Here is a 221,407-nt window from a genome sequence, read left to right as displayed (position 1 = left end):
AGGACTGTGATTTGATGGATTGTTCTGTTCAGGCCGGGTGCAGGAAGTTTATCTTCACTCTCTGACAACATATTAAGCAAGGACAGCGTAGTAATGTGAATAATGTGTACTCTGTTCCCCTCAGCGACTCACTGGAGAGATTTGGGTTGAACGGTGGTGCAGACGGTGGTGCTGTTGCCTCACAGCAAGTAGGTTCTGGGTTCGATTCCATTCTGTGCAGTTTGTACGTTCTCCACGCGTCTGCGTGGGTTTGCTCCGGGTTCACAGGTTTCCTTCCAAGCGCCACAAACACGCAGCTGAGGTGAATGCAAGTGTGTACCTCATGATGAGTGGCGTCTCATTCCCCCCCCCCCCATCTAGTGACCACAGTGATAAAACTGAAAATCAATTTCTTATCATTTTCACACTAAACCATCAAGTAGTCAGGGTGCTTTTTAATTGTTCTCCTCTTGAGGGGGGGGGGGGGGGGGCAGAGGGAATGCAGAGGGTCTGGTATGTTCAGCAGATAGCTAGATGGGTCTGGGGTCCGTTCTGCGGTTGGTAATTAGATTGATTAGCACTGAGCTGCTGCCGGAGACACGACGACAGAGAGTGGGAAATGGAGATGGATGAGCCTGCAGGGCTGCAGCTACGAGATAGGAATAGTGAATAGAGCTCATCTTGGCTCGCCGGCTGTCTGTCTGTCTGCTGCGGAGGGAAGAAAGGATGTCTGATAATCCCCTCCCGATTCCCAGCCTGTATCGGCACAGATTCATTCCCAGCACGGAGTTACTGGACACTGTGTTTTTGAGTTTCCTTAGTGTTTGCTTTATATTCCTGGGCTCCATAACTGGTGTGTGTGTGTGTGTGTGTGTGTGTGTGTGTTTGTGTGTGTGTGTGTGTGATCTTCTTCAATTTGCTTGATTCCAGAGGCAAAGCTGTAGCTTGGCATCCTTTTAAACACACCCACACACCCACACACTGCTGTGTTTGTATGACAAGGCGCACAGGTGTGCTCGGCGTATGCGTGTTACTCCCTGTGGAGTTCATGTTTGATCGGATAGAAAGAGAGCGCGAAAGAGAGAGCGAAGGAGGTGGGGCGAGAGAGAGCATAACTCTCCATGATTGCTTCATGTCTGCAGGCGGAGCTGAATCCACAGCTTCCTCAGTCAAGATCTCAGAACTGTAACTGCGAGGGGTTTCCCACTCATTTCAGGGCTCTCTGGGGAAATTGATCTCCCACAAAACCACATTTCACCCATCGCAATCAGCCATCAAATATTTGTTACTCGTCAGACTCCGTATTAAATGTGGGTTACCAGGGAAACGGCTCCATTAGCATGCAGACTTTGTCGCGGCGCCAAATGAAACGGCAATTAATTCTCTGCCATCCCAGACCACAGTACATCAGGGGTTAGGCAGAGCATCGTGGCAGAACTGACTGGAGGCTGAGCGATGCCATATGATCCGTAAACAGGTTCTGTTGATGGAGACAGCAAAAGAGGGGCTCGTGGGTGAGTTGTTACACCCGACAGGAATAAAGCAAGTTCGCAAAAATGCAAAAATATTATTTACAAAAGTGGCATAATTTGAAAACAAATAAGAAAGTTTTAATAGTATAAGATTTATGGCCAACAATCATTGCTACAACAAAGACCATATAAAGAATGGCAAAGATCAGATGCTATTATCATATGCTACATGCATGTGCTATTTTGCTTATCATCTCCTCTTGTTTTAATTGTGCTTTTTATCTTTTTTGTGCTGGAAGAACATTTGTGCACATAGTGCCCAACCTCCTAGAGATGCATGTGGAGTATCAGGCGAATAAATACTCTGAAGTGGATTAAATTGCCACTGCAGCAGCCAGGGGATCACCAATATCACCAATATGTCTGTGTGAAAATGTGTTTTTGAGTCATGAACAGTCGGAGACCGACAGGCTAACATTTCCATCCCCAGAGCCAAGCTGCCAACATGCTATTATTATAAATTAAAAGAGACACAGGAATATATTGTTACAGTAAGAAAATAGATGAGACTATGAGTGTGTGCTTTTGTGTCCTTAGTTGTTGCGGCGTGTTTGGTTACAGCCTCTGTATCAGAGGAGGCTCGATATCAATCTAAACGTCTCTCAGGAGCTCTTACTCAATCACCCGAGAGACGGAGAAATGATTTACTAGAAAGACCTCGGCCTTCCATTCATCACCGGATGAATCGGAGCGCAGGAGATTAACAGCAGCACAACATGTGCACTTGTAAAATATTGTGCAAAAGGAATAATGGTTGACGTATTGAAATATTCTCCCCTTCCTAACACTCTCTCTACCGTTATAGCCCCCCCCCCCCCTCCCCCGGTTGCAATGAGATTGAAATTGTAATGTTATTGATCTGTGAGTTGCAAAATGACACCCTTGTTCATCGTCCGGTTCACACCGTCCCTACGGGTTGATTTAAATAACAGCGCTCTCTAGTTGTACACACACACACACACACACACACACACACACACACACGCACGGCCTACTAATGGCTGCCTTTCTGTCTCACTTGTCTAATAGAAAAGTCACAACCAGGCTTTTTGACAGCAAACACACTTCACCTCCATGACAGTTGGAGATGTAGAGACGACAGGGCCTCCTTTTCTTCCTGAGGTCAGGGCCTCCTTATGAATAAAACAGACTTGGAAAACCGCCTTTACGTTCTTATTAATAAAAGCTGACATGGGCATGATCTCATCTGTATACACAAACCCTGGAGATACCAGTAAGTGATTTTCCTGCCCTTAGTTTGGTGGTTTTACAGCATGCTTTGACTTTGTTTATCGAGACACACATTTGTGTTGCTTGGATTCAGTCTTCTCCACCATTACTGTGATCTCACACCCCCAAAAAAACATCAGATTTTAGATTTGTGGTTATTCCTACTCATGCTGGCCTAATATGAGGAGAAGTTCATAAACTTTATTTTAAATTTATCGATCAAGGAACCATAAGTTTTAAATGTGATTCATTTTTTTCTAATATTTTTTTGAAAGTCATTTTAAGAATAATTTCAAGTTCAAGTGTTGTCGTGACAATAAAGCACAGATCAATCCCGTAGGGATGCACCTTGCTGGGTGTTTGTCTGTCATCCTTTTTATTGATCAGCTGCGGTGAAGGTTAGAAGAGGTCATGTCTGCGCTGGTCTATCTAAAGTCTTGACCTCTGACTGAGAATTCCCTTCGGCATCTGGAATTGAAAATGTGAATTTCGATGTACTTTCTGTAACTGATGCTTTTTGAATTGTATCTGCTAAAATAATAAAAGTCCACAAATTAGCTATTAATGTGCAAAACGTTGAAAAATAAAGTTGCTTCTATTTTCCTCCTCGTTCTGTATTCCCGTAAAGCAAAAGTTGGCTAATTTCTTTCATTCATCATCGAGTGAGTGAGACATGTCAATGCAACACGCACGCTTTATCCTCACCAGAGCAGGAGGGAGCGTTGGAGGCGACATTCCCAGGAGGAGATATGAAAGACGCATCGGTGTCGATTCCTGTTCCTTTAACGTGAAGGTCACGTCGTCAAATAAAGCTCGATGAAGACGATAACAGTGAAATGAGTAGCGGCTGAGGAACAAAGAGCGGCCCTGTCTCCTGTCACCCCCCCTCGTTCTTCTCCTCTGTCTCCTCCACTCTTTATCTGTTAATGAAGCTCAATCCTCTCAAGAGCACCGGCGCTGGGATTTGTCAACTTATCACAGGCTTAATTCTCTGCTGCTCTTAAATATTACAGGCTTCTCTGATCCTATTTTCTGAATTTGTTCATCTATTTGCACTCGTTCAGAATGTTCGTTTTTTTTTTTTTTGCAGAATTGCATCGCTGTGTTTGCGTGAGAATAGTTCCGGCCCACGATGACAATATTATGTGTCACAAATTCCACCTCAGGTCGCCCCTCACCCACTGCAATACAGTATGCTAATGATGCTACGCCAACAGCCACAATGAAAGTAATGATGATTGCCAAGGCGATGGGGGCGGTAACAATAACAAACCCTGTGATGTATAGTGAATTATAAACATCCAGCCAGCTGTAATTTCAGAGTTAATTTATATATTTATTCAAGCTTAGGAAAATTGGCTCCCTTTGCACAGTGAAATGAGTGTGTGCGTGCGTGCGTGTGTGTGTGTGTGTGTGTGAGAGCAAATGAGCCTGTGATGAGAATTTGCACGGTTTGACCTGTTTATTGTGTGGATTCTGTCCCGTTTAAAGCCGACTGTCAAACATTCATGGTGAGCTGAACATTTCCTGTTAGCAGAGTAAATGCAGGATTTAAAATGACATCATGGATGTTGTTTATGGTCAACAGAAGTTATACCTGCAGGAGAAAGTGCCAGATTCCACTTAAATGAGGAATCGATTTAGCCTTTCCTCTCTCTGATACCCCATGCTCCTTTCTTATACCTACAGATGCAGCGTAATTGATATTTTCCCATTTGCAGCTTTTACATCTCCTTCCTATTATTTCCATGGCAATCGGTAGCAGGGGAACTGAGTTCTGGCCCTTGGCCCAAGGTGTTTACCTGCTTGTAAATACTAAAAGGAGAGCGTAGGTTTTGTTTTACCCTCCACCAAATAGGTTATGTTTTTATATCTGTCTGTCTGTTTGTCTTTCAGCAAGATAACTCAAAATGTTACAGATGAATCTTGATGAAATTTTAAGGAAATGTTGGGAATGTTACTTGACTAAATTTTGGTGATTTGAAATTTCACTTTGAAATTTTCGTTAACATTGCAGTCGATGGAGCTTCAAAAATTTGTTCCTCAATGTGTCAGTTGATTATGGACCGATGTTTATGAAATTTGACCGACGTCTATCTCACCATCCAATTTCATCTGGGTCGACACTGGATTGGGGATATTATAGCAATTTTTAGAAAGATTGGGGTGTACTGCATTTCAGCCTACTGTGTATTTAATACTAGAGATAGAGATTTCTAACAAGCATCATCTTACAGCTGAGTCAATTCCACATCGGAGCAAGTCAACGGATTCAACGGTTTGTTCTTATGAAGGAAATCTGAAGATGGGTCTTCGTCTTACTTATATCCCATTGAATTTTGAGAGCGATCCCGATACCCATTTTGGACACAAAGAAAATCTGGATTTTCCCATTTACTTATAATGGAGGCTTTAAAAAAAAGAACTCTGATCTGATCCAGCATTAAGTCAGGAAAAAATATACAATTTTAGCATTGAAAACCCCATTTATGGATTCAAAAATCAGTAAAAAATAGATATTATCTACGAATCACTTTGACTTTTCATGCCTGGTGTATAAAGATACCAAGAACAATTTAGAACCTTTTCATGATGATCCAGATCACCATGTGGACGGTGTAAATCTAATTAGGAGGGGAATGAGCTGCTTGGTGGAGGTCTGCGCTCTCTGAGTGCTTTTCTATTTCCTAATAAACTCGTAAAATCCTATAATAATACCTAATTCCATTTAAGCGTGTAATTAAAAATGCTCATTTTAAGAATAGCTGCCACACCTGGATTCATCTACCTCACAGGGATTGCATTATTTCTTGCCCTTTTTATTTACCGTTCAGTAAAAGTGCTAATATATCACATAAATAAGTGTCAGTTTACTGCCAGGAATTACACAATATGAGTAATCAATTTGCTCGTCGTCTCCAAGGCTTTTCTCCTCCTTCGTGCTGTTGGTGGAATAATGCAACATAGATGATGAATTGAGGGGATCTGAAATGTTCCCACAGACCAATATGAGAATGGGTATATAGTATTGCTCCTTACAGCATAATGCCTCAGGTGTTTGTTTGACTTCAGAGAGATGAAGACAGATTGTCTTTTGTACCTATATTTCAAATATCATCTCTCTTCTTCTTTTTACTCTCACATTTTGCTTCCTCCATCCACGGCGCTAATATGATTCCATCTTGCTCACACCTTTTCTTCTGTCCCCAGCTCTCTAAAAAAAGAGAGCTTGAGACCTTGGCGAGATAACGGTGGAGGAATACACACCGATGCAAAACGCATAAGAACACACACGCACACACACACACGCTTAAATGCGTTTGTGTATGAGAAGGGGGAGACAAGCGTGGAAAGGGTGAGCCAAGCCTTGGTGAGTGGATTCATTAACAGGAATACACTTGAGATGGACACAATGAGCTTTCATGGGTCTTGGAGGGTTGAGGATAATGGAATAGCACTTGTTACTCCTCTCGTATCTGTGTGCTTTCTATGTTCTGCCTTTTTTTTGTGTGTGTCATGTCTGCATTTGTGGATTGTGGATTTCACATTTTTGTCTTTCTCACAGCAGGATGCAATCTGCCAGGACAGGTTTCTCTGCAGATGCGTCCCGCATAGAGGTAGGAGAGCTCTACAGAGTGGTTAAGGTATCATTGTGAAGCTGACAGCCATGCAGAGCACTGGCCATCTCGCCACAGCCTGAGCTGACAGAAAGATGAACACTTTGTTGTTTTCATGGATGAATCGCTTTCCTTTGGAAGTCTTTGGTACTTTCCAGCACTCGCTCCATCCGTACCTGTCACACTGGTTCCCTTTTTTTTTATCTTGATCAAAAGGCCGGTCAAGCCACTTTGCAGAAAGCCATCACGCCTTCATTTGTTCATTTTGTCTCATAAAATGTGAGAGCATCCGTAGGTGTGATGTGTCTGTTTTTGTGCCTCGTTGTGCGCCTATTGAGGCTAATATTATAAGTGGCCACGGAGTCGAGGATGATGCAATGGCAGTTCTTAAAAATTTGCTACTCATTTCACAGATTTTATAAATCGGTGCATTCCTAAATTGATTTTTTTCAGTATAACGATCATTGCCACAATGCTTAAATCCCCCAACAGAAATAAAGTGACGTCGTGCAGACCAAACATTCCATTTTATTTTTCCATTGTTGTTGGATAAGTAAGTGTAAGGGAGAGAAAATGAACAAACAGGGAGGAGAAGACGTGATCTGAGGGGTTTTCAAACTGGTTCGTAGGGAAATCCATTCAGAACTGGTGAGAGAATGGAGCCTTCAGTCACCCTCTATCAACTGTCCAGCTGCTGCTGATAATATCAAACACACAAGGACAGATTTGCTCACAAAGAAGTCACACTGCGCTCTTTGACCTTGAGTTAACTCCTCTCACCGAGTCGCTGTTGTTTCAGTCTCTCCCGGCGCCGCATGGGACGGTCTCACGGGACGGCAAGTGTGTTGCTAGCTGTATTATATAGCGTTAGATGAATGGATATCCTTCGGCTGCCTTCAGCAGATGCGACACATCCGTGTTGTTGCACGGTGCAAGTGATTTCAGCCTTGAATTAGACCTGGGCATGAATACTGTTGCACCTGATCAGGTGTACATGAATGAAGGAGCATGGAAGTCAATTCCAATTCCAAATGAATTGCTGCCAATTGTAACACTGCAAAAGAAAACATAATTAAACCTGGAATTATTATTATTATTAATTATAATATTTAATAATATCAAACAAAAATAACAGCACTCAACTTAAAACCATTTGACATTAGCATAATGGAAATTGAACGGGATGAGTGGCACTTGTGAAAGGTGCTTGAGTTGGAATAGCAGACAAAACACTGTTTACAGCTCACAGTCTAAAGCTGCTTCGCCATTAAAATGACTGGAAGTTTAAAAGATTCCAGAGAGTGCAGGAAATTTACTGGTTTTCTTTCATGTGTTTGGAGAAAGGTTGTTTGCACATTTTGTAAAAGGCACATCAAGCTATGATTTGGTGGGTTTGAGCGTTTTTCCATTGTCTTGGATTGATTTGAGCCTCTTTTGTTCCGACATGGACTCAGACCGGTCTGCAGCCCAATGCTCAAACATTTGTTGAGCAAAGAAGAAGATTGATATCACTCAAAGTATTATTTAACACATAAAATGATGTCATGAATTACATGAAAAATGTCAATATTGTTAACTCAAAGCTGAGCAAATTGTCAAAAGTCTCATCCAACCTGCCCATAAGAGCTGCTTCCAATCTCTTAGGCATATATAATCGATCGCATACTGCGTTGTCCTCTGGCTTAAACCATTTAATTTCTAGTTTGTCCATTACGCCCATCCTCTCTCCTCCATCTCGCTGTCTGCCTCTCTCTCTCTCTGGGGAGAGAGCTGAGGGCATCATGTGCTGCTATGAATGATTCATCGCTCTCTGTGGCGAATGTGTGTGGACTAGAAAACAAGGAGGGGGGAACAGGGAAAGGTAGGTTGTTTCAGGAAGGGCAGATGAGGTGACAGCGGATGGAGCTTAACCAGATGTGAACAGCAGGTGTGAAGTAGATGCACACAGAGAAAATGTGAGGTTTTGGGATCAAATGGCACAGCGTTTCATTTTTGCCAGAAGATTTATTCAAAATGCGATTGCGTACATGCAACGATCATTATTGCCGTCAATAAACATGTGCTTGCCTTGACTATTCATTGACAGAAATTAATGCTCTCTTTACTACTCAGGAGGTTAGTCTTCAGGGTGCTAATTGTAATTCATCATCCTTGTAAAATCACATCTTATTGTTCCATTAATCTAAATGCATCACAGGCTTACCTGATTCCTTTGTCTCAGCAACGCTGCTTTATCACATCTTTTTTACTTTTACTAATAATGGCAATAATTCTCCCAAAGCACCCTTCTGGAACACTCCTCGCCGCTCATAAATTCCTAACCACTTAAGCAGAAAACACTTCACACTCGCCTCGAGACGGTGGGACCCTTGAAATAACGTTGTCTTTCTTTATCTAATTTTGCACGACCTGCAATATATTATCTGCCGGATGATTAAGGCCTGCTGAATAATTGAGTGGACAATAATGCTAATTCATGAATAATATATCTGTTTATGATGGCGAGGCATCGATAGTGGTTGGGACTGCGCTGACATGAAGATTGATGCCGTGGCCTACATAGAGTGTCTCCGGTTAGGGATTCTGCAAACGGAGATGTTGCCCATATTCATTAGGCCTCTGTCATTGGCTCCTGTGTTTAATGACATATTATATATAATTTACAGGCACATCCCAAGGCACCGGTGGCATGCATGGCCTGGAATAACCAGGACTTTTCATAAAAGGCACGGAGTGCTTTGTTGAATATCAGGTTCCCATATGTGACCTCCGCCAAGCAGGTTATGTTTTCGCCTGCGTTTATCTATCTGTTAGCAGGGTTACGGAAAAACTTTTGGATGGATATGGATGAAAAGAAATCTGAAGATGGGTCTTGGTCTAATTTAGATCCCATTAGATTTTGAGAGCGATCCGGGTACCTGTCTGCATGCAAGAAAAATATTCATTAAATTCACGCACCAAAAACCACAGTCATAAATTGGTCTTCTGGATCTGATCCAGAATGAGGTCAGGAAAAAAATTGAACTTTAACATTGAAAACTCCATTTACTCCAAAATCAGTTAAAAATACACATCGACTCTGATTCACTGTTACTGTTTACGATTGGTGTATAAAGATACCAAGAACAATTTAGAGCCTTTTGATGATGATCCAGATCACCATGTGGACGGTGCAAATCCAATTAGGAGGAAATGGAGCTGCTTGGAGGAGGTCTGCGCTCTGTGGGTGCTTTTCTGAATATTCTTTAAGACTGCATTGGGCCGGTTGCATCAGACGCTCCTGCAGACTGCATGCTGCAGCTTCAAAAAGCAATGGCACGAATCCTCGGTGCAGCCCAGCCCACCATGTTTAGTGTAGCCCGACACATTAGACCTTCGTTGTCCCACAGTAGAGCTCGTAGCCCCACAGCCAGTTTGATTACAGTTGCGATTAGCGATGGACATGCTTCGGTTACCTTGCTGTAGCTGACGGGGAAATGAAGCGTCTATAGGCTGCCTTTGCCACAATCCCGCCGGCCTTGGTGGTCACTGATGGAAGGGAGACATTCATCACTCTGACACATGGATGCTGTGGGGAGAAGGTGTGTGTGTGTGTGTGTGTGTGTGTGTGTGTGTGTGTACAGCAGCCATTAATGCCCACAATGTTCCGATAGTATTTAAGCATTAGCTGCGCGCATCCTATTATTTTCAGTATGCATTAAACCACTTATGGATTTTATATTGTGTGCTGATGTTGTTAATTGGTTCATGATATGATGGCCTTACAAATGCATTCTCACATGGCTTCTGGTGAGCGAGTGGCCGATCGCTCTCTCTCTCTCTCTCTCTCTCTGTGTCCCCTGTATTCAGTGCATACAATCACGAGTGACATACAAATAACGACCGTGGCCATTGTTGGCCCAAGTGTCTACTTGTTTGCTAGAAAAGAGTCATTATGTTACAACAGATTGATATCTCTGCCTCCAAGGACGTTAATCTCATCTCTTACAGAAAATAGAAACAATCCCAGCCATTGGTGGGGGAGACACTTAACACTGTGGCACGTTCACTCCTCTCCACCCACATCCCACACACAAGACTGACCTTGGCAGGTGCTGTCAGAAACTGGATGCTTAGAATTTCTCACAGCATGCAACCCTTCCATCCTACAAATCATCTCTGTGGGAGAGAAGATGGGCTTTGTATTTATGAGCATGTCATATACTTACTGCAGGTAAGAAGAGGCAAAGGAAAGGGGGCGGGCAGAAAGCTTGCATATCAAGGCAAATTAATGTTGACCTAAGCATTGCTGTTCAAATGCATCCATATAAGGACACTGTTATATTATTTAAACTATAAATCTGATTAGTGCTGCGTGCCGCTGACACAACACAGTCTGTACGTGGTGGGGGGGGGGGCTAATGCCCACCCACGCAGCTCACGTCTGATTAGCTGCAAATTACTGCACAGTGTTTGAGGTGAAGTATGATACTGTACAATTCAAATTCATACATACCTTTTCTTATTTAGAACCAAAACCTCAGTGACAGAAATGTTAAAATTGCTGTCCTGCTGAGCACTTAAGTCAGTGGCTTGGTTTCTATTCGTCCCAGCAAGGACTGATGGAGGCAGCGCACACAGCCATTGTGTTTTGTTGATGATTTATAGTTCATATGTGAAATGAAAGAATGGCTCTATGCCTTTGTTTTTTCATTGTTCATTTGTGGATTAGCATCACACCTCTGCTTCTAACCAACATCCCTCCAGTAATGCTAGAAGGGATAAGTAAAATGCTGTGTAAGCTGAACCGGTTTTTCTCCAGACTCGCAGTGAGTGCGATTCCCAGTTAAACATTGATACTGGTTTATAGCTCCGGAAGGCTACAAAGAGAAAGTGGCACTGTATTGCATTAGAAGCGTGCCAATGGACTCATGACCTCAGGTTTACAGAAGACTGACATGAGTAATGCAATCATTTACTTGCTCTAATGGACGCGCTCCAGGCATCCACACTGTCTCACTACACTCCAAACAGGATTCAGCTCGCGGTCATGCAGAGTAATGTAGAACTAATGCATGAATGCAGGCAGAAGAGCGGGATTGCATTATTATTTTTGTATTTTCTTTTGTAAATTTCTAGAACTCTATTAACAGTGCATTTAAGCGGCTCATATAGTTTCAAATGCATGTTCCATTACTGTTTTATAATAATACTTGCTCAATTCTTAATCAATTATTTAGATGTTTTACACAAAGTACATTGACAATACGGCGAGCCAAAACAAGTGCATTAAAAAGGTCACCGAAAATAGTTTGCCAATATTTTTAGCAGAAGTACCTAAACTATCAAAACTAAAAGTTACAAGTCCTGTTTAAATCATTGCCCTTTGTAACTGCATGTTATGCTGTTGTTGTTCTTTTTTTATGTTTTATGTTGCATTAATGACTATTCTTGGGTCGTATTTCATGAACTTGTTGTGCGTTTTGCACGTCGAGGGGTTAAAGTTACACCATAATCATTTAGTTCTACAGCAGCATACACTTTCATGAAATGAATATATAACCCTCGCGCATAGCGCTTAAATTAAACATGGTTGCATTTTGTCAGAGTTTACATTTAGCATTAGCCTAATAATACCACAAAGGCACCCTCCTCTATGTGTGTGTGTGTTGATATGGAAATAGCAGCCATTGAACTTTGCCCTCTGCCAGACGGGTCAACTCTCCGGGATCATAACTGCTCATGCTCACATTGCTGATCCGCCTGCGCTGATCAATGCCGCAAGCTTCCACAGTGGACTTCCTTATCAGACCTTATTGCATAACGCCTGACACACAAATGCACACACATTTTAGCTGCTTTATTTAAATCAGTCAATTATTTTTTTTACTAATGAGTAGAGAATCTTTCTTAGAAATTGCCACTCAGCTTGCCATTCATATCATACAATGTATGAATGTGCATTGCCAAATATCATAAATCTAAACCCTGGCATCATTGAAGTGGATTAATATACCATGAAGCTACATAGAATGAAAGAGAAGAGCAGTAAATTCATAAGCTTGTGGTTGTTGTTTTCCCTTTAAGTTTAATTGGTTGAAAAGTAAACAAGTGCAAATTCAATGAACAAAAAACAATTACATAACTAACATAACATAACATAACCATCTTCCGCCCCTGCAGTGTTGCTTGCTGCAAACAATGGGCTGCTTTTTTTCCCGCAGTTTTTTTTAGAAACGGCTCTCAGTAGAGCACACACCTCCAAACCCATTTGATTCCAACAAACTCACAACAATTTAACCATAATAAGAAAATATTGATGTGATTAATTTAATCGTGTCTACCACCATATATTTACATTCAATTACATGTAATCAGACATATGTCATGGAAATAACATTACACAGAAAATGTTTGAAAACAACCATAGAGTATTTATGTCATGACACAGAGGATTCATCGCCATGACAATCCTCCTCTAGGATGAATAATGTTTCTCGATCATCAATACAGCACATATCTCTGCCATGATAATCCCTATGCCCTTGACACCAAGTAGATGGTTGTGTGATTACGAGCAAAAGGATCTGATCCCACCGCTTGGTTATCAGAAGATTCAGAGTTGTTTCTTGTGGGTGGTCTGCATCTGATGTTATTCTCAAATCAAATCAATTGTCAAATCAAAGCGATCAGGAATTTCTAATGGGGAAATGCCCTGCTTGCACTATAAATGGTGTTTGTTTTCGCTTTCATGGTAAAAAAAAAAATGTGGGTAAAGTAAATGTCGGACAATAATTTTTGATGTAAATCACAATATAGGGATACTGAGGTGCTTGGCGGAGGTCTGCACTCTGTGCGTGCTTTTCTAGTTCTTTAAAATAGAATGAATGGCTACAAATTATAGTATGAGATGATTAAATATAGTGGAACTTGGAAGTAGTGTGAAATGAACACGTAGAGTAAAGCACAACAGAACATCAAACATCAAGAATTGTCTTTGGGTACCTATAATAGTTTTGTAGCAATCTTTATCACTACTGCTGATTTGGCATCAATATAATACAAATAAAACAAGAGTGATTCAAGAGTTAAGGACTAACAAATGGCAGGAATTGTGCCCTCTCTTGGTGTAAAAACACAGCACAGGTGTCATGTTGCACAGGCGGCATGGCTGAAATGTTATCAACTGTATAAATCCCCATTTCATGCTTCATTTTCACATGTTGTTAGCTCGCTCTTATACCTGCTTACTTTCTTATTTAGCAGGCATAGCAAAAAATGGCTTCTGTTAGATGCGTAAAAACATGTGAATCTCATCATTAGCCGGCGCAGCCACTCACTGACGCACAGAGGAAAATAGCACAGAATTAATTTTTACTTCTTTATGTTATTTTCAATTTAGGTTGGATTTTTCTTTCTGTTTTTGTGCGCAACGTAGATTTTCCCCGCTCGAAGACCGTATCAGCTGTGCGTAATTACGCACGAGTGCACCTTAGAGGGAACGCTGCTCGAGAGACCCGTACAGCTGCAAAGCCGAGAGCAACATCAGCAGAGCAGGGAGTGATGAAAGGCCTGCAGTTGTCATGGAAACGCCGGGGTGGAGCTTCAGGAAGCAGGACTCGTTTGTTTTGTTATTGAAGGTCACGTGGCGTTGTGAAACTCCTCCCGTCACCGTCCCCCCCCCCCCGTTACCACCGATTCAACCGTCTCTCGCTGCTCCTCCGGTCATTTACTATTACAAAATGGCTGCACGGGCTCCACCGCCGACGAGAACCTCCTGAACGTTTCACGGTAGGATTTATTCACAGCGACCGGCGCTTGGCACGAAACATTTGCGCCGCGTCTGCGGGGAAACGTGCGGAATTCAGAAGTTAGATGCGGCAGCTGTGATGAGAATGAAAATGTTTTGAGCTCAGCCCACTTTGACATCAATGTTGTCGTCGCTGCGCGTCCTCGTTGCGTGCGCGGTTCTTGTGTTGTTTCATGTCGGTCCGGTGCAGCTGGCACCGTAACCTCGGTTAAAACGATCCAAGGGCGCGGACGCGCTGTTTGCTTTTGTCGAGTTGACGCGGGTTTGTAACTTCGCAGCTCCGCCGGTGGGGGTCGAACCCCCCCACCCCCCACCGCCGCTGGGCTTTCGGGAGGAGACGCTGGGATGGATGTTTGTTGTCGCACCTCGCTGGTGAAACTTGCTCCATCCACTCTGCAGACGGAGCTGCTGCCTTGCACCTGACGCGCGTCACACCAAGTCTAATAAGGCTGCTTTAATCAGCCCCATGGGACAGACAATCCTAATCCATTTGTTCGTGCACCAGGTTGCTTCCTGTATTCCTCTCACCATAGAGACGGCCATTGGGCCCCCTGCTGCAACCTGATATACCCCCCGGGGTCCCAATGGAGGAGGCGGTGTGTGCAGACTGGGAGTTCCTGCACCGCGATACACGTAGAACGATGTAAGCTCTCAGCCCCGCCGATTTATAGAAAGCTTTCAAAGTCCCCTCATTTGAGCATCGGCCTGGCAGTGGATGAAGAGATTGGGGGGGGTGGGGGGGGGGGGTCCTTTCTATCCCTGGGGGCCCTGTCAGCACCACAAGCCTCTGAAAACGGCAGCATGTGTTCATAAACGGAAACAAAAGGGGGTTTGATAACAAAACAGTCCGCTAAACACAGGTTTAGTTCACAGCCTGATGTCTCTCTTTGTCCTTGATGACCTTTGACTTTGTGAGGAACATGTTGCCAGGTTGCGTTTGGCTCGGCCATTCGTCTGATGTCACTGACGGTTTGGGATTCTGTGACCAATTTAGCTGTTGCTTCGTCAATAAAGAAGTTGGAAGTATTAGCAAGCGCACCCATCATTTTTAGGATTGAACAAATTGAAAATTCTTGCCTTTTTATTTTCAGAAAATCTTTGTAATTGGGGTTTAATCAGACATTTATTGGATGGACCAATAAAGTGTCTCAGGAAAGTGTTCCCATTACTTTGGGAGCAGACCCTGGGATGGGGGGGGGGGGCAGGTCCCTTGGAGTGTGTCCAGACAGGTTATTTTCGGGGCAGTTCAGAGTGCCCGTGGTGCAGCATTGGGTTCTCTCCTCCTTGTCGTCGGGCCGGGTCAGAAAGCATTAGCATGGGCCACTCAGAATAGCTTCAAATAGTTTAGAGTGCAATCCTCTTTGCGGAGCACAAGGGCTTTGTCGGTGCTTACCCAGCAGTTTCTAAACCCTCACACAGACGGAAAGGTGCTACCAAATAACCCGGCCCCTTTTTACCTTTGTTTTCATTGTGCACTCGTAAACCTCGGATGTTTACGTAGCTAAATTGCGGTTGCTCCGAGGGGCTGCACGCTGCCGTTGTAGCTAGTGAGCGTTCTCCCGAGCGCTCAACATGCTCTTGTTTGGCTTGCAGCGATGGCATTCCTGGCTCCGTGCCCAGCGACTGACGTCTAGTACCCCCCCCCCCCCCCCCCCCCCCCATCTCTCTTACACACAAACCACCTCATCTTCATGTGGGGCACTGAGCAAATTTGCATATGCACAGTTCACCTTGCTCACACTGACTGCTCTTCCTCTCCATCCCACTTGGGTTTTCTATAAATGTTACACTTGGTTTTATTGGACTGTCCTTAGTCTCTCACCAGACCAGATGTTTTTTTTCATCCTTCCTTTGTCAGCAGTGAGTGTCTGGTTTTAAGAGGGAAACCCAGCTCTAATCCTGTTGTTCTGACAGGATGTAATTCCACAACAGAGCTGAACTCAACCTGCGTCCTTCATATTGACACGAGCTGTGCTTCCCCATAGTAGACTGCTGCATATTATATATACTATGAGTCGACTTAATGGGAATCTACTTTGCTTTAGCCTCATTTTTTCGTACATGTATTCATAGAACGGGCTTGAATTTATCATCATCAGTGTGTTTTAATAAAAGCTCTTTTTTTGAATTGTGGTAAAATTCAAGTTTTCTCTTATTCCTAGTGCCACAGCATCCGAGTAGCATCCAAACGGTTAAAGGATTCCATTGCTGCAGCACTCTGAGATCAGGGGCCACACATCTGTCTGATGTTTGGAAATGAAGCATCAGCCCTCATTCAGAGCGTCTCTATCTATCCTGCTCACGGATCAAATGTTTCTTAAACTGAAATTACTTTGCTCTGCACTGGCTCTCTTCGGCCGGGTTGGAGGCCGACAGCAACTCGCATTAACTGGAGCATCCCTTTGATGCTCCTCTGATTCTGCGTGGCATGAGCCCCACTCATGTCCTCTGAAAAGAGCAGCTCCTGCTATATTTAGCACGCCAGCTGCAGCAGCCGCAGCTTCCACATCCAGCCTCTCGAAGGTAAAAATAAGTGATAATCATGTGAATTCATAGATAGTTGGCATCTAGTTTCGTTTGTGTTGAAGCGAACTGCAAAGACTAATTTGGGGAACACAATCTGCCCTCCCCGGGCTCTGAAGTGTGGTAGCTTTGTCTGTTTCCAGCTTTCAGCTTCTGAAAGCATTGAAAGCATGTGCTGAGCTAGACAGGAGGCCCAGTCTGTGAGTGAGTGATGATGGCTAAAAATATGTTACTGCTCACATGTTATTGTCAAAAAACCTTTTTCCATTAGTTTTAAAAACAACTGCTAGTTGTTAAACATATTTATTTTGTTATTTAACTGATTTGCACGTCGCTGACCTCTTAGCCATTTGAAATGATGCAAAGTGCATAACTACAAAGAATGGTCAGTTATCTGATCGGATATTCAAGTTTATGATCGCCATTATCCAAGCTTTCGGCATAATTTAAAATTAATTTCAAAATAGTTGTCAATAAGAGTATATTGATGTTTTGTTTTAGAGTTAAAGTATGAACCACTGTCCTGACTCCTGAGTACAGCATTAGAGTAAATTGTACTTAACTGTTTATTCTATAACTTGTATAATTATTTAGTTTCATGGCAAAAAAATCTATTCTATTGGTGACTAAGTTTTCTCCTTATATCATGGAAAAAGTCTATCATCATTGGGAAAACCCCATTCCATGAAGCTGTGTTAAGGAGCAGATAATGAAATATAACGTGTTGCTCAGCAACCAGGAGGCTTTACCTCAGTGACCCTGCTGCTGCAGCCGAGGTAGCCATGGCCTCTGGGTGACGGTGGCAGCAGCTGCTGTCATCGAGTGCACAATCCATTGCTGCATACTTCACAAGGTGATATTGGGAAATCTAGTCTACTCGGATCATAGGGCTATTTTAATTCTTTCATATGACACTTGCATCTTGGTATGTCATGATGCGAGTGTCTTTTTACAGATGCAACCCAACACACTGGCCTTTCAACAATACCAAAGGAACGGTCCTAAACAATGGAGACTCCTTTCAGTTAGAGTTACAATCAGTACTGTGCTGAATTACCATATTCAACAAACTTTTTCTTGTAAGCAAGTCAACCTTTTCACATCAGCGCTGGATGTAATTTAGTGCTTTAGTTTTTTGATGATTTGCAAAATTCTTCCTTTATCAGCCTCTGCGACTAAAGGGATTTCATTGCAGTCCTTATGGGCGCTGTCCATCTCCACCTGACTGCTCAGTGCTGCTTCGGGGAAGTGCTTGTTGCCAGGCAATGGCACATACTGCTGTCGCCTGCAGCAGCAAGAACATGGCAGGAGATCAGGTTGATTTCATGTTGAGCTTGAAATTTAAGGTTCAAGGAACTTGATTTAATTTTTTCTGGCTGGTCCATGATCTTTTTGTCCAGTTTCAAGATTATATATATATATATATATATATATATATATATATTGTTTAGAGGATTAGGATGGAACTAGAGTAGCTCTCAGTTGGAGGCACTTACACATTAATTATTATTTTGGCTTTCAACTAGTGTGCCATGATGATTTGGTCTAGGACATGCAGGCTATCATCAAGTAGATGCAGAGACTTAAATAAGTGAAATGAGCCTTAGGAAAGTATTGTTTTGCATACCAAAATAAAACACGTGTGTAGTCTCCTCGATTAAATATACTATAAGAAAAAGAAACATTCGTTGGCTGTTGGTCACATTTCTACTCGGCACATGATCTTGTGTGTTGCAAAAGCAGCCACTGATTTGTATAGGTTTTATCTTGAAGAGCAACAACTGATCATTGCAGCTGAATTTGTTGCGGTCACCGTTCTCATTACATGTCAATCTCTCTCTTTTTGTCTTTCAGCTGAGAGACGAAGCGAAAAAATAAACTAAGAGAAGCATTTGATGGAAGATAAGAAAAGGAAAAAGCAAGAAGAGAAGAAAAAGAAAGACACTGCTCAGAAAAAGGTAGGCGCGTGGCATTTAATACGGCCATGTACGAATCTTTTAGCTTTCAGTCTCTGGTGGAAAAACAGCCAGAAAAATGCTCTCTGAAACGAGTGAAATTTTTACAGGTGGTCCTCAGGAAGGTACCGGTACTTCAATTTTGGTTCATGTATGGCCAATAAAGCAAGTCTTAGACAAAACTGTTGTAATGCCATATGTACGATCAATTCATTAGCATCTCAATAGATACAAGTTAGATACAGCATTAACATTACAGTTTTAACTTCTGTTTAGTGCTCTTAACACGACACTAATCTAATGCTCCTTTCTGTTACTAATATAATTCTAAATTTCTGTTCTAGGCCACAGAACAGATAACCAAAGGTGAGTTGCTTGTCTACCTGTATTAAAAAAAGTTATTACAATAAATTAAATTTAACTAAGAGCAGATAATCTCTGATGCTAGAGCAGGGAATGCTGCTAATTAGGAGAACAGGGATTACATGGAGGTCGATAAACATCCATCCATAGACAGGAGATCTCCAGGAAGACCCCACACTAATAATACTATACCGTCTCCAGTCTGGTGTAGCACAGAGGCCCGTCCGGGCACCAACAAGAGGGATAGAGGAAGGCTGAGCTACAAGGAATTACATGCATCCATATTGTCATGGTTACATTTGTGTAAGTGTAGGGAGACGGCTGGTAAAACGCAGCAGCTTCGCAAGTGCAACGGAACCCGACAGAGCCATGTGAAACTGAGAACGCGCAGCAGTTTCCTGTTTGCCTGGCACAGCTGAGGGGGCGCTTTGTAGGACGCTGCTCCTGGCTCATTTCTCTGACACACTCGAGGAGCCCCTTTGTCAAATTCACACGCCAGCAGCCAATGTGCATCGTGTGCTTGTGCACACACAAATATGTGGTTTTACTCGTAGTTTTATATAGCTATTCACAAATACTATACAGAGCCTCTACCTCATATAGTGGACCTTAAATAGGAAACAGCTTCTCAAGTTCCAAAAGGCCTACAGGAGTGGTTTCCCACCTTCACTGGTGGGGGGGGGGGGGGTCTGAAAGCGGTCTTTTTTAACTCTTGTTGAGAACTAAACAATGAGGTCGACACTATCTGAAAAAGGGGGTCTCGGACTTTTGCATGCCGACTGCTCTTCAGTGTTGATTAGGAAGCAAAGCAGACCACCCATATGTAGAAAATGCCTTTAAAGCCCCTGACCAACTGTTTATGAAGTGATTTTATTTGAACTATTGAAGGGATGTGCATATTTGCATTAGTCGTATGGCAACCACTGCAACACGGGCATGAAAAAATGAAAGAAATCACATAGTCATTTGGTGTAATTCCTGGTGTTTGACCGATGCTGTGACACAATAGTAACTAGAAAGGTAAAAATGAGTCGGAGTTGTTTTAAATCGGTGGTGAGATAGAGGTCCCCTCCCCACATGACTGTGTCATATTCCATAAACATCGGATAATAATCAACCAAGATATTGAGGAACAAATTTTGAAGATCCATTGGCTGCAATGTTAACTATCAAAGTGATCCAGAATCTCTCCCTGTTCCTGGTAACATCCTCAACGTTTCCTGAAAATGTCATCCAGATCCGTTCAGAACGTTTTGAGTTATCTTGCTAACATAACCTCCTTGATGTCCCCATGCACCCAAACCTTAATAGTAAAGCACTGGCCCCCATGAGAGCTGCTAAGGATGAGGTTTTACTTTGTCACATGCAATCATTGTCAGTGCAACTGTGTGAAATCTTTGATCCGCCCCGCAGGACAGCCCCTCTTCCATCAACAAGCTGTACGAGAGTGTTAACGCTGACAGCTAATGAGCCATCATGTTTCTGATCATCCTGTGCATTTCTATCCTTGTCAAAGAAAAGGCAAATCATACGAACATATTTAGGCGCACATGAATGAAATGCGGAAAGATATAACGTAAGGTAATGCTGCAGCAGTGATTTCATGGCGGGTTGATTTGCCGTTTCACATTCACTTAATTACACCCAGCGCTGTTGGGAGTCATAAATTGCAGTGAGATTAGGAGGGATTACAAGCGTCTCTTGTCATCATCACCTCCTTTCTGCATTTCTCACCCCAATTCTACTGTTTAGTTTTACATTATGAATTACGGTACATATTTGAGCTCGTCATCACTCCAGTCGTTAAAATCTCCATTAACAATCTTTCAGGTGGTTTTGACATGAGGGTACTTTCAGAGTAATCCGGTCCAAAAATGTGCTTCAAAAAGGTCCACACAGGTTTTCAGGAGTTCATTTTAAATGGTGCGTCTGAATGGAATATTGGTCTGCAGGAGGCAAGTCGTTTTGGTGCGACATGAAGGGCATTTATATCTTGTTGTAGATTCATGAACGCAAAGAGAATTTCTGAAACTGGTTGTGTCGCAGAAGGAATGTATTTTCGACTGGCAGAGAGAGGTCAGGTCACAAATGACTCTTGACCAATATTTATTTTTGACATCTCAAACAAATTAATTAAAAATATGAATATTAGAGATAGTAAGTTTGAACAAACCAAATATTCAGCTATTATTTAGCCTCAAGTGGCTGTAACGTCTTTTTGAAATCAGCATTGCCTCATTCATTCATTCAGTGAATTGTGTTGGCCCAGCATGTCCTGTCCAGGTCAGGAGGAAAGGGCGTTTCGCTCTCTTTCACACATCACTTCCTCTGAATCACAACAGACAGTGGAATCTGGTCTGCTCGATGCTGTTGGGACAGAAAAGCCAGGGACAGAGGAATGTCCTCCACCTGCATTCTGAGAGCATCACCTCTGCATTTCTACCATGAGGCACCAAATGTGTACCCGCTTTCCTTTCACCAATTAAAGACTCAGTCGTGTGGGGTGGGTGGGTGGGGGGGGGGGGCTACAATGACTCACAAAATACTTTTTCCATGTGCGTCTGCGTACCTTCCACCGAAGACCCATAACAGAATCCACCTCGGTGAAAGGAAAGCGGGTACACATTTGGTGCCTCATGGTAGAAATGCAGGGATCTAAAACTCACTTTCACATTTGAAACTGCGCCAGTATCAGTTGTTAAACAGTATGCATTCTGCACAACACTTCATTTTCCCAGGAAGAGGACAAATGCGTCGTAATTTGAAAATGCTTGACTCGTTTTTTTGTTTCAAAGAAATCTTGCTAAATGTTATTCTGTTTATAAGCTATAAATTAACTTGCTGTAAAGAAATTCCTGAAATTGTTGCTGCACTTGTTGTACAGCGAGCCAATACGTCCCAACTGACGAGAATGTACTACTCGTACTTTAAATACTACTGCAAGTGTCTGTGGAAGTGCAGATCTGTCTCGTGGATCCTCAGCCGCTGATTTCTCAGGACCTCCACACATCAAAAGAACCCCACAAAGAAATGATCTTTCATCTTCTAGGTCCTGCAGCACATTTTTCTGCTTCCACCCAAGAGGGAGGCGGAGGTGTAGCATTGACGCGCGCTCCTTCCCATCTCTCTCCTCCAGCCCCAACTCCTGTCTGATGGCTCCCCAGACAATCTCCCCTCCACCCCTGATCTTAAACAGCAAGGCAAGCCTGCTGTATTTTTCTCTCTCAGAAATTAAGACCACCTTTAAAGTGTAAAATGGGATGTCTCCCTGAGAGGATGTCTCCCTCTGAGTGAAGCACGAACAGCCCCAAGGCCGCAGTTTCATGTGCATCTTCTGACTAGGAATTCTTCCTGTGCACCCACCAACAAGAAAGCTCTGTTTCTACAAATAGACTCTGATCTTTTCTCTTTTTTAAACTTTAGTTTGCCATTTCCATGTTAAGAGTTGCCTGTTTGTTTTTGTCTCCCCTCTTTATGATTTTCATAAATAATTGTTTTAATTATTAGATAATTTTTGCTTTCATACGTTATTCATTTTGGTGTTATAAATGTGAAGGACTGCCTTTTTGAAATGACGAATACAGTGCAGCATGGCATACTAACGGTAAATAGTGTTCTAAGTGTAAGCAGATTTAGATCTGAGCTGGTTTTGGACGGCAAGACTCGAGCTCACAGTGGAGCACACAGAGGCTCACACACACACACACACACACACTCACACACACACTCACACCCACATCGCTCTCTACATTTCTCTAACTCCTTTCCTTTCTCCCGAACGGCAGCTCTCTCATTCACTCTCACACACACGCCCCCCCATGTCTATTCATTCTGATTGGCTGACAGAACAGCCAGCCCCCCCCCCCCTCCCCTCCACCAGCTTTCAGAAGAATCTACATCACATAGCAGAGAATCCCGACTCTAGTATGATTGCCTTCCTAACCATTATCACACATCGTGGAACAACTTCAAAGTCCCCTGTTTTTAAGTGGAAATCCGACCTTAAAATCAAAGCGAAGCGTTGAATTGCTGCGTCGATCTGCCTCTTCCTCCAATACCTAATAATCGCTCGAGGATAACGAACGATCACATTGCTCTCCTCTCTGTTCATAGAGAGGTGCGGAAAGATAACGCTCAAGCACCAAGAGTAAATGGAGCAGATGTAGAGAATTCCGATGAGAGACGAGCTCAAGCTCTGGAGTCACCCCTCCTCCCTCACCCCCCCCCCCCACCCAACTGCGTTGCAGAGCTGCAGGGAGTAGGAGACCTGCAGACAGATATGGGTGAAACTGGATCAGACCATGCAGTCGCTGCTTGTAGCTCATGCAGATAATGCAGCACTGGGGGGGAGGGGGGGGGGGGGCGGTGTACACACACACGCTCAGGGTCGTCATGCGTGAACGAAAATGTCCGTCCGAGTTTACAAAGCTGCGTGAATGCATATTGTACGACACCATCACGTCCGCTCCCCTCAGCGTGGGCCTCAGCGTTACATAACTGTTTTTGTGCGATGGGCTGGCCGCATGTGTGAGAGTTACTCATTGCTCCGCTGCGCACACTGGGGTTGGTGGAGCACTGCTCTTTAGAGCTCATTTAGGCCACACAAAGATTCTTTTTTTCGTTTAGTTGCTGCTTTTACATATTTTTTCCCTCTGCCTCGCTGTTATTTTATTATCGGCAAGAACTAGAATAGCATTTTGGCCGAGTGTGCGTTTTGTCTCAGCTGGCTTTATTCTTGCAGAGTAGATTAGTAATACTTCTTTTATATCCTGTTTGCATTCTAGTTCACCAGCTTACTGTCTTATGTAATGAAATGTACTGAGACGATTATGTGGCGTTCTCTGTGTCCAGTAATTCATCTCCTCCGTGAACCTGAGGTGATCATCCTGTTTGACTTGCGGTGACCTCCAACCTTGGATTTACACAATCACATAAAGCATATCAGCCTGTTCAGGACTCAACACTTTGATTTTTTCTTTTTTTATATAATGCCATGTTAAAAAGGGTGAATGGCGGTGAATTTTAATGTGAGTTTCAGTTTAATTATGACTGCACCAAACAGCAGGACTAAAATAGTGCAGCATTAGCATCTAAAGGGCAAGATTTACTGAATACTTGACATTACAAGAATCCTCTGAAAACTACTAGATGTGTGTGTAACTTACTAACTGGTAAATTAAGAACAAAAAAATAAGTATTTGCATTTATGTGTGTGATATAGGAAAATAATTATATTACAATATTTTTTCCTCACACTTAAAAAGGACAAAAAAGAAATATAGAATAGAAATAGAATGGCTCAGTTAAAACAAGCTATTTAAATCTTAAGTAAAACTGAGAACCATGACAGTCTTCTTTTATGTCAAGCAGCTCATTTCCCTTAAGCTGATTTGTACTTTGTACATGTCGGTATTGCACTTGCACACATTATGCTGTGCGCTGAAATTAGATATTGTGAAGCCTCAGTGTGTGTTTGCAAGCGAGAAAGAAATGCAAAACCACACAAAGCGGTTGAGAACAAACGGGTCTTGTTGAACACTGAGATTACTTTCAGGCCACAAGCCATGAACGGCTAATGTGGCTGGGGTTTAGCTGTCGTCACAGCACTGTCCTGATGGAAACAATAGCCCCCAATAATGCTGAAGTTAGGTCTGGCTTCATTATCTGCTACTCGACCTCATCATTTGTAATCTGTGAACAGGCACCATAGACTGTGAAAGTTGTGTGTCTTGGCTATTTCCTAAAGGCTAAAGAGGTTTATTACATACCACTCTGAGATAATTACAGTGCTCTGGTTCTCCACAGAACTGCTATGTGTTTAGCCTGACCGCTGCCTCGGGAGTAACTTCAGCGATACGGCAGAGGAGGAATCATTTTTACTTGTTGTTTGCCTTTTTAGATTTAGGTTCTCTGCCCATGGTGGCCACAGCAGCTTTCCAGAAAACACTGGTGATTTCATTTTTTATTTCCTAGCACTCCTTTCTTCCTTTCCTTTTATAAGGTCAACTAAAATGACAAATTAAATTTTACAGTCCATAAAAGTGCAGCTTGTGAAGTTATGGGGCTGTAGTTATTTTGCCACAAGGGTGCGCTCAAAAACTCTGCTTTGCTTATTGCCCCTTTACCTCCCTCATCCCTGCATTTCTGCTCTTTTGTCACCTGTCCCTTATCACCCTCCCACTTCCACAGTGCCAGACTCTGCTAAGCTCGACCCCGCCCCTCCTCTTCCCCCCATCAACCCCAGCGCCATCCCATCTGTACCCCCAAGCAGTGGCAATGGCAAGTACACCCCATCTGGATGTCAACAGCAGACAGCACAGCAGCCCCAGACTCCGCTCCAGCAGCGCTACCCGCCCAGAGAGGTGCCCCCACGCTTCCGTCAGCAGGAGCACAAGCAGCTGTTGAAGAGGGGCCAGCCTCTGCCCTCCGGGACCCTGCTGCTCATCACCGCGGGACCTCCCACCGCTACAGAACCTGCAGCAGCAGTAGCCACAAACTCCTCACCGTCCTGCTCCTCCTCGACCACGACCAGTCCGCCTACAGGTCAGCCGAGACACTCTGTAGGCAAGTCAACATTTCTTACTCCTTTTTCTGAAAGGAGGAGGAAAATGACTTTGACTTTGACTAAATGAAATTTAAGTGAGAAAACTGCAGTAATTTCAGATATTAAGAGTTCTTAAGTGCTATATATGTTGCAGCGCTTGCTAGCAGCCCATTATAGCATCATAGATAGGAAATGATGCATAACCTGATGCTCTGTAACATGCCGGTACGCATTCAATATGTCACGGCACGTATATACACAACTTATAAATACACTACTAACACTACATTGCTAACATAAATACCACACACACAGCTAACAGCACAAGTTAAAGATTCTCTGTATGATTTTCCGTGATGTCAAAAGGCTTTGTGGTTCACAGAAGATTTGACATGCAGTTCACTATTGGTGACTCCTGTAATGCAGCATTGTAAAACCACCTGCTGACTTGTTCATTGTCAATCTTGGCCTGGTTTGGAAATAGAATTGGAGAAAAAGGAAAACACAGAGGATCTCTGTATTTGCGTGGGCAGTATTATCTTTTCCTGGGAGTCCGCCTGTTAGAGCAAACCGGGTTTAGTTTTGATATTGCCATTTGTGCGCCGAGGATCGTCCCTCCCCTCTTATGCTATTTGAATGCCGTCTCCTTGGTGATGAGATGTTTAGCCCTCTCTTTCTCTTCCTCCTCTCTGTCATCACACTTTGTTGAGCCTCACTGACCAGTCCCACAGTAGTTCCTGGTTTTGGAGGAGCCATGTAGAGCAAGCGAGTTGGCCGGGCGCCTCAGTGGGCCTGGCCTGGCACTGATCTAAAGACTGAAGTAGAAGGGAAGAAAGAAGGAAGGGGAGAATGGCCATGGCAGAGGTCCAGTAGTGTGGGCTGAAGTGACTCATGGCTTACGGTAAAAGCTGCTGCTTCTCTCCACCCCTCTCTGGAAGCCCCGATCTGCTCTGCTTTCTCTCCCTGAACGTCTTTATACTGATATAAAAACGGGGAAGGATAAGGGTCTGCGGGGAAGATTTTGTGTCGAGGATACCTCTGCAGATTCTATTCGCTGACTTGGAACATTCCAAGCAACGAGGAGATGTCCAAGGGGGGTTTGCACATGATGTTTCACTCCAGCTGTGTACAAGTTTTGTAATGTGTTTGCTCAACAAGTTGATCTGTCTAGTTTGTAAATGATGCAAAATGCATTTTAACCCACATTCTCCATTAGGCTGATTGTCTCAATGCTTCCATTTCATGATGTTAGGTAACAGTTAGAGCCCACTAGCTTCATTCATTCCCTCTCCTCTCTTGCATTATAATGGTGGGATACGTTTAAATTGTTAATCAAAATGAATTGTATAACCGGCTACAACATCCCATAATGTCTGGGATTGGCGACCCCTCACGGGACAAGCCGTAACTACAGTAGCAGTCTACCTGTAGCATGTAAATGTTGTCCTCACATGGCCATTAAGTTGCATTGAAGAGTTTATACAACCTGCAGGTAATATACCTGAGAAGCTCGACGGGGATTTGCCACGGCAGAAAACATCTTAAAGTAAACAGGCCTTGTGAATTGAAAGAAAAGTGCAGCTAATGTGCTAAGAGCTCATCTGGCGGAGAACAGAGAGTGTGTGTGTGTGTGTGCTTGCTCGACTTGGTGTGCTCTTCAAGTCTGCTGATGAAAAAAAGGAGCCTTGGGAATCCCCTCAAAGTAAACTGGGACATCTTGTGATGTGATTAAGCATCAGCTCTGTGTTAAGCACAAATGTTCAGCTCTCACTCACTCACTCTCACTGCTTCCCTTGTTCTCTCTGCCATGTTCATTGCTTTCTGACACGCGTGTTCTCTCTCTCTCTCCTCCATCTCTGCTGCGCCAACGCCACGGCTCCCCGGCCCCCAGGGCAGCGAGGATTAGTCAGGCTTGTACGTGCTGCATATACGTCTGTCTGTGTTCCGTTATTATAGCCTACTCCCGGTGTTGCCTTTTGCTTGGCGAGCAGTCCATAAGCCAGAGCTCTTTCATGTGTTGGAGGCATGAGAGAGAGAGAGCAGAGCTATTTTTAGACATGGTGGAGAAAGCCCTTGGCCCGGTTTATCCTTTAGAGGAGGAGAATGGGGGATACTATTGAAAGAAAATGTGGCAAGCAAGACGTCTGAGGTGTTGACTTTTTAAAAGACACCTTGAGATAATATAAATAAGGAAACACCCACCATTGGCAGAAAAGAAGGTGGCCATGGGACATTCTTTCATGTAAAACCGCAGGTGCTGTTTATCTCGGCATGAATTGTAAGGAAGCAATCAGCTCGCAAATCTATCTTTGCCACTTCCCAACTGGAGCAATAGCAAAAAGCAATCGAGCGTTGTGTGTGCTGGATCCACAGGAACCCTCCTGTTTTGATGCGTGACTGACGTCGGCTTGTTCTGCTACGTCATATTGCATCACACAAAGCATGCAGGCAGGAAATCTGATGTGCTTCTGTGAGGCTGCCTCGACCCTGATTTACTCTCAGACCCATAAACCTTCTCATTTGATTTTCTACATGACATTGAAACATATTGAAAAAAAGTTGCAACAGAAATAAAGTTTTGATATGGCCTCCAATAAAACGTAAAATATTTCAGGGAGTAAAAAAAAAAAAAACAGTTTATTGTTTATTTGCTAGCTAAAAGCAGGATGGGATAATCCTTCAAAAGGAAAATTATGTTTTGTTAAAAAAATAATGTTAGTGGCTATAAAACATCATTTATCTGATTCATTCAATGCAAAAGTAATGACCTTTAGTCGAAGCAACATTCATTTATAGATGATTGTAATTTCAAATGCATATGCCTTATTTGAAATTATATCAAAGAAATCATTTCTTTAATCGTGGTCATCCCACAAATGCAAATATAATTTGTATATAATTAATATTCCATAATGAAGAATCCACATATTCTATTCTCAATTAGTCGATTGCTTTGCAGTTACATTTCAGAAAGTTGTGAAATCTTATGTCCTTAATAAAACAGTAAAATGTTTGTGCATGCGATATGAACTTAATATTTGTAAGAAGTTCAGTTAGTATTTCTAAAACTTAAACTTAAACACACATTTGTGGGAGGGGTGTGTGTGTGTGTGTGTGTTTGTGTGTGTGTGTCTCATCAGCGATCTTGTTCATCTGGCTGGCACCATGCATTGTCAGCTGCGTATCATTTTGACTCTGTGCCCCTCGGGGACTTCATTAAACCGGGATCAGTCCAGCTGAGGCCCACACAGCCCTGCTAGATTACATCTACTTCCTGTCTCTCAACATTTATCTCTGTCCTTCATTTTCTGTCTTGTGTATTTTCATGTCTTCACCTGGATCTTTTATCCCCTCTGCTCTCTCTCTTTCTCTCTCACTTGTGAAAAGTGGAACTCTTGAAAGCAGGTTTTCCTGCTGCTCTGACTATTCAGGAAGTAGTGTGTATTTTGTGAGTGTATGCATACCCACAGTAGATGCAGTGGTCTGCACTGTGTGTATGTTAAACACACAAAGGAGCAAGTGGCGATGCAGTAGCATGCCATGACCTCACACTGGAGAGGCAAAGTGGGCCGAACCCAAGCCATAAAGAGCCTCTGTTCGCCACTAAACATTGACTTATTGTGTTGTTACGTTGGTGCCGGGATCATTTATAAACAGTGCCAGCCTTGATCGAGGGCATTGCTGCTCTTGGTTTCTTTCCTCCTCCCTGTACGCGTCCATTAGATCTCACGTATGCTTCCCGCTGTTGTCTCTGGACACTTTTTTCCCACGTCCAGTACAATGTTTGATACCAGATCGCCATTTGTGCAGTTGTGTTTAGAGATCCATGTAAGTTTCATGTCCTTGCACTGAGCCCAGGAAGGACCTCTGCTTTCTGTCCAAATGTGATTTTATTTTATTTATCATTGCATACCTGATAGGAATCATAAATTTAGACCCAAAAAAGGAGTTTTGGAAAAGTTGAATGGTTTCATGCATGTGTGAGATAATTGTCATTCTAGCGCGGGGGGTGTAGCAGGCCTTTGTGGGCTTTCTTTTGCTCTCTCTTGCATTCCACTGCAATTCAAGAGGCTGTTCTTTGTGGGCAGCAGCACTAATTGTAGATGGAGGGGTCTTGACTAAATATTTAGTGACACTTTTGAAAGGTTGAGAGATGTGAGGGTAGGGAGGGGGATGTTAGGAAAGCCCCCTTTTGCTTTGCTTTATTATGCCATGCGAGTGTGTAATAAAAGGCCAAGCCCCCGCCACACCAACACTGCCCTTTATTTCTCCAATGCTCCCATACCCTCCCCCCAACCAGCCTTCATTCAATCTTTTTTTTAGAGTGATAGAATATCCTCCGTCAGCATTGGAATAGAGCACGATATAAATAAAGCCAGAAGGAGGCAATAGATAGAAGAGGCAAGGAGAGACCCAGCCAAAACAGTGTTGTGGGAGGGACCGAGTATGAGGGGTGAGGAAGGAAAGGGGGGGTGGGGGGTGTAGTGTGTGTGTGTGTGTGTGTGTGTGTGTGTGTGTGTGTGTGTGTGAGGGGGAGGGGGGGTGTCTCATGCCGCGCAAGAGCTCTGCAACTTCTTGGCAGCATTTCAGATGCGAGCCTCAGAAGCTTGGCAAACCGAGCAGACATATTGAGACGAGGATGGTCGCTGCATCGCACAAAGCCTAGCTCTTTACAGGATGGTTGGGAGGCACCTCTCCACAGGTATTTCATCGCTGTGTTTCACAACTCTCCATTTCCTCCTCATTCCGACAGGTCTTTTTTTTTTTCCTGTCTTCACTGCCTCGCCTGTGTTGTTTTGGTGGATTGCGTACGCACACTGCGTGGATGAACACGCTCAGACATTAACGCTGCAATGCCGGTGCATTGTGACCGTGCAAGCGTTCCGTTCTTGTTTTCTGTGTCGCTGCGATAGAGACGTGTCTGGTATTGTAACGGCGGTCCTGGCGATATAGACTGTAGCTCAGAGCCTTTTTTTTTTGGCTGTAGTTCAGGACTGAGAAAATGGCGGTCCTGCATTTCTTAGGAGAGTGACGCCACAGAACGACAGCGCTTGTGTGTATCAGAAACACAGGGCTCATTTTTTCTCTCTGCCTTCTCTCTGATTGTTTAGCTGAGAGCATTGAAGTAAGCTAAAAACAACCCGGGTGGCGGTACACAAATGCTGTCTGTCACTTCCGTCGTGTAGCGGTGACGGCCAGACTTGGCATCATGCACGCGAAGGCACACGAGATTCTGCAGCAATGGGGTGACAGCAGGTTCATTTGTGCAGCAATCATGATCTGCGAGCTGAGCTTAGTACCAATATGACCCAATATGCACGCTGGAGCGCCAGAGATTTTACTCCAACTCTCTCCGCAGAGATCAAAAAGAAACAAGCCAGAGCTTTGTGTTTTCAGAGCAGTTGTGCAGACAGATGGAGACGGGCACTTTGATGATGAGATGATGATGCCGTTTGCTATTGCAGCGCATTTATGCTTCGTGTCAAACAGAGGTCATGACTGTGGCGGTTAGGAGGTCAGAAGTTAAAGTGCTTCATGGCCCCTGTCATTGATTACATCCTCAAATGTTCCAAAATCTCTGTCTCTCTCTTTTTTTAAAGCATTTAATTATTTGCAGTACAATGTTTTCTTTATTTTTATTACATGGCCCTTGAATCTGGTTCCTTTTTTATTTTTGTGTTAAACCTTTTGATTTAATATTTTTTACAGATGTAAATGTGTAAATCAATATATGCAGAGTGACTATTAGTCCTTACAGTCAGACATCGGTAGTTGCGAAAGCTCTTCATCCTACCTCGGAATTGAAATGGAGCGCATGGTCCTGTCTGAGTCATTGCATATTTGTGAACAGATCTATGAAACCTATGGGCAACCTTTGATATATATAGTAACCAAACAGGGTGCAGAGATGTTTTGGTTTTAGTTGCTATCGCATTAGTCCTTCTGTGTTTTAATGTTCAGTGTAGGTGGCATTTATTTTCATTAGATATCCTGTGAAGACGCTTGATGCATGAATACACGCCTTGCATGTTACCATGGTATCTCAGCTTCCCTTAGCAGATGTGAGTGTGATGATATACATAATTTATACCTTTCCTCTTTCACCCTATTTCACATACTCATGTCCTGCACTTTCATTTATTTATTTTTATACAGAACTGCCCCCACAGAGAGGCCAGGGAGCTCAGTATGATAATCCCCTCTGGGGGCAGCTACCAGCCAATAGGAGTGCCACAAGTCCTGCATCTTCTACCAACCTCAGTGGATGGGATCAACTGATCATTGACCAGAAGGACACAGAGGCTTGGCCTTCTATTACCCTCAGCCAGAGCCAGGCCCCTCCAAGAGGATGCCCGGCGGATACTGATCCTGGTCGCCTGACCAGCAGCAGTAGTACTACTAGTAGTTGCAGTGCAGTGAAAATGGCCACAGGGGCCAATAGCCAGACAGGCCACTTCCCTGCCAATCATCTTAGCAGCAAGGTCAACAGTGGGCCCAACCCTACCAATCATTCTGGAACCAGCATGCTTTCTAGCCAGGTTGCAGCTAATCGCAGCTGGGGCTCTGGGCCTGGACCTTCCCATTGCTCTTCTCATACTTCAGTGGGAAGTGAAGGGAAGAGTGACAGCCCCGTGGGAGGAGGAAACAGCAGGGGCTGGGGTTCTTCTTCAGCTTCCTCCTCCAACAACTTTAACTTGAACCTAAACCCTAATGCCAACCCTTCTGCCTGGCCCATGTTGGGGCATGATGGGGCTGGCACAGGAGGAGGCATCTCAGGGGGAGCCAACACCATTTCACCTCCTCAACCTTCACCCAACCTCTGTAATCCACCTGGCCCCCCACCAGCCCAGACCAGCACCTGTACCGGAGCCAACACTAATAGCAACTCCTCGGGGATTGGCAGCGCCTGGGGTGGCATAATGGATTCTGACACATTAGAGCCACACCACTCCCCGTCCACGAATGTGTCTTTCAGTTCAGAACCTCAGAACCTTAAAACTGATGGACCAAATCACACTAATAAGCAGGAACCCCTCAGCCCCATTCGCAGCTTGCCTGGATGGGGTAGTGCACCTGTAGGCTTGGGCTCTTTGGGCCAGCCTCCACCAGGGGGCCCGCAGGTCAATGGAGAAGATGGAAGCTCAGTATGGGGCAACAGTGGCGACTCAAAGGCAGCATTATCTAAGGAAGCCGCTGGCTGGGACTCTGGCTGGGGGCATGGTGGAGGAGGAGCAGGAAACTCTGGAGGCTGGAGTGACCAGTCTGGTGGGGGATGGGGGAAGCAGCACACTGAAGAGGCCCAGGGAGGCTGGGATACCCCCAGCTCTCCTCCCCAGGATCCTCAAGCTAGTCCTTGGGGCAGAGCTGTGAGCACAGCTGGTGCTAGTGAAGGGAGCAGTGACAGCATGGAAGGACATCCTGAAAAGAGAGACCACTCATCTAGAGATAATCCAGCTCCTCTGCTGCCCGCCCAGGACCTGGACCCCAGAGTGTTGTGTAACACTGGCTGGGGGCAGACCCCTGTTCGGCAGCACACCTCCTGGGACATGGACAATACTAAGCGCAAAAATGATGCAGGCGCTGACTCATGGGTTTCTGGTCCAACCACTCCAAGTGATGCCCAGGGTCCTTCCAACACTAATATGGGCCCCTCTCAGAGGACTGACACCGGGAACAAAAATGATGCTGCCGGTTCTCAGGCAGCTTCAGGCTGGGGTGGAAGCATAGGTGCTACAAACCAGTCTGGCACTAGTTGGGGAGAACCACCCAACAACATTAAACCACCAAGTGGCCCTGGTGGCTGGGGAAATTCCCCAGCAGGAGATCCTCCAACAACTATACCCAAGAATGGGGCACAGTCCTGGGGAGAGGAGAAGTCCGGTAGTTGGGATAATTCTCACATCAAAGCAACACCCCAGGGCTGGGGAGAAAAACCCAAAGCATCCCACAGCTGGGGCAATAGTGGAGGGAATAATAACCCAGGGGACTGGAGAGAACCTGAAGAGAGCAAAAAGAGTTCCACCAACCCTGGATGGGATGGAGAAGTAGGAGGCTGGAAGGAAAAACCACGAAGTTGGGGAATACCTTCATCAGGAGCTGGGGTATCTGGAGCAGGAGGAAATCCTGGCTGGGGAGAGGCAGTTTGTCAGCGTCCCAACGGACCCCCCCAAGGCTGGGGGGGAAAACCTCAGGATGGGACCAATGGTAGTAATAGTGGAGGAAGTATGGGCTCTTGGAGCGGCTCAGGCACAGTGAAGCAGGGTGGAGGCTGGGCCGGTAGTAAACAAGAGTCTTCAGGTGAACCTACAGGTTGGGAAGAACCCTCCCCACCTTCAATCCGACGTAAGATGGAGATAGATGATGGGACCTCAGCTTGGGGTGACCCCGGTACTTACAGCAAGGCAGTCAACCTGTGGGACAGAAACAATCCAGGCATGTCACAGGCTAAAGTCAGCACTGGAGGCAATAACCCCCCAGGCTCCAACAACAACCACCCTCCCACTCATAATCACCCCTATCATGGATCAACTGCACCTTTACAGAACCACACCCAAAATTCACAAAACCCAGGACCCAGCAGTGGGCCCATGGATCCTGTTGTCCAACACCAGTCTGTGCCATCTCACAACAGGGGTCCCCTCATAGCTCAAGGTAAGACATTGCCATGCTCTGGGTTTGTGATCTGTATAAGTAGCCCACACCTCTTTTCCTAGCCTGATTCCTTCTTTTTTTTTTTGTACATAGATAAATTATTAAATATTATGTTATATTATCTTGACTTGAGAGATAATTTTATATCCCATATTCAAAATGCAAATCAAAAGAAATACAATTACAATACTATTTTATTTCACTCTTGATTCACTGTTGAAAGTAAAGTTGTCAAACATGAAAGTTGGTTGTTGGATGGAGCTCAAGTCTGTTCATCCACTTACAGATAAAATCTTGACCTAGTTTGGCCTCTTTGGATTTACAGCCATTTCACTAAATGATTTAAGCAGTGCTAGCCATCTCTCAATGAGGCTCATCACAGTTCACAACACTTCTGTGCGGGTAACCCTGGCAACCCCACATGGGTACCCAAAGGAAGCACAAGAATGCTGTTTACAATGTGTCTCGTGACAATAGCAATGCTCCACAAACCGTTTGAGACAGATCGGAAGTGTGTGATTATGTGGGAGCCACCATCTGTCAGTCGTCGACGAGAGGAGGGAGGAGCAAGACTCTTGGAACTGAGCGGGGTCAGAAGCCCCCTGCTGTTCCTCACTTAATGCTGCATGCTGACTTCACATTGGATTTTGTTTCCCAGTAAAACACGGCGACTGTTCGGATTGCAGGCATAATAGCCTGTGAGCATAGCGGGTTAAGCAACATTGATATAATTATTTCGATCATGGAATAAAGAGAAATAACTAATATAAGAAAGCTATAAAAACATAAAAGTCATTACCATTGCTCTGTCCTATTACGGCATGTTTTAAATTGGTATGGCACCTCAGTCAATCCTACTAGAGGTTTTATGCATTTTAGAGCTGCATTTAGGACTTGACCACTCCCTGGGGATAGAGCTAAACTCAGCCTGGCAATGTCACAGGCCCAGAGACCAGCGCTGTGCCTTATGCCAGGAGGGACCAGGTTTTGCCAAATCTTAAATGGATATCTTCTCCTTCTGTCAGCCATTCTTAAGCCAAGCCCAGGTTTGTGTTGTTCTGCAGGAGGGGCACTTCACACTGTGAAACAGAAGGATTAACAGGCTGATGGTGTTCATTTAAAATTATTATTAGTCCTTTACTAATCACAGCAGAAATGCCTGAATCCCCATTGTGAGTGAAGGATAATGTATCGATGAACAATGAAGAGAAGTCTCTTCATTTCTGAGCTGGGATGACATGAAATAAGAGAAGATTGTTTTCCTAGAGTCTTAAATTCAGCAGGTTGCATTCAAGAGGTGATGAGCAAACATCATTGAACACAAAATCATGCTCTCACAAATCCAGAGCAATATGATGCATTGATTAATTCTTCACTATACGATTTGTTTAAAATGCTTGGTTGATTAAACCAACCAATAACAGAGCGCCATGAGGTTTTGTAGCCCTCCAAATATAATTATCCACCAAGTATTAAAGTGGTACTTTTGACTTTGTAGGGATTTGTTTTGTTTTTTTCTGTTTCCATTGAACTTCAGGCCAATAACTTGAGTGCGATTTGTGTCAGATCAGAATTTCCAAGGCAAAACTGAAAAACTATTTCTGCACATCTGTACATATCGCCCTATCGGTTTGTTTAGAGCATATTTCTTAAACATGTATTTATTTTTCAAAAGTGAAAACTGCACTTTTTCTTCGAAGACTAACAGTTTACTGGCAGAACTTCAATAGCTTCTTGCTTTAATGAAATACGTTCATGTTTGTTACTTTGGCTATTCATAACATTATAGTTAAATCAGAACAAATGTGGAAAACAACAATTATATATATATATATATATATAAAGGTAATATTATTTTTAGATGTTTGTATTTGTGCAGCCATTTATTTGTAATTACAGGCTCTTTTCCTTGTGTCCGTCAGGTTGGGGAGAGACACCTGGCTCCCACACAAAATCAGAAAGCACTTGGAGGGAACCTGCACCCTCTCCGGTCAGCAGGGACAATGGGACTTCTACCTGGGGTAAATCCACCGGGAGCTGTGGAGGCTGGGGTGACGGCAACCCAGACAGCTATAGCAGGGGGAACCCGGCCATGACATCTGCATCTTGCAAACCTGGTAAACACGTTAACCCAGTATAGTTTCACCAAACGTGTATATCTTTGATACAACGCAGGTGCACCAGTGTCGAAAAAGTAGTTCAGTAGTTCTCTGCTGATGAGCCAAATCAAGCTTTCTAATTTATGCAAGGAGAGTGAGGGCAGTTGACATATTACCCGGATATTCACGCTGACCTCTAGTGGCCATTTTATTTTCAAAAATGCTCCGATTACATTTCTGCAGTCATGTTTTCTATTCCTTCATTAAAGAAATGGTTTAACCTCATTTTGTTTATATTAAACTGAAGCTTGCGAGCAAGAGGACAAGCAGTCATTCTTTCATACAGACTCGATTAATTTAATTAAATCTCACACTGCTAGTTATAATTAATTTGTGTTTGCAATATGGATGGTTTAAGAAAATTCAATTTTCATGTGTGTGCATTTTTGAGGAGAGGCTTATAGCTTTATTTAATTACACAATGTCAATTTTTAGCATCACGGCATCTATTATGCCCTCAAACATAATTTGGATTGCATGCTCTCTTGTGATGAATTTTCTAGCCCCCAAACCTATGCAAGATGGATGGGGAGGTGGGGGCGAAGAGCTGAACCTGTCGGGGGGTCAGTGGGACGCTGAGGAGGGAGACATGTGGAACAGCGCTGCTTCCCAGGAGAGCAACTCCTCATGCAACTCATGGGGCAATGCATCTAAGAAAGTCCCACAGAAGGTGTGAAGCACGAGTAACTAACAAACTGGAACAAAAAATGAAGTCATGGTGCTAATGCTGATATTCTTTAGCTCTGCCAGGGGAAAGTCCCGGGGAAGCAAGAAGATGCCTGGATCATGAATCGTCTCGTCAAACAGCTGACAGACATGGGCTTCCCTGTGAGTTGACGTGACGCTACGCTGCTACCTATCGATTCCACAAGCTAACACTGTGTTTAGTTGAAATTAATGGGTTGTTGTTGTTTTTACATGAATGTTGTAACATGCTTTTGAGAATTTTCCCTCTCAAGATTGAAATATTTTAATTCTTAAACCTCATGTTCTAAAATTTAGAAGGCATTTGAAAAATCTTCTTGTTCTGGCATTTCTTGGTTTTCATTGTTATTTAGGATGATAAACGTGTTTACTACCAGTTTTGTTTAAGATATTTTTTGGGGGACTCTTGGTCCAACGTAAAAAGACATTTAGAAGCTTCTCTAGGATCATAAATTGTAATGGGTTGTTTTAACCCATTTTTTTGACACTTTGTAGTTCAAATATTTAATCGAGAAATTGTTGACAGTTCAATGAAAACTGGAAATGATCACTTGATTCAATTGTCTATTTACTGCACAGGTCAAACATACAGTATAATATGCATTGAGAGAATGTTGTTTCTAATTTAACATTTGTTTTCTAGACATTAATTTGCGTCTGCTCTGCTTTCTGGTCTGTTTCCAGAGGGATCCAGCTGAGGAGGCTCTGAAGAGCAACAACCTGAACCTGGATCAGGCCATGAGTGCCCTGCTGGAGAAGAAGACGGAGCTGGACAAGCGGGGGATGGGGATGACTGGCCACGACTACAACAACGGGCTCATCAACAAGCCCATGAGCTGCCCTCGGCCTCCGCTTCTTTCCAAAGACCCCTCTGCAGACCCTCGCTTGCCCTTCATGGATAAGGTGATTCATTCATTCATTCAATGTTCACATCGCACCAGTATGCTACTCGGCGCCACATGTGTTGTAGAAGTAATAATTAACTAGTGTGTTTTGAAAATGAGCTGAAAGAGAGGGAAATTTTACTTTAAAAAAAAATGTGAAAATCAAAAATGTATTGTTAAATAAATGTGCTTTTAGTTGTAAGACCTTTACACTCAAAGAGAATAAATGAATGGCAACTTCTTTCGGCTAGTCCCGTTAGCAAATCAACATTCTCCACTTCACCAAAAACGGCAATATTTGTGGACAGTGTATATATAGTTTAAGCAGGACACAATAAACGTGTACAGAAGCTTTGTCTTGTACTCATGACCTCACAAGACATACTGAGGACGTTCTTCTGTCCACTTTTGTTGCTTTCTTTGCTCCACTGCTCTCCTCGTTTAACCGGCGTCAAAGTAAAGTGCATACATACGTTGATGTTTCTGTTTATGTACCGGTATATAGAAGGAGCATAAATGGACCTTATAGCTCACGGTACTTAAATATGTACACCAAAGCCTATAAGGAAAGAGACGATTAAACATCCCCTTCTGCAGAGTGGAATGTTTGGTGGCGGTGGAGCAGCACAAGCTCGGGCCATGCAGCAGCCCCAGCCGCCTCCTCAGCCGCCATTGCCGCCTCTCAGTTCCTCTCAGCCAAGTCTACGTGCTCAAGTGCCTCAGTTTCTCTCCCCTCAGGTATACACACACACACACACGCACACACTGAACAAAACCTTGTTTCTCCCTCACTACTAAAACATCACCAGTAGTTTATCCTGTATCTGTTCAGGTCTCTTTTGACAGTGTGGATTTTGTGCGTTAATATTTTTCCCAGGTTCAAGCACAGCTCTTACAGTTTGCAGCAAAAAACATTGGTTTGAATCCTGCACTTTTAACCTCGCCAATAAACCCTCAACATATGACCCTTCTGAATCAACTTTACCAGCTGCAACTGGTGAGTGGTCAGCCTGCCTTTACTTCTCAGAGTAATGCGTTTTAACCCGGATGCACAGATATAGTGACATCTTTTGATGCCTGATCCACAGGCATACCAGCGTTTACAAATTCAGCAGCAGATGTTGCAAGCTCAACGCAATGTTTCCGGCCCCATTCGACAACAAGAGCAGCAAGTACGTTTACCGTCCTGACCTTTTAGTTCCTGATCTCTGATCATTGAAATTCTTGGATTTTGTTTTTTAAAGCGAGAATGATACTGCTTGTATAAAACTGAACTGAGAGTAACGTCTGTACACTCTGAATCCTAAATGTGTCCTTGCTGCGATGTCACCACAGGTCGCACGTACAATCAATAACATGCAGCAGCAGATCCAACAGCACCAGCGTCAGCTGGCCCAGGCTCTGCTAATGAAGCAGCAGCAGCAGCCGCCGCCGCCCTCCCACTCAGGCCTGCACCCTAGTGGGGCCAAATCCACCCTGGATTCATTTCCGGGCCACTCCCAGGCTCCATGCCTCCCGGACCTGCAGACCAAAGAGCCGCAGTCGTCCCCCAACGCCTACAGCCCCTACGCTCTCTGTGAGTGCCTTCTGATGGCGCATTAATAATCCCGCGCTGATCCTCGTGGTCTTGGGCTGTAACATGCGTCTCTCTCTCTCCTCAGCTGGGCTGAATCAAAGTATGAATGTAAACTGCATGGAGGTGGGAAGTATGTCACTGAAGGAGCCCCCCCAGCCTCAATCACGTCTGTCACAGTGGACGCATCCTCACTCCATCGAAAGCCTCTCTGGAAACTCCTCTCCTTTGGAGCCCATGCTGAGCAAGCATGGTGAGGAATGTAAATGAAATGTCGTGTGGACAATCACGGACTTTGGGGGTGGGGGGGTGGGGGTCCCACACATCAGCTCAATGCTGAATTACATTTTTCTCAGGTGCCAACATGGGCCCCCCTGGTAAGCCCCATCAGCTGGAGGACTCTTACAGCCCCTACAACCTGATATCCAGTTCAGAATCTCCTGCCAGCCCCCTGGTGGCCCCCGATAGCTGGGGCCAGGGCAAGAACAGCAGCGACAAGATGGCCAATGGGACCAATATCAACTGGCCTCCAGGTTAGAACTCTTAACATATTTGCCATTGATGGTTTGCCAGTTTCATTTTAGATTGTCAGTGGGTCATTTTAAATATTTTTGCTCTGGTGAGAATAAATCATTCGTTTTTAAATGGTTTCATTTTCAGAGTTCTGCCCCGGTGTGCCCTGGAAGGGTCTCCAGAATATCGACCCTGAGACCGACCCCAACGTGACCCCTGGCAGTGTTCCCAGTGGGCCTACCATTAACACCAACATCCAAGATGTCAATCGGTACCTGCTGCGGGACAGGAGTGGAGGTGAGCACAGGACCAGAGCAATGGCTGAGCTGCTGTTGTTGTTTAGAAGCAGCCAGAGCGATGAAACGCACTGAATACAAGCTCAACTTGAAAAGCTCTAAAGTTGTCGCCATCCTGCTGCCACCAGAGACTCTGCTTTTTATTCTTTTTTCTCGTTTTCATTTCCCTACTGCCTCTGCTGTCACCGTGCACCAGTTTAGCGCCTTCAGTGCTTACTGGGCTTACTACCATCTTTGCTCCATTTCCTCTCTCCTCTCCTCTTTCCTTATTTTTTCGTGTCTGTCTGTTTTTTGTGTTGACCTCATCGGCTTAGGTTCCTCTCCCACTTCATCTCAGAACGAGGCTCTGCCTCCCTCCACAGATTGGCCAGTCAGTGCCTACACTAGCTCGTTCAGTATGTCGTCCCCGGAGACAGACGATGCAGGTACATGGTTTATCGATAACGATGCCCCCCCCCCCCCCTCCCCCCTACATTGCAGTGTCTGAGTTACTGCAAATCAACATGATCCTCTCCCTCCTGTAACAAACACAGCCTCAACCACTCACTAGAGAACCACGTCTTTCGTTTTTAAAGTTATTCCTGATTAAATTTGACCCTAACCCAACCCTCCCCCCGCTCTCTACTCAGCCTCTCATACAGAGCATATTTCCTCTGTGGTGTTAGCATATCAAGTGTATGTCCATCCTCTTTGTTGTTTGCATGGCTTGTGCGTTCTTTCCTTTCCTCTCCTGTGGTGTTGTGGTCACGGACCTACAGGTGAACGTTTCCTTTTCCCGTGCAGGTAAACTGTCCGAGATGAAATCTACTTGGTCTCCGGGCCCAATTTCCCACAGCCAGGCCTCTCTTTCCCACGAGCTGTGGAAGGTTCCCCAGGGCCCACGGAGCTCCAACGCTGCTCCGTCCCGCCCGCCTCCTGGCCTAACCAACCCCAAGCCTTCCTCAACCTGGGGGGGGAACTCACTCGGTCTGGCCCAAGGCTGGAGCAGCTCCTACACCACAGGTGGAGTAGAATATTGCAGGGTCTAAATGAACTCCATCGTTACTTTTCACAGAGAAAGTAGGCTTAGCAGCGACTCGCAAAAGTCTCTCAACCGCTGTCAGCTGACGCCGGTTGATTGTTTTTTTCAGCAGGTACCACGTGGAGCACCGACAGCTCCACCAGGACCAGCAGCTGGTTGGTCCTGAGGAACCTCACTCCACAGGTAAGAATTTACAATCAGCCGTCCTCTCTTCGCCTCTCCCTGAGAGGACCTGTCCAATCACGGCTCTCCGTGCGCGTGTTTGGGTTCCAGATCGACGGTTCGACTCTGCGTACGCTGTGCATGCAGCACGGGCCCCTCATCACGTTCCACCTCAACCTGACGCAGGGGAACGCTGTGGTGCGCTACAGCTCCAAGGACGAAGCTGCCAAGGCGCAGAAGTCCCTGCACATGTGCGTCTCCCAGCGACCCGCTTCAAACAGTTGCCGTTGAGTTCTCGGCGTGCTACTCGTTCACCGTTCTCCTGCTGTCCCCGTCTAGGTGCGTGCTGGGGAACACCACCATCCTGGCAGAATTTGCTGGGGAAGAGGAAGTGAACCGCTTCTTTGCACAGGGCCAGTTGCTCGGCGGGACGACCAGCTGGCAGGCCGCTCCAGGCACCAATCATACGAGAATGGGCGGGGCTGGCTCCGGAGCCTCGCATCCCATTGGTCACTCACCCCACTGGAACAACAACAACAACAGTAGCAGCGGCCTGGGCGCTAAGACGAGCGGGGAGTTGCTGTGGGGTGGCGTGCAGCAGTATTCCAGCCTGTGGGGACCCCCGAATGCGGAGGAGGGACGGGTTATGGGGAGCCCCACCCCAATCAATACGCTGCTGCCTGGGGACCTGCTGAGTGGGGAGTCCATGTAGGAAGGAAAGGCCCCAGGCTCCGACACACACACACACACACACCAACAGAAGCAAAAAAAACCTTGCAAATCATTGTGGAGATAATCAGTGTGGGTATTACCTGAAAGGGAGACGCGAGAGGAGGACGGGGAGGCGTCCTCGCTCTCGCCAGCCTCTTCTTCTCCTTCATTGTTTTCATTTCAGTCGGTTCTTTTGTGAATCTTGGGCAAGATATTTTTTTGTTCAGTGTTCAACTCTTGCTTTCGGAGACACCTTTCTTTCGACAAAGACTTTTTTACAGAAATTAACTTTCGAGAACTTGCTGCGTGAAAGGACACATGTCCTTTCATCGAACGGACACGACCACAAGCTGCCATCTTAAGAGTTGCTTAATCTCGCTCGGCCTTTTTGGGGCAATCATTCTGTCACCTCAGCGATCCGTGATGAGGCATCATTCCCAAAGTAAAGAAGTCTTCAATCAGAGTGCTCCTTGAAACTTTCAGCTGATCCAGACTCGACGTTTGTTTCTCTCAGCACTAATATTAGCCTTAACCTCTTTCCTGCCCTCCTATCCTCTCACTGTACTTGGTGAAGAAGCATACGGACACTTGCACATCCTTATTTCTGAGCCAGTGAAAACCTGAGTGGAGTGTACATGCTGCTGCAGCTTAACATTAGGCAACCACAGCTTCATTGCATTTTGCAGGCAGATCGAGTTCCCCACGCAACGCTCAAAGGGAACGACGCAACTCTTTTCACCGTCTTCAAGCCGTTTTTTTTTGTCGCTGTGGTTTTAGTTTCTTCTTTCATTTTTCTTCCAAAACCGTTGCAAGCAGCAAAGCTGGTGTGTCTGTCAATCTTACCTGGTGGATGGGGGGGGGGGGGGGGCATTTTGGGATTGTCACATGTGCAGTTATGGACGCGACGGATGGCAACATGAACCACTGCTATTACTATGGAATACTTCAATGCACCTCAACTGGAACTTCAGCGGGGAAACTCGTAGTTTGGTCTCCGTGTCGGACCCTCTCACTGGCGTTGTGGGGAAACCTCAAGTCATAAAGGTTCCCCGCCCCTGTGGAGTCGGTGACCCCCCCCCCCCCCCCAAAACCCCTCCACCTGCAAAAACACAATTTCATGTAACGTGCAATATAAGCCGCAGACTCTACCGTCCAAGCACCCTCTCATGTCCTATAAGGAATGACTGAACTGCAAATGCTCTACCTGCCCTTTCAGACCCCCCCCCCCCCCCCCCCCCCAAAAAAAAGAGTGTGTTAGCTCAGGAGAGTAGCAAGACGGTCGTCAATGACCTTCTATTCAAGAGACAAGGACATACACACAAAGCACTTCTTCAGCCGATCTACTCTCCACATGTATGCCAGTGACCAGTTTGGGGGAGGAGGAGCGACGTGTGTGTGTGTGTGTGTGTGTGTGTGTATGCGTGCGTATGTGTGTGCACTTGGAGAGAAGGCATCAAACCAAAATTGAGAGGAGCCTGTTTCCCTTTTTTTTTATTTTATTTTTTACCCAGAAGAGTCCAGATAATCTTTTTTTTTTTTTGTACAAATTTGTGTATGTAAAAAAACGAAAAACAAAAGTATGATGCAAAGATTTGTGAATAGGTGGTCTGTCCATAGCACTTAGAAAGAGCGTCGCTGCTCATTATACCCTTAAAGCCAACAAATAGAAGAGAGGAGAAGCAACACTGGCAAATAAAAACTGTAAAAAAAAAAGGACAAAAAAAGCAATCTGCTCAGTGGCTTCTCTAAATACTTATTTTTCAACTTAAAATGGATGTGAAGATGTTTTTGGGGTTTTTTGTTTTGTTTTCCTACTCCTTCCTTCAAGTCGGTGGGACCAGGAAGGATGTCAAACATGGTAGCAAAATGAAGGGAAAGACAAAGAAAGGACGGACGGACGGACTCTGATGAGGGGTGCAGCAGGGAACGCACTTGTCCTCTCCCTCTTCATCAAAGTCAATATCACTGTTACATTGCATACTCTGAAATCTTCAGCCTTGGTGTCTGGAAACACTCGACGTGTTTCTGTTCTACTGGGTCCAACAAGAAGGATCGCCATCTTTTTGGTCCGTTTTTTTTTTTTTTTACATCGTCTTTTTATTGGAGATCCTGCCAGCCTGTGTGATCGTGTGGCCACCGAGTGCCTGACTGCTGCAGGGCGCAGTGCTCTGCAGCAGCCTTTGCCCCCACCCTCTCGCTTGCTCAATGCTTCCCAGTGGACACCCCCCCAACCAGCCTTCAGACCAAGAGCAGCTCTTTCAGAACTGGCCCACCTGAATTAAATTTACTACTAACTGCTGCACCAGTCTGCCGTCAGCAGCCTCTAAATGCTCTCTGTTTTTCTGTGGTTTCACTTATGCCAGTGTGCATTTTTTATTATTTTTATTGTCATAAGGTTTGATGATATAGTTGCTCCTCATTGATGACGCACATAATGATTGTTTTCCGGATGCTCTTTATGCAGTGTTCTCTCCTGCCCCTCCCTTTGCCTCAGAGGAAGGAGGAGCGTGGTTTGGAGGTACGCCGCAGCAGGGCCGTGTGAAGTGCCGCAGATCTCCGTAGAAAAGGCCGACGGAGGAGCTCTTTGTGTGTGGCGAGTCAGACAGGGAGTCCAGTCAAGGGGGGGAGGGGGGGGCACATCCTGTGGCGTTGATGGGCCTCACTCACGCTGGTGCTTTATGTTGAACTCTGGGAGCACTCGGTTACACGTAGAACCACCTCAACTGACGGCAGCCTTCCATTTCTATGCAAAGACGAGGATGTTTTCATACAGCCATCTCGGAAATCAGACATCTCCACTTACCCGTCAGACCAGGCAGCTTCTCTCGGGGACTCCCCCCCCCCCCCCCCCCCCCGCATTAAATAAAAGAGCTGTGAACGAGATGACACTAAATGACCTGCTGGAGGCACTAATGGTTGGCGGGCTCGTGCCAACGGATCTACAAATATCTTCTTCCAATTTGCCATATCCTAGATTATCGTTAGCGTGTCGAGGCTTTCTTTTATTGCTGCAGGGGGGCATCAGCGCCAGCTGTTAGGAGGCTTGGGGGGGGGGGGGGGGGGGGAGAAGGGCAGGACAGATAAATGGTTCTGGTCTTTCACCAACAGGGGACTGGGAATAAAGCTGATAAACGGACTGTCTGAGGAGGAATGGGGGAAGGGGGGGGGGGGGTCCCTGTATGCGTCTGTTCTCACTGTTTATGGGTCACATCGGGTCTTTAAAAACCAAAAACATCTTTTTTATTATTATAAATCATTGTTTCAGCACGGTTTTGCAGAAACAACAACAAAAGGAAACGTGCTCCAGCTGTGCACGGCTGGGTTCTGTCTCTCTTCAAGCTGCTGTCTTCTCACCACGTCCGTGCTCGTTCCCCGGGCCACATGTGAGGGGGGGGGGGGTTCCAAGTAGTTCCCTGAACCTCCAGCCGGAAGGTCGCGCCAGCCTATATCTAAAACCGATCATGTCTGCACATATGGCTTCGGGGGGGGGGGGGGGGGTCAGGGTCTAAACAGGGACCCCTCCCGTGTATCAGCAGGAACAGGGACGCGCTTTGGTACCGAGTCTTAAAACTTTGAGGATTCGCCCTCTTCCAGAGTCGCTGTAGACTCGCGTCATTCTAAACAATCACTATTGCCTGTGTCGTCTGTTTGTTCCTGAAAACCTGCATAACTCCACACTGGACTTGAATCAAGGAACTGGCGCTGGTGTGGGGGGGTCGACTCTCAGATGGGCCCTGGATTTCCTGGTGCAGCACCAGCACTGAGAGCCCCCTCCCTCAGCCCTCACCTCCACTCTGACCTTCCTGTCTAGTGATGGAACTCTGACGCTCACTTTTTTTTATTATTATTATGATTGTTATTATTTTAGTCACACTGACTGAAGGCAACTGGAGTTTGAGCTAAATATGCTTCTCAATCATATAACTGACGGGCGGGGGGGTGGGGGGGGGGGGGGGGCAGAGGCAACAAAAGGAGCTGAATTAGCAAACGTCTTTGAATGAACACAGTCCTGGGTTGAATATGCACATGCTAGTTCATATACAGTATACAACAAAGAGTACTTAACAAGTGTGTGTGTGTGTGTGTGTGTGTGTGTGTGTGTGTGGCTAGATCTCTGTTCCCCTGACCCCCCTTCAGCCCCCACCCTGTGTATCCTCCTCCACATTATATTACCCAGAAGACAAGATCATGAACATATCAGAGTAATACAAAATAATGAAAACAAATACTTGAAATCAAAAAGAAGCGCCAATAATGTAATGTGAACACTTTTTGTAGTTTTGTTTTTATTTTATTTTTTTATCGGTCTCATTCATACACTTAAGAGATTTTTGATAGCGTTGATTCAGAGTGAATAAAATTTGAAATACGAGTGTTGTTGAAAACAAAGATCGATATAAAGGCAATTTTGCATCTGTTGTATTTGAGTGTTTGCACAAGGCTGCTTGTACTGTACGTCGCGTGAATGTTAGGTGTGTGTGTGTGTGTGTGTGTGTGTGTGTGTGTGCGTGTGAAAAACGGTGCGAGAGCTCGTGATTACAGCGGAGGAATTTCCGCCTCGTGATTCTTTTCAATTCAGTATACTTTTGTTTGTTTTTATTTTTTTTTGCTTGTCAAAAATATATTCTGATGGTAATTGTTACTAGCCTCTAGCGTTGCACTGAGTGTCGGCCTCACCCCTCATCCAGCTAAATGAACAACATTATACAAGTACTGAGGGGAGACGGGGACAGTTCATGTGTAAATGTTTACTCAAGGACTAAAATAAGTGTGTTTTTAAAAATGTCATGTTTATCTACCTTAGTGGCTTTCATTGTGGAATAATCCAACAAAGTATGGATCATAATTGAGTATTGCACCATTTTTCAGACTGTAAGCCTAAGAAAAAGAAAGAAAACTGAAAAAAAATCACATAAGTATACAAAGAAAAGATAAAAAAAAAAAAAAAAAAGTATTTTGCAGACCTGTGGCCATAGATTGAGGTTGAAGGTGTTCAGCTCTCCAAATCTGAGCGACGGCGAGAGTGAAGGACAAGACATCAGACTGAGCCTTGGCGTCGAGGGCTCATTTCAGAGGTGCCTACCTTTTTGGGTTGTTAGCTTTGGTTCTGATTTCACTTGCGTTCTGTTCATTCATGTCATTTGTTTCCCTGCAAGGCCACTGACAGTTTACAAACACCTCGGTTTTTTTTTTTTGGTTTCATTTTTTTGGAGTTCAGAAAAAAGAAAATCAGCGACACAATTCAAGAAGAATTAAATGATGGGAATGTTGGTAAATGAAAATAAAAGGACAAATGCTTCCATTTAAAATAAAAGAACACTTCACAGAATGAAGATTTATTGTGCTACTTAAAGAACTCTGGGATCGAACAGTGTTGACTCGTTCAGTTTAACCTTCTTTGTTCTGTGTTAATGTTGATTTCATGGACTATCTGAAGCCTGTATGTTTTATGTTGATTATATATATTTTCCTTTATATAAAAAAAGAAAATAAAAAAAGACATAATTGCTCACTATCTTGCACACACACAAAAAAGTGGATCTTGTCTCAGGAAGGCCAGGGTTCCAGAGTACCGACTCCACGCCATTTTAATGTAAATTTTTATGAGTGTAAAAAGAAAAAAGGATGATTTAAAAGAAACAATTCTAAGCACTGAAAGTTATGGATTTCAGAAGAAGAGCAAATACCTTTGTTTCTAAATCTGTAGCAGTTACATAATAACCAAATAATGGACTTTAAATGAAAATGGAGTGCGTTATATATAAATCTATATATTAAAATTGCTTTACATTTAAAAAAAAAGGTCAAAGATTTTGATTGTTTAAAAAAAAAAAGATGGTGAATAATAACATGCAAAATGCTGTATGTTTGAGTCTCTGTTGTGTTTTTTTAATGAGGTCCCGTCCTGACTGAATCAGGAACATTGTGCATTACTCTTTCCTTCCTCTCTCTCTCTCTCTCTCTCTCTCTCTCTCTCTCATTCTCCCACAGCGGGTATTACTAATAGATAAATCAGACTTTTGTGGAACGTTTTTCACATTTTGGAGGATGTTTGTAAAATATGAGCTGGTTGTTAAGGATCATGAAACTATGCACAAGTGTTTGGGGGGAGGGTATGGCCTACTTCTACGTGGCTGATCTATTGCAGGGGCTTTTGGGATTCGATTTGTTTGTTTTTTAAAGCGGTGGAGAGGCGATGGGTGTCGAAGCCTCCAGCTTCCTTCCCCTGGTTTAGATTGAGCTAGTGTTACATCGCCATGCTGTGTATTCCTTAAACCAATGAGCGTCTCACTCTTTAGCACTGTGGGATTCTAGCCTGTCACCCTCGAGGGGGGGGTTTTCTCAGTTGTTGCGGTTTTCTTGGGGGGGGGGTATGGATTAGGGCTGCTTTTTTTTTTTTTTGCTTTTTATTTTAAAATATTAAGTAAAAATGTCTGTACTGAGATTTAATGAAAAGTCAGTGGCTTGTAATGTTTTTTTTTCTCTCTGTATATCTCTTTCTCCTCATAGAATGTGATTGTTAAATGACATGCACCGAAACAAATGTTTTCATGAACTATGGAGCTTCTTTCAAATATTAATAAAATAGCTTTTTTTTTCTTGGCTGTTGACAATTTGGTTCTTGTGTTCGTCTCTGCCTTTTGTTCCGAACTCTGATCTTCTTCGTTTCCCGGAAGAGTCGCCGCCTCTCGCTTTCACGCAGCAGCTTGTGTTGCTTCCTGTTCGTTTGCTGCACCGTTTGCCGCAGAAGTCTCATCAGGCCCTGAGGGCGAGCTGTCTGGGACAGGCGTAGTAGTTGTCCTGTGGCGGTCGGATGTTTGGGTTCACGTACGGAGGAAAGCTGACTTCCTCCAGGTGGGAAGGGGCCCCGTGGTTATTTTGGAGGAGACCGGCACTCTGCTGCTTCCTAGTCATTTCCTCATAGATGGGAGCAGGAGGTTGGGCTGTGTAGTGACGCCTGGCTTTTACCTACAACGCATAAAAGTATTCACTCACTTAGAAACTGATAAATGCTTAGAATAAAAGTGTAACTTGATATTCAGTAGGTCTGTGGAGGACTGTGTGTCTTGTCTGTTGTCTAATAAAAACTGATGGGTTTTCATTGGTAGAATAGTTGAGCATAAAGCAGGGATGACCAAGAACGTTATTCTGCACTTCCATCTCTTATGTAATGAAAAACTACCTGATGGATTTTGCTGACACTTGACGGAAGGGTTAGTTTAGGTATGAAGGAATTCTTTTTAGGTGTACCTCAGGGAGGTTTCTTCTTTCCCATTGTAAAAGACATCAGAAATGGGACCACAAGCTAAATTTTTTATCCGAACTGGAGTGTGAAGACTCACACATTTCTGTGCAGCCAGACAGCTGAATGTGAGCAGAAGAAGCCCCACTGCCGAAGAGAAGGTCAGGATGAGTGGAGTGTATCTGGGAGCGCACTGGCGTAAGTTCCCTGCAGCAAAAAAAAACACATCAAATTCTCAGCAGAGGCGATCGGGTTTAACAGCAGCGAAGTACTGTGTGAAGAGTGACGCTCACCTCTCCCCTCGACCAACAGGAAGACCGCTTGAGAGCTGGGGAAGCTCTGGTGCGAGGTGTTTTCTCTGTAGCTCCTCTCCCACATGTAGAGTCCTGCATCGCTGGGCCGCAAATGGGATATGGTCACATTGACCTGGAGGTCGTCCAGCCCTCCACGGAGCTGCAGACGCCACCTGTGCGCTGGATTGATCCTGAACTTGCCGCTTCCAGCCATCGATAGTAAGGTCGTCTGGCTCCGGGCACTGCGGTGGTAAAGATGGAGCCCCCTCAGGCTGCTGAGATCCTGCCGAGGGCAACAGGAGAGCTCCAGCGTCTGGCTTTCTGTCAGCTGCTTAAAGGTCAGCTCTGCCTGGGCTGAGTAGTCAAAATAAAGGTGTCAGGTTGTGTCTGTTGCATCTGCATCATCCCGCTACTGTCATTCACCACAAAGAAGCATCGATCGGCATATTTAAACATTTCTAAAATGCTTTGCATGGACCTTTTGTGGAGTAAATGGTGCACATGTTTAAGTGGATGGTGAATTATAAAGGGAACAGAGCATTGAATGTGCAGGTTGTGTGTGCAGAGTTTTATCAATTGGACTACTTTTCTACTACTACTACTTCTGCAAAACGAATTCATGCAACAATAAAAACAGCAGAGTTGTGACTCTCCCGAGCAGAGAGGCACATGCCCAAATATTGATCCCAAAAGCAATTGCATGGGGGGAAAAAAGTTTTATGTTGGTTTCTATTAAAATAAATCTACAATTCTGCTTTTAGCAGTAGCTGCTTCAGTCTGGGCAGGTCAACAAGGACGGCTCTGAGTCAAGGGGATTCCAGACTTACAGCAACAGACATGCAGTACAAACATCAGTCGGCCTCTTACCTTCTAAAAGATGAATGAGAATGAAAAAGATGCTCGTCTTCATGGCCTTTTCGGTCACAGGAGCACAAAGACATGCCGAAGCTAAGTCATAATGCACTCGGTCCCGTTTCCCCCGGTCTCTTGTGAAGCTGCAGTGAGCCTCGCTATATTTATTGTTCTTCATCAAGCAGGAAGGGCGCTTAGAAAACAGTTGGAGGTGTCGGCTGCTCTTACCCACAATTGACAGACACATCTAAAGGCGTTAAACCACAGATATATAGCAGATCCATAGAGTTATGCATGAAAACTATGAAAGATGCATTTAATATATTTCCTATATATGTGCCCGGATTTGTTTGTGCATGAAAATTGACACTTTTAAAGCATAAACAAATAAAAGTAAATGACCGTATGCACGAATTGTGTTAAAAAGGTGCAAACAGGCTTTGGGTTTTTTTTGTTTTTTTTTCAGGATGCAGAACAATAACTGTAATTTCTAGAGTGAAATTAGTGATGGAGCTTTTATTGTAGTTCACAGAAACCAAATGTTTATAATGATGCATGAGCAGATAGATAGATAGATAGATAGATAGATAGATAGATAGATAGATAGATAGATAGATGAGCTGATGAGATAATCAGTCTCAGGTGTGTGTTGCTGCTGTGATGAGGCTGATTGGCTGCATGAGGTTGGGTTTAAAATGCTCCGCGCCTCCTCAGACTGGTTCATCCTTTCGGGGGTCAGACAGGAGCTGCAGCGTTTGGATTTGTTTTTTCTTGAGTTGCCTTTATGGATGCCAGGCGTTCTTGGGTTAACCTCCTCTTGCTGTTTGGGGTCTGCGTCGGGTCCTCGTTTGCTTTCCCACCCAGGTATTACACGCAGCATGCTTTCCTTAAAAGGCCTCAGGTCCCCAAACGCACCTTGAATGCTCCAGCCGAGGCACCAGAGCAGATGAACGCCGTCCACGTGTCCTGCAATCCACACTCCATGGAGATTGCTATCAAAGCTGACCTGTTTGGCGTTGGGGCTCCTGTCGACGGCGACGAGTTAAATCTGGGTGTGGAGCTCAGTGATGTCTGCAGAGCGACGGCATCTTCAGCGGACGAGTACAAAATAGTTGCCGGACTCGTGGACTGCGGCACCAGACACTGGGTAACTGTTAATGCGCTGCCTTTCAGACACGAGGCGTCGACGTGTCTCGATCTAACCGTCTCTGCTACCCACAGATGACCAAGGACTCTCTGGTCTACACAAACCTCCTCATTTACGCTCCAGTGGCTTCCCCAGATGGGCTGATCCGGATGGACCGGGCGGTCATTCCAATAGAGTGCCATTACCAGAGGTCTTAACCTTCCTTTTTTTTTCTGTTTGCGAATCCCCTTTCTAAAATGTCTGTCTTCTCTTTTGCAGGAAGTACAATTTGTCCAGTTCTTCACTCGTGCCCTCCTGGGTCCCGTTCATGTCAACCCAAGCTGCTGAGGAGACTTTGGCCTTCGGCTTGAGCGTGAAGACGAGTGGGTTCTGCTCACCTCTCGCGGTCGATGCCTCTGATCTGTCCTCACTAATCGTTTCTGTGCAGATGACTGGCTTTATGAAAGGCGCTCAAACGTGTTTCGGCTCGGTGAGCGCATTGCCGTCGAAGCCTCCATCAGAACCGGGCGTCACACGGGCCTGCGGGTGTTTCTGAGCAGCTGCGTGGCCACGCTGGACCCTGATGTAGAATCTGTTCCCGGATACGTCTTCGTTAAAAACGGGTCAGCATGAGAAATCAGTGAAATGAGCGTGTGGTTCACGGCAGCGTAACGGAAGGCGGTGTTCGGCAGAGGTGTAGCGGACCTATCGGGGGTCTGGTCCTAAGTTCTGAACGATGTTCCTGAGGACAGAAATCAAACCTGCCCCAGACCGCCTGAGGGGGGGGGGGTCAGTACGGTTCACGGCAAGAACGGCAGATCAGAAATGTGATTTTTGCCCTCGTGTCATTATGTGGAGTTGGACTGAGGCATCGAGCAGCAGAGTCCTGACTCGGACGCGGCCATGATCGAGTCCTCGGGAAGATCAGGAATATCCTTTACATCAGAGGCGGCTGAAGATGAAGGCTTGGACGACTGTTTCCATGACTTCACTCGGGGTTTCTTACCTGCTTTGTGGTCTTGACTGGAGCTGAGCTTTGCTGTTTCTGGACTAATCTTTAAAACGGCATGAAATCATAGCCACAACAAACATGACTCTCTGCTGAACTGAAACGCCGAATTAAATACTGAAACTTTTCCTACATTTTTTTTTCTTTTAATAGGTGTTTGGTTGACTCCCGGTTTCCAGATTCAAGATCCCACTTCGTGTCCAGGACGCAGGATGACAAGCTTCGCTTGGTCGTTGATGCCTTCAGGTTTAACAACGACGACAGAGGAGAGGTTTGCTTTGGCTGGAGGCTCGAGTTTCACATTTGCTGTTCCCCTTTTTCAAACGTTCTCCTTCCCTCCAGCTCTACGTCGCGTGCCTCCTGACTGCCGTGCCGGTAAATGATGCCCAAGCACCAAATAAGGCGTGCACATTTATTAATGGCCGGTGAGCGTGAGCCGTCTGAAATGCATCAGGATTTGAACTCTAACAAAATGGCTGCGTGTGTGCTGAGGAATGTCTGGTCCTTTCAGGTGGAGGTCGGCTGATGGTAATGACTACTTGTGTGGCCAGTGTCAAAGCCAAAATGAAGATGGCTACCCAACCCACAGTAAGCCCAGCAGTCCAGCAAAGGTCTCGCCTCGTGGGTTTGGGAAACCGCCTCAGTCTGAGGGCTTCTGGAGGAGCGGATATAAAACGGGATCAGGTTGGGTTTTCAATTTCTGACGAGCAATTCGAGTCTTAAGCGGAGTGGGAGGAGAGGCTGTCACCGTTTGGGCCTTGGGAGGGCCTTTGAGGATGCCTCATGCTTGTTTACTACAGGGTGGAACCGGGAGGCGAGACTGGGTCCAATGCTGTTCCTGCCAAGCGAGCAGAGAAGCAGGCCTCTGCCTGTGGAGGCGCTCCCTCCTGTGCTCGGTGAGAGCAGCGCGCCTGTGCCGTACGGCAGCCAGTGGCGAGGTGGCGCAGGCAAGTTACCCGGTGAGTTCATATTTGGAGCCCTTTGCCCCCCCCCCCCTCTGTGCGTTAACTGGTTTCTCTGAATCATTTTAAAAATGGCGTGATGAAGAAAGATCTTGGTGTTTAAACTGTTCTAGATCTGGAGGAGAGACTGCGTCCTGGTGCACAAGCTGCACCGGAGCAGGTGGAGGTTCAGACATCCGGACAGAGTGAAGATATTGAAGGTGACGGCCCAGAAGGTAAAACATTTGGGAAGATTGCAGTTGAGTAAAAATGTGTCTTCACTGCAGATGGAGATGCAGAATCTGGAGAAGCAGCTCCTCTGATCACTGCGGAATCGCAGGAAGTGGCGCCGGATGGGAACATCACAGCGACCCTCCATGACGTCGGCACCGCTTCGCCGTCTAAGTCGGGCGTGACGACGATGTCGAATGAAACCGGCACAGAAGCTGGACTTTCAGATACAAATGACCCTAAAAGATAAAGAGTGAAAACACAGCTTGTGTAATCGTCTTTACGGTTAATATTAATTCGATCTTGATGTCTTCGCAACAAACGATGTGATGCTACAGTGTTTTTTTTGTTTTGTTTTTTTCATTTTCTAACCGCTTATTCCGCTATCGGGTCGCGGGCCAAGCTGGAGCCAATCCCAGCAGTCAATGGGCGAGAGGCAGGGGACACCCTGGGCAAGCCGCCAGTCCATCGCAGGGCAACACAGAGACAGACAACCAGCCACACACACACTCACACCTACGGACAATTTAGTGTCACCAATCAGCCTAGGCAGCATGTCTTTGGAGGTGGGAGAAAGCCGGAGAACCCGGAGAGAACCCACGCAGACACGGGGAGAACATGCAAACTCCTCACAGTTTGCATGTTCGGAGACGAACCTGCGGCCATCTCGCTGTGAGGCAACAGTGCTTACCACTGCGCCACCGAGCCGCCCTATGCTACAGTGTTGGAAAAGGAATTCAGTGGGTGGCGAAGTTTTGGGATGTCACACCCCCCCCCCCCCCCCAATGCCTCTGACCTTAAAGGAAAAGGTGGTATAGAAAGTTTCCTCAAATAAATCTAAAATTGTCTGAATATAAACAAAATCCGTTTGTCTGCCACCAATTCCACAATGTCTTTGGCAAACGGCGGCAAATTCAGAACCTCCTTTGTGGAGGTAATTAAAGGAATGTTATTGAAAAGTATCCGAAAGCAAAGTTGTGTTGTGAAAATTTACCCTGATTGCGACTGGAATTCAGGATCTCTTGGGAAGAATCACCAAAATGTGATCATCTGATCCCGGTAACATTCCATGAAAATTTCATCAAGATCTGTAACTTTTTTGGGTTACGTTGCAAACAAACGCTGTCAAAAACGGCGCCTCCTTGGTGTAGGTGATAACATCGCACTGTCATTTGTTAAGATAATGGCCTGTAACCTAATGATGCTGAGGCAGAGGCACTTGGTGCAAATCAATAATTTGTACACCTACAAACCTAAAATTATAAGTATTCACTTTTTCTATGTGCAATGAAGATCTAGAGCAGGGGTGTCAAACTAATTTTCTCCAAGGTCCACATTAGCATAATGTTTGCTCTCCAAAGGCCAAATGTAAACCGTAACACAGTAAAAAATGTAACTGAATGTAATGTCATTTAATGTGAAATAGATGTAACTACTCCTTAACATTCTGTTAAATAACTATACATTTGTTTATATAATTCTTTAGCCGCCACGGTAGTTACAATAAAATATTCAGTTTTGATATCACTTTTTTAAAAGGTAACTTAAAAATTGTTAGAGATAAAGCCATACTGTAAATGAGAAAAATCAGTATGAACCAAAGTTTGTGATGGGAATAAATTAACAAATCTAATGAGTAAAAGTTCCATTCAAATGCAATCATCACGCAGGAACAAAGATAATCAATACAAAATCAAAGCAAAACCAAAAAGCCACCACCTTGTCTTGTCATGGACATGCACAAACCAAAAAAACTAACCGAAGTGGGCAAGATAAAGAACATTCCCCGAGTCAATGCCGCGGAAAAGACGTTACTTTCAGGATCAGCACCGGACAGCTCCATATCCTATACCCTATGGAGCTGTCCATAGCCCTTTAATTACGATTGGTTCGTAATTAGGGCATTGTTTGATTGGTTAGCGTTTGCAATTAAAGGGGATGATTGGTTAAAGGTTACTGGAACCACATCAGCGTAAATGTTGTCTCTGTCATTACAGAAGAAAAATAATAGATACATTTCTGATCAAAACTATGCCACCTTCCAAAACAGCAACGTCATCGTAACTTTACGTCAAAGGAACCGACATGAGTGGTTCAGATATTGGCCGGACACTATTCGACGGTGCACAGGTGTTCTGCGCATGCGCGAAAGTCATTGAGGCTAGATGGAGATCATTTGACATTCCTGTCTGTACAGCTCATGCTTCTGCAATCATAACGTCAGCGGGAGGTTTAAATATATCTAGCAGCGTTGGATAAATAATAATTAGTGTTATATTTAATCTGAGTTTGGGGCGGCTGCTGCTAGCTAAGCTTCCTCCGTGCAGCACTAGCATCATGTTTACCTCCCAAACATCCTCATTCCAAGACTCAATCGACGTGGAAGAGAGAGATGATTTCGACAGTGAAGAAATGGCTGGATGCCACCAGAGAATGCAGCTGAACTGCTACTACACCATCTACCTGTATCAGGGCTCCAGGTAATGGCCGACAAACTCGGCTTTCTGGTTAAACCCGCGGATGTGGCCGTGTTTTCTGAGACACGGGAATAGCTTTTGCCTTTTAGTTTACGTCCACAGTTAAACATCACTCACAAAACAAGTTGTGATTGTTTCACCGCTGCTTATTTGTTTCTAACTTTATCCTACAGGACATCTCGGTTGTTTTATTTCTGAACGCAACCGGGTCCTCGGTTTGTAATGTTTCTTTCTTTCTTTTTTAGACAGGCTATGATTCTTATCCTAAAGCAATGTGCTGACAGCTGCACATTCATTCACTGAACGCTAACCGGGTGATGAGCGAACGTGTCACTTGTCTTAGATCTGAGGCTTCTGGGGAAAGTGAGGCTTGGAGCCAGCGACGGGCAGACTCCACAGCCAGCCAGGCTGACTTTAGGTAACGAGGGAGCCGTCGCCGCCGTCTCCTCTCCTTGCCCGCGGTGCATTCATGGGCTGTCTCTGGAAACCCAGTCGACATGGACTCCACGCTGTTCTCATTGTAATTCAGTCGTGATTGGTCATTTGCTGTGCTGCTGCGCCTAAATGGCAGCGCTTATTCCGCCGGTGTGTTTTCTTACACACAGCTGTGTGTGTGTGTTTGTTGTGGCGAACGGTCATCGGCTTTCTCCATCTGTCCTCCATCGACGTGAAGTGGCTTCCAAATCCCTCTTTGCTCACTCGGCTGCTTGTTTTCATGCTGATTTTTTTGTATTTATTTTTTGTCCTTCCCAACAGCCTGACTCTAATTGACAGCAGCCTGCCGTCAGAAGCGGAACCTGAGCTGCGGGCCTACATTTCGAGGCGACTGAGCAAAGGAGCCCTGTTGGGAGGCATGGGCAACATCGCCACCGTGGAACTTAGGTAGTATTTAAATATTCCCTCGAAGCGATGCTACATACTAAGCATTGATATTTAACTCCTCCCAGTATTCCGGAGCAGGCCGTCGGCTGCTACTGCTGCCTGCTGGAGCAGGAAAGTTCTCCTGAGCAGCCGGATGCTGATGGGAACGGACACGTCATCTGCTTCATGGGCGGCTCTGAGAAAGGACTGAACCTATATCCTTCCTCTGCAGTCGTCTATTGCTTTAAATCAATCATAGATACGCCATCTAAGGCTCTCTGGCATGAATATCAATTGTCCTTATAATCCTTGTCCTGCGTTGTTTCAACGTTTTCCCGCACTAGCGTATCTTGAGTGTCGACAGCGGTTTAAATCCCTTGACCCTTCATACATTTAGATTAGAGCTTGATAAATATGTCCAAGGCTTGCGCAGCAGCCTGCAAACCTCAGAGGTATGAAAATGTTCTAAAGGTTGCGATGAAGCTCTGTGTCTCCTCTTCACGCGACTGCCGTGTGATTTGTGTGCGTGCGCGTCAGCTGCAGAACCTCGAGACGGAGGTGCGCCCCTGTCTGAGCCGGTGGTACGAGGAATCTGTGATGCACATTCATCGGGTGGTGCAGCTGGTCCAGAGCGACGTCGGCTTCCTGCTTCATGCCGTGAGGGTTTTTTTTTTTTTTTTTTACAGCTCTGCAGAACGCCCATTCAAATAAACTGCTTACTAATAAAAGCATGTCTGACATCCTGGGGACTGAGATATACATTAAGCATTTCCATGCATCTGCGCAGTCGTAGATCTGTTCAGTAGATCATGTCACTGGAAAGTAGCCGGAGGGTTCATGCCTCAGCCACCGGCGGTAAAATCTGAGCAATCTGATGGATTATATTGAACAATTTCTCTTCTCCATTCAGGCTCTGAGTCACACACATGTCGAGGTCCATCATTCAGATGAAAAGACAAAGGCCGATGTGTCCAGGTAACTGCCACTAACACATCTGGTCTTAACTCCCTGTTTGTTTCATGTATTAAATGACATCCATCCGTTTGTTTTGTTTTCTGCACCAGGTTCATCAAAGCAGCCAGTTTGCAGGGCCTGTCCCAGCAAGAGACCACGACATCATCTCTCTGTAAGGCCATCTCAGAGGACACACAGTCGGGCCTGATCATAGACTGCTCCACCGGCCCGCCCGCCCTCTCACACGCCGGTTCGTCTCCACGAACAAAAATATATTCTTTTTTACGCTGTCTAATTGTTAAATGTCTGATAAAGATGTTTTCCTCCCAGTCAGTAATCGTTTCTGCGATGACTGGATTCAGGCTTTTCTCAACGCCGTGGAAAGTTACAATCCTTTCCTGCTCAGACAGATTCTGGAGAACTTCAAGCTGAAGGTGAAAACGAACAAAAACGCTAAATGGGTTTACCAGGGCGTTTGCGACCTTGTCAGAGGTCTGCATCCCGTTTTCATGATCCCAGCAGTTTTATAGCTGCGATGGACACTTTGTTTGTACGAGTTCCTCAAATTAAAATTCTATTGTTGGCAAAAGAAAAGTCAAACAGTCCTTGCAGACGCACCACGTGGCCTCTTCTCTGTCTATTTTCACCTTGTGAAACGCCACCCTGTCCCTCCACAGGCCATCCAGGACATGAACAGCCTGAAGCGCTTTGTGCGACAGGCAGAGATGAGCCATTATGCCTTGTTCCGTTGCTGCCAGTTCCTGCAGAGCTGTGGAAACGGGGACGTGTTACTGCAGAACGCCAGAGCAGAGCACAGTGACCTACCCGAAGCCTGCAGCATCATCACCGTTCTGGAGGAGTTCCTCAAGGAACAATCCCAGGCCCAGGCCTGATTCCATCTTAAAGCTTCGTCCAAATAGTGGAGGATGGGCACTTTCGCTGTTGCTTTGTCGGTGACCGTGTACCGTTCTAAACCGAGCACTACATTCTTTGCTAAAATGTCAAAACAGTTTGGGAAATTCAATGTTTGCAGTGGAACTTTTGATGCGGCCACTTTCTCAATTCTGCCATAATCAGAAGTAAATGTTCTAAATCAAATATTCCCTGACGTTACTTCTGCTTCGCAGCTGGAAGCGGTCAGATTCAGAATCTGAACTGTAATTGACAACTTTTGCTGAGCGGTATTTTTGGTGAAGTAATATTTTATTCCATCTGTAGCATCGCTGCACTCTTAATCCTGAGGGATACTTGTGAATAGGAGACGAAAATAGGATGAATTAACAGGCGAATTAAAATACAGAAGACTGATCAGATCAGTTTAATATGTAAAATGGCACTTTTCATGTTGTGTGACTGTAACATTACTGTGAGCCAAGTATAATGCTGGTGTTTTGCTAATTGACACTAAAGGATCACTACATGGAGCTGAGTCAAACTCAAGCCTCTAATCATTGGTGAGGAATAATCTTTGGATTATTCGGTATCTACATATTCCTTTATTGTTGTATTTATTGTTGTACATTTCTTTGGAAGCATATGGAAACGCACAAATCACTTGCTTGTTACATATGCCTTGTTGTTTTTTTTTGTCTAATGAATATTGCATATACAGTACTTGTCTATCGGGTTAATTATAATCTTTCTCTGGGAACACAGTATTGTAGCTGTATGGAGGGATTTTCTGGATAGTTCTGTTTACAAATTCTAACATTACACAGTCTCCAAAAAAACACTCAATTGCAAATTGAGCGTGATAAAAAATACTTGTTAAACTGTTTAAATATAAGTAAAAAACATTTTTTTAAGTATAATGATGTATACAAGAACACAAACACAAAATACATACAGAAAACATAACTAGTTTAGTACAAATGGAGATTGTTTTTACAGCCTTTTGATTGAGTCCTTAAGTATCATGTAAGAGTGCATCAGTATAAAAATTTGAAAAAAAATTGTGTCTTTTTTTTGTAATTCACAGTCATTCCCAAGAGATAAGAGACACAGATGTTCAGTGCCTCACACATTGATTCTACACCTGGCCACTAGGTGGTTTTGTGTCCTGAAATGAACCCTTTCATGGCAACAACAGGCTCAAGTGGCTCGGGCTCACAATATTTGTGTGGCGAGTCAGAGGGGGGGGCTCCTTATGTCCTCAAACCGGACCTCCTGTCCTCTGGTAGAGTCTGTCCTCCCGCTGCTCCTCCGAGCTGAAAGCTTGACAAACACACAGAAGAAAACATTCAAAGCTGCAGCTTTTGTCATAGAGTATAGCCTTATGTGCACGTTTATATCGCTTACTTTGTAGCCGATTGTAATATGATCATCAACAGGTTTACTTTAACACAAACTACGCTTTTCATTACCTGAATCTCTATCAGGCGGCATCCCCATAAACCTGCTCGGCACATCGTAGATGTTCTCTGTGAGGTTAAGAAAAAACAACAACAAAACACCAGATTATTATTTACTATTTTTGTTTAACTGGATATTTTAAAAATGTGAAAAGAAATGCGATCATGCCTGGATGTGCAGCAGCCCCTCTGAAAGACACGGGGAAGTCATACAGGTCCTCGTCCACCTGGTCAGTCTGAGCCTCCTCTAAGGAGACGCACAGAGATGCAGTTTGGTGTCCGGCCACCATGATGTCTGAGATAGACGCTGAATTTAGAGGGTTATTAAACTCGTACCATTTCTAGCTGGCAAAACATCATAGTCGACTTCGTCTTCGTCTTCATCTGCAATGTTTAATCCATTGGTTGACGGGGGACTTTTGTCACCTGAAAACAGAGAGGTTAAAACCGATCATCCTAATGTCGATGCTGGCTAGTTCAGGTCTGGCTGATTACCTTGGTGCGCCGTCTCCTCACCGTTTAGCTCCTCTGACAGGGAGCCGGGGAAGGAGGTGCCCCCGTTGTCAGGCGGGGCGTGGTCTGCGGAGGCAGAGAGGCCCTGAGGAGACGGTGGCTCCTCCACAGGGTCACCGTCTGTTCTCTCTGGCTGCTCAGACACCTGAAGGCTGAGGGAGGAATCATTCAGTGCTGGACAGGAGAATGTTCTGTTTCAATTCAAACAAGAAAAATCACCTCAATGTATTTAAGAATTCAAATCCAACCGGCTTAAAATGGATTATTTTAGTTTTAGTTCAGATCTGTGAGAGAAAGTCCCGAGACTCACGGTCTCCGTCTGGAGTCTGAGTCGCGGGAGGAGGACAGATGCATGGCCTGCCATAGATGCTCTATCCACTCCTGTCTGAGCGCTGCAGTCTCTGCTGCCTGCGTGCACACACACACACACACACACACACACGCTTTACAGCTTCCCGTCACTCATCCACAATGTCTAGAAACGTCTAATTTAGGCCCAGATATGGAAAAACTAAATTATTGTGCAAAAAGTCAAGGTTTTTTGAATGTTTTAAAGTTTACAGTTTCTATGGGGAATATTTCAGTGTGTAGTAAACTGTGGGGAAAAAAAAACAGTGAAAGTGTGACAATATTTTGGCTATGTATTAATTATTGCTAAAACAAATGCTGAATACTATGAAATAAGTACGTCACGTCTCCATAAAGGCTCCACTCCCGCATGTGTCGGCTCTGTTAGCAGAGTTCCATAAATACTAGATGCTATTTGAGTTTAAAGACACATTAGTATTATTAGTTACTGTTAATGATGACTCACCAACACCTTTCTCTTTCCGTTGGTCATGACAATCTCAAACATGAAGCGTTTGCCGTCCGAGCTGTGCACCTGTCGCACCGACTGCACCTGATTGACAGACAGTCACACAAATCAGTCTGATGTTTCCTCACATTGATTACACGAGAACTCAACAAGTGAGAAAGGGAAAGGCATTCGTTCGAAATGTCAAATTCAAATTCATATCAATGTCAAAGTTCTTTGGCACCAAAATAAAGTCACGTTAAAGCTGGGGATGAATTTAATAATTGTTGTAGAGTTGGTTGATTTGCGTCTTGTTTTAATAATCCAGATTTAAACTCGGCAAAACTTCAAATAACTAGTTACAGTAATGAAAAAATCCAACAGATTATGGCTGCAGAGTAATTCAGCTCTGCAAATAAATCATCCATGAGATGGACTTACTGTGTAAATGTAGTAACTGCCCCTCAGGTGCGACTGGGAACAGAGAAAGTCTAATAACGTTAAAATCCTTTTATTGTTTTGACATGAATTTCGCGTTACTGATTGGAGTCTGCCGGACTTACCGCGCTCCCATTCTTCTTTGTGTAGAAGAACAAGGTCGTGCTTTGAAGCCTGAACCAATAGGTCACCCACATTTTCTACAGACAGAAAAAGAGAGTATTTATTTAAATCCTTTAAGAAACATGTTCTCACACTTAAGGTCAAGATATTTTTTTTTTTTTTACTTACCATCGTATCTTTTCTTTTCTGCAGGAAGCTTTCAAACATTAAATTAATCTCATTTACAGACATGATTGCCGTCCGGCGGTGTTTTTCAGGTCTATCTACCTGCTACTTCCTCAACATACAAGCTGGGAAATAACACTCCCAGCCACACGTCTCACTTCTCTGTCTCACTATTCTCACTTAACCGGTTATACAGATTGCTGGTCATAAAATTAAAACATCATTAAAACCAATGGTTTACTTCAGTAATGCCGTATATTTATATTCATATATATTCATTCATTGCACACAGACCGATATATTTCAAATGCTTATTTCCTTTTAACTTTGTAGCTGACAACTAATGAAAATCCCAAATTCAGTCATGAAGTCTAGAATGAAGTGATTTGATTTCTGCTCTTAAGGAGACACAAACAGCGACTTCAGTGGGTGAAAATGTCATTTATTAGTTATTTAAAACCATCGCAGTTCTCACGTCGAGCTGATTAGCTTTCATCTGACCCGAGAACGCACATTAAAGCGGAACGTTTTCACTCGACTTTATTGTAAATACATGGAAAAGAGAAGAATGAAAACGCACACTCCTGTTTTACGGCGGTCGAGACGAGCTGACGTTAAGGATGGCCACTTGGTTTATGATGCCAGTGAGTTCATAAAAATTAGACGGACCAAAACTCTGAGCGAGTACCAGACAATTATACCCAAACATAATGTAACATCATGCCTCGATAAAACTACATACAAAAATACATGGAAAATGTCAACGCCCCCCCCCGTCTGTTTCATGCAGTGCACGCGAAACAAACAAGAAAACAACATGGGTTAATAAATTAACACACAAAATAAACAAGAGCATGACATCCATGACCTTCGTAATGTTAGCTGCAGCACTGACGCCACCTGTAAGGCGCTGCTTCTGGGACGCGATGCTCTCTATTGGCTCGAGCCTAAAATCCTTCAGGAATACATCATCTACTGCATATACCGGTAGTACATGTACAACCAGCCTCTCAGCGTGCGTCCGTACACGTCTGCCTCGCTCTGCCCTCCAGCCAGAGGATGAGCCGATGCCGAACCGAGGACAAAATAAAAAAGGGACTGGAACATCCCATGACCGGCGGCGTCTGACCCGAGACTCGACCTTTATACATTGACTGAAGGACGTGTGATCATTCAAGTCCAACCTTGGAGCTCTTTTCTTTCTTTAATGTTTTGTGACAGGGTGTTAGGTGGAGTTTGGGGTGGTCATGGGGGGGGGGGTCACCACCGGGCCTGGGGTAACGGACTGGTCCCGTCCGATCACCGCTGTTTGAGAAGCGCCCTGTACATGGCGAAGCCCAGCACGGCGCAGACCGTGGCGCCGAGGCTCGCCCTCAGCCAGAAGGTGGAGCTCTTCAGGTCCGCCTGAGCCAGGTGCCTGTGAGAGGAAGCGGAGGTGAAGCGGCTGGCAGGGAGAAGATGAAGCAGCAAACGACACATGGAGACGTGCAGCGCTTCCTTTTTCCCCCATTTCTCCTTGATTAAAAATCACAGCAGGATGAGTCGCCAACGTCGTGCGCCCGCTCCAGCAGAGTTCCTGTATCGGGAGCGCACACGACGGGAAACTGGTGCCCTCTGAAACCAGGGTGAAACAGGAACAAGCTTTCTCTTCACATCTGGCACCGCTTTGGGTCAGGAAACGGGAGTAGACGTTAGAAGCAGCTCGGTGAACTAGAGGGAAAAGGGAAGTGGAACTCATCCGACACGCGTTCCTGCACGTCCACACGAGGAAACCAACGCGCCCTCTCTCTCTCTGGATCTGGTTTCTGACTGGACCTCTAAGGCCTTTATAAAGATGAGCATCTGAACCCCCCCCCACCCCTCAGGAATTTCTGATATAAGCCACAGCACCAAGCTCTAACCTGCAGATCTGGTCAAACGTCACCACACTCTTCACACCGTGACCAAACAGCTACACACACACCAGCCGGACGCCGGACTGGTGTGATGAATGTCATGCTATTAATAGTGTGGAAAACACCCAAAGACACACTGGTTTGATTTTAGCCTTCTCCCCATCTGCTCGCAGGCTGCAATGCTCTCCTGAAGCCGTGCATTTAAGTTACCCAGAGAATTAGAGCGCTGGATGGCCGTGGAACATTCCGGAATTCCGATCAGCAGAGGGTGAAAACGTGAAAGAGGAAGAGAAAGAAGGGTATCCAAAAACAAGTGCATGAACGCCTACAGTGTGAAAGGAAAAAGAGAAGGACAAAAGGAAGAAACAACAGCGTGATTGGTGCGGTACATTCCATCTAAAGTACACACAAGCCGGTTGCAGTTTTTACTTTGGTGCTTTTCTCACATCACTATTAACCGCAGTTAGTTGCATTGGTCAAAAACAATTAGTGAAAACTGCAAAAGCTAGTGGACGAGCTGCAAAAGCAGGTCACTTGCTCAAAGGCAAGTCTTCATGCCAATGGAGCTGCCCGCGGGGTTAAAATGAGAAGCGTCGTTTACAAACAGAACCTTGCTAGTGTAAAAATTTCAAGTCGATTGGATTACTAGTTTTTGAGTTATGCACTCGGACAGACAAACAGACAGACAGACAGACAAACGCACCCAACTGCAATACCCTCGCCTCCTCTTCGGCGAGGGTAACAAATAAGAAGAACACTTCTGTTAGTTGTTTCCTGAAGGTTTCAGACACCTGCCTGTCCAGCAGCCTGGATCCAATCCAATACTCCAGAAACCAGTGATCCAGTGAACAGAACCTTCTCAATCCCCACAGGCGAGATCGATGCAGCAAACATTCACCTTTATCTGCTGTGGACATGCAATGTAAACCTAACCGCTGACTGAAGGAGGGTAAACCAGTGTTAGAGAGCTTGGGTGAAAAGGGAGGTCAAGCAGCTCAGGGGTGGGACACACAGAGTGTGTGTGTGTGTGGGGGGGGGGGGTTATTCCACATGAGAACCTGCTATAAACGCCCCTGCAGAGTTGGGCCTTAATGCTGAGGAGGTTCCGACACAGGCAACAGGTGCATCTGTTGCAGGCGCACACGCGGCGGAGACGGGCGTAGCTGCAGAAAGACACAAAAAATGTGTGTCCACAACTACACAAAGGTGACACGCAACAAACTCAAAACGGAGGAGGAGGCCAAAGCTGCAATAAAGAGTCGGCTTTGTTTAACAAGCAGGCCGAACAAAGGACTGAAGTCAAGTCTCACGGCTGAAACTTTACCGCCTCGACTCAAGGAAAACAGACGAGAATGGAAAAGCACCGACAAGGAAGCGTCGACTTTACCGGTAGAGTAGGAGGAAATATGTGGATGGGAAAACAGACGAGAATGGAAAAGCACCGACAAGGAAGCGTCGACTTTACCGGTAGAGTAGGAGGAAATATGTGGATGGGAAAACAGCGGAACCGTTTCAGCCCATGTTTATAGGAGAACTCATTCAGGGCAAAATGCTAAATCAAAATCACACTGTGGCTCTATTCACGGCCTCATTCTTCATTTCAACATTATTATTATTACCATAAAGCAGAAAACCATCACCAAGAACAAAAAAAGAAAGACCACAAGACTATTTCAAACCCGAGATGATTTTTGTTTTACTTTAGCGTCTCTTGAATCCTAAAACTATCCGTTACCAAGAAAACAAACAAACATCCCCTGACAGGATAGACTGTAGCCTCCCATCAGAGATCAATGTGAGTAAACCCACATCAATATCACCGAACTGAAGAAGCCAATTACGGGTCAGCCTGACGCTGGTGACCCTAAACGTCTCCCGAGGCGAGGGTTCTCTCAATTCAGCAAAAGAACTTCAAGCCCCGTTTCCACGGTAGCAATCGGTGACACTTCTGACCACCGGCATCGACAGACGCGAAAACACGCAGCAATGCGGCGGAGCAACTACGGAGAAAGGAAAGCGCTTCAGGCGATGGCAGCAGAACTCGACAGCACCGTGCCGCAGCTGAACTCAGACATCCTGAAGAACGACTTTCAGTTTGATCCAAGTCTTTTCTTGAGCCGACAGAAACAACGTTGATGCTGCTTTGCTAGTAACGAGACTTTAAAGATGCAGCTAGCCTTCGTCAAACGGCTTTATTACTTAATACTTTCACCTTGGTTGTGTGACGGCTGCAGGACTCCCGGGGGACAAGTGAGACGAGCTCACAACGGGGGGGGGGGGGGGGCTGAATACTCACGGGTACATGGCCATGGTGGTGAGTCTGGTGTAGATGTCTTTGCTGAGCGCCTCGTCCGTGTTGCACGTAAACGGCTGCGGCGGGTGGAGCTTGTGTTTACGGCAGAACTCCTGCGGTGACGGACTGCAGTGCTGTCGCACCTCATGCAGGTCCGACTTGGCTGCCATCACCACGCAAGGCGTCTTGCTGTCGAGGAAGTATTGCTGCCAAAACAAACACACAAAAAACGTTCACTTTAAAGGAGTATTTCAAATCTGCGTCTAATCAATTTTCCCCACTTTCTGAAATGTACCTTGTATACTTTGGCACAGTATTCAAAAGAGCGCGGATCGCTCACGTCGTACACCAAACACACCACGTCGCAGGCGAGGTCCGCCTCCGACAGGAAGTCCACATCTGGCATCATCTCGTGGAGCTTGTTGTGTGCAGACGATGGACCAGCGATAACAGACGGTGAGGTCAGAGTGCTAACGCTGTGTAATACACCCAGATTATGGATCATGTAGTAGTAATCTCACCAGCAGGTACTTCTCCTGACCATAAACGTAGGTGGTGCTGATGGCATACAAGGACTTGTGGTCTTCTCTAATTCGCCTCTGTCGCTGTGGCAGGAAAAAAATCAACAACAGGCATTCACATTAGCACACAAAGATGCTTAAATGAGTTGAAGAGCATTTGAAGTCCTCATTTCCACTGACCTGCAGGTTCTTTCCTAGGAAAGCTTGGAGGAAGCCACTCTTCCCACTCCCCCGGGACCCCAGAACGTTGCAGCGGAATACGCTGCGCTGGGTCTGCTTCTTCTGCAGGTCAATGCGCTTGTTACGCGTCACTGGAGGAGGGGGAATCCGGAGTCTCATACTTAAAGTGATATTTATAGATCTATATTTTGAGGACTTTTTAGAAACTTTTGTTCCAAATTAAGTTTCTAAACTATTAACATCTTATCAGCTATTCTGAACGCAGCGCTGCCGGCCAGCTGAATTCTACTCCGTTCCCTTACCTGTAACGGCAGCGGCCTGAGACTCGTGCTCATAGATGATAGAGTAGCCCAGGTATCCCAAGTACTCCAAACTACGCTGCACATCTAGATAGGTTGTTAGCCTAGCACAGGAAGCACGCATTGAAACACACAGGTCTGAGTTCATGTCGGTACGTCACTAGAATATTCCACACTCACGTCCACTGGGAGAGGTATCCTTGGTACGTGAGCCAGCCCTGGTCATTAGTGCAAACTGTTTGGTTCACATCTGGACCCCACGGCATGTAAGGAAACACTTTGAACAGGTCCTTCACCTCGTCTGGGGAGAGTGCACAGTCTCTATCCTAGAGAAAAATAATCGGAAAATCAAATGACCCATAGGAACACAAAAGATGTTTAGGTAATAGAGCTGGCCTTGGCTATTAGAGCAATTAAAGAGGTTAAAAAATAAAAATAAAAAATATGAATGTTTCAAACCATAACTGTAACATTTGGAGCGACTCACTTTGTCATGTTTATCAAAGACACTCTGGAGGAAGAGGTAAGCATTGTGGTTGAGCTCGGTGGTGCAGTCGGAAGGGATCTTTATCCTGCCATGAAGAGAGACAAGGATTATCATCAGAAGACAACAAAGGAGCGGGCAATCGGCCTGGGTCACTTCAGCAGGGGCTGAAATAGAGGAAATTATTTTCAGGTGACGTTGGCAGGCAGCCGGGGGGGTTAGGTGTTCTTGTAAAAGACAAAAAAAGAACCTTTAGCAACATGAAAGACAAGACAGAAAGAGTTCAGGAAATATCACATGTGCCCGGCGGTATAAATTAGAGATGGCAGCAATAATTTTAATAATATAAAAGTTCCCATGAATCACAAAAACACTGTAATGGATATACTGTATTTAAATTCTAATTAGAATTGTTGTAGTTTGTGCACAAAGCTGATGAACGACAATCATGTTCACCGCTGTTGATTATCAGAATAAAAGTATTATTATTATTTTTTACCCTATCCCTGCTATACAACTTTAAAATAAAAGAAGAGCGGCTGCACTTACAAAGGAAACAGATATTCTTGGGTGAGCTCCAGGTCGTCATCGTAGCCGAACCGTCTCAGCACCGTCCACGTGGTTTCGTGTCTGCCTCGCTGTATGAAGAGGGTGTGAAGGAACAGGAATCCTGCAAAAAAAAAAAAAGCAACCAACGTGAGAATGAAGGGACTCGACCCCAAGATAGTGAATCAAATACGCGCTAATGCGAGGAAGGAATACAACAGCAACGGTCTGGGTGTGACCTTTGAGTGTGAGCCCGTTGTCTTGGACGCCATTGGTCATGTTCTTCCTGACCACGTTCTTCACATCTTCTAAGGCCTGATGTCCCAGCAGTGTATTGAAGCACGTCCTCTACAGACATAGAAAAAAAAAAAAAAAAACAAGCGATAAACTAACCCTAACCCAAAAATAATAGTAAATCCACTTCCTCTTTAAACCTCGTTTGCCCTCTTGGGGGGAACGTTACCTGGAAGAAGTTGAGCTCATTGTCGTTCAAGATGCCGTCGTTGTCCAGGTCAGACACTTTAAAGATTCGAGTTAAAGCCTTGATGCAAGAGGGCTTCAACTGCAACGCAGGAAAAAATGCAACGCCGGGTGGATAAATGGGTCAAGTTAAACTCCCCTTCAACATTAAGGGATGCACTCGGCACAGATTTCCTGTCGCTGGAGATTCTAGCCCGAGCTAGCTGCTAACATGAGGTTAGCCTCAGACAGCCGCTACCTTTATTCTCATCGTTGATTAAAATGCGATAGGGAGCCGGTATCGTCCCGTCTCCAGTGATGGATCTATGCACCGTGTCGTCCTCACCTCCTTCTCCTCTGGACAGTATAGCGGTCCGGTTGGGTGGAGAACAGCCTTCTGGGCGTAGTAGAAGAGCTCGGAGATATTCTTCAGATTTTTGGCAGAACACTAAAGGAAGAGGGAACCCATTTAGAGTTTGTCACTTTTCTTTTTTTTTTTTTTTGAGTCTGAATGCCATCCAGTCATTATTTGACATGCATCTCCGTCAATAACCAGAGGCAGACCCTCAGAACCAGAACCAGAACCAGAACCAGAACCAGCGCCTCAGCGAGTTTAATGAAGTTGAAGCGCTCAGCTCTGAGGTTCAATATTTTGGACATCCACGCCTCAACGGGTCCAAATTTTTTATCTGTGCGTGTATTGATCTTTTACCTCCACACAAGTCTCGATATCCTGGTATTGATTCATGATTGGAAGGATGGTCTCCATGCTGCTGTGCTCCACCAGGTCGGACTTGTTCCCCACAAGAATCAACGGAACCCTGCAATAAAGCCCATTTAATGACCAAAGCGTCTCAGCAATCAGTTAATTCACAGGTAATGATGAAGGCTAAGACAATCTTCTCACAAGACCACAGAACTGAAGCGCTCGATGGAAACTAGAAATCCTCCAAGCAGAATAACGTTCACTACCGACCAGTACTGAGCGACTCAAATTACACGCGTGGGAGACACTTTACGGCTGTACTTTAGAGAACTTTAACACAAAGCCGTCGGGAATGCGATATGAACGAACCTGCTGTCTTTGTCCGTCCTGTCGTTTATGAGGGGGATCCAGTGGCTTGTCACCTTGGGGGGGGGGGGGGGGGGGGAATAACACAGCACAGCATCAGGTACTGCAGCCAGGCAAGCAATTGTGATAAAAACAAACTGCATTTATCAGATTAACACGATCAGCATTCAGATTCCAGACACACCGTCTGGACAGGAAACACGTTCTCACCTTTTCAATAGACTTCTTGTTGTTGACTGAATAAACTATGCAGATAACATTTGCCTGTGAAGACAAAGCGTGAAATTTAACCGATGCGGGGAGAAGAAATAAATGCCGAGCGGACGGCGAAAGAACCGGCGAGCGCAGAAAATGAGGCCAAACCAACCTTAGAGATTTCTTGGTGCAACTGTTCATCTGACTGTTCAGCGTCTAAATATGTCAACAGAAACACGAGTACAGTTTGGTTCCTGCTGTCAAGGAACCTTGTCACGACCATAAAAAAAAATTCCCTGTGCAGTCGTGTATTGATTATGAGGAGCGTCTACCTGAGTAGTCCACAATGTGCGTGGGCACCCTCTCTGGAGTGACCCCTGCCGGGATGATGATCTCCTCGGCACGCAGAGGAACCTGGAAGACAGAGAACCGGGATCCAAGAGTCCGACAAGGCAGATTTAAATCGTGCTGTTCATGGTCATATAAAGAGATATCAACGATATCTACCACCTGATTGGCTGTTGATACATACCTCATCCGGGAACTCCTCACTAACCAGAGACATGATCAGCGATGTCTTCCCCACCTTGGCTGGAGGAGCAGAAGAACATGAATTCAATAAATTCATTGCTTAAGTCACTGATCAAGTGATCAAACATTCAGATACACTTTAAATTGCTAAGATTTGGTACCTATTTTTTCCTCATTTACACAACTTGATATATTTGTTACTGCCATAGAGATAAAATCTCCTTTTCAAAATATTTTATTTGTATTGTCAAACAACACAAACATTGATTTATCATCAATAACAGTGATCCTCTATTGCAGCCATGGCGTGCAACACAAACTGCATCTGCAGAACGTCGTTACACTGAAGGAGGCAGGACAGTCAGTGACAAACGCGCAACGCGCTAATGTAGGCCGATGTGCACAGCCACAACGGAAATATAAATAGCACCAACAAATATACACACACACGTTTTCTGGCAATATCTGTGGGCCAATTTCTTTCTTAATATCCAATCTACTTCCATAGAATTGGCATATTCCCTTTTACTGTAGTAGAACAATTTGATCCATTGTCCGGACTGTTATATTTTGCCTTTCTGAATTTAAAAGAAATTGCTGATATTATATGTTTTTTAGCTTTTCTCCTAAAAACTGTTAGTAGAATTTTAATGAAACAATCCTAAACATCTGAAATTATTTTCTTACAAGCTTTCAACAGAGTCGATCATTTAGTTTTTAAATATACTTTGATTTTGAATTATTACATGCCAAAACGGAATTACGGTAATTTATTGGAAACCGGTCACTGCGACCGGTTTCCAGTACCGGCGATGCATATTACCGTAAAACCGGGCATAGACAACAAATAGCGGCGGCGACACGATCGTCTTAACAGTGTTAAAAATCACAAGTTCACAAATTTAGTTCCTACATTCAATAATACTTTTATATCATACTTCAGAATATAAATTATTGATTTTGCTGCTTATTACTATACAGGTTTGTCAGATGTATTCTGATATAATACAGTGTATTTATACATGTATTACCTCTTATATAATACATCTATTGTGTAGCTAAGTGTGTTGTAAAACACCACAGAATAAACGAGCCCCCCGATCCCTGCTCACGCCGCCGCCGCTCGGCGTCCATTGAACGCATCTGCCCGCTGTAGCCTCTAGCTGCCTCGTTAGCATTTAAGCTAGCGAGGGTGGGGGGTGGGGGGGGGGTCAACACAGAAGACACTTACGTTCCCCCACGAGCAGAATCCTCACGTCCTTCCTCATGTTTCGGCCGAATTCCTTCTATCTATAGTTTCATGGAGTCCTCCGAGTCCTCCGGGCGCGGCGCTCCCGCGGCGGGTTATCTGGCGCCGGGCCGAACGCTGTCAAACTCCCGGCGCCTTTTTGTAGGACAAACCGGACGGACAGTGTTCGGGTGGGGGGGGGGGCTCCCTCGCGTCTCCTAGGCGCTTCTTCCCAAACTGAGATCCATTATCTCAGAATGCATTCGATTTAATTAGTAGTCTGTGACGCATTTATATCCAATTTCATGTTAATCACCAGTCTTTTCGGCGCATGCACAGTATTTTACCATTAATGTTTCCTGAGCATGCCCGACCGGCAACTACAGCGGCCCGTTTGGGACAAACTACAGCTGAACCTTAAAAACGCGTTTTCTGCGTTATGCTGCCCTCTGGCACCGAAGAGGGGAATTGCACTTGTTGTGTGTGTGTGTGTGTGTGTAGATTTTGCATGCTTTTGCAGGGTGACGTGACTGAAAAAAGTTAAGAAAAGTCCAATTAAACCACACCACTTTCATAAAAGTAATTTATTTGTGTTGGTTATAGAGTTTAGTTGAAGTGGGGGTTTAAGATGCTTCTTTATAAAACACAAAGATGAGAGACTGCACTGAGAGCAACGTGGTCAACAGTGTTCCGATCGTTTGGTCGTTGGTATTTGCAAACGCTGCAAATATACGAATCATCGCATCATAATTCTGCGCAGTTCATCCATTTTTACTCGATGTTGGCTTCAGCTGGAATAAGAAACGAGAGTAAAGTGAGGTCGCACCGCTGCATTACGCAGTGGGTGAGTGTGACAACATAGCTTGGTGCAGTGTAAATGTTTACATAGATGTTGAATGGACTGCAGATTTCCTGCATCCCGATCTCCCCCAGAAAAATGCAGGCATACGGTTGCGTGTGTAAACATTACAGACTTCACATCTTCACTGTATTTTGACACACTGCGTTTGTTCCCTTGCTTACTTTTGTAATCCTGCGGTGCCATAGGCCGCTGCGCGACCTGTCCGAGGGCATCCAGCCACGCTTTCTGATCACTTTCCTTCTCACACATGAAGACAAACTGTTTCGCAGGCGTCTCCATCATAATGCCATACTTCCACTTGTTTCCTCGAGGACCTTTAGGGACATACTCCTTTGTCGAGTAGCCTTTGCTCTCTGTGCCGACGAAAACAACTCCTAACTCCACTGCATCCTACATATTCACAATAGAGTAAAAGACTTTCATAGTCAAACATGAAAAAGAAGATGATAAAGAAAAAGAGGTTAAAATATACATCCGTTCGTCCTCACCATCTGACCCTTGAAATAGAACAATGTCCTGTTTTGGGAGTCCAAAGAAAACCACCTCTTTCTGAATGGCTCCTTTTGCTGTAAACAACAACAACAACAACGTTTAATATCACCTTGTGACATTTTGCTTCATATTTTGTTCTTTAACAACTTACTGATGGCTCTGTCTTCTCCATGAATCCCTCTTTCAGGTAGTTTCTTGTTATCTTTGGTATAAGCTGACGGAGAAACACAAACTAGCTGTGAATAAGCTTCTATAACTGGAGTATTATTAAGCGTGCAAGCCGAAGTGCAAACACATGCAGGAGCAACGGGAAGGTGACCAAACATCTTCATGCACACCTCTTCATCGCTTCCAGTCGGGTAGGCTGACTTCAGGTATGCGTAGCGAGCGGCACGGATGGCATTGAACCACGCAACTATTTCCTAGAGTAGAAGAAGTCTAGAGAAAATCAGTTTGCCACCGGTTGGTTACTTTAACCGGTTTATCATGCAGTCTCACCTCAGCACTGTCGTGATAAACATAGAGGTTCCTGGTGTGGTCTCCGTTTTGGTAGGTGATCTGCAGACCGTGGAGATGGCCAATCTTCTCTGGCTGAAAGGTGGCGTTTAGGTCCTTAATGGAGATCACAGCTTTGGGGCCTTTGGACTCCTAGATTAAAAATATATGCATTTATACTTCAGGGGTAATTTAAACGACGCAAGAGGCCCTGTACCGGTATTTGGCAAGAATTAGACACAAAATGATAAAGTTTGCGCCACTTCTCTGAAATGTCTGAGAAAAATAATGATAAAAGAATGAAAATAGAATATTTTGTCTGCCGTGGACTCACATCTTTCTTGTTGAAGTAAGACAGCGTGAATTCTCTCTGCGACAGCTCAAACCTCCGCTTCAGGAACCGTGTGTTCTCTTTCCCTTTCTTCCATAACATGCCTTCATAGAAACCTAGATTAAATTCACACGTGTTGAAATGCACCCATTTTCATCACCCCCGACTGTTTTGTTATGCGTAACAGGTTTTGCCTTTTCCATGGAAATACTCAGTTGATGTTAGTTTTACAGTAAAAGAGGTGCAACTTCTGCAGGAGACACATCACCTGTGGTGTATCCGAGGGGTGGATATTTGGGCTCTCCTGTGAATTCCATCCGGTCATATTTAGCGCGAATCCACTGGTCTCTTAAAACACTAAAATGAAAATGTGCTCAACAGTTGTTTTTGTTTTTTTTGACAGGGACAAAGCTGCAATGTCATCGTGAGAACATGATTTATTTAGCTTTGATCTCAGACACGTCTACATATTTCACACGTCCCGTCAGGACTTGCTCTTCTCTCCACTTTTCTGGCACTTCCCTGTCAGCAGTCTCAGATTGTGATTATACATTACCCAAATGTAATATAATAATATATATAGTACCTACACACAGTCATTTTTCCGGGGCCGGTAGTAGTAGGCTGGAACAGCGCTCTCATAAAACGCTTGGGCGCTGGCATTGCCTTTGGACTTCATGATCTTCCAAAAAGACATTCAGAGATTATCGGCGTGGCCACTTTATCCTCCAAAAAGAACAATATGTTTAAAAAAAACAAAGACATAACTGCATACCGCCACCAGTTCATCCTCCCAGAAGTCCAGCTTTATGGATTTGACCATGGTGGACAGGTTGCGGTGTGTCCCGGAGCAGCTGAGACACACAAACACACCCAGGCGGTAGGCTGCCCAATCTGGATCTGAGGTTCACAGAACAACTGGGATTCCATTTCATATTTAGATAACACCAGAGGTGCATCTATACCGCTCAGCTCGTCGATTGGTCCGCACCGATCTGCACCGCTGGGACCTTCTCCACTCTAGAACGTCTAATAACCGAAAATACTTGTCCGATAAAAGCTCTTTGATCATTTGATTTTCTAATTAAGAAAAAAAAAAAAAAACCACTTGTCAGATATTCGTGTAAATTGACAGGAAGATGGGACAAAGAACTGGAGATTATTAAATGAGTGAATGATGTGTTGTGAGATGTGGATGAGTGTGTGATGACGTCATCGCCATAGGGGTCATTTGCGCAGGATGACCCGCAGCCCCCCCTCTGGTTACAAAGGATCACGGCCCAAAACCTCAGCAAAACTAATCGATTGATCCATTAAAGAAAGTTCATCCCGTCGGCTTTGATTTACTAAAGTGATTTTTATCTTTTTTCTAAAAGTATCCTCGTGCCTGAACGCGGGTTTACCGCGTTACCGTCACGGACCGGAGGCTCAGGCGCGGATCTTACCGGGCGCGCCGCAGTCTGCGCACCGGCTGTTTTCCGGTTGATTCACCAGCTCCAGTAGAATCTTCTCGTTTCGCTGGCCGCTCGCCATGTCGCTGTAGTCCGGCTCGATTACGCACGGTGGCGCGGTGAAACGCCACCGAGGAAATATCCACAAGAACCCCTGGGATTACCGGCAGGTGAGATTCAGACGTCTCGACTCACAGCAAGAACCCGCGACAGATTCCCGGCGTGCTCGTGTGAACGCGAGCGATGCGGATTAACACCTTTGGTGTTGATGAACCTGTCGGACCGCTGCGCAAACACAGCCGGGCGTGACTCCCGCGCTATTATTAATATTCAATGTGTTCTACTTCTCCTGTGTTTTATAAATATTTATTCCAGCATAGAGCATGTACTGAATTGCAGTCATAGAACTTGTATAACCTCGTAGTATTCTCATGTACATGTACACATTCCAGTAAAAAGGCTATAAACCACTGAGTACTATTGTGTTTTGTTTGTGATAATACGTACTTTATTTGTTCGCAACAAAAACGGGTGTGAATAATGCCTACATATATATATATTTACACAAAACGGGGAAAGAAAATCCAATAAAAATGATCGACACACTAACCGAATATTGTGAAGGTGATTTAACTTTTAGTCAACGGTTGTCTGCCTTTCATAAAAACAAGATCTGTCTGCATCAACAGTATTTTACAAATACAAATTCTATTTTACATGTCGATCTCATACGAATCATTAATGACTCAAACTCAATCCTCAGAAGCTATTTCCACTTGCTAAAAAACATTTTACAAACACTACTGCACAATACGTAAAACACACACATCTTATTATCCCCCAAAAATCCTATGAAGTATTGATCACCAGTGCACCTGTAGAAAGCTGCGTGTCCCTTCAGGTGAGGAGGAATGACTGTCCACACGTCTGGTTGTCAATCCTCCTCGTCTCACGTCCAGTTACAGATCAGAAAGTTGACACCGAGTCTACTCTTGCGTGACAATCAGTACTTCAAACTCTTAAATTTGCTCCCTCCGATTGAAAACAAAGGCCAAAGATGACTTTCAGGCCTCTGCGTGACGTTAAGTGCATCGACGATCTCGGTTTCAGGGAAAGCCCTCGGCAAGGTGCTGCAGGGCGCTTTTGTCCAGACCCAGGTGGACCGCATCGAGGTAGTGCAGGAACCTGGAGGGCGAGAGGAGAAAAACGACGTTTAATATCCATCCAGCTACCGCTAAAAGCATTTCTGTTCCCCGAGCTGGGTATGAGAACGAAGTTAAAGGACGTTTCCGCGTCCTGCCCACAGGACAAGACCCGGAGAGAACTCACTGCCGTCTCCTGAACGCTCACCTTCGTTTCACTCTGCCCTGCTCCCTCAGTCGCTCTGATGTGCAGATGGCGCGTAGGGCGGGCAGGTAGTCGAGTGCAGCGGCGGGCTTGTTACCCAGGGTACCGAACGCTCCTCTGAACGTCAGACGCTCCATGACTTCCCCCCTCAGTGCGACAAGCCTGGAACGACACGGATGAAGAACCGTCAGGCCTCGAACGGAACGCCGGCGCTCCGGGAGCGCGAGCGGACGCTTCGTTTGATACGAACTCGGGCTAAAGCTGTTCGGCTGTAATTAATGCTTCGCCGGCGACTCACTGCGGGCGACTGGGTCCGTCCTGAATTAAGCTGCAGCCGTCACGATGAGCGGCCACAGGGAGGACGAGTCCCGCCGCCGCCGCCGCCCCCAGCTGTCGGGCTTCGTCCCAGGCCTGCAGCACGGAATCGCGGCACTTGTAGAAGCTCAGGCCTTCCACGGCGGCGTGCATCTCCAGGGCGTGCTCGTGCCTCGCGAGGCTCCGTCTGTCAACCTCGAGGCTCATCTCGTCCGTCATCCCATCTTTCACAAGCGGCGGTGTTCCCCTCCGACCGTCGCCCCCTCCTGGACAAGCAGGCAAGGAGGAATCCAAGTAGGACACGTCGTGGAAGAATTCAGCTATCGATGCTAAACACCGAGAGACGGGGAGACTTTTCCGACGCTCTTCGGGAGTCAGCGGCCTCCTCTTCGCCGTCTCGGAAGGTGAACGCTCTTCCTCCTCGGGCTGAGGAACAACCCGCGGCTTGGGGAGTGACAGGAAACTGTCCTCCGAGTCGGACTCCAGTCCGTCCTGGCGAGACAGACGAGGATCCCTCTTGGTCTTCTTCATTCCGTCAGACGGTTTAACCGGACTGTCATCGTCCGAGCGGTCGGCGTGGGACGGCAGCCCCTTCGGACTAACGGGGAGTGGATCTCGCGATGGAGGACGGGCGGAGGACGTCAGCTGCGAGCGCGGCAGAGACAAAAGCATCTCCAGGTTGGAGTACAGCAGGGCCATTCCTCGCCGCCTGCTGTTGGTTAGCAGCTCCCAGCACGGCGCCTCCGCCATCGGGCTGCGACTCTGTCGACAGACGCGGAGACGTCTCGTTCTTAAATCAAAGCAGCGTGACGCTCAAAGGAGGAAGACGAGGCTCGACGACGTCACGCCTTTAGCGTGTGATTTACCCTGAGCCGCTCCCAGACGTCCCCGTCGGGGTCGATGTTCAGCAGTCCCAGCATGCTCTCAGTGCATCTGGTGTCACAGGGAGGGAGAGCCGGCGGCGCGTCGGACCCGCTGGCGGCCGCCTCAGTCGCTGCTTTAAGGACGATCGAAGGTTCCGGGTTCAAATATCGGATTACAGGAAATGATAACGAATGTCTTAAGAAGCAATCGGCGACTCATTAAACCAGAAAATGACACTCAATAAAGATTATGTTTCCTACGCGATAGAAAAATATTAGAAATCCTGTCTAAATATATATATAAGAGATATAAATACATATTACATTCTATCTACGCGTGTCTCACCCATCCCGCCGCCGCTGCACGCCCAGAACTGCAGCTGCAGTAAACTCTGCCTCACGTCACAACCGTTGAGCCTCAGCAAGGAGCCGACGTCCCGCCGGTCGGTCCTCACGCCCTCGGCCAGACACAGGAGGCGGAGGAAGCAGCCGGCATCGGCCTGTAAGCAGGGCGAGCGATGGATGGACGCACAACGATAACACGACGGTGGGAAAGTGACAAAGTAAATCCTCCTCCTCACCAACGACGGGGCTTCGAAAAGGATTTCTTCAAAGTCGCCATCGAACATGCTGCTGAAGGAAGGATCTAAGGAACCAGAATTTGATTTCAAAATTAAAGATCACAGAGTACAACAACGAGACGCTGACCCTTGGGCATTCCTCTTCCTCACCGCTGGTCGTGAGGATGACTGGCCTCTTGGTGGTCGTCATGAATGTCTTGACGGCCGCTAGAAACCCAGAGTCGTCATCAAAAATGACGTCCACTTCTTCAAACAGGATGAGCGAGGTGGCCGTCTTCTTGTTCTGCTCGTCCTTCTCTCTGGGCCCGGAAGCCACGGGCGTTTTCACTGCGGGGCGTTTCTGCTTCTCCTTCCTCGCATTCTTGGAAGCAGCTACAGGAGAGAGGACGGAATGAGGCAAAAATAGGTGTTGATGTCTTTATAAAACGCTCCATCGAGGTCACGTCACGCTGCATCGTGTTGGTTTATGTTTCAGGCTTGCCTGCTTGCTCATTCTCCTTAGCGTTCGCCGTCTCCCTGTTGCTGGGCCGACCTATTTTGAAGAAGTTGGCTAAAGATGTGGGCGCGAGGCCTCCTCTTTTAGTCCCTCTCGGGGACTGGGGGGGGTTCCTGGGAGAGGAAACCAACTTTCGAGGAGAGTTGACTTTTCCTTAAAGGAGGAGGAAACAATCACCGCTGTATTCCTTCCGCACATAAAAGGCGACAAGCCCACGAAGTCGACATGAAGCAGACACAAGCTGTGAACGTACCGGGAGAGGATCCGGGCCGGAGGGAGCCAGCGCTGCTGCCGTTTGTCCCATAACTGTTGAAGTAGGACGGCTTGTGGGCGTTGACCCCCTGACTGTCCACCTGGTGCGACTGAGTGGCTTCCCTCAGCTGGGACAGGATTAGACGACCGCTTCTTTGGGATGAAGCGTTCACTTCGAACACCTTGGTGGGACGAGAGGAAAGTTTGAAAATCAGGACAGCACTCCGTGCGACGCCCGTCGCACGATCCGCCTCTCGGGTTTTGCACCTTGAAGCCCAGTTCTTGGGCACAAGCGTAGACGGCAGCCGTCTTGCCAACTCCGGCGGGTCCAGTGAGGAGCAGAGTGTTGCACAGCGAGTCCTCTTCGTTCTGGGAGTCCTCCTCTCCACAGTCCCAGTCCGAGTCTGGACGCAAAAAAGAATACATTAAAACGGAGTCAAAACTAACATGCATAACCCAAATATAATTATTTACAGAAAAAGAAGTGTCACCAGTCCCTCACCGTTACTCTCTTCTTCTTGCGTCTTGTCTTTCTGCTTTTTTCTCTCCTCTCGGTCGGCACGAAGTTTCCATTCCTTCAACCAGCTGAATAAATATGACGGAAGCAAAAAGCATTCGGTTCCTGCGCGTCAACAACTGTCACATGATGGTGGAAACGATTAAATATATAAAGTACAAGGTTGTAGCGACTGTTTTTATGACGATGATGATGATGGCGAGTGGTTCCTCACCCGTGCAGCCTTCTTACTGAGGCCGCGTTGCCGATGATGTCATCAGAGTGCTGAGGCTGATATTTGTCCGTCCACAACGTGTCCTCCTTCACCACATCTGTAGAAGGAACTAAAGGATGAGTTTGAGGCTATACATATTTGCGATGTCTCAGTTTCATTTTTGGTTTATTGTCACAGTTAAAGGAACAGGATTCATTACCCAGGATCAGCAGAGGACGCAATAAATATCATTTTACTGAATAAAAGCGAGAGAAAACACGAGTAAAGGAAGTTTCTCAACATTTGGCGGATTCCGTCAGCCACAACTCTCAGCCTTTATCATTCAGAGTTCTCAAAGTTTACAGAAGGAACTGTAATAATAATTCATGAATGAGGATTGCAGTTTTACCATTTCTTCCAGCATCGTCTTTGACGCCGCGGTCATCTTCAGCAGCTTTATGTGTGTCGTCCTCCTCTTCCTCCAGCCGGGATCTCTGACCTCGCCTCGCCCGGCCTCCTCCTCCTCCTCCTCCTCCTCCTCCTCCTCCTCTCTTTGTTGGCTCAGGCTCAGCAGCTGAAATATTCTCCTGCGAGGAGTTGGCTTTTTGCTTCTTGGCCAACTTCGCTGACGTTCCACCTTCATCATCCATCCTCTTCCTCTTCGCTCCGACCGGCTCGGCGAGAGCCTCGGGTTCTGGCAACATGAAAGTGATGTTGAGAATAATTTTGATTTTTATGCTCAAACTAATTGTTTATTTTTTGGGGGGCTGCAGTTAATTTTAAAATGTGATTTCTAAAAAAGGACAAATGCTGCGTCGGCATTTATGTGAATGCACAGATTTGCTTCTTGTAAATACTGAATAGAGTCAAAATAAAGTTCCGTAACATAAAATGACGCTACCTGTGGCCGCGCACCGATGTGGTTGATCCGCTCGTCTCTTCAGGAAGCGAGTGGCGAACGCCTGAGAGGGGAACGGAGGGCAGGAGCTGCCGACCTCCTCTGTTAGAAGCTGATGGACACTTTCAGATATTTCAGGTCTCCGGCTGGAACCCTTTAAAAAAAAAAAAGAAAAGTTCAATTGTTTGAATCTGCTGCAAAGTAGAAATTAGTATTCAGAAATCTCCAAGCTTGTCTTATTTGGAGTATTTGGAGAGGATCTGATCTTTGCAATCTGTCAGACTTACCCTTCTATGAACGGTTCTACCGGCCGATTCTGTCTTCGCGTGGAAGGAGCCGCGAAATGACGGCAGCGGATCAAATCTCTGGCACCAAGACTCTTTCAGGCGACTCAGTGAAGAGTCGGGCCACGGTAGACTCCACAGAGGGCAATCTGTGACACGGGCAAAGCAGGTTTCAGTCGGGACGCATTCAGAACCTTGCAGGACGAGGGTCTAACCCTAACCCTAACAGCCTACCGTTTGGCGGCTGCTTCACGTGTACGACTGGTTGGAAGGAGGAACAGGAGAGGCCGTAGGCCTCCTTGGAGGCAGCGGTCTTGGCGATCTGTTTCCGGAAGGACTCGGGCAGCCCGCTCTTCAAGAACTCTCTGCGCGCCCTGAACTGCTCGTCGTCCTGAGAGTTTTCAGAGCCCTCGCGGCTGCTGTCTTCAAAGATAGAGATCGATTCCGGCACCTTCCGAGCAGCTTTCTCTTTGGAACCTTCGAGATCATTACACAACATAAATAAATAGATTATTAGACACCATTAGATTAGACGCCGAAGAAGGTCTTGAAGCTGAAATGGTGACTTAAGAGTGGGAAAGACTACCTGAGACAGGCGCAGTCTTCCCCAGAACATCATTCAGACAGCGCAAAGACTTCCGGGCTTTGCCCTTTGCTCGACCCGCCCGAGCGGCAGGCTGGACGTCCTCGAGGCAGATGACCGAATCCTGACAAAACAAAGCAACGCGTGACGGGGGGAGACTCGGTGGCTAAACACATTATTCCATTTTGCATTAATTGCTGTGTTGTATGATGACTTATGTGATATGTGGAGGCTCCTGAACAAAAACAAAACATCCCGAACAAGCAATGGACTAATTGCCCTAGCTTGTGTTATTCTGCTACTTCAATATATTTAATGGATCATAAATCAGTAAAATAAAACGTGCTGCAGGACCCATCTGAATATGCTAATTGTAAACTTAACTAAGCCTTCGACCGAGTCATCTATTCCGCTGGTCTCTAAAGGTACCTCGTCACAGTAGCCCTTCCTGGCGGCGGCCTCGGCCCGTGCGGAGCGCCTCAAGATGCCCTTCGACTCCACGGCAGCTTCCTTACTCTGCCGAATCATTCGGGCTTTCTCCAACAATTTCTTTGCCCGATTCCTTTTCTTAGAGTTATTTGTCATCTGAAAAAACAGAAAGAAGGAGAGTATTTATGTATTCCTCAGTTCATAATTATGATAATGCGCATGTGTTTATTTATAATAGTGAAAGATATTTGTACTTACTGTAGTAGCCAAAGAGTTTTTGACACTTCCACTTTCAGCATTGGTTTCAGGTACATTTTTATGGACTCTAGTAAATTTAATCCTTATGACAAAAACAAATAAACATAATTACAGGAAATATTAGAAATCAGTGCATACATATAAACTTAGTCTCCAGTTTAGTCAGTGCAGCACCTTAAAACACTTTAGTCTAACAGCAACAGAAAGAGCTGCTGATTCTACAGTGCAGCTTTTGCTGGTGTTGAATTGTACTTTCTACTATATTGTATATTACTGTAATAATCAATACTGTTTGCACCACAAACTGCGGCAGATAAACCACCCTTACAGTTGAATAAATGCTTCTATAAAACGAAAAATAAAGATGAGATGGTAAAATCTATTGCAGGACCGTCACACTAGACTGAATAGCTTTTATTGAGGTGTGCATGGTGATTACTGAGGATACAAATGCATCCAAAATGCTGTCCATTATTTCTTCAAGCATGCGTCACCTGATTGGACTTCCTCCCTCGTCAGGTGGGCTCACCATCTCCGCTACGAACACTCCGTGTTTGGACTTGCGAGCCGCCTTTGGGCAGGTGGCAGCGCCGTCCTTCGAGTCATTGCGCTTCCTGGTTTTTCTAACAGGAGCAGGAGGTGCGGCCTCTGGTACCGGCTTGACTACAGCCCCTCTTGTGGACCTCCTCACAGCTGGAATTGAGGGAGTCGGAGTGAAGGGAGGCTCCTCTTTTTCATCATCATCATCCTCGATGCTTATTGGCACCTTTTCTTCCAGAAGAGCAGCAGCATGTGGGGTGAGGACGTCCTCCGTTTCCCCTTTAGCTGTTTTCCCACCTTTTCTTCTTGGTGTCTTTTTGGTTACTTTATGACCGGTTGGGGCATCAGGGCTTTGTTCGGCGGAAGATGGAATTAAAGTGTTCCCTTCGGGACCTCCGTCATCGTCCAAATCCTTCCCTTCAGGTTCGTTCTGGTCGCTCGGGCTCTTACTGACCTTGGTTTTCGAACCGCTCAGACTGGCTTGTTTAAAGGCGGCCATGAACTGCTTCCTCTCTGCGCCGCTGCACTTCACCGTGGATTCGCTGTCCAGCACAGCCAGTTCTAGATCTTCCTCCCGTAGAACCACGTTGGATTTCCGTTTGACGGTTAGAGCCTCCACGTGAGACGATCCCACTGCCGCGGGGCTCGCCACCGTCTTTCTTCTGTTGAATATAGCGGCTACATTCCCAGCTCCTTTGGCGTCCTGTTTGGGTGCTACCGCGTGCACCTCGGCCTGAATGGTGACAGTTCGGGGGGAGAGTCGGAGAGGTGGCTCCTCAGACAACACGTTTTCTTCAGCTTTAGACGTGGTCAACCAGTCAGAGTCCACTTCTTCGACATCTGATGTGATTTTACTTTCGTTTTTACTTTCATCTTCTATATTTTCTTCGGCTTTGTCCTGGCTTTGACTCCGCACAAATTCTTCAAAGGAAATTGTTACTGTGCTGTTGTTTAACCGAGAGGTCTCGTCCACGTTAACCTCCATGCTAACGTCACACGAGGACATCGCAGTTTCTTCCTCATCTGCTCCTGAAAGCTTTGCCTTCAGCTGCCGCTTCTTTCGGGACCTTTTTGCCATGTTTTTTCTCTGTTTTTGTTTGTCTTTTGGAGGTAAAATCGGAGATAATTCAATATTGTTCAGCTCTGGTTTACGTTTGACATTGTTCCCACATTTGGAACCATCTTCATGATCCTCGTCTTTTTTACTGACTGTATTAGAGCCATTCCGAACTAATGTCCCCTGATTGACACGAGCCTCAGAACAAAGCCGGACCAGCAGGGCTGCTGTATCGCTGCCAAGAGTATCGCAGCCCCCGACAGCTTCTGCTGCGGAGCTTCTGTTATCGCCCGTTTCTTCCACAATGAAACAGCTCTCATTGTCTGTGGCGCTAACAGTTTCAGCTTCCATAAGTTTTCGAGCAGCTTTTCTGGTCTTTCTCCTCCGTTTCTGAGAGGGCTGTTTTGCTGATGCCCCTGAGCTGGTGCCCTTTTCATCAAGCTGATATCCCTGACACTGAGCTTTCAGCTGTTCTGGTGAAGTTGACTTTTCTTTAAAGGGCGGAGCCTTGCGGATAAAGTAGTCCATTATGTTGCTGGAGCGAGTTGGAGAAAGGTGTTTCTCCACAGGTTTGGGCAAAGGAGAGAAATAGTTTGTGATCGTCTTGACGACAGGACTGCCACCGTCTTTGCGAGGTTTCTTGCAAGGCTAGTGGATGTTGTGACAAAGTTAGTTAACCATGAAAATGAATAACAATGAAAAGAAACACACTTTAGAAATAAGCTTACCTGGGTGTCAAAGTCCTCAATGACAGGTGCCATGGCAACAACACCAGCCATCATTTGAAGAGAGCTACAATGAAAGAAAATATGATGAATATAGATATCTGAAAGAGCAAGAAATGACTTAGAAATTTAAGTCCTGCATTGACATCAATTGGGAAAATTCACCGCATTCACTTCTGTCTGCCCGTCTTTCCCATTTCTATTTTCGACTAGAATCCCACATTAAAAATCTAAGATTTAAAACTAGCACGAAGCCCTTGAGTGAAGAAACAAAACAAGAATCACTTCAGCAAAGATTCCGAGGGACGTCTCTGTAGGTTCTCAAGTCATCCAGGTCGAGATAAATCATGAGCGACGTTTCACCTCCGGTCCATGACTAGTCAAGGGTCCAGAAACTCATTCTCCTGTTGGAGCAGAAAACAAAAGGACCCAAATCACCAGAACAATAAGACTCATCAAGAGTCATTAGCATCCATAAGGTGAAGGGTCGTTGTCCTCCCCACCCTCAGGTGAGCTGTTTTGTTGAGATGCATCCGTGTGTGGCTGGGGGTTGTGGATTTGGTGGGTCAAAGGTCAATACTGCATTGTATGTTGCTGTTCAGGGATGGCTTCTTTAACTCCTCTCTCAAACTATCTCTGTCCCTAGCTAAAACCTGGACATTACTGTCCTAAAAGGAGTGTCCCGTTTCTTTCACATGCACTTCAGTCTTGTCCCGACCCTAACCCTCTCCTGTATTGAGCCATATTGCGTGTGGAGCGGTTGTTTGGGACTCCCCAGTGTACTGCATTGGACAGCATACACTACACAGCTCTGTTTGTGTCTGGGTGCCCTTTGTTTTCTGCTCCAACAGGAGTAGAAGTATCTGAACTCAACACCGGCCATTTAGAACTGAAGACGCCTCTTGGATGAGAGGTGAAACGTCTTCAACCAAACGTAAACAAGTCCAGTTGAGTCGTCGTTTTTTTGCTCTTCGTGACTATGAGGAACATTAAATTAAACACTTCAGTTTAAACCACAAGCTAATATTGTGTCTGGATATACTCACAGATAATGGCGATTTTGTCACTCCGCAACTTCAGAAACTGTCTCCTTGCATTTCCTCATCCACGTCACCGTGTGCGTGACTGAACAAAAGAGCCAACAGCCATCGTGCGAGCAGAAAACTTGTATGTAGCCACCGATTACTGAAGTTTCGCTGGAACACAAACAAGCTAGCAAGCTTCCTCTGCTGCTCTTCTAAGAGCAGCTCCGCTGCTCTGAGGTTTCAATAACTGTGCAAACATTTCCCGCTGTTCAGCTACGGACGTAGGAAAAAACATTAAATAGATATTTTCTACATAACTGTAGGCAATAATTCAAAATAAACGCTTCTTGACGTACGCTGAAAAACGCGCCAGTCTTGTTGTGAATGAAGAGCGCCAAATATACGTGACCTTTGGCACTACTCTTTTCCACCAATCAGTCGAAGGGAAATGCGTTTCGTCATCAGTCGGCGTCGAGTTGCCCGGAACTAAAATGGCGTTTGGCGTTGCATTTTCAGGGGAGGAAAAAAAGGACACCTACCCCTACCGGTGTTGTCGTATTATGCAAGCAGTTACAAACGTGTAATACTTGATAATGATATCCTTAAGAAGTAAAAAATCTATGAAATAAATTATGAATGGTCCTCATTGTAAGCGTTATGGCTGTTCCAAATAGCTACAGTTTACAAATATTTTTATTTTACCTGACAAACATCAGTAGATAAATTCACTTTTTAGACGTTTAGTAAATCAAAATAACATTACTATAATCGAGATTATTTTCTGCCCATCAATCTAATAGATGAATCAATTATAAATTGACCCATATATATAGCCATTAAAAATGTCAGAAATCGTATTGGTTTTATTTTATCCTTCAAAAATCGATACTTAATATTTAAACAAAATAAGCATTAGTACATATCCAGACAAAACATATATTAGGCATGTTTAAAACATTCAAAAGAAGAATAACTCTTCTTTTGATTTTGTTCATGAACTGACGAATGCCAGAGGACTGCTGTCACAAAATGCCCTTTGATGGTGAGACGTCACGCCGGTAGATCCTTCCATCCTTTTTGTAGTCAAATGCAATTAAATAATAATAAAGAATTAGCATTATTTGTATGTGTATTGTATGTGACGATGAAATATTTTACTGTTTTACTTTTGCTACAACCACATCCAAATGTCAATTCAACCCAGCCTATAGGGAGTGATGCACCGAGACACAGCATCCTGCTTTAACAGACAAATACACACACAACATGAGTGCCATTTTCAAAATGATTTAATTTATATATTTAAAATTAAAAACATCTGAATTGCATTCTACCACCTCCAAAGGCACAGTCATATTTACAGCAGACCAGATTCATAAAACACTGCCACTGAACATTTCTTTTTCTAATTTGTATTGTACATAAGAAACAATGCACTATAAAAAGGACGTGACATTTTTTCTCACTTGATAAACAATGGCCATTCTATACACTGTAGATTGTTAAAAGACTGGAGTGATGTGTACTCTGCTGCGGTAGCATTAGACTCCATGAATATAAAGGATGATGTGCTGGTTTGAGGCTCCAATGACTGTCGAAAAACTGTGCATTGCAGCTGTTTAAAGATGTTGCATAAAAATAAAAATAAAAATAAAAAAGACATTTATGTGACAAAGTGTTTAAGAATATGGATGTTTGAAGCAAAACGAAGGCAATGACAGGAGAGCGGAAAGGCAGTGACATGAAATCACAATGTGCGGAGATGAGTGTGGGTGGAGGACTGTACAAGAAGAATCACCAGCTCTGACACGGTTCTGCAAGCGCTCCCCACAATAAAAAAAAAGAGTCAAAGAAATTAAGAAACCTGTTAGATAACAATAGTCAACATGTGCAAAGAGGCAGGGCCGAAGAATTCATAAGATACGGGATGATTACTCAACGTACAATACAAATCAATAATGCACACAGATGTTGCTCACAATGTGTGACAACACAGCACTAAACACTGCACAAGAGGTTCACTTAGTGACAACAAAATTCAAAATAGTGGATAAATATACAGTAGAATATAGGTATATCGTCATTCTGACTCCGGCACAGTCCCACTTAAAAAATGAAAAAGTTAAAAACAGAAGGATGAGGGGGGGGGGGGGGGAGAACATGTTTGGCACACATGGGAAAAGACATTGAAGTAAGGCAAGAAAATAATACGTTAAGGGAAGATGAGGCCACAGGAGAGCCGATTGGATGGACAGGAATGGAGCACTTTGAACGTAAAAATGACAGATACAGTACGTCTCTCGTGGAACCGGATGTTCAATAAAAGAGAGGAATTTTATTTTTGCAGCAACCAATAGAAGCCCCAATTCCAATTGTCTTTACGAGTGTGTTTAGCAGCTGTGACAGGCACTCCAAGACCACAAGAGCTTTTCTTTTCTTCTTTACAGGAGAATAAAATCGACATACATCTCCAAAATGAAAACCTGAATGCCTTGGAAAATATCCACAGAAGGTAAAGTCCACACTTGGCGTGACTCACAATCACACGACCAGACGCACACTTATACACACACACACACACACACACACACAACAGCGTCCAGGAGGAACAGCAGAGAACTGTGACACCGTCACTCGTACAGAAGAAACACCGACACGTTAACAAGTCAAAGCTACCAAGAAATCCTGACTGCATGCTGGCTTTAACAAACGTCTCTTCCCTCCTGTGAGACGCAGCTCCTCCACGGTGTAATTCAGCAACGTCCACACGCCTCCCATAATTATCTTACGCGCACACACATCACAGTACTTTCAAGACCACTTTGATACGGCAGTGACAGTTTACAAGCATTTAGGGTGAGCAAGTTTCAGCGGGAACACTGAGGCTGCAGGCTGCGAAGCAATGAGGAAAGTCGAGAGGACCGAAGCCGCGTCTTGTTGGCGGTAGCGGTGATTGTGCATCGAATCAATGGTGCCAACAGGTGGTTGCGCCATCCAGGCAGCAGCAGCGCTGAGCGAGTCTTCTTACGTACGTTATCAGTGTGCAGCGGGTGTGGACACGCAATTTACAAGATTTAATTACATCTCTTTGTATATAAGTGGCATAATTGACGCACATCTAGCAGTGTTACCACGTGATCAGTCATCAACTGATCCGGTTGTGAAGAGGACTCGCTGGTCCATTCTGGCCAGCTTAGCAGGCGGTTCCAGAGACTCCTCCCCGAGCACGATCCCATCTGATGGAAGGGACAGCTCCTGCCCTTCATCATCGCTCTCGTCCTCCTCTTCTTCTTCCTCTTCTGGGGAAGGCAGTGCACATGAGTGTGTTACGAGTGCTACTTGAATGGTGGTTGGACTGAGATACAGTCGAAACACAGAGTATTTACCTTTGTCAGGATCCAGCTGGCTCAGGCCCCGGCCTAAAGTGGCAAACTAATGGCAAGAGAGGCGATGTGTTAGCATGGTTTACTTCTTTAATTCATGTGTGTGTGTGTGTGTATGTGTGTGTGTGTGTGTAGGTACCTCTCCCATTACAGCAATGGGGGTCTCTCCTTTAGCCTGGGCCACTCTGTGCTCTATCAGATAGTACATGTACTCATCGTACAGCAGGCGAATCAGGTGAAAGGAACCAAAACTGGCAGCGCTCCTCAGAGTCAGGTCCCTGATCACCATGGAGCTGTGGAGCAGAGGTGCCGGGAATTCAACCACTGTCATGCAACTAAAGAATTCCTACCAAGTGGCAAGCAAAAAGCAGAACTTTATAGTGGGGGGGGGGGGGGGGGTAAGGCAAGCTACACGGATATTTAGCTACCAGACCTGTAAAACGACCATTTAAGCAGGAAGAGCTTGGCGGCCTTTGGAAAGGCAGGGCTGTGCTGATAGGGCTTTAGGACCTGGGAGACCACACTGTCCAGCCATGCGGCCCACTGCTCGAGGGAGTTTTGTTGCTGGAGGGTCAGCTTGAAGTCCTGCTCCATCCGCTGGACAACGCGATCCTCACAGCGACACACCCACGAGGCCTGCTCCTGCCAAAGGTGCGCATAATGGGGGAAATACTGTACGTCAGTAAAGTTCATTTGCTGTACCCGTAGGCAGCAGCAGCAGGGCGACCTCACGGCTAGATATAAAGCTTCAGGTGGACGATTCGGTTAAAAGGACTTGTGTAAAGAAATACATTTTATGCAAACAAAAGGCCAAAGGGTTTGGGTGTTTTCTTCTTCTTTCAGAATTCAATAACTGTCAAAGTAACTGAATAATTAACACATGAAAGCTCAATAAAACCAAAGACAACAGCAGATCTGGATACTGTAACCTTTATCTGCATGAGTGCAGCATCCCCTAACACAAAACAAAAAAGCACAAACACTGAGAGAGAGTGGCGAATAGAACATTTAGAGACTAAACCAACCTGGACGTTAGCGAAGTCGACACGGTTGAGGTCGGACAGCATCTGGTTGATCTGGGCCGTGTTCTGGAGAACAGCGCGGGCCGCCTGTGCAAGGTGGTTTAAACTGGTGTAGCGACGCAGCGTCTGGGCAAAAGCATTGGCTGATGTTACCTAAGAGAGAAGAAGGGTGAGCTTTAAACAAGCGTGAGAAATCATCCCTGGCCACAGGGATTATTGAGGTAAAACAGAAATAATTATTTTAATTACGTTAAACATGTAAACATGAAAAGTGTGCTTAAATCTTTATGTAAAGATTTTGAACAGTTTAATTTGAGACACGCCTCACCCACACAAGGAGCCAAAATTCAATTTGTAATGATGGAAATGAGAAAAAAGGAAAGAATTTCCCATAGAAAAAAAGTTGTGCTGATTTGGACCAACATCTATCATGTCGGGTGAATATGTTTAAAGAAACTAACTAAGATGTACCCTGGAAAGCACGTGTGAATGGTCATCAAACATTATCTATGCCATATAGACAATGGTAAACCTATAATGTGTGATTTCTTTGATGGGGGGGGGGGGGGGCTCCGTATGTAGAGCGTACCTTGATACGGACCATCTCCTCAGGGACATTCATCATGGCGTTGGTTAGCCAGCTCTCCAGACTCTTGGCAAAGTTGCGGATGGCTTGAGTTAAGGCACCTGGAGTCAACAAGGGAAAGGGAGAAAATGGGAAAAGTGAATTTTCAAGAATTTACTAACAACATTAACATGAAGTTTCTGCCAGAGACATTACTGTCCTTGAATATGCAAAAAAACAAATTCACGATCTGTTTCAGTTTACTTGGAGAACAAAGACTCGGAACATAGAAGGTGCTTATATGTCAGGTGGGATGATACATATATATACCACACTGAATTTTACATTTGGGTTTGCTCCGTCATGAATCATTATTTTATTATTGTAAAGCCTTACTGGGAATGGGCCTGAGGACATCAGGGATGAGAATCTCCACCAAGCTCTGGTACAGGCTGTTGTCGCAGTCGCGGCTCCAGCGCAGCACTGGATCATATTTGCACAGCAGCACCAAGCAGGACTTAGGGAGACGCTTCTCTGACTCATCATGGCTGCAGCACACATAGCCGAAATCACTAAAAATGCATTGCTACTGCAATTTTTTTAATGTTTGCCTACAAGTTATGGAGCACTTACACAGCCAGCGCGGCGTCGCCAGCCTGACTTTGGCTGAACCTCCAGAAGGTCTTCCACAGAGTTTCCACCAGGGTAAACTGCAGGTTGACCATCACATCTAGTATCGCCTGCAGAATACATAAAGAGAATCTTACGTAAGTTAATTGAGTATTAAATCATTCATGGGAGGAAGCCGGAGAACCCAGAGAGAACCCACGCATACATGGGGAGAACATGCAAACTCCTCACAGAAGTCGGATTTGAACCTGCAACCTTCTTGCTTTGAGGCAACAGTCTCCCTCTGACCAAATATCAACAGGCTAGGGAAGGCATCCTAACCTCACAGTGTTCTCTGTATAGCAGCTGAAAGCTCTTTATATGCTCCATATCTATGTCATCTGGCAGAGGTTTCCCCTGCAGGTCGATGTCTGGGAACTCTGGGAGGGCTCTGGATGCATCTGGAACGCAGCAGATAAGGAGTATACTGAATACTGGACTTTCACATGATCTAATCACTCCTCTTTGCTGAACTCACCAAGGAACTGCTGGTACTGCTGCACCTGGGTGCTGATGTCAACTTGCCCCGATCCCTGCTGCTGCTGGCTGGTTCCTGCTGCCGTGCCATTGGTCAACCCCTCGACTTTATGCACAGGCTTCAACCTGACATCGACAGAGATAAAGTACAACCCCGAGAAATGAGTCCAGAAATGTGTCTCATGCCTGAGCTGTGTGTGCGGAGACATTACTGGACTTCTCACTCTCACCAGTCTCACAACAATAATGCTTTTAGGGAGCCACTCGGGGAAACTCAGAGATTACCTGCTACTAGTAATGCAATGAAATGAGAGTTAAACATTTAACATGTTTAACGCTACCATTTTAGAGCTTACGGACCTTTCGAAAGTACTTCTACAGTATGAGGAATGTGTGTGTGTGTGTGTGTGTGTGTGTACTGTGTACCTCTGTTTCTGTGAGAAAGGCTGCTGCCTCATGGCCAGATGTTGTTGGTCTTCCATCAAACGAAGAAGAGAAGAGCCCGCCTTGATCCTCAGTCCATAGTAGTGGTATTTAGAGTTACCCCTGTCAGCAGCAGAGAAAATATGTATTTATATTACCTGTGCTGCCATAGTAAATCAGAAAAGAAAACACAAGCACAGGCGAGGAGGTGATTTATGTAGCAACGGTAACTCCCCAAATATTCTTATTCCAGACTGATTTTTAAAAACACATCTTTAACTTCATAACTTTTAATAACCAAACTTTTATTGATCAACTATCTCCAAACCACCAATTTCTAAAAAAGTTGCTCTAACTTGTTCATCTGTCCCTGTCTTGCCATACTCTCTCAGCCACACACATGCTGTCTGTCTTCATCTCTACCCCCGTCTTCCTGCAACAGGCGAACATTCAGTAACGCCACACAGCTTTACAGATTGTAGATCTCCTGCAGGGCACTTTGCATTGGTCTGCACTATCTGAGATTTATTGTTGGGAAGGGTAGGAAAAATTCCTGACTGATGGGTCCTTCCCTACTCCAATCCCATCCCTTCTAACAAATTTAATCCAGATGGTTCATGCATACAAAAATGGACATGCTAAAAAAGACCTAATCCTCTGAAAGTGAAACAAAATTCCTAGACCTGTCCCTTTATCCAGATTCATTTGAAATATAATAGACAAGTTGTAGAAAGTTTAATAGAGATCCATCAAATTGTTTTAATGTAATCCAGCTAATAGAAAGTATATGACCAATCAGTGAACAAATCAGAACTTTAGTAAAGGTGGACATTTATACAATCCTGTCATGTCATACAGGGAAGCTTTGCATGAATGGTGTATTAGTGTACACACATGCACCTCTGATTGTCTATGCAGTCCATCACCGTGTGTGTGTGTGTGGGGGGGGGGGGGGGGGCTGTCCTACCGTGTGCCCAGGCGCCGTGTGCGTAGCCCCATGAACACAGATCTAATGAGTTTCCCAAAGGAGGCGGCGTTAACGGGCTCAAGTTTCTGCTCTTGGCAGTGCAGCAGGTAGTGGCAGTAGAGGGTAGAACGCGGCAGACTCACTCCCTCAGCTGTCTCATAGTTGTCCAGCAACCACTGTACCTGACACACAGGCAATGGAATAAAGACAAACGCTGGAGCAGTTAGCAAAGCCAATAAATAGAAACTAAAAAAACATCTCGTCATGCTCAATTATTTGCAAACGCATTACCCACAAATGTTTTTTTCAAATATTTTCAACTGATCAATAACATTTGAAAACACAAACACGAATAAGTCCATTCACATTTAAAACACAAATACAACTGTTTGCGTGCCGTGGCATACAACCTTGGTATGCAATGAATTAATGACCTGGAATATGGGATGCGTACCAAAGGCAGGCTGGCTATCATTATCATATGGTGTTCAATATGATGCATTTTGCATGAAAAACAAAGTGCTGGGGCATTTCAGGCAAATAAAAAAATGCCCCTTGTCACATGCACCATAATGATATGAAAATAATGAGGTCATGGTTTCATTGTGTTTTTTTGCGACAGGGAAATCACGGTTAAAATATATTTCATGCTTATATCTTTATATAATTTTGTTGTTGTTGTTGCATTCGAAATAAATATAATTACTAATTAGGATTAGTTTTCCAAACATGAAAATGTTCTTGTCTTAATGCAAATCCCCACATTTTTAATTGTGCTTTCCACTGGACAAAACTATGACATCATCAGTGTGCTCCGCTGAACGGCTGCGTGTGGATGAGAACATGAACGAGGAGAAAGTCCTGCGCTTAGCGCCTCTGCATACCTTCTTGTCTGCCGACGGCACGCTACTCTCCTCGCCCTCTGTAATACTCACAGTGGCTGGAGAGGCGCGGGCGGTGTGTGAGTAGCTGCTGCTTGCTGACCCTCCGCTGCTGCTGCCCAACATGTAACCCCCCTGGATCACATAGCTTCCTGCTGTACCACCGTTGGTGCCTGTCCCTTCGCCACCCCCATTGGCGGTGCCTCCTGCGGTCGCCACCGTGGCCCCACCCCCTGCTGCACTGGTGGGCTGGGCCACAAACATGGACACCCCCCCTGTCGTCCCAGCAGTCACTGAGACGGTTAGAGGTGTGCCAGGTGTGGAGGCCTGTGACCCTGAGGTTGTCTGGCCTTCGTAATACTGGGCGGCCGTAGTTTGGGTGTACAGGGTTGTGTCGGAGTAAGAGAAGGTGTTGGGCCGACTGGAGGAGACATGAAAAGACACGTTACAAAGTACTCTAAAAGGAAATGAGCTCTGTCGGGATGCATGGAAGAGATGCTGGGCAAAGCGTTATTCTAACATGGTGCTGGTGGTGTAGTTGGCGTCTGTTCCTTCCACATACTGCACTTGACTGGTGTACCCATGTTGCACTGGCACTGTGGTGAGCTGTTGTTGGACCTAAGGCGTGAACACACACAAAAATACAAACAAACACATACAGAAAAAGAAACAGTAAAGCATCTGCCCGCCAATGACACTATGTGCGGTTTCTTTTGCAATTATAATGTTATACATACATTAGCTACAATCCAATTTGCACTTTCCTCAAACTCTCTACAGCATTAGTCTCCCTTGTGTCCCTGAACTACCTGACTAGTGGCATTTGTAGCATGCGGAGGTGGCTGATGAGGTCATGAGCATGTGCCTGCAGAGTGGGCTCCCATCTCTGCACTCCCAGGGAACAAATACGAGGCCCCAGGGGTGGTAGAGGAGCATACATTCTTTTGGGTTGCTTCTTGAAGCATGGGAATTGGCTGTCCTATCTCATGAATTGGCTGGCGCTCTTCTAGATAGTTATCTCTGACTGAGTGTCAGCTGGGCGCTGGGGTGGAGTTACAAGCCTGCAGAGGCAGTCGTGACCAAAGATGTGATTATTTCAGTAATACTAAGACAAAATGCGTGGAATGATCTGGGTGTTGCATGTAATCTCCATTTGTGATGCAGGAAGTGATGACCTATGTGTTTGTTTGTATTCCACATATCGGTGTTGGTCAGGTACAAACGATGCAGCAGTGACTGTGCGTCTGTGTCTTTCTGGCTCACCTCTGGGCTGATGTGAATCGGTTGTAGACTGGTGACACTGAGCTGGGTGCCCGGCTCAGTCTTGGCTATCTGAGGGGTGACTTGCACGACAGACCTCTGCTGAGATAAAGCTGCCATTTAATTTTGAGAGTAATAAAACATGAATTAAATCTTATGTTTGTGTGAGCAAGTATACTTTTACCTGTTGAGCTGCCTGCACCTGCTGAACAACCTGTGTGGGAACCCCAGTCTGCACAACAGCTGGAGGGGGGCTAGAGTCAGACAAGCTGTCACTGGAGTGAAGGGAGCCCTCTGAGAAACAGGGAGATCATAAACGAACATAAATGTACTTTGTTTTAACTGATCATATGCTAATTATTACATGCGTGTCAGTGACAGTGTCACCGTCATTTTTTGTAAGGTGTTGTGTCTTTACCTGTGACTGTGACAACGATGTATTGTGGAGTCCCTTGAGCGTGTCCAGACTGTGTTGGGGAGCCCTGGAGCTCTGCAGTCACATATTGTGTCTGGACAGGCTGGGCCTGAGCCTGACTACCAACAGAAGACTTGTGAATGGTGATGGCTGTGACTTGATCGTTGGGAGACGTTTGGCCTGTTGGTGTGACAACAGTGGGAGTGACCACGGCAGTCTGAATCTCAGCCAAAAACTGAGGAGCAGTTGGAGAGGTGGCGATGGTATCCGATTGCCCCGTTGTGACAGTAACCCCGGCCGCCTGGGTTTGGGCTGCTGGCTGGATCTCACCTACGTAGCCTGAGGTGGCCATTAGAAGAGCTGGGAATCACCCTAAGGAAAAGAAACAATTGACTGCTTGCAGATTTTGTAGGAAATGGAAAGTACACTCTGAACTGGTCACTTTTGGATTCAACCTGTACCCAGGAACAATGTGATTACAGTTGCTTAAAACAATACAATGTATCAATTGATCAACGTATGAATAATGTATGAAAAAATTATTCAGATTGATCAGGTGATTGAAATGTTTAAGTAATTATAACTGTTGGACAATATGTAACAAATCAGAACATACTAAAATATTACATTTCCATGCTTGTAAGAACCTTTGCATAAAGATCCAATACAACTAAAAGAGGGAGTACAACCAAAACGATACCTAATAAATGAGGGAAGTGTTGTTGGATGTCTCTTAAGTAGAAAATAGATAAACATCAGATATTGACCTGTTTTTTTTTTCTAATATTATTATTTCATCAACAGAGGGCTCCTTCTGAAAGCACTACTGTGGATGACCTGCTGGTGGTGCAGCTAATATAGCGACGTGAGGGAGGAGCATTAACGGGAACCAGGATGTCAAGTATCTAATTACCTGAAATGTGATCACACCACCTAAACTACAGACGGTGGGAAATCCCATAATGTATACACATTACAACATATACATAAATAAGTACTACACATTTGTGTAATTTATGACGTTTTATTACCACACCCGAGGGATTGCATAAACGTTTTACGCTTTCACTTTTTCAAATGGCTGAACATCATACAATTTGGAGTTTTCATAAGCCAACAATCTGCATCCGTTTGCAAAGCCACTGGATTGTTATTTTTTTTTACGTTAATGTTAACGTGTAAACAAAGAAACCTTGCAGGAATATTTAAAGTCGTGCAAACAACATATCAGCACATGAACGCGTTACACTTCACTTCACCTGCATAACACCTGTACACACTTTCGCCGCGTCCAATTAACGTTAAATGCCCTCCATCTGCCAGCCTTTTTTTTTTTTTACTTTTTGTTATTGAGGGACCGATTTATCATGTGTCTGTTATTGTTCCTCCACTGCCTGAATCAAACGCTCAAATTCTCAAAATAGTGAAAATGTTCAACGTGACTAGCCTAATTTGGCCTTCCCTTTCAGGAGCTCGAGCATCTACTCAGGAAAATAGCCTTCGGATGAGCCGGCATGGGAAAAATTGTACGCGCTATACTACTATATCCTCCTGAGACCCAGCCAGTTAGCATGTCCTCTGTAGTAGTGGACATTTGCCCATTACAGATGACATGCTAACCCAAAGCTGGGTCCCAGGAGGATATTACACACGTAAATTTTGAACTTAAAAATGAATGACTGCTGTGTGCATACATGTCGCCGTTATTATAAGTAGGAACGACCACGCGCATGTCGTGACAGCGCCAATGCTAGCTGCCTAGCAAAGTAACACGGGCGGCAAGCTAACTGGTCTCTACAACAACCGCCATTTTGTATCTTTTCCATTTGACATCGCCATAACAACGGCCTACTTGGGTATGAGTCTGTGGCTGCGTGGTCATGGCAGGCACAATTCACTGAGTGTAACGAGGAATAGACACAAACCGCACCATTCAATCAATGGACACGACTGATTGTCAGTACGACGGCTAGCTTGCAGGCTAATTTCAGCTAACACGGGAAAGCAATCGTCTGTTATGGCTACTGAAACAACAAGGGAAAAGAGCAGTAGCGCAATTCTGCATAATTGGACATAAGAAATTCCTGTGTGTAGAGCGCTTCACCTTTAGTTCCACTTGTGTATTTTCCACCGATAATATATCTTCTTTTATATTTTGGCCGATTCAGTTGTTGTTGTTGATTCTCGTTGCTGGGTTCTTGTCGCCAGGGCTACCGCGGCTATGGCGCTTCGTCCTCACCAGGGCAACTGTTGCTACCCACCCACTCCCTTCCCTCCTCCTTCCTTACTCTGATTGGTTGAATTCTGCCAAATTTCTTTAAAGCGACAGGCACACGGTGTTTTTCGACAAAGCCCTGCACGCCCGTTTGAGGAACATTCGTTTAACACAGCTAACGCTCTAATGATTCCATAGTAAAAGTAGTTAATGAGTGCTCAAAATGATCAAAATTATAATTTATGAATATTAAAATGTGTACTGTAAATAAAAAAATAAAACATCAGTACATATTGGAGTGACATTGGAGCGACATTGCTGAGAATATCAATCATATGATTCATCATTTCATTACTAACAACAAAAAATTACAGAACTTTTATGCTTCAATGCCTTTTCTTAACAAATCCAATGATGATCTAATTATGTTTTATAGCTGATGTTTTATGAACACGTTATACTCTTCATATGAAATTTGAGGAAAAACTACATATAAATTTTATTCATTCATTCAACTTCTCGAAGATGAGAAGATCATAATCACCTCATCTTCAGCCACTTATAAGAAATACTTCATTTATTCATCCCAGTTGTCCTGTGTTTGTATCTTGTCTTTCTTATGTACTTTTAATACATGCATTTGTACTTCTATTGAAACTGCCTCAACTTTTTGTGATGAATTTCAATGTACTGATACATCTATACCGAGGACTGATACACATTGAAAATCTAATGTTTGGCTTATCAAAGCATACACATAAACTGTACACATATTAACTTAAGATTTAAGTCAGTGTGGGTATTGGAAGGAGAAAAAAAATCAGTAATTTCTATATTTTACCATTCAAGACTTTTAAATAACATCTGATATGTATTTCTGTGCTAAATGTGTGAGCAGTTCAGGTGTCAGCAGTCATTTTCTCCATGTCATATAGTGGAGGATATTAATGTCAATACCTGATGCATACTAAAACACAAAAGAGATTTGTTGTATGGGTGATTGCATTTTTACATTGCTCCTGTGACCGCCACAGGTCACTTCTGTGACACCGAGTTAATGAATGTTAAAGTGGACACAAACTCCTGAAATGCCATAATTACAGATTCATTTCTCCCATTGTAATATCCAAAATGGGTGACCTTTGACTATCATACAGATAAAAGGGTGGTTTATTTTTTCTTTGTTATCTGCCTTTGAAAATGTCACTGGTCCCTGCCTCACTCAGTTCACCTTTTGGCAATGAGATGACACAACAAAGAAAGGCCAAATGATACATAGAAAGTACCGTGGGGTCTTGTGTGGTTTGAAAATGGCAAATGTATCATAATATTGCTAGTTGCCTGAATATATAGATCCTTGTAAGTGGTGTCAGTGTCCGAAAGCGTTCAATCTTATAAGGGGAATTCTTGACAATGGACATAATGGGGCCTGAAAGGTTTATTATTTGTTAGGAAAATATAGTATATATAATGCAGCCTCATGCAGGGAGCACGGGCAGCACGGTTAGCAGGAGCTCAATATTCGCCTTGAGAGTCACCACGATGCATAGGATTATAAATGAGGCGATACGCGGGACAGTGAAGGTTAGACATTTTGGAGATAAGGGTGAGGGTTAGGGGACATATGGCAACTGGAGGAGACAAAAGACCATGATATGCCACAGTGCATTCATACTTTTTGTTTTGGTTGTTTGGCCCTTTTTTACACTCCCCACCTGACCCACAATCACGGAATGTTCTACACATTAATGGTAAGTGGGATTTGATGAAGTCATAATAATGAGTGACATTAAAGATGGTGAGCACTTTGCATGCTGAAAACACAATCACTAAGGTCTCTGACCAATGAGATAATTATGCCACCTTTGGTCTGCTTTTTGTTTCCGTAAAGGTCTCTGGCTGTATCTCTCTGTTGAATCTTATTCCTCTTCCAGAAATGGCCTGCATGCGCAATATCCATGTCTCCCCCTGCAGACCTACAAAGCCCTTTATAAACCACGCCTGTGTGACAGAAACTTATAGCTCTTGCAAACAGGGAGACAGAGAGCTGAGTACTTTTCAAAACAAAGAATCGCCTGTCATTTCAAACAACTATTTATTTGGGGGGTACTATGTGGAAAGCTGTGGTGCTGGTGGTGTGTCTGCTGGTGGTGGTTGGGGCTGAGCCTATGCATGCCCCAACATATGGGGTGAAGCTGTGTGGTCGTGAGTTCATCCGGGCTGTTATCTTCACTTGCGGAGGCTCTCGATGGAGAAGGTCACTCGGGACTCCAGGTGAGAATGCTGAGAAGCTAAATTAACAACACTATACTGTTCGTATGATGTTTCAGGGTTTCATTAAGTCAGTTGTAATCTACTTATTACATGAGATCACTTTTTGTGCCCAAGTTCCTCATGTTGTGGTAATTTGTGATTCTCCTGGATATTTGTGAGGTAATTATATATCCATGAAGTTTCTGTATTCATTACTTTGTGCTCAGGTGTGACCGCGTGCTAATAGAAAAGCATGACTTCAACAAATGGAGTCAGTACTCAGATATACCTTAAAGTGGAGATTGAAATCTTTTTTTGAAAATACATTCACATTGGCTGCTGATGCTGTATGGCATAGTTGCATTGCTCGCATTGTAAAACATTTGGTTGTAAATTTACAGCAATTGACTGCCAAATGTCTCATCTGAAAAAATATTTATTTCTTCACAGTTTACTTTGAAATTTCAATATATTTCTAGAAATAAGATTTACTACAAAGTACTGGTCACTATTTTGTCAGCAAATTACTGTATTTTGCAGTGTATAACCAACATTTGATAAGATGTTGCTGTAATTTTACTACTAAGGTGATATATGGACTGCATTTTTATGTATGTTTTTAGTCTGATTGTACACATAAAACTAATTGCACCACCTACTCATCATGAGAGATAAACATTCATACATGTAGACTGCAGCTGAAAGGGATCAAACAACTGACCTTCTAATAACTAAAATACATGCTCTGGCTCCTGAGCCACATCCAACGCTACTGAACTTCTACCACTAATATATGAATGATGGAAGAATGTCGCTGAAGATGATAAATAATGAATAAACCAATACATATTAATTATCCCTGACAAACATTCAATATTTCGACACTCATGGAGATGATGAAAATTATAAATTATAATTATAATGTTATTTACAGGAGGTTACAGTTTCAATGCATCTTTAGACATCTAACACAGATGAGATGAATGCAGATGAATATTGTTCTGATTTAATTACCTGTATTATGTTGAGCTAATTGTAATTTTTTTTTTGAATGCTTGGCTTTTAAATTTGGACTTATAGATAATTGACATGACCAGTTTATTATTGAAGGAGAACGTTTTGACTATTTGATAATGATGCACTTTATTGACATCTCAGACTTTTCAGAGGACCCATTTGGCTATCGCCAGGACGACTCCTCAGAGGGATCTCTGGTCGAGAGTTTGTTTCAAAGGAACAGAGATCTAAGCTTCATGCCAAAGGACAAGCAGGGAGGAACGTTCGTCAGGACAGCCCGTTCGGTCATCACAGAGGAAATCCTGGAAGCCCTTCGCAAAGCTGACCGCAAGGGCCGGGAAGTGGTGTTGGGCCTGTCTAGCGCCTGCTGCAAGTGGGGCTGCAGCAAAACTGAAATCAGCTCTCTTTGTTGAGACCCGCGTCGTCTCTGACAATAGACCTACTCTTTTGCAATAAACTAAATTGTGCCTAATATTGATTGTTTGTTATAGACTGTTGGTATCCTGAATATGTTTCATTGCACAGTGGTAAATAAGTTAAAGATACAGACCATAATAAAACAATGTCGAAAAAGATATTGTCCTGACATGTTTCGTACAGATGCATTGTAACAGTCTTGTGAAAATGCTTTCCCTTTTTACTTGTGGTTCCCACAAGACTACTCTCACTGCTTGTTTTTTATTTCTGCAAGTTACATTCTTTCTTTTATCTCAAAAACATTGCTTATGAGAAAAAGTAGTTTCTCTGTTGTTTCACAAAGTGAAGATAAATGGGTAAAAGGGAAGGACGTGTCAGTGGTACAGGGCTGCCTCTGACTCGACAACAACTTCATTCTCAAAGACAACACTAAAATAAACTGATTAGTAGCTGATTATATAAAGTTTTTAAATTACTAACTTATGCTATAATGTTTTCCCAATTGGTAAATGCATTTTTATTAAGAATAGGACTGTATTGCTTAAAGAATATGTTTTTTGAGAACATATTGTTTAAACAAAAAACATTTTTCCATCTATTAATGTGAAGCACTTCACACTGTAACGTCTCAACCCAATCAAGAAATTATAATATAATAATAAAATAATTTTAGGATTTTTTTAAAATGTTGTATTACTGTATTTCATATCTTAATAAAAGTTTCAATATCTTGAACTTGTCATAACACGTTGGGCCCGACGCTCCATGTGAAAACCAACATGTTCCAAGCCGCTCCATGCAACGTAAGCGTATTTTCGCATGCGTGCTGACGTCACTGGCGGTCCGCAGAACTGGGCGGAGGAATTTACAGGACGCACCAGGATAACGAGGACTAACTTCTGCCGGCGGTGTTTTGAATCGTGTCAGAATGACAGCTAGAAATGTCAGTACGCCTAATGACGGGGTAAGTAATTCGTAGTTATTATAAACTATAATAAAGTAGCCAATACTGAACAAGAGTGAGCATATAGAAACCCTACGAGACAGAATACCGTAGCGTCCTCGCCACTTTACCGGATATGACTGAAGTTACTTTTCCTTTATTTATTTTTATTTTATTGAACAAATTAAAATACAGATTTACAATTAGGATAACAAATATAGATTTTTTTTTACAGATAGTAAATGAAGTTACTTTTCATTTAACTCTGTAATTGGACAGTCATAACTGTGTTTTCTTAAATAAACTACTTGCTACACACTCTTCCTGTATATGTACTTAGTCCACATGTGATTGAATTTGAATAAATGGCTGCTACAGTCGATAACTCCTGTGGATGAGGCGTCTCTTGTATTAATGTGTGTTTCCTACAGGCACAGGAGACCCAGAGGCTCCAGATGTAATGGCTCCATCTCTGCTGAGGGGGCTTCTGTTCATCTTCCTGGTGATCCTTTCGAATTGTGTTTCTCCAGAAAGTAAGCTTATTTAAGACTTGCTTATTTTGCTTCATTAACACCTTTTACATTTAGATGCTAAATATATATATATGAAGAGCTGATCAAAAATGATTTATTGAATACAAACAATTAAAGAAGATGAATGAATGAACTTGAATGTATTTAATCAGTTTGCCTTTGTTTTTGTTAAATATTGACAACATTAAAATATGACAGTTTAGAATATTGATAAGATAAGACACACACAAATATTTGAAGACTGTCATGGACTTTAACATTTTAAATATGGGGATCAATAATGTTTTATCTTTAAGTTTAATATCTAAACACTTTTGACGAATGCAAATATACTCCCCAACAAGATGTTATGGTGTCTTGGTGGAATGGAAAAATACTTTGGCTTAAAATGTTTTAGGAGCGACCGTTTCTATTGAAGGGGAAGTGGTAACAAAGACATGCTCGTTTCCTGCTTCTGTTTCTTGCAAGCCGTTTCCCCGCAATGTGTTTTGTGCAGGCATAGAAAGCTGTGCAGGCTTACAAGACGTAGGCAGCGGTGTGTTCCTGAAGGTGTTGTTCTTGTTCTAGCTTTTGTTGTTTGTTGTTGTTCTGTTATGACAAGTAGATGCACCCTCTACTAACGGATGTTAGTTTAAACGGCTTAAAACTGAGGCGATCAGCCCCAAATCAATTTTCAACGCTCTCTTTATCCTAATTATGATGCTTAATGAGCTCATACTGAAATGGTTTCATGTTTGTGACTCATATGCACAGTGCAACTGTCCCGAACGTCACTTTGTGTCCCACTAAGTTATCTAATGACCTGCCTGTTGTCGGTTTGCATGCATAAACTAATAATTGAAAGCTTTGGGAGGCTTGATCTTTGGCCAGCATTTAGTGTGGATCCGGGTAGATGGGCATGTCAACATTTTCTTCATTTGATCAGGAGCTAATTCATGGCTGATGATGTAATAAAAACAAACAAACATATATTTTCATGAAGTGTTTCTCCATGATGTTTGGAATCTAATCTGGGTACAGATTGAAATGGTTAAAATTCCATTAACCTCAGATGTAATGGTTAAAAGCAGGATGCAACGTTGCTGTTAAACCTCATTCAGACTAACACAACCTCATTATAGTTATACCCAATGAACACGACAAGGTCAGAGTTCATTTAAACAGATTTTCTAATGAGATGCTGTCTTGTTTTTCTCTCCTGTTAGTCTCCGAGGGTCCTCCTGTTCCTCCCGCTCTTCCCGAATGCTTTATCCCATGTGATCAGAAAAGCTGTGTGGTACATATCCACTGTACATGGGGGGCGAGGCGAGAACCTCAGATCCCCACCATCTACAGCCTGCACTGGGAGCCAGCAAGTAGCAGGTAAATACAACCAAGAAAGGCTGACAACTTCAAACCGTCGATGATGTTGATCGACAAACATTTGGAGAAGACGCCTGAATTTGCTTTACTTGTCTTCCAGCGACGGACGTCGGATCAACGGGTCTACTTTAAGTAGTTTGATCCTTCGTGAACATTTTTCCCACCATGGTGAACTGCGTGTTTGGGTCCAGGCTAAGAACCAGTATGGCTCTGCCAAATCTCAGGAGGCTGTGTTTAACACAGCAAATATCAGTGAGTACGACACCACTGCCATCGAAATGACGACAACAACTGTTGTTTTATTTATATAAATATATATATATGGTGATTGAAGTGTTTCTGAATAACAATGATTGGCCTGTTTCTATGTAAAAACTGACCCAATGACCCATTACGATTCAGATGATTTTTCATTTTAAGTAGTTTATTATCAATCTGTCTCTCTTTCCAGTCAAGCCGCCTCCACCAACTGTCACATCAAGCCACCAGGAGCCATTAGAAATTTTCTGGAATTCCACCTGCAAGCAGCTTCACCTCTCGTTAGGGTCGTGTGACGTTCGACATCGGACTGGGGTCGACCAAGCCTGGTTGGAGGTGCCTTAGGTTTTTAGGTTTTTCATCTCCTTCATAGTACACCAAGTGTAATGGAGCATGTCGACAGTGAGGGGGGGGGGGTGCTAAAGAAATAATACATTCATGATACTCAAACAAGGACAAGCACAGTGGCGCTATGGGTAGCGCTGTTACGTTACAGGTTCTGGGTTTGATTCCTTTCTGTGCAGAGTTGGTGTGTTCTCCCTGTGTCTGCGTGGGTTCTCTCCAGGTTCTCTGGTTTCCTCCCGCCTCAAACAATATGCAATTTAGGTGAATTGATGACTCCAAATTGTCCGTAGGTGTGTGTCTCTCTCTTTCTGTGTGGCCCCGCGATGGGCTGGTGACCTGTCCAGGGTGTACCCTGCCTTTCTCTGAGATCAGCACATCCGTGACCCACAAGGCGGATAAAGCGGCTGCAGACGAGATAATTGCGATCGTCTACAAGAAAATGGATGGATGGATAGATGGATGAAACGCAAACATCTTGAGAAAAATAGGAAGCTGTGTTTGGACTAATGTTTTCATTGAATGCATGCTCATGCTGGTTACGTCCCACTCTGCACAGGAGGACGGCTTCTATGGCAGCTATACATTCAACAACTTGCTGCCCTGCACAGCCTATGAGGTTCAAGTTCGCTGTGCCTGTGGGAGAAGCCTGAGCAGTGACTGGAGTGGAATCCACAGAGTGCAAGGCACAGAGACCAGTGAGTCCACATTTCTCACACAACATGGTTATCGTTTGAAAGACTTTAGAAAATTAATTCCACATGTGTTAGAATAGGTATAGGTTTAAGAAAATGCACGATCACTTTCAAAATAAAAAGTGAGCTGTAAAGGGACGGGGGGAAAAAGACGCAGCTGTTCACGGCCTTTGTGAATGAACTGAAGATTGAAACCACAAGTGTTTGTAAAGTAGGATCAACTATGATGTTATCGGAACATCGCTCCTTTGTGCCGTTCTTGTTCAGCCCCTGTTGGAGAGCTGGATGTATGGGGGGACTGTGGGATTTTCCCCACAACCACCACTGACTGTGTTTTGACCTGGAAGGTGCGTAAAGCAAACGATCCATGTCATCGTGGTTGTTCTGTTTGTTGAAATATTGAACTCGGGTCCCGCTATCTTCTCCTCATCATCCCATTCAGAGTCTTCCAATATCTCAGGCCTGCGGCGTCATTCTGGGATATGAAGTCAGACTTTTGTACCAAAATGGCGCCGCAGCGTTGGTCAACGTGTCCGTGGCCGAACCAAAGGACCAGTTACTGTGCGATGAGAGGAAATGCTGCTTTTCTGCCGCTCTAAAGGATGCATCATCAGCCAGTGTGTCAGCACACAATGCCCATGGTGCCACTGGGCCTTCTTACTTTGCTGTGCCATTATCAGGTATTCGTTAAGACTGTTCTAGATGAATAAAACGGTAGCAATTTATTTGATCATTCACCTTAATTTTATGGTTTTTCTCTTTTTTTTGTGTTGCTCAGCAGAACTAACACGCATTTGTGCATTGCTAAGGTAAAGAAGAAAATCAGCCAGGTTTGCACATCAGGATGGACGAAGAGAACCTCACAGTGTCCTGGGACCTGCAGTCTGAGCGCTCTGACGACCTGCAGAAATATGTGGTGCAGTACAAAGAAGCAGGACGTGCCGCCGGACAAGCATTCGATTGGGTCAAAGCGAACAAAAGCCAAGCAGCGACGTTTTTTAAAGGTTAGTTTTATTATATACGCTTTATCAGTCGCTGAATGATTACTGTTGATTCAGTTTTTATTTTGGATACTTAAAAAATGGCAACAGCATTGTTTTGTTGTTTTATTCTGATGTGTGTCTCCACCTACAGGTCAATTTAAAAAGTACACACCCTACCAAGTTTCACTGTTCACGATATCATACAGCGGTGACGTCCATCACCTTTTATCAGTTATTGGATATTCTCTTCAAAGAAGTATGTCCCCCCTCCCCCCCCCCCCCCCCCCCCCCTCCGTTTAGATTGTTTTGTTTGTGCTTAAATGAATTGAAAGATAAACTTGTAATCCTAATGTCCGTCGTCACTTTTCAGTCCCCTCCACAATGCCATCATTAAAGGCGATTTCTATTGCTGCTACTCACGTGACCCTTCTTTGGGAGCCCATTCCCATCGCCAAGCAGGAAGGGCTGGTCCTTTACTACCAAATAGGATTAGACACGCAAAATGGTACGTGGTGATTCTCACGGTTACGTTTTAGTCGCGTGGCGAATGTGGATAATAATGTTGGCTGGTTCACCACAAACGAACGGCGACATCAGCATAACCATGACATGAAGAGTCAGAGGTCCCAGAGGATCAATTCATAGGAATTTGGATTTGTTGAAATACTTAAGATTATATTGTGCATGAATAAGATAATACTGAACAGAACGAAATGTTCTGGATGTACGGCTTCCAGGTGAAATTTCAGGATGAACCTGCTTCTACTTAAATGCCTTGATATAAATTCACTGGATTTTATTTCATATTAATTTAATCTGAAAGACAAAATATCCTAAATTTTTGGTTAGTAGTGTTTAAAACAAATATATGAAAGTTAAGACACTGTTTTACAAAGTGTTTTTATTTTTTATCAAACAACACAAATACCAAACTTGAATGGACAAGAATACTCTCTGATTACTAGATTTTAATCTTTGTTATTTATCTCTTGTAGTGTTTAATGTGAGTGCATACCCCCAGCACAAAAATCAGACAATCCAGATTCTGCATCTGAGCCCGGGACGGGCGTATTGGGCGTGGATCAGAGCTGTGACTGCCGCCGGGAACGGAGAAAAGGCCAACATGACGTTCGGAACAAAGCACAGTGAAAATTTTGGTATTTCACGACATCTTAACTCGTTTCTTCCTCTACACGATGAATAGATTTCAAGAGGTCAAATGTATTCTAAAATAATAAGAGCATCGTTTCTATAGTTTTGTTCTTATGCTAGTTTTTCTTTTCTCTGTTTCAGGAAACTTCTCAGTCTTTTTTGGAGTAATCTGTCTGTTTGTGATATGCCTTCTGGTTTTGGCCAGGTGAGATGATCATCTTCAATCACGTCTTTGACCTAAAGTATATTCACTTTATTCTTCTAGCCAAACTACACCAGTGGTGCATTGAGAATTTCTTACCCTTTTTTTTTAGAGTAAAAACTTTAATTGTCTAAAGACAGTCTGATTTGATCCATTCTTATTTCAACTATAGTAACACTATATGAGAAACGAGGAATTAAACGATGTGCATATTGTTGATTATATTGATAAAGGACTAATCAACTAACGCTAAACTGTTACGTAATATATATATATTTTTTACTCTCATGTCTCTGCCAGTGTTTGTTGTGGTGAAAGCAAAGTGCTTCCGTGTTACTGTGACAAAGTTCCAGATCCTCGCAACAGCCACATTTTTAGAGAGATGAAGCTCCAGGTGAGACGCAATGTTGGGATGGGTGAGCTGGGAACAGGGCATTTTCCAGCTTGATTATTGGCACTCCTTTTATATTCCAGTGATAACTACTTATTCAGATTCCAAAACTGCATGTTCTTTCTCTAGCTGAACGACTCAAGGACTTGGATCTGCATTCCTGTTTATGAGCCACACCCTGAGATCTCTCTTTTGGAAATAGTGGAAATTCAACCCTGGGCCTCCAAATCCTCTGGGGAGAAATCTTCAGATGCCGATGGATTGAGTAATTCACTGGTCAGAGATCGGTCCTCGCATATGGAATGCCAAAATGGTCAGGAGGAGTTTCATCAGACAGAAGGCAAATATGGAAGAGAGGCTTACAGTAAAATGGTTGATTCAGATGAGGAGAAGGCAAAGGAGGATTGTTGGAACTCATCAGACGAAGAACAGAGCACAGGTTATGAAAAGCACTTCATGCCCACTGCTTCAGATGTATGGGGTGTGTCCTGATCCCTCCCCATGTTGACTTAAAAACATTCTTCTATCTTTGTGCCAATTATTATTGTTTTTTTATATCCATCACACGTTCAGAACAGGCCCCTCGGGACCGGCTCCTGTTCCCTTCCCTCCAGGAGCCTGGTGAGCGGACTGAAGTCACGCAGGTCATAGATTTGGCTGCTGAAGCTAATGACAGCTGCTGACCTACTGCTTCTTTTTTTTTTTATACCTTATGTTGGTTACAGTTTCTACTGAAGTTACAACTCAGATGCATTCTCCTCTTTCTGCCTGTTATGTTCTGCCTGTAAAGAATCTAGTTATCTTAGGCAAGCAGCTCTAAGGAGATAAATGACAGCACCAGCTGAAAGTGAATTAGTGAATATTGTATACTTATTCTGATGGATAGATAAACCAAAATGTGGAATACAGTATATATTTTGCACAAGTAATGTTGTGTCCTTCACATGCAGCCTTTTCACGCTCTAGCTAAGTTGTTGTACACCTTGAACGACGTTTCTCTGTCAGAGCTTCACCGCTCCTCCTGCTTTCTCCTTCCCATCTTGCTCTTTGGTTCACACCACTTAAAAATGACTGCTGTGTCTTGGAGACATACCCACCATTATTATGGCTGCAGAGCTGCTCATAGCACAGATGGCATGCAAGTGATGGAACAATCACACCAATACCAAACTGAAATAAATCAACTGTACTGAATAAAGTTGAGTCAAATCAATGTTTTATTTTTAGCTTCAAATCACAAATTTCACATGAAGAGACTAATAACGTGCATCCTGTTCTTTCATTTAACATATGACCTGTATTGTACACAATCATCACAGGATCATGTAAGAAACAGGTTTAATGGGTTTCCTTGATTATTAGTTGACAATTTCAAACACGCTGTATGGGAGTAGACATTTATGTAACCTTAACCCTAATATACTGTACAATGGGGCTTAAATAATGTTGTTTCAACTTGTCTAAGGCATGGCAGGAGATATTCTGCAGATCAGCAATAATAAAGACAATTTGTATTTATTTATTAAATTATAAGTCAAAAAAGTACAGGTTGGTACTTTTTATCATCGCATTGTAATTTGATTTATCGGAGTTAGTTACTTATCATTGTTTTATAAATGCAACGCGTTTCCTGTCGCGTCGTGTCTCAAGCCTAAGAACGGAAGCCGCGACAAGCCAATTTCAGTCGGCGTGTTCGTTTGAACCAGAAGAAGAAGCGCTACGGAGCACGCAGAGCAGCGGCCTAGTACTGAAAATTCAACTTTCAAGTCGTATCGTACGTATATTGTGGCATGCTTGTGTGTGGTTTTTTCCCCACATATTTTATAACCGTATGTCCGTCGCGCCAGGATCTGTATTGTACGAAACGGTCAAAGAACGGAAGTTTCCCCCCTATGTAGCATTAGCCCGGCTAGTCGGGTTAGCTATTTAAGTCAAACGCCAGGGTTTACTTGCTAGCGCCCGTTTGTAAAATCTGTTCCAACAACTTTCTACTCAACGTTGCACGTTAAATATCCGTCTAGAAGTTGACTCTCAAATGGTAACTTGGTGGTTTACACGGCTATTTCGGGTAACAGATGGCAGTATAGGAAGACTTTGCGCCGGGCACGTTGTGACCGCCCAGGCCTGCTCGGGTAACTTTCGGTAGCATGAGGTCAACTGAGCTGAAATCTCAGGCCCGCCGTGAAAGCCACCGATAAATAATCCTGTTACATACTTTATTTTGTTTGTGATCGAACCGGTGCTGTCAAGTGGCCCTCGGTACAAGGCGTAACAGCTTTAGATCGAGTGAAAGCGGCCTTGCTACAGAACGCTAGCTAACTTGTTCCAGGGCAACTTTTCTCACCCTCCGACCATCAATCGTGAGTCGCCGGACCACGTGCTGCACGGCGTGGGCTCGAAATGTACGATCAACGTTGAGATCCTAATGTTTTCTCTAATTTACCAACAGACATCGTAGCGTATGGGGGTGGGGGGGGATTAGCTTGATGCGGTTAAGCCGGTCGGATATATAACTAATGTCCTTTTTCTGTTCTGCAAAGCCATTTCCGACAACCTGAATCTTCGTGTAGGGATTCTTGGATTATCATCCCCGCTAATTTAGCTCTTAGCCAACAAGCCGGGGCCTCAGTCCACCTGGAGCACATGAACCCTTGGGGTTTATTCAATTTGATCAACGTTTGATATACGAGTTGATCAGGAAAAATATTCTCAGAATTGTAGATCTAAAAAAAGTTCACAAATTGCTGCTTTTTTGACGTTTTGAACTCTTGTCAGCCGTTTGTCAAATATATTGTCCTTGAATAGCATATTTGGCACAAGACGATCTTAAATACACTCCTCAAATGTCGAGTCTGATATGGTTCGACAAAGGAGTCGTACTGTTGGTTGATTGCTTCAGGATAAGAGAGCCCCCCCCCCCCCCTATTTAACTCGATGCTCAGACAAAATAGATTTTATGTCCTTGACTGTCTGATCCAGGGACACTTGTTTTGACTGTTTCTTGGTTCTGCTTAGTAGATTTTGGTATTAAGAGTAATCACAAATGTATTAAATCAAATTAATTGACTTGTGCTTTTCAGGATGGAGTGGCAGCCAGATGAGCAGGGACTGCAGCAAGTCCTTCAGCTGCTCAAAGACTCGCAGTCGCCCAACACGGTCACACAGAGAGCTGTCCAACAAGTATCCTATGAGGGGGTGTGCAAAGAGAAGCTGGGATATGATATTTATTTATTTAAAAGGGACAATGCACATTAATGAACATATATAAATGTAAATATGCCGGAATTAGCCAACGGCTACTCTCCACCTGTAGTCTCTGGCAGGCCAGAATGAATTACATTACAGTAACACAATATAAATGAAAAATACAAAATAAAGACTTAACAAAACAGAACACTGGACAACTGACACATCCCAGTGACAGGGTAGAACAGAGAGGACATGAAGAACTCGATTTAAAACTAGTCCCGGCAAATCATTTTTTTTCAAGCCACTTTTCTACATTGATTTTAAAAGTATTAATTGTGGTACAGTCTCTTATTGGACCTGGGATTTCATTCCAGACCTCAGCGCCGTTAACTGATAATACCCGGGTACTGAAGGTTGTGTGCCGACGTGGTACTGCACAGTCACCTCTAGCGGGGGCCCTCGTTATTCTACTGGTGTAAGATCTGTACATGATGAACTCACCCAAAGGCGGCGGAGCAAGTCCATTTAGTGATGTGTAATAAAGTGCAGCGAGTTAAAATCTGTGCTGCATATTTCTTTACTACTACTGCAATGTTCTCAAGTTTCAGTACCGGGGATTTCTCTGTTGTCGAAGGGGCCGAGCAAACGATCGCAGCCTTGGAGTGAGCTTTGATATCTAACGGTTGGAAGTAAAACTAAGAGGGAAAAAAACTAAATTAATAAGTATGAAATTGAACATAATTCATTGCCAGCTTGAATCATTTCACAAATTGAATTGTATTGATCAGCCAGGTATTATAAGAAGAATTATTTTTTGGCCGAATGAAAAATGTCTTTGTTCTGTCCATTTAAACGTGCTAAATGTTCCTAAACTACGATCCTAGAAACTTGAACAGCTCAACCAGTTCCCAGACTTCAACAACTATCTCATCTTCGTCCTTACCCGACTCAAAACTGAAGGTGAGTGACCTGATTATTTTCCTGCCTTTTAAATGGAAACTAGAACATGCTGGTTTATCGGGATAAATTTGAATGGTGCTGAAATCCCACCCAAGAAAGTGTTCTTAGCGGTAATCCAAATCCACGCTGACGTGTTTATTGGTTATTTTTTTCATTTCAGATGAGCCGACCCGTTCGCTGAGCGGTCTGATATTGAAGAACAATGTTAAAGCCCACTATCAGAACTTCCCTTCGGGTGTTTGTGAATTCATTAAACAGGAATGTCTGAATAACATTGGAGACCCCTCGCCACTTATCCGCGCCACCATTGGTGAGTTTGTGTGTTTTGTGGATGCTATGATGTCATGTGACCCCCTTCCCTCTGTAAAGCTCTGGAGATGATGTATAAAAAAAAAATCCCCTGACTGCTGGTGAAGGTATTCGTATTCATACTGTCTGATCCAGAGCTGCTCCGCAGGCCTCTGCTCACGGTTGCTGTCGAGTCATCAGTCGTGATCTGAAGTTTTCCTTTTGGTCTTCCAGGCATCCTGATTACAACCATCTCCTCTAAGGGGGAGTTACAAACATGGCCTGAGCTGCTGCCCCAGCTCTGCAACTTGCTCAACTCTGAGGACTACAACACCTGTGAGGTTTGTGCTGACTGCCCTGTTTCTCTATACTAGTTTATATGCAGTATAATGCAGACATGATTGGTTGGATTTTTACTCTCACTTCTGTGTGAGTTGCCAAAATCCTACATTTTTTTTTAAATGACCAAAACATTTTTAAACATTTCCAACACATACCTTTTCCTCAGTTGTGTTCCTGATGTGGTCTCGCTTTCTCCTCGGCGTGCCTGAATGTTTGCATGTTGACCCGGCGGCCTCTTTGTGTTTACTCCTGTCTCAGGGCTCATTTGGGGCGCTGCAGAAAATCTGCGAGGACTCGTCAGAGCTGTTGGACAGCGACGCTCTGAACAGACCCCTCAGCGTCATGATTCCAAAATTCCTTCAGTTTTTCAAGCATTGCAGCCCCAAGATTAGGTACGTCAGAAAAAGCACCTTGTTGCTTCATTATCATCTGGATGTGATGCATAATAACGCCTGATTAACAGTGAAGGTGTTTGTATTCATACTGTCTGACCCAGACGCTATCAGGATTCTTCTGATACCATAAACTGCATTTAATGGTTTCTCTCAATAAGAAGTTGGGCCGTTAACTTGTTGCTGTGAACCCTGCAGGTCCCATGCCATAGCCTGTGTGAACCAGTTCATCATTGGCCGAGCCCAGGCTCTAATGGACAACATTGATGGCTTCGTAGAGGTGAGCAGCGTGTGAACATGCCTCACGCTTTTTGGTGAATCGATCCATTTCCGTGTGTCTCACAGTCCTGCTCCTGCCACAAATTAAGTTGTTTCTCTTCTCCCCCGTTAGAGCCTCTTCGCCCTGGCAGCAGACGAGGACACTGAGGTTCGAAAGAATGTGTGCCGAGCCCTGGTCATGCTGCTGGAGGTCCGCATCGACCGCCTCATTCCCCACATGCACAGCATCATTCAAGTAAGTGTTGGACTAATGTTACCTCATTTAAATGCATTTCCTTGATTTTACAATTAAAACCATTCTGAAGGTTATTCTCTTTTTTTAACCGTATGTTGGTGGATCTTGGTCCTTGGACAAATGTTCAAGTTGATCTTATGCCGGCTCACATCTCAGGCTGCAGCACGTTTCCCCTTTTCTTGCAGTACATGCTGCAGAGGACCCAGGACCCCGATGAGAACGTGGCTCTGGAGGCCTGTGAGTTTTGGCTGACTTTGGCAGAGCAGCCCATCTGTAAGGAGATGCTTTCGGGACACCTGGTGCAGTGAGTGCCCAGTTTTTATTCACCACGTTCTCCGTTTATTTGGTAGAACCACTGTCAGCGTTTTCATGACTTAATCATCCAGGCCAGAGAGATGAACATTTTTGAAGGCTAGAATCGCTGCACGGTACCTGAGACGATGCAGATTTAGCCATTCTAATTGTTTTAAGTAGCTTTGACAAGTAACAAGTTGTATCCAGATAAAAAAACATGTCTGGATGTACCATTGTGGAAAACCATAAACTGCTGCTGGTAAACGTTATACTACGCTGTTTAATTTACAGTAAAGCATTATAATCTAAAAGGTCGTCGTATGATTGTATTCTGTTGGGGATTCACAAAGCGCTAAAGGTCAGCTTATAAAAACGTAATCCCTTTATGGTAACTTAAAGCTCCTCAAATGACCCACCGGTTCAGCTAATGTTCGTATTTCTGGCTCGATAGAAAGTGTGTGTGAGTGAGTGGAAGGTTTTTGGAATGGCTAGCCCAGGGGTGGGCAAACTTTTTGACTCGCCGGCCACAATAGGTTCTAAAATTTGACAGATGGGCCGGACCAAGAACAGATGGATGGAGTATTTGTGTGAGCTAATATAAATGACACATGAAAGCGAATGCATTAAAGGATTTGGCCTTTTACAGGTAGCATTACAGGGAAAAGGTCAAATGAATGAGGTTTAATTATAATACAATTTTATTTAATGATATAATTTGGACAAGTTTGGCGGGCCGGATTAAAAAGACCAACGGGCCGCATATGGCCCCCGGGCCTGGGTTTGCCCATGCCTGGGCTAGCCTGTTATCATGATAAAAACTTCTGAATGTGGAAATGATATTTGTCTATCCCAACAAATCAACCCCCCTCCTTCCCTCAAACATAGACTGACTCCTATCCTGGTGAATGGGATGAAGTACTCGGAGATAGACATCATACTGTTAAAGGTGAGCCTTGTTGTAGAATCAGAATCTGGATATCTGCGTCTGACGCGTAGCTGAAATGAAACGATTGTCTGTCCAGGGCGATGTGGAGGAGGACGAGGCCGTTCCTGACAGCGATCAGGACATCAAACCCCGTTTCCACAAGTCTCGCACCGTCACCCTGCAGCACGAAGGCGGCGGGGATCAGGAGGACGAGGACATAGAAGATGACGACGACGACGACGATGATGACACGCTTTCTGACTGGAATCTGCGTAAGTGGTGGAGAAAGGGTTAGAGATTAATAAATGAATAATCTTCAGGTGATTTATCAGAGTGAAACAACATCCACTGTCATGCTAACGGTACGGCAAACGTCAAGCTAGCAGGGAGGGAGACTTGATGGCATCTTTCCTTTTTGATGCAGGGAAGTGCTCGGCTGCGGCGCTCGACGTGTTGGCAAACGTGTTCCGTGACGAGCTGCTGCCCCACCTCCTACCCCTCCTGAAAGGCCTCCTCTTCCACCCGGACTGGGTCATCAAGGAGTCTGGCATCCTGGTGTTGGGGGCCATAGCTGAAGGTGTGTTTGCACAGAAAGCACCTTTTTGCTGCTTCCTGTGAGGACGTTTCGTCACACTGGTTGTTTTGGATAAAGTTGTCTGAGCCATTTAGAACTTACTTCAATACATCTTGTTTTTGAAATCTGAAGTCTCCCGTACTTCTTTCTATAATTTGCCTGCCCTCTCCGAACTTTCTTTGCCTCCCTCTTGACGGCCCAGGCTGCATGCAGGGCATGTTGGCCTACCTGCCAGAGCTGATCCCCCACCTCATTCAGTGTCTATGTGACAAAAAGGCCCTGGTGCGTTCGATCGCCTGCTGGACCCTGAGTCGCTACGCGCATTGGGTGGTGTCCCAGCCCCCCGACTCCTACCTCAAACCCCTAATGACGGAGCTCCTCAAACGCATCTTGGACAGCAACAAGAGGGTGCAAGAGGCCGCCTGCAGGTGAGAGTTACTTCACGCTCTTCCTCCTCCTCTTGTGTGTGGATATGATGAAATTCCCAGCTCATTGATTCACAGTGATACACTTTTGTTCCCATTTTATCCTCTGATCCACGTCTTTTCTGCATCGCTCCTACCGTAAAATACCAATTTATATAGCTGAAACACTGACGTGTCCTCGTTTTCCATTCTTATTTTTCTTAGTGCGTTTGCCACCTTGGAGGAGGAGGCATGCACAGAGCTTGTTCCCTACTTGAGCTTTATACTGGATACGCTGGTGTTTGCCTTTGGGAAGTATCAGCACAAGAATCTCCTCATTCTATATGATGCCATTGGAACTCTGGCAGACTCAGTGGGTCACCACCTCAATCAGCCCGTAAGAAACTTTAATCTGCGTACAGAGAAACGTTTTTCCCCCTTGAATTCTTGTGTGAAATCTGTTTCTGGGGAGACTTGGTGTGGAAAATTGACTGGGGGGGGGGGGGGGTACCCTTAATTATAGTTCATATAGTTTGCCGATAAAATGCAGGCTGTGGGAACACAACGTTGCTGTCATCTCATTCTTACCCATCTGTGCTTTTTGTAGGAGTACATACAGAAGTTGATGCCCCCCCTCATTGCCAAGTGGAACGAGTTGAAGGATGAAGATAAGGATCTCTTCCCGCTGCTCGAGGTTAGAATTTTTTTTAACACTGATTTCAGATAGTTCTGTTTTAATGTGCTTGATATCTGGAAATGATGAAACACCCAGCTCATTGAAAAAACATGATACATTTTGTTCCTATTATCTTCTGATCCAGATAGATATAGTGGGTTGCTTACAGAGACGGTGGATTAAAAAGTCTACCCCCCCCCCTCCCCTCCTGTTAAAATGCCAGATGTTGATGTGTAAATAAATGATTTAATCTTTGTGTGTCTTGCAGTGTCTGTCGTCAGTCGCCACTGCCCTGCAGAGCGGGTTCCTGCCTTACTGCGAGCCCGTCTACCAGCGCTGTGTCACGCTAGTCCAGAAGACGCTAGCTCAGGCTATGGTGAGAACGTAAACAAGCCTCAAATAAATGTCGCCTATTGACGGATCCTGCTTCGAAAGTAAGCCGAAATCCATCCTTGTCTGTCGCCTTTGTAGATGTACAACCAGCATGTGGACCAGTACGAGGCTCCTGACAAAGATTTCATGATTGTGGCTTTGGATCTGCTGAGCGGCCTGGCTGAGGGGTTGGGGGGTCACGTGGAACAGCTGGTGGCTCGCTCCAACATCATGACGCTGCTTTTTCAGTGCATGCAGGTAACGAGGGGGGCGGTTTGTGGTTTCTGTCTGCGTTCCTATTCGATGCGTCTTTTACGGCACTGAAGTGTAGTTTGTGTTCCAGGACACGATGCCCGAGGTGAGGCAAAGCTCCTTCGCTCTTCTGGGGGATCTAACCAAGGCCTGCTTCGTCCATGTTAAACCCTGCATCGGTGGGTTGACCTGACGGCAGAGCATCTCTGCCTCTCGTATCGCCATCAACCGTTGCTGTCCGTGTTTGAGGGACAATGTACAAGTTTTGGTTGTGTACGTGAGATTTTACTGCATTGTAACCCTTGTGTGTCCATGCCCCCCCCCCAGCTGAGTTCATGCCAATCCTGGGCCTCAACCTGAACCCGGAGTTCATCTCCGTGTGTAACAATGCAACCTGGGCCATCGGTGAGATCTCCATGCAAATGGGTAAGCGTGTAAATGTGCGTTTGGTCGTGTTTCCTGACAGCGAATGCCTCGTATCTGGAAATGATGAAACACCCAGCTCCTTGACACAAAATGATACATTTTGTTCCTAATATTTTCTGATCCAGATTAGAGCCCATTTTGTCCTGCGATGACACCGTTGATCGCTCGCATACACGTTGACGTGCACGGAACCTCGGGAGCTGGACTGCAGATCTATGCAGATCTTTTTGCTTTTCCTTTTGGTGGTTCTTGGAACTTGATGAAGCATCTTTATAGTCATCTGCTCACAGCATATTTGCGTGTGGCTTTTATTCAAACGTATTTCTAGCAATCGTTGCCTGCTTGTGAAACGGGCTCGTGGTGTGTTTCCCGAAACCGCCCTCATGCTTGCACATGATGTGTGTGTGTGTGTGTGTGCGCACGCATGCCTGCCAAGCTCCAGTCAAACCAGTGACGCCTGGTGTGATCTCATTGCAGGCGCAAGTCTCAAGCACCAAGCAAGCGATAGTTCTGGTGAGCGTGTCTTTCAGACTAGAGACTAAAAATTAAACCAGGTGTTTCTTTGAGGGTGTGGTCTCCTCCTTACCCCCCCACCATCGGGAACATAGTTGGAAAGAATTTTATTTTCAACATAATTTAACAGCAACGTTGAACCACAAGGTAATTCAGCAGTACAATAAAACGACAAGACGGGACATGCAAGTGTGCATTTCCCAGTGGGAGGATTGGAATGTGAGGGAACGGGCGACGGCAGTTTGCACGTGAGCGTAAACTGCCTGTTTGTTTTACATAAGCCCGGGGATGTCTATAGGAGCTCGCTTCACCAAACCGTAACACACATTAACCATATGATGGACTATATACGGACTTCGGTTGGTCATTTCCAGCATAAATACTAACCCATATTCACGGTGTGGTTTTGACCTCGGGGTGACTTTTGTGGCCTTATTTATAATCCGTTCTCCGGTGACGAGCCGTTTCTGACTAAAGGGAAAGCAAGAGGACTTCAAGCATCTGAATTCGATGGACACGTTTTTCAGAACTTTATTTTTTCTTTCTTTGAAGGAAATGTGGTTTCAGTTTCCGTGGAATCACTAAGCAACCAATAAGACGCCAAGCGGACCTTCAAATCAAAGACGACTAAACAGAAAAACATTGATTCAATTATCTTGACTTTGCTGAAACTATTTTATATATCCAAAAAAATTCCTCAACATGAGTAAAGTGTGATTTTTTTTTTTTACTACAGATTCCAGCAGACTTTCAGCTTTAAGGTGAAATTGTGGCTGCTCACTTTTTGCTTTTAGACAAATTGGAAGCCTTGTTAGAAGCCTTTTGGTATAAAACACGGACCAGATTACACAAAGTTCTCGTTCTCCAACTGCCTGTAGGTGCAGAGATGCAGCCTTACGTGGGAATGGTTCTGCCTCACCTGGTGGAGATCATCAATAGACCCAACACACCGAAAACGTTGCTGGAAAACACAGGTACGCAGGCCTCCAGACGCAGAGCGAGCATCTGGATAGTCATGTTGGAACTGAGGTGAATGCCATTTCTCTCTGTGTGCAGCCATTACCATTGGCAGGCTGGGTTATGTCTGTCCACAGGAAGTAGCGCCGCAACTGCAGCAATTCATTAGGCCATGGTGAGTCCCGGGTCAATTGTCTTATGGATATTATAAAATGCACAGCTGGTTTATTTAGAAAGAAAGCAGCATTCTCCTTCAGCCGGGTCTGACTCTTCTCTGCGTCTCCTCCCAGGTGCACGTCGCTGAGGAACATCAGGGACAACGAAGAGAAGGATTCGGCCTTCCGAGGGATCTGCGTGATGATCGGCGTTAACCCTGCGGGAGTGGTGCAGGTGAGCTGCGGGGCTGCGGACGTAATGGAGCCGCTTCCTCAGTGTGTGTGGAAGTAACAAGGTCTCTCTGTCCAGGACTTCATTTTCTTCTGTGACGCTGTCGCCTCCTGGGTCAACCCGAAGGAAGACCTCAGAGACATGTTTTATAAGGTGAGTTCTTCATCAGGAGGAGTCGGATGATGACTATTGTCATTAAAACGCCCCCCCCCCCCGTGGGTAATGCTGGCTCGCCACACTCGGTGATGATCACCTATCAGACATTCGAAACCTGACAAAGCGTGCTGATGATAGTTGACTCTGAGAATGTGGGGAGAGCTTTCTGTTGACGGAAGATGCCTTTTGATGTTTGATGGGTTTCCATGCTTAACCATGTCTGCTATTGACACTGAAGGCATAACTTGGATCGTTCACAAACGTCTGTTCGGAGTCCTGCAAGTTTGCAAACAAAGCCAGCCCGACTGACGGGTGTCGAATCGGTCCTTGTAGCCGAGCAGAAAATAATCAGCAGCTGTTCTAATGCTCGCGTCGAGATGTTTCTCTGCTTCTTACGAGGCTTTCTGGCTTCTTCCCCCAGATCCTGCACGGCTTCAAAGACCAGGTCGGGGAAGATAACTGGCAACAGTTCTCTGAGCAGTTTCCGCCGTTGCTGAAGGAGCGCCTGTCGGCTTGCTACGGCGTTTAACTCGACCATCCTTCGGTCCGCGCGGGACATTGACCTCTTAGGTATTACAGCCCCCGCACCAAGACCCTCTTCTGGAAATGATGAAATACCCAGCTCATTGATGAACAATGATACATTTTGTTCCCAAATTCTGTTTCTGATCCAGAATCCCATTTTCCGTCTACACCGCGATCTGACTCGTTCATATAATCACTGCCTCTCTCTGTGTCTCTCCCAGGGTGGATGTTTGGGAGGGTTACTGGGGGAACTCATTGCACTGCCCAGCTTGTGGGGGAGAAACCAGAGCAGGAGGAACATGGCTGGTCTTGAATACTCCGTTCAGTGGCGGGCCTCCTTCCCCGCCACCACGCCATGTGTGTCTCTGAGGGATGGGGTGGGTAGAGGGTGGTGGATGTGGGAGGGTAAACTGGGGATAAAAGTATACCTCTCGGGATTAAAAGCCTCATTAAATCCAACACACTCAAAAGTGACTCGCCAATAGCCATGCTGGAATCCCAGGTCGAAGAGGACAAAAAAACAAACCAACAACGGGGTCTGGCTTTGACCGCCCCTCCGCTGTTTGATTATTCTATAGACGTGGGTGGGTGGCATCAGATAGGTACATAAAAAAGACATGATCTGAACCAGCATACGGTGCCGTATGTCCCACTAGCACGTGAGTGATCTGCACAGTGACTCGCACGTAGTGTTGAAACAGCCCCGTGCCAGAAACAAAACAAAAAGACACTTTTACTATGTAACTGCAGGAAATGTGCACAGATGTTTTGCACCTTTTTACGCAGAAATTGCAAAAACCCATTTGATGTGCATATACAGAAGTCTTTTTTCCACATGTACACTTAGCTGAATCCAATGTCCCTCCTCTTCCTGTGGTTCCTGAAGTCCTCTCGAATCATAGGTTTTGTATTTCTCTTCAACTGGGGCCAAAAAAGATAAAAAGAAAAAAAAAACACTAGATGCAGTTAGGTCTGATCTAATGATTTACCTCCACAGTACAAAGTTAATGCATGGAATATGATCGCCTCTTGTGTCAGTCAGGCTTGTGTCTCACTTGAATTGCAGCAGTTGTGAGTAACGGGGGGGGGCTGCCATAATTTAAAGCTTTGTGATTGGTTCTTTTGTCTTCTCATTGATTTATTTTTCATCAGTTCTTTGTCTAGTCAGTCCAGCCCACTATAGTTGAGTAAGGTAAAGATTAATATAGGAATCAGTTCATGTTTGAATCACTCGCTGCAACACGAATTCAAATACTGTTGGGCAAATTGAGAATCGATTTTTGCTGCTGCTGCTTTAGTCTCTCGATAGTCTTCGCAGAATGGACACGAGCGATAACAATGAATTGGTTGTCACTGATATAAATGCACTTTTTTTTCATTTGTAAGAAATTCAGAATTTCAAATGTAAGACAATAATGCTGATTTCCAGGTATTTTTTTATTTATTTTTTTGAATAGGTGAATTTTAGGACTGTTAAAGGCTTGCTAAAGTAAGAGTAATGATTACATTAAGCAATGTTAAAATGACTAGGGTAAGACTTGATGATATAGTTTTATAATGTAGCTCCTTCTGAAAGGTTTGGGCAGGGTTAACTGCAGTATTTCTGACCCGTACTTTACTGCACCTCCAAGCTATTTGTTAGATGATGGTCGCTTTTGCATCAAGGCCTCTCGTCATAAACATTGCGTGCTTCTCAATAGTCTTGCTCCTTTTTTTTGTCATTATATTACTGGTCCATTTGGACCTGACCACAGCTTCATTAAAGGCAAATGCAGCTCACTGCTGGACTAACGAGGTACTTTTCCAGCTTATGATCAAATGTTTGCTTGCTGATACTGTGTAAGGTATTCCTTGGAGTACTCTTGAGTCCTAATACTACCCTTGACACCATTTAGATTGTGTAAGAGGCAGGTGGTCTTATTCAGCTTTATCCTTTAGTCATTGTCCAATGTGGACAGTCGTGATGGAAGTGTGTGCGTGTGTGTGCGTGGCAGTTTGCCTGTTGGTGTTTTACTAAGAATGTACTGATTTAAATTGGACATTATGCCAATGCTACAATTAAGAGTGATGTTAATAACAGGGAAACACCAAATTTATTTTCCCTTCTAGATTATGTGGAAAATAACTAGTTTTTCCTCGGGCTATTTAAGACTGCAAGCATTGAGAGAAGACGAATTGACCACTCATTGATTGACAGGCTGGACAGATGTTGATTGGAAGCGTCCATTAGCTTCAGGATACAGACACAAAGATCTGGTGATCTATACACAAACTACACACAAGTAAATTACAATGCAAGTTTATTTTTACTTTTTTTACTTTTATTTTGTTGCACATGTGACAGTGGTTTATTTATTTATTTCTTTTACATTTTTTTGTGCTTGCACAAATTGTTTTGGACTTTAAAAGTTTTTTTTCGCCTTTCCTTTCTATTCTTTTTCTTTAAAGAACATTTTTTTCGTTGTTTTAAAGCGGATCATTTCGTTTATGTGAAATCGATGCTGTGGCTGGACTGAAGGAAGAGTCGGTGCATAACATGAGGGAAGGATGTGGAAAACTAATTCATAACTTTGTACCAATCTATCAAGACTAGCATTTGATGTACTGTAGATCTTATTTTGCTCAACTGTGGTGCAGGTGGGATGTTATCTGATGTATACCTTTTTTGTTTTACTTTTGTCAATAGGGGGAAATAAAAGATTTTTTTTTATTGAGCTTTGTTTTGGCAGAAAACATTCTGTGATTATGTGGTACTTGAGCTACTTGGGTCGTACAGCCTGAGAAACTTTACCGCCCTTGTTTTGCATAAAAAAAAGAAAAAGCAAATAAACAGAGACTCCACTCTGTGGTTGAAATGAATAAAATTCGGATTTTTTCCTCCAACTACATTTAGTCTTGGCTGTTCACTTTAAACTAGATACTGTGGAGCTCAAACTGAACTGTTCCGTGACCCGACAGTCTCTCTAGTACTGAAGAACAACGAAGTCATTGGTTCATGGTCCAATTGGGAGCTGGAGCATCATCAATGAAGGTGAAATTAGACCCATGATGTTCATGCGGGGGTGCCATGACTGGATTAACGAAGTCATTCAGGCGTTAGGAGCTTGTCGCTTTGCCATTCACAAGGCGTAGGGCGGTCCTGTCTTGACCGGACACACATGTCCACATAACGGTGACTAACGCATGGCGCCCTCCTTGACGCCTCCAACATGGTCTGGGGCCATCACAGACGTGTACTTGCATGCTCAGAAGATTGTACAAATGGGCAATTCATGGTTTCTAATCCTCCGTTATTAGCGAGTGCCTCTGTTCTTGCTGCAAATGAGTCATCATGAAGAACTGATGGAACTAATTTCCATTTATCAGCACAAAATGAAATGCTGACTATTTTTGCATTTGAATCTGGGTATGCAGATGTTGGTGCATAAGGCTCCTCCATATGCAACTTGGGTGCACACAAGCACTGTTCCTGTAGTTTCCGTATTCCGTAAGGCACAACATGCGTGTCACTGCATGTTCTTGCTCTCAGGCGAAACAAACTAAAGCTGAACTAGTTGACAGATGTATTTATTTTTTTGCAGATTGGGCCAAACGGAATTCCTGGGATCGTCACATCTGTAAAATGTGGCTTCACCGGCTTCACTGATGAAATCAGACACTGAGCTCAAGCTTATCTTCGTCTCATTTTAGAACCCTTTAAAAACACTTTTAAATCAGGGATCAAAGTGGTGCTGAATCTGTAATCAATCAAAATCTTTATTGCAGACACAATGGTCCAATTAAAAAAAATTTCAAGAGGTAAATAAATCAAAATCTGGCAGCCAAAATAGCGGCAATTGAAAAACAGAAAAATCCACTTGAAGGAATCGGAAAAGGCTTTTTTAACTGGTGATCATTGAAAAACAATGTCCACCATGAAATATGTTTCTTTATTAACTTTACAAACACACACACAAACAAAGATTAGTCTAAGCAAAGCCACACATGGAAACTGTGTGGCTTTCTCAAGCCCGATTGCCTAACCCTGCCCACATGTGACTCTCCTATCAAAGCTATGTGTGGCATGCCTCTATGCCCAGGTAACTTAGCAACAGCAGCGTTGAAATCCAAGCTATTACACAAAAACGTACCTACCACGCACACAAAAATGAGCTGTAAGTGCACAGCTGTGTTGTCCGTCCAGAAGTCAACGCAATGTTGACTTGGCATTTTCCAGAATGAAAGACTGACGGATCTTCTCAATGCCACTCTGTAGTCTCAGGAATGAAACTGTGCCACAATCAGCAAAGCGATGCATTTGGGCAATCTTTGGCGTAATGTAAATGGGCACACTGAACGAGCTGGGCTTCTTCTGGTCTTGCAGCTGGAACTTTTTGAGGAGTGACATCATCCCAGCAGCAACGTGGCAGATAAATGAATGCATAATGGTCCAGTCCTGTTTGTGGTCTTTCTTAGACAGTCATCTTGAACCTGAGTGTGTCAGTTCCTGCACCCCACTGTAGTCCCAGTGTTCGCTCTGGAGGGATGGCGTCTCTGTCTTGACTTTACAGAGAAAGGACAATGGTTCGGGACGGGGTCAGCCACTGTAAGGCAAAAGCTTTCTTGATTCTTGTAATTAATTTAAAGGTCACAACTAAGTTTTTTTTTTGTGTGTCTTATGTCAACAACCTTTTCGTGCACACCCCAAATAAACTTATTTCAGAGATAGATGAGCAGACCTGTCTAAATCAGATTACAGTTTACTGGAAAAAGAAACACGAGACAGCGCGCCAAACCCAACAGCAATTTGCTGACAGGTAGCAGGGGCGAATAAAAGACAGCAGTGGCACTGAAAATGTTGCGTAACAGTCCGATTCAGCATCTGTCTTCTGTGTAACTCGAGTGAACCGGCAACATGCATTGTCATCCAGGATGACAATGCATGTTGAAACAGTGCCTGCCCACAAAACTACCGACACAGAGCTGCACACCGAATTAATAAGATGAATGTTTTTTCCTGACTTCACTTCTTCAGAACCAACATTTAACTTTTCTAAAGAATAAATGATGCTGTACGATGCTGCTCATGGGTTCAGGTCACCTATGGGATATTTTATGTATCATAGTGTGCAGCAAACAGGTTCAATCAACGATGAACTGGGACTGACTGTAGGTCAGCTCAGCACCCGTACCGTTTCACTCTGGACCCATGCAGTTGTAACACATGCAGAATGTCTCTAAAAAAAGGAAAAAGACGTTCGGCTCGTGTGTTCACTTGCAAGTCTCACAACATCTGTAGATAATTGTTAACATACGTGGCAGCTAGTATCAGGCCATTTGAGGGCATGCAGAAACATGCAGCTGACTTAGGCTCTGAGACATACATACATATAAATGTATGTGCAGCTGAAAATCTGCTTTTCAATGTGGCCTATCACAGTTGTGAACTGCTAAAACCAGCTAATCCTGTCCTGCCCTCCTCCTATAAACTTGACACATTTCTCTTGCAGGCTCACTGAACTCCCAAGTTCCTGTTGAAGAACATTTGCTCGTCTGACAACCAGCGACAGACAGGTAACGTTCTGATGTTCTTATTCTGCTTGAAAGGAAAAAAGATTATCTTTAAGAAAGAAAGACAATCTTTCTGAATGTGCAATCTTTCTTGTTGCTGCAACGTGCTGTATATAATACAGTTCGGTTTTGGGGAAGCCTCTAGAATAAATATAGTTTTATTTGATAAGTCGGGGTTTGTGCAGTTTACTACAGGTCGCAAAGAATATCTGGGAGAGTTTCGATCAGCGACTTTTTTCTCTCTTTTTATTGCCTTGGTGCAGAAACCATGCAAAACTAGTAAGATAAAAAAAAGAAGATTACCTAGTGAGATAACAAGGAACTCACTTCTACCGTGCTGCATATGGGCTGTGATACCCTGTTTGTAACATGGAAATCATCATGAAATTGTGGAATGTAAGCTGGACGATTGTTTCTTGTGGTTTAGTGAAAAGCTGGTGTGATCAGCTGGAGAAGTGGTGAAAGATTTTTCTGGGGAACCCCCCCTAATGGTAGGATTTAGGATTAGCAGCATAAATTCAATGTCTTTATTAAATTAGAAAAATGTGTTTTAGACATGTGACAAATGAAAGGAGCCATTAACTCTTTGAGTGCCATTCACGTCTAAAGACGTTTTCTTTTTAAACCCAAATATTCACTGCCAACCCTGACATTGAAATCTGCCTCTCTTCAACGACCAATAACTCCGGAACAAAAAATTGTAGGAACAGAAGAAAGAAGAGACTTTAATCAAGAGACTTTGCATAGTCATAATAAAGAATATTCTGTGGGGGCTTGGAAGATCAGAAAAAATGCACGAAAACTGGCGGCACTCAGCATATAGCTGAGTTGAAAATGGCTGGCACTCAATGAGTTAAGAACAATATACAGGAAATGGTACTTTTCATAAAAATTGCAATGGTGGCGCAGGTGGTTGAGAGGGTCGTCCTATGATCGGGAGGTTGGCGGTTCGATTTGTAAACCAAATTGCCCTTCGAGGGACAAATCAATAAAAAATATTTAGTGTAAGTAAAGACAGAATTAATTCAGATCAACTCTGGCTGAAAGTCAGAACCCAAGGAGTCAAGTTTAGGTGTTGCGTAAAAGTGGAGGAGGTTTCTCGGCGTCTCCGCCGATGAACAGGCATTCGCATCACTGAGAATGACATCAGGGCCGTACGAGCCAAAGATTTGTCATCATGAGATCTCCATGTGACAATTTGTGTGTGAGAAATGGTTGAGGAATTAATGCAACGGCCTGGGCTGGAATGTGGGGTTATTTTAGAGGTCAGTGGGGGGGCAGGTCAGAAGATGGTCATAAGTGATAAACTCACCAAGGGGAGCTGTTGGTTTGGGTATCAAGGCTGAAGGAATCTCACGGTTGTAAGAGAACACTCTTCAAGGCTCCTCTCCATGCTGCGCGTTAACCTTTTCTCTACTTCCTGATTTCTCGACCAGGAGGCTGTCTGTCCGCCTGTATGTTAGCAAGATAACTCAAAATGTTCTGGACGGATCTTGATGAAATTGTCGGGACATTTAACGACTGTTGCCAGGAACAGATGAGTACATTTTGGCGATGATCCAGAAGAGATCCTGGATTCTGGATCACTTTGAAATCTTTGGTAACATTGCAGTCAAGGGCGCTTCAAAATGTGTTTCTCAGTATCTCGGCTGATTATTGACCGATGTTTATGGAATGTGACACAATCATGTAGGGTGGGAATGACTATCTCACCACCGAATGTCATCTGGATCGGATCAAGAAAGAAAAAAATATTAAATATATAAATATTACGTTTTAACATTAGCGCCTCATCAAGTGTCTAACCATGATTCCTCTCTTGTATGTGTTTTATTGCTTTTTTACCCCCTGGCCAGGGGACTACAGGTGAAAACTAGCCTTCTGGCTAATTCTGACTCTTTTTCTTTAACCATGTGTTTTATTTAACTGCATTGTCCTCTTTAAAATAAACTAAATTCAAACATTGCAAACAACATTTACGGATTCAAAAATCTGTTAAGAAAACTCACTTTTCATGGTTGGTGTATAAAGATACCAAGAACAATTTATTACCGTTTGGCGATGATCCACATCACCATGTGGACGGTGTAAATCTAATTATGAGGGGAATGAGCTGCTTGGCGGAGGTCTGCGCTCTCTGAGTGCTTTTCTAGTTCTATATTTGCTCACCTCAAGACACTAGAATGGGTCCGATCTCTTAAACAGCACAAAGTGTTTGTCCCTGAGCCAGGTAAAACAACTTCCGCACAAATAGCAGGGGATCGGTAATGCTGACAGTGTATAATAGACCAGGACAGCCCACCCTTCACTGGTAGTGAAAGCCATCGATGTGATGAAGGGATGGCACAGGAGCAACAGAAGGAGGGGATGACTGGAGCTTGATCTTATGGCAACTTCTATCTGATTCTTTCCAGACAATATGGCGCGCCACATCCACCCAAAAGCGTACATCTACAGGGAGTCCAAGCCTTTACCAGAGAATTCAATAACGGTCAAGGGCTATGACTTCAACCAGGGTGTAGACCATCGAGCCTTGCTGCAGTCCTACATCTCCACAGGCTTCCAGGCTACCAACTTTGGCTTTGCCATCGAGCAGATCAACAGCATGGTGAGATTTTTTGGTTTGCCCCCCACCGATGATCATATTCCTAAAAACACATGTTTCTTTTTTTTTTTTTTACAAATCGATCATCACGTCTGCAGATTAAGTTGCGTGAGACGCCATGGAAGGTGGGCAACACAACTGTTGAGGAAGATCCGTCAACCTGCCCCTGCCTGATGAGCTGCACCATCTTCCTCGGTTACACCTCAAACCTCATCAGCAGCGGCGTCAGGGAGAGTATCCGCTTCCTCGCCGAACACAAAATGGTACAGTCCCTCCATCACAAAATAAGAAATGCTCCACGCCCCTGCTCTGTCAACAAACGTGTTCTTCTGTAGTAGAGTAGTAGGTTGCACCCCCTCCCCCCCCCCCTAATTAAATATACATGTGTTTCCCTGTGTAGGTGGACTGCCTGGTGACCACTGCCGGAGGTATCGAGGAGGACCTCATCAAGTGTCTGGCCCCGGTGTATATAGGGGAGTTCAGTCTCTGTGGCAAAGATCTGTATAAAAAAGGCATTGACAGGTCAGAGAACGAGCCAGCTTAACAAAATATAGCAGATCATGACCTAAAATATGACGTGTTTATTAAGTCTTCTGTCCGTCAGTCCCACTTTTTCAGGATGCATAACGTTTTTTAATTTTGAGAATGCATATAAAACTATTTGCACGGATAATATTTTACTGGAATACTGCATTTCAATCACTGTTTAAGTAAAAAAGAAAATCACGTGGTGTCAAGATAACATTACACTAGGGAACGTTCACCTTTCTTGTGTTTCACTTTGGCTGCAGGATTGGGAACCTCCTGATGCCAGATAATAACTATAAGCTTTTAGATCAATGGATTACGCCGATCTTCAAGGCCATGCTTGTGGAACAGAACACCCAGGTGTGTAGCCTCTATTTATTTGCCTGATTTCTTAAGTGTTCTACATTATGGGGAGCTTATAATAAGAGACCTAGTAATTTTGGGTTTAGGGCATTGTCATTACATTTTAAACAAATGTATAAGAATATAGAATGTGAGTGTCTCGGAATTTCTTAATGTATAATTCATCTGCATTTTGTCTTGTGACCCCCGACATTTGCAATGTTTGGACTCATGTCTTATTTATATATATATACTATATATAAGGGTGGAATTTCTAATGCTATGACATTATTTTGCAGCAGTGATCTGCTCTCCCTCTTTTTCTCAGCTCATACAGCTAATTCATTTGTCTGACGTTTATATCTCAGGGTGTTTGCTGGACTCCATCCAAGATGATCCATAGACTGGGCAAAGAGATCAACAACCCTCAATCTGTGTGCTACTGGGCCTACAAGGTGAGCGAAGGTCTGTGCGTTTAGATTAAACCAACATTTTATGTAACTGGTAGAATTATAATCTGATGAAATGAAAGGATTCTATCACGTCAGTGTAAAAACTGTCATTCTGAGTTTTTTCCAACTCACTGCCCAGAAAGTGTCTTTTTGCAGTTTGTCTGAAAATAATGCAATCATTTTGCTGTGTCCAAGGACTGATCTGGTGTCTGTTTCAGAATAACATCCCCATATTCAGCCCCGCCCTGACAGATGGCGCCATAGGAGATTTGCTGTACCTTTTCTCAACCAATAACACCGGGTTAATAATTGACATAAATGAAGGTAAAATAGTCTTTAGTGGTGTTTTTACCCGCTTTGACATTACAACTTGAGTTGGTCTGATAACACATGTGTAATATGCAATAAAGTAACGGTGTGATTTCAGACCTAATACGTATAAACAACATGGCAGTGGCTGCAAACAACACAGGGATCATCATTCTTGGTGGTGGCGTAGCCAAACACCATATATGCAATGCCAATGCTTGGGTAAGCATTTGCCATTTTTCACATTTACAATATTTTCTGCATTTGGGGAACTGGGCTATTTTAAAATGTGAATTTTGGCCTCTTGGTTTTATTCGATCCTGTTCATTGAGATCTCCTTATTGGGCGTCCGCTTAATGAATTGCATTTCAATAATTTGACAATGGAATGTGTTGGTTGTGAACAAGCTTACCTCTCTATCCTGCCCGAAACCAAATAAATCTTAAACTCCTATAAAACAAATCTTTCACACATGCAAATTACTGATTATTTGCTGAACTGATTTGTCTGCTTCCAGAGGAAGGGAGCCAACTTTGCGGTGTTTGTGAACACAGCTCAAGAGTCTGATGGCTCTGACTCAGGTGCCAGACCCGATGAGGCCGTGACCTGGGGCAAGATTAAAACAGATGCCAAACCTGTGAAGGTAAATGTAGCAAAAAATAAATGTCCAGGAATGTTTCCTCTGCAAAAATCAGGCGATTACAAGCAAACTGTTTACCCAAGGAAGTGGTTTGTTTATAAATAGGCACAAGTAAAAGATCAAGTTTAATTTAAATAAAAGATAATAATGCTTTAATTTAATAATAATAGTAAACTTTATGTGCACAGCACATAACCTGCCACATAGATTTTTTACACGCAGGCAAGGGCATAGTGCTTTTCTATTTTCACTGTTACTTATATGTATATATATATATGGCCAAACCTGCTTAATTCATGACTTGGGCTTACATAAGGTAAAAGAACCCCCCCCCTTCTGTTCTGCCTGTCTAGGTGTATGCAGATGCTACTTTGGTGTTCCCGCTGTTAGTGGCAGAGACCTTTGGCCGTCATTATCACAACGACGATACTGACAAGAAACAGTGTTGAATCCAGACGTCTTCGGGGCTTACAATATAGGGTCAACAGTTTCTATTCATTGTCTTTGATTTTTATATTAGTTTCATGGGATTGTAGGAGTGTTTCGTAGATCTTTGTCAATCGGTAATTTCAATGTCATTTTAGAAAAATACTGAAAATTTTAGAAAGATACTGAAAATAAAGCATCAACTGAAAAAAATAGGGACTTGAACTGTGGAAATTTAAGGCCACATTGAGAAAATATCTAGCATTTGGAAATTTCACAAATGAAGCAAAAATATGACTTATGACAAATATGACAAATTATGGAAATAAAGTCATAATACTACAAGCATAATTAATTAATGTCCTATTCAAATAGCATGCTGATGCAACCAGTGACAGCCCTGCAGTCGACCCATGCGATTCATCTCCTCCTCCAAGGCAAATTCCATCATGTCTGTCACAATTGTTAATGAATAAAGTTCCACTAAAAATAAAACTTTGAATGCTTTCTTTTTTTAATTGAGAATGTTCCTGTTCTGTTGTATTTTAGTGATTTTTTGCAATGTATTTTTCATTAAAAAACTACTGTATTTGATTTCATGAATAAAAAAACCACATCAAATACATATATTATGAATAAGTCAGGATTGGTGACACTAAATTGCCAGTAGGTGTGAGTGTGTGTGGCTGATTGTCTGTCTCTGTGTTGCCCTGTGATGAGCTGGCGGCTTGTCCTGGGTGTACCACGCCTCTCATACTGTGAGGCAGGGAGGGAATTTATCACCAAAACAACTACAGTAACTATCCCCAGACATTACCAATATGAACCTGGAAAAACATATGATGGCTCTAGAACCTGAAGCAGTTCCCTGAATATGGAGAGAAATGTGTTTATTTTTATGCAATCAAACAAAAAATGGATTTGCAACCACAAAAAAGATTTGCAAACGCTGTGTAAATTTTTGTGTGTGCAAAAACACACCAAATAGAGTTAATGATAAATTATGTACAATAAAGATAAAAAAATAACAGTAAACTATATTTCGAGGTACGTCGGAAGGATTGTTTTGTAACCCCACAACACAACGTTTGTACTTCCTGTGACGTAGTTGTGACGACATTCTTCTGAGCAGGAAGTTGTGTTTGGAGCTCCGGGAGATGATTTGATCTGTAAACAGATAAAAGCTGTTAATGGCCCGCTAAATTATGTATTTTATTTAGTTACTCTAGTTGTTTTGGTGAGAACTTTGACTTTGACGTAACGCAGACTGCTAATTAACGTCAGCTAACATTTATTTCGCCTTTGCTTTGTGCTTATTTATTTATGTTTCCAAACGAAACCTTTCTATATTTATAAAGTACGTGCTGTTCAACAGAGAGCTCATTTTATTAACCCTTTTCTCACTGTTGGACTTATGTATTGAAACAGAGGAAGCTAAATGTCGACTCACGGGGACGTGAGTTTACTTGTCGGCTTTCGTGTTGAATGAGAAAAGGTGATGTCTGAGGAGGTCAGGGTTCACCTCCGCGACCAGGATGGACCATCTCCCGCTGTCACCGTGAAATGCAATGATGCTTCCAACTCGGACGCGCAAGGGTGAGAATGTCGACCAGCCTCAGGCGCTGTAGTTTGTCTCTGATGTAGGAGATGAATAAAGCAGTGACGTTGTTCTTCCAGCCCTCTGCCTGCTGATCAGTCGGCCTCAGGGGATGAGGGTCCCTCACCTGCTGAAGCCAGCGGCTTGCTGTCGTTACCGTGGGAGATGGTCTCCCACATCGCCTCGCACCTTCCTGCTCGGTGTGTCATCGCTGTTCTGCCTAAGGTTAGCTTTAAAGATCTTTTTGATTCTTTGTGATCTATTTTCAAGTTTCATTTGGCTGTGTTGCTGTTCCTCAAAACAGTATTGCCATTTAGATATTTACTTTGTCATTTTGTTTGACAGTAAATGCTCAAATAAAGCACAGATGTTCGGAACTAACATTCTTAATTTGAAGTTGTGAAGTTTCCTTGTAAGCTAATAAACAAAAACTAATGTTTACGAGCAGAGTGGTCCACAAACCGTTTTCACAAGGCAGGGTGGTCTCCTGAAGTTCTGAAACTCCACATGCAACCTAGAAAATGTCATTATTCTTGCACATATTGGACTAATTATTGAATCGTTCTTACTTCTCGCCCCAGGTCTGCCACGCATTGGCTAATGTGGGTAAGGACAGCACCACCTGGCAGCTCCGAGCACGAAGACTAGCAGGATCCCAAGCAGGCTTTCCAGTGGGGTCGAGACGGGACTTCGACTGGCCCACAGCTTGCCTGGAGATGGAACAACTGATAACCTGCTGGACAGGCCAGGGGCATCTTGTGGCCAGGCAGTTTCAAGAGGATGTGGATGTGGGGCAGCAGCAAGGGCTAGGGCGAGACGGAGGACAAGATGGAAGAGAGGATCCAATAGAAGGGCTGGGCGTGGTTGCATATGGTGGCGATGAAGGGATGGAGGTGGCCATGGAAGGTGAGGGAGATGAAATGCAGCCCGTAGCAGTTGTGGACCGACTGGCGAGGTTGGATGTCAGAGGGGAGGATAATCCAGCAGCCGTAATGGGAGAAGAACGCGATCACAGGATGGTGTATGACCTTGATGAGGGACACGATGCTGCGCGTCACGACAGAGAGCACTTGGCAGGTCTCAGAAACGTGGGTAATGGTGGACAAGTAAAAATAGAGCAAAGGCAACCGCTGAGATGTCCCAGCCCACCTCCGGCACTGGAACACTTCTCTATATCTTCAGGCCACTTTGCCTCGGTCAACTCGGTCCTGTTTTTGGGTGGCGAGGGAGCGGTTTGTGCCACGGCTTCCAGGGACTGGCACGTAAAACTCTGGGATCTACAGGCCGGCGCTGGCGCCACGCTGCTGCACACATTAGGAGAGCCAGGCGACTTCACCCACCAGGGCTGGGTCTGGTGTCTGGCGTCCCAGGGACCCCTGCTGGCCACGGGATGCTTCGACAGCAAAGTGAGGGTGTGGGACCTGCAGCAAGGAGGTGCAGGGAAGAGCATGATCAGGGCCGGCGCCGCTGTGCTCTGCTTGTCCTATCAGCCCGATCTATTACTGGCTGGTACATTTGACAAGAGGGTCAGCATGTATGACACAAGAGGTAAGGGCCTCAGCAGAGAACTTGCATTTCCAATTAGTCTCCAATTTCCTTTGAGATCTATAAATAATTTTTGATTGATTTGACTTAATCCTAAAGTGCAAACGAAGGTTGTTCGTTTTCTAAATGCACAAAGCGGTTTCAGAGGCAAATTTTGTCAATTTTACCCCCAGTCGCTGAACCCCTGGTGAAAAGCATCCATCTCCATAGCAATGCTGTGATGTGCCTAGCTGCGGATGACAGGTACATCATCTCTGGAGGTAAAGACCGCACTGTGGCCGTCTACGACCGCAGAGCTGGCAAAGCCTTGGAGAGGCTTCGGGTGGGTCCAGACACAGACATTTAGTTTCTTGATTTTGCTGCTGCGTGTGCTCACGTGCTCAAATGCAAAGACTAACTTCATCCAAACTCCTGCGTTTCTAGATGAGCTCTTACTTGCTGTCCATGAGCTACAGCGGCAATGAAGTATGGGCGGGAGACAGCAGTGGTATGATCCGCTCCTTTTCCATGCAGGCCGGGACCTTTAAACCCCTGTCCCAGTTCGATGTGGGGCACACGGCTATAGTCACGGGCATCCACAGGTCTCCAGGAAGCCTCTACACCTCTTCATCCGATCGCACTGTTAAGGTGGGATGAGGAACGTTCCTCGCGGCTCTGCCTCATTAAGCTAGCTCCTGCTACAAACATTTTGATATTGTAATTTCCATCCTTCTTGTAGGTACACATCCCTTGTTCTCCTCCAAGGACTTTATGTACGTTGCACCACCGAGATCCAGTCAATAGGGTTAGTGGCTCTTACTACACATATATAATTAACAGATCACAATCTTAATGTTTTAATGATCATTGTATAACTTTATTTGTATATTAATGCTGAGCAACAACAAAGCATTATGCTACCATTATTTTTTTAAGGGTTTAAGTCTGAGATAAAAGCAGAATTTCAGTGAAAATTGTGCCGCCTTGTAGCAAACAGTGTCATTCCCTCAAATGTGGAAAACAGTGAGAGTTAGGTGAAGCATGAAGTCACAAAAATGGCAGTGTCACCTGTGTGTGTGTGTGTGTGTGTTTGTTTAATATATATATATATTTGTAATTAATCTTTAAAATCTCCTTCAGTGTTTTTCCACCATGTCGCCGTTCTCTTACTCGTCATTTCTGTCTTCAACTCTCAGATAAGTGCAGAGGCTGGAGTCCTTGCTGTTGCCTCGGGGGAAGTCGTGGAATTCTGGAGGCCCCGAAAATGAGAGTGCGAGACCTGAACATTGTGTGGCACGATGTAAAAGCAGATGGGCAAAGACCTGAAGACCTGAAGAGCTGACAAAGGAGTAAACAACAAGCAGTGTGTCCCGCGGAGGGATTTCTCTACAAACACATCTATGAACACGTGATTTACGCATATCAATCCTGCTCGTCTCATGCATTTCACTGTCCTTTGCCAGTTGTTAAACACTTTCAAAGACGCCATTAAAACATGTTCAGTTCTCCTCTTTTAACTGCTGTTCAGTGTAAAAACAAGTTGGCAGTATTAACATGACCACATCCATTATGGAACCTGACAGACCAAAATGTTGCTTGACATGAATTGTAAAGCACTTTAATTATCCGAGCCCTCTTTGACACACTGATTGTATTTAAGTTATTTGTTGAAGAGCGCTCAGCAGTTGTGATGCGAGTGTGTTTTCATGCAAGGGGTGTCGGGCTGTTCATCATTAAATATCTGATGTTGACTTGGGGCGCGTCCTTATTGATCTCAGCGTTGTGTGTGTTTGAGTGCGGCGCCGACCACTGGAAGCACTTTTACTGGCTTTCCTGCACAAATAATAGAAAATACAAATATCTTCGTCTCCCGAGAACACAAAACGTGTTTTCATCACTGTCTTCAGTAACAGTGCAGGCATAAAAGTGCAACCCTTACACCGTAATAACATTTGTATACGGCTAGAACTTGACTCTAAATGGGAAATAATTATAAAACGTAATAAAGTGAAGTATTTGGTGAACTTCAAATACAAAAATAAAAGTAACATTTAATTGTTTGGATAAATCTATAGATGATTGCGCCGTACTTGACAGATGTTTTCATTAAAACACTTTGAGAGACCATTAAATAACTATTAAAATGCACTTCCTGTATTTTTGGCTGGACTTGGTCACTGTTGTGTGAGGAGCGATGATGGTGCAGCTTTGTTACTCTTGGAATTCATTATAGTTGTAATGTTGAGGTCAAACCTTTTTCAGCCCACATAAATTTGACTTAGTCTTGTATCAATGAGAAATGCAATTGAACTGTGCACATCAAAAAACAGCAAAGATTTGGTTCCATTTCTAGAAGTTTATTTTGTACACATTTAAATGCACATTTCTCATATGACAGGACTGCTAAAGCAGCACACAGGTCTTCCTATCCTTGAAAGGATTAGATGATGCGGCGATGCCGGCGAGCAGAGGATCACTGTGCCTGTGGTCCTCGCAATACTGGACCAAAGCAGCTGCTGTCAGTGAGATCTGCAGGAATACAGGTGGGCAGGGTGCCATGTAACAGGGTTTCATAAATCAGAAATGCAGTATTAAATAATGTAACGACTATAGTAATAGAGACGGAAGCACATTCTGCACTATAGAAATGTTCTTGATCTTAAATGCATGTTCAGATTCTTACATACCTCGACCCTCTCCATGTTCGCCTCCACCCGGTATTGATCCACTAGTTTTTGGGCCTGGAAGATGCTGTTGTTGCTGCACATCCTTACCGACAATTGCTTTCAGTGTGAAGATCCAGCACCGATTCTATGATGTGGCGTCTCCTCCACACCAAAAGGGTCCATATTTATGTGAGGCGCTGCAGGAGTCTGGTTAGAAAAGCTCCTCCTTCACTAGTAGTCACTGTTAAGGGCAGTTGAAATGCTTTTGATATAAAAGGTCATACAATACAGTGTTGAAAATGTCAAAGACATCACACGTCACTTCACAGCCACCACAGATAAAAAGATTATTGGTGCGCGCGCACACACACACACACACACACAAAAGGAAGACTTTGTTTAGTCACGACACAATATTGACTGTGAAAATAGATATCGGAGATACGAGACATGATTTTAGTAACTAAGAATGTGGGTCTAAAAATAAAGACCTTGAACTTGTTCAGTCATCCATGCACACGGCAATAACACAACTCCATGGAAGCCAGAGGACATGAAACATCAGCTCAGAAGAATTTGTTTTTGTTTTGCCATGTTTGTCCCTTCGCCCGTTCCGTAGTTAGCGGCCTGCCCCGCCTCCGTTGACGACCCACGCGGTATCCGGAAATGCAAATCTCTCGGTTTTTGTCAAACATTGTTATTGATCTACTACTTCTATCCGTTGACGTATCCAAAGAACAGGTAGGTTTAAATTGAACCATGATTACGGGCAGACAACGCGACAAAAGGAGCTAACTGTTAGCTTGTTACCCAGCCGGAGCTAAACCGAAGCGAGACCGCACATTTGACTTCTTGTGAGTCCAAGTCATCCCGACTTTAGAAATACGCCGCATGTATTTCATTCATTTGGCTCCCTATACTCTCCAGACAAAACTAGTTCAAAGGGTGTGTGTGTGTGTGTGTGTGTGTGTGTGTGTGTGTGTGTGTGTGTGTGTACTTTTAGGAGATTTATGCAGTTGTAATATTAACTTTTTGTGATTAGTGCGCACCAGAGTTCATCATTCCGAGGACTAACTAACATTCATTCAGTGAAACATGGGAAAGAGAGCGACTGGGTTGGGGGAGGCAACTTAACCCACAGGCCAACGAACAGGGCCTGGGGCAGGCGGGGGGGTCGTTTTCAGAGATCAAATGACTTATAACCCCTTAAAACTACATGGGGGGTAGATTTTGTGACATCTCTACATAAATGTAGATTATTCTAAAATATCTAAGTGTGCTTATCTTGACACAACACAAACTACTACTCGTGATTTCGCAGAAAGATGGCAGATCAAGCTCCTGCTGTTGCCATGAAGGCCGTGCTGAAGCCCAGCTGTGAACTCCCAGAGGATATGCCAAAGATAAAAGGCTATGACTTCAACCAGGGGGTCGATCTGCAAGCGCTGCTGAAGTCTTACCTCACCACGGGCTTTCAGGCCAGCAGTTTTGGCTTGGCCATTCAAGAGATTAACCACATGGTGAGAGGAATGGCCATCACCAGGCCTCATTTTCTGTAGCTTTTTAAATTTCGAGTTAGTTTGAAATTGCAGCTTTAGTAGCGAATGATAAGTCGTCCCCCCCCCCCCCCCCCCTCCTAATTTCTAATGACTTCACATTCACAGATAGAGAAGCGTCTCGAGCCGGTCGAAGCAGACGATGGGGGCGAGGGTAAAGAATCTGGTGAAGCAAACTGCAAGTCGGGTTGCACCATCTTCCTCGGTTACACCTCCAACCTCATCAGCTCTGGTGTCAGAGAGAGCATCCGCTACCTGGCGCAACATAAAATGGTACGCGTTTAAATACTTACGGCACATCACAGGTAATGCGTTTAAACTATTCAAGTACCACAGGCATAAACTAGTTTGTGAAGATGTGTGTCGTTGATCTGCGCTAGGTGGATGTGATCGTCACTACCGCTGGAGGCATAGAAGAGGATTTCATCAAGTGCATGGCTCATACTTATTTGGGAGACTTCAGCCTGCCGGGAAAGGATCTTCGCCAGAAGGGCATCAACAGGTGGGCAGAATGCTAAAGGACATCCAGGAACTCATCTTACAAATGTTAGCTTCTATCAGTTTGCTTGTTACGTTTGTTCCCTGTCCACTGCCTTCATCTCTCCATCCTCATCCCCTGTTGCTGCTGGACGTAGGATAGGGAACCTTCTGGTACCCAATGACAACTACTGTAAGTTTGAAGACTGGTTCATGCCCATCCTGGACCAGATGTTGTTGGAGCAGAAAACAGAGGTAAGCCGTCACCATTCATTGCCTGCATGAACTTCTTGTTGTTTTCCAAACCTGTTGAGCGCCGTTATTTCAGGGCACCCACTGGACTCCCTCCAAAATGATCCATCGACTTGGGAAGGAGATTAATAACACCGAGTCTGTCTACTACTGGGCGTACAAGGTGAGTCCTGGAAAAAAAACTACTGTCTGAATCACAGGGTGGAGACACAAATTATTAGCATGCTAGATGGGGAAAACCAGCATGAATTCATGTGCAGTGCTTGTTTCAAGCGTCGGGAAAATGTGATATTTTGTTCCTCGTCAGAATAACATTCCAGTGTTCAGTCCTGCTCTGACTGATGGCTCTCTCGGTGACATGATCTACTTCCACTCGTATAAGAACCCCGGCTTCATTTTGGACATTGTGGAAGGTAACATAACATCATTGTCACGGAACAGGGCCGCCGTAGCTTCTTCAGTGTGATTTGTTGGACATATTATGAACCTTTTTATCGACCCCCCCCCCCCCCCCCCCCCCCCAGATATCCGCCAGTTGAACAGCCAGGCCGTGTTTGCCAAAAGAACAGGAATGATCATCCTGGGAGGAGGGCTGGTCAAACATCATATAGCCAACGCTAACCTCATGGTAAAAAAAAACCCCACCGTATTTCAGCCCTTCATGAAGTCAGATCAGATTTTGTGCACAATTTTCTAAATACGTACGCTAAATCAAACCTCCTCACCGCCGCACAGACAATCGTCCTCCTTTGATGTTCTGTTGCTCCTCCGTGTCTCTCCAGAGGAATGGAGCTGACTATGCCGTGTTTGTGAACACGGGCCAGGAGTTTGATGGTTCTGACTCTGGTGCCAGACCCGATGAAGCGGTTTCCTGGGGCAAGATCAAAACAGATGCCAAACCTGTTAAGGTACTGATATCTATATTAACAGTAGTAATCATGACCACACAGAGATTCATGTTAAGATTGCCTCCCATGTATTAGTTATATCCTCAGACAGGCTTTTCTTAGAACTTATTATGAGACGTTTTCCTTTCTTCTGCTCTACTACAATCATTTTACTATATTTGATAGTTAGTTATTTTCTACATTCCCCAGATACCTTTCATCACCACTGGGTAATGCTACTTGAGTGTTTCCAGATGTGATTTCTGTTGATTGGTTGTCCTAAAACACTAAATGTTGATATTCCCTTTAAGTATGCAGCGACTGTTAGTCAGTAGGTTTCACAGGCTTTAAAACTACTACAGAAAATACATTTGTTCATGTCTCTCCCTTTTAAAAGCACGTACGTCATATCATGAATTGCATCGACCCTTTCGTAAATGGCATAAAGCTGTTGAGCTTCCGGGTTCAGCTTTTAGTTTTTGTATTACGTTGGGACGTCAGTGCTCACCAGGAGCTGTGATTCCTTTTGTGGCCTGTAGGGGGCGACGTCTCCACGTTGTTTGTTCCAAAGGTGGCAGAGTGGTATCAAAAAACGTAAATAAATATGAAAGATGTCTGTGGAGAACTGAAAAAGGAGAAACATCTTCAAGCATTTCCTACAAGTCCACTGGACTTTATTCAACACGGAGAAATATGAGAACGTCTGATTGGGCTGGTTTTAGCGGCGGCCGTCGCATGACAGCGCAGTGAAACCCTGTTCTCTTCTCTGTTCACAGGTGTATGCAGATGCGTCTTTAATCTTCCCTCTGATGGTGTCCCAGACATTTGCTCTCCATGCTGACAAACTGGCTGCTGGCAAGAATACAGAATAAATGAGTTGCCTTCTTGAATGTTCGAAACAACGGCCAGCTTTGTTCTTCTGGCATTTCCTTTGGTTTAGAAACGGCACATAAGTTTAACTTTCTAAACAGATCGGTTGAAAATACACAGTAAAACACAATGCGCGTTACTTAAAGTGCTACAGCTAAGAGTCTGTGTTGCTGTTAATACTTTGCATAACAATACTTACTTGTTAAAACAAGTAACATTTCTATCCAACATGCATTCTGGAATAGCATGCGCCAAAGACTGACATCACATTTTAGCTGTGTGAGCGTCAGAAGCTTTATTTATTCAGTTGTTTATTTTAGTTTAAATGTGTCTTGCTATAGTTCTGTCTTTTTAACATCACAGACGTGTTTGTCTGTTCTTATATATCCTGTCTTTACCATTCGAACATGCGCCTGCATATCATCTCAAGTCATCGGTGAATAATTTCTGCCGCTATTAAATGGTGATTTCTGTGTATTTATTTTCTGCAGTATGTTTTTTTTTCTTTTCCCAAAGGTTACTATGGTTCCACTTTCTGAAATTTGGTGTTTCGGAGCTCGCTTACAGGTCAGTCGCTGATAGAAGCAACTATCCACCCATTAATCCATCCATTCATCCATTCATCCATTCATCCAGCTAAAACTGAAGAAGATATTTCTGCTGATGGAGGAATGGATGCTTCCTTTGGATAAGCATTGATGTTTACAGACTTGACAATGGAAGTTTAGGGAAGTTTTTATATTAAACGTGTAACTGGTGTATTCTCTATTGGGCTGGTATTTTGTTCTTTGTTTTTCTTTGAAGTGGGAATGGTGACCTTTACTTTTTGGAAGCAGAGCTGGAGAAGTGGAGTTGGTCAACTTTCCCAAAAGCCCCACGAGTTTCTCACACACACAGGAGTTGGGCGTTCCTGACTTAGTACAAACTGCTTTTCCATTCAGTCCTTATATCGTTTCCTATTGGCAGTGGCACTGTGTGTGTGTGTGTGTGTGTGCACGTGTGTGTGTGTGTGTTTACCCAGGGCTTGACAGTGAAAAGATTTTTTAAAGGCTGTATGGATTTTCAGCTCAATAGAAACTTGTTTGCTCTGTGCTTAATGGAAAGATTACAAGGAGACTGTGATAGAGACTCTGTGTGTGTGTGTGTGTGTGTGTGTGTGAGAGAGAGAGCTGTAGTCACGCTATGATAATATTGTGTGGCGTCTGCACAGAGCAGACAGTGTTTGTCTCCTCTTCCGTGGAACAATCAGTACACTGTAATGTGCGGGTCTGCAGTCATAATGACAGTTATGTCTTCTAGTCAGATTGGGAAGTTTTCTGTTTTTATGGTGAGAACCACAGAACCTGACGTCAGGGATAAAGAAGAAGGAAGACAGAATGAGAACTGACCTACTATACAGCTGCAGGGCGTGGTGGCATTGGATCTGTATGGAGAGAAATGTGGTTCTTTTTATATGCAATCAAACAAAAATAATGGATTTGCAAACAATACCATTATTATCTATCAACATCATTATTTTTGGTTGCAAATCCATTTTTTATATGATTGCATAAAAAAAACCCAAATTTCTATCCATACATCTGGAGCTGAGAAGAGTGGAGGTAAAATAACGCAATACACAATGAATTGAAAAAAAACACTCCCATTTCCATATGTATCACTACTTTAAGAATGCGACAGTATAAACTAATGGTTATAATTTTTTAGAAAAATATTTGAGCAACAAGTTCTTTTAAAAAAAAAATCCTTTGTGGCTTACATCCAAACGCCTTATCTCCACCTTTGTTTACGTGTTATGTTGCCATGGGAACTCCTCGAGCGGAAGCTCATTGGCCAACCTGAAGAGTCAGTGACAGGTGAAGGAGTGCAACGAGTGCAATTTGGTTTTAAGACACTGGCAGATAATCCTGCCTATATGGGAAAAGGAGGGAATTGTTTTTCTTTATCAACCTTGAACAGACACCTTGGGACTCAGACTGCAATGCATTTAGATCTGATGGAAATTGCAACGTTTCGAAAGCAAGTGGCCTTTAAAAAAAAAGTAATCTCTAATATAGGTAATCTAGTGAGCCGCAAGATACTTTAGAAAGAACCTTACCTTTCTGTATCATCTGTGCACTTTAAATCATATGAAAATGAATGACCACGAGGATTTTCATGGGATTTTCTTAAATTCAAAAAGTATGAGAAATATTTTTTTTCAGTATTATGATAATACAGTAATAGGCCATTAAAAATAAAATCACCCAGGTGTGGACAACCTCTAGTGCTCCACCAACCAACACATCATATATCCGGCAGATTAACGTGTATTTGGATGAGGGGTGAATTTTGGGGGTTGGGGGAATATGCATGCTGTCACGGTATAGTTATGGAGACGGACAGACATGAAACTGACACCAATGTGCAACTGAGATAAAGAAGATTCAGAGACAATCAAATTTATTTCTTATAATTTTCAGTTGGAAAAACACATCAGAATCCACCATGATGTAAAATGAGATTACCGTTGTACAAACACAAACTACTGATGGCAAACAAGCGATTTTAAACGCATACAAACGGTTTACAACGTTTTTACATAATTTGGCATGGGGCAGATCTGATTAAAGAGATGCCATGATGGTGACATCACCATAGTGTGCTATGCCCTGCATGCACGGATGCAGTTGGAAGGGGAATGCACGCTCCATGTTTATCTAATTTCTTATTTCTTTTGTATTTGTGGGCATTAATATTTAAACCTCAGAACCTTTCTGTTATAATAATCCTGATGAATTATTCTGAATAGTTGTGGGCTTGCCACGTCCTAGGTCGCTTTATGCTTAAATTACCAAAAGAAGTCAGCTCTCGGGGTTTATAAATAGGTAATTATCCATGTGGGTAATAACAGTTTAAGAAATGCTCACCAAAGACAAAAAAAGAAACCCGAAATTACCTGTTCTACAGAGGATCCATGAAGCTAAAAGACGAAGATACGAGTGGAGGGGAAACTGAGGCAAACACTGTAGTCTCTTTTATTTCTTTTAATTCCATTGTTCGGTTCTGCTTGTAGTTCTTTCACCGAATGATTCTGAAAAATGTGTGTAGAAAGCGTCGGACTGTGCAAACCTTCATGCAATCCATGTCATTCGAGCCCATCGGGACCAAAGGAAGAAGAACGGAACAGTTTCATCATCATGTTTCTGTTTTAACATTGATTGTATAATTGAAAGCACAATAAACAACAACACATATATGATTTTTAGGAATATAATTTAATGCAGTGAAACCACAGAGAGCATCAACTACTAACCATTAAAAAACAAAAAACATTTTGGTATTACAAATTTGGCACCAGTAACAGACAGTAAAACAATACAAAGTCCTACAAATATTTATATATATATACATATACCGTATGTAAACACAGGAGCAAACATTGCAGAAGACTTTATTAAAAAATATCATAGGAACAAGAATGTATTAAATTTCACACTGTTCTATTCAAGTAACGAGTTTACAAGGTACAGCGTTTAATTATTTGTAAATGCAATAAGAGAGGGCATAAATCAAGTGCTTCGTGACAGATTGACAGTGTGTACACCTGCTGGAAAAATGTTGTGGCCACAGTTAGATCACAGTTTAACTTCAGCTACATCATCAGATCAACTCATTTCAAACATGCATGAACATATTACAGGCTGCATTCATTATAATGTATGTATGTGTGTGTGTGCGGAAATGAGACCAGTCCCCTGTTCCTGCTGAACTGAGCCAGCCGACGTCACACACTGATTATCAGCACAGCAGGCACAGGAGACCGGCCCAGCAGGGGCTCAGGGGCTGAGGGGCCGGGGGGGTCTAAGGCAGACACGGACACAGACACACATATGCGTAACTCACACAAACACACAACAATGCTCATGCAGAAATTGACAACGTGAAACATAAAGGAAATACGAATGCAGAGTTTATGCTCTGCAGCCGGCAGTACAACCGACGACAACCAACGACATGTTGCTCGTCCCACCGAAGAAGAGGGGGGGTCCCAAGTTTGTTTTTTGACTTTTCATGTTCATTTATGCTAAGCTACACTCGACTCAATTTTTCATCCAAATGAAGCACACGTTTGAAGAAGAAAATGTGTTTTTACATCTGCTACTGGATGGATCGAGATTCATAGCTGACTAGGCCAATTCTGCAAGCAGGTGCATTTAAATTATTCAAAGAGTAGCAGCCAACCCACAGACAGAATTAAATAAACATAAAACTGTGATGTAAACGCAGCAGCTGTGTACTTCAACACTCATCAGCGCCGGTGGAATGAGTGATGCTCAATCCACAAGAGTTCATTTCAAATCCTTAGAAGGCCTAACATGGCTCCAGGTGGACCGAGGTGATGGAGGAGCACCTTGCAGCATCATTATACTAATCTGAATACTGGGTGTTGGTGCGAGGGCCAGCGGTTTGATGCGGTGCACCCCTCCCTGATTGTAATCCCCCCCCCCCCCCTGCCGGCTGCAGCCCTGTGGCGGCAGAACTTAACCACTGTGAACATGGCAAGCACTCACTGTTCACATGTGGGTTAAGCCCTGCTGCCGCACAGCCAGGTTGCCTTGACGTCTTTTCGACAGAGCGGGGTGTGTTTTTGTGTGACAATGCAAATTACAAACCTGGGTGTGGCTTTGTGTGTGTGTGTGTGTGTTAGCAAATGAGTGTAAGTCTGCGTTTGTGAGATGGAGCTTGCTTTCTTCATGTCAGCCATTGGAAATCCCTGGCAATGTGATTCAGTCCTGCAGTCTCAAAAATCACTCTGCCAGGAATCCCCCTGGTCAACAGAGACAACGAGACAGTTTAAGTCGAAAGCAAACAGTAAATGAGCAGCACCCTCGTAGATGCCCTCCATAATCATTCCATGTCAGGTCGAGCATTTCCGTATTGCCTCTCTATTCTTCATCCCTACCTCTGATGCAGCTTCATGTTTATCTGCTCGAAGCCATTGAACATCCTCAGTCCCGAGCGTTTAATAGATTTGCACGTTCTCCTTCTCAGACTTTCTGTGGTTTCGTTCCATGGAAATAACTTTCAGAGGACAGTGGAGAGAATTGGGTTAGGAGGAAGTGGCAAATTAAGTGCCCTCTCAGTCAGTTTTACTACTGCCCCTTTCTTATCTGATTCTTCATTCCTTCATTCTTTTTCATTCGTTCGTTATCTTATCTGAATCTGAGCCCATCCCAGCTGACTACGGGCTAGAGACAGGGTTCACCCTGGACAAGTCGCCAGTCCATTGTAGGCATTTATGGATTATTACTTGTTATTTTATTGTCATTTTCCCCCACATATGTAAAAACGTTCAACCTCACTTCCACACTGAAAGCCTCTTTAGCTCCAGCAGCACGATTATCCCACCATATACGAGGGTGTGAGTCAGTGGGACACTTTTGGGGGAACTCCAGACTCCAGACCGGACGTCTGTTGTCACTGCAGGCCCAACCAGAGCGCTGTGCCAGGGACATAGTGAACTCACTGATGCTCTATCATTGTTGTCCAAAACAATCCACAGCCAGGTTGATCAGTCCTCAAACAGTTTCCTAAAATAGTTGAAAACATGATACTACTAATTCCGAAAAACCTTTTAGACAGTCAAGAAATGTGGATATTCTAAGTAGCTCTCAGTGAATCATCGTCCTGTCTCGAGTTTAAGCAGTGAATTCTATTTCATATGAAAACACTCTGTTTACCTTCAGGCCAATGTTCTTTCCTTCAGTGTGCGGTCACATCATCCGATGACACCAGATTCTGTCCTCTGAACGCGCTGGGATGTCTCAGTCTAGGTCGTTTTTTAACTATCTGTCTGAACATCTGTCTGTCGTGCAAGCAGCCAGTTAAGGCCCTAACTGGATTAGCATGATTTTAGGGACTTGCACGTATTTTAGTCACTCCGTTCACTGAAAAACAAATCGTCTCAACAAGGTGGTTCTTTGCAGATCTTGTATAACACTTATTTTTATTAAAAGTACTTTGCCTAATTCTCCCTCTCCACGGTCACAATAAGAAGAAGGTTGCTTAAGGGTCCCAGGACTCGTCAAAGATGGCGACCTAACTCCCCTTAAACTCCTCTCCTCTCCTCCATCAGCCTAAACCTTCTATCCCGCCATCCTCTCATCTGCCAGTGGTTCATCTCGTGTGTTATTTTCCCCTTTTGCGTCCCCCCACCCTGTCGAACCCGCAGCCGTTAAAGCCCATGAGCTCATTCCTTCCCTTCCCCTGTAATGACATCATTCTGGTCGACGCTCGCCGTCCAACGCCTCACCTCAAGCGCTCACTGTGAAGCTCTCAACATGTGTCAGTTTGGCATTTGGCTTGTTGTGCTTTTTTTCTCGTCAGTGCCCTTATAATTGTTGTTACACTCTACTCAAACGGAAATACTTAATGTGGTCGACAATAATAATCATAAGGTTCTCCCACTTGAGGCCGCCGCTTATTTGGCAGCTCATAATCGTGCCAACGTGTTGCATCCTGACGGAGTGGGAAAATGAGGCTCACGGAGCGGCGATGGTCAGCAGATGTACCCTGGTTGAGTCAGAATGCCTTTCAGAGCGTCCTCGTGTGGGCACTTTGATGGTTTTAGGGTGTACACTTCATGCTATGTGTGTGTTCTGCTAAGTTTATATTCGCGGTCAGTGGCCCGTTTCTCAGATCGTCTCCCCCCCCTTCAAGCCTGAGTTCGGAATTGACATTGCCGTTTACACAAGGGCACACAGCTAAGTGGAAAAGCCTCTGTTGAGACAGCTGGATCTCAATGCCTTGTTGTTTCAACACATATCTTCTCTCTCTCTCTCTCTCTCTCTGCCCTTGTGTGCACACAATCATGCACATGTTGACTAAGAAATGCACGTATATTCCCAATCTGTCGCTCTCAGTGTAATACGCTCGCTATCAATAAACAAACACAGTTTTGTCAGTGGGTTGCCGTTCAAACATGGCATGTATGTTAACTGGGTTCTCGCCCCGTCCCATAAACCAGGAATAGTACCGATCTGACATCATTCACGCCTCCAGTGCCGCGAGCAAGCAGCGAGCCGGGCTATTTACGCTCCTGCATTATGCAGCGCTTTAATAATTATGCATCATACTGAAGCATATGCCTTTTAAAATATATATATATATCTTTCCATTGCATCAGAGAATTTTCGGGAGGGCAGATTGTTTCCAACCACGACTTCGTGTGAACTCTAAGTTTAATGGCTACAGACGTTATGTCAACACCGGAGCACAAGGGTTACAACAACATCCCAATACCCTTCTTAAAACGTAAACATGCCACAGTTGCTTTCCATAATTGCTGTCGTATCCATGACACCTCGCTCTGATGTGTGCTGACCGTGGCTCACAAGGGTGGGGCGGTCCATGAAGGTGAAGGGCTTGACGCAAGGAAATGCGTCTTTTTACATTTCCATTGCAACTTAATTATTTGTTTATCAGATAATACCAATTATGGAGTAGCAATAGAAGCTAGTTCCAAGGCTCGGCCTCCAAGGTCTGCTAAAGGGATGCTACTTAGCACGATCAGCCTTACTGCTGCAAGAGCTGAAAAAAAAAGAGCCCACCTAAAGGCCGCAGTGAAAATGCAGAACACTTTGAACCCACACACACACACACACACCTTACGTATTACCACACCTCAGCCTTCTTTCCACCAGACAGGGTAGACGCACATATTTGAGATTGAACTCGTTTCATGTTTTGTGTGGGGGCGTAATTATTGCTGAGCCTGTGACATTCAGTGACATTCAAACGAGGGCGAGCTAGCGCCCGACGACGGGCCTTCTTCTCTATTGCAGTTTTCATAAATCAAATGCGTGCGTTCATTGGCTGGCATTGAATCAGCGGAACACGCCACCACATGTGGGACATTACGCTGAGAATAAAAAACGTATTCTCAGCTCCAGACATAAAAGAAGAAGAAGAGAAAATCAAAGTAAGTTCGTCTCAGCAGTGAGGAGCCCAGCCCAGGCCTGTGGTCTGCTCCCTGCAGCCCAGTGCGTGTAACCCAATCCTCAGCCTGACTCCATGCCAAACATCCTTACCACCACCAGCCCTGTACTTAGTGCACAGTCGCCCGGCTGCCACTGAACCACACAGGCACAAATGGATACGGAAATCACACACACACACACACTCTTATTCCACTACGCCATGGTTTCCTTAGCCCGGGCCCATTTCTACAGATTGCTACGAGGCACACCCTCCCATCCCGCCACAGCCAGGGCTTCAGCTTATTCCTCCAGCCATTCTCAGCCATGAGGCCTTCCCTGGACAGTTTACCGATCTCATGACTCCTCGCTGGAAAAGGCTGGATAATGACAGCTCCCACCGCCGTCTTCTCGCTCAGCGTGCACTTATCTTGTATTTACAGCCGACCGTGTAAAGAGCGATGCAACAGGTGCCCATGCATAAGACTGAAGTCAGCTCATTCTTATCTTGTCTTTTCTCTGTTGCCATGCTCATTTCCTCAAGTTCAATTTTGTGTCTCCCGCAGTTTCGTCCGGTAACAGAAGAGAGGACAGGGAGACGGCGACCTCTTGCTCCGAGCCGGATCTGAAAATGAGTTAGCTACAGTAGCTGCGGGATTCTCTTCCTTTCATGGAGGTTTGGGAGTTGGAGACTTACAAGGCCTCTGAACAATGAGAGGAATGTTTGAGCGGCTCCGGCCTTCCTTCGCCGCTGCCATTACGACTCTCGGACGCTTTTCTAAAACTTTGTATGACCTCTGTTGAAACTCCCCGCAGAGACACACACACACACACACACACAAAAAGTCATACAAAGGTAGCTACATGAGACACACACACACACACACACACAGACTGATGGGCATGCAGACACACACACCAAAAAAGTCATACAAAGGTAGCTACATGAGACACACACACACACACATACCACAAGCAGACAAACAGGTAGAGGCAAAGTAATTATACGGTAATGTTGGGGTGGAGGTATAATCCCTAAATCAAACAGAGATACTGTACAGACAGACAGACAGGCAGGCAGAAAGACAGACAGAAATAAGCCTGCCCCATTCAAAGGAACTATTTATGTCTGACCTTTTTAATGGAGCGAGTCCACAGAGGCAGACCTGAGATCAGCAGTGTGTCCGTGTCTGTGTTGGAGAATATTTGAAGAGCAGGTTCACATGCTATGGCTCTGTGCAGAGTGTCTGTCCTGATCAACAGGCTGCAGGAAGCAGAGTGTGAAGCGTCTCGCTTGTAGGAGACCGGCGGTTCAAGACGAAAACAGAAAGTAGAGGTTGGCTGCATCATAAAGTCAGAAAACTGTACAAAAAGCAAGTCAGCTGTGGAGTAAAGGTAAAACTGATGCAGCACCTACTTGAAACAGTCGTTTTTTTTAACTCCTTCCCTCCCACGACTTCACTTCCGCGTGAGCTCCAGCGTCACACTTGAAGTTGAACTTCACAGTTGTTGTCCCCCCCCTCTGTCCCTCTCTGCGTTCGCTTCCCACTCTCCGTCTCTCCCGTGGGTCTGTTTCTCCTCCGGCTGTGCAGACTCCCTGTCTGTGTGGACAGGAGTGTGTCTGGGAGCCAGACAGTGTGAGAGTAAGGGAGTGGGCGGGCCCAGCCTCAGTGCAGGGGATCCCTTTATGATGATGTCAGAGGAGAGGAGCCCTCCCCTTCTCGGTCTCCTCTCTCCCTTCCCTCCCTTCCATCGCCTCCCCTCTGTGCATGGATGTGGCTGCTGCAAGAACACAGGAAAGGGGGCAGGGAGATAATTGGCCACACAGCTGCTAATAAATGAGGAGAGGCCATAGCAGGGCAGGAAGGGGTCTAAATGTGCGCCATTATTGTGACAAAGCCTCTGACATGCTGGAGAATTTATGTCGAAAAGCTGCAAAAAAGGTAGATGTTTAATGTGAAATCTAATTATAGGAGACAGATTTCTTTTTTTTTTAAACAAATGATCACCAAGAACCAGTCAGAGTAGATATTATAAGTATTATAACCTGTCCCTCAAGTTTGAAGAGTGATTCACATTTCACTAAAGTTAATCCTGGATTCTTGATCTCCGTCTCACAGAGTCAATAAGGGCTTCCATGCTGTTGTAGTTGCTCAGCAATAACGACAGAGTTGTAGTGATGTTGGTGTAAAGTGGCCTCAAATTGGGCTTTCGTGCTGAACGACACGCAAAACATGAAACAAATTCGATCGTCCGGTGATACCGACGTTTCCATGGGAAGAAAAGAACTGAAACTCGCTTACATAACGATTATTAGGCTTTTGTGTTCTTTGTATCTGGTTTGATCAGCACCTGTCAACCCCCCCCCCCCCAAACACAAACACACACAAACACACACACACACACCTACACGCACACACACACACACACACACACACACAGACTATTAGAGGCTTTATGACTTCCCCTTCTTTCCCTAAAGCCTTTGGGTGTGTGAGCCATGAAGTCCCGCACAGACAACCTCACCCCTTTGAGGAAGCCTACGTCACACATTCCACACGCACACTCACTCACACACACCAACACCACACACGCATACACTATTCTTTGTCTCTTAGCAACGCATACACTCCTATCTTAGTGAAAAGGCTATGCCAGGAAGACACATGTCACTGAGCTGCAGCTTCTTTATCGAGGTCAGTTTCTACGTTGCCTTCAACGGGGATTTACAAGTTTACATAACAACAGGAGGGAAATGACGTGCAGGGAGGGTTTCAGCGTTCTGAATGGTAGTCGGCAAATATTACTGGTGAAGTGATTGAATGTGGTTGTTATAGAATCACGCAGCGCTTCACGAATCTCCCCCCTCTTTCTGTCGCCCTTCCCTCAGTGTGTGTTTCTGTATCAGCATCAATAGTTTCAAAGGCAATAGATACTCCTCTTAAGACTGGCTGGAGACAACTCCCACCTCAGGTGGAAAAACTCCATCCAAATCCGCCTCGGTGAAATCTGATCTAAATATAGATGTGGCAGGGAAGGTGGAGGGATTTGGAAATGGTTCTGGTGCTGAACGAGAGCCCCTCCGTTTGTCTGGCCTTGCTGGGTTCTTTCTGGAGGCGTAAAACCGTTATCACCTCTAAGGAATAGCACGTGAGACCGGTTGTAAACGTTCCCCAGGTGTGCGTCTGTGTCTACAGGTCCGGTTCTGCATTCTAACGGATGAGTTAATTTTCAACAGTTTCAGCCGTAGCTGCATCTGAACCGGTGTGGGTGCACAGGATGCCGTTTTGCATGCATGAGGAAGTCCTTCGCTGAGGTCTGCAGGTCATCAGCGCTCCAGAGAGGGGATTTTTTGTTCGTTAAACTTGAGTTAATAGTTCACGTAGTTCACATTCACCTGAATGTCCTCCTGAACATTTTGTATTTTTCATTTCACTACGTCCTTGTTGTTGGCTTTTTTTTTTTACGTGTGTGTGCTTTTCGGTGCATCCATGGGTAGCTTTGCGTGTCAGCTGCTCACACAGCACATTTGGCTGTGATCATCTCAGACAGTGAGTCAGATGACAGTAAGTGACTCTAATCAGGGCCACGGAGTCTGGGATGAAAACTCCATTAAGTTCTATTCGGTTTTCACGGTGAATCTGAGAAGCAGTGGAAAAATGGTTTTAGAGAAAGAAAGGAAAGAGGGTAACTTTCAGGAAAGCAGAACTCTTAACCAGACACACTTATTAAAAGAGCTGCACTCACACACGTTCACAAGCAAAGGTTTGACAGCCATCACAAAATGTTTATGTGCACATTCAGCTCCTAAAAACAATTCCAAACACATTCCGGTGTTCCCCGCCTCCATACTTGAAGTCTGAGAAGCGCCTCCTGAATGTCGCTATTAAAGAATAGAGAGAACTACAGGCTTAAACATACCAGGAACAGTTGATAATGACAATAATGATTTTGGTGATGATCCAGAAGAGATCCTGGATTTTGGATCACTTTGAATTTTTCGTGAACATTGCATTCAATGGAGCTTCAAAATCTGTTCCTCAATATCTCGGTTGATTGCGCTCTGTGGACGCTTTCCTAGTTTATTTTTTTAGTGCAACATGATGAAAATTCTCAAAAGTCCTACTGTCATCTTCAGGCAAGGCTCAAGGTCAAAGTACCTGAATGTAAACGTGTTTCCCATGTAGCAGTTCTTTTTATTTAATAGATGGGCAGCATCTGAACCTCTAACTGGAGCGGGCCTCTGCAGAAGAAGAGCGCTCTATATCCCTCTCAGCTCCACCCTACATTAGTTAGCACTTCTGCTACTGCATCCCCCCCCCCAGCCCTGGGACATTTGTGCTCATAGCTTTTTTACACCACCTCATCCTCTCCACAAACCAGTCCAGAAGTCCACCCAAACGCCGAGCTCAAAGGAGCCAGCCGGAGGCTCCGAATGGATCCACTTGACTTTGACTGGCCTGCCCTTATTTTCTGTTCTGTTTCTGTTTTTGTTTTTTTATTGCTCTCTTTCTCTCCCCTTCACTCTCTACTACTTCTCTGGTATTTATGTGTTGCCAGTTGCCGGGGAGACAAGACACACAAACACTGTGGCAGTAGACAGGAAGTGCTGTGGAACCACAATGGCGTCACTGCGGCTCAGGACTCGCTCTCATTTCTCTCTCTCTGTCCCTGCCAGCATACATGTTATTATCCTTACAGCGAGCTATAAGGAGACTGCTCTCTCTCTCTCTCTCTCTCTCATTATTATCAGCATTGCTTTTTCAGCTGTGCACGTCTCTGTCTCCGTCTTTAGACCGCATTAGTTGCTTGAGCATTTGGAAAATCTTTGTCTGATTTGCGGTGTCTGGAATGGCTGCTGCTGGTCGATGTGCTGAAGAGCTGCTGCTGGGCACGGAGGGTGCAGATGTTCGAGCCGAGGAGCTGCTCCACTTTTCTATAAACCGGGTCAATAATGTGTTTTTGGAAGAGGAGAGGGACCCGTGAGGCTGCGTGTGAAAAGAAGATGCAGATACTGTACTTGTGATTTACATACTGTACGATCAGTGAGAGACAGACAGAGAGGAGGCCCGAGGAAATAAAGTGTGTGTGAGTGTGTGTGTGTGTGTGGTCCGATCATAAACACAGACTGGGATTAGAGCACGGCGCTTCTCTCCTCTTTTTTACACACCCGACTCTAAATATACTCCTCTGGAAAAACCCATTGAGAAGATACCGCCCTCTCCCACTCCACATGCTAAAAATATCCAGTCGACCACCTTTAAAGCCCCCCCACCCCACCTCGCTTGCTTTTAATCTCTACCCACAATTGCTGCCCCCCTTGCCCAGTTCTTCACTCCACACTTTTCTACATAAAACGACTCCTTTCTTTTGTCCTTTTCTGCATTCAGCATCTCCCTCGCTCTCCCCTTTCTGTTAACCAAACCCACACTGGCATTTGCTGATGCAGCCAGAGATCCATCCATCCCTCAATCGAGGTAGCCAATCAGACATCCAGCCAGCCACCCCCCCCCCCCCCCCCCAAACAAAACCTGACCACACAGCCATCCAGCTGGCCAGATGAGGAGCTGCCCGAAAATAACAGATGAGTTTGCAGGACACATAAACACAGAAGAGACAGACGTGGATTTACTTGACGTGAGCTCAGAGCTCATAGGGAGGGAGCAAGGGAGCAAACCAAATTGACAAGAAGAGATTACAAAAGTAGCACCACCATGTTTCCTGTCTCCATCAGATAGAGGAGACGAACCCACAATAAAACCGACCATTCATTATGAACTCATTGCTGTTAATGGCAGTGTGTGAAACGAGGAAGGAGATGAGAAGCGATCCAGAATCATTGGGGACGGAATATCGTCCTTCTTCTGGGAATGTCCAGCATTTGTATTTTTTTCCAACTTGAGGAACCGATTAAAAATAGAGCGGCGCATGTCATTTTCAGTGTTTGTTGGTGGTGGTGATTAACGCGACAGGAAGTCTATCTGTTTCCATGTGGCGTTTCTGTTCCTCCATTCAACCGCTGACATCATCTGGAGTGACACACAGTTGGGCGACTTCCTCCGTTTCATTAATCACTGGCGTGTTACCGGGAGCACACTCGCTCCCTGATTCCCCTGCCCTTTTACAGCAGCGCACCACATTCCGTGCTCCCTCGTTAAATCCACGGCTCCACACTCAACCCCTACCGCTCTTTTACAGCTGGCCTGCCCACTGAGCTGTGACCTTTGACCCCCCCCCCCCCCCCCCCCCCCCCGCCCCCATAAATTCTCCATGCCTTCTCCACCTGTTGCTCACCTGCTAAGTGGAACTTTATTGTGAAATATTTCCTGCTTTCAGGTGAAACTGTCTGCTTTGGGCTGTTCTACATTCCCAGATAGGAAAAAAAAAGAAACACGTGAAGCAGCCGACAGCTATTGGAAGACAAGTGATATATCTAATGCATTATCTCTTTGCCAGATAAACCTTGATGGGCTCTGATTGGCTGATTGTAGCTGAACACCCGCCAAAATAGAGGCAGACAGGCTGAAGGTAAGGAACAGTTAAGAGACAGAGAAACATTTATTTGGTTTTAAAGTTTTATGGCTATAAACATGCGTGATTAGAGTCACCGTATTGACATTTTAACTACTGATCTGGGTCTTTTGTTTTTAAATACGGGATATTAGTACTAACTTTTGGGCAATAAGGATGAATGACGGTTAGATACAAGGGTGATAAAGAGAGTGATAAAGCACTAAGGGGAAGAGTCGAGTGCATATATCAACTTTATGGTGCTGTAAGATGCAACTTTGCAGGGCTCTAAGGAGGGGGGGGGGGGGGGGACTTCACCTTCTGCTGCTCCTCAAGATAAATGGGGAGCTCTCGCACAAACAGCAGCTATGTCAGCGTCAACAGTAGCCAGAACACTTCCAGTGTGGGACGGGCTATAACTGGATGTAAATCACTCGTCGTTGTAAGTAGTTAGTCATCTCCACCACACACACACACATCCCACACACACACACACACACACACCAAACCGTAGGAATATAAACCCACCAGCCACAGGACACCGAGAGATGATGATGATGAACACAAGAATAATAATCAAACTACCGATTTCACCAGGCGAGGAACGTGACTGGCTCTGTATTTAAATCAGAAACACACGTCTGCGCTCGGCTTTCTTTAGACTGGCGGCTTTTTTCCTATTTATTTGCCCACGGGATTTGCAAAATCAAATAAATGAAAAGCTTGCGGTTTAAAACCAGGTGGCCTTCCTCGATGCGTTGGCGTCAGAAAATAAATGGGTGGTTTAGCGAGTGGAGCCAAGGTGTGCACAAACTGGGTGTGTCCGTCAGCTCGTTTCCGCCCCCCCCCCCACCCACGTGAAGGGTGCTCTTGGGAGAGGGTAATCGGCCCTGCTGGTGCCCTCTGGCCCCTGAGCTTCCCTCCATTTTGACGCAACTGTTTCTCTCTCTCCTGTGACTGTTTGCTTTTGTTTTTGGATTTTTTTTTTTGTGCTTTCCCCAAATGATCCAACTCAATGACTTTTCTTTTCTCTTTCCTGCCCCCCTCCCTCGCTGTGCACGCTGGTGTAGCTGTCCTTATTTGGCTTCCATTTGAGTGAGTGGGAGTGTGAGTATGAATGTGACTGTGTGTGTTTCCTCCTGACTGTGAGTCACTGCTTGTCTGACTCACAAGCGCTAACAAAAACAGAGTTGCCATGGGGACAGACTCCCCCCCCCCCCCCACTCCCCCCCTCCGTCAGTCTCTGGTTTCCCTCTCCTTGCGGGCATCACTGCATCCCAGGCATTGTTGCACGGCTGGTACTTTAAGAAGTGTGGGATATAGGATGGGACAGAAGGAAATACTCTAGTAGGACAAAATGAAATATTAGGTATTAGCTGAGAAATCCTCTATCACTATTAAGCCAGAAGAATGCCTGCATTGGCGGAGGCAGTCTAAACAGAACGTTCTCCACCTGTGGCTCTGCTCCCTGCTTCTGTTCTATGGGTTTTACTGCTCTGAAATTGCAGACAGCTTTGAACTGCTCAGAGCTTTGATGTGCTGGCGTCACTGCTTGGCCTGCCATCACCTCCAGGGAGATTCATAATGTGCACACGTGTGGCGCTACATTTCCACAAAGATCAGGTCGGGCACTGGGTGCACTAAGGCCTGAGGCCCCTGAGCTTCGGCTCTGGTGCAACGCCGCCTCGTGGACAACATTTGGTTTTCTCTTTTTTTCCCCCACAATGGCACTTCCGATTACCATGTGAGCAAATATTTACACTCAAGGGATAAAAATAAATACAAATAAATTGTTTGGTTAGATGTTGTTGAAGGAAATGACAATCTGTACTTTGCACCTCATTATATTTAGATTTTAAATGAAGGAGTGTTTTTATGCTCTTGCATCAGTATTTGCCCTGTAAAGTAAAGCGGGCCTTTACTGTACATGTCAACGTGGACACGGGGGATACTGCTGCTGTGGCCCGAGCGCTCACAGCAGCAGCTGGTTGGTGGCGAGCCGGCCAAAACTTTACACCGGCATATAATCCTCAGGCAGGAGAAGAGAGAGCGAGTCGAGAGAGATAGAGAGGATATTGGAAGGGGGGAAAAGACAGGAAACGAGAGGGAATGAGAGATATTGTGAAGGAAAAGAAAATATACAGGAAACAAAAAACTACAGAACAGAAGAGATGTTAAAAACATGTCAATATGTTCAAAATATATGCCATTGAAAGGCTTTATTGAAAAAGGAGAACAAATGCTTTTGGTGCTCGCATGGATCGATTGCTGTGGCTGCCAGCCCAGAGCATGCAGAGCAAGCCCCGCCGCTGGCGCTAAAGGATGAACATTACATTACTGAACAGTACACACAGATGTTGTTACAGTGCAATACATCGGCACTGCTTACACTGCAGGATCGTATACACGTTCTGCACACGCAACCACATACATATGCTCCAAATGTGTGCGAGCATGTGCACGCCAGGCCAGCTGCCCCTGCATGAGTAATAATCCACTCTAAGCTCCGTGGCTCCCACCGTCTCTTCCCCTCGATCCTCCAGACTCTGGAGGGTCTCGCTCTGTGCTTCTCCTGCACGCCCTCTGCCCCGCAACATGCTAACTCGCCGCTCATATTCCCATCCACTCGCCCCAACTTTAGCCTCAAATATGCTTGCTGCACTTAACAGCCTTAATCCCCCCCCCCCCCCCTTTCCTGGCCCCGGTCTCAGTTTAATTAAGGGGCTAGTATGTCATTGTGGGAATTACTGGTGGAAAGTTAGACACTCTCCTATGTTTCCGCTTAAAGCAGAAATAATTAATGTAGTAAAATCCACCTCCCAGCTTGTCTGCAGCACACTTAACACCTTTCAATTCATTCATTGCCATAGTGGGCTCTATTTATTTTGGCCCTCCGCCTTAGCAGGAAGTTAGCCTTTCATGGCCTGGATAAACGTCTCTGTTTAGCTGAGGCGGGAAAGGGGCAGCATACTGTTTGTGGTGTAAGTTCGCCCTCTGCTGTACACATGAAGCCAGCAGTAACTCACTTAACGTCCTGTTAGCCCTGAGAAATCTCACATTCTTCTCACATTCACATTCGCTCATAATTTCCACAAATCAAAAATGTCAGTGTCCATAAACTCTTTAAAATGAGCTGTATAATAATGTGATATGGTTGTTTATAGTTGCTTATACTCTTTAATACAAAAATAACTTTCTCCCACAGTTGTTTGAACCAAGTCACTGCGTGTGGGAGAACAGGGTGAATAAATCACGGAGAGCACGAAACGAAGACTCGAATGGGCTTTGATCAAGTTTTATTGAAGACGTTTCAACTTTCATCGAAGAGGTTTCTTTAGTTCTAAATGACCAGTCGAGGAGCCAGATATCAAAGAAAGGACCGAAACCAAGGCATTAAGACTCCCCAGGAGTCATTAGCGATCGCCACTAGTCATTTTGAAATGAAGAAGCCTCTTGGATGAGAGGGGAAACGTCTTCGATAAAACTTGAACAAGTCCAGGTGGCTCTTCGTTTTTTGCTCTTCGTGATTTACCTCGACCTGGATGACTGAGAACCTACAAAGACACGGTAAATAAAGTAAAGAAAAACTCATGAACGTTTCGGCAGATTTGTGAAAAACGTGTGTCTAATACTCCCATCGAGGAGAAGCACATGTATAGGAAGAGGCTGATTTTTACAAAGCGTGCAGAGTTTCTGCAGTCGGTTGTCGCTTTAAAGCACAAAAGTGCCTGTTAAAGAATCTTCAAAGTGGCTCCAGAGTAGAATCCTTTTGCCTTTTGTCACATTTATTTCCAGGAACACAATATCTTCTGCTACCTCTTTGTTCTTTCTCCAAGGAGTTGCGGTACGAGGGAGGTATTTTCCAACAACAAAAACCCATCCATCCTGAGGACTGCAAAGAGATCACATCTCTGTCCTTTAGTCCAGGAAGGTGGACGTCTCAGAAGTTACTGAACAGCTCATATTTCCTCATCCAGTCCATCTGTGGCGCCCTCCTCTTTTCTTTGGCATGGACCTTCATCTTTTCTTCTGCTGCTGTTGCACTCAGGCCGATCTCAGCGAACGGGTCTGACAACCGGCCGCCCTCGTCATCGGCCAGCTACAGGTGTCAGTGGAGATGGAAAGACAGATGGAAGGGTTGACTTACAGACACGCAGACCCAACGCCTCACTGTAGATGAATGCCCACACCCACCTGTGTGCTGTTGCCCCGGCTGCTGAGGTCAGAGCGCGTGGACCTGATGGACTGTGTGCTGGAGCTGCCATTTATCTGAGTATTGCTGGAGCCGTTGGATATGGATGGACCATCGTAGTCTGTGAAAATAAATATGCATAAAGAGGATTTTTTTTTTGTACACTCGAGCATAGCCTTTAAAATCTCTGCGCTTATCTCATATTCAAATATGCACGGAAGCCACACAAGGTTTAACATTGTTAATTATAATCGTATCATGAATCAATGCAGAATCAAGAATGACTTAATGAAGTTCAAATTTATAGGCAAGTTAGGCAACACATCATTTTTTTCATGAGTTCCATCCCACCTCTGATATGGCTGACCGTAGGCGTGACTCCCCTCCCCTTGAAGTATTCGTCTGCCTCTGGATCCACCACCAGCAGCCAGGTTTCATCTCCACCTTTCTTAATGAAGGCCACCACCTCTGCGTGCCGCATGCCTTCTATGTTCACGCCATTTACCTGGAGAGGGTACAAGAGGTGGATGACGTTACTAACTTGGACACTAGTACTAATACAGTAACCACATAAAACATCCCATATAACATCTAGAAATAAATAAATAAAAAGGTCAAAAGGTCGTTCATCTGCGTCCGTTTTTCCTAAGAATAAAACTCATTGCTGAGAGAAGTTTTCTTCCATGGAAAGTAAATGGTCGAGTGTATTTGAAGCTTAATGCTTAATTTCCCCCCTAAAATGTTAAATATCAAACGATGCCATGCTTAGAGTAATCAAATCGCTCCGTGCTATATGACTGGTTAAAATGTGCGATAGATAAACTAAGTCATTGAGGCTGCAATACTTCATTTATCCAGCTGGTGGAGCTGCAGAAAAACGAACCAATCATGTTTTCAGTTCAACATGACCTGTCAGAGCACCTGAACTCTTCTACACAGTTGACACTGAAACTCATCCTCAGGCAGCTGTAGGAGTTTTTATATATATAGTAAAATAAGGATCACAAATCTGCTGTCTTAAAGGAGACATAAAAATCACAACACATGGATGAACAACTAAACAGTGAGACACAATGGACACGCGTCTATTGCCCTCATCTCTGCACCTCGCTAGCAAAACACAATAGCCTGCTGTTGCTCTTATGAAGACAATATGAGCTTCTACAGACGTGCATTTTAACAGTTTTATCTGGACCTTGGCTTGGCTTAGCACCGGGCCGAGTTGGTGTTGATACACCATCAATTATTGACGGTTCTCCGAGGCTGTGGCTGTGGTGCCGGTTTCAGGTGTCCTAAGGGGGGGGGGGGTGTGCTTAAATTCACTCCTTATGACATGATGGGACATAATAAATTAGATGTAAGTGAAGCAAGGTGAAAGTACGAGCTTCTTGTTTTTCTTTTACCCGTTTATCAGTGAGGAAAATAAGGTGAAAGTACAGGTACCTCAATGGATTTTAGGTGTCTATCACTGAGGAGGGGAATGAAATCTGGAACGGCAATGATGGAAACTAGTTGGAAGAAGTGGAATCATCAGATGGAAAATGTGAAGCTCTCATCTTTCACATCAAAAACATCTCATGCTTGTCATTGTCCAGGACCCATGGAGGACAGACAGGTGGACACACACAGACAGAACGCTTAATAGAGGGTGAATAATGTGTTTGTTTTCAACCAAACAGCATGCGTTGTGTTTCACAGCCCGTCATTAACAGCCCATCCCACACAAGACAATGCACTCTGCTGACTGGGCTAATTAATACAAGCTGTAGGAACGGAACAGAGGCTCATTTCTCGTGAGATTATTCCTTTAGGACAGATCTTGATACTCGTGTGTATGTGTGTGTGTGTGTGTGTGTGTCCTATTAAAGGCAAAGGTGGTTAGAGTCACTGCAAGGCACATTTCAATGTATGTGTGTGTGTTTATAAGCAGCAGCTGTAGATTAACAGTGATAAATAAAATAAAGATTTTGAATGCGTGTGTATTTTTTTATATGGGGACAGACCATTTTACATATTGTAAGTATTGTTGACATTAAAAGACATTCAGAAGTTGTGTTCCATGCAAAAAAACCCCATCTGAACCCACACCTTCCACTCCTAAATGAACTGTGTTTGACCTCTGCCTTCAGACGCTGCCTGTCCCGTGTGGCCTGAACCGCTGCCTGCTCTGGACCCTGATGTACGGCCAGTGAGGTCAAAGGTCATGGGAATGAAGGATGAAAATTGTGTGTGTGTGTGTGCTCAGTCAAAAAATCAGTTTAGATTGAAAACGATCCTACTGCCAGAACAAGTCTTGTCACCGGATGAACGTTGACTGAACAGCCTCTCTCTCGGAAGACTTGGATACAGTAAATGTCGCTGCTCGCTTTCTTTCTCATCCAACACACACTCCGGCTTGTCTCTGGGGTTTACAAGAAGAGACATACATAAACACACTCCCCCCCCCCCCCCTCTTCCCTCACCCATCATCGCTCCCTGCTTCTGACTGATTTATTACAGCCTCTAACCCGGGACCGGCCTCCTCTCCTCTGCAGCCTGACACAGAGTGAAGATTAAGTCCAGGCTTCATGTCCTGTTATTGTTAAAATCAGATTCTAGTGTTACTCCTGCCTTTTTTTCTTTTTTACAAGCGCTCTGACAGTGTCTGTAGATTTGGTAGTGGATGGACAGAAACGTGAGGAGGTGCAGGCGGGTGTGGTTTTTCCCTTACAGATGATTTCTAATGAATGCATCACCATTTATCTGAGTTGTGTGGATTTCTGGTCCGTTTATGATTTAGATTTGTTATATATATTTTTGATGAAGACATTGCTGTTTACACGGACTGTTTCTCGAGTCGCACTGCAGGATCAGTGCCGGACTACGTTACTGGACGGACTCGTTTCATTATTATGCTCCTAGTTCTTACCTCAATCAGCCGGTCTTGGGGACGGAGCCTGGCATGGTCTGCAGGCGATCCCCGGTCTAGGGAGCGGATGTACTGCCCGGGCCGGGATCGGTCGCTGTGCAGGTTGAAGCCGTAGCCCATCTCGGACCGCACCAGGTGGCACAGGCGTGGAGCGAGCTCTGATTGGTCGGTTTGGGGCCATGATTGGGATTGGGTCTGGGTTTCTGGCTGGACTGGAGTCTCCTGGGAGAGAATTAGAAAAGTGTGTGATCTTGCTTGTTCTGAATGAAAAAAAAAAGTATCTTTGGTAATTTTTGGTATTTTTCCTGACAGATTGCTCAACATTTAGACTATACATACAATACAAATGCCCTAAATATGGCCAAGAATGGCCATTTGCTAACATAATACTACACAGTTTAGCATTTATAAATGTAAAAAGAACTCTTATGTGGGGAATTACTCAATAAACCTAAATGCACAAATGGTACAGCATGAACAAATGATGGTATTGTGGTGTCTGTTCATGAAAACACAATGCACGAATCAAACACAAATCTGAGTCACACTTTTCACGCCGGTTGATGTCTGAAAGGCACGATTAATCCGTGGATTGCGAGGCGATGCAGTTTTACAAACTCCTACTCGATGTATTGTGAATCAGGTAAAAATATTTCTAGGCTTTAGCTGTCAATGATTCTCCACTGCTTACAGAATTATCCTCCTTCTATATTTCATTTTGTGTCGCCATTCAGACGCAGCTGAATGGATGCTTTATATGAAGGGCATCTCTGTCAGGATGGGAGCTGCACATTTGCAGGACATCGCTGACATTTCAAACAGCCTGCATTAAGACACTTATGAAACCTGCATAAATTGTGCCTCCAGCTCTGAAGTGTGATCACGCTGATTTACCGCCTACACTCCGGGAGGACAGCGAGGAACGTGATGCCAGAAGGGTGGCCAGCTCTGTAACCTCAGCTAAAAGCAGCTGCAGAACCCAGAGAGGATGTCAGGGGGCCGAAATCAATCTCCATGCAGTCTGCATGTTACATACGTAGCGCAAGTCTGCAAGTGTATTACACAACCTGAGGATTCCATTATTTCACCTGCATATATGAAGATGATCATGGTCAAAGATGTGCCTGATAAAAATACACGTGGAGCGTGTGGGCAGAGCGTGAGAGAAGAAAATAGATGCACATGTCGTAGCGCGTAGAGAAGAGATGGCTTATTAGCAGGACAGCTTTTTTAAAAACTGGTTTTCTTTAATATCAAGGAAAGTGCATCTTAGGAATCAAGGCACAGTAATATATATTTGGGCCGACTTATGACCAAATCGGCTTAGGAACGATTCCTCTGAACCATTTGTGGTCGTAAGTCAATGACCACTTGCGTGTGTGTGTGTGTGTGTATTATATCATATTATGAATTCTTTATGGTAACGGTAGCTTGGCCAGAGAAAAATAGTGAACGAACAACAACAAATCCCTTCAGATCCTCTTACTTGGAAGAGAATATTATCTAATATACTATCAGAAACTAAACAAAATAGCATCCTGGGATCTTGGTGAAAGGAGGAAAAAGTAGAAACAAAGGGGAATAAGTGGGGCGGGAGAGTGTGTGTGGGAGGGATAGAAAATTAGAAGCAGCGAGTGGATTCCGACCGAGAGTTCAGAAAAGAAAGCGGTGAGATAAGACAGAATGGCAGCAGACAGATAAACAAAGAAACTGAGTCGTAGAGAACAATCGACATGACAGACCGTAAGGGAAGAAAGGTGGTAGTAGAACTCTGATAAAAACACAGAGAAGTACAGCTGGGAATCGTTATGTTGGGCTGGCGCATGCGTGTGCCGGGCCAACCCCCAGCGGCCTCTAATCTCATCGCCCCAGGAGACGCCACCAGCCAATCATGCTGCTCTGCAGGTCCGAGTGCCGGAGACCGAGGTCAACAGGACGGGCGGACGGATGGATGGAAACGTTACCACACATCCTCTCCAAGCCCAGTTGACCAGCAAGTGAAACATGGCCGTTAGTGTTTGTTTGAACTCCGCTCGGTGAAAGCCTCATGCTTGGGTGAAAAATATTTAGATGGGAGTGAGGGAGAGCAAACATTTTCCGCCTGATGTCAGCAAACTTTTTTTTTGCAGTCAGGAAAGCGGTCAGTTATCAGACAAAAGTTCCAATGGGAGGAGAAGCAGTGGGAAAACACAGCGTCCATGTTTTGTTTTTTCTTTCTCCAGAGGCGCTTGAATGCAATACCTTTAAAAAAACGTTCACACGGCTGCTACTAATCAGATAAAATAAAATAATATGGAATATGTGACAATCACCCCTTGTTCCTGTTGGTCGACACACAGAGGACAGGAAAGACAAGTTTACTCACAGGCTGCTAATTCGTAGTTCTTGCAACGCTGCCATTTTAATTATGGACAGCTCGTCTATTTTTTTGTTCTCACAGGAAACACAAGGAGCCGATGAGTCTTCAAAGGGAGTGTTATCAACTTTAGCTCGTCAGTTATTTAAAATAACGTATGATGTAAATTTATTCTGCTGACTGCGACATTTCCAGCTGTTTCGCTTTATAAGAAATGCCTATCATGCAACTATTGATTTGGTGATAGTGAATTAGCTTTTAAAAATGAGGCAGAGTCCTGAATCCCTGCCCCAAAAACAGAAGCCCAAAGTCTGATAGACCTGCTGTCCCATCTCTGCTATGAACCAACAGCTCATGGGAGCGGTTCAACTCAGAAAAAAACTGTCTCACAGATTGTAAATCTACACTTTGTGCTAATATCAGATTTTGAATTTAAACAGCTTGTTCTGTTCTTGTCACAAGCCAAGCCAGGTAAGAACCAAAATGCACGACAGGAGAAGGGGCAGGCAATGAAGTAGTCCCAAAGGCAGAGGTCACAAACCAGGTAAGTTAGAATGAAGGCAACAGACAAAATACAGGCAGGACAGGTACACAAGAATCAGAATCGCAGTCAGGAGAGAGTGCTGGAACGAAGGAACAAGTCATGACAATCTGGCGCCACACCCGTCAGAGTCAGGACTGATGAGAGACGAGACGTAGAAACGCAGGTGACAGGAATGAGCTGATTGCAGGGGGAGGCTCTGGAAGAGAGGAGAAGTTAGTGCATGAAAGAATACAGGCCCGCCTCATCAATCACACTTCTGGTTTTTTACTCTGGTTATCATCAAGAAACAACTACTGTATAACAATCAGACTTTCTCCTTGTTGAAAACTGTTGTGGTTGTCGATGTGAGCTTGTCTTACTGGCACCGCTTGTGACGTGACAGCCTGAGAATGAGAACGTACCAGTTTTACATGATTGTGTTTGTTTGCTGTCGCTCGCTGGCAGTGGCCAGCTTGGGAGTCGATGAAACTGGATCGCAACTTGTTGAATAATTGAGTGGTGAATGGATCATGGCTGCTGTTAACCCTTTCACATCCGATGTGCACCGGCTCCCTGCAGGCCCACAACACAATGTGTTTGGACATGCTTGCATGATTGTGCATGTGTGTGTGCTCCGATTCACGTATCGACACTATGCAGTTTGTCCTGCTGAGTTTGGTTTGGTGAAAGCAGAGCTAATGACGTGTGAAAAAGGCCTAAAAATAAATTTTCCACTTTAAAATACTCAGACGCAACCTTTGATGCTACAGTTCGATGTGCATTTAAAATTGCAGCAGGTTAAATAAACAAGAAATCTTTATGCCAAGGGATTTGAAGGGAAAATTCTAAAACTAAAAGTGTATTAATTATGTTTTGTTCCGTGGCCCAGATACAGTCTTATGACTTTCCAGAACTTGAACAGAACTCCATGACCTGAAATGTTATTTAATATGATTTTTCTGCTTGGGGGAGGGGGTTCTACTGGAGTTGACACCCTATTTTCCAGTTGCTGTGTGGAAATGTTCATGAGCATACGGTGTTGAAAACAGCTGAAAAAACAGCTAAAGTAAATTTAACTCAAGTTTCACCAACTGACTCGTCAGAAAATGGTTTCCATACTAAGAATCCAAATGATCCAACTGTTCCCCCTACAGTGAATAACACTTTAATGCATAAAATAACAGCAGCAACGTGGGACTTAACGGACGTCGGCAGCAGAATGTTACAGCCAGAAGCTGAAATGCAGCATAAATAAAAGTCGACTGTGTTTCATGCTTCTACAGGCCCACAGCTGAAATCAGTACATATAGAAATTATATTAATAATCGTGAATTTTATATATATATATATTTTTACTTTTCCAAGCTATTAATAGAGAAGAGAATAGAGAGCTAAAAGAGGAGATGAAATGAAAAAAAAAAGAGATTAAATATGGAGATCCATTGACCGGTGAAGAATTTCCAGTAACTAAATGGTTTTCTAGCCCACTGCTAAGATGTGTAAGACAACCGGTGTGGCCCGTTTCTTCCGTGCTACTAACTGCATAGAATTTAGTCAGATATTTCTCGCTGTTATTAGCATTTCTGTGGCTTTGGACAAGCTTGACTAGAGCAGGTTTCTGCCAGAGATCTGCATGACATGCTGCATCCAGGTGTGGGTGCAGATCACAGATGTATTCGTCACGCAGCTTTCAACAGTCCCCCTTTACGGCTTTAACCTCGAACGACCATACAGCATTTCGGAATTCATTTCCAAGATGCTTTCACTTTTGGTTCATGAAACAATGAACCAAAAGACACACAACAAAAGGCCAATGATTATTATGGCTTAGGTTTTGACAGCGCAATCAGACCCAAGCTTAATTTAATCAAACCAAGATCTCAGGGTGCCAACACACCCTTGCTGCGAGCGCTTTGGCGTCACAGCGGAGGCATGTGTGTGTGAGTGTCACGCTCACAACAGGCGATCCGTGAGCGAGCTCATCTTTAGTTTCCATGAGAACCTGCTGTGTGAATTCCACGTGACCTATTTCCTCCTGAAAGCTTGTGGGTATAACTGTCAAAGGAAGAGGATGAAAATGGAGTGATGTAGAGAATAAAGGATATGAATATAAAGAACATTTCACGAGGACGACGGTGAAACTATGCAAAGAAAACGACAGAATGAAAAAGGAAATTCAATTTGTGCTGTTGCTTCTTTCTAAGTGTCTACAAAATACACACACAAAACAATTTAATTGCATGCATTTAAATTGTGTTTGTTACTGACAAAACACACACACCCAGCAGGTCCACTGCTACATGTGTGTGTCCGCTATTCATTTTATCTCTTCTTCTCCTCTGGTTAATATATAAATGTGTTTTTTCCATTAAAGCATGGTCAGGTATTCCATTTCTTTCTGTGCGTTCACACCTCTGTTGTCAGTATGCTGCAGCTATCCTTCAGTACTAATGCAGACTACAAACTAGGCTTGATGCCATTTAGAAACACTGAATATATTTTTCACAACAAATAAAACAGGCGATTCTTTCTGTCACAAAAAAAATCCCACAAAGAAATCTCAACAATGATTGTGAATGCTAATCAATTAACTAAGCCTCCTCGTCTTCCTGAGTCAGGTTACTTAAGCTTTAATCCCCATCAGATCTAGTCCCAAACAGAGGAAGGGACGGTGGCAATTAAACCGATCCATGACGTATGAGCAGAGTGAAAAGCAGCAGGGCCAGCGGGAGATTAGAAACAAATGCACGTGTTACTTGTGTGGGAATGCAGTGATGGCTCCCAGCTGTGAACAAATGCAAAATGTACATGTGAAGGAATTGAGCATGGAGGAATTAATCAGGACTGCCCAAAATAAATGTGTGAAAAAGCACAGCTGTGAGGCTGAAGTCCAACATCTCAGCTCAACAACACGAGAACCAGACACTGGCTGCAAAGATCTCGTTGGTGATTTCTAAATCTGCATGAAGTAGCTTCTTGCTACCTTGTCTTTTGCTCTCTCTCTCTCTCTCTCTCTCTCTCTCTCTCTCTATCGTGGATTTGTTGGCGATGATTTCGTGTGGGCAGAACGCAGGTCGATCTGCGGCCTGGCTGCAGCCGATCTGAGCTCCACGTCCAACGACTGAGACTGAACTGAAGTGACGATGGAGAAAATGAGCAAGCAGACATTATGTATTGGGATAATTGAAAGATGGCAAGCCGACATTGTGACCTGCTGTGGGCCATGTCAGTACGGCTCGCTGAGGACAATGGTCAAACTCACTGGAGCGCTTGAGTCAGAGGTCTGTTGCAGGAATATATATCAACAAAAGATCACAAAGAAAAGATGGAGTCACACCAGGGAACGCTTTAAAAGTAACAAATAAAGCCTTGGAATCAGTTCTAAAAGAGGACGACACTTGAATTACATAATCTCTGCTTCTTGTTACTGTTTGGCTGCAGCATTCTGCACAGCTTGAGCCGCTCAGGCAGGTAAACGTCCATGAGTTACAGCGATTTAATCCGGATATCTGGATAACGTAACGCCAACCTTCTCCCAGTCAGAGAGCAAGAGCCAGCAGAAACATGAGGGGGGGGGGAGAAAACTAAAGTAGGACTTCAGCTGAACGAAGTGAATGACTGCCACAGTCACAGGGAGCGGGTCAGGATCATGGACACACACACACACACACATTTCACTCATTCAACCCTCTCTTTTCATCAATTCCATGGACGCTCATGTCATCCTGCAACCCTTGTGACCCTTCCTCATCACGCAGGTCAAGTTTCACACCATCTGGTTCTCTCATTCTTCAACACACTCAGAATCAAGCCTGCTGCAGCTTGATGTAATGCAATTGGTATTCAATTGGGGGGGGGGGGGGCTCGCGAAGACAAACTCCAGATGTGGGTAAAGGGTTCTAGACTCGCTCTCGCCAGCATGCCGGCACGTTTAATACAGCTGTATGCAGAGGCAGATTTCATCTGACAGCTCATTAATATTCATGTACTACAGGAGGGTTTCAGTCATTGATCAGTTTGAAACAAATGAGGATTTTCAACACAGCAGGAGAAAACGTATTGGCCAATGAGATGGAGTGATTTGCGTTGTCGGGATGGTGGACGTCTTAACAACGCCAAAAAAGACAGAAGCTGACAAAGACATGAGATAAAAGATGCAATTGTGGGAGTATTTCATTCTGGAAACCCATGCGGCTCATTTGTCTTGTGCTCGCTATCAGCAGAAACATTTCCTCTGCTCCGTTCGTCGTCCCGCAGAGTCATGACGTTCACTATTTGTGTTTATTCAAGCCTGACCCCAAGGCCTCCTGCCCTGACCCTGAAAATGTGGGCTCTCCCTCTGTGGTTTTCTCACGAAGATCTCTTTCAGTCAAAAGCAATTATTCCACTGAACATGTTACAATACTTAATGGAGTCCTCTGGGGAGAATTTGGGGATTTCAGCTCCATGTTTCATTTGCTTTAACACATTTGTGTGTGTGTGTGTGTGTGTGTTCCAGAGGAGCACATCTCTATAACCAGCCACACATTATATTACTTTAAAAATCCTAACTCATTTTGTAATGAGAATCTCCACAAAGATTTTTCTCCCGAGTCTCAAACTTGCACCAATTAGAAGATTAAAAAGTGGCGGCTGCATCACACACGTCTGATGCAGCCGTCTGTGTCGACAACATGGCTGAAGACGTTACTGTAGCGACTGGCTTAATTTGCAGGAAGCAAAGACACACACACACACACAAAAGTCCTCAGTGATCCACACAATTTGCAGATTTTAATTGAATTATTTGAGGGTTTATAATTAAGGCGTGCATCTGTCCAGGGCACTAATCCTGATACTGGGCGTCACCATAGCAAAACCTTTTCGTGTACTTCCCAATGAGCCTCATACCGACTGTGACTGAAAAGAACAACAACGAAAAGCCACAATGTGTTTGTGTGTGTTGTGGAGCCCTCGCCTCCAGCCAAGATGGAAAATTCACTTTGTGGACGGGCGGGAGAGGAGATCACCGGGTAATTACTCCGTCCAAATATGCAACTTCCATCAACCTATCCAGGAACATGTGTCTGCAGCCTTTGTCCGCCCGTCTGCATGGCGTAACATCTCTATTACATTACATCTTGGTTTGTGTCAGCTCAGCATGTATACGTGAGTGACCTTGCCTGTGCGGCTGAAATCTGTGTGATGTTTAGACCGTGTCAACATTCTCTAAACTGCAAGTGTGTGTTGTTTATGGATTAGATGTGTGTTTATTTCCTTGAGCAATAGTTCTGCCTGTAAAAGATCTTCAAATTGATTTTCTTAATGGATTTCTCCAATCAGATGTTGAAAATATAAAGATATTTTATTCACTGTAATGTAACGGCAAGAGAAAAAAAACAAAACCAGAAGTTAAAACTGTTTTACAATAGTCACCTATTATCAAAAATAACTGCAGGTTAGCTGGCTATAAAACGTCAAACGTGTTCTGCTGAGAAAGTGATATCGGACACCTGTGTGTGTGTGTGTGTGTGTGTGTGTGTGTGTGTTTGTGTACCGAGGAGAGGACACAGGAAGCGATGATCATTGTTCCTGTCAGTGGTGTTGGACGCTGTCTGCCATTGCAACTAATTGTCTACTGCTGTATCTTTGTGAACAATGCCGGCCCTTCAAAATAAAAGAGAGCGTAGACATAAATGTAAAGAGGCCCAATAGAAAAAAATACTTTGAACTAGTTAAAATTAAAGAACTTAAATATGAAGCAGATTATTCTAAAAATAACAGATTTGAAATATATATATATATTTAGCATTGACCCCAACACAGAGTCTGGCCTGGACATTGGATTTGACTCTGCTATAATCTTGCTGTTGCTGGAGATGCAATAGGAGAGCGAACAATGCAAGAGGTCAAAGCACAATGCATCTCCACACTGTATATCGTATGTAGACTCAAGCATTCACACCCACGGAGGCTGATAGAAAACAAATCTAAAGCTTAAATGAAACAGTGGAAACCCAAATGTGGCTGCAGGAAAGGCTTATAACTGCTCATATTTATATAAATGTATACATGTGTGTTGACCAGAGCCTATGCTGTGTGCTATTTCAAACTTTCTCCGCTCTTTTTCCAAAACATTTTCATTGCTGGATTGTCTTATTATTTACTCCCAACAATCTGTATTTATTTATCACGACCGACCGTGAGTGACTTTCACCAGGAAGGCTCTGTGCAATCAGTCAGAACAGAAACTCGATTTCAAGGCGATGCAGACTCGAGTCAGACAGTAGCCTCCCTTTTGTTTGCACTGATTCTTACAGTACAGTATATTCTGCACGGATAGGAGAAGTCTGTGTGATTTTGTTAACTCTATTTATACTGGGTCTATGTGCATCTTGCTGTGGCTACATGACTGAGCCACGACATGGTACGCCCCCCCCCTCAAAAAAAAACATCATTTATTATGTCTGTTTGTTCAGATTCGACTGAGCGGCTACTCAGATAAGGTGCAGAAATGAAGACAGCGTGTCGCAGCCGTTGCTGCAGCTGCAACTGCTGACTGTTGATAAGTGGAGTAAACAACATCCAGCGTTCTTAGGCTCCAGCATAATCCCATGTGCTCTCCTTGTCCATCAGTCCTCCTGCGCGTCCCCTGGAGAGGCGCACCAGCTCTTCTTTCTCAGAGGTTGTTACTGGCTGCTCTCGCTTTTGGGTTTGACTCAGTTTTTTCCGTTTCTCAGGATTTTCCACACAACAAACAAGACAAAGCTACGACTGTCTCAGCAGTCTCACTGCACAGTGGATGAGGATGAGCACCAAGAAATACAGCCGACTTCTCCAGCTGTGACAGGCAGACATTTATAGACAAATAACTGGCTGGGAATTTTCTGGTTGTGAACACTCTCAGCGCTGATTGGTTCGATATCTGCTTGCAGTATCAATACTGAGTCTTCATCTGAAAAAAAAAGGTTTGCTATGAAGCTTCCAATCAAATCAAATCCAACTTCTGTGTAAATAAAGTTCACCAAATGCAGCTCATAAATTGTTTTCCAATGTTCCATCTTTAGCACAGCTAATGCCTTTTGGATCATTCTGCTAAACCTTCTTTCCATTTTTTTTTTAATGCAGTCATTAAAGTCTGAGAGAAAAAGAGAAGCAAGAGACCTCTAAGCATTTCCTGAGTTTTAGCTGGGCCAATCCAAGCACTGGGATTTCCTCCTAACAGATCGCAAAAGCAAGAGCTGCACTATAACACACACACACACACACACACACACATTTAACATTTAAGATGTGAACTTATTGGCTCCGTCACTGCTGTTGTAGAAATATTGCCTGAGTGCCGTTCACATTTGCTCAGGGCTGAACCTAAGTGAAGACAGATGTTGTGAAAACAGGGCGAGCAGAAGCTGAGTGTCATTGTTACACTGTTAGGGACCAAGTTAGCCCAACGCTAAATATCCTGGTTTCCATGTCAACATGAAGTAACCAACGGAATAAAAATAAATCAACTGAAAATTATACAGTCACCTGTGACTGAGTATGACTAATAAACACAGGGGGGTCAGTGACGACAGAGCCTTTCCCCTGGGACATCATGACATCATGAAACAAATTAATTCAACATTTATAACAGAAAGGCATTCGGAAAACTCTCTCCGTCAGCGTTCTTTATGCCATCACAGCATAACTGGGTTCCTCCCCACCATCTGACCTCTCTTGCACTTCTGGACATCTAATACAACATCTGGACAGCTTCCGGCAACCCCTGCTCTTCCCTTGGGACATTCATAGACAAACATGCATGCGTGGAGGCCTTGTGGAACAGGATGGAAACTTGCGCTGGACATTCTGATCCGCGTTAAACTGACAACAACAACAGCCAGAGATCTGGTGTAAAAGCTGTGTGTTTCTCATCCGGAACTGATCTCGAACCAAAAGCAACCTGCAAACACCATTGTTACTGGTTGCAGCTGAAAAGACAGACATGGGCCTCATTACACAACAGAATGGGACGAATGGACAAAGAGAAGACCTTTAAAAAAATACAACTTTAGACAAGGCTATCGCTCGTTTGTCACACTGGTACAATAACCAATGCAATGTTCAAATATGGATGTTGATGTAAAGGAACCATAAACAGAAGGATGGTAAGGAAACTGCTCAGGCTGCATTTGTTGCCTGTATATATATATATATATATAAAATAGAAACTCATAACATCCTTTATAACCATTCAATCATTTAAAGTTCTATAGATCCAAATGCTTACTGTCACCACGTCCTGTCGTGGTGAACTGGCTGCTTACCTTCTTTGCAGTCTTTGACGGTGACCTCCGGGTGGGTTTCTGCACCTGGTTGCTGACTGGCTGCTTGGACACCGACCCATTCTCCCTCTTCTTGGTAGGGAAGGATGGGGCCGTGGGTGTGGCAAGGGAGGGGGAGGCTGAGGGAGAAGAGGAGGAAGGAGGCTTGGCTCCGAGGACGGCCATCTCCTCTGTGGCTTTGAGGCGCAGGCCGCGCAGACTTTCATACGTTTCCGGGTCCACCACGAGCAACCTGGTCTCATTGTCCATGGATTTGATCCGCTGGACCACCTGGAGAAATGTGTAGGGTGGTTGGTTGTGACTCACAACTGATTTCAGTTGAAGAAACAGTGTCAAAACATGAAAAATCAACTCCATAATTTGACTGACTGCTTCTTAAAGGTCAACTTACCTGCATGGCTAGCCAGGCTGTCTAGAGGCATCTTGTCTATGATAAAATACTTTCTCAAAGTATTTATGCACATTTGTTAAACATCTAGTCTAGATGGTGGCGCAGTGGTAAGCACTGTCGCCTCACAACAGGTTTGAATCTGACTTTTGGCCTTTCACTGAGGAGCTTCCGTGTTCTCTCCTTGTCTTTGTGGGTTCTCTCTGGGTTCTCCGGCTTCCTCCCGGCTCCCACCACCAAGAACATGCAAATTAGGCCAATTGGTTACATTAAATTGTCCATAGGTGTGTGTGTGTGGGGGGGGGGGGGGTCTGTGTGTGAATGATTGTCTGTCTGCAGCCCTGCAACGAACTGGCGGCTTGTCCAGGGTGTACCCCGCCTCTCGCCTGTTTATTGCTGGGATATAGGATCCAGCATGAGCCGCGACCCGATAACAGGCAAGGCGGTTCGGAAGACGAATGAATGAATGAAATCTGCAAGGAAGGGCTCACTATCTGGCAGCACATGACGCCCCATCACACTTTGTACTACACAGGAGTAAAAGCACTGGAACATTAAAGTACTTCAAGCATGCTGTAAAATAAATTATTATTTTAAACTCTGCAGCAACATCTTTGCAGAATTTGCTTGGTTTTGTTTGCGTTTCTGTGTTTTGTGAGTTGGTGAAAGTTTATCTCAGACAACTGAAACAAGATTACATGCAAACAGAGTCAGATACGAGAACGCGCAGTACATCACATGCAATGGGTCACGTGATGAAGCCAGTCAGCGTGTCCTGTTAACGTGCGTTCATCCTGGAACAAGAGGTCGACGCACACATATTACGCACTAAATGCACTTCTACTTGCCTGTTGGTGTGTCTCTTTCTCCACGTTAACCCCATTCACTGCAACCAGACGGTCTCCAGCGCGTAACCCCGACTCTTCTGCAGCGGAGCCGGACTCCACTTTGCGGATGAACTGTCCAGTCTTCCCTTTCTCGCCATGCAAGTGAAATCCATAGCCCTGATCCCCCTTTGTCATCAGACAAAGCCGTGGTTTGCGCTCGCTGCTCATTTCCTTTTACCGTTTTGCCCCTCTAAAATGTACAAGTAGAACAGTGAAACAGGAAACACTAGTGCAGACTCAAACTTCTGCAGCTATCTGCCCAATGCGCACGTTTTCCTCCATAACGCAACGCGGGAAAGGAAGGTCAACCGGACCAGAATACGCTCCAAACGAAGACGCACCATAAAACAAAAAACACAAATTAAAGAAAACACAAAAAAAGTGGCCGCAACTCAGATGAAAGACCAGCCCACCCGCGCGTCTGCCCTGCGTCGCGCTGAAAGAAAATGCTGGCGTGTCCAAAACTGGCCCCTCGCAGCGCGCAACTCCAGAGCATCTAACAGAGCAGCGTGAAAGAGGTCAGCGCAGAGCGGCTCTCCAGGATCCCCCTCTCGCTGAGCCTTTGTCCATAATACTGGCAAAAGCGCACGCATGCAGGTCTACAGTTTGCGCAGGGTTTGCGCCTTGCGCGCGATAGCGCCTCCCTCTATCCCGCTACCTGTTTGCTTTTGCGAGGAGGACAGAGGCTTTAAAATGATACAATACCGCCTCTGGGTGGAGGGAGACGCTGGTCGCCGACAGATGAGCGCGTATTTCTGAAAGCAACGTTCTCCTCCACATTGCGCTTTTGTCAAGCTAGCCAGTGGAATAAATATTATGACATAAACTATCCAGCGAACTTGACTCAGCATTAACATCTGCTTGATTACGCAAGAACCTTCATCTCGAGCAGTGGCGGAATGTTCACCCAACATTCATGCGGGTATTCTTCAAAAAAGTCATAAAAGAAATATTAATAAAAACTACATCTGGTCTTTTCTCCTTTCTTATTTATTTATTTGACTCTTTGGCCCTCTCCCATCGGGCAGGAGGCTACGATCCATCCGGTCCAGAACCTCCTACCACAAAGTTCTGCAGCATTTTCCTCATCCACATTAATTATTTTATTTTTAGTTGACATTAATGGCATTGCTGGAATGTAAGTAAATTATAATACAACAACAGAAAAGCATCACACACACACACATTGTAATTCTTGTTTAATAGGCCTCACTGGTGCTTGGATCTATTGCCTTGTGTTTATATTGAAAGAGACAGATGCTGGCTTCAGGGAAGAATCCCTGGGGCACAGTTTATGTTTAGTCTTTGTTACAGCTTCATAAATAAGATCATGAAAGCTGTGAGAGAGCAGTGACGGCTCTTTAATGAGGTGAGGTTCTCAGCCAAACAATGCTTTTGCAGGTTGTCCACTAGTTTTTGCAGTTTGTTTTGTGCAAATAGTAAAAGTGATGTGAAAAAAGCACCAAAGCGACTGAGAAAAAACTGTAAAAGCAATAATTAGTGCTCTCAGTTTACTTCACAAGGATTAATTGTTGATGCGTTAAAAGTTCAATTGCTCATCATGAAAAATTGAGAATAATTTTTTCACTCAACCACGAAGCGGATGGCTGGATAATGTAATAATGAAGCAACAGATATGACACGCATGAATAGATACGGTACATAATGTTTGATATTACATCATCTGCTGACATTGATCTTGACAGAGCAAAAACACCATGAAGACAAAAGGCAATGGAACTCGAACTTGCAGAGGGAACAGAGTGTCGTCGACAGCAAACCCTGACACATGTCATGTTTTCAGTAAACAATGTTCTATAAGGGTTCAAAAAGAACGCAGGTAAAGAAACGAGGGCGGCCACCAAGGTGAGTTTGAGGAGCAGTGGAAAAGAGAGAAAGGGAGATGTTGACGGATGCTACTAAAGATATACAGGGCACAGAAGTATAAATACACAATGATATGTGGTATTATAGAGTACAATTTCATTGAAATATCAAAATAGTATTTACTAATCAGCAACCAAAAGTTTCCTGATTTTTTTTAAAAGCATATTTTTGTTCTACCTGTAGTGTGTCATAAACCTTATGTTGGATTATTGTCTTTTACTCTTTATAAATGTTACAACTTTTACTTAATGTTTCTATGTCAACCGTGTTTACCTGTTCTCATGAAAATATTTGAAGCACATTGATACGACATCCATCCATCCATGCATGAGAGAGAGGAGGAAAAATGCACAGACAAAAACCTGGCTTTACTATTTCAAGGTATATTTCACAGCTTCACGGTGACACTGAAGTCAAAACAGCATCACGACTTGAACAACAAACAAGAAAACAACAAGAAAAGTCTTTGCAGGAGCTAACGGGACAATACTCTTGCTAGTTAATGCAGTACAAATCAAACTGTGAATTTTCAAATTAAGAAAAGAGCAAAGGCTGAGTCTAAAATAAAACCTGGGGTCATGTAATTTACATAGAAATCTACTTGTTACTTGTTACTTGTCTACTTGTTACAGTTATTTGGTGATTAGCTGACCATCAACTCAAAACTTCCTGCTCCGCCTCAGGCTGTAAAACATACATTAGAATGAAAACACTGCAAATAGGTAAAGAGAGGAAAAGTTCAGTTTCCAAACACAAATAAAACTTTAAGCAGATCAAAAGGCATCTTCCTGCAATATGAGATGACTCTCCAGTATAAACCAGTTTCACAATCTAAATTACGTTAGAGAATTTGCATAACTTTAAGTGTCATGATTGTATTTAGTATTGTACTGCAATACGACATCGACTAATGCAGTGAGCTGTGAGCTCTGCTTTAGTCTTCTATTACTTCGCTCCTCCGGTCCTCAATGAAATAAATTCATAAACTCAATAAAGGAATCCATGAAGAGAACGCAAAGACATTGAGGATCGTCCAGGAAACTCAAGACTGGCATTTCACCTCCGTTTTAGAGGTTAAAGGCTCACTGAGGAGGATGTCAGATTGCTGAAACAAGAAGAGACATAGAGATTAGGGTTATGAGAACAATAGAATGAGAAGTAAAAGAACAAGAACAGAGAACCCTGTAATTGTTGTAACTCATGGGGATTATCCTACAGTAAAATATTGTAAAATATACAAATATTGTGGTATAATACCTGAACGCTGTGCATTTGTCCATTCTGTGTGTGATTTCTGGACGTGAAAACGAGATTGCTGTTGGGTTTGGGGTTGCTCTGTCTGCTTCCCATCTGGGTTGCAGCGCTAACTCCGTTTGGTTTATGGAGGCAGAGAACCTTCTGGAAGCTTTGTCTGAAGTTTTCGGAGAGGAAGGCGTACAGGAATGGGTTGGCAGAGGAATTGACATAGGTGAGGATGACCAGGATGAAGTAGATGGTGGTATTATTCTCGGGGATGATATAAATCAGGTTAACAATGTTGGTCGTGAAGAAGGGCAGCCAACAAATGACGAACACCAGCACGATGATCACCACCATGCGAGTCACCTTGTGCTCCGATCTTCGTCGTTTGGTCTTGCCCGCAGACACGCTTGCTGTCCTCATCTGAAAGAGCGACGGCGAAATGAGAGTCACACGTGAGATAATGAGAGCAGAACCTGAATGCAAATCTGAAATCTTATTTTGTGTCATTACCCGGATGACAATGAGGATGTAGCAGGCACAAATGACGAGCAGAGGAGCAAAGAAGCCCAGGATGGATGTGTAGAGGATGAAGACGATGGACCACAGTTCAAACGGATCGGGCCAGGTTATGTTGCAAGTGTAGAACTCCTCCTGCACGTGTGAGTAGATTGTGACTGGCAGCACAACCAGAAAGGACACAACCCACACCGCGGCACTGAACACCTTCACCACCCCCGTCTTCCTCCAGTTCACACTGGCAATAGGATGGACTACAGCCAGGTAGCGATCGATGCTCATCAATGTCAGGAAAAAGGTGGAGGCAAACTGGCTCATCGCGTCAGCAGTCATGCACACCTTGCAGAAGAGATCCCCATACGGCCAGTAGGAAAGCACGTTATTAGTTCCGAGGAAGGGAATTCCCAGGATGTAGATCACGTCGGCTAAGGCTAAATTGAGGATGTACATGTTGGTGACTGTCTTCATCTTGGCATAGCGGACCACCACATAGATGGCCAGCGTGTTGCCCAGGAAACCCACCATGAAGACCATGGAGTATACAACTGCGATCACAACATCGAAGGGCATCGGCGTGGCCACGTGCGAGGTGTTGGTGGACGAGGCGTCGCCGCTGTCGGCCGGAGGCGAAGTCATGCTGACGTTGTCAGATGTGGAATTCCTACTGTAGCCGTCCATGGTGAAGGAGGGAATCCTGAATTGCTGTTGGAAAAAGCTAAAGAGAGTTACACAGATTCATAATTACTATATGGAATACTTAACAATAACCAAAGCTATGTTATGGCTATACTTTTTGCACAATGCACCGTCACAACAACCAATTGGTGAACTCGTGGAAGGATAGCCAATTACCTGGGGAGGAGAAACGCGTTCCAATAAATTGTCTGCAGGGCGAATGGCCAAGATGCAATTTAATGGGAAGTTGTACCGGTACTCAAAATGTACCTGACATGCAGGACTGTCACTGCCGGTAGATTAAATATCTGTAATGTGGGGGGGGGGGGGGTACAAAAACAAAAAAGTACAAATACTTAAGCACTTAATTTTCTGACAACTTGTATACTTTTATGTCCGACATGATAAGACAAATATATCTGTGCTTAACAGAGTCATTACTGTATTTGATCATTTTTATTCTGTATCATGCAAAACGTTTTTGACATCAAGGGTAATTTCAACATAAATGGAAGTGACATTAACACATAGATCAAATGCTGCAGAGCAACGAGACAACAGATGAAAAACACAATCAGTGGATTTTCTGAGCATGTTCCTTTTTCCAGCCACATACAATAAATTCATTGCTTGTGAATAGACAGTCTTAACACCTGTACGTTAACATTATAGTTAGTTAGTTATATATAGTTCAGTTAGATATGCTCTTTTTTACTTCAGTAGAGCAAATGTAACAATACTTCTATACTTTTACCAGTCTTATTTCACAAATGTTGGGCTGACTATCTGGTTCAGCCCAACATAAACAAAGTTCAAACTTGACACGCAGATTTTTTTTTCCCAAGGTCAAGTGATAAAGAAAATGTTCCTGATTTCGTAGAGTCTCCTGTAGCTGTTAAACTTACACTCTGATGAGATCCATGTCCATGTTTTCTGAATGCAAATAATTGAACACATTGTTTGTATAATGTCGACATATTAATCTTAATGAAGACAAATGTTAAAAGTAGATCTTTTAAAAAAAAAATTGTAATATCATAACCAATAAACTTAAACAACAATAAATATGCCACGAGCGCACCAAATGGATCCTATAGATGATATTTTGCATGGGAGCTCACATTTTTCACAAGTTTTGCACGTCAGACGTTGCAACCCGATGCCGTGAACGTGTGTTGCAAAAATAAACGTCTGACGTAAAGATTCGCTGAACCGCGCTTCAAAACACGGGAATGACGCGCCTCCCGCAGCGCCTTGTTGAGAGCAAAAACAGTTGAACCCGCCGCCCCTTCCAGGCTGCGTGATGCGTGGTGCGTGAGTCCGAGGTGTGGACGAGCGCGGCTCATTAGACCTGAGATCTGAGAATGTTTATACAATCAGACAAATGCGCTTTATGTTCTTTGTAGGAAAGCAGAGTTAAAATAGGACTTGACTACATGAAATAAAATTAAAAAAAAGGTGCAAGAATTTAAATGTCACATTAATATACAAGCACATTGGTTTCTTTTACAAACAGTGACAACAGAAGGAATTCGACCTACCGGTGCGTTCCTGTGCGCCTTATCCTTTCCACTGTGGAGGGATGCGCGCCTACAGCCAGGTTCACACGCCTTTGTCTCCTCTCTCTCTCTCTCTCTCTCTCTCTGAGTTCAAAATGAACTCTCTCTCATCACCAGTGAAAGAGAACCCGACTTATTCTTTAGTCTCCGGCATTTTCTTGACGTCAGAACGCTCAGCTTCCCCCAGTCAGCATGGGCAAAAACACATGATGCACGAGTTGCCAGAATTTACGTGCAATCCTGTCATCCGCTATAGTGAAGAGTCACCAGGTTGATGCACTACCAGTATTTATGGGATAAAATGACACGTGAAGGTCCCGCCCATGTGGGGGTCGTACTCACCTTACAGCATAGACCAGTTGAGCTCATATTGGTGCCTCCGTTTGGTTTCTTAACAGATGATATTTCTGGAAGGCATCGTGTGAAAAGAACCTAGAGAAAGACTGGGGCGATGCATGAAGCTGGCAGAATAAATCACCCTGATGGTGGCCAGGGGCATGCTGAGAGGGAGGGAGAGAAATTTAGCTGAAAGGCGAGTGCTTTGGAGGAAGGATAATGTTGCGCTCTAAGGGAGAGATTTAATGGAATCACCTGGGAAGGCTGCCTACGTTTAAACAACATGGCACTAACCAAAACGAAAAAGAAATGCTCCCGTCTGTTTAAACCAGTAATAGGATGCAAAAGTGTAAATGAGATTATGTTGAAGTGTGCCATACATGCACCAATATATGAGTGTTTACATGTTTCCACTTAGCATTTCCTACATTTTTCACACTGCCCAAACAGGAGGTTAAGAAAGGACGGTGGAGGCTAACATTTCATTCCTCCTGTTCCCAGTTTGTCTAATCCCAAACAGGAAGATTTAGGAGTCTCATGAGGAGAATACGCCATCACACAGCCACGTGGAAAGGTTTGTCCTGAAGCGATGGCGCTGTGGCAATCAAGATGCGACACGCCCGGATAAGGATATGCCTCATTTACACTGATTTCTCCGGTGTGGGCAGTGCCAACTTATTTTCAAGGTTAACAGATATTAAGTTGCAGAATTTCACATTTATTTTATTGTGGATTTATCAGATAAATAAGGCCATTGGATGTGGACGAAGTAAATTTTAAAATACAAGTATATTGAAATAAAAACCTTATGCCTGTACCAGCCATTTGAAGTAGGAAATTCTAAAGGTTAAATGTCTCAGGTCAGAAAAATCCATGACGTACATCCATGAGGTCAAAATCTACCATGTGAAATATTCCTTTAATAACAGACTGCCTAAAGACATGTCTGAATGAATCTTGTTTCAGTTTACTCTTATTGATATAAAAACACTGCACTGTGTTCCTGAATACTCACTATAAGTATTGCTTCAGGAATCCTCAAAAAGATGAATCGATATTTAATTTCTGATTCTGAGGCAGATCGATAGAGGAATGTGTGTTTGTGGGTTGGAGAGCAAAGGGAATGTTCTAATGCAGATTTAATCAAGCATTAGGATTCACTGTTCACCTCACATGTGATGAAGGTGCTAGAAAGGCTGGTTCTGACCCGCCTGAGGACTGTGTTGAGATTAGGGATGTCCCGATCTCATCACGTGATGGGAAATCAGGCCCAATCGCGTGCTTGCAGAATCGATCGGAATCGGGCATTAACTTCCGATCAGGACTCGGATATATATGGATAGTTATTTTCATACATGTTTTATCAGATTTGGATTTATGAGTGAGCCCACGCTGCTCCACACAGAGACGGCAACACATGCTTCCTGGAAGCTTCCTGGATCAAACGTTGGGGGGCAGGGTTTCCTCACCAACACGGTGGCATAGTTGGTAGCATTGTTTAAACCTTCAAAACCGGCACTGGTGTCGAATCCCACTCCGGGAGTGAGATAGAGAAGGGTGAGCAGGGCAGACCCGGGGCAGACCTGGGCAGAGTGGAATGTCCCGGTCCGGTCCGGTCCACTCCGCCCGGGTCAGGCCCTAGAAGAACCACCACTGATGGATGGATGGATGGTGTAGACTAGAGACTTTGCAGCTGCATACTCAGGCAATGATCTCTGCTCTGTTATCTGTAAGCTGCATATCAAAGATTTGTTTTGATAACACTGGGTATAAAACAATGCTGTGAGGACACGTCATCCGTGCCCTTTGACCTTTTTGCAACACCTTTTTTTTTGCTTGAGCTCATTTAATAAAACCCACGTAGACAATTTCCTTCTTCTCTCTCTGTATTTTTTATTCATCTTAGTTAAAAAACGTGTTTCAAATTACAGGAGCTCAGTTTCACCTGCACTGTTTAATGCATCTGTTGAACTGTTTAAAGTTCCACCGTGCTGATTTTTATGGCTTTGATAGTGCAGTTATAATTATTAACTAACTCTTCCTCTTGCTCTGCACTGTGCACCCAGCGAGTCCTTGAATCATTGTGACAGAACGTGATAAACATCATTAGGAGAATATAACGCATGCATTGTGTCTCAAGCAAATAAATGTCAGGACACTTTCAGAGTGTCATAAAACCTCTTCCAAATGATTTCTGTTCACGTTTACTGCAAACCATTAAACCGTTCATTCTCAGTTGGTTCGGATAAACCGCAGTTTCACTGGTTCCGGGTAAAGAATGTCAAATATATAGAGTAAACGGCATCTATGATGTAAATAACAGCGTTGAGGACTGTCATGACGGTGACCACCACCAGCTTGTCTCTGGAACAAGGTAACACACAGTGACGGAAACTGTACAGTGGCCAGATCACCATAGCTGTTATATACAATGTGGCTCCCAAAATGTTGTAGCTGATCACCAAGTAATCAAAGGAGAATGGAAAATAAGAGGTTAGCTGTCCAATAGTGAGCAGGATAATGAGGATGGCAAAGATGAAGCACAGGGAGTACACGGCCACGCACCACTTCAGTCCTGGGGAGTTGAACTGGTTTTTCTCCAGGGATGTGAAGATGACACAGGCGAGGAACGCCTCGAGCATCTTCAGTATGCCAGGCAACGTAGAGAGGAACCCGTTGATCTGACCGGCGGGGCGAAGACGAGTTAACACCACTTCGGCTGTATATAGCCCAAAACACACCCACGACAACACGGAGGCACTGATCTGATGCGGACAAGCCTTGCAGGTGAAGAAGATTGGGTAGATGATCGATGCAGAAAGGCACATGAGGCTCGCCAGCATAGAAAAGGCAATGGCGAAATCATCCCAGGCAAAAGGTAGCTTAGTGTTGACCGTGGTGAACTCCAGGATGAGGATGAGGAAGGTGAAGAAGAAGCAGAAGAACCAGATGAACATGCACCATACCCAGTAGGACTCCAAACTAGACTGCACTGATGCCACCAGGCTAAAAGTCGTGCAAGTGAGGACGGTAGCCATTGTTCGCATGATGCCCACTGGCTTGGTGACCGACTGCAAATCCACACGGACCATTGCTGGAAGGGACGAGTCTGTTAGACCTGAAAAAAGTGCTTCCAAAGTCAATTGATTCCACTCAGCACATCCTTCTGGACAGCGGAGATCCTGCTGAATAAATCCATGTGGACAACAGCGCGAGTTGGTGCTATCTGTGAAAATGAAACTGAGGCAGGGTTGTGTGTCCACACGGAGCATCCCGGGCTTATCTCTAAGGTTTTTATGGCCCTTTTTTCTTTCCACCAATACTGGCTCAGGGTTATTGTGTTAACTTTATGCCACACACTGGACTCTAGTCCTAAACATGAGTCTTATTCACAAACTAATCGCTAAGGCACTCATGTTTTAGACATGAGTATTGATCCTTTCTGTCCTTGATTTCACTTGATTGAGTCTTCCTGGGTTAAATACATGTATGTTATTACTGCCTAAGGTTGTATAATGTTGAATGCTGAGCCTTTGTCTTTTTAATGGAGCCTTTTATTGCAATCTTCCCTTAAAAAACATTAAAATAAGGGCAGAAACTCCCTGAAAAATGTTCCTCTGCATCCTTCTCAGTCATTTCTTTCCTCCGAAGTAGTGGCGGCTGGTCAATAGAGGGCACCAGGCACTCATAAAAACAGAGGAATCAACCAAGTAAAGCAGGGAGAAGTAATTCCACAGCATAGCACCCGTTTATTGTGGAGAAGTACTGCTGTGGATCGGTGCAGCAATAAAACACATAATCTTATGAAGCTCCACTTCAAGTTTTATTAATATATCACTCTGTCCAAAGCCACAAAATAGCCTTACTTCTTCTTTGTTTATAATGATTTCTGCATATTGTAAAGTCACATTCTATATTCTTATTTCCAATTTAATGGCAGATTATATAAAATGGATTATAATTAACCAATATTTGTTGAATCATTTCCTTTCCTCAGCTTTGATTAAATAAATCAGTTCCACAAGGGTTTTTATGTTCTTCAGTAAAATGAAAGTGAAAGTGTTTTCATGCATTTCACATAAATCCTTTTGTTTTTGTCTGACAAACTGAATCTACTTTCATTATAGCACAGCAGGGATGTGTTTATTACATGATGAATACATCACTGAATTAAACATCAAAGTCTTTGAGTAAGTATAGAATAATCACCTAATATTAACTGCACAACTGTAGTTAGTAGTAGTAGTAGTAATTTTATTTCAGTCAGTATCTTAAATGAGAACAAGTTCATTACTATAGTGCTACAACAAACAAATAATGTACAATAAACCCAACTTTTATCAGATTTTATTCCACACATGAAACGACAAGTTTACAACTGACAAATCAAATAAGTGCCGTATGAAAACAAGAGCATTAAAAAAAAGATAAGATATAAAAAATAGATGGCAGGTGCAAGATTGGTGTTGCAAAAATTAAACAAAGAAGTTATTTTACACACAATTATTCTTATCACAAATAAATGCTACCCTCAATCTGCTCAATTCCACAACACACTATATGTTGGAGTGAAAGATAATAGGCATTTACAAAAACAAATGGGTATTACATGCCCATGCAATTGTGTTTCTCATGTTCAAACATTCAGTTCAGATGAACAGATGAAACATTTCCCTCTGCTGGAGTATGAGAAAATACAATCTACGTTGTACTCACAAAGAAGACAAGTCTGAAGGAGTAAACAGTGTCCACAATGTAGGCAATAAGGTTGAAACAGGTCAGGAAAGATATCACCAATAGTTTATTCCATTCGCATGTCACGGGGCAAACGTCGGGTCTCTTGTAGTTCCTGAAGCTGTACAAGGGCCAGACGACAACAGCCGTGCTGTACATCAAGACTGCGAACACATTGCAGCATGTCAGGACCTTATCAAACGGCGCAGGGAAGAGAGCCAGCAGGCGGCAAATCGTAAAAACGACGACAATAAGGGCAAAAATGAAGCATATGGAATAGACAGCGACGCACCACTGGAGTCCTGGGAACCGACTGTACTGGTCGCTGTTCAAGCAGATGAAGATGATGCACGCCACGAAGGCCTCCAGAATCTTGAGGAGGCCTGGTATTGTGGACAGAAATCCACTAATCTCACCAGGTTTAGCCCGGGTGAGCCCAACCTCAACGGCATACAGGACGAAGGCCAGACAGGAAGTAAAGGTGGCACCAATCTGTCTGCCGCAGTTCGAGCACCCGAAGAAGGACGGATAGATGATGGATACCGACAGCAACTGCATGAGAGAAGGAGCAAACGCAGGTGTGACATCATGCCGTGCTTAACATGGTCTGCAGCAGTTCATTTGACTCCTTTCGTGCTCAGTATTCATGATTGTATTCTTTGTTTAATAACTTAACAACAAAAACAACAACAGCCTCGGATCAGTTTATCCCGCAAACGTTATTGGACCAATATCCACAAAGGAGATGGATGTTAAAAAAGGGCACGTACCATTAGAGTGGCCAACATGGCGAAAGCAGTAGTAAAGTCCTCCCAGGAGATGGGCAACTTAGCGCTGAGGCTGGTGAATTCCAGCACGAGCAGGAGGATGGTGACGCAGAAGCAGAGGCACCATGTGAACATGCACCATGTCCAGAAGGGGAAGGTGCTGTGGGACAGGGACGCCACCAGGCTGAAGGAGATGCAGGTGAAGACCACTTCCAGCATCCGCACGATGCCCACTGGTGCTGTCAGAGACCCAGTGTTCAGCGTAACCATGATTGTAATCCCGTTTCGCTAGATAATCCTATAAATGGATGTTATTATTATTCTCTCTGTTTAACAGCTGTTTCCATTAGCTCTAGCTCCTCGTACTGTTAGTGCGGCCAGAATGTCAATGACGGGCAGTCAGGTACGTGGAACTGCTGGCCACTCCCTTGTTGCCATCTTTATCAGACGCTCTTCCTTGGGCAGCAGTAAAATATTTAAATCACAATTGCGCATTAGAACTATCTGAAAGGGCTGTGTGGACGTTGTCCAGCGTCATTTGATTTATTACAGTTCTTATCTGAAACAGGAAACAGCAGGCACGCTATTACACTGAAGTCCTCCCACACATCCTGTTGCTCATGTTTGCTAACCTAATGGTATCACTAGTTCAGATCTGTGAATGTGTAACAGTTGGGTGTGACATTTTTATCCTATTGAAATCAAGACAGGGTTATTGTCCCTCTTTGTCCTCCTTTAGCACCATTTGTTTATTCTCAGCTAAACGTTTTCTGTTTTTTGTCAATTAAGACTTTAATCCAAAATATTTGGAGAGAGTTACTTGTGTTTTTATTACCTCCAGACTTCATTTTCTTAATTCCCTTTATGTGGGGTTAGATCAGCCAACATGTGCCACTCGACTCGGAGGCCTCCCTCCGCTGGCTTTTAGAGCTTTTGAGATCTTGGGTTTGGATTATTAATCAATCAGATGATATTTCTTTTTTTGTATTCCTACAGTATCAACACAACACTCACTTGTTCTGTGTATTATTTATGTAGTACAATATAAAGGAGGGTTGCTTTTATGACTAAATTAATAACTGTGTGTGTTCTGTTTCTCTTCATCCTAAACTGTCCTATATCTGACCCTGACGTCCTTCCCTTCCTCACAGAGAGCAGATTATAACCCTACAATCACACTGACCTCTTGTGGTCAAACATGGACCATCGTTTGCCCAGGATTTGAAGGAACAGCGGCAGCTTCCCATGATGTCCGCCAGCACTATCAGCAAGACTGAAGCGTTTCGAATTCCGGATGTGACAGGAAATGCTCTCGTGATTGTCCTGTGACCTTTTGGCATCTGCAGTCAAGCAGAACTTCCTGTGTCAGAGTCATGAGCTCAGAAGTCTGTGCACTGCATGTAGAGCGTGGGTGGAAATGTCTTGATGACTGTGAAGGCCTTGATTACATTTAGCTCTGCCAAGAAGGTTATGTTTTTGCCTGTGTTTATCTATTTTTTATTTATTTTTGTTACAAACTTAATTCACATTGTTATGGACTGATTTAGATGATTTGTCTTTTTTTTAAGGAAATGTCTAAAGTGGGTCTCGGAACATGCGATTCGACTTTGGAGGTGATCCAGATCACTGCATGGATCCAGGAGTTTATTTATATATTCATTTGAATGATTCTTTATCATTGAGCGATAAGGCTGTTAAATAAAATAAACGGTCCAGATGCCTAGTAAAAATAAAAAATAAAAAAATACAGGAAAAGTTCCCAACGTCACTCGTGCTGTCGCTCTTGTCTCAGTCCCTTATGGCGCACCTGTTAGCACAGATTATTCCAGTCACCTGTCTCTGCGGCTGGATGCCGAATGTCTGAAGTGATAGCCTGCCCAGGTTTTATTTTGTCGCCATTGCTTTGTTGCCGCCCTGGCTTTCGCTCATTTTGGCTGTCTGACCTGGTGGGACCGGCCGTCCTAGTTTTTGTAATTGATTTGGGTTGGTTAGGCCTCTGCTTTGTTCCTTCTAGCCTGGATGTGGGAGCAGGTTCTACAGGCCTGGGAACACGCCCCTTTGTTGGTTTTGGACGACTCATCAGGTCCTTGGGACGTAACGGTTGGATGTGTCGTTGAATCAGATTCTTCCCATGATGGTTTGCCAGAGAAGACACAATAATGTAGTGTTGATGAAAACGTGTGGCTAAACAGAGAAGGAATACTACAACCCCAAAGGAATTTGAGTAATGTAATAGTATATATACCGTATTGGCCCGAATATAACACGATGTTTTTTGCATTGAAATTAGGCTGAAAAAGTCGGGTCGTGTTATATTCGGGGTCTAGACATTATACCCATTCTGAACACTAGATGGCGCCAGATATCGTTACAACTAATGGTGAACTGAACTCCCCAGGCCAAAGCGAACGCCTATCATTATTTTATTGCGATGTTTTTCCTTACTCATATGTGGTGAGATGTGTCTGTGTGGATGTGTGTGTGTGTGTGTGTGTGTGCACGCGTCCAGCTGGGGCGTGTCCCGCCGGAGCAAGCGAGTGTGTGTGAGAGATAAAGAGAGAGAGCACACAGAGCAGCAGCAGAGAGAACTCTGAGACAGAGATATGCGAGCGATAGGAGGAAACGGAGTTTTGTTTAACAGTGCAAGTAAAACAAAGCAGCTTCAGTGATTCAGCACGTCTGGCCGGCGTCCATCTTGTGTTGCTGCGCTTCAGCCTTCATCCCCAGCGTGAAGTCTGGAAGTTAACCCCGGAGGCGCTGGAGAACAACGATCTCCCCGGTTAGACTTCACTTTGATGGTTCATGCAGTTATTGCAATTTTGTTGTTTTATCAGTAGATTGGTTTATTTACATTTTAAAAACCAGAAGCCATTCATTTACAAATGTGATTGCGCTTTAGTTCACATATTTAAATGTTCAGATATTAAGATGTGAGACAGTTTTTGCATGATTTGAATGTGGCAAAATAACATGCTTTTTCTCTCGAATTTATTGTTATAATCATTTGAATCAGATGTACTGTAATTATTTTCTGTATAAAAATTGAAATTGGTGTTCAAAAAGTATTTTCTCAAACTTGAGTCTTGAAAAAGAAGGGGTCGTATTATATCCGGGGTTATATTCGGGCCAATACGGTATATATTGTTTTGTTTTGTTTTGTTTTTTTGGGGGGGGGGGGGTTCTTTATGTTATAGCCTTGTAATTTCATAAATTGGTACAAATAAATGAAATTTCTTTTGGAGGTGAGCTGATGTGTGAAGAGTTTTTCAAAAAAGCTTCGGCATCAACAAACGCTGTTGGAGAAAAAGGCCACTGTAAATGACTGCTGAAAAATAACCAATCATTGGTGCTTCAAAGATGTGCGAAAGCAAGATCTTCAACTTTCTCACCTAATTACAAGGCTCCATGCTTATATGAGTGAAGGAAGTGTCTTTGCTCAACGTTGCTGCTCTCTGTTTACATCAACAAACTGGACCGGCAACTGAATCTACTAAAGCGTGACGAGCCACAGAAGTGAAATAGTGAACTGCTGGTGGTTCAATGACATGTTTACCCAGACAGTCTGGCACTTAGCCGTCCATTAAGATTGCTTGAAAGACTTAATTATACGTTCTAGATAACAATAATGTCATCCAATGTCTGGCAAACCTAAACAAATGCCAACATGCTTGTTTAAATTCATTTTGTGGAAAGGGCTAAAAGGGGGGAAAGCGGTGAAGATGATGAAGATGATGACCAGGGAGGAAGGGCAGGTACAGCCGGTGACCGGGATAGGATCAGGATTTTAATGGATCAGGATTACGTCCCTGTGCTTTTTTCAACGTAAACTGAGAATGAAAGAAACTTTATATGTTACTTTGGTGCCTTGCTCAAGGGCACCTCAGCAGACTGGCCCCTCTCCAGCCACCAGCCTACACTCCACATTTCGTCTGAGTTGGGATTCTAACCGGTGAACCGGTGGACTTCTCTGCCCCCCAGCCCGAGGCCCAACCCACCGGGCCGCTGCCGCCCCTGATTACATTCCTCATATGCCTCCCGCTCCCAGCGTGCTCAGCTCAGTGTTGTGGTCTTTCGACGAGTCTGCTTTGGGCCATGCGTAGCTGCACTTCAGGGAAGCAACAGTGAGAGACGCTGTGTTTTAACCGATGGAACAGAGCCAACATGCATGTGAGAGTCAGTCACATGTTCAATGACGCATCCCGATTGCGTCACTTTCCGGCTGCCTCAAGAATACTTGATTCTTTTAAGACCAACGGAATTTCCCTCCATGACGGATTGCGATTGTACACATGACCTTTTACCAACAAGTTTTGGAGAGTTTGAAATTCACAGCAGGTTTTTAAGCCTCTGGAGCCCCCCCCCCTCCAACACACACACAATGCACTGCTCTTCTTAAATGAATCGCCACAAGGAAACGTTAGACCTCAAATGCTTGAGGGGTGGGCTGACAGAAAACAACACAAAAAGATGTGTAGTGTAGTGTAGTGATTGGTGTGAGCCTGAGTTACAAGTCCTCTTAATGCAGGTCGTCTTGAACCTGTGTCTCCTTAACGGAGGTCTTTCCAGGGGTGCAACATTAAACAGCAAATGATATCGAGATGGAATATTATTCCAAGAAATAAAACTTTGTTGAAAACCAAGACAGCCTTTCCAACACTTGCGCAAACACTGAGCAAACACTGTGAGATTCACAAAAGAAGGGGAGGAGAAAGGGGGAGGGGAATGATCTGGTTGCATAACTACAGTCTCTACGTCGTATGAGGGGAAGTATACAAACATAATTTCACTGCAGCCCCTGCAGCCTCACAATATTCCGTGGCAGCCGCTTTGATTGGTGATCTGTGCCATCCTCATCATCCGTCTTCCGTCTGAATCGAGCTTTCTTGTTTTTGCTGTTTATTCCGTCCCTTTCCAGGAAGCAGGGTTGTCGGTTATTTCCTGATCCCGCCTTTCTGTCTTTGACGGACAGTCTCAAGTAAGTAACTCTAAGCTGCGCACTTACAGCTGTTGTTGTTGTTGTTGTTTCACTTGCCAGCCTCGTCTGAGGGATGGGATAAAGCTAATTTTATTGATCATATTCCACCACGAAGCTGGAGAATCAAGAACGTGATTTCACTGTGTGAACACTCTTTTAAATGTATTTCATTTGCCTAAGAATGCGCTGCTGGTTTTTGTTCTTTAATATTCATATCCGGCTTCACTGTCTGAACAAAAGAAGGGCGAGGCTTTAATTGAATTAGATCACATTTGTGACAACACAAGGAAGGCTTGTGAGAAGTGCCTGGCTCTGTTCTCTAAACAGACCGCTCGGCCTACATTCTTCTGTGTGATCAAAATACAACACTGATGCACTCCTGCAGATTTAGTACATGACAATCAGAGTTTTCAAGCACAGCATTCTTAAACCTCAGCTCTGTTGGCCATGCCTCCCCAGCCAAAGCAAATGATTGCCAGGGTACGGTGTTTGCTATTGAAGGCTTTCGTCCACCTTGGGCGGCCCAAAAGCGATTCTGCTAAATCTGCATTTGTATTTGGTATTTCCTTATATCCACACTTCTCCCAGTGGCTCGTTTGCTCAGGTACAATTGAGTATTTTCATATAAGGTCACATATTCACTGAATTGCAGCATATTTTATTTCAGTTTGTTTACTTGACAAATTAATTTAAAAAAATAGTAATTTTATTGATTTTATATACAATTTATTGGATTATCTTGTCTGTGTATTGTAACAGGTGAGGTTACAGCTAAAATAGGAACAGTTGGCTGATTACAACAGCAAAATGTTGCTTACCCATTGACGCATAAGGAAGAAAGAAAGATCTGTGTAACTGACAATTTTACAATGTTCATAAAAGTATTAAAACAATCATACCTCCTTCCCTTTATGTTCACTCTGAAATGTTGCGAAACCTTTCTGGTTAAAACTGAGCTGCTGTGTTTCCTGTCAGCTTTGAAACAGGATTCATTGGAAGCAGGATGTGAAACATGCGGTAGAAAGTGAAGATTGAAAGGTGACGTTGGGTGAGGGCAAGTAGTAGTCCAGCTGTCAGATCGCTTGGTAATGTTATTCACCAAAATGTTGGTGAAATACTTGTGTTAGTCTACATTTGTTCAACCTATTGATGATTCTAAACTGAAAATTCAGTCTGACTTCCGCAAAACTTTACATTTGAGGAAATGAAATTCATCCTCAGATTACAAAGTCGATGTTTCCTTTCATACGGCGAAGCATGGATGAAGAGGCCTTTGTGATGCAACAGGCTGTTGCTTTGTGTTTTCTGCTAAACAGCCCACAATGACCTTTAACCAATGACCACCAGTATACATACAATATATTCACAAAATCATATTCTCACTTACTTCTATTCAATGAATATTTCTCGTATTCAGAAAAGACTTTTAAAGATGGAAAAAGAATACCCACCACAGGAGCCAGCACCACCATACCCTGGACCACCTATGCAATATGGCGGTGCAATGCCTCAGCCAGCGATGTATCCCACGCCACCTCAGCCAGGGATGTACCCTGCGCCACCTCAGCCAGGGATGTACCCTCCTCCAGGGTTTGCAGCACCCCCACCTGCTGGATACCAAGGAGGTGTGTGCATCGTCCTCGTTTTAAAATGATTTTATTTTGTTTTTTTTCCAGACTAAATTCTATACATAGATCACGCTTAGTGCTTTAAATACGTTTATTTGTGGATTATATAGCATCAGCCATCTGTTCTTTAATTGCATAGGTGTCTGTCTAGCGAGCCAGTGGCCATGGGGGGCATGCATAAGGCTAGAGTCTCGCCTTATGCATGCCCTCCATGTGGCCACTGGGGCAAAAGACGTTGACGATGTAAAAATTTGACCCACAATTTAAAAATTATGAAAAAAACACTTTTATGTGTTATGCTCCAAATTCATCGAAACATTTTCTGAATCTTCTGAACCTGCTTTGATGAACTATGCGTGTCATTTATCAGGCGCTCCCTTTGCTGCAGGTGCACCAGCAGCCACAACAGGTGAGACAATGCACCCGGGCAAAGACAATGTTTCATTTACATTGGTTTCGGCTCCATACAAATACATTCATTTTGGACTACCTTGTATAATTAAAGATACTCAGTCATTTCAGTAACTTGCTGATCATAAAACAAAAATATCCCAAAGTTCATTCCTCAAAATGTAACGTTGATGGGGAATTCTTAATTTGCGTTATTGGGTAGAATCAACACATATAACGCCACTAGATACATTTTTGCTGATTTCATTCTTGTGAGATATCTTTTCATAAAAATTACATTCTTCCCTTCTTCCAAAATTGCAATTTATTTTTATTTCACCTGTATATTTGCATAAACAAAAATAAAATGTGTCCATTTTTGTCTATAAGTAGCTTAGTTGTTTAACTGCATCCACTCCCATTCATTTATGATATAGATCCTTCTCTTTATCTGTGCTTTTGTCCTCCTCAGTGACTCATGTGGTGGTGACACCTGCACTACATGACGTCCCAGGACACACCGTGTGTCCCCACTGCCAGCAGTCAGTGATCACCAGGACAGAGTACACCCCAGGCCTGATGACTTGGGCCATCTGTGCTGGACTCACCATCTTTGGGTAAAAACATTTTCTTTACTAGGGACCTAGTGCAAATCTAGTTACCTCCACCAGGGAGGTTATGTTTTTGCTGCCATTTATCTGTCTATCTGTTAGCAAGATAACTCAAAACATTTCAGGCGGATCTTGATGACATTTTCAGGAAATGTTGGAAATGTTACCAGGAACAGATGATTAAATGATTAATTTTCCTTCAACATTGTAGTCAATGGAGCTTCAAAATTTGTTCCTCAATATCTCGGTTGATTATTGACCAATGTTTACAGAAAGTGACACAGTCTTGCAGGGTGGGGATCTCTGTCCAATCCAGATTAAATTCTGTAGCAACATTATAAACTGTGAATCTGAATCTACAGGTGAAAAACCCATGTACAAATCTCCTTGAGATTTATCATTGCATTCTTCCTCTGACAGGTGTTTTCTCTGCTGCTGCATTCCGTTCTGTATTGACTCCTGCCAAGATGTCGAGCATCGTTGTCCATCCTGCAATAAAACCATCTACATATACAAGAGAATGTGAACCTATCCTGACTGCGACTGGAGGAGAATAACACAAGAAATATTACTTGCCTTACTTGCTTTGAAACAATTCAACATTGTGATATTGATTGAAATTATACAGATCTATATTTTTTATGGGGCATTGCACAGTGGGCAGTTACATTTAGTGATCTGTGTAAGTAATTGCATAAATAAAACAAATGCGTCTCATTGTGTTTCATTGATTCCCGTTTGCTATTGCTCACCGCATTGAGTGTATGATATTATTATTCATTAAAAAAAATTAGAGAGCAGTGGTAGATATTTTAACTTTTATTTTAAGTCCCAACTTTACATGCTTTAAATTGTTTCTAATATTGTTGTATTATGATCTGAATTTCTTTTGTTAAATTTTAATTTGCTTTTTTGATCAATATAGATAGATAGATTTTTATTGGTCCCCGTAGAAAAGTTTTTCTTCACTGACTGAACATCAACAACATCATTACACATCACAGACAACAACCAATAATAAACCACATGTGACACAACATTGAGAAAACAAAGACAAAGCAGTAACAGACATCAACAGACAGACAGATGGACCTATTGTTTAGCTCTGTGAGGTTAGGTGTGGGGAGGCCAATGATTCTGGCAGCTGTGTTTGTGATGTGTTTGACCCGGTTAGTTACAGGAAGCAAAGTGAAAAAGCACGAGGAACAGTACAGAAGGACGGGCTGAATGATACTCTGAGTAGCAGAGAAATGAAAGTGAAATAAAACCAAACTGAAACAAACATACTTTCTGTTCCTAGTTTAAATTGCAGAGAAGATGGGAGGGGTCTGCCCCCATGGAGGAACCTACACGCCAATTCCTGCTGGCGTGGAGGTGGGGTGCAACGTTTTGATTAAAAAATCACGTGAAACAAATGTTATATCATATTGGCTCCTGGGGTGGCTCGGTGGCGCAGTGGTAAGCACTGTTGCCTCACAGCGAGATGGTTGCAGGTTCGTCTCCGGCTTGTGGCCATTCTGTGAGGAGTTTGCATGTTCTCCCCGTGTCTGCGTGGGTTCTCTCCGGGTTCTCCGGCTTCCACCCACCACCAAAGACATGCTGCCTAGGTTGATTGGTGATGCTAAGTTGTCCGTAGGTGTGAGTGTGTGTGTGGCTGGTTGTCTGTCTCTGTGTTGCCCTGCGATGAACTGGCGGCTTGTCCAGGGTGTCCCCTGCCTCTCGCCCATTGACTGCTGGGATTGGCTCCAGCTTGGCCCGCGACCCGATAGCGGAATAAGCGGTTAGAAAATGGAAAAAAAAAAATAAAAAAAAAATTGGCTTCGTGTGCCTGCTCAATAACCAATATATTAATCAATAGAGAGCTCCGTACCTCTGTGAAGCTGTGACGCCATCCTCTGGGGAAACTCTGTCACTGCAATAAATTGAAATGAAAACGAAAATCCTACTTTCAGACTCGAAGATTTCAACAATTTCACACCTGATTGAATGTAATTTATGATAAAGAACAAAGATGCTGGGAAAAAGTGCAATTTAGGAAGCACTCTAAGTGCATAATCAGAGGTTTGCATGGGCTTATTTATTAAGAGGCATTAGTAGACTAATAGTGGAGATTTAAACATACCATCATATCATATAATATAAATGTAACAAAAAAAAAAATCAATAAAAGCTCTGTTTTATTGACGCGCTTCTTCTAAGTCACGTGGTGGACAAGAATCGCAAAACGAAAATGAAAGCAGAGGGTGGCCTATAAAAGCTCTCCACCCTTGATGCGCCACCATTGGATCCAGAGGAGAGGTAAGAACCAACTCTTACAGGCCTCCCTTTGACGAAGCTGTTAATTGTCAGCATAATTTCTATTTTGGCACAGGAAAAGAACGTGTAACTTTAAACTGTAGTTGCGTTTTGTAATTATTCTAATTCCTTTATTTCTAAATGATGTCATCATTTTGTATCGTGACTCTGAGTAGCTTCATAATCACACGTGGCGACGTTTTTCCAAAGTCCTGGTCGTTTATGAAGCATAAACCGATGAAACATTTATCATCAGAAGGAGTTTTTATTTCTTTATTACCTTATGCGCGTTTCTTTGTTGGCCGACAGGGAGGGGCTGTTCAAGCCCCGCCCCTTAAATAAAATATATTTCACATAATTCAAATTATCTAAAATAAAATACACTCTAACATGTCAATGTTTACTTTACAGCTACAGCTATGGGAGGACGTAAGTTAGACACGAATCATCATGAGATGTTCCACTGATTATAATAAAGTAAAATGAGATTGAATGAAGTTACTGAAGTCTCTCCATTTTTGTATGTTAACATTTTAGTTTTCTCTTCAACGCTTTTGAGTGAGCCATGGAGGTCTCAACCGGAGTGAGTATGACCGACCGTAAAGTAATTCTGAGATCAATCAGTTACAGTTTATTGCTGTTTTAGATGGTTCATGTACACGTTACAGCAGAGAAGCAATACTAATGTGGTTGTTTTGCATGTTTTAAGAAATAATACAACTTTTCCTAACGTTGCTTCTTCCTCTAAATATGCAGGAACAACATAGACAACCTTGATTTTGTGCAATCGTACCATCCTCAAAAAAGTTCAGTTAGCCATCTCAGAATTATGCTTCATGGGCCCGTTGGTGCTGGCAAGTCCAGCTTCATCAACTCTATTGACAGTGTTCTTCAAGGCAGAGTTACTGGCCGAGCTCTGACAGATGGAATCTCTGGCAAGAGCTTCACAAAAATAGTAAGAATAACTGTTTATTGTTGTGATTCTAAGAAAGAGATGTTCTATATTTCATTTATTACTTGCTACATTGTGACATGTCCTTTGATTGTGTCTCCTAATCATTTTGTCAGTCCCATTGTAACTGCATGATAAAATAATGTGATAAAATTACAATTTTTTTTATTTTCCTCGTCCTATTACAATGGTCTACCTCTGCGAAAATGAAAACTAAGCAGTTGATAATTGTGTTGATCTAAATAGAAAAATGCAAATAATTACTGGTTTCTGTTTTACAGTACAAAACGTTCAAATTCCGGAAACATTCATTCAGCCATTATTCATTTGTTTGCAATGACATTATGGGCATTGAGAGAAGTGCAAACAGTGGGGTTCATCTGGATGACATCAAATTGGCCCTCGGGGGACATGTGGGAGACGATTACAAGGTATAATCCCCAAATTAGTGAACATTATATTCATATTTACTTATCAAACAAAATGTATTGTGTTGAGGTTTAGTTATTATGATCAGGGCTTCTCTCTCACAGAAGACTTGTGTGATCCATTTCTACAATTCCTGTACTGAATAGAACAGATTTATTTTTACAAACAATGCATTCCATATTTTGTGCGGAAACCAACAACATTTTACAGAATCTAATTCTTTTTTTTTTTAGTTTGTTCCTGGCTGCCCCATGAAGAAGGGTGACCCCAAGTACAACCAGTGTCCCACTCTGGAGGATAAAGTTCACATCCTAGTCTCTGTCATTCCAGCCAACAGTGTTGCTATACTAAGTGATGAAGTTGTGAAAAAGCTGAGAGATGTCAGACTGGCAGCCAGTGAGATGGGTAAGAGCAGATATCACAGTGGTTGTGTGGAAGAATGATGCAAATGCTTAAAATATTGATGAAGTATCTGTACTTGCAGGTATTCCTCAATTTGCTATTCTCACCAAAGTTGATGAGGCCTGCCCCGATGCAAAGTGTGACCTAAAGGACACCTACAGGAGTAAACTCTTGAAGGAGCTGGTAGGTTTCTCTTGAAGATCTTTAAAAAAAAAAAAGCATTCCTAAATACAAATCACTAATCAACATATATGTTATTTTAATCCTTAGGTTGAACAATTCCACGTGTTGCTGGGCATCCCAAGAAACTGCATCTTTCTTGTGAAGAATTACGAGACAGCAAGCAGCGTCGACGAGGAAACGGATAAGCTGATATTGCAAGCACTGCGACAGATGATCAGCTATGGAAACGACTTCCTCGATAACTTATAATCCTTCATGCTGGCAGGCCACATAATTTACTTTAGCATGTTGAGAAGGAAAAGAAATGACCTGAGTAAACAGCTGGCTGATATTTTATAAGTATACCCTGAGCTCAGTGCTAGTGGAGATGCAGGGTGCATGCATCATGTTCCGTTCTCTGTCCAGCTTCAGCTTCAGTACTCATGGCCTATCATTGATTATGAAATATTTACTCCTGTGGAAAATGACATGTGGGAGACTGGAACCAACAATATTTTATGATTATGATTACGCAGTAGTATAATGTTTGAATCTTATTAAGGACCAAGGTGGATGGTCGTCCGTGTGCAACATGCATTATCGACACTACAGATGCTGTCCTCCGCCCATCTACTAGTGGCGAGTATTTCCAAGTATTTCTGTGTGTTGATCATGTTAATGCTGCTGCTGTTTTGTGATATATCTGTACTCGTGTGTTTTTTGTATTTACTCATTACTGTTACATGTAGCATGACTTCACCGAGAAACATTCCTAGTCTGTGAAACCTCACTGACTGGCAATAAAAAAAAACACACATAACATTTACAACATTTACAACGTTTACACAGTAAACACAGTAATCCTATAATAACATCAGGTATCAATGATGCCAAATACCTGAGTTAAACTTCACAGCACTTAGGCTTGGCTGAGTCAGTGTTCTGATGATGTCATTCCCTGAGTCATGCAGCCGACATATAAACCTGTATGACAGGTGCCTCAGCTGAGCATTAAGGGTGTTAACCCCGACACCACAGAACATTTCACTGGCACTTGACCATCTTGGTTCCTGAGAATTATCCTCATGCAGTCATTGTATGCCACCCTAAACTTCTGCATGCTGGCCTGTTTGTACTTGATCCACAAGGGGGCAGTATAGAGTGGCATACAAAAGGCCCTGCAGAGGGTGACTTTGACCGCTTCAGAGCAAAAACTAAATTTCTTTTTTAACATGTTAGCCTGTGCATACAGCATCCGCTGCTGTCTATACATGTTTTCATCATCTCCCAGCTGGCCATTGATGATGTGGCCCAGATATTTAGTTCTGCTGCAGACAGACAGCACTTGCCCTGACAGATAAAAGTTTGGAAAGTCCAAACCCTTATCCTCTCTGGTTCTGCAGACCATGACGGCACTCTTCTTGGCATTATACTTTACATCAAACCTGATACCATAGCTATTGCATATGTCCAGGAGCTGTTGGAACCCAGCACTGCTCGGTGACAATATGGCCAGGTCGTCAGCATACATGAAGTGATTGATCAAGGTGTTACCAAGCATACATCCAGTATTACAGCAGTTGTTGAGCTGCACAGAAAGATCATGCATGTAGAAGTTAAAAAGTACCGGCAAAAGAAGCCCACCTTGGCGGACCCCACAGTAAAAGGAGGAGAGACCACATTACCCCACCTAACCTGCATGGTCTGATTTAAACATCTTCTGATTCTGATTCTGGAATGTGTGAACAAGAACAAAGCCAGAACAGAACAACAGACAGCAGTTCCTGGAGGTAATGCACCTTGAATCCATCAAAGTCATGCAGTCGTGCCGTATGTCTCGGACTCATGAACATTTTACTACCGGTAACTGGCCCTGTTCTGTTTGCACTGCGTGATTGTATTAGTTTTACTGCTGCTAATAAACATCTGTGTACCCACTCTTGATCCTGATGCTGCTGTATGTGATGTTTTCTGTACTTACATGTTTTCTTGTAACTTAGTCATTACTGTTACATGTTGCACGATGGTGCAAAGTGCTTTTATAGATGCATATCCATGTACCAGAGATCTGCATTGCAACAATACACAAAGATAATGTATAAAGTTGTGTGCAGTTATACACATGTAGTAACATAATACAGTCTGGGACCAAATGACGGATGGATGGTTGCATGGATGGATAGATGGTTGCGTTTGCGCAGTGGGTTTGCGCACAGACGTCAGTCTCTGATTTGCAGGTACTGAAGGATCTGAAAACGAAAGTGAAAGTATTTTTAAACTTCTCACGGAGAGAAAACATAACCGTGTGTTTTCTGTTTTAACCCGGTCCGGTAGGAAGCTTTCTGCAGACATCTTCCTGGAGTGTGGAGTGTTTCTCCACGCAGGCTTATCTTGCAGCGATGGAATTTTGGAATTTCAGAAGCTGGCTTTTCGAACCCACAAGTAAGTCACATGCAGAGTTAAGAGGCTTCAAGTACTACACAATAGTGTTTAAATACAGGGCACTTTAAAAAGCACTGCTGTTACACGAAGTTATCAATATGATTGGAGTATTTGATCAACGTCTGTGCTTAACTCGCCAGCCCTCGGTGAGGCATGGAGGGACATCCAGTGGGGGTGAGTGACGTGTGCGTCTGATCGTGGCTTTTTCCTTCACCTATTTTTCCAAACAAAATTCCACAATGGAAATTTCCTTTGTTGTTGTTGTTGTTGTTGTTATGGTTTTTTTTAAAAGTCCACTGTCTGTTTTTGTGGAAAAAAAAAATCTCATCCAACCCTTTTGACGAATAGCCACCCAGAGAAAGACCTGCAAATTGTGAGGGATTATAATCCTCATAATCCTGAACTCCAGCATCTCAGAATCATGGTCTGTGGGCCAACCGGTTCAGGCAAGTCCAGTTTCATCAACTCTGTCGACACAGTTTTAAAGGGCAGACTGGCTTGTCAAGCTTTGGCAGATGCACCGATTGGGCAAACTTTCACAAAAGAGGTATGAACTATTGTTAAGAGTCAAGGTCGTGTGATGGATGACGAGCACATTTGTTTCAATCCAGGTTGCAGAGCCGTTTATTTGGTGGTACTCCTTCTCTTTTATAGTACAGGGCCTACAAAATCCAAAAAGACAGTCCAGGCAGCTTTTATCCCTTTCTCTTGAGCGACACGAGGGGCTTTGAGAATCATGCGGACATGGGAGTTAAGGTGGAGGACATCAAACTCGCCCTGAAGGGCCACATAAAGGACGGCTACCAGGTACAATCCGTTCATTATGAAGTTGTTGGAAATATTACAGTAATACAGTTAAGCTTGTAATTTGCTTTTAATGAACAAACTTATCTTAAGCAAAGACATTCTCGAGTATAATTTTGCACTGTTTTCCAGTTCGATCCTGGCGCTGCGATATCTGAGGATGACACCAATTACCGGTACAACGCTAACCCAAATCTAAACGACCGGGTTCATGTTCTGGTTTTTGTCACCAGTGTCCTGAGTCTGATGGCGGATGAATGCTTAAAAAAGATGAGAAATGTCAGACTCGAAGCCAGAATGCTGGGTAAGGGTCAATTCTACGGACTGTTTCATTGTTGAATGACATAATCGAGCAAACGTCATGATTGATTGGAATACAGTAATACCTATTCCTTCCTGGACTGAGCTCGCAACTCAAATTTATCCCATATAAAATAGCTGAAAACAATTTAATCAGTTCCGTCCGTCTAAAAACACCCAAATCAACGTTAATAACAATGGAAAACACTTTTGCTCGTGTCTCGGAACACTCGTATGTCAAAGCAGCCGGATGTCGACGTAATACTGTATTTTCAATCAGTCGTGATATTTGTTCAATTATTTGTTCGATCTCACTCTGTAGGGATCCCGCAACTGGCTATCCTCACCAAAATTGATGAAGCTTGCCCAGATGTGGCAAAAAACAAAAGGAATGTGTATAAGAGTACTTACCTGAAGAGGAAGGTCGGTTTCTAATGGAAATGAGTTTGTAGAGAAATGACTTATTCATATTGAAACTGGAATACAAATAAAATGTTATATTGTCTTATTCTGACACGTAAAACAATATTTCTCAGCATTTTAATTTGTTTTACTTTAAATCCAGATAATGGAGTTGCACGAGTCACTGGGCATTCCACTCTCCTGCATTTTCCCTGTGAAAAACTACAATTCAGAGATCGACACAAATGAAGACACTGACACACTGATCCTGAGCGTGTTGAAGCACATAATTATGCATGGAGAAGACTTTGTCAACCGACTGTAGAGACGCATATTCCTGATCTTGCTTTGTCAAGTTTCTTAAGGCGAGTGTGAAAGCTGGTCGTCTTGTCCAAAGCACATCTGCTTTTAAATGTTTTAATTTAAACATTTCCATGGAAGGATGATTTTAAGGCACCATCTTCTCCATAGCAAACAATATGATAAGACTGAAATCACAACAAATCCGTTAATGATTTGTCATATACTGACTGATCGTCTCCCAGTAATCATGAGTTAGTGTCATTTTCTATTACTTTCTTCCAGGTTCTAAACATATAAATCAATACACAATGTTATGGCAAATCATAGCATACATGCCAAGTTTATTTGTATTGCTACTTTATCTAGCACATATAATATGTCTATGTAAGAGAACACATGGTTAATAACTTCATGCTTATCTCTTATATTTTTACAAGATTTCTTCTGTGCATCTGGTCTTTTTTGCAGAAATAGTTTTTTTCTTTGAACACATTTAATAAACGTTATAAAGGCCATTTTCTTCTTCTTGCTCTTTCATCTTAAAACCTTGAGTATTAGAACTATCACACGCAATAGTTCTTCATTTAAAAGAAAATACTATTGTATAAAATTTCGTCACGTGATCAGGGACGCAACTCTGTTGTGATGCTTTAATGACTGTCGGAAATGTCACGATTAAAACTTAGCGTCAGACACGAAACGCATTTAAAAGCGCTGTAATTAAACTAACTTCTAATTATCTATATAGGTTTTGTGTGCGTGTGTGTGTGTCTGAAGATAACAAGTGCAACACGTAAACACAACGGCGTTATAATTCTATTTTTGAAATGTGTATAGATACAGTAATGGATTGGCAAAGGATACTGAATGAGACGCGTGCCTCGTGAAATAGAAATCTACGAGCTTTGGTAGAGCCATTGAACGCGTCACGGTTCAAGCTAGCGAAAAGGAGGAAGAATAGCACGTATTGCATCGTAATAGTCATTCCGCGCGATGCCCCGAGTGTCCATGTTTATCTAAGGGGAACGCTGAATTCTACTGCGCGGTGCTCATCGTGGCGGGGTGTATCGCCACACTAGTCCGGCTCGTTGAGACGGAGAGGACTAAAATGGAGCTGGAAGACGGGGTTGTGTACCAGGACGACCCCGGGACGTCAGCGGTGATGTCCGAGCGGGTGTCGGGCCTGGCTAACTCCATCTACCGCGAGTTCGAGAGGCTCATCGGCAAATACGACGAGGACGTGGTGAAGGAGCTGATGCCGCTCGTCGTGGCCGTCCTGGAGAACCTGGACTCGGTGTTCGCGGAGAACCAGGAGCACGAAGTGGAGCTGGAGCTGCTGAAGGAGGACAACGAGCAGCTGATCACCCAGTACGAGCGGGAGAAGGCGCTGCGGAAACACGCAGAGGAGGTGAGTTGGTGTGATCTGGGGGGAATAAATACTCCGCCGGGATGGTCGCCGATGAATGACTTCCTGCGTGGGGGGGGGGGGATTTACCCACACACGTGGACCAGAAGGACCCCCCCCCCCCCCGTCCTGCCATGGTGCCATGGTGGAGCCCGAGATGTAAACAACGCGGTGTTTGTCATCATGGCTGACCTCCAGTCTGAAATAGCCCCCTCTCTGTGTTAGCTGTGTCTGATAATAAAACCCGACATGATTTCACCCACGGCCTCAGAGTCACGTCAGAGCCCCACGCTGAAGGTGAAGCAGGTGAAAGGACTCTTAAAAAAGAGTGATTTCACTCAGACTTGGAAGTTCTATCCTCATCCTGTCTGCTCTGATATCATTTGGAACCCTTTTCCTTGTCTTCTGTTTCATTTCAGACATTAAAAGGAGCAAATCCCTTAAGATATTTGTGAGTGTTTGGAATTCAAAGATGTTTATTCTGAGGCATCTAACTGAATTTTGGGAAAGTAAATTGGCAGCCCCTCTACAGTTTTTTTGCAATGGACAATCTGAAGCAAACATTTGCAATATATTCAGAATCTTAAGATTATTGTCACCGAAATTAACTTTTAGTCTTTAAATGCAAGATAAAACATTTCCCAGTGACTGTGAGAACTCTGAACTCTTGAGTTTTATGCATCCTGCTTCAGGCCCTTGGCATATTCAGCTGGACAGGATGTGGATGTTCACACACACACACACACACACACACACACACACACACACACGCTTAGTGGTCAGACCAAAAGGAAACTGGGAAGAACAGGAACAAACCAACAATTTAAGATCCTGTTCCTCTCTTCTTGATTTGAACACATTCCTTCTGCCACCATAGCATAACTAGAACATTCAAAAGAATAGAAAGTAACAGAGATAGTTAATTTAACGTCTCTCTAATAGCCTTTTTTCCACTTCATTACATCCAAAGCGGAAGATCTGGAGTCTCACACAGTCATTTATCTGTTTCTGTCTGTCAGTTTGAAATAAATCCCTCAGATCTTCACTTTAAACATTATCAACACATTACTGACCAAGCTCTCTCTCCCTCCCTCTCTCTCTCTCTCTCTCTCTCTCTCTGAGTAGAAGTTCATCGAGTTTGAAGACACTCATGAACAGGATAAGAAGGACCTGCAGAACCATGTGGACCGAATGGAGTCCCACTCCCGGCAACTGGAACTCAAGATCAAGAACCACGCAGACCAGAGTAAACACACAACATCCCACTTTACACACACACACACACACACACACACACACACGCACGCAAGTCATTTGTGCATTGGCTGAGTGAATATTCACACGTGTCCCAGCATTCCTGCCTGGGTGTGGGATAAGTGTGCTTTCGTTATGTAGGGCTACACGACATATATAGATGTTATAACTTATTTATAACTGATTATATAATATACATGTGAAATGGATAATTTGCTGTTTTATGGGGTGTTCATGTGAGATTCTGTCTCTGAGCAGCTGGAACCAGCGGAGGTTCCAGAAATGCTCTGGAGCGCCACTGCTTTATACAAACCAAATATAATGGGTCAGTTACTGAGCTTTAAACATTCTGGGGCAAAGCTTTTATTTTATTTCGTCAATCCAGCTCCTACTTGCACGTTTCTAAATACACCATGCTCAATAGATACATTGATTGTTAAAGTTTCACATCTTGTTCTTATTATGATCTCGAACCCGCAAGATTCCTTACAGTCTGTTTTTGTTTTGTTTTTGTAGTCGGGCGGTTAGAAGAGCGTGAACTAGAACTCAAGAAGGAATACAATGGCCTCCATCAGCGACACACAGAGGTACGTGGGTGAGGACGGATGAGCTGTGGAGTTGCAGATTTTCTCAGAGTGTTTGTGTGATGCTGATTTGCATTGATTTCTGCAGATGATCCATAATTACATGGAGCACGTGGAGCGGATCAAAATGCAGCAGATTAGTGAGACGTCAGAATCGAGCGCAGTCGGCCGAGTCAGGTAAGATGTCAAAGGTTACATGTGTGTAAACGGTGCGTTCCTAGTTGTTTGTTTTCATATGTCAAAGCTCCAGGATGGACAAATTGAGAGAAGAGAGGTATCTGCAGGTCAAGAGCGAGAACGGCGTTTGAACATTCGACTGCCGGAGACAAGATTTGTCTTTTTTCTTGTCGCTTCAGGAGAGAGCGGCCCCTGTCTTTGGGGATCTTTCCGCCGTCTGGTGGGGTGTCTCTGCTCACCCCGGACCCCCAGGTCAGGATGGAGACTCTAGCAGCAGAGAGCTGGAGGTTTAACGACCCCACGCAACCACGTTCCAACGCCAGCCTCAAGGTACACGTGTGGGTCTGAGCTCAGTGACGGAGACGCCATGCTTTACGCTTCAAATCCTGACATCGCTTTAATCGTATTCCCTGGCTGCGCTCCCAGCCCTCCTGAAGGAGCTGCTAGATAAAGGGGTTTTAGATCCAGAGCTATTTATAAAGAGAGAGAGAGAGAGAGTCTTTGATAAGGAGCGAGCATGAACAATCATTTTAATCAGCATCTGACAAGACCGCCTCTGTTTTAGGACATCCTCCTCTTAGAATATGCAAATGTTTCTTCCCTTGGTGCAGCAGTCAGAGGCGATCGTTAAATGCATCGGAGGAATATTCACAAGAGTGACTTTATGACATAAAATAGGATGTTGAACTTTATTAAATGGTAACAGGACGAATGTGGCTCAGATATTATCAGTATCAACCTGTGACTGGTTCATTTCAAAAGTTTTTGTTTGTTTGTTTGTATCTGTGGCGTTAAAGATCTGGAGGGTGACACAATGTTAATTCAGTCCATCAGCTCTGTGGTGCAATGCATGATGGGAGCGACGCTGCTGCAGGATGATGGCTGCCGAGTCATGTGGCTTCTTTGAAAGGGAGTGGATTTGATATTCAGATGGGCTCTCAGAACAACACAGAGATGTGATATTTTTTTTTTCAATATTAGCCAAATAATGAAAGATCATCCCATTGCTTTTAAAATTACACGTGTTTCCGCTTTTTGCTTCATTTCAAAGAAACGGAACGCCTCTCATTTATTTCTATTTACCAGATTCCTTGATGATATTTATATCTTTACCTTCCCTCAATAGCTCAGCACTTTTTTTTTTTTGGAGCGTATCGCTACAATTTGACACATTTAAAATTTTCCAGACTAGTAAAAATAGTTTCAGGTGAGAATACGAGCAGTGAAAGTTTCACATGATTGTGTTTGATTAATATTTACATCTTAAACAGATCCCAACTTTTCTGGAATCAGAGGTTGCACACTGAGTTTCACAAGCACGCATGCGCACGCACACACTAACCCCCCCCCCCCCCCACACACACACACACACACACACACATACCCACTCTGAGGTATGTATTTCTGCTGAACTGCTTCTGCTCACATGCGCTTCATTCTTACTCTCCCCTCCAAGCAGTTGGACTATCTTGACCCCCCAAAGGAAAGGGAGGGTAAGCGTGCGCAGGACTCTACTTGGGGATATTCATTGGCAGACGACTGCAAGGTAGTTGGGTGTGTGGCGACTGGCTGCAGCACGCCAGCACGCCGTCTGTGTTTGTGTGCGGGCTTCAGCAGACCCCTCCACTAACGCTGCTTCATCTTTTACCCACCCTCACTTCATCCAACCATCCGTGCTGGATTGCGCCACATGCAACCATCTCCTGTCGGAAGGCACTTTCGGCACTGTCTGCACATGGAAGTGCAAAACGCCGTTGACAGCGGATTAAAAAAAAAAAACAATTGCCTTGTTTGCATGTGACCTCTAATCTGTGTTTCATTTCATTCATATTCTTCTCAGCATTTAAAAAAAAAAAATCCTAATTCGTTTAAAAGATTCACCACAACAGGAACGTGTCTGATCATTCATTGTTGCAACGACATCAATGTAGTGGAACTCTGTTTGTTTAATGCTGTAGTTGTGTTGCAGTAGATCTAATGTAGGTGGACTTACTTGCACCAGCGTCTGTTGGGTCTGTGTTGTGTTGCAAAGCAGTGCTGAAACGGCAGCGCCCACTGCCGCCGTGTTTGATGTCCGTTGTTTGAAGCGCCGCTGCAGTCTGTGTGGATGTGTGTGGACGTCAGTGTTTGTGTTTATGTGCCAGCTCTCATTTCTCTCTTCCGGGCCTTTATTGTTATCACAGCAGTTATTTTAAACACGTTGTTAAAGAACTGAGAAATTGAACTATTGTGCATGTCGACGCGTCCTACTCTTATTGATCTGATGCCGTTTTCTTTGTAGGTAATATACGTCATTCATGCTTTACCTGTCATTCTGAGCCTGAGCTTCGGATGAGCATCTGTAAAACGGAGCTCTAAATTGGAACTTTTTTTTATTGCAGGATGAACTGTCGGACTTCAACGGATCCAAGTCGGCCACGGCGTCACACGTGGAGAGGGAAGAGGGGAACAGTAAGAGCACGGAGGTCCAGGCTGCTCCGGGGACCAGATCAGTGGGTAGGGGGGAAACTCATGGAACTATAGCACCAGATATTCCTGCTGGCCGTCAAGTATTACCTCATTTTTGTAAACTATGACTTTTGTGGAGGTATGCTAGAAGAATTGCTTTATTCTTTCTCCAGTCTTAACGTGTCCTTCTCTTTGGTATGTAATTGTATGCAGGCTTGCCTGAAAATGAGGACAGCACCGATGTGCAGGACATCATTGAATCCACCCCTGAGCTGGACATGGAGCTCATTGGACACAAGCACTGCAGGTCAAACAATGAAAAACGGTGTCAGGTCAGTTCTGAACTTCATGCGTCTGGGTAGCATTACGCCTGCTCTTCTTACTCTTCTAGCACCCCAACTAAGGGCATAGAGAACTTGGCGTTTGATCGCAACACGGAGTCTCTGTTTGAAGAGCTCTCCTCTGCCGGCACCGGGCTCATCGGGGATGTGGACGACGGGGCCGACCTGCTGGGTAAGTAAAAAACATGAAGCTATCCTGACGATAATAAGAGGATATATATATATAACTCTAATCGAGTTGCAGCCCTGATGTAATCACTGCTTTTATAGGCGCTCCAAACTTATTGTCTTCTGCTACGCTTGATCAGCAGCTCTCTGATAGTCCTGCTGTTAAATTCTTTGTCGCTCTGCTGTTTTTGCTGCTATGTTGCGCCACCACTGCGGGTGTTCGCCATCGCCCCACGTTAACATCACCTTTCTCTCTCCTGTGTCCCATCCTGTGGCTTTTACCCATAATCCCAGTGGAGTACTCTGGTGTGTATGACCTCAAACCTTTCCTTAGTCCAACCTTCTTCTGTTACGTCCGTTTGACCGCTTAGCCACTTCCTGCCACACCCACACCTACTGCAGCTCACAGCTTCGTCTTCATTATGCTCGGGTTCGAGGCTCGAGTTGTTGGTTTAACTGTTCTTTTTTCACAGCTTTGCTGCTCTTGTGTTTTTCTGTGTTTGAGTCAAGACCCAACAAGATGTTTTGCTTGGGATGCCAACAGCTACACTTTTAGCTCTGGCTCCTTCATCAGTTTGGTCATTCCAGCGTCTCAAACTATATCCACAATTCTCCCTCTCTCTCTCCCTCTCTCTCTTTCTTGTTCTTTCCGCCTGACTCGGATTGCATGGCTTTCTCAGACCTTAGTTTGATTGGTAAGACCCCCGCCTACTGTTTCTCCTGTCTGTAATGTGACATGTGAATATAATGTTTGTGTGTTCTTAGATGTGAAGCCAACGTTACAAATATCTCACCAGTGTCTTGTTGTGTTTAACTTTAGTAAGAATAATCTGTCGTGACATACATTAATCTGTGATTCCTATGATCTGTGTTGCAGATTAGTTGTTGGATAGTCTTCTGTGGATTAAGAGTCTAATTTCAGCATTTCTGTTAAGGTATGGGCCGGGAAGTTGAAAATCTCATTCAGGAGAATTCACAACTGCTGGAGACGAAGTGAGCGATAACCTTTTATTTTATTTTTTTATGTCTGCCCTTTTAGTATTTGATGTCATTTATTAAATGTCATTATTTGCGCTCATTAGAATGTGTCAGTACAGTCTTTTTATTCGTATACCTGTGCCTTCAGGAACGCTCTGAACGTAGTGAATAAGGACTTAATATTGAAGGTGGATGAGCTGGCTTGTGAGAAGGAGATGCTGCAGGGGGAGCTGGAGGCTGTGCTGCAGGCCAAGACCAAGCTGGAGGACAGGAGCAGAGATCTGGAGGAGGAACTGAAAAAGTCAGTCAAGAGTGGCACCAGGAAACACGTGTCAGGTTCTTAGTGCTGTTAATAGCGACATGATAATAATCGGGTCTTTTCCAGAGTGCGCCTCGAGGTGGAGGAAGTAAGAAACAAAAGTAAAGATGAAGAAGATGTGAGTGTTTTGCACAAAATGCGTGAGACTGTAGGTATTAAAGACGAACATCCATTGCCCATTTCTGTCCAGAGGCCACAAGGTGTTTTCCATTATAACAAATGCCCCCTCCTTTGTCGCGGGTTTAATCGCATGCTACTACAGAGCGACGTGCCTACAGCCCAGAGGAAACGCTTCACCAGGGTGGAGATGGCCAGAGTGCTCATGGAAAGGAACCAGTACAAAGAGCGCCTGATGGAGCTCCAGGAAGCTGTGCGGTGGACGGAGATGATCAGGTACAGAACGAACGACTCCGCATTCACACAAGGATATTATCACACTAATTAAATGATTACTTTATTTAATTGATCACTTTGAATCAGCAAATGACAAAGACCTGTGACTTTGGGTTGTGTATGAACCCCTCCCGGTCACTAGATGGCAGCGTTGTAATCTGCTGTCAGCCTTTTGTTATTCCACTCAGTTCACCCTGGTAAACACAAAGAACACAAGCCCATGGAACCAATCTAAAGTCTTGCTTACATATATGTAGTCTATTGCTAATACGAAGCTCTAAACTATAATTTCTTATAATAAATCCATGTATCATCTGAAGAACTTAACAGTCCATCTCTCGCGGTTAGAAGCGGCAGGACGTCTTTAATCTGTACTTGTGTCCCTCTGAAGCCGCAGCAGCTGACATGATGCCAATGAATCCTTTTCAGGGCCTCAAGAGAGAATCCAAACCTCACAGAAAAGAAGAAATCCAGCATCTGGCAGTTGTGAGTCTCAGAAAAGTCTTGTTCCAAACTGCCAGGGCTTTTTATCAGAAAAAATTTATCAGAAAAAATTGGTTCCCTTGATATCTTCTCTCAAAATTTCAAATACATTTTCTCCCCCCCCCCCCCATCCCACCCCCCCGGGATATGCTATTTGAATTTGCAGCATTAGGTAAAGATAGGTTGATAAGGCTCCTCCCAGCGAAACCCGTCTCCTTCCCTCCATTGACGCAGATTTTCTGCTGCATTACAAATGAATCCGAGTTTATCCGTTAGAGTTTCTGTCTGTGGAGTGTCTCAGATTAGACTCTCCCTGTGTCCCGGCCTTTCCTGCCTGCTGTGTGCCCTCCTGACGTTGTCCTCCTCTGTCTCCTGCTAGGCAGACAAACCCGGGACAGAGCTTAAATAAATGTATTTACAGGTTCTGCCTGCCATGCATTTCAGTAGCTACGTGATTTACTTTAGAGTACTTCTAACAGTCTGCCAGGCTACAGCTACGCTGATATTTAAAATACTGTTGATACTTAGTGAAAAGGTAGGATTTGGTTCATTCTAATACAATCTCAGGTTAAATGTGATGTGGTATTCCACGTCTCCCAGCATGCTTTGTGTCACTGTACAGTAAATGTTGCTGGATGTTCCCTGACTGTCCGGTTGGTGACCCCCCCCATGCCTCGCTCTTTCCCTGGCACTCCCGTCTGCTGTCCCCCCCGCCCCTCTGGCTTTCTGTAACTTTGCCACCTACAGCTTCAGCAGACTGTTTAGCTCCTCCTCCAGTTCTCCTGCTTTAAAGAAGGCGGAGTCTCAGTCCAACGTGAACTACAACCCCCCGGGCAGCCTCGTGAAGAGGAGCAGCACCTTCTCCCAGTTCCCGACGGAGAAATCCAAGACTTTTGACTTCCTCAACGAAGAGTGAGTAACGTAGGAGGCCGCCGTGAATTCTCAGGATGAATACAAACACAAATCCACCGACATTAAACACAAACGAGTGTAAGAATGTAATTCTGTACTTGGCCTTGCCATCGTGCAGCTTTTTGGAATGCGTCTGTGAGCTGATTAAATCTTTTCTGCTCTTCTTGTAGGAAGGATCAGTGCAGTTCCCCGTCACGTAAAGAGCAGAAGAGAGCCCAGTATAGACAGGTCAAGGCCCACATGCAGAAGGAGGACGGGAGGGTCACCGCCCACGGCTGGAGCCTGCCCAGTAAATACAAGGTCGGCCATAGATGTGTGAATATGATGACAGCAGGAGGGAGTGTGTCTGTTGCTCCATTGCATCAATGACGATTATCTGACCAATGATCACTCTTTGTTCAATCCTTTGAAGAAACGTTTGTCCTTCTTGCGTCCTAACAGGTCGCAAATGGTGGACAGGTGGAGAACAAAATGAACTTGCCTGTCCCGGTATACTTGAGACCTTTGGATCAGAAAGATGCTTCCATGAAGGTACAAGTAGAAGGCTCGTCTTTGTGTCATTCACGTTGGTCGGTTCAGAGTGAGGCTGTAATTTGCAGCGTGCTCCCCTCCCAGCTGTGGTGCGCTGCAGGGGTCAACCTGTCCGGAGGAAGGACGGCGTCCTCGTCGGAGCTCGCCAAGCAGACAAAGGGTTCCCAGAGTAGCCTGGACCAGTTAGAGCAGGAGACTAAGGTCAGAGGAAGGCATTTGCCTTGCTGTCTTTCTTTGCATTGCGACCTTTGTGCATTCTGTACATCAGAATGTTTTTTTTTAAACATCTGGTGTAAATCTCGTCTGATTTTGTGCTGGTTGGAAGGATCAGGAGAAAGGAGAGCAGGAGAAGGATCTGCTCCTTCCGGAGGAGATTTCCAGCAGGGTGTGGGTGTGCACCAGCACTCATTCCTCCACCAAGGTAATGGTGCTGGACGCCAGTCAGCCGTCTGACCTACTTGACAGCTTCTACGCCTGCAACACCCACGTGGTGTGCATTGCCAGTGTGCCAGGTAGGCCGAGGAGCCACGTGTCCCTGTTATCTATGACATCATCATTCTTTGAGTATTCTATCAGTGCCTTTTTTTTGGGTGGGGGATGTTATTTTCAGGTGTATTGGACAGTGACTATCCAACAAGTGAGGAGGGACCCCAAGACCTGGATGCTGGCCATGGTGATGGGGTTTCATTGGCTGGCAGTGTGGCCAGTGTGGGCTCCACAGGTAGCGATGGTGCAATGGCAACAGAGGGCGCCACCGCCACACCCCAGACAGCCAAGCCAAGCTTGACTGAGCAGCCCACGGAGCACAGCGGCGTCTCGGGCTCAGGTAGATACAGAAGCGTCTTGGATGAGAGGCGAAACCTCTTCAACCAACCTTTAGCCAGTCCATGTGGCTGGTAACCAGTTTACCCAGCGGTGGTTTAACTGCGTGCAGTGGAATGCATTTATCCTGACCTCATGACCCACGCTGTCCACAGTTGAGCTGTCCAGGGAGGCCAGTCCTGGCGAAGACGGCGTCCCTGCTGCGGAAGAAGCAATGGAAGCGACGGAGGCTAACGCTGGCGTGGGCGAAGGAGAGGAGGCTCAGGGAGCGGATCAGAACCAGCCTGGGATCTACACGGAGCACGTGTTCACCGACCCACTCGGGGTGGAGCCCACTGTCTCCTCGGCTGACACACGGAGGTGAACAATAATGTTTAACACCCCAAGACCAATCAGGAGTTTCAGTAAATGCCAAGATGGACAGAGTTCAGGGTCCTTTTTTCTTAAAATGTTTGAAAGGTGCAAATCAGAAAACAACTCTGGGTTTTTGATGATTTAGGGGTTCCGGGCAGGACATCGTGACTTCCTTACCGGAAGACTTGTCGGACCCGTCAGAGGGGGATGTCCTGAGGATGAGCAGCGCTCTCCCCACCATGTGGTTAGGGGCTCAGAATGGATGGTGAGCATGACAACAGCCTCTAGGGGGGTTGTATGACCTCAGCAGCAAATTATCAGGGGTGGCTCACATCTCACAACGAATAAAATGAAAGACGCTGATCTGCCTTTCTTTGCCTCTCTTCCTCTCCTAAGTCTATATGTCCACTCATCTGTGGCCCGATGGAAGAAATGTCTCCACGCCACCAAGTTGAAAGACTCCATCCTCACCATAGTGTGAGTTTTGTCTTATTTGGTGCAGAGTAACGAGCACAGTTGAAAAGAAGGTGATCATGTGTGTTCTGGTGACGTTTCTGTTTTGGTCCCGATGAATTGCTTCTCTGTCTTTACAGGCACGTTAAGGGGAGAGTCCTCGTAGCGTTGGCTGATGGAACCATAGCAATCTTCCACAGAAGCATTGGTGAAGCTAAAAAAAAACACGTTTAAATAAAAACATTTTAATGTCCCAAGTATCTCATCTTTTAATATTCATCCCAAGCAGATGGTCAGTGGGATTTAACCAATTACCACCTGTTGGATCTGGGCCGGCCCCACCACTCTATCCGCTGTATGACGGTCGTCCATGACAAAGTGTGGTGCGGCTACAGGAACAAGATGTATGTCATCCAGCCAAAGGCCATGAGGATAGAGGTACAGCTCCCGCTGTCGACTCAACCACGTCCCATTAAACCGTATCTTTTTTAATGTGTATTTGATGCATTTAAAAGATTTATGCTAACATCATCTCATCTCAATCTGTCTGAGCAGAAGTCGTTCGATGCTCATCCTCGGAAGGAGAGCCAGGTGAGGCAGCTGGCCTGGCTTGGCGACGGCATCTGGGTGTCGATCCGACTGGACTCGACTCTACGCCTGTTTCACGCCCACACTTACCAGCACCTCCAAGACGTGGACATCGAGCCCTACGTCAGCAAGATGTTGGGTGTGGATGCATTTCAAGGATCTTCTAACTTACTCTTCTATTTGTTTTTCAAACTCAGAAAAATCCCAAACTAGATTTGTAACGAGGCTCAACGATACAGAATTGATAGCATATAAATAACTTCTGAGTGTGCGAGCAGTAGTGAACTGCTGCGCTGCCCAACTCCCTCCGGATTGTTCACACAAGGCTTGAAACGGTGCTTTGCAGGTACGGGTAAACTGGGCTTCTCCTTCGTGAGAATCACGGCTCTGATGGTGTCCTGCAAGCGGCTGTGGGTGGGAACAGGAAACGGCGTCATCATCTCCATCCCGCTGTCTGAAGGTATGACACAGCTGAAGCTCTTCGTTTCTTAGGAGTAGTAACGGACTTATATTTATATTAAGAGGAACAAAATCAAAAACTTTGTCTAGATTGATGGATCCGTTTCACGGATCCTGTTGTCACCATAATTTGATTGTTTCATTTCTGGTCTCATCCTTTTGCCCATTTTTCCCCCACATAACTTTACACCTGTGCTTCAAAAACACAATGGATTATGCAAATTAAATGATTCTCTTAAATACATTTTGACTTATTCCTTTCTTTTTTCTTCTCCAGCTAACAGGACACCGGGAGCACTAGTGCCAAATCGCCCAGGCGGCGCCGTGCGTGTTTACAGTGATGACGGTTCAGATGGCGCCGTGTCAGCCAGCTTCGTGCCGTACTGCTCTATGGCCCACGCCCAACTCTGTTTCCACGGACATCGAGATGCCGTCAAGTTTTTCGCAACTGTGCCTGGTAATATCGTCTATCCGATTACAACTGGCCGTCTCGTTACTTATATTTACCACGTTTTTGTGGAGCTGCAACAATCGATTTTTTTCCCGGCTGGTGCTCCTGATCATTCCATTTTTTCACAGGTCAGGCGATGCCTCCTCCAGGAACTGCAGATTCAGGCTCAGATGACCCCGCGTCTGAATCCTCTGACGCAACCTCAGAACCCAAAACGTATCTGGTGATGAGTGGAGGCGAAGGCTACATCGACTTCAGGATGGGTGAGCGTCTCGCCGCCGCGGCACAGCCGAGGTGGCATCAAATGTTTTAGTCGAAATGACCGAAATAGCGAAAACGATTTGTCCCGGGCGTTTTTCTGCATGACTATTAAAACAAGCCTGATGTCTCCGATCATCTTCCTCCTCAGGTGATGAAAGCAGTGAGTTGGATGGTTTATCCGAGCCAACAGCCGCCGGTCAGCCGGCACCTAAAGCTGAGCGCAGCCACCTCATCGTCTGGCAGGTCACAGCTCCTCACGAGTGAAAAGATAAAGAAGTAAAAGTCAGAGACTGTGGCGTCGACACCGGGGCTGCCCGCCACCCCCTGCATGCCTTCCTCTTTTTAATTCCGTATCCCTGATTATTCTCAATGCCCGAGTAATCTTTGTAAAAGAAATACAATGATTTTTAGTCCGTGTTTTGCACAGTTTATTCTTTATCAATATGAATAGGTTACGGTGAGGTTTGCGTCCACTTAAAGACTCTGTCCATCGTCCAGGTTCTCCCTCCTGCTACGCTGCATGTTGTGAAAGCTGCCGCACACGGGAAGCGGCTCGTGCAACGCGACTAAAGGTGTCGGGTCGATCGGGCTGTGTGCAGATGTTGTTTTGTTTGTCCACGAAAGGTGTAGGAGTTTGAGAAAGAGCAGAAGATTTGGTTTGACTGACATATTTTATATTCTTAACGTAAGGATTAAGATCTTTTTTAAAACACACATCTGTGAGTGTGTGTGTGTGTGTGAGCATCAAATTATGCTGCCTAAATTTAAAAAGGTAGACGTTTCAGTTCTTTGAATTGGTTTTCATTCCACTGTCATCGGATCGTTCGAAAAGCAGCTTGCAGGAACCGGTGGGGAATGAATTTCATTAACGCAGCAGAAAACCGGAACGAAATGATGCTTGGTTTACATTTTTGATGTAACATCGAAGCAGTTTTCTACTGTACAGTAAGGTTAGCGTTAGCCTGCATGGCTAAATCCTGTATTGCCTGCTTAGATATTTTCAAACTTGCCGGTGGCTCTTCCTCTTTGCTTCATTTAATTGGCACTTTAAAACAGTACGTGCTCGTGACAGTAATGAACATAACACGAGCATGTTCTACAATGTTCAAGCATTTCTCACACATCTCCCCGGTAACCAAAGTGTGAATGAAGAGGAACCATGAAACTGACTATTTCATTATTTTCCTTTCTGCTAATTTGTGTGATTTATTCCACTTTGGGGAATAATCCTGAATCTGACTAAAACTTGTTTTAATGTCCACGGCACTAAGAGTCGCTCCTGATTGTTTCACCATTCCTTGTTTTGTTGAAACAAATGTATTGTGTTGCTGTTACTTTGTGTCCTGTGTATTTTGTATTCATGTGCATCCTTGATTACCAGTAAATAGTATTTTGCTGGTGGTTGTAAAACACGCTAGCCAGACACCAGTATTGATAAAGTGTTTTCATTTGTTTTCATACCTGGAAAATTTGGGCCAAGATCGGTGATCAGTCCATTTTGAAATGTAGATTTGATATTGTGTTTTGTTTGTGTTTTGTTTTGCCATTCCAGTATTTATTTACTTTGTTATGGAACCTGTCTCGGTTCAGAATGTAACTTTATACACAAGCAAAAGACACGAGGAGGCTGGTGCAGATAGTTAATAATGGTTAAATCAAATGAATTCGTGTACTCATGTTGGACTTTTTTGACAAATCGTGCAAACAACGAAGCTATGCATGTTTTTTTTTAAAGAGAACACTACTATGTTTTCAGCTAAATCTCTAAATGTTTAATGCCACCGTTTTGGGTGGGGGGTCGGTTTATACGTGTGTTTGTGTGTACATTCCATGTGTAGGTTTACATGTTTTTGAATGCAAGACACATTTAGTTGCGTGTGTGTATGTGCGTGTGTATGTGTGTGTGTGTGTGTGTGTGTGTGTGTGCGCTCTTTGTCTGTCCTTCTGTTTTATCCTAGATATTGGCCACAAACTGACCGGATTCATCGGGTCTACCTGGAGGCCATAAAGGTGTTTATTTCTGGTCATTGTTTGCTAAAACAGCATCATAGCCTTATTTTTAACAGTCTATTAAACTAAGTTTCTTGGAAACATTTATCTTTCGGTTTGTCTCATTTTTACTGACTTTATTTATCCAATTTTTTCCTTGCTTAAAGGTCCCACAAACTCCTTTCTTCATTCAGCTTCTCACTGTCAGTGATGTGAAAACATTATATTCTGACATAGGTTTGGTTATTTTATATGTGCAATGTTGTGTTTCTTTATATAGGGGGGGGGGGGGGGGGGTCCACTGAGAAAACATGACATCTATTTCTGTGCACCAATCAGGATTCAGTAAATTTAATAGTTTACATGTAATTATGATTTGTAAACACTGACATTCAAACATGCGCATGAGAAACAAATCAGCTATTAAGCCTCTTTAATAAACTATATAAAAAAAAGCATTCTTTGAGGTAATGATGAACCACTAGGTGGCGATGTGCATTTATTTCTCAAAACAAACTCCACTCAGTTCCACAGAAATCATCTGCAGTTTGAAGACGACATTCAAGTCCTTTATTTTGTAAGATGACTCTTTATTATCTGTGTGCACTAACCAAATCAAACATTTTAAATAGTATAATAAAATCCTTACCTTAGTATAATAAGATCAGAGTTTTTCCACGTTCAGAACAAAATTCTGGTTCTAATGGCTCCTTGAGTCCCAACATTTTTCAATCCCCCAAAACCTGCAGTGTATAGAAGGTAAGATGCCATCCATCAAGAAAAAAAATCTCTCCTGGACATTCCAAAAAGACAGTGACTAAGATTCCTCAAGAACGCCTGAAGCTGGCTGTCCTCCATATTTACATCATGCTACAGGGGTTGAATAAATAAGAATCCAATAAAGCAGTCAAATATTAAATTACACAGTGCCTTATTGTTTTTATACTGCTAAGAGGGTCCAATGAAGACAGCATTTATGTAAAATCATTTTGTTTTAAATGTCATCCTGCTCATAGTTCTTTGTTATCATCATGGCAGAGCTGAGGATCCAGGAGTCACTCCTCACCCTGAGTCTGCTGTATATATTGGATGGCTTCCTTTGCTCACCAGTAAACCAGTTGACGGCCAACACAAGGAAACACTAGTGATAAAAGCAACAACAACATCATCATATCTAATCCCTTCTGCTCTCCTCCTGCGATCCACGCCTCAGCCAGTCGGAGGCAGTGGTGTTCGACGGTCCCAGAATGATGCAGCATCACCACGCCAAACAATTTCCATGAAATGACATCACAGCGTAAAGCCCATCTCCACCTCCTCCTCATAAACCAAGCGGGGGCCGACAGCGAGGTCTGCCTGCACACAATGCAAGCAGCCGTCTGACGTCAGCGAGCTTGACGTCGCCCAGAGGAGTCTTGAGACCGTTACATGCCAGCACGTGTTGCTGCATTTTGGGATGCTGCTGGAGGAAATCTCATAGCAACAGTGTCAGAGCTGCATCCGGTCGATGGAAGCGGCAGCACGAAGGGTTTTTAATGTAATGTGATATTAAATATTTTTAACATTTCTGAATCTGTAACTGATATATCCATTATCAGCTATTCAGATTCTCCCAAAAGATTAAAATATGGATCATATCACATTTGCCTTTTGATATTTATTTGATGTGCATTAAACATATGCAATAGTATGAAGGTAGAGATTAGGTTCAACTTGAAAGAAATGTGATTTGAAATAAAGTCAATAAATCCTGCATCAACTAGGAAGTCCGTATAAACAAATTGTTTATACGGACAGAGAGAGGATAAAGGATAAATGTTGCTGCTTTTATTCCTCTTCTGATTTTCGCACCTTATGAAACACATCCACAAGTTGCGCATCGAAGTGGTGATTTATTTGGGGGGGCTTTTAAAATCAGTCATTCTTGCTAAGCGCACGAATAGACCTGGATCAAAGTGTGGAAGCAGAGCAATATGAGAGGGAGTCGGGGACCTGCTCGAGGTTACTGCCTGTTACAGGAAGCTTTCTCTCCCCACTGTTGCAGAGTTCTTGCTCATGGGGTCATCTTTGTGTCTCTGTGGATGAACCGTCTAGACCTGCTCTTTTATGTAAATGCATGCTGCATTAACAAATTTAACTTGACTTCTCCTGCCAACAGCCACACTCGGAACCGAAGCTAAAATCTGCCCACAATTGAAGCTTCTCACCTGCTTGTGCATTAATAGGAAGCCCTCTCCTGAAGGTTGTGGCTGCAGCAGTGTCCGAGCT

At 44.2% G+C, this 221,407-nt stretch overlaps 23 protein-coding genes and 1 long non-coding RNA gene across 26 annotated transcripts; 14 read left to right on the top strand and 10 right to left on the bottom strand.

Moving 5' to 3' along the window:
• The first annotated feature begins 14,087 nt into the window (after positions 1 to 14,087).
• On the top strand, positions 14,088 to 42,209 carry tnrc6c1 (trinucleotide repeat containing adaptor 6C1). Its single transcript, XM_068749532.1, has 21 exons — positions 14,088 to 14,128; positions 18,525 to 18,628; positions 18,970 to 18,991; positions 25,178 to 25,531; positions 31,689 to 34,184; positions 36,107 to 36,301; positions 36,847 to 37,013; positions 37,094 to 37,171; positions 37,733 to 37,951; positions 38,530 to 38,670; positions 38,810 to 38,929; positions 39,021 to 39,104; positions 39,268 to 39,508; positions 39,594 to 39,758; positions 39,862 to 40,038; positions 40,166 to 40,315; positions 40,629 to 40,739; positions 41,098 to 41,316; positions 41,445 to 41,518; positions 41,609 to 41,748; positions 41,837 to 42,209. The coding sequence occupies exons 2-21, from the start codon at positions 18,566 to 18,568 to the stop codon at positions 42,207 to 42,209; spliced, it is 5,589 nt and encodes a 1,862-aa protein (XP_068605633.1). The 5' UTR covers positions 14,088 to 14,128; positions 18,525 to 18,565.
• A 9,171-nt stretch (positions 42,210 to 51,380) lies between these two features.
• Positions 51,381 to 54,153, top strand: LOC137905558 (zona pellucida sperm-binding protein 3-like). The gene is made up of 10 exons (XM_068749804.1): positions 51,381 to 51,743; positions 51,818 to 51,933; positions 52,002 to 52,105; positions 52,171 to 52,345; positions 52,885 to 53,002; positions 53,074 to 53,156; positions 53,243 to 53,415; positions 53,532 to 53,690; positions 53,807 to 53,908; positions 53,960 to 54,153. Exons 1-10 carry the CDS (start codon positions 51,381 to 51,383, stop codon positions 54,151 to 54,153), a joined length of 1,587 nt encoding a protein of 528 aa, XP_068605905.1.
• Positions 54,154 to 56,240: 2,087 nt separating this feature from the next.
• On the top strand, positions 56,241 to 59,206 carry c16h17orf75 (chromosome 16 C17orf75 homolog). The gene is made up of 10 exons (XM_068750297.1): positions 56,241 to 56,383; positions 56,724 to 56,798; positions 57,137 to 57,262; positions 57,328 to 57,456; positions 57,633 to 57,693; positions 57,779 to 57,898; positions 58,152 to 58,216; positions 58,306 to 58,445; positions 58,526 to 58,629; positions 58,873 to 59,206. The coding sequence occupies exons 1-10, from the start codon at positions 56,241 to 56,243 to the stop codon at positions 59,086 to 59,088; spliced, it is 1,179 nt and encodes a 392-aa protein (XP_068606398.1). The 3' UTR covers positions 59,089 to 59,206.
• A 191-nt stretch (positions 59,207 to 59,397) lies between these two features.
• On the bottom strand, positions 59,398 to 62,646 carry LOC137906007 (uncharacterized). 2 transcript variants are annotated; one of them, XM_068750295.1, is made up of 10 exons: positions 62,585 to 62,646; positions 62,419 to 62,493; positions 62,297 to 62,329; positions 61,874 to 61,960; positions 61,370 to 61,467; positions 61,042 to 61,211; positions 60,883 to 60,972; positions 60,716 to 60,793; positions 60,559 to 60,615; positions 59,398 to 60,409 (listed from the first exon to the last, which is right to left on the bottom strand). In XM_068750295.1, the coding sequence occupies exons 1-10, from the start codon at positions 62,621 to 62,623 to the stop codon at positions 60,348 to 60,350; spliced, it is 789 nt and encodes a 262-aa protein (XP_068606396.1). In that variant the 5' UTR covers positions 62,624 to 62,646; the 3' UTR covers positions 59,398 to 60,347. The 2 variants fall into 2 exon arrangements, with proteins under 2 accessions (XP_068606396.1, XP_068606397.1); XM_068750296.1 differs by having other exon boundaries at positions 61,063 to 61,211.
• A 366-nt stretch (positions 62,647 to 63,012) lies between these two features.
• Positions 63,013 to 72,369, bottom strand: rhot1a (ras homolog family member T1a). The gene is made up of 19 exons (XM_068750481.1): positions 72,288 to 72,369; positions 71,058 to 71,116; positions 70,858 to 70,939; positions 70,698 to 70,741; positions 70,533 to 70,594; positions 70,334 to 70,378; positions 69,971 to 70,079; positions 69,605 to 69,706; positions 69,263 to 69,361; positions 69,039 to 69,147; positions 68,803 to 68,923; positions 68,257 to 68,341; positions 67,950 to 68,095; positions 67,773 to 67,873; positions 67,471 to 67,601; positions 67,291 to 67,368; positions 67,065 to 67,187; positions 66,773 to 66,975; positions 63,013 to 63,998 (listed from the first exon to the last, which is right to left on the bottom strand). The coding sequence occupies exons 1-19, from the start codon at positions 72,322 to 72,324 to the stop codon at positions 63,881 to 63,883; spliced, it is 1,854 nt and encodes a 617-aa protein (XP_068606582.1). The 5' UTR covers positions 72,325 to 72,369; the 3' UTR covers positions 63,013 to 63,880.
• Positions 72,370 to 72,860: 491 nt separating this feature from the next.
• On the bottom strand, positions 72,861 to 76,117 carry adap2 (ArfGAP with dual PH domains 2). 2 transcript variants are annotated; one of them, XM_068749637.1, is made up of 11 exons: positions 75,910 to 76,117; positions 75,240 to 75,364; positions 75,055 to 75,146; positions 74,733 to 74,821; positions 74,468 to 74,580; positions 74,137 to 74,286; positions 73,977 to 74,060; positions 73,790 to 73,852; positions 73,635 to 73,712; positions 73,308 to 73,536; positions 72,861 to 73,075 (listed from the first exon to the last, which is right to left on the bottom strand). In XM_068749637.1, exons 1-11 carry the CDS (start codon positions 75,995 to 75,997, stop codon positions 73,056 to 73,058), a joined length of 1,131 nt encoding a protein of 376 aa, XP_068605738.1. In that variant the 5' UTR covers positions 75,998 to 76,117; the 3' UTR covers positions 72,861 to 73,055. The 2 variants fall into 2 exon arrangements, with proteins under 2 accessions (XP_068605738.1, XP_068605739.1); XM_068749638.1 differs by having other exon boundaries at positions 74,468 to 74,568.
• Positions 76,118 to 76,435: 318 nt separating this feature from the next.
• atad5a (ATPase family AAA domain containing 5a) lies at positions 76,436 to 85,310 on the bottom strand. Its single transcript, XM_068750057.1, has 21 exons — positions 85,257 to 85,310; positions 83,426 to 85,176; positions 82,932 to 83,013; positions 82,674 to 82,829; positions 82,248 to 82,368; positions 81,896 to 82,138; positions 81,665 to 81,810; positions 81,381 to 81,531; positions 80,889 to 81,173; positions 80,501 to 80,597; positions 80,272 to 80,354; positions 80,037 to 80,173; positions 79,771 to 79,951; positions 79,503 to 79,670; positions 79,172 to 79,393; positions 79,022 to 79,086; positions 78,765 to 78,940; positions 78,444 to 78,636; positions 77,561 to 78,339; positions 77,266 to 77,424; positions 76,436 to 77,100 (listed from the first exon to the last, which is right to left on the bottom strand). Exons 1-21 carry the CDS (start codon positions 85,308 to 85,310, stop codon positions 77,022 to 77,024), a joined length of 5,328 nt encoding a protein of 1,775 aa, XP_068606158.1. The 3' UTR covers positions 76,436 to 77,021.
• Positions 85,311 to 89,416: 4,106 nt separating this feature from the next.
• rfx1a (regulatory factor X, 1a (influences HLA class II expression)) lies at positions 89,417 to 96,692 on the bottom strand. Its single transcript, XM_068749902.1, has 17 exons — positions 96,344 to 96,692; positions 96,110 to 96,219; positions 95,929 to 96,024; positions 95,186 to 95,283; positions 94,669 to 95,086; positions 93,785 to 93,966; positions 92,821 to 92,940; positions 92,396 to 92,520; positions 92,200 to 92,318; positions 91,882 to 91,988; positions 91,645 to 91,796; positions 91,273 to 91,370; positions 90,687 to 90,836; positions 90,095 to 90,303; positions 89,801 to 89,954; positions 89,665 to 89,710; positions 89,417 to 89,577 (listed from the first exon to the last, which is right to left on the bottom strand). Exons 1-17 carry the CDS (start codon positions 96,690 to 96,692, stop codon positions 89,417 to 89,419), a joined length of 2,694 nt encoding a protein of 897 aa, XP_068606003.1.
• Positions 96,693 to 100,666: 3,974 nt separating this feature from the next.
• On the top strand, positions 100,667 to 102,238 carry LOC137905841 (relaxin-3-like). The gene is made up of 3 exons (XM_068750106.1): positions 100,667 to 100,829; positions 101,743 to 101,745; positions 101,967 to 102,238. The coding sequence occupies exons 1-3, from the start codon at positions 100,667 to 100,669 to the stop codon at positions 102,236 to 102,238; spliced, it is 438 nt and encodes a 145-aa protein (XP_068606207.1).
• A 909-nt stretch (positions 102,239 to 103,147) lies between these two features.
• Positions 103,148 to 104,933, top strand: LOC137905943 (uncharacterized). Its single transcript, XR_011105863.1, has 3 exons — positions 103,148 to 103,206; positions 103,617 to 103,718; positions 104,924 to 104,933. It is a non-coding gene; the product is annotated as an uncharacterized lncRNA (long non-coding RNA).
• A 7-nt stretch (positions 104,934 to 104,940) lies between these two features.
• On the top strand, positions 104,941 to 110,291 carry il12rb2l (interleukin 12 receptor, beta 2a, like; the record flags this gene model as incomplete). The annotated part of the gene is made up of 13 exons (XM_068749802.1): positions 104,941 to 105,080; positions 105,181 to 105,332; positions 105,532 to 105,674; positions 106,240 to 106,378; positions 106,643 to 106,722; positions 106,818 to 107,055; positions 107,185 to 107,379; positions 107,510 to 107,614; positions 107,729 to 107,863; positions 108,354 to 108,515; positions 108,652 to 108,715; positions 109,013 to 109,106; positions 109,233 to 110,291. Coding segments are annotated over 13 exons (2,010 nt in total), but the record flags the coding sequence as incomplete, so codon positions are not given.
• A 522-nt stretch (positions 110,292 to 110,813) lies between these two features.
• Positions 110,814 to 121,546, top strand: LOC137905264 (transportin-2). Its single transcript, XM_068749479.1, has 26 exons — positions 110,814 to 110,877; positions 112,184 to 112,283; positions 113,177 to 113,252; positions 113,413 to 113,562; positions 113,775 to 113,881; positions 114,141 to 114,274; positions 114,473 to 114,554; positions 114,666 to 114,788; positions 114,974 to 115,092; positions 115,968 to 116,028; positions 116,105 to 116,279; positions 116,432 to 116,584; positions 116,784 to 117,009; positions 117,211 to 117,382; positions 117,593 to 117,679; positions 117,930 to 118,037; positions 118,133 to 118,291; positions 118,377 to 118,464; positions 118,613 to 118,711; positions 119,189 to 119,224; positions 120,103 to 120,198; positions 120,281 to 120,356; positions 120,472 to 120,571; positions 120,647 to 120,721; positions 121,146 to 121,294; positions 121,471 to 121,546. The coding sequence occupies exons 2-25, from the start codon at positions 112,185 to 112,187 to the stop codon at positions 121,251 to 121,253; spliced, it is 2,709 nt and encodes a 902-aa protein (XP_068605580.1). The 5' UTR covers positions 110,814 to 110,877; position 112,184; the 3' UTR covers positions 121,254 to 121,294; positions 121,471 to 121,546.
• Positions 121,547 to 126,767: 5,221 nt separating this feature from the next.
• On the top strand, positions 126,768 to 132,607 carry LOC137905377 (deoxyhypusine synthase-like). Its single transcript, XM_068749610.1, has 10 exons — positions 126,768 to 126,802; positions 129,214 to 129,407; positions 129,503 to 129,667; positions 129,805 to 129,926; positions 130,196 to 130,292; positions 130,643 to 130,729; positions 130,945 to 131,050; positions 131,154 to 131,257; positions 131,553 to 131,678; positions 132,029 to 132,607. The coding sequence occupies exons 2-10, from the start codon at positions 129,219 to 129,221 to the stop codon at positions 132,122 to 132,124; spliced, it is 1,092 nt and encodes a 363-aa protein (XP_068605711.1). The 5' UTR covers positions 126,768 to 126,802; positions 129,214 to 129,218; the 3' UTR covers positions 132,125 to 132,607.
• A 992-nt stretch (positions 132,608 to 133,599) lies between these two features.
• Positions 133,600 to 136,945, top strand: fbxw9 (F-box and WD repeat domain containing 9). The gene is made up of 7 exons (XM_068749801.1): positions 133,600 to 133,697; positions 133,779 to 133,923; positions 134,280 to 135,246; positions 135,417 to 135,565; positions 135,667 to 135,870; positions 135,962 to 136,027; positions 136,419 to 136,945. The coding sequence occupies exons 1-7, from the start codon at positions 133,600 to 133,602 to the stop codon at positions 136,488 to 136,490; spliced, it is 1,701 nt and encodes a 566-aa protein (XP_068605902.1). The 3' UTR covers positions 136,491 to 136,945.
• Positions 136,946 to 137,580: 635 nt separating this feature from the next.
• LOC137905904 (guanine nucleotide-binding protein G(I)/G(S)/G(O) subunit gamma-7-like) lies at positions 137,581 to 138,493 on the bottom strand. The gene is made up of 3 exons (XM_068750188.1): positions 138,380 to 138,493; positions 137,910 to 138,129; positions 137,581 to 137,751 (listed from the first exon to the last, which is right to left on the bottom strand). The coding sequence occupies exons 2-3, from the start codon at positions 137,988 to 137,990 to the stop codon at positions 137,626 to 137,628; spliced, it is 207 nt and encodes a 68-aa protein (XP_068606289.1). The 5' UTR covers positions 137,991 to 138,129; positions 138,380 to 138,493; the 3' UTR covers positions 137,581 to 137,625.
• Positions 138,494 to 138,537: 44 nt separating this feature from the next.
• On the top strand, positions 138,538 to 142,681 carry dhps (deoxyhypusine synthase). Its single transcript, XM_068749648.1, has 10 exons — positions 138,538 to 138,629; positions 139,210 to 139,408; positions 139,553 to 139,717; positions 139,825 to 139,946; positions 140,080 to 140,176; positions 140,250 to 140,336; positions 140,481 to 140,586; positions 140,698 to 140,801; positions 140,956 to 141,081; positions 141,837 to 142,681. Exons 2-10 carry the CDS (start codon positions 139,214 to 139,216, stop codon positions 141,930 to 141,932), a joined length of 1,098 nt encoding a protein of 365 aa, XP_068605749.1. The 5' UTR covers positions 138,538 to 138,629; positions 139,210 to 139,213; the 3' UTR covers positions 141,933 to 142,681.
• A 17,657-nt stretch (positions 142,682 to 160,338) lies between these two features.
• Positions 160,339 to 176,135, bottom strand: LOC137905246 (Na(+)/H(+) exchange regulatory cofactor NHE-RF2). Its single transcript, XM_068749457.1, has 6 exons — positions 175,920 to 176,135; positions 174,666 to 174,953; positions 163,499 to 163,720; positions 160,942 to 161,095; positions 160,593 to 160,711; positions 160,339 to 160,497 (listed from the first exon to the last, which is right to left on the bottom strand). The coding sequence occupies exons 1-6, from the start codon at positions 176,124 to 176,126 to the stop codon at positions 160,339 to 160,341; spliced, it is 1,149 nt and encodes a 382-aa protein (XP_068605558.1). The 5' UTR covers positions 176,127 to 176,135.
• Positions 176,136 to 178,793: 2,658 nt separating this feature from the next.
• LOC137905245 (somatostatin receptor type 5-like) lies at positions 178,794 to 180,281 on the bottom strand. The gene is made up of 3 exons (XM_068749456.1): positions 179,598 to 180,281; positions 179,103 to 179,507; positions 178,794 to 178,950 (listed from the first exon to the last, which is right to left on the bottom strand). Exons 1-3 carry the CDS (start codon positions 180,279 to 180,281, stop codon positions 178,888 to 178,890), a joined length of 1,152 nt encoding a protein of 383 aa, XP_068605557.1. The 3' UTR covers positions 178,794 to 178,887.
• Positions 180,282 to 184,431: 4,150 nt separating this feature from the next.
• On the bottom strand, positions 184,432 to 185,265 carry LOC137906069 (myeloid-associated differentiation marker-like). Its single transcript, XM_068750363.1, has one exon. The coding sequence runs from the start codon at positions 185,263 to 185,265 to the stop codon at positions 184,432 to 184,434; it is 834 nt and encodes a 277-aa protein (XP_068606464.1).
• Positions 185,266 to 186,874: 1,609 nt separating this feature from the next.
• Positions 186,875 to 187,944, bottom strand: LOC137905427 (myeloid-associated differentiation marker homolog). The gene is made up of 2 exons (XM_068749666.1): positions 187,678 to 187,944; positions 186,875 to 187,459 (listed from the first exon to the last, which is right to left on the bottom strand). The coding sequence occupies exons 1-2, from the start codon at positions 187,942 to 187,944 to the stop codon at positions 186,875 to 186,877; spliced, it is 852 nt and encodes a 283-aa protein (XP_068605767.1).
• A 4,496-nt stretch (positions 187,945 to 192,440) lies between these two features.
• Positions 192,441 to 195,995, top strand: LOC137905428 (lipopolysaccharide-induced tumor necrosis factor-alpha factor homolog). The gene is made up of 5 exons (XM_068749667.1): positions 192,441 to 192,649; positions 194,067 to 194,274; positions 194,648 to 194,686; positions 195,140 to 195,284; positions 195,699 to 195,995. Exons 2-5 carry the CDS (start codon positions 194,082 to 194,084, stop codon positions 195,802 to 195,804), a joined length of 483 nt encoding a protein of 160 aa, XP_068605768.1. The 5' UTR covers positions 192,441 to 192,649; positions 194,067 to 194,081; the 3' UTR covers positions 195,805 to 195,995.
• Positions 195,996 to 197,988: 1,993 nt separating this feature from the next.
• LOC137905789 (interferon-induced protein 44-like) lies at positions 197,989 to 199,788 on the top strand. The gene is made up of 7 exons (XM_068750050.1): positions 197,989 to 198,002; positions 198,111 to 198,156; positions 198,330 to 198,528; positions 198,807 to 198,956; positions 199,188 to 199,359; positions 199,439 to 199,539; positions 199,627 to 199,788. The coding sequence occupies exons 1-7, from the start codon at positions 197,993 to 197,995 to the stop codon at positions 199,786 to 199,788; spliced, it is 840 nt and encodes a 279-aa protein (XP_068606151.1). The 5' UTR covers positions 197,989 to 197,992.
• A 2,129-nt stretch (positions 199,789 to 201,917) lies between these two features.
• LOC137905554 (interferon-induced protein 44-like) lies at positions 201,918 to 203,946 on the top strand. Its single transcript, XM_068749800.1, has 7 exons — positions 201,918 to 201,960; positions 202,101 to 202,134; positions 202,309 to 202,507; positions 202,615 to 202,767; positions 202,897 to 203,068; positions 203,387 to 203,487; positions 203,630 to 203,946. The coding sequence occupies exons 1-7, from the start codon at positions 201,918 to 201,920 to the stop codon at positions 203,789 to 203,791; spliced, it is 864 nt and encodes a 287-aa protein (XP_068605901.1). The 3' UTR covers positions 203,792 to 203,946.
• Positions 203,947 to 204,877: 931 nt separating this feature from the next.
• On the top strand, positions 204,878 to 217,520 carry spag9a (sperm associated antigen 9a). Its single transcript, XM_068749799.1, is given in 30 exon segments — positions 204,878 to 205,177; positions 206,300 to 206,420; positions 206,945 to 207,015; positions 207,101 to 207,189; positions 207,369 to 207,519; positions 208,649 to 208,735; positions 209,571 to 209,685; positions 209,851 to 209,944; positions 210,029 to 210,154; positions 211,056 to 211,139; positions 211,273 to 211,425; positions 211,510 to 211,561; positions 211,706 to 211,836; positions 212,266 to 212,322; positions 213,067 to 213,231; positions 213,402 to 213,531; positions 213,673 to 213,762; positions 213,847 to 213,963; positions 214,109 to 214,274; positions 214,373 to 214,588; positions 214,740 to 214,944; positions 215,084 to 215,203; positions 215,335 to 215,415; positions 215,532 to 215,599; positions 215,681 to 215,829; positions 215,947 to 216,118; positions 216,326 to 216,441; positions 216,682 to 216,925; positions 217,060 to 217,152; positions 217,299 to 217,520. Coding segments are annotated over 30 exon segments (3,879 nt in total). The 3' UTR covers positions 217,415 to 217,520.
• The last annotated feature ends 3,887 nt before the right edge of the window (positions 217,521 to 221,407 follow it).

This window comes from Brachionichthys hirsutus, chromosome 16 (genome assembly GCF_040956055.1).
Source record: "Brachionichthys hirsutus isolate HB-005 chromosome 16, CSIRO-AGI_Bhir_v1, whole genome shotgun sequence".
NCBI lineage: Eukaryota > Metazoa > Chordata > Actinopteri > Lophiiformes > Brachionichthyidae > Brachionichthys > Brachionichthys hirsutus.
The sequence above is the reverse complement of the archived record's forward strand: the minus strand, read 5'-3'. Positions and strand labels throughout refer to the sequence as shown.

Coding starts and splice junctions, on each gene's coding strand:
- LOC137905427 (XM_068749666.1), bottom strand. CDS start 187,944: ATGGTTACGCTGAACACTGGGTCTCTGACAGCACCAGTGGGCATCGTG. Junction 187,460..187,677: donor CCATGTTGGCCACTCTAATG/GTACGTGCCCTT, acceptor TCTCTCATGCAG/TTGCTGTCGGTATCCATCAT.
- LOC137905789 (XM_068750050.1), top strand. Junction 198,157..198,329: donor CCATGGAGGTCTCAACCGGA/GTGAGTATGACC, acceptor CTAAATATGCAG/GAACAACATAGACAACCTTG. Junction 198,957..199,187: donor ATGTGGGAGACGATTACAAG/GTATAATCCCCA, acceptor TTTTTTTTTTAG/TTTGTTCCTGGCTGCCCCAT.
- dhps (XM_068749648.1), top strand. CDS start 139,214: ATGGCAGATCAAGCTCCTGCTGTTGCCATGAAGGCCGTGCTGAAGCCC. Junction 140,337..140,480: donor TCTACTACTGGGCGTACAAG/GTGAGTCCTGGA, acceptor GTTCCTCGTCAG/AATAACATTCCAGTGTTCAG. Junction 140,802..140,955: donor TAGCCAACGCTAACCTCATG/GTAAAAAAAAAC, acceptor GTGTCTCTCCAG/AGGAATGGAGCTGACTATGC.
- LOC137906069 (XM_068750363.1), bottom strand. CDS start 185,265: ATGGTCCGTGTGGATTTGCAGTCGGTCACCAAGCCAGTGGGCATCATG.
- LOC137905558 (XM_068749804.1), top strand. CDS start 51,381: ATGGATGCCAGGCGTTCTTGGGTTAACCTCCTCTTGCTGTTTGGGGTC. Junction 51,744..51,817: donor ACTGCGGCACCAGACACTGG/GTAACTGTTAAT, acceptor TGCTACCCACAG/ATGACCAAGGACTCTCTGGT. Junction 53,909..53,959: donor TGAAGGTGACGGCCCAGAAG/GTAAAACATTTG, acceptor TCTTCACTGCAG/ATGGAGATGCAGAATCTGGA.
- c16h17orf75 (XM_068750297.1), top strand. CDS start 56,241: ATGTTTACCTCCCAAACATCCTCATTCCAAGACTCAATCGACGTGGAA. Junction 56,384..56,723: donor TACCTGTATCAGGGCTCCAG/GTAATGGCCGAC, acceptor CACTTGTCTTAG/ATCTGAGGCTTCTGGGGAAA. Junction 57,694..57,778: donor GCAGCCTGCAAACCTCAGAG/GTATGAAAATGT, acceptor CGTGCGCGTCAG/CTGCAGAACCTCGAGACGGA.
- LOC137905264 (XM_068749479.1), top strand. CDS start 112,185: ATGGAGTGGCAGCCAGATGAGCAGGGACTGCAGCAAGTCCTTCAGCTG. Junction 113,882..114,140: donor AGGACTACAACACCTGTGAG/GTTTGTGCTGAC, acceptor CTCCTGTCTCAG/GGCTCATTTGGGGCGCTGCA. Junction 116,029..116,104: donor TAGACATCATACTGTTAAAG/GTGAGCCTTGTT, acceptor TTGTCTGTCCAG/GGCGATGTGGAGGAGGACGA.
- rhot1a (XM_068750481.1), bottom strand. CDS start 72,324: ATGAGGAAGGACGTGAGGATTCTGCTCGTGGGGGAAC. Junction 68,342..68,802: donor CAAGAATATCTGTTTCCTTT/GTAAGTGCAGCC, acceptor TCTTCATGGCAG/GATAAAGATCCCTTCCGACT. Junction 68,096..68,256: donor TCTTTGATAAACATGACAAA/GTGAGTCGCTCC, acceptor ATTTTTCTCTAG/GATAGAGACTGTGCACTCTC.
- LOC137905554 (XM_068749800.1), top strand. CDS start 201,918: ATGGAATTTTGGAATTTCAGAAGCTGGCTTTTCGAACCCACAA. Junction 201,961..202,100: donor CTGGCTTTTCGAACCCACAA/GTAAGTCACATG, acceptor TTAACTCGCCAG/CCCTCGGTGAGGCATGGAGG. Junction 203,069..203,386: donor ACTCGAAGCCAGAATGCTGG/GTAAGGGTCAAT, acceptor CTCACTCTGTAG/GGATCCCGCAACTGGCTATC.
- LOC137905904 (XM_068750188.1), bottom strand. CDS start 137,990: ATGTGCAGCAACAACAGCATCTTCCAGGCCCAAAAACTAGTGGATCAA. Junction 137,752..137,909: donor CGAACATGGAGAGGGTCGAG/GTATGTAAGAAT, acceptor GTATTCCTGCAG/ATCTCACTGACAGCAGCTGC.
- fbxw9 (XM_068749801.1), top strand. CDS start 133,600: ATGTCTGAGGAGGTCAGGGTTCACCTCCGCGACCAGGATGGACCATCT. Junction 133,698..133,778: donor TCCAACTCGGACGCGCAAGG/GTGAGAATGTCG, acceptor TTGTTCTTCCAG/CCCTCTGCCTGCTGATCAGT. Junction 135,871..135,961: donor CATCCGATCGCACTGTTAAG/GTGGGATGAGGA, acceptor TCCTTCTTGTAG/GTACACATCCCTTGTTCTCC.
- LOC137905245 (XM_068749456.1), bottom strand. CDS start 180,281: ATGGACGGCTACAGTAGGAATTCCACATCTGACAACGTCAGCATGACT. Junction 179,508..179,597: donor ACATCCTCATTGTCATCCGG/GTAATGACACAA, acceptor TCGCTCTTTCAG/ATGAGGACAGCAAGCGTGTC. Junction 178,951..179,102: donor GACAAATGCACAGCGTTCAG/GTATTATACCAC, acceptor TTCTTGTTTCAG/CAATCTGACATCCTCCTCAG.
- LOC137905246 (XM_068749457.1), bottom strand. CDS start 176,126: ATGAGCAGCGAGCGCAAACCACGGCTTTGTCTGATGACAAAGGGGGAT. Junction 174,954..175,919: donor AGAAAGAGACACACCAACAG/GCAAGTAGAAGT, acceptor ACATTTCTCCAG/GTGGTCCAGCGGATCAAATC. Junction 160,712..160,941: donor TACGGTCAGCCATATCAGAG/GTGGGATGGAAC, acceptor TTATTTTCACAG/ACTACGATGGTCCATCCATA.
- atad5a (XM_068750057.1), bottom strand. CDS start 85,310: ATGATGGCTGGTGTTGTTGCCATGGCACCTGTCATTGAGGACTTTGAC. Junction 79,671..79,770: donor CCGGCCCGGATCCTCTCCCG/GTACGTTCACAG, acceptor TCCTCCTTTAAG/GAAAAGTCAACTCTCCTCGA. Junction 78,941..79,021: donor TTTTCGAAGCCCCGTCGTTG/GTGAGGAGGAGG, acceptor CCCTGCTTACAG/GCCGATGCCGGCTGCTTCCT.
- tnrc6c1 (XM_068749532.1), top strand. CDS start 18,566: ATGGAAGATAAGAAAAGGAAAAAGCAAGAAGAGAAGAAAAAGAAAGAC. Junction 39,759..39,861: donor GCCCATGCTGAGCAAGCATG/GTGAGGAATGTA, acceptor CATTTTTCTCAG/GTGCCAACATGGGCCCCCCT. Junction 41,749..41,836: donor GCGCAGAAGTCCCTGCACAT/GTGCGTCTCCCA, acceptor GTCCCCGTCTAG/GTGCGTGCTGGGGAACACCA.
- LOC137905428 (XM_068749667.1), top strand. CDS start 194,082: ATGGAAAAAGAATACCCACCACAGGAGCCAGCACCACCATACCCTGGA. Junction 194,275..194,647: donor ACCTGCTGGATACCAAGGAG/GTGTGTGCATCG, acceptor GTCATTTATCAG/GCGCTCCCTTTGCTGCAGGT. Junction 194,687..195,139: donor TGCACCAGCAGCCACAACAG/GTGAGACAATGC, acceptor TGTCCTCCTCAG/TGACTCATGTGGTGGTGACA.
- LOC137905377 (XM_068749610.1), top strand. CDS start 129,219: ATGGCGCGCCACATCCACCCAAAAGCGTACATCTACAGGGAGTCCAAG. Junction 129,927..130,195: donor TATAAAAAAGGCATTGACAG/GTCAGAGAACGA, acceptor CTTTGGCTGCAG/GATTGGGAACCTCCTGATGC. Junction 131,258..131,552: donor TATGCAATGCCAATGCTTGG/GTAAGCATTTGC, acceptor GTCTGCTTCCAG/AGGAAGGGAGCCAACTTTGC.
- adap2 (XM_068749637.1), bottom strand. CDS start 75,997: ATGGCGAGCGGCCAGCGAAACGAGAAGATTCTACTGGAGCTGGTGAAT. Junction 74,822..75,054: donor CCCCGGAAAAATGACTGTGT/GTAGGTACTATA, acceptor TTTTCATTTTAG/TGTTTTAAGAGACCAGTGGA. Junction 73,537..73,634: donor TCTATTTCAAGGGTCAGATG/GTGAGGACGAAC, acceptor GTGAATATGTAG/GATGCAGTGGAGTTAGGAGT.
- LOC137906007 (XM_068750295.1), bottom strand. CDS start 62,623: ATGTTTGAAAGCTTCCTGCAGAAAAGAAAAGATACGATG. Junction 61,468..61,873: donor ACGGAAAGAGAAAGGTGTTG/GTGAGTCATCAT, acceptor GTGTGCACGCAG/GCAGCAGAGACTGCAGCGCT. Junction 60,616..60,715: donor AGGGGCTGCTGCACATCCAG/GCATGATCGCAT, acceptor TTAACCTCACAG/AGAACATCTACGATGTGCCG.
- LOC137905841 (XM_068750106.1), top strand. CDS start 100,667: ATGTGGAAAGCTGTGGTGCTGGTGGTGTGTCTGCTGGTGGTGGTTGGG.
- rfx1a (XM_068749902.1), bottom strand. CDS start 96,692: ATGGCCACCTCAGGCTACGTAGGTGAGATCCAGCCAGCAGCCCAAACC. Junction 96,220..96,343: donor CATCGTTGTCACAGTCACAG/GTAAAGACACAA, acceptor CCTGTTTCTCAG/AGGGCTCCCTTCACTCCAGT. Junction 96,025..96,109: donor AGGTGCAGGCAGCTCAACAG/GTAAAAGTATAC, acceptor TTATCTCAGCAG/AGGTCTGTCGTGCAAGTCAC.